The sequence below is a fragment of the Ranitomeya imitator genome, chromosome 4, assembly GCF_032444005.1.
Source record: "Ranitomeya imitator isolate aRanImi1 chromosome 4, aRanImi1.pri, whole genome shotgun sequence".
In the NCBI taxonomy this organism is placed as follows: domain Eukaryota; kingdom Metazoa; phylum Chordata; class Amphibia; order Anura; family Dendrobatidae; genus Ranitomeya; species Ranitomeya imitator.
Genome location: NC_091285.1, coordinates 219316571 through 219604928, shown reverse-complemented (window position 1 = coordinate 219604928; position 288358 = coordinate 219316571). Strand labels below are relative to the sequence as shown.

Genomic DNA, 288358 nt, shown 5'->3' with positions numbered 1-288358 from the left:
GTAGCCCCAATGCAGTTTTCAAATTCCTATAGGCTGAAAACCAGACTATTGATGCTCAGCTTTCTTAAAAGAAGGACAGCTGTATTGAGTGGCGCAGACAGACACAGGTAGTAGGCCTTACACCAAAAATTTGGCTCAATGCAGTTTAACCCTGCTGTTCTGTTGGTCAAAAATGACCGACTTTGAACTTCAATATTCTTTAAAATATTCAAGATGCGGCTCTGAAACCCGTGGCCGACCGACCCATCCTCATTTAAGTCAATCAACCACAAGTTTCAGAACCGCATCTTGAACACCCCAAAAAATACCAAAGTTCAAAATAGGTCTCCCCAGACCGAACAGAACAGCAGGGTTAAAAAAGGTTACAGGGGTACACGGACAGCAGTGGTCTGGTCAGCGGAGGACTAGTGGAAGGAGGGACCGCAGACAGGCTTAGTAGGCCTAACATAACAAAAGTTGGCTGTAGGCACTGTAAAATAGCATCCAGGGGTACACGGGCAGCAGTGGTCTGGTCAGTGGAGGAGTATTGGAAGGAGGGACCACAGACAGGCGTAGTAGGCCTAACATAACAAAAGTTGGCTGTAGGCACTTTAAAATAGCTTCCAGGGGTACACGGGCAGCAGTGGTCTGGTCAGTGGAGGACTAGTGGAAGGAGGGACCGCAGACAGGCTTAGTAGGCCTAACATAACAAAAGTTGGCTGTAGGCACTGTAAAATAGCTTCCAGGGCTACACGGGCAGCAGTGGTCTGGTCAGTGGAGGAGTATTGGAAGGAGGGACCGCAGACAGGCGTAGTAGGCCTAACATAACAAAATTAGGCTGTAGGCACTTTAAAATTGGTTCCAGGGGTACACGGGCAGCAGTGGTCTGGTCAGTGGAGGACTAGTGGAAGGAGGGACCGCAGACAGGCGTAGTAGGCCTAACATAACAAAATTAGGCTGTAGGCACTTCAAAATTGGTTCCAGAGGTACACAGGCAGCAGTGGTCTGGTCAGTGGAGGAGTATTGGAAGGAGGGACTGCAGACAGGCGTAGTAGGCCTAACATAACAAAAGTTGGCTGTAGGCACTGTAAAATAGCTTCCAGGGGTACACGGGCAGCAGTGGTCTGGTCAGTGGAGGACTAGTGGAAGGAGGGACCGCAGACAGGCATAGTAGGCCTAACATAACAAAAGTTGGCAGTAGGCACTTTAAAATTGGTTCCAGGGGTACACGGGCAGCAGTGGTCTGGTCAGTGGAGGACTAGTGGAAGGGTGGACCGCAGACAGGCGTAGTAGGCCTAACATAACAAAAGTTGGCTGTAGGCACTGTAAAATAGCTTCCAGGGGTACACGGGCAGCAGTGGTCTGGTCAGTGGAGGAGTATTGTAAGGAGGGACCGCAGACAGGCGTAGTAGGCCTAACATAACAAAAGGTGGCTGTAGGCACTTTAAAATAGCTTCCAGGGGTACACGGGCAGCAGTGGTCTGGTCAGTGGAGGACTAGTGGAAGGAGTGACCGCAGACAGGCTTAGTAGGCCTAACATAACAAAAGTGGGCTGGAGACACTTGGATTTCTCTTGCAGGGGTACACAGGCAGCATTGGTGTTGTCAGCAGAGGCCGATTTCAATGAGTGTCTGCCAGTTAGTACTCCCAAAAAATAAATAGATGTTAATGTCTCGCATTACACCAAAACCAAAACACAAAAGGGTGGAATACTTAGGTACAGGGGTGGGCTCCTCTGCTGAGTTTCAGACGTAGTAATTTGGCGCAAAGTATGTACTGGTGTAAATATAGGACATTGCCCCTGACTATGTTAAGTACCATCATACATGTCAACACAATGGTATTGTCAGTGGCAGGCATTGAAGGATGTCAGCGCATAGACTAAACATTGGTGGAACTGTGAGAGATAATTATGCAAGTGGTAGAGCAATGTTTGAGCTGGGGGGGAACTCTCTTGTGGCCGGTGGTACAGGCCCAGGGCCCCTCATGTTACAACGGTGTGTCTGACGTTGGGTGCGCACCACCACCGCCAGAGACACTTTTTTGTACTATGAGGGACCCAGTGGCAGTGCCGTCGACCAAAAGCGGGCACACCCACCTCTTCAGACAAACGGCACTCTCACGGGTGCTTGCGCCAAGTGGCGAGACCACGGCCCCGTGGGGGGAGTTTGGCCATTTAGGGTGGTGTAAACATGTCGTATGCTGGACAAACAGCTGCTGCAAATTACGAGATTGGAAAAGTCAGTCAGAGTACTCCACAAGCAAGACCTATTCATAGGAAAGCTAGGTGTCAGCTGGGCAAGGTGGGGCAAAAGAATTTGAAATCCAGTTGTGGTTCATTTTAATGAAGGTTAGATCATCAACATTTTGGGTAGCCAGACGAGTCCTTTTTTCGGTTAATATTGAACCTGCAGCACTGAATACTCTTTCTGATAGGACACTAGCTGCCGGGCAAGCAAGCTCCTGCAATGCATATTCTGCCAATTCTGGCCAGGTGTCTAATTTGGATGCCCAGTAATCAAATGGGAATGACGGTTGAGGGAGAACATCGATAAGGGATGAAAAATAGTTTGCAACCATACTGGACAAATGTTGTCTCCTGTCACTTTGAATTGATGCTGCAGTACCTGTCCTGTCTGCGGTTATAGCAAAATCACTCCACAACCTGGTCAGAAAACCCCTCTGTCCAATGCCACTTCTGATTTGTGCACCTCTAACACCTCTGGCCTGCTGACCCCTGCAGCTCGTGTGATAACGATCACCGGTGCTGTGTGCTGGGAATGCCTGAATCAAACGGTCAACAAGAGTTGATTGTTTGGTTGCTAATATTTGTTCCAGGTTCTCATGTGGCATAATATTTTGCAATTTGCCTTTATAGCGAGGATCAAGGAGGCAGGCCAACCAGTAATCGTCATCGCCCATCATTTTACAAATGCGTGTGTCCCTTTTGAGGATACGTAAGGCATAATCCGCCATGTTGGCCAAAGTTCCAGTTGTCAAATCTGCGGTTGTGCTGGGTTGAGGTGCAGTTTCAGGGACTTCTAAGTCACTTGTCTCCCTAAAAAAAACCTGACCCCGGCCTTGCAACGCCACCAGTTGCTATTGGCCCCGTAGAAGCTTCCTCATTACAAAAATAATCATCCCAATCATCCTCCTCGTCCTCCTCCTCCTCCTGTTCGCCCGCTACCTCGCCTTGTACACTGCCCTGACCAGACAATGGCTGACTGTCATCAAGGCTTTCCTTTTCCTCTGCTGCAGACGCCTGCTCCTTTATGTGCGTCAAACTTTGCATCAGCAGAAGCATTAGGGGATGCTCATGCTTATTATGGCGTTGTCTGCACTAACCAGCCATGTGCATTCCTCAAAACACTGAAGGACTTGACACGTCTTGTATCTTCGAGAATTTAAAAACCCACACAAAAAAAAAACCAGACACTAGGCTTTCTATGGCCCACTATTTGAGAGAGATGGCACACAGGACTGCCACACAAGCACAAAGGCCAATATTAATCTCCCACTGTTTATTTTTTTTTCAGGGAGAATTTTAAAACCCAAAACAGACACTAGGTTTCTGTGGCCCTCTATTTGAGAGAGATGGCACACAGGACTGGCACTCTAGCAGAACTGCCAATTTTAATCTCCCACTGTTTTTTTTTTTTTTTTTCAGGGAGAATTTTAAAACCCAAAACAGACACTAGGCTTTCTGTGGCCCACTATTTGAGAGAGATGGCACACAGGACTGGCACTCTAGCAGAAATGCCAATATTAATCTCCCACTGTTTAGTTGTTTTTTTTCAGGGAGAATTTTAAAACCCAAAACAGACCCTAGGCTTTCTGTGGCCCACTATTTGAGAGAGATGGCACACCGGACTGGCACTCTAGCAGAAATGCCAATATTAATCTCCCACTGTTTAGTTTTTTTTTTCAGAGAGAATTTTAAAACCCAAAACAGACACTAGGCTTTCTGTGGCCCACTATTTGAGAGAGATGGCACACAGGACTGGCACTCTAGCATAAATGCCAATCTTAATCTCCCACTACTTTTTTTTTAGGGAGAATAAAAAAAAAAAAAAAAACAGGGACTGTCCTACAATTACAATTACTATCTCCCTGCAGTAATCTCTGCCAGGTATGGCAGGCAGCAATAACAAGGAGTGGACTGCTGCACACATTAAATCAAAAGTGTGGACAAACAAAAAAGATAGCTGTGCAGAAAGGAAGGAACAACAGGATTTGTGCTTTGAAAAAAGCAGTTGGTTTGCACAGCGGTGTACACACAGCAATGCAACTATCAGGGAGCCTTCTAGGGCAGCCCAATGAGCTACAGCGCTGAGAAAAAAAAAATGTAGCTTCCACTGTCCCTGCAAACAAAAGGTGGTGTTGGACAGTGGAAATCGCTACAGCACAAGCGGTTTGGGGGTTAATGGACACTGCCTAACGCTATCCCTGCTTCTGACGAAGCGGCAGCAACCTCTCCCTATGCTCAGATCAGCAACAGTAAGATGGTGGTCGGCGGGAACGCCTCTTTATAGCCCCTGTGACGCCACAGACAGCAAGCCAATCACTGCAATGCCCTTCTGTAAGATGGTGGGGACCAGGACCTATGTCATCACGCTGCCCACACTCTGCGTCCACCTTCATTGGCTGAGAAATGGCGCTTTTCGCATCATTAAAAAGCGACTTTGTCGTGAAAGTCGCGTACCGCATGGCCGACCCCACACAGGGATCGGGTCGGGTTTCATGAAACCCGACTGTGCCAAAAGTCGGCGACTTTTGAAAATGAACGATCCGTTTCGCTCAACCCTACTCCTTAATATTAAGTCATACATTTATTAATATATTTTTTATATTATATCAATATTGAGCAGAATTAATTTCAGCCTTCTGGTTTAGTCTCCACAATAGTCACGGTCTGTGTAGTGGCCCCATGGGAAAGTTAATCTCCCAGCCCTGGTCTACTTTGTATAGTGCTATGTTATGTATAGTACTGTACATAAGGGAAAAATGTGCGCAGTGTGGTAAGTGTGCTGCTATATCAGTCATTTTACATGTACGGATGTGCACCAGAGCATCTGTGTGTGACTCGCATGACCTATCACATGATCTATCAAAGGGGATCATGTGACATGTTACATGATACATTAGGTACCTGGAGGGGCCCACAACTAAACTGCCCTGATCCCTGGAAACTCTTAATCCGCCTCTAGTCAGAGCACTTCAGTGTCCACTAGCCCAGTTTGCCTATAATAATATTGTGCAATACTGATCAATATCGGTGATTTAATGCACAATACGATCTTAGCATAGTCACCACACAGAATGCAGAAAACAGCAGGATCAGCAATTATATACGACCTCTTCCACCAGACTTCCTCATTGTTTTAAAAACGTAACCAAAGTAACGGTATTTGTTACTGTAAAAAAAAATTACAAGGTGAACTCAAACCTCTGTAGGATTTAGATATCCCTTTATAAGTGGGTGAGACTGCAAGGAAAATCAGGCACAATGTTACACACTCGGTTTTCTGTGGCACCAAATGAGAGAGATGCCACACGCGCAGGACTGTCACTCAAGCACAAAGGCCAATATTAATCTCCCACTGTAAATTTTTTTTTTCAGGGAGAATTTTAAAACCCAAAACAGACACTAGGCTTTCTATGGACCACTATTGGAGAGAGATGGCACACAGGACTGGCACACAAGCACAAAGGCCAATATTAATCTCCCACTGTTTATTTTTTTTTCAGGGAGAATTTTAAAACCCAAAACAGACACTAGGCTTTCTATGGCCCACTATTTGAGAGAGATGGCACACAGGACTGGCAAACAAGCACAAAGGCCAATATTAATCTCCCACTGTTTATTTTTTTTTTCAGGGAGAATTTAAAAACCAAAACAAAAAAAACAGACACTAGGCTTTCTATGGCCCACTATTTGAGAGAGATGGCACACAGGACTGGCACACAAGCACAAAGGCCAATATTAATCTCCCACTGTTTTTTTTTCAGGGAGAATTTTAAAACCCAAAACAGACACTAGGCTTTCTATGGCCCACTATTTGAGAGATATGGCACACAGGACTGGCACACAAGCAAAAAGGCCAATATTAATCTCCCACAGTTTTTTTTTTTTCAGGGAGAATTTTAAAACCCAAAACAGACACTAGGCTTTCTATGGCCCACTATTTGAGAGAGATGGCACACAGGACTGGCACACAAGCACAAAGGCCAATATTAATCTCCCACTGTTTCTTTTTTTTCAGGGAGAATTTAAAAACAAAAACAAAAAATAAAAAACAGACACTAGGCTTTCTATGGCCCACTATTTGAGAGAGATGGGACACAGGACTGGCACACAAGCACAAAGGCCAATATTAATCTCCCACTGTTTATTTTTTTTTTCAGGGAGAATTTAAAAACCCAAAACAGACACTAGGCTTTCTACGGCCCACTATTTGAGAGAGATGGCACACAGGACTGGCACACAAGCACAAAGGCCAATATTAATCTCCCACTGTTTTTTTTCTTTTCAGGGAGAATTTTAAAACCCAAAACAGACACTAGGCTTTCTATGGCCCACTATTTGAGAGATATGGCACACAGGACTGGCACACAAGCACAAAGGCCAATATTAATCTCCCACTGTTTATTTTTTTTTTCAGGGAGAATTTAAAAACCAAAACAAAAAAAACAGACACTAGGCTTTCTATGGCCCACTATTTGAGAGAGATGGCACACAGGACTGGCACACAAGCACAAAGGCCAATATTAATCTCCCACTGTTTTTTTTTCAGGGAGAATTTTAAAACCCAAAACAGACACTAGGCTTTCTATGGCCCACTATTTGAGAGATATGGCACACAGGACTGGCACACAAGCAAAAAGGCCAATATTAATCTCCCACAGTTTTTTTTTTTCAGGGAGAATTTTAAAACCCAAAACAGACACTAGGCTTTCTATGGCCCACTATTTGAGAGAGATGGCACACAGGACTGGCACACAAGCACAAAGGCCAATATTAATCTCCCACTGTTTCTTTTTTTTCAGGGAGAATTTAAAAACAAAAACAAAAAATAAAAAACAGACACTAGGCTTTCTATGGCCCACTATTTGAGAGAGATGGGACACAGGACTGGCACACAAGCACAAAGGCCAATATTAATCTCCCACTGTTTATTTTTTTTTTCAGGGAGAATTTAAAAACCCAAAACAGACACTAGGCTTTCTACGGCCCACTATTTGAGAGAGATGGCACACAGGACTGGCACACAAGCACAAAGGCCAATATTAATCTCCCACTGTTTTTTTTCTTTTCAGGGAGAATTTTAAAACCCAAAACAGACACTAGGCTTTCTATGGCCCACTATTTGAGAGATATGGCACACAGGACTGGCACACAAGCACAAAGGCCAATATTAATCTCCCACTGTTTATTTTTTTTTTCAGGGAGAATTTTAAAACCCAAAACAGACACTAGGGTTTCTATGGCCCACTATTTGAGAGAGATGGCACACAGGACTGGCACACAAGCACAAAGGTCAATATTAATCTCCCACTGTTTTTTTTTTTTCAGGGAGAATTTTAAAACCCAAAACAGACACTAGGCTTTCTATGGCCCACTATTTGAGAGATATGGCACACAGGACTAGCACACAAGCACAAAGGCCAATATTTATCTCCCGCTGTTTCTTTTTTTTCAGGGAGAATTTAAAAACAAAATAAAAAAATAAAAAACAGACACTAGGCTTTCTATGGCCCACTATTTGAGAGAGATGGCACACAGGACTGGCACACAAGCACAAAGGCCAATATTAATCTCCCACTGTTTTTTTTTTTTTCAGGGAGAATTTTAAAACCCAAAACAGACACTAGGCTTTCTATGGCCCACTATTTGAGAGAGATGGCACACAGGACTGGCACTCTAGCAGAACTGCCAATTTTAATCTCCCACTGTTTTTTTTTTTTTTTTTCAGGGAGAATTTTAAAACCCAAAACAGACACTAGGGTTTCTATGGCCCACTATTTGAGAGAGATGGCACACAGGACTGGCACACAAGCACAAAGGTCAATATTAATCTCCCACTGTTTTTTTTTTTTCAGGGAGAATTTTAAAACCCAAAACAGACACTAGGCTTTCTATGGCCCACTATTTGAGAGATATGGCACACAGGACTAGCACACAAGCACAAAGGCCAATATTTATCTCCCGCTGTTTCTTTTTTTTCAGGGAGAATTTAAAAACAAAATAAAAAAATAAAAAACAGACACTAGGCTTTCTATGGCCCACTATTTGAGAGAGATGGCACACAGGACTGGCACACAAGCACAAAGGCCAATATTAATCTCCCACTGTTTTTTTTTTTTTCAGGGAGAATTTTAAAACCCAAAACAGACACTAGGCTTTCTATGGCCCACTATTTGAGAGAGATGGCACACAGGACTGGCACACAAGCACAAAGGCCAATATTAATCTCCCACTGTTTTTTTTTTTTCAGGGAGAATTTTAAAACCCAAAACAGACACTAGGCTTTCTATGGCCCACTATTTGAGAGAGATGGCACACAGGACTGGCACACAAGCACAAAGGCCAATATTAATCTCCCACTGTTTCTTTTTTTTCAGGGAGAATTTAAAAACGAAAACAAAAAATAAAAAACAGACACTAGGCTTTCTATGGCCCACTATTTGAGAGAGATGGGACACAGGACTGGCACACAAGCACAAAGGCCAATATTAATCTCCCACTGTTTATTTTTTTTTTCAGAGAGAATTTTAAAGCCCAAAACAGACACTAGGCTTTCTACGGCCCACTATTTGAGAGAGATGGCACACAGGACTGGCACACAAGCACAAAGGCCAATATTAATCTCCCACTGTTTATTTTTTTTTTTCAGTGAGAATTTTAAAACCCAAAACAGACACTAGGCTTTCTATGGCCCACTATTTGAGAGAGATGGCACACAGGACTGGCACACAAGCACAAAGGCCAATATTAATCTCCCACTGTTTTTTTTCTTTTCAGGGAGAATTTTAAAACCCAAAACAGACACTAGGCTTTCTATGGCCCACTATTTGAGAGATATGGCACACAGGACTGGCACACAAGCACAAAGGCCAATATTAATCTCCCACTGTTTATTTTTTTTTTCAGGGAGAATTTTAAAACCCAAAACAGACACTAGGGTTTCTATGGCCCACTATTTGAGAGAGATGGCACACAGGACTGGCACACAAGCACAAAGGTCAATATTAATCTCCCACTGTTTTTTTTTTCAGGGAGAATTTTAAAACCCAAAACAGACACTAGGCTTTCTATGGCCCACTATTTGAGAGAGATGGCACACAGGACTGGCAAACAAGCACAAAGGCCAATATTAATCTCCTACTGTTTATTTTTTTTTTCAGGGAGAATTTAAAAACCAAAACAAAAAAAACAGACACTAGGCTTTCTATGGTCCACTATTTGAGAGAGATGGCACACAGGACTGGCACACAAGCACAAAGGCCAATATTAATCTCCCACTGTTTTTTTTTCAGGGAGAATTTTAAAACCCAAAACAGACACTAGGCTTTCTATGGCCCACTATTTGAGAGATATGGCACACAGGACTGGCACACAAGCAAAAAGGCCAATATTAATCTCCCACAGTTTTTTTTTTTCAGGGAGAATTTTAAAACCCAAAACAGACACTAGGCTTTCTATGGCCCACTATTTGAGAGAGATGGCACACAGGACTGGCACACAAGCACAAAGGCCAATATTAATCTCCCACTGTTTCTTTTTTTTTCAGGGAGAATTTAAAAACAAAAACAAAAAATAAAAATCAGACACTAGGCTTTCTATGGCCCACTATTTGAGAGAGATGGGACACAGGACTGGCACACAAGCACAAAGGCCAATATTAATCTCCCACTGTTTTTTTTCTTTTCAGGGAGAATTTTAAAACCCAAAACAGACACTAGGCTTTCTATGGCCCACTATTTGAGAGATATGGCACACAGGACTGGCACACAAGCACAAAGGCCAATATTAATCTCCCACTGTTTATTTTTTTTTTCAGGGAGAATTTTAAAACCCAAAACAGACACTATGGTTTCTATGGCCCACTATTTGAGAGAGATGGCACACAGGACTGGCACACAAGCACAAAGGTCAATATTAATCTCCCACTGTTTTTTTTTTTTCAGGGAGAATTTTAAAACCCAAAACAGACACTAGGCTTTCTATGGCCCACTATTTGAGAGATATGGCACACAGGACTGGCACACAAGCACAAAGGCCAATATTTATCTCCCGCTGTTTCTTTTTTTTCAGGGAGAATTTAAAAACAAAATAAAAAAATAAAAAACAGACACTAGGCTTTCTATGGCCCACTATTTGAGAGAGATGGCACACAGGACTGGCACACAAGCACAAAGGCCAATATTAATCTCCCACTGTTTTTTTTTTTTTCAGGGAGAATTTTAAAACCCAAAACAGACACTAGGCTTTCTATGGCCCACTATTTGAGAGAGATGGCACACAGGACTGGCACACAAGCACAAAGGCCAATATTAATCTCCCACTGTTTTTTTTTTTCAGGGAGAATTTTAAAACCCAAAACAGACACTAGGCTTTCTATGGCCCACTATTTGAGAGAGATGGCACACAGGACTGGCACACAAGCACAACGGCCAATATTAATCTCCCACTGTTTCTTTTTTTTCAGGGAGAATTTAAAAACAAAAACAAAAAATAAAAAACAGACACTAGGCTTTCTATGGCCCACTATTTGAGAGAGATGGGACACAGGACTGGCACACAAGCACAAAGGCCAATATTAATCTCCCACTGTTTATTTTTTTTTTCAGGGAGAATTTTAAAGCCCAAAACAGACACTAGGCTTTCTACGGCCCACTATTTGAGAGAGATGGCACACAGGACTGGCACACAAGCACAAAGGCCAATATTAATCTCCCACTGTTTATTTTTTTTTTTTCAGGGAGAATTTTAAAACCCAAAACAGACACTAGGCTTTCTATGGCCCACTATTTGAGAGAGATGGCACACAGGACTGGCACACAAGCACAAAGGCCAATATTAATCTCCCACTGTTTTTTTTCTTTTCAGGGAGAATTTTAAAACCCAAAACAGACACTAGGCTTTCTATGGCCCACTATTTGAGAGATATGGCACACAGGACTGGCACACAAGCACAAAGGCCAATATTAATCTCCCACTGTTTATTTTTTTTTTCAGGGAGAATTTTAAAACCCAAAACAGACACTAGGGTTTCTATGGCCCACTATTTGAGAGAGATGGCACACAGGACTGGCACACAAGCACAAAGGCCAATATTAATCTCCCACTGTTTATTTTTTTTTTTCAGGGAGAATTTTAAAACCCAAAACAGACACTAGGCTTTCTATGGCCCACTATTTGAGAGAGATGGCACACAGGACTGGCACACAAGCACAAAGGCCAATATTAATCTCCCACTGTTTATTTTTTTTTCAGGGAAAATTTAAAAACCAACACAAAAAAAAACAGACACTAGGCTTTCTATGGCCCACTATTTGAGAGAGATGGCACACAGGACTGGCAAACAAGCACAAAGGCCAATATCAATCTCCCACTGTTTATTTTTTTTTCAGGGAGAATTTTAAAACCCAAAACAGACACTAGGTTTCTGTGGCCCTCTATTTGAGAGAGATGGCACACAGGACTGGCACTCTAGCAGAACTGCCAATATTAATCTCCCACTGTTTTTTTTTTTTTTCAGGGAGAATTTTAAAACCCAAAACAGACACTAGGCTTTCTGTGGCCCACTATTTGAGAGAGATGGCACACAGGACTGGCACTCTAGCAGAAATGCCAATATTAATCTCCCACTGTTTAGTTGTTTTTTTTCAGGGAGAATTTTAAAACCCAAAACAGACCCTAGGCTTTCTGTGGCCCACTATTTGAGAGAGATGGCACACCGGACTGGCACTCTAGCAGAAATGCCAATATTAATCTCCCACTGTTTAGTTTTTTTTTTCAGGGAGAATTTTAAAACCCAAAACAGACACTAGGCTTTCTGTGGCCCACTATTTGAGAGAGATGGCACACAGGACTGGCACTCTAGCATAAATGCCAATCTTAATCTCCCACTACTTTTTTTTTAGGGAGAATAAAAAAAAAAACAAAAAAAAAAAACAGGGACTGTCCTACAATTACAATTACTATCTCCCTGCAGTAATCTCTGCCAGGTATGGCAGGCAGCAATAACAAGGAGTGGACTGCTGCACACATTAAATCAAAAGTGTGGACAAACAAAAAAGATAGCTGTGCAGAAAGGAAGGAACAACAGGATTTGTGCTTTGAAAAAAGCAGTTGGTTTGCACAGCGGCGTACACACAGCAATGCAACTATCAGGGAGCCTTCTAGGGCAGCCCAATGAGCTACAGCGCTGAGAAAAAAAAAATGTAGCTTCCACTGTCCCTGCAAACAAAAGGTGGTGTTGGACAGTGGAAATCGCTACAGCACAAGCGGTTTGGGGGTTAATGGACACTGCCTAACGCTATCCCTGCTTCTGACGAAGCGGCAGCAACCTCTCCCTATGCTCAGATCAGCAACAGTAAGATGGTGGTCGGCGGGAACGCCTCTTTATAGCCCCTGTGACGCCACAGACAGCAAGCCAATCACTGCAATGCCCTTCTGTAAGATGGTGGGGACCAGGACCTATGTCATCACGCTGCCCACACTCTGCGTCCACCTTCATTGGCTGAGAAATGGAGCTTTTCGCATCATTAAAAAGCGACTTTGTCGCGAAAGTCGCGTACCGCATGGCCGACCCCACACAGGGATCGGGTCGGGTTTCATGAAACCCGACTGTGCCAAAAGTCGGCGACTTTTGAAAATGAACGATCCGTTTCGCTCAACCCTACTCCTTAATATTAAGTCATACATTTATTAATATATTTTTTATATTATATCAATATTGAGCAGAATTAATTTCAGCCTTCTGGTTTAGTCTCCACAATAGTCACGGTCTGTGTAGTGGCCCCATGGGAAAGTTAATCTCCCAGCCCTGGTCTACTTTGTATAGTGCTATGTTATGTATAGTACTGTACATAAGGGAAAAATGTGCGCAGTGTGGTAAGTGTGCTGCTATATCAGCACCAGAAACCAGGGATTCAAGCTTCAGGAGGCTAATTTGCATATTCCAGGTGCCTTCTGGGAGAAGCGAAGTCTCCCTAAGCTAGAAGATCGTTGGGTACAGCCGGGACCAGCTGCTTCGAAAGCATCACCAAACCAGGGATTCAAGCTTCAGGAGGCTAATTTGCATATTCCAGGTGCCTTCTGGGAGAAGCGAAGTCTCCCTAAGCTAGAAGATCGTTGGGTACAGCCGGGACCAGCTGCTTCGAAAGCATCACCAAACCAGGGATTCAAGCTTCAGGAGGCTAATTTGCATATTCCAGGTGCCTTCTGGGAGAAGCGAAGTCTCCCTAAGCTAGAAGATCGTTGGGTACAGCCGGGACCAGCTGCTTCGAAAGCATCACCAAACCAGGGATTCAAGCTTCAGGAGGCTAATTTGCATATTCCAGGTGCCTTCTGGGAGAAGCGAAGTCTCCCTAAGCTAGAAGATCGTTGGGTACAGCCGGGACCAGCTGCTTCAAAAGCATCACCAAACCAGGGATTCAAGCTTCAGGAGGCTAATTTGCATATTCCAGGTGCCTTCTGGGAGAAGCGAAGTCTCCCTAAGCTAGAAGATCGTTGGGTACAGCCGGGACCAGCTGCTTCGAAAGCATCACCAAACCAGGGATTCAAGCTTCAGGAGGCTAATTTGCATATTCCAGGTGCCTTCTGGGAGAAGCGAAGTCTCCCTAAGCTAGAAGATCGTTGGGTACAGCCGGGACCAGCTGCTTCGAAAGCATCACCAAACCAGGGATTCAAGCTTCAGGAGGCTAATTTGCACATTCCAGGTGCCTTCTGGGAGAAGCGAAGTCTCCCTAAGCTAGAAGATCGTTGGGTACAGCCGGGACCAGCTGCTTCGAAAGCATCACCAAACCGCGCGCCGTAAGGACTGTAGGACATTATTGCAAGAGAGCTTGGCTGAGTAGATTACACAAGAAGGAAAACACACAGCAAGTCAGCAGGATCTAGGAGCAACATGGCAGATGTGACAACCTACATGGTGAGCTGCAGCATGTGCTACATGTTCACAGATCGACCAGAAGAAGAATCCAATTTCACCTGTCAGAAGTGTAGACTAGTGGCCCTTTTAGAAGAAAAGGTGCGGGGTCTGGAAGAAAGAATAGCAACTTTGAAACTCATCAAAGAGAATGAAGACTTTCTAGACAGAACAGAAGCATCTCTACTGGTCACAGAAGGTGCAAAAAGTGTCAGAGAACCTCCAAAAGCAGATGAGTGGAAGCATGTGACCAAAAGAAGCAAGAAGACCATGGAGAAATCACCAACCACACAACTGAAGAACCGATATCAAATCTTTGTAGAGGATGAAGATGGCACACCTAAGAATGAAGCAATACCAGCAAGCAAAAAAGAAAAGGGCACACAGCAACAAGTGACAGCAAAAAGTACAGCCAAGAAGCAACGAAGAGTGGTGGTGGTGGGAGACTCACTACTGAGAGGCACCGAAGCAGCCATCTGCAGACCGGACATAACTGCAAGAGAAGTATGCTGCCTTCCAGGTGCGATGATCAAGGATGTGACCGATAGGATACCAAAGCTCTTCAGCTCCAAGGACATCCACCCATTTCTTCTGATACATGTTGGCACCAATGACACGGCAAGGAAGGACCTACCGACAATCTGCAAGGACTTTGAAGAGTTGGGGAAGAAAGTAAAAGAACTGGATGCACAGGTAGTTTTTTCTTCTATCCTTCCAGTAGACGGGCATGGCACCAGGAGATGGAACAGGATCCTTGATGCAAACAACTGGCTAAGACGATGGTGCAGACAACAAGGATTTGGATTCCTGGACCACGGTGTGAATTACTGGTATGATGGACTCCTCGCCAGAGACGGACTACACCTCAACAAACCTGGGAAACACACATTCGCCAGAAGACTCGCTACACTCATCAGGAGGGCGTTAAACTAGAAGAAGAGGGGACGGGAAGAAAAACATTAGACTCGAACAAAGACGACCCAGGAAAACATACTCAGAAGGGAGGTAAGAACATTTCTAAAACAATCCACAGTGAGGAGATTGGAACAAAACAAAATCCTCTAAACTGCATGCTCGCAAACGCCAGAAGCCTGACAAACAAGATGGAAGAACTAGAAGCAGAAATATCTACAGGTAACTTTGACATAGTGGGAATAACCGAGACATGGTTAGATGAAAGCTACGACTGGGCAGTTAACTTACAGGGTTACAGTCTGTTTAGAAAGGATCGTAAAAATCGGAGAGGAGGAGGGGTTTGTCTCTATGTAAAGTCTTGTCTAAAGTCCACTTTAAGGGAGGATATTAGCGAAGGGAATGAGGATGTCGAGTCCATATGGGTTGAAATTCATGGAGGGAAAAATGGTAACAAAATTCTCATTGGGGTCTGTTACAAACCCCCAAATATAACAGAAAGCATGGAAAGTCTACTTCTAAAGCAGATAGATGAAGCTGCAACCCATAATGAGGTCCTGGTTATGGGGGACTTTAACTACCCGGATATTAACTGGGAAACAGAAACCTGTGAAACGCATAAAGGCAACAGGTTTCTGCTAATAACCAAGAAAAATTATCTTTCACAATTGGTGCAGAATCCAACCAGAGGAGCAGCACTTTTAGACCTAATACTATCTAATAGACCTGACAGAATAACAAATCTGCAGGTGGTTGGGCATTTAGGAAATAGCGACCACAATATTGTGCAGTTTCACCTGTCTTTCACTAGGGGGACTTGTCAGGGAGTCACAAAAACATTGAACTTTAGGAAGGCAAAGTTTGAACAGCTTAGAGATGCCCTTAATCTGGTAGACTGGGACAATATCCTCAGAAATGAGAATACAGATAATAAATGGGTAATGTTTAAGAACATCCTAAATAGGCAGTGTAAGCGGTTTATACCTTGTGGGAATAAAAGGACTAGAAATAGGAAAAACCCAATGTGGCTAAACAAAGAAGTAAGACAGGCAATTAACAGTAAAAAGAAAGCATTTGCACTACTAAAGCAGGATGGCACCATTGAAGCTCTAAAAAACTATAGGGAGAAAAATACTTTATCTAAAAAACTAATTAAAGCTGCCAAAAAGGAAACAGAGAAGCACATTGCTAAGGAGAGTAAAACTAATCCCAAACTGTTCTTCAACTATATCAATAGTAAAAGAATAAAAACTGAAAATGTAGGCCCCTTAAAAAATAGTGAGGAAAGAATGGTTGTAGATGACGAGGAAAAAGCTAACATATTAAACACCTTCTTCTCCACAGTATTCACGGTGGAAAATGAAATGCTAGGTGAAATCCCAAGAAACAATGAAAACCCTATATTAAGGGTCACCAATCTAACCCAAGAAGAGGTGCGAAACCGGCTAAATAAGATTAAAATAGATAAATCTCCGGGTCCGGATGGCATACACCCACGAGTACTAAGAGAACTAAGTAATGTAATAGATAAACCATTATTTCTTATTTTTAGTGACTCTATAGCGACAGGGTCTGTTCCGCAGGACTGGCGCATAGCAAATGTGGTGCCAATATTCAAAAAGGGCTCTAAAAGTGAACCTGGAAATTATAGGCCAGTAAGTCTAACCTCTATTGTTGGTAAAATATTTGAAGGGTTTCTGAGGGATGTTATTCTGGATTATCTCAATGAGAATAACTGTTTAACTCCATATCAGCATGGGTTTATGAGAAATCGCTCCTGTCAAACCAATCTAATCAGTTTTTATGAAGAGGTAAGCTATAGACTGGACCACGGTGAGTCATTGGACGTGGTATATCTCGATTTTTCCAAAGCGTTTGATACCGTGCCGCACAAGAGGTTGGTACACAAAATGAGAATGCTTGGTCTGGGGGAAAATGTGTGTAAATGGGTTAGTAACTGGCTTAGTGATAGAAAGCAGAGGGTGGTTATAAATGGTATAGTCTCTAACTGGGTCGCTGTGACCAGTGGGGTACCGCAGGGGTCAGTATTGGGACCTGTTCTCTTCAACATATTCATTAATGATCTGGTAGAAGGTTTACACAGTAAAATATCGATATTTGCAGATGATACAAAACTATGTAAAGCAGTTAATACAAGAGAAGATAGTATTCTGCTACAGATGGATCTGGATAAGTTGGAAACTTGGGCTGAAAGGTGGCAGATGAGGTTTAACAATGATAAATGTAAGGTTATACACATGGGAAGAGGGAATCAATATCACCATTACACACTGAACGGGAAACCACTGGGTAAATCTGACAGGGAGAAGGACTTGGGGATCCTAGTTAATGATAAACTTACCTGGAGCAGCCAGTGCCAGGCAGCAGCTGCCAAGGCAAACAGGATCATGGGGTGCATTAAAAGAGGTCTGGATACACATGATGAGAGCATTATACTGCCTCTGTACAAATCCCTAGTTAGACCGCACATGGAGTACTGTGTCCAGTTTTGGGCACCGGTGCTCAGGAAGGATATAATGGAACTAGAGAGAGTACAAAGGAGGGCAACAAAATTAATAAAGGGGATGGGAGAACTACAATACCCAGATAGATTAGCGAAATTAGGATTATTTAGTCTAGAAAAAAGACGACTGAGGGGCGATCTAATAACCATGTATAAGTATATAAGGGGACAATACAAATATCTCGCTGAGGATCTGTTTATACCAAGGAAGGTGACGGGCACAAGGGGGCATTCTTTGCGTCTGGAGGAGAGAAGGTTTTTCCACCAACATAGAAGAGGATTCTTTACTGTTAGGGCAGTGAGAATCTGGAATTGCTTGCCTGAGGAGGTGGTGATGGCGAACTCAGTCGAGGGGTTCAAGAGAGGCCTGGATGTCTTCCTGGAGCAGAACAATATTGTATCATACAATTATTAGGTTCTGTAGAAGGACGTAGATCTGGGTATTTATTATGATGGAATATAGGCTGAACTGGATGGACAAATGTCTTTTTTCGGCCTTACTAACTATGTTACTATGTTACTATGTTATATCAGTCATTTTACATGTACGGATGTGCACCAGAGCATCTGTGTGTGACTCGCATGACCTATCACATGATCTATCAAAGGGGATCATGTGACATGTTACATGATACATTAGGTACCTGGAGGTGCCCACAACTAAACTGCCCTGATCCCTGGAAACTCTTAATCCGCCTCTAGTCAGAGCACTTCAGTGTCCACTAGCCCAGTTTGCCTATAATAATATTGTGCAATACTGATCAATATCGGTGATTTAATGCACAATACGATCTTAGCATAGTCACCACACAGAATGCAGAAAACAGCAGGATCAGCAATTATATACGACCTCTTCCACCAGACTTCCTCATTGTTTTAAAAACGTAACCAAAGTAACGGTATTTGTTACTGTAAAAAAAATTACAAGGTGAACTCAAACCTCTGTAGGATTTAGATATCCCTTTATAAGTGGGTGAGACTGCAAGGAAAATCAGGCACAATGTTACACACTCGGTTTTCTGTGGCACCAAATGAGAGAGATGCCACACGCGCAGGACTGTCACTCAAGCACAAAGGCCAATATTAATCTCCCACTGTAAATTTTTTTTTTCAGGGAGAATTTTAAAACCCAAAACAGACACTAGGCTTTCTATGGACCACTATTGGAGAGAGATGGCACACAGGACTGGCACACAAGCACAAAGGCCAATATTAATCTCCCACTGTTTATTTTTTTTTCAGGGAGAATTTTAAAACCCAAAACAGACACTAGGCTTTCTATGGCCCACTATTTGAGAGAGATGGCACACAGGACTGGCAAACAAGCACAAAGGCCAATATTAATCTCCCACTGTTTATTTTTTTTTTCAGGGAGAATTTAAAAACCAAAACAAAAAAAACAGACACTAGGCTTTCTATGGCCCACTATTTGAGAGAGATGGCACACAGGACTGGCACACAAGCACAAAGGCCAATATTAATCTCCCACTGTTTTTTTTTCAGGGAGAATTTTAAAACCCAAAACAGACACTAGGCTTTCTATGGCCCACTATTTGAGAGATATGGCACACAGGACTGGCACACAAGCAAAAAGGCCAATATTAATCTCCCACAGTTTTTTTTTTTTCAGGGAGAATTTTAAAACCCAAAACAGACACTAGGCTTTCTATGGCCCACTATTTGAGAGAGATGGCACACAGGACTGGCACACAAGCACAAAGGCTAATATTAATCTCCCACTGTTTCTTTTTTTTTCAGGGAGAATTTAAAAACAAAAACAAAAAATAAAAAACAGACACTAGGCTTTCTATGGCCCACTATTTGAGAGAGATGGGACACAGGACTGGCACACAAGCACAAAGGCCAATATTAATCTCCCACTGTTTATTTTTTTTTTTTCAGGGAGAATTTTAAAACCCAAAACAGACACTAGGCTTTCTATGGCCCACTATTTGAGAGAGATGGCACACAGGACTGGCACACAAGCACAAAGGCCAATATTAATCTCCCACTGTTTTTTTTCTTTTCAGGGAGAATTTTAAAACCCAAAACAGACACTAGGCTTTCTATGGCCCACTATTTGAGAGATATGGCACACAGGACTGGCACACAAGCACCAAGGCCAATATTAATCTCCCACTGTTTATTTTTTTTTTCAGGGAGAATTTTAAAACCCAAAACAGACACTAGGGTTTCTATGGCCCACTATTTGAGAGAGATGGCACACAGGACTGGCACACAAGCACAAAGGTCAATATTAATCTCCCACTGTTTTTTTTTTTCAGGGAGAATTTTAAAACCCAAAACAGACACTAGGCTTTCTATGGCCCACTATTTGAGAGATATGGCACACAGGACTGGCACACAAGCACAAAGGCCAATATTTATCTCCCGCTGTTTCTTTTTTTTCAGGGAGAATTTAAAAACAAAAACAAAAAATAAAAAACAGACACTAGGCTTTCTATGGCCCACTATTTGAGAGAGATGGCACACAGGACTGGCACACAAGCACAAAGGCCAATATTAATCTCCCACTGTTTTTTTTTTTTCAGGGAGAATTTTAAAACCCAAAACAGACACTAGGCTTTCTATGGCCCACTATTTGAGAGAGATGGCACACAGGACTGGCACACAAGCACAAAGGCCAATATTAATCTCCCACTGTTTTTTTTTTTCAGGGAGAATTTTAAAACCCAAAACAGACACTAGGCTTTCTATGGCCCACTATTTGAGAGAGATGGCACACAGGACTGGCACACAAGCACAAAGGCCAATATTAATCTCCCACTGTTTCTTTTTTTTCAGGGAGAATTTAAAAACAAAAACAAAAAATAAAAAACAGACACTAGGCTTTCTATGGCCCACTATTTGAGAGAGATGGGACACAGGACTGGCACACAAGCACAAAAGCCAATATTAATCTCCCACTGTTTATTTTTATTTTCAGGGAGAATTTTAAAGCCCAAAACAGACACTAGGCTTTCTATGGCCCACTATTTGAGAGAGATGGCACACAGGACTGGCACACAAGCACAAAAGCCAATATTAATCTCCCACTGTTTATTTTTTTTTTTCAGGGAGAATTTTAAAACCCAAAACAGACACTAGGCTTTCTATGGCCCACTATTTGAGAGAGATGGCACACAGGACTGGCACACAAGCACAAAGGCCAATATTAATCTCCCACTGTTTTTTTTCTTTTCAGGGAGAATTTTAAAACCCAAAACAGACACTAGGCTTTCTATGGCCCACTATTTGAGAGATATGGCACACAGGACTGGCACACAAGCACAAAGGCCAATATTAATCTCCCACTGTTTATTTTTTTTTTCAGGGAGAATTTTAAAACCCAAAACAGACACTAGGGTTTCTATGGCCCACTATTTGAGAGAGATGGCACACAGGACTGGCACACAAGCACAAAGGTCAATATTAATCTCCCACTGTTTTTTTTTCAGGGAGAATTTTAAAACCCAAAACAGACACTAGGCTTTCTATGGCCCACTATTTGAGAGATATGGCACACAGGACTGGCACACAAGCACAAAGGCCAATATTTATCTCCCGCTGTTTCTTTTTTTTCAGGGAGAATTTAAAAACAAAAACAAAAAATAAAAAACAGACACTAGGCTTTCTATGGCCCACTATTTGAGAGAGATGGCACACAGGACTGGCACACAAGCACAAAGGCCAATATTAATCTCCCACTGTTTTTTTTTTTTCAGGGAGAATTTTAAAACCCAAAACAGACACTAGGCTTTCTATGGCCCACTATTTGAGAGATGGCACACAGGACTGGCACACAAGCACAAAGGCCAATATTAATCTCCCACTGTTTTTTTTTTTTTTTCAGGGAGAATTTTAAAACCCAAAACAGACACTAGGCTTTCTATGGCCCACTATTTGAGAGAGATGGCACACAGGACTGGCACACAAGCACAAAGGCCAATATTAATCTCCCACTGTTTATTTTTTTTTTCAGGGAGAATTTTAAAACCCAAAACAGACACTAGGCTTTCTATGGCCCACTATTTGAGAGATATGGCACACAGGACTGGCACACAAGCACAAAGGCCAATATTAATCTCCCACTGTTTATTTTTTTTTTCAGGGAGAATTTTAAAACCCAAAACAGACACTAGGGTTTCTATGGCCCACTATTTGAGAGAGATGGCACACAGGACTGGCACACAAGCACAAAGGTCAATATTAATCTCCCACTGTTTTTTTTTTTCAGGGAGAATTTTAAAACCCAAAACAGACACTAGGCTTTCTATGGCCCACTATTTGAGAGATATGGCACACAGGACTGGCACACAAGCACAAAGGCAAATATTTATCTCCCGCTGTTTCTTTTTTTTCAGGGAGAATTTAAAAACAAAAACAAAAAATAAAAAACAGACACTAGGCTTTCTATGGCCCACTATTTGAGAGAGATGGCACACAGGACTGGCACACAAGCACAAAGGCCAATATTAATCTCCCACTGTTTTTTTTTTTTCAGGGAGAATTTTAAAACCCAAAACAGACACTAGGCTTTCTATGGCCCACTATTTGAGAGACATGGCACACAGGACTGGCACACAAGCACAAAGGCCAATATTAATCTCCCACTGTTTAGTTGTTTTTTTTCAGGGAGAATTTTAAAACCCAAAACAGACCCTAGGCTTTCTGTGGCCCACTATTTGAGAGAGATGGCACACCGGACTGGCACTCTAGCAGAAATGCCAATATTAGTCTCCCACTGTTTAGTTTTTTTTTTCAGGGAGAATTTTAAAACCCAAAACAGACACTAGGCTTTCTGTGGCCCACTATTTGAGAGAGATGGCACACAGGACTGGCACTCTAGCATAAATGCCAATCTTAATCTCCCAATAATTTTTTTTTAGGGAGAATAAAAAAAAAAAAAAAAAAAAAACAGGGACTGTCCTACAATTACAATTACTATCTCCCTGCAGTAATCTCTGCCAGGTATGGCAGGCAGCAATAACAAGGAGTGGACTGCTGCACACATTAAATCAAAAGTGTGGACAAACAAAAAAGATAGCTGTGCAGAAAGGAAGGAACAACAGGATTTGTGCTTTGAAAAAAGCAGTTGGTTTGCACAGCGGCGTACACACAGCAATGCAACTATCAGGGAGCCTTCTAGGGCAGCCCAATGAGCTACAGCGCTGAGAAAAAAAAATGTAGCTTCCACTGTCCCTGCAAACAAAAGGTGGTGTTGGACAGTGGAAATCGCTACAGCACAAGCGGTTTGGGGGTTAATGGACACTGCCTAACGCTATCCCTGCTTCTGACGAAGCGGCAGCAACCTCTCCCTATGCTCAGATCAGCAACAGTAAGATGGTGGTCGGCGGGAACGCCTCTTTATAGCCCCTGTGACGCCACAGACAGCAAGCCAATCACTGCAATGCCCTTCTGTAAGATGGTGGGGACCAGGACCTATGTCATCACGCTGCCCACACTCTGCGTCCACCTTCATTGGCTGAGAAATGGCGCTTTTCGCATCATTAAAAAGCGACTTTGTCGCGAAAGTCGCGTACCGCATGGCCGACCCCACACAGGGATCGGGTCGGGTTTCATGAAACCCGACTGTGCCAAAAGTCGGCGACTTTTGAAAATGAACGATCCGTTTCGCTCAACCCTACTCCTTAATATTAAGTCATACATTTATTAATATATTTTTTATATTATATCAATATTGAGCAGAATTAATTTCAGCCTTCTGGTTTAGTCTCCACAATAGTCACGGTCTGTGTAGTGGCCCCATGGGAAAGTTAATCTCCCAGCCCTGGTCTACTTTGTATAGTGCTATGTTATGTATAGTACTGTACATAAGGGAAAAATGTGCGCAGTGTGGTAAGTGTGCTGCTATATCAGTCATTTTACATGTACGGATGTGCACCAGAGCATCTGTGTGTGACTCGCATGACCTATCACATGATCTATCAAAGGGGATCATGTGACATGTTACATGATACATTAGGTACCTGGAGTTGCCCACAACTAAACTGCCCTGATCCCTGGAAACTCTTAATCCGCCTCTAGTCAGAGCACTTCAGTGTCCACTAGCCCAGTTTGCCTATAATAATATTGTGCAATACTGATCAATATCGGTGATTTAATGCACAATACGATCTTAGCATAGTCACCACACAGAATGCAGAAAACAGCAGGATCAGCAATTATATACGACCTCTTCCACCAGACTTCCTCATTGTTTTAAAAACGTAACCAAAGTAACGGTATTTGTTACTGTAAAAAAAATTACAAGGTGAACTCAAACCTCTGTAGGATTTAGATATCCCTTTATAAGTGGGTGAGACTGCAAGGAAAATCAGGCACAATGTTACACACTCGGTTTTCTGTGGCACCAAATGAGAGAGATGCCACACGCGCAGGACTGTCACTCAAGCACAAAGGCCAATATTAATCTCCCACTGTAAATTTTTTTTTTCAGGGAGAATTTTAAAACCCAAAACAGACACTAGGCTTTCTATGGACCACTATTGAAGAGAGATGGCACACAGGACTGGCACACAAGCACAAAGGCCAATATTAATCTCCCACTGTTTATTTTTTTTTCAGGGAGAATTTTAAAACCCAAAACAGACACTAGGCTTTCTATGGCCCACTATTTGAGAGAGATGGCACACAGGACTGGCAAACAAGCACAAAGGCCAATATTAATCTCCCACTGTTTTTTTTTTTTTTCAGGGAGAATTTAAAAACCAAAACAAAAAAAACAGACACTAGGCTTTCTATGGCCCACTATTGGAGAAAGATGGCACACAGGACTGGCACACAAGCACAAAGGCCAATATTAATCTCCCACTGTTTTTTTTTCAGGGAGAATTTTAAAACCCAAAACAGACACTAGGCTTTCTATGGCCCACTATTTGAGAGATATGGCACACAGGACTGGCACACAAGCAAAAAGGCCAATATTAATCTCCCACAGTTTTTTTTTTTTCAGGGAGAATTTTAAAACCCAAAACAGACACTAGGCTTTCTATGGCCCACTATTTGAGAGAGATGGCACACAGGACTGGCAGCACACAAGCACAAAGGCTAATATTAATCTCCCACTGTTTTTTTTTTTTTCAGGGACAATTTAAAAACAAAAACAAAAAATAAAAAACAGACACTAGGCTTTCTATGGCCCACTATTTGAGAGAGATGGCACACAGGACTGGCGCACAAGCACAAAGGCCAATATTAATCTCCCACTGTTTATTTTTATTTTTTCAGGGAGAATTTTAAAACCCAAAACAGACACTAGGCTTCCTATGGCCCACTATTTGAGAGAGATGGCACACAGGACTGGCACACAAGCACAAAGGCCAATATTAATCTCCCACTGTTTATTTTTTTTTCAGGGAAAATTTAAAAACCAACACAAAAAAAACAGACACTAGGCTTTCTATGGCCCACTATTTGAGAGAGATGGCACACAGGACTGGCAAACAAGCACAAAGGCCAATATTAATCTCCCACTGTTTATTTTTTTTTCAAGGAGAATTTTAAAACCCAAAACAGACACTAGGTTTTTGTGGCCCTCTATTTGAGAGAGATGGCACACAGGACTGGCACTCTAGCAGAACTGCCAATATTAATCTCCCACTGTTTTTTTTTTTTTTTCAGGGAGAATTTTAAAACCCAAAACAGACACTAGGCTTTCTGTGGCCCACTATTTGAGAGAGATGGCACACAGGACTGGCACTCTAGCAGAAATGCCAATATTAATCTCCCACTGTTTAGTTGTTTTTTTTCAGGGAGAATTTTAAAACCCAAAACAGACCCTAGGCTTTCTGTGGCCCACTATTTGAGAGAGATGGCACACCGGACTGGCACTCTAGCAGAAATGCCAATATTAATCTCCCACTGTTTAGTTTTTTTTTTCAGGGAGAATTTTAAAACCCAAAACAGACACTAGGCTTTCTGTGGCCCACTATTTGAGAGAGATGGCACACAGGACTGGCACTCTAGCATAAATGCCAATCTTAATCTCCCACTACTTTTTTTTTAGGGAGAATAAAAAAAAAAAAAAAAAAAAAAAAAGGGACTGTCCTACAATTACAATTACTATCTCCCTGCAGTAATCTCTGCCAGGTATGGCAGGCAGCAATAACAAGGAGTGGCTGCTGCACACATTAAATCAAAAGTGTGGACAAACAAAAAAGATAGCTGTGCAGAAAGGAAGGAACAACAGGATTTGTGCTTTGAAAAAAGCAGTTGGTTTGCACAGCGGCGTACACACAGCAATGCAACTATCAGGGAGCCTTCTAGGGCAGCCCAATGAGCTACAGCGCTGAGAAAAAAAAATGTAGCTTCCACTGTCCCTGCAAACAAAAGGTGGTGTTGGACAGTGGAAATCGCTACAGCACAAGCGGTTTGGGGGTTAATGGACACTGCCTAACGCTATCCCTGCTTCTGACGAAGCGGCAGCAACCTCTCCCTATGCTCAGATCAGCAACAGTAAGATGGTGGTCGGCGGGAACGCCTCTTTATAGCCCCTGTGACGCCACAGACAGCAAGCCAATCACTGCAATGCCCTTCTGTAAGATGGTGGGGACCAGGACCTATGTCATCACGCTGCCCACACTCTGCGTCCACCTTCATTGGCTGAGAAATGGCGCTTTTCGCATCATTAAAAAGCGACTTTGTCGCGAAAGTCGCGTACCGCATGGCCGACCCCACACAGGGATCGGGTCGGGTTTCATGAAACCCGACTGTGCCAAAAGTCGGCGACTTTTGAAAATGAACGATCCGTTTCGCTCAACCCTACTCCTTAATATTAAGTCATACATTTATTAATATATTTTTTATATTATATCAATATTGAGCAGAATTAATTTCAGCCTTCTGGTTTAGTCTCCACAATAGTCACGGTCTGTGTAGTGGCCCCATGGGAAAGTTAATCTCCCAGCCCTGGTCTACTTTGTATAGTGCTATGTTATGTATAGTACTGTACATAAGGGAAAAATGTGCGCAGTGTGGTAAGTGTGCTGCTATATCAGTCATTTTACATGTACGGATGTGCACCAGAGCATCTGTGTGTGACTCGCATGACCTATCACATGATCTATCAAAGGGGATCATGTGACATGTTACATGATACATTAGGTACCTGGAGGGGCCCACAACTAAACTGCCCTGATCCCTGGAAACTCTTAATCCGCCTCTAGTCAGAGCACTTCAGTGTCCACTAGCCCAGTTTGCCTATAATAATATTGTGCAATACTGATCAATATCGGTGATTTAATGCACAATACGATCTTAGCATAGTCACCACACAGAATGCAGAAAACAGCAGGATCAGCAATTATATACGACCTCTTCCACCAGACTTCCTCATTGTTTTAAAAACGTAACCAAAGTAACGGTATTTGTTACTGTAAAAAAAATTACAAGGTGAACTCAAACCTCTGTAGGATTTAGATATCCCTTTATAAGTGGGTGAGACTGCAAGGAAAATCAGGCACAATGTTACACACTCGGTTTTCTGTGGCACCAAATGAGAGAGATGCCACACGCGCAGGACTGTCACTCAAGCACAAAGGCCAATATTAATCTCCCACTGTAAATTTTTTTTTTCAGGGAGAATTTTAAAACCCAAAACAGACACTAGGCTTTCTATGGACCACTATTGGAGAGAGATGGCACACAGGACTGGCACACAAGCACAAAGGCCAATATTAATCTCCCACTGTTTATTTTTTTTTCAGGGAGAATTTTAAAACCCAAAACAGACACTAGGCTTTCTATGGCCCACTATTTGAGAGAGATGGCACACAGGACTGGCAAACAAGCACAAAGGCCAACATTAATCTCCCACTGTTTATTTTTTTTTTCCGGGAGAATTTAAAAACCAAAACAAAAAAAACAGACACTAGGCTTTCTATGGCCCACTATTTGAGAGAGATGGCACACAGGACTGGCACACAAGCACAAAGGCCAATATTAATCTCTCACTGTTTTTTTTCAGGGAGAATTTTAAAACCCAAAACAGACACTAGGCTTTCTATTGCCCACTATTTGAGAGATATGGCACACAGGACTGGCACACAAGCAAAAAGGCCAGTATTAATCTCCCACAGATTTTTTTTTTCAGGGAGAATTTTAAAACCCAAAACAGACACTAGGCTTTCTATGGCCCACTATTTGAGAGAGATGGCACACAGGACTGGCACACAAGCACAAAGGCCAATATTAATCTCCCACTGTTTTTTTTCTTTTCAGGGAGAATTTTAAAACCCAAAACAGACACTAGGCGTTCTATGGCCCACTATTTGAGAGATATGGCACACAGGACTGGCACACAAGCACAAAGGTCAATATTAATCTCCCACTGTTTTTTTTTTTCAGGGAGAATTTTAAAACCCAAAACAGACACTAGTCTTTCTATGGCCCACTATTTGAGAGATATGGCACACAGGACTGGCACACAAGCACAAAGGCCAATATTTATCTCCCGCTGTTTCTTTTTTTTCAGGGAGAATTTAAAAACAAAAACAAAAAATAAAAAACAGACACTAGGCTTTCTATGGCCCACTATTTGAGAGAGATGGCACACAGGACTGGCACACAAGCACAAAGGCCAATATTAATCTCCCACTGTTTTTTTTTTTTCAGGGAGAATTTTAAAACCCAAAACAGACACTAGGCTTTCTATGGCCCACTATTTGAGAGAGATGGCACACAGGACTGGCACACAAGCACAAAGGCCAATATTAATCTCCCACTGTTTTTTTTTTCAGGGAGAATTTTAAAACCCAAAACAGACACTAGGCTTTCTATGGCCCACTATTTGAGAGAGATGGCACACAGGACTGGCACACAAGCACAAAGGCCAATATTAATCTCCCACTGTTTCTTTTTTTTTCAGGGAGAATTTAAAAACAAAAACAAAAAATAAAAAACAGACACTAGGCTTTCTATGGCCCACTATTTGAGAGAGATGGGACACAGGACTGGCACACAAGCACAAAGGCCAATATTAATCTCCCACTGTTTATTTTTTTTTTTCAGGGAGAATTTTAAAACCCAAAACAGACACTAGGCTTTCTACGGCCCACTATTTGAGAGAGATGGCACACAGGACTGGCACACAAGCACAAAGGCCAATATTAATCTCCCACTGTTTATTTTTTTTTTCAGGGAGAATTTTAAAACCCAAAACAGACACTAGGCTTTCTATGGCCCACTATTTGAGAGAGATGGCACACAGGACTGGCACACAAGCACAAAGGCCAATATTAATCTCCCACTGTTTTTTTTCTTTTCAGGGAGAATTTTAAAACCCAAAACAGACACTAGGCTTTCTATGGCCCACTATTTGAGAGATATGGCACACAGGACTGGCACACAAGCACAAAGGCCAATATTAATCTCCCACTGTTTATTTTTTTTTTCAGGGAGAATTTTAAAACCCAAAACAGACACTAGGGTTTCTATGGCCCACTATTTGAGAGAGATGGCACACAGGACTGGCACACAAGCACAAAGGTCAATATTAATCTCCCACTGTTTTTTTTTTCAGGGAGAATTTTAAAACCCAAAACAGACACTAGGCTTTCTATGGCCCACTATTTGAGAGATATGGCACACAGGACTGGCACACAAGCACAAAGGCCAATATTTATCTCCCACTGTTTCTTTTTTTTCAGGGAGAATTTAAAAACAAAAACAAAAAATAAAAAACAGACACTAGGCTTTCTATGGCCCACTATTTGAGAGAGATGGCACACAGGACTGGCACACAAGCACAAAGGCCAATATTAATCTCCCACTGTTTTTTTTTTTTTCAGGGAGAATTTTAAAACCCAAAACAGACACTAGGCTTTCTATGGCCCACTATTTGAGAGAGATGGCACACAGGACTGGCACACAAGCACAAAGGCCAATATTAATCTCCCACTGTTTATTTTTTTTTTTCAGGGAGAATTTTAAAACCCAAAACAGACACTAGGCTTTCTATGGCCCACTATTTGAGAGAGATGGCACACAGGACTGGCACACAAGCACAAAGGCCAATATTAATCTCCCACTGTTTATTTTTTTTTCAGGGAAAATTTAAAAACCAACACAAAAAAAAACAGACACTAGGCTTTCTATGGCCCACTATTTGAGAGAGATGGCACACAGGACTGGCAAACAAGCACAAAGGCCAATATTAATCTCCCACTGTTTATTTTTTTTTCAGGGAGAATTTTAAAACAAAAAACAGACACTAGGCTTTCTGTGGCCCACTATTTGAGAGAGATGGCACACAGGACTGGCACTCTAGCAGAAATGCCAATATTAATCTCCCACTGTTTAGTTGTTTTTTTCAGGGAGAATTTTAAAACCCAAAACAGACCCTAGGCTTTCTGTGGCCCACTATTTGAGAGAGATGGCACACCGGACTGGCACTCTAGCAGAAATGCCAATATTAATCTCCCACTGTTTAGTTTTTTTTTCAGGGAGAATTTTAAAACCCAAAACAGACACTAGGCTTTCTGTGGCCCACTATTTGAGAGAGATGGCACACAGGACTGGCACTCTAGCATGAATGCCAATCTTAATCTCCCACTACTTTTTTTTTAGGGAGAATAAAAAAAACAAAAAAAAAAAAACAGGGACTGTCCTACAATTACAATTACTATCTCCCTGCAGTAATCTCTGCCAGGTATGGCAGGCAGCAATAACAAGGAGTGGACTGCTGCACACTTTAAATCAAAAGTGTGGACAAACAAAAAAGATAGCTGTGCAGAAAGGAAGGAACAACAGGATTTGTGCTTTGAAAAAAGCAGTTGGTTTGCACAGCGGTGTACACACAGCAATGCAACTATCAGGGAGCCTTCTAGGGCAGCCCAATGAGCTACAGCGCTGAGAAAAAAAAAATGTAGCTTCCACTGTCCCTGCAAACAAAAGGTGGTGTTGGACAGTGGAAATCGCTACAGCACAAGCGGTTTGGGGGTTAATGGACACTGCCTAACGCTATCCCTGCTTCTGACGAAGCGGCAGCAACCTCTCCCTATGCTCAGATCAGCAACAGTAAGATGGTGGTCGGCGGGAACGCCTCTTTATAGCCCCTGTGACGCCACAGACAGCAAGCCAATCACTGCAATGCCCTTCTGTAAGATGGTGGGGACCAGGACCTATGTCATCACGCTGCCCACACTCTGCGTCCACCTTCATTGGCTGAGAAATGGCGCTTTTCGCATCATTAAAAAGCGACTTTGTCGCGAAAGTCGCGTACCGCATGGCCGACCCCACACAGGGATCGGGTCGGGTTTCATGAAACCCGACTGTGCCAAAAGTCGGCGACTTTTGAAAATGAACGATCCGTTTCGCTCAACCCTACTCCTTAATATTAAGTCATACATTTATTAATATATTTTTTATATTATATCAATATTGAGCAGAATTAATTTCAGCCTTCTGGTTTAGTCTCCACAATAGTCACGGTCTGTGTAGTGGCCCCATGGGAAAGTTAATCTCCCAGCCCTGGTCTACTTTGTATAGTGCTATGTTATGTATAGTACTGTACATAAGGGAAAAATGTGCGCAGTGTGGTAAGTGTGCTGCTATATCAGTCATTTTACATGTACGGATGTGCACCAGAGCATCTGTGTGTGACTCGCATGACCTATCACAGGATCTATCAAAGGGGATCATGTGACATGTTACATGATACATTAGGTACCTGGAGGGGCCCACAACTAAACTGCCCTGATCCCTGGAAACTCTTAATCCGCCTCTAGTCAGAGCACTTCAGTGTCCACTAGCCCAGTTTGCCTATAATAATATTGTGCAATACTGATCAATATCGGTGATTTAATGCACAATACGATCTTAGCATAGTCACCACACAGAATGCAGAAAACAGCAGGATCAGCAATTATATACCAGCATTTGACATTAGTCTGAAAGCACGCTTAAAGCAATTTTCACTGCATGCTTCAATCTCAAGTATCAATTCAATTTATTCTGGTGCAAATTACAGAGGACAGCAGACAGCGGACATATAATATCAATTTATGCTTTTCACTTAGTCATTATATATAATGCGATAGTCAATAAATATATTTTAAAGAGGACATTGACTATCATCCCTAGTGGCAGATAATAATTTAACTGCCGCATTTGGTAGGACTTAGTGGAGCACTATAAGAAAGCTCAATTTGAAGTTTAACTCATATTATGCCCTGTGCACGATTTGCCGGGACATAGTGCAAAAATCTGCTTATTTTAAAATTTTAGCGAACAATATTAAACAATAAAGGATCATTTTATTCAAATTTTATTCATTTCCTTTTCTTTTACCAGAAAAATATTATGTCTTTTAGTGGCGTACATCTATGTGAATTTGACACCAATTAGTGGGATCTCATTCCCAGAATGAATACTCCCTTATAAATTATAACTGTCACGCTGTCTGTCCTTATAAACTATACCCTCCATACTCTTCTTGCTCAAACTGCCCCCATTTTCAGTGTTCTCCCACACTGCTACCTCTTAATACTGTCTCCTTTGCTGCTCTTCTCTGTTCTTTCCTGCTATGCTCCCACATCTCTATACTGTCCTCCCATGCTGCCAACTCTCCATACTGTTCTAACATGTTCCCGCCTCTCCATAACATCCCACCACATTCCCACCTCTCCTTTCTGTCCTCCACTACCCCACTTCTCAATACTGCTCCCATCTCTCCAAAACACCCCCTAGGCTCATACCTCTCCATTCTGTCTCTACACATTCTTGCCTCACCATACTGCCTTATCATGCTGCCTCCTCTCCAAAATGTCCCCCTACTCTGCCCCTCTTTACACTGCACCTTCACACTGCTCCCTTTCTTTGCTGACCCCTTACACTTCCGTTCCTCTACATTGTCCCCCCAAACTGCCTTTTCCAACTGGCTTTTCCCACATTACCCCCTACGCTGCCACCTCTCCATAATGTCCTCCTGATACTCCCACTTTTACATACTGCCATCCCTTGCTGTTTCCTTTCCTTTCATACTGAACCCCTTCTCCCCCATTTCCCCCAATGTGCCCTCCCACTAATAACCCTTGCCTTATACAATAATAGTCCATACCTTCAATCTTTGACTCCTCTATAAAGAGCTTACCGTTCATTGCCATCTGCGCTACATCTTCACCACCTCTGCGGCACTGTGATGACCTTATCGCGCCACTGCGCATACAGAGTGGAGAGCTGTTAAGAGCTGTGAAGTTTTGTGGCATAGCCAAGTTGGTTGAATGGAAAATTTGCTAAATTATTACCAAAATGTATAACTTTGAAACAGATTGGCACAAAGAAAAAGAACAACTGTTCCAAAATCAGTGGATCAGAACCAATTGGTAGAGGTTCTCCATTATTATTTAAAAATCCATCAAAAGACCTTTTTTTTAGAATTATACACTTTACTTTTGTGGAAAAAATGTTTGTGCACTTTACAGGCACTACAACTGAAAGCCCTAGAGAGCTTAGTTCAGCTGTAACGTTACTTAGCCCCGAATAGTGATGAGCGAATATACTCGTTAATCGAGATTTCTCGAGCATGCTCCGGGGTCCTCATAGTTTTTTTAGTGCTCGGAGATTTAGTTTTTCTTGCCGCAGCTGAATGATTTACATCTGATAGCCAGCATAAGTACATGTGGGGGTTGCCTGGTTGCTAGGGAATCCCCACATGTACTTATGCTGGCTAACAGATGTAAATCATTCAGCTACGGCAAGAAAAACTAAATCTCCGAGCACTAAAAAATACTCGGAGTATATTCGCTCATCACTAGCCCCGATGCTTGTAATTGATAGTCACTAATGGTAGTGTAGATGTTGGTAGTAGAGTCAAGGATATTTGGATCTCAGTGTAATGCCTAGAGTGATTACAACTAGTTCTATTATGTGGCAAGTATCTTTGGATATATTTTACTTGTTTATTATCTCTTCCAATTACAAAGAGTGCAAATACACTTAAAAACTAGAATAGAAAGCTGCAATACCCATATCATGGCTGCCTTCCCTTTGGCAAATGGCACACTATGGTTGTGGGGGGAACTTCTGTGTCTGTTCAATGAGATTTGTGTAAAAGCCTGGGAAGAGGCCAACTATCTATCCATCTCACTCAGAAGGAATGAGCCATGCATTTATAACACATTCAGTTGACTTGAAATTATTCATTAAACTGTTCACTTCAGCACTCTTGCATGGTAATGTATAACTACTCAGATGCATAATTAACGTAACATTAATATGTAAATATTGCTCACTCAGACTCTCCAGCATACTGTCATAAAGGGCAAATGCTCGTGCTTTTGTTAATTTTTCAGGAAATAAAAAATAATCAAATTAGACAGAAAATTCATGTAGGAAATAGCTGGCAAATGAATGTGGTCATTAACACAGAGTTCATGAAAGGTAAGAGTGCATCATGCCCCAGTCACTTCTGGAGATGTGCCTGCTAGGACAAAGCTTATCATTGTTGTTCTGTCTTTTCATATAAATTATTTTTGTTACACATTTTATGTCAATTTTATTGAAAAGCATAACTTGTCAAAACTTGGTTTGAACAATCCATTTTTATTACAAGAGTTCTTTTTAAATAGATTATTACAGAGTCCCCAATTGTTTTATTTCATGGATGCAATCTGACAGGAAATGTTTAATTCCCCTGCAGCACCATGATAGGAAATATAAAGAATTGTTACAGTTCCCACTGATGCCTATGGATTGTCCATATTAAAACATGACTTTTAAGTTGGGTCTTCCAGAGTAAGAGATGATTTTTGTAGATAGCACGCTCGATGACCTGGGCTCATTTTTGATACAGAACTTTCCTTTATTCCCTATGTCCAGTCATTTACTCGCTTATGTTACCTGCATTTTAAAAACATCTCATCACAAGAATCCGAACCTTTTCTCACCTTTGAAATTGCAAAAACTCTTACTGTCGCTCTTATTCATTCCCAACTGGACTAATACAACTCTATACTAATCGGTTCCCACTTAGTAAACATTCTCCTCTCTAATCCGTCCAGAATGTGGCAGTCAGGGTCATATTTCTGTCCAGCCGCTTTACTGATGCTTCCACCTTGAGCCAGTTATTGCATTGGTTACCCATTCGTGACAGAGTGCAATACCAACTTATCTCTCTCTCCCACAAAGCCCTCCACAGTTCTGCATGACCCTACTGTATATCTCCTCCCTCATTTCTGCCTACCCCCCTATTTGTACTCTCCATTCAGCCACTGATCTGAGACTAAAATTCTCCATAATGTGAACCTCGCTCCTCCACCTCTAAGACTTCTCTTGTGCTGCACCAGTTTTCTGGAAAGCACTACCTCATATGATCTGAATAATATTTAGCCTCCCATTTTTTCATTATGCTTTAAAAACACATCTGTTTAGATTAGTTTATTATCTCACTTTACTAATCTACAGGTGCATCTCACAAAATAAGAATAATATCAAAAAGTTAATTTAATTCAGTTCTTCAATAGAAAAAGTGAATCTCATATTATATAGAGTTATTACTGAGTGATCTATTTCAAGTGTTTATTTCTGTTAATGTTGATGATTATGGCTTACAGCCAAAAGTCATTATCTCAGTAAATTAGAATACTTTATAACACCAGCTTGAAAAAATGATTTTAAAATCCAAAATGTTGGCCTGCTGAAATGTATGTTCAGTAAATGCCCTCAATACTTGGTCGGGGCTCCTTTGGCATCAATTACTGCATCTATGTGGCATGGCATGGAGGCGATCAGCCTGTGACACTGCTGAGGTGTTATGGAAGCCCAGGTTGCTTTGATTGCAGCCTTCAGCTCGTCTGTCATCTTCCTCTTGTCAATACCCAAAGATTCTCTATTATAAAGTCAGGTGAGTTTGCTGGCCAATCAAGCACAGTGATACTGTTGTTTTTAAATGAGGTATTGGTACTTTTGGCAGTGTGGACAGGTGCCAAGTCCTGCTGGAGAATGAAATTTCCATCTCCAAATGCTTGTCGGCAGAGGGAAGCATGAAGTGCTCTAATATTTCCTGGTAGTCTACTGCGCTGACTTTGGTCTTGCTAAAGCACAGTATACCAATACCAGCAGTATGGCTGTAAGCCATAATCATCAACATTTACAGAAATAAACACTTGAAATACATCACTCTGTTTGTAATGACTCTATATTACATGAGTTTCACTTTTTGTATTGAAGAACTAAAATAAATTAACTTTTTGATGATATTCTAATTTTGTGAGATGCACCTGTAAATCTTACATGTTCCCTCTTTCTAAATTTTCCTCAGAATCTGGTCTTTCTTATTCATCTGTCACCACACCCTCCATGCACCCAATAGCCCTTGCAGGGCGGCGTTAGCAACAGGCAGACCAGGCAGATGCCTAGGGTTCTTGCTCCCTCCGGGCCCCCAGCCAGTTGCCTGCCACCAGTGCTGACTGTCCCCCCGCCACCGCTGCCACACTGAACTATACCAGTGTCATAGATGCCTTACAGTTCAAAGCAATAATGGAGGAGAAGGTGTCAGCTGACGCTCCCTCTTCCATCATTCCCCTCTGCCTCTGACACTGCGGGTGCGCGATGATGTCACTTCATCGTGTACCTGATGTGTGCAGGGCAGACTGCAGCCACTGAAACCGGAGCCGAGCCTGGAGCATCGGAAGCAGCGCGGGGCACAAGGAGAGGTGAGAATTGTGGGTTTTTTTCAAATCTATATATATAATTGTCTAAGGGTTTGTCTGTCTGTCTGTCTGTCTGTCTTGGAAATCCCGCGTCTCTGATTGGTCGAAGCCGCCAGGCCTCGACCAATCAGCAACGGGCACAGCGACGATGATGTCATAAAGGACATAGACATCTCACGTTTCTGATTCAGCGACGGGCACAGTATCGACGTAGATGTCATAATGGTTGCCATGGCGACGATGATGTCATAAAGGTTGCCTCGACCAATCAGCGACGGGCACAGTCTGCCGCGAATTCTGGAATCATCATTGTCCATATACTACGGGGACATGCATATTCTAGAATACCCGATGCGTTAGAATCGGGCCACAATCTAGTATATTAATAAGTGATTACTCGACTGCGGGGCCATTCTTGGGGGGGGCAGCTACATTATATTCTATGGGCGAGGGCTGTATTATATTCTATGATTGAGGGCTGTATTATTCTCTATGGGGGAGGGCTGTGTTATATTCTATGAGGGGTTGTATTATATTCTATGGAGAAGGCTGTATTATATTCTGTGGGGGGCTGTGTTATATTCTATGGGCTCTGTATTATATTCTATGGGGAAAGGCTGTATTATATACTATGGGGAGGGCTGTATTATATTCTATCGGGGTCTGTAGTATATTCTATGGGGGAGGTCTGTATTATATTCTATGGGGGGCAGTATTATATTCTATGGGGAGGGCTGTATTATATTCTATGAGGGAGGGCTGTATTAGATTCTTTTGGGGAGGGCTGCATTATTTTCTATGGGGAGGGCTGTATTATATTCTATAGGGGAGGGCTGTATTATATTATATGGGAAGGGTTGTATTATATTCTATGGGGGAGGGCTGTATTATATTCTATGGGGATGTATTATATTCTATGGGGGCTGTATTATATTCCAAGAGGGGGCTACATTATATTCTATGGAGGGCTGCATTATACAATATGAGGAGGGCTACATTGTATTCTATGGAGGGGTTACATTATATTCTATGGGGGATGCATTATATTTTTTAGGGGGCATTATACTCTATGAGGGGGCTATCATATATTCTATGGAGGGACTGCATTATACTATATGAGGGGTCTGCATTATATTCTATGGGGGTTACATTATGTTACATTATATTGCATGGCGGGGCTGCATTTTACTCAGATGGCTACAATATATTCTGTGGGGTGGCTGCAATATATTCTGTGGGGTGGCAGCATTATACTATATGTGGGCTGCATTATACTGTATCGAGGACTATATGAAGAACTATGGGATGCATTATACTATGGGATGTGAATTGTACTACATGGATGACTATGGCGGTGCATTATACTATATGGAGCACTATGAGGAGTGTATTATACTGTATGGAGGACTGAGAAGTGTATTGTAAAGGGAATCTGTCACCCCAAAAATCGTATATGAGCTAAGGCCATGTGCATCAGGGGCTTATCTACAGCATTCTGTAAGGCTGTAGCTAAGCCCCCAATGTAACCTGAAAGGTAAAAAAAACTGGTTATATTAAACTCACCCAGGTTCGTTTCGGGTTCGATGAGCGTCGTGGTCCGAGTCCAGCACCTCCTATCTTTATACGACGACTTCCTCTTCTTGTCTTCCTGTTGTGGCTCAGGCGCAGGCGTACTTTGTCTGCCATGTTGAGGGCAGAGCAAAGTACTGCAGTGTGCAGGCGCCGGGCCTCTCTGACCTTTCCCGGCGCCTGCGCACTGCAGTACTTTGCTCTGCCCTCAACAGGGCAGACAAAATACACCTGCACAGGAAGACAAGAAGAGGACTGTTATGAAATGCAATTCAGTATCACAATGGACATGGAGGTCAGAGCACATACAGTGATCTGACAATAACCCAAAATAATAGAACGAGCTCTGAGACGTGGGAACTCTGCAGACCGCAATCCCTGATCCTCTCCAAACACAACTAGAGGCAGCCGTGGATTGCGCCTAACGCTACCTATGCAACTCGGCACAGCCTGAGAAACTAACTAGCCTGAAGATAGAAAAAATAAGCCTACCTTGCCTCAGAGAAATACCCCAAAGGAAAAGGCAGCCCCCCACATATAATGACTGTGAGTAAGATGAAAAGACAAACGTAGGGATGAAATAGATTCAGCAAAGTGAGGCCCGATATTCTAGACAGAACGAGGATAGGAAAGATAACTTTGCGGTCTACACAAAACCCTAAAGAAAACCACGCAAAGGGGCAAAAAGACCCTCCGTACCGAACTAACGGCACGGAGGTACACCCTTTGCATCCCAGAGCTTCCAGCAAAACAAATAGACAAGCTGGACAGAAAAAATAGCAACAAATAGCAAAGAAGCACTTAGCTATGCAGAGCAGCAGGCCACAGGAATGATCCAGAGAAACACAAGTCCAACACTGGAACATTGACAGGAAGCATGAATCAAAGCATTAGGTGGGGTTAAGTAGAGAAGCACCTAACGACCTCACCAGATCACCTGAGGGAGGAACTCAGAAGCAGCAGTACCAGTTTCCTCCACAAACGGAAGCTCCCAGAGAGAATCAGCCGAAGTCCCACTTGTGACCACAGTAGGGAGCTCTGCCACAGAATTCACAACAGTACCCCCCCTTGAGGAGGGGTCACCGAACCCTCACCAGAGCCCCCAGGCCGACCAGGATGAGCCACATGAAAGGCACGAACAAGAACGGGAGCATGGACATCAGAGGCAAAAACCCAGGAATTATCCTCCTGAGCATAACCCTTCCATTTAACCAGATACTGGAGTTTCCGTCTTGAAACACGAGAATCCAAAATCTTCTCCACAATATACTCCAATACCCCCTCCACCAAAACCGGGGCAGGAGAGTCAACAGATGGAACCATAGGTGCCACGTATCTCCGCAACAATGACCTATGGAAGACGTTATGTATGAAAAAAGAATCTGGGAGGGTCAGACGAAAAGACACAGGATTAATAACCTCAGAAATCCTATACGGACCAATGAAACGAGGTTTAAACTTCGGAGAGGAAACCTTCATAGGAATATGACGAGAAGATAACCAAACCAGATCCCCAACACGAAGTCGGGGACCCACACGGCGTCTGCGATTAGCGAAACGTTGAGCCTTCTCCTGGGACAAGGTCAAATTGTCCACTACATGAGTCCAAATCTGCTGCACCCTGTCCACCACAGTATCCACACCAGGACAGTCCGAAGACTCAACCTGTCCTGAAGAGAAACAAGGATGGAACCCAGAATTGCAGAAAAATGGCGAAAACAAGGTAGCCGAGCTGGCCCGATTATTAAGGGCGAACTCAGCCAAAGGCAAAAAGGACACCCAGTCATCCTGATCGGCAGAAACAAAGCATCTCAGATAGGTTTCCAAGGTCTGATTGGTTCGTTCGGTCTGGCCATTAGTCTGAGGATGAAAAGCCGAGGAAAAAGACAAGTCAATGCCCATCCTAGCACAAAAGGCTCGCCAAAACCTCGAAACAAACTGGGAACCTCTGTCAGAAACGATATTCTCTGGAATGCCATGTAAACGAACCACATGCTGGAAGAACAATGGCACCAAATCAGAGGAGGAAGGCAACTTGGACAAGGGTACCAGATGGACCATCTTAGAAAAGCGATCACAGACCACCCAAATGACTGACATCTTTTGAGAGACGGGAAGATCTGAAATAAAATCCATAGAGATATGTGTCCAAGGTCTCTTCGGGACCGGCAAGGGCAAAAGCAACCCACTGGCACGAGAACAGCAGGGCTTAGCCCGAGCACAAATCCCACAGGACTGCACAAAAGAACGCACATCCCGCGACAGAGACGGCCAACAAAAGGATCTAGCCACTAACTCTCTGGTACCAAAGATTCCAGGATGACCAGCCAACACCGAACAATGAACCTCAGAGATCACTTTATTTGTCCACCTATCCGGGACAAACAGTTTCTCCGCTGGACAACGATCAGGTTTATTAGCCTGAAATTTTTGCAGCACCCGCCGCAAATCAGGGGAGATGGCAGACACAATTACTCCTTCCTTGAGGATACCCGCCGGCTCAGATAAACCCGGAGCGTCGGGCACAAAACTCCTAGACAGAGCATCCGCCTTCACATTTTTAGAGCCCGGAAGGTACGAAATCACAAAGTCAAAGCGGGCGAAAAACAGCGACCAACGAGCCTGTCTAGGATAAGTCAGGTTCTTATGATCAGTCAATACCACCACGCGATGCTTAGCTCCTTCAAGCCAATGACGCCACTCCTTGAATGCCCACTTCATGGGCAGCAACTCTCGGTTGCCCACATCATAATTCCGCTCAGCAGGCGAAAACTTCCTGGAAAAAAAAGCTCATGGTTTCATCACTGAACAATCAGAACCTCTCTGCGACAAAACAGCCCCTGCTCCAATCTCAGAAGCATCAACCTCGACCTGGAACGGAAGAGAAACATCAGGTTGACACAACACAGGGGCAGAAGAAAAATGACGCTTCAACTCTTGAAAAGCTTCCACAGCAGCAGAAGACCAATTGACCAAATCAGCACCCTTCTTGGTCAAATCGGTCAATGGTTTAGCAATACTAGAAAAATTGCAGATGAAGCGACGATAAAAATTAGCAAAGCCCAGGAACTTTTGCAGACTTTTCAGAGATGTCGGCTGAGTCCAATCATGGATGGCTTGGACCTTAACAGGATCCATCTCGATAGTAGAAGGGGAAAAGATGAACCCCAAAAATGAAACCTTCTGCACACCAAAGAGACACTTTGATCCCTTCACAAACAAAGAGTTAGCACGCAGGACCTGACAAACTGTTCTGACCTGTTTCACATGAGACTCCCAATCATCCGAGAAGATCAAAATGTCATCCAAGTACACAATCAGGAATTTATCCAGGTACTCTCGGAAGATGTCATGCATAAAGGACTGAAACACTGATGGAGCATTGGCAAGTCCGAATGGCATCACTAGATACTCAAAATGACCCTCGGGCGTATTAAATGCAGTTTTCCATTCATCGCCTCGCCTGATTCACACCAGATTATACGCACCACGAAGATCAATCTTGGTGAACCAACTAGCCCCCTTAATCCGAGCAAACAAATCAGATAACAAAGGCAAGGGGTACTGAAATTTAACCGTGATCTTATTTAGAAGGCGGTAATCTATACAAGGTCTCAGCGAACCATCCTTTTTGGCTACAAAAAAGAACCCTGCTCCTAATGGCGACGATGACGGGCGAATATGCCCCTTCTCCAGGGATTCCTTCACATAACTGCGCATAGCGGTGTGCTCAGGCACGGATAAATTAAACAGTCGACCTTTTGGGAATTTACCACCAGGAATCAAATTGATAGCACAATCACAATCCCTATGCGGAGGTAGGGCATCGGACTTGGGCTCATCAAATACATCCCGGTAATCAGACAAGAACTCTGGAACCTCAGAAGGGGTGGATGACGAAATTGACAAAAATGGAACATCACCATGTACCCCCTGACAACCCCAGCTGGACACCGACATGGATTTCCAATCCAATACTGGATTATGGGCTTGTAGCCATGGCAACCCCAACACGACCACATCATGCAGATTATGCAACACCAGAAAGCGAATATCCTCCTGATGTGCAGGAGCCATGCACATGGTCAGCTGGGTCCAGTATTGAGGCTTATTCTTGGCCAAAGGCGTAGCATCAATACCTCTCAATGGAATAGGACACTGCAAGGGCTCCAAGAAAAACCCACAACGCTTAGCATATTCCAAGTCCATCAAATTCAGAGCAGCGCCTGAATCCACAAACGCCATGACCGAATATGACAAAGAGCAGATCAAGGTAACGGACAGAAGAAATTTTGACTGTACCGTACCAATGGTGGCAGACCTAGCGAACCGCTTAGTGCGCTTAGGACAATCAGAGATAGCATGAGTGGAATCACCACAGTAGAAACACAGCCCCTTCAGATGTCTGTGTTCTTGCCGTTCAACTCTGGTCAAAGTCCTATCGCACTGCATAGGCTCAGGTTTAAGCTCAGGTAATACCGCCAAATGGTGCACAGATTTACGCTCACGCAAGCATCGACCGATCTGAATAGCCAAAGACATAGACTCATTCAAACCAGCAGGCATAGGAAATCCCACCATGACATCCTTAAGGGCTTCAGAGAGACCGTTTCTGAACATAGCTGCCAGCGCAGATTCATTCCATTGAGTGAGCACTGACCATTTTCTAAATATCTGGCAATATACCTCTATCTCATCCTGACCCTGACAAAGAGCCAGCAAATTCTTTTCTGCCTGATCCACTGAATTAGGCTCATCGTACAGCAATCCGAGTGCCAGGAAAAACGCATTGATATTACTCAATGCAGGATCTCCTGGCGCAAGAGAAAATGCCCAGTCCTGAGGGTCGCCGCGCAAAAAAGAAATAATAATCAAAACCTGTTGAACTGGATCACCAGAGGAACAAGGTTTCAAGGCCAGAAATAACTTACAATTATTTTTGAAACTCAGAAACTTAGTTCTAGCTCCAAAAATCAAATCAGGAATAGGAATTCTTGGTTCTAACATAGATTTCTGATCAATAGTGTCTTGAATCTTTTGTACTCTTGCCGAGAGCTGATCCACACATGAAGACAGACTAATAATGTCCATCGCTACACCTGTGTACTGAACCACCCAAATGTCTAGGGGAAAAAAAAAGACAAAACACAAAGCCAAGAAAAAAAAATGGTCTCAGAACTTCTTTTTTCCCTCTATTGAGAATCATTAGTACTTTTGGCTTCCTGTACTGTTATGAAAGGCAATTCAGTATAACAATGGACATGGAGGTCAGAGCACATACAGTGATCTGACAATAACCCAAAATAATAGAACGAGCTCTGAGACGTGGGAACTCTGCAGACCGCAATCCCTGATCCTCTCCAAATACAACTAGAGGCAGCCGTGGATTGCGCCTAACGCTACCTATGCAACTCGGCACAGCCTGAGAAACTAACTAGCCTGAAGATAGAAAAAATAAGCCTACCTTGCCTCAGAGAAATACCCCAAAGGAAAAGGCAGCCCCCCACATATAATGACTGTGAGTAAGATGAAAAGACAAACGTAGGGATGAAATAGATTCAGCAAAGTGAGGCCCGATATTCTAGACAGAACGAGGATAGGAAAGATAACTTTGCGGTCTACACAAAACCCTAAAGAAAACCACGCAAAGGGGCAAAAAGACCCTCCGTACCGAACTAACGGCACGGAGGTACACCCTTTGCGTCCCAGAGCTTCCAGCAAAACAAATAGACAAGCTGGACAGAAAAAATAGCAACAAATAGCAAAGAAGCACTTAGCTATGCAGAGCAGCAGGCCACAGGAATGATCCAGAGAAACACAAGTCCAACACTGGAACATTGACAGGAAGCATGAATCAAAGCATTAGGTGGGGTTAAGTAGAGAAGCACCTAACGACCTCACCAGATCACCTGAGGGAGGAAACTCAGAAGCAGCAGTACCAGTTTCCTCCACAAACGGAAGCTCCCAGAGAGAATCAGCCGAAGTACCACTTGTGACCACAGGAGGGAGCTCTGCCACAGAATTCACAACAGAGGACGTCATCGTATGAAGATGGGAGGCGCCGGACCCGGACCGCGATGCCAATCGAACCCGAAATGAACCGGGACCACCCCTGGGTGAGTATAATATAACCTGTTTTTCTTACTTTTCAGGTTACATCGGGGGCTGTAATGCTGTAGATAAGCCCCGGATGCTGGTGGCCTTAGCTCATATACGATTTTTGGGGTGACAGATTCCCTTTAATATACGGAGGACTATGAGGAGTGTATTATACTATATAGAGCACTATGATGAGTGTATTATACTGTATGGAGGACTAAGCAATGTATTTTAATATATGGAGGACTATGAGGAGTGTAATATACTGTACGGAAGACTGAGGAGTGTATTATACTATGTGGAGGATTGAGGAGTGTATTATACTATATGGAGGACTATGGGGAGTGTATAATACTATATAGAGAATTATGAGGAGTGTATTATACTATGTGGAGGACTGAGGAGTAGGGTTGGCGAAACGGGTCGGCCAGATTCAGAAGTCGCCGACTGCTGTGTGGGGTCGGCCATGAGGTCGGCGATCTTCTGATCTGGAATCGGAATTCCGATACCGAGTTCCGATATGTTTAAGATATCGGGAATCGGTATCGGAATTCATATTTAAGTGTAAAATAAAGAATAAAAATAAAAAAATATTGATATACTCACCCTCGGACGCGCCCTGGTTCTCACCGGCAGCCTTCCTTCCTAAGACTGAGCGCCTGAAGGGTCTTCGATGACGTCGCGGCTTGTGATTGGTCGCGTGAGCGGTCACATGGGCGGTCACGTGACCAATCACAAGCCGCGACGTCATCTAAGGTCCTTCAGGCGCTAATTTTTAGGAAGGAAGCGTCCGAGGATGCGTCCGAGGGTGAGTATATTCCTAATAGGAATATACTCACCCTCGGACGCGCCCTGGTTCTAACCCGCAGCCTTCCTTCCTAAGAATCAGCGCCTGAAGGACCTTAGATGACGTCGCGGCTTGTGATTGGTCACGTGACGCCCATGTGACCGCTCACACGACCAATCACAAGCCGCGACGTCATCGAAGGTCCTTCAGGCGCTCATTCTTAGGAAGGAAGGCTGCCGATGAGAACCAGGGCGCGTCCGAGGGTAAGTATATCAATATTTTTTATTTTGATTCTTTATTTTACACTTAAATATGGATCCCAGGGCCTGAAGGAGAGTTTCCTCTCCTTCAGACCCTGGGAACCATTAGAAACCCAATGCACTGCATTGGGTTTCGTGTTTCGGCCGACCCCAACCCCGACTTTTCTATAGGATCGGCCGATTTCACTCGACCCGACTTTTGAAAAAGTCGGGTTTCGTGAAACCCGACCCGATCCTATAAAAAGAAAAGTCGCTCAACCCTACTGAGGAGTGCATTTTAATATATAGAGGACTATGATGATTGTATTATACTATATGGAGGACTATGGGTAGTGTATAATACTATATGGAGGACTGAGGAGTGTATTTTAAAACATGGAGGACTATAGGAAGTGTATTATACTTTATGGAGGAGTATGAGGAGTGTATTATACCATATGGAGGACTATGGGGAGTGTATTATACTATATGGAGGACTATGGGGCACATTATATTATATGGTGGACTATGGGGTGTGCATTTTACAATATGGAGGACTGTCGTGCAAGTTATTCTATGTGGAGGACTATGGGGTGTATTATACTAAACAAGCAAAATGCTGCATATTCATCTAGTGATTGGATTGTTTATGCCGGAACAAAAATCATGGTTCTCAGCAGCACATCGCCGGTGGAAACTGTAGATGTGCTGCTGATAACATGATACTGTATGGGGACAGATTGATCTAATTGTGATTGTTCTGTTCTCATCATTCTTTCTCAGTTGGTGTAAAGAGGCCAGGAAAAAAGCAAACAACTTCAATATTGTCGATCACACTCGTTTAGCGGCTTGAACTCAGCGCATGTAAATACAAGATAAATCCTTCTGTGTGATGTGCAATATGTCAGCATTTGGGGCCCCATTTTAAACTCTTAACTAGATCCCCTCTTTGCCTAAAATCGGCCTTGAGCCCTTGGTACCTGTACTTGGACAGATACTGGATGATGAGCGGTTCATGCAGTTTATTTGAAATGCCCTATTTATTATGCCTGATGTTATTTACATGTACTATTGATTTATTTATCTACTTACCTACTAAAAGGTATTTGCTTATTTTGTTTTTATCTTGGGTTCTGTTTTCTAAATGGCTTTAGTGTGAATGCACACCTATGCATTGTACTGATACAAACATATGTTTGCTCAATTTTCGGGTTTGGCTTTATTTTTTTGTACTTTGCACAGATAAGGGCATTGCATCAGGTTTGGGGACTGTTTATTTGGTTCTTATAGCTTTCCACAGTCAGGTATCTTAACAGTCAGGATCTAGTCTTTCTCTCCCATTATCTATTTTTACATCTGCTGACACATAGAAAAGTAAACCAAAAATGTTAGCTACAGTCCCCATTGGGGTAAACCTTGTTGCTATAGGATGTCTTCTACACTTTTTTTTTTTATCAAAACACTGTTAACTAAGTACCCTATGCCATGTACATTCACTATTGCTATTTATCTACTAACTACAGGATATTTGCTCATTTTTTTAAATCTGAGGTTATGTTTGTTAAATGGCAACAGTGTGAATGCACATATATGCATTGCACTTATACCAACATATGGTGTGGCATAATTTTTTGGTTTGATTGAAATGAGGGCTGGACCATATATGACATGCATTTTTTAACTATTGCATCCCCCCTATTTTCTTATAGATTGTAAGCTTGTGAACATGACCCTCACTCCTCCAGTAACTGTTGAACTGTGTTACTTTGTAATGAATTTATTGTCTGTACATGTTCCAACTTAATTGTACAGAGATGGAGGGTGGCGCTATTGTGAGGTGGCCAGGGTGGTAGTCATGGCAAGAGGCTGTTGTGTTCCCACACCCTTGCACCCACAAAATAAATATAATGTCCTGTCTGATGTGTGGTGTGGGAATATTGCACAAAACTCACGTCTGCGTTTGTACATCCTGCTAATCCCATAGTCCCGTCTCTGGACCATATCACACACTCAGGAACAGACACCGTATTCCACTTTAACAGTGTAACTTTAATTGATAACAAACAATCCATGGCAGTTTCAGTACAGCATAAGTTCATGTTTTCAGCCTGAGCTTTCCCTCTAAATGCTGGCTCCTCTAGGCTCTGAGATGCTCTTCCTGGCTCAGTGGTCCCATATTCAGCCTGAGCTTTCCTTCTCAATGCTGGCTCCTCTAGCCTCTGAGATGCTCATCCTTGCTCTGGGGTTCCATGTTCAGCCTGAGCTTTAATATTCAATGCTGGCTCCTCTAGCCTCTGAGATGCTCATCCTTGCTCTGGACTCTCCATATTCCTGGGCCATTTTCCAGTACTGGTTCCCACTCTGGCTCCCCTTCACTGGGAAATGAAAAGGTTCCTCTGTCCTGATTTGAGCCATAGGCCCCAGATTCTCTAAGGGTTGCCATCATACCAAGTGGTGGCCGACTACATTCTGCTTTTTCCAAGCGTTCTGTGCCTTTCCGTACTGTGTGGTCCTCTGGCCTGCTCTGCCTTCTCCTAAATCACCGATGACAAAAAAAACTGACTGGAACATCCAAACTAGTGTATATAGGTGCATACCAAGAGGAGCTACCTCCATATACAATATACAAAAAAAGGTTGCACTCTATCGTGCTAAAGCTTGTCAATGTGAAATATATGAAATATGAATAGCAATACAGCTTTTGAATATTATAAAAAAAATGAGACACTTTGCTTAAAATTTGGTCAAATTATATCTGCCCATCAACCAACGTGAATGTGGTCTCAAAAACTGATGGGTCCCTACGTGAATGAATAGCTCTCTTAGGCTGATGTCTGAATTCCTGGGTGAATGTGGACACCTCTCTCAGCAATGCCTGCGTTTATGGGTAGGTAAGAACCTGCTGTAATTAAAAACACCACATGTTGAAAGGTGTAGTGCTCGGTCAGTAAGCTAACATACAAATGACAAGAAACTGACTGGCACATCCAAATTAGTATGAATAGGTGCATAGCAGGAGGAGCTACCTCCAAATACAATATACAAAAAGCTCATGTTTTCAGCCTGAGCTTTCCCTCTAAATGCTGGCTCCTCTAGGCTCTGCGATGCTCTTCCTGGCTCAGTGGTCCCATATTCAGCCTGAGCTTTCCTTCTCAATGCTGGCTCCTCTAGCCTCTGAGATGCTCATCCTTGCTCTGGGGTTCCATGTTCAGCCTGAGCTTTAATATTCAATGCTGGCTCCTCTAGCCTCTGAGATGCTCATCCTTGCTCTGGACTCTCCATATTCCTGGGCCATTTTCCAGTACTGGTTCCCACTCTGGCTCCCCTTCACTGGGAAATGAAAAGGTTCCTCTGTCCTGATTTGAGCCATAGGCCCCAGATTCTCTAAGGGTTGCCATCATACCAAGTGGTGGCCGACTACATTCTGCTTTTTCCAAGCGTTCTGTGCCTTTCCGTACTGTGTGGTCCTCTGGCCTGCTCTGCCTTCTCCTAAATCACCGATGACAAAAAAAACTGACTGGAACATCCAAACTAGTGTATATAGGTGCATACCAAGAGGAGCTACCTCCATATACAATATACAAAAAAAGGTTGCACTCTATCGTGCTAAAGCTTGTCAATGTGAAATATATGAAATATGAATAGCAATACAGCTTTTGAATATTATAAAAAAAATGAGACACTTTGCTTAAAATTTGGTCAAATTATATCTGCCCATCAACCAACGTGAATGTGGTCTCAAAAACTGATGGGTCCCTACGTGAATGAATAGCTCTCTTAGGCTGATGTCTGAATTCCTGGGTGAATGTGGACACCTCTCTCAGCAATGCCTGCGTTTATGGGTAGGTAAGAACCTGCTGTAATTAAAAACACCACATGTTGAAAGGTGTAGTGCTCGGTCAGTAAGCTAACATACAAATGACAAGAAACTGACTGGCACATCCAAATTAGTATGAATAGGTGCATAGCAGGAGGAGCTACCTCCAAATACAATATACAAAAAAAGGTTGCACTCTATCGTGTTAAAACATGTCAATGTGAAATATATGAAATATGAATAGCAATATGGCCTTTGAATATTATGAAAAAAATGAGACACTGCATAAAATTTGGCCAAATTCTATCTGCCCATCAACCAATGTCAAGGAGGTCTCAAATACTGATGGGTCCCTATGTGAATGAATACCTCTCTTAGGCCGGCGTCACACTACCGTGTTTTTTTCCGGATGTAAGAGAGGTGCTGAAAATATGGATTGCATACGGTACAATGGTTCTCTATGCCCCAGCTCCTATCAGCCGTATTTTACTGATCCGTATTATACGGTCTTCTACGGCCGTAGAAAATCGTAGCATGCTGCGTTTGTCTCCGTATTGCGCAAAAAATACGCCAATGAAAGTCTATGGGAGCTAGAAAAATACGGATTACACACGGACCAGCAGTGTGACTTGCGAGAAATACGCAGCGGTGTTCTATAGAAAAGCCTGCAATTCAGTGCGGTGTACAGTAAAATCACACTGACAGGTTAGCATAGAATAGCTAAGATAAATGTCTACACATAGTATAGGGGTGTTTATATATATATATATATATATATATATATATATATATATATGTCAGTGAGACACATATATGTATACAGTATATTAATATTTTATACAGCGCTAGATAGCTTAAAAGCCGGTAATTCAATTGCTGGCTTTTCCTATCTCCTTCTCAAACCCGACATGATATGAGACCTGGTTTACATACAGTAAACCATCTCATATCCCTTTTTTTGCATATTCCACACTACTAATGTTAGTAGTGTGTATGTGCAAAATGTGGGCTCTGTAGCTATTGAATTAAAGGGTTAAATCGCAGAAAAAATTGGCGTGGGCTCCCGCGCAATTTTCTCCACCAGAATGGTAAAGCCAGTGACTGAGGGCAGATATTAATAGCCTGGAGAGGGTCCATGGTTATTGACCCCCCCCCCCGGCTAAAAACATCTGCCCCCAGCCACCCCAGAAAAGGCACATCTGGAAGATGCGCCTATTCTGGCACTTGAAAACCCACCAAAAGAGTCATCCTTCAAACCACGACTAAAATCCATATATACTTTATTGAAGACATAATTAAAAAATATATACCAGGTAAGTAACCACAACACAGGCACAAGGTGGGTTACACAAGGAAGCAAACTCCAAACAAATATAGTAACAGAAGTGCAATCATGTAACAAACCGTAAACACATAGTTGTGCTAGGTGGCCATGTACAAATTTGCAATATAATAAATAGACAATAATATCATACAAGTGTAATAATAATAACAGTAATTAATAGTCACCTATGGAGAGCTCCTTGTGTCCCACCACACCCGACGCGCGTTTCGCACTGAAATGCTTTGTCCAGGGGTGGTTGGGAACTGGCCAGTAATGGTATATATCACACTGAGGACCAATGAGATGGATGCTTGGATAAATTGGATAATACACTCCTGTGTCCGCATGCGCAGTAGGGTCCAGGGATTACCAGCCCTAATCCATATACCCAGTGGGACAGGATAAACAAAACCTATGCGGTGAAAAGAACCGCTAATGCTCAAAGACATTAAACACCGGTAAAGATAGAGATAAAAACATACGGACTGAAGATCTCTTCCGATTCCTGTGAGGCACGTATAACCTTCTCTCGCTGTTGCTACTGTAGCCGTAGTAACGTATAGCCGACGCAACTTCCGGTGCGTGGCACCAGATAGCTACGGTAACGTAACACAACACAAGGCTGACACACAGTAGCGCGCCGCCGACGTAACATCCGGTGCGTCGCAACAGGTAAATACAAAGAAAAAAACTAACGCTATAGTGACACGCAATGACGCGCCACCAACGCAACATCCGGAACGCTGTAGCGAGTAACTATGGTGACATACACAACGCTATGTCGACACAGAAAAACCGCGCAGGCGCAGAAGTAGCTGAAAGCTACCCATAGATGATATGGGAAAAAGATACAATATACATGTCACACCAACCAGTAAACAATAAATAAATATATATACTGGAGTGTGTTACAAAAATAAAGTGCATGAACTGTGAATTATAAAGTGCGTGGTGACCCGAAAAAAGCTGTAAAGCAAAATAATGAACGAAATATAACAGCACATACAGAATTACTGTATATGACAACAAAAACATGATAAGAACATAATACAATATGTTAAATCCTGTCATAATAATAAATCCCCACAGAGCCAGCAGTGGGATAATTATCCGTGCCTTTATAGACTTTCTACTAGGCACTGCTCCTGATAGCCAGTTTCCTACTCCACACTGATGAGGGGCAAAAACCTCGAAACAGCTGTCTGTGGATGGATACCATGCTTGGCATAGGTGGTTTTCCTTTATTGGATGTTGCCCTTCCCTTGGTTGTTCCTTCCCGGGGAAAGGCCTGGCTATTCATTGCTTGCGTTGAGAAACACGTGATGGTGTCTCCTGTTGTGAATTCTGTGGCTGAGTTCACTTCTGTGGTCACAAGTGGTATTGCAGTCTCTGGGCTTCCTCCCTCAGGTGTTTTGGTGAGCTCGTTGGCTGCCTTGCTATTTAGCTCCACCTGAGTCTGTCTTCCTTGCTCCTTGTCAATGTTCCAGTGTTGGATCTGAGCTACTGCATCTTTCCTTGGGCCTGCTGCTCTGCTAGATAAGTGCTTCTAGTTTGTTTTCTGTTTTTTCTGTCCAGCTTGCTATTAACTTTTGCTGGAAGCTCTGAGAAGCAAAGGGGTGCACCGCCGTGCTGTTAGTTCGGCACGGTGGGTCTTTTTGCCCCTTTGCGTGGTTTTCGTTTTAGGGTTTTTGGTAGACTGCATAGTTCTCTTTGCTATCCTCGCTCTGTCTAGAATATCGGGCCTCACTTTGCTGAATCTATTTCATTCCTACGTTTGTCTTTTCATCTTGCTAACAGTCATTATATGTGGGGGGCTGCCTATTCCTTTGGGGTATTTCTCTGAGGTAAGTCAGGCTTGTATTTCTATCTTCAGGCTAGTCAGCTCCTCAGGCAGTGCCGAGTTGCATAGGTAGTGATAGGCACAATCCACTGCTGCTTATAGTTGTGTGAGGATAGATCAGGTACTGCAGTCTACAGAGATTCCACGTCTCAGAGCTCGTCTTATTGTTTTTGGTTATTGCCAGATCTCTGTATGTGCGCTGATTACTGCACGCTGTGTTGCCTGATTGCCAGCCATAACAGTACAAGGAGCCACACCAATGATTCCCAATAGAGGGAAAAAAGAAATCCTGACATCATTTTTTTTTCTTAGCTCTGTCTTCAGTCTTTTTTTTCCCCTAGACATTAGAGTGCTTCAGGACACAGCTGTGGACATGGATATTCAGGCTCTGTGCTCCTCAATGGATAATCTCGTTGTAAATGTACAAAAGGTTCAAGATACTATTGATCAGAAATCGATGCTAGAACCAAGAATTCCGATTCCTGATTTGTTTTTTGGTGACAGAACTAAGTTCCTGAGCTTCAGAAATAATTGTAAGCTATTTTTGGCCTTGAAACCTCATTCTTCTGGTAATCCTATTCAACAGGTTTTGATTATTATTTCTTTTTTGCGCGGCGACCCACAGGACTGGGCGTTTTCTCTTGCACCAGGAGATTCTGCATTGAGTAATGTTGATGCATTTTTCCAGGCGCTGGCATTGCTTTACGATGAGCCTAATTCAGTGGATCAGGCTGAGAAAAATCTGCTGGCTTTATGCCAGGGTCAGGATGATGTAGAAGTATATTGTCAGAAATTTAGGAAGTGGTCAGTACTCACTCTGTGGAATGAATCTGCACTAGCGGCTTTGTTCAGAAAGGGTCTCTCTGAAGCTCTTAAGGATGTAATGGTGGGATTTCCTATGCCTGCTGGTTTGAATGAGTCTATGTCCTTGGCCATTCAGATCGGTCGTCGCTTGCGCGAGCGTAAATCTGTGCACCATCTGGCGGTATTGTCTGAGAGTAAACCTGAGCCTATGCAGTGCGACAGGACTATGACTAAAGTAGAACGGCAAGAACACAGACGTCTGAACAGACTGTGTTTCTATTGTGGTGATTCTACTCATGCTATTTCTAATTGTCCTAAACGCACTAGGCGGTTCGATAGCTCTGCCGTTATTGATACTGTACAGTCCAAATTCCTTTTGTCCATTACCTTAATGTGCTCTTTGTCATCGTATTCTGTCATGGCGTTTGTGGATTCAGGCGCTGCCCTGAATCTGATGGATTTGGATTATGCTAAACGTTGTGGATTTTTCTTGGAGCCTTTGCGGTGTCCTATTCCGTTGAGAGGAATTGATGCTACACCTTTGGCCAAGAATAAGCCTCAGTACTGGGCCCAGCTGACCATGTGCATGGCTCCTGCACATCAGGAAGTTGTTCGCTTTCTGGTACTGCATAATTTGCATGATGTGGTCGTGTTGGGGTTGCCATGGCTACAAACCCATAATCCAGTATTGGATTGGAACTCTATGTCGGTAACCAGCTGGGGTTGTCAGGGAGTACATGGTGATGTTCCATTTTTGTCTATTTCGTCATCCATTCCTTCTGACATCCCAGAGTTCTTGTCGGACTTTCAGGATGTATTTGAAGAGTCCAAGTCTGATGCCCTACCTCCGCATAGGAATTGTGATTGTGCTATCGATTTGATTCCTGGTAGTAAATTCCCTAAGGGTCGTTTATTTAATTTGTCCGTACCTGAACACACCGCTATGCGCAGTTATGTGAAGGAGTCCCTGGAGAAGGGACATATTCGCCCATCGTCGTCACCATTGGGAGCAGGGTTCTTTTTTGTAGCCAAGAAGGATGGTTCGCTAAGACCGTGTATTGATTACCGCCTTCTTAATAAGATCACTGTTAAGTTTCAGTATCCCTTGCCATTGATTTCTGACTTGTTTGCTCAGATTAAGGGGGCTAGTTGGTTTACTAAGATTGATCTTCGTGGTGCGTATAATCTGGTGAGAATCAGGCAGGGAGATGAATGGAAAACGGCATTTAATACGCCCGAGGGTCATTTTGAGTATCTGGTGATGCCGTTCGGACTTGCCAATGCTCCATCTGTTTTTCAGTCTTTTATGCATGACATTTTCCGTGAGTATCTGGATAAATTCTTGATTGTTTACTTGGATGACATTTTGATCTTCTCAGATGATTGGGAGTCTCATGTGAAGCAAGTCAGAATGGTTTTCCAGGTACTGCGTGCTAATTCCTTGTTCGTGAAGGGATCAAAGTGTCTCTTCGGTGTGCAGAAAGTTTCATTTTTGGGGTTCATCTTTTCCCCTTCTACTATCGAGATGGATCCGGTTAAGGTTCAGGCCATCGAGGATTGGACTCAGCCGACATCTCTAAAAAGTCTGCAGAAATTCCTGGGCTTTGCTAATTTTTATCGTCGCTTCATCTGTAATTTTTCTAGCATTGCCAGACCATTGACCGATTTGACCAAGAAGGGTGCTGATTTGGTTAATTGGTCTTCTGCTGCCGTGGAAGCTTTTCAGGAGTTGAAGCGTCGTTTTTGCGGTGCCCCTGTGTTGTGTCAACCTGATGTTTCTCTTCCGTTCCAGGTCGAGGTTGATGCTTCTGAGATTGGTGCAGGGGCGGTTTTGTCACAGAGAGGTTCTGGTTGCTCAGTGTTCAAACCATGTGCTTTCTTTTCCAGGAAATTTTCTGCTGCTGAGCGTAATTATGATGTGGGCAACCGAGAGTTGCTGGCCATGAAGTGGGCATTCGAGGAGTGGCGTCATTGGCTTGAGGGTGCTAAGCATCGCGTGGTGGTTTTGACTGATCATAAGAGCCTTACTTATCTTGAGTCTGCCAAGCGCTTGAATCCTAGACAGGCCCGTTGGTCGTTGTTTTTTGCTCGTTTTGATTTTGTGATTTCATACCTTCCGGGCTCTAAAAATGTGAAGGCGGATGCTCTGTCTAGGAGTTTTGTGCCCGACTCTCCGGGGTTATCTGAGCCGGCGAGTATCCTCAAGGAAGGAGTCATTGTGTCTGCCATCTCCCCTGATTTGCGGAGAGTGTTGCAGAAATTTCAGGCTAATAAACCTGATCGTTGTCCGGCCGAGAAACTGTTCGTCCCTGATAGGTGGACTAGTAAAGTTATCTCTGAACTTCATTGTTCGGTGCTGGCCGGTCATCCAGGAATCTTTGGTACCAGGGAGTTGGTTGCTAGATCCTTCTGGTGGCCATCTCTGTCACGGGATGTGCGTGCTTTTGTGCAGTCCTGTGGAATTTGTGCTAGGGCTAAGCCCTGCTGTTCACGTGCCAGTGGGTTGCTTTTGCCCTTGCCGGTCCCGAAGAGGCCTTGGACACATATTTCGATGGATTTCATTTCTGACCTTCCCGTTTCTCAAAAAATGTCGGTCATTTGGGTGGTCTGTGATCGCTTTTCTAAAATGGTCCATCTGGCGCCCTTGGTTAAATTGCCTTCCTCCTCTGATTTGGTGCCTTTGTTCTTCCAGCATGTGGTTCGTTTACATGGCATTCCTGAGAATATTGTTTCTGACAGAGGTTCCCAGTTTGTCTCGAGGTTCTGGCGAGCCTTTTGTGGTAGGATGGGCATTGACCTATCTTTCTCCTCGGCCTTCCATCCTCAGACTAATGGCCAGACCGAACGAACCAATCAGACCTTGGAAACATATCTGAGATGTTTTGTTTCCGCTGACCAGGATGATTGGGTGTCATTTTTGCCGTTGGCTGAGTTCGCCCTTAATAATCGGGCCAGCTCGGCTACCTTGGTCTCTCCATTTTTCTGCAATTCTGGGTTCCATCCTCGTTTCTCTTCAGGACAGGTTGAGTCTTCGGACTGTCCTGGTGTGGATTCTGTGGTGGACAGGTTGCAGCAGATCTGGACTCAGGTAGTGGACAATTTGACCTTGTCCCAGGAGAAGGCTCAGCTTTTCGCTAATCGCAGACGCCGTGTGGGACCCCGACTTCGTGTTGGGGATCTGGTTTGGTTATCTTCTCGTCATATTCCTATGAAGGTTTCCTCTCCTAAATTTAAACCTCGTTTTATTGGTCCGTATAGGATTTCTGAGATTCTCAATCCGGTGTCTTTTCGTCTGACCCTCCCAGACTCCTTTTCCATACATAATGTATTCCATAGGTCGTTGTTGAGGAGATACGTGGCACCTATGGTTCCATCTGTGGAGCCTCCTGCCCCTGTTTTGGTGGAGGGGAAATTGGAGTATATTGTGGAGAAGATTTTGGATTCTCGTGTCTCTAGACGGAAACTCCAGTATCTGGTCAAATGGAAGGGTTATGCTCAGGAAGATAATTCCTGGGTTTTTGCCTCTGATGTCCATGCCCCAGATCTTGTTCGTGCCTTTCATGTGGCTCATCCTGGTCGGCCTGGGGGTTCTGGTGAGGGTTCGGTGATCCCTCCTCAAGGGGGGGGTACTGTTGTGAATTCTGTGGCTGAGTTCACTTCTGTGGTCACAAGTGGTATTGCAGTCTCTGGGCTTCCTCCCTCAGGTGTTTTGGTGAGCTCGTTGGCTGCCTTGCTATTTAGCTCCACCTGAGTCTGTCTTCCTTGCTCCTTGTCAATGTTCCAGTGTTGGATCTGAGCTACTGCATCTTTCCTTGGGCCTGCTGCTCTGCTAGATAAGTGCTTCTAGTTTGTTTTCTGTTTTTTCTGTCCAGCTTGCTATTAACTTTTGCTGGAAGCTCTGAGAAGCAAAGGGGTGCACCGCCGTGCTGTTAGTTCGGCACGGTGGGTCTTTTTGCCCCTTTGCGTGGTTTTCGTTTTAGGGTTTTTTGTAGACTGCATAGTTCTCTTTGCTATCCTCGCTCTGTCTAGAATATCGGGCCTCACTTTGCTGAATCTATTTCATTCCTACGTTTGTCTTTTCATCTTGCTAACAGTCATTATATGTGGGGGGCTGCCTATTCCTTTGGGGTATTTCTCTGAGGTAAGTCAGGCTTGTATTTCTATCTTCAGGCTAGTCAGCTCCTCAGGCAGTGCCGAGTTGCATAGGTAGTGATAGGCGCAATCCACTGCTGCTTATAGTTGTGTGAGGATAGATCAGGTACTGCAGTCTACAGAGATTCCACGTCTCAGAGCTCGTCCTATTGTTTTTGGTTATTGCCAGATCTCTGTATGTGCGCTGATTACTGCACGCTGTGTTGCCTGATTGCCAGCCATAACAGTCTCCGCAGCTCCTCTACATGCAATCATTGACAATGTCATCTAGCGGCATGTATGCAATCCTTGAACAGCCATTTTAGGGTATGTGCACACGTTGCGGAAATTATTATTATTATTACTCTGTTACCATTGACATTGCTACATAATGGTCAAGACTATATTATGTAAATTCCATGCACAGAAATACTGTATATAGAGACACATAATTGATGCCTGTAGAAGTCACTCAACTAATCATCAATTAAAAGATTTTTTTTTTAATAGAAGAAAAACTAATGAAACACTGCTGGCAAAAACTAACACAGTGGTCTACGTGATGAAAACGTGATCCAAATCACTGGAAATCTGTTTGTTGAATGTACAAATAATACACAAAAAGCAGATGTCTGAATGAGACCTACTTATTACCTTCTGTCATGTACACTTATATTTGGAGGTAATGACAGCTTCTATATTTGGCCAAGTGCCTCATACCAATGTTAGTTCATGAGGCAGTGCACATGTCCGATTTTTTTCCATGGACCGAGCCAGTCCGAGGACAATATCCACGAGTTGGATTCGCTTTTATGACATTTATGCTTTGACACAATGGAGATGGTGGAGAGATATTGTTCTCCGTCTTCTCCCTTCTCCTCTCCATTCTCTCATACAAGGGAATTGGACTACACTGTGCTGTACTGTACTCTGATCAAATTCTGATCAGAGTTTGATCAGAGTGTCATTTGCATAATCGGCCTGATTCTGTCAGTATGGCATTGTGGCCCTTGGACAAAAAAATGTTGTGCACACTTGACAAAAAGTACACAGGAGCTTCCTGGTATATACATGGAATAATCTGGTACAAAAAAGGACCAAAATGGGCATGTTGTGAAATTTTTAATAAGAACCTGAAGTCCATGTGAAAAATTGTCCATCTTCTCTAGGACAAAGAATTGAAGGCAGTTGAATCCTACCTTGCCTTTTAATTTGCAGGTGTTGGCCCACTAGAGGTAAGCTGCTTGAGTAGGTTCTCATCAACAAAGGTCTGCCTTGTCATGGCTGGTGTACCACAAGAATTGGCCAAAATACTTACCTCAATTTCAGAAGTATATTCTATATGACAGTGATGGATTTCAATATTTAATGTTTGCATATAAGTTAGTGCAGAAGGCTTAACTATTTGGTTCCATGCAGCCAGTTTAATAGATTGCACCTGTTCACATTTGCTTCATTCGGTTAAAAAGTGCTGGTCAGATTTGGGTTTTTTACTGCCACTCATCTTTCCTTGGAAATCTGAAGCATGAAACAATACTATGAAAATACTGCTAACTTGCATACAGTTGATTAGTTGTCGATGGCTTCCCACTTTGACAGTTGGGAGATATACTGTAGGTATGGTAGTAATTGGTTGTTTCGTAGTTCTAAAAATAATAAGTAAAAAAAACTAATGGGAAAAAAAACTCCATAATGAATACAAATAGTGAAAAAATAAGGATATATTTTTCCGCTTTAAGAATAAAAGCATCATTAAGAAAATATCAAGTGTCACATTGTAGAATTGTAACAAAGTACAGAGCTACATAATAGCATAATACAGTGATGTGAGCAGACTGGGGTTTCAGAACATAGAGTTATAGTAGCAATGAAAAGGCCCTTAGTAATAACACTATGAAACTTTTATAGAATCATGGGAATTAATTATGTTAGAAGCACTGTGTGCAGGATATCTTTTCACTTAGTAAGAACTATGTTTCTAATAAAAAGGAAACAACTATAGTTCCTTGAGATTTTGAAAACAAAATTGCTGCACAAATAAATGGGAATCAAATTTCAATAGACATCTTTCAAATGTTAGCCACGTTTTTATTGCTCTAAATCTCTGCAGCAATATTCGATTTTAAACTCCACTCATTGGATTGCAGCCATGTGGGTCAACATTTTGCACAGTACAGAATTATCTTCTTTTTGCAAACACAGTTAAAATGTTGTACAAGTAATGTTATTCAATGTGCCATCTAGTGCCATCATGTATTCTTATTAAATATTAAATAACATGCATGTAACATAGTAACATAGTAACATAGTTAGTAAGGCCGAAAAAAGACATTTGTCCATCCAGTTCAGCCTATATTCCATCATAATAAATCCCCAGATCTACGTCCTTCTACAGAACCTAATTGTATGATACAATATTGTTCTGCTCCAGGAAGACATCCAGGCCTCTCTTGAACCCCTCGACTGAGTTCGCCATCACCACCTCCTCAGGCAAGCAATTCCAGATTCTCACTGCCCTAACAGTAAAAAATCCTCTTCTGTGTTGGTGGAAAAACCTTCTCTCCTCCAGACGCAAAGAATGCCCCCTTGTGCCCGTCACCTTCCTTGGTATAAACAGATCCTCAGCGAGATATTTGTATTGTCCCCTTATATACTTATACATGGTTATTAGATCGCCCCTCAGTCGTCTTTTTTCTAGACTAAATAATCCTAATTTTGCTAATCTATCTGGGTATTGTAGTTCTCCCATCCCCTTTATTAATTTTGTTACCCTCCTTTGTACTCTCTCTAGTTCCATTATATCCTTCCTGAGCACCGGTGCCCAAAACTGGACACAGTACTCCATGTGCAGTCTAACTAGGGATTTGTACAGAGGCAGTATAATGCTCTCATCATGTGTATCCAGACCTCTTTTAATGCACCCCATGATCCTGTTTGCCTTGGCAGCTGCTGCCTGGCACTGGCTGCTCCAGGTAAGTTTATCATTAACTAGGATCCCCAAGTCCTTCTCCCTGTCAGATTTACCCAGTGGTTTCCCGTTCATTGTGTAATGGTGATTTTGATTCCTTCTTTCCATGTGTATAACCTTACATTTATCATTGTTAAACCTCATCTGCCACCTTTCAGCCCAAGTTTCCAACTTATCCAGATCCATCTGTAGCAGAATACTATCTTCTCTTGTATTAACTGCTTTACATAGTTTTGTATCATCTGCAAATATCGATATTTTACTGTGTAAACCTTCTACCAGATCATTAATGAATATGTTGAAGAGAACAGGTCCCAATACCGACCCCTGCGGTACCCCACTGGTCACAGCAACCCAGTTAGAGACTATACCATTTATAACCACCCTCTGCTTTCTATCACTAAGCCAGTTACTAACCCATTTACACACATTTTCCCCCAGACCAAGCATTCTCATTTTGTGTACCAACCTCTTGTGCGGCACGGTATCAAACGCTTTGGAAAAATCGAGATATACCACGTCCAATGACTCACCGTGGTCCAGCCTATAGCTTACCTCTTCATAAAAACTGATTAGATTGGTTTGACAGGAGTGATTTCTCATAAACCCATGCTGATATGGAGTTAAACAGTTACTCTCATTGAGATAATCCAGAATAACATCCCTCAGAAACCCTTCAAATATTTTACCAACAATAGAGGATAGACTTACTGGCCTATAATTTCCAGGTTCACTTTTAGAGCCCTTTTTGAATATTGGCACCACATTTGCTATGCGCCAATCCTGCGGAACAGACCCTGTCGCTATAGAGTCCCTAAAAATAAGAAATAATGGTTTATCTATTACATTACTTAGTTCTCTTAGTACTCGTGGGTGTATGCCATCCGGACCCGGAGATTTATCTATTTTAATCTTATTTAGCCGGTTTCGCACCTCTTCTTGGGTTAGATTGGTGACCCTTAATATAGGGTTTTCATTGTTTCTTGGGATTTCACCTAGCATTTCATTTTCCACCGTGAATACCGTGGAGAAGAAGGTGTTTAATATGTTAGCTTTTTCCTCTTCATCTACAACCATTCTTTCCTCACTATTTTTTAAGGGGCCTACATTTTCAGTTTTTATTCTTTTACTATTGATATAGTTGAAGAACAGTTTGGGATTAGTTTTACTCTCCTTAGCAATGTGCTTCTCTGTTTCCTTTTTGGCAGCTTTAATTAGTTTTTTAGATAAAGTATTTTTCTCCCTATAGTTTTTTAGAGCTTCAATGGTGCCATCCTGCTTTAGTAGTGCAAATGCTTTCTTTTTACTGTTAATTGCCTGTCTTACTTCTTTGTTTAGCCACATTGGGTTTTTCCTATTTCTAGTCCTTTTATTCCCACAAGGTATAAACCGCTTACACTGCCTATTTAGGATGTTCTTAAACATTTTCCATTTATTATATGTATTCTCATTTCTGAAGATATTGTCCCAGTCTACCAGATTAAGGGCATCTCTAAGCTGGTCAAACTTTGCCTTCCTAAAGTTCAGTGTTTTTGTGACTCCCTGACAAGTCCCCCTAGTGAAAGACAGGTGAAACTGCACAATATTGTGGTCGCTATTTCCTAAATGCCCAACCACCTGCAGATTTGTTATTCTGTCAGGTCTATTAGATAGTATTAGGTCTAAAAGTGCTGCTCCTCTGGTTGGATTCTGCACCAATTGTGAAAGATAATTTTTCTTGGTTATTAGCAGAAACCTGTTGCCTTTATGGGTTTCACAGGTTTCTGTTTCCCAGTTAATATCCGGGTAGTTAAAGTCCCCCATAACCAGGACCTCATTATGGGTTGCAGCTTCATCTATCTGCATGAAAGTAGACTTTCCATGGTTTCTGTTATATTTTGTCTTGCAAAACAGCTCAGTTATCAGCTTATGCTTTGCTCCTAAAAAACATAAATATAACAATGCACAAGGTATATTTATTAAAACAAAGCTATGCTCATAAGGGGTTAAATATTCTAGTGCTATGCCCAGCACCCCTGCATGGTGTCCCTTTCTCCCTCCTTGCAGGGACGCCGACTTACTCAGTGCCTTGGCCTGCTGATGCCGGTCCTCGGCGTGCTCCTGCTCATGCTTCTGCCCTCGTGTTTGAACTTTGCATATTGTCCTGGCGGCGTGCTTAGGGCGCACCTTTGTGTGCTCCCCTGTTCTTAAAGGAGCAGGATGTGCACATGGTAAATGGTCCCTGCAGCTGCTGGAAGGCATTTAGTTAAATGTGTGTTCACCTGCAAGGTGTCTCCCAACCAATAGCTGGGAGACATCTTGTAAAAAAGGCACCTTCCCCTCTTGGGAGGTGTCTAAGCAGCTCCTATAGTTCTATGTTAAGTGGTTGGTGTGTATGCAACTGTATGTTTCCAGGTCATTTGTCCCTAGTCTGTTAGTACGCCATAGTTAGTCTTTGGTTCCTGTGACCGCTGTCTGAATCCTGAAACCGTGTCTATGGTACCTGTATCCTGTGGCTGCATCAGCAGTACCTGTCTGCCTCTCTGCTGGCTGAATACCCAGGCCAGAACTGTGAAGCTATTCCAGTGGCCATCCAATCTGCACTGTGTGACCCTGTTCCTGTGGTCGTCCTGTCTACACCGTGTGAACCTGTTCCTGTAGCTGTCAAGTCTGCACTATGTGTACCTGTCCCTGTGGCTGTCCTGTCTGCACAGGAAGAACCTGTCCCAGTGGCCGTCCTGTCTGATCTTGTCCCAAGTGACCGTCTTACTTTGTCTGAGAATCTGAATATTCATTTCTCTTAAGTATCGGCACACGTCACCACCGGCCCCAGCAGGAAGCTGCTGGCTGACAGTGCGTGCTACTGAAGAGGAATGGATACTCACTGCTCTCTGCGATGAACGGTCCCAGTCAGTATTCTGGCAGCTGTGCTCTGCTTGTGAGCAGCGCATGACGTCCCTGCCATGCGCTGCTTATAAGTATTAAGCAGCTGCTGGCACCAAATCAGGAGGCTGCGAGGGAGCGCCATGCAGGTAAGTATAATGGTTTATTTTTTTAATCTTTCCTGATGGGGCCATGGATACCAGAAACGGGATGGAGCCAATTATAAAAGAGAAAGGATGGTACCAATCATACCAGGACTGGGATGGCGTTGTGCATACCAGAAAAAGGATGGAGTCATCATACCAGGACTGGGATGGGGTTGTGCATACCAGAAAAAGGATGGGGCCAATCATACCAGGACTGGGATGGGGTTGTGCATACCAGGACCGGGATGGTGCCAATCATACCAGGATAAGGATGAGGGGGCCATGCACATCAGGATAGTTATGAGGGGGCCATGCACACCAGGATAGGTACGAGGGGGCCATGCATACCAGGATAGTGATGAGGGGGCCATGCATACAAGGTTAGGGATGAGGGACCATGTGTATCAGAATGGGTATAAGGGGACCATATATACCATGATAGGAGATATTACAGTACAGAATTGACCATTTTTTGCTTCAATTTTTTTTCCTAATTTCCTCCTCTAAAACCTAGGTGTGTCTTATGGTCTGGTGTGTCTTATAGTCCGAAAAATACGGTACATGCTGCACTTTTGTATTACCTGTACATTACTAATGCACTATACATTATCACATCACAACACATTACATAAGATATACAAAAGACGCATAACACTACAGTTATATGAAAAAGTTTGGGCACCCCTTTTAATCTTAAGCAAATTGTTTTTTTGCAACAGCTATTTCAGTTTCATATACCGTATATACTCGAGTATAAGCCAAGATTTTCAGCCCAAATTTTTGGGCTGAAAGTGCCCCTCTCGGCTTATACTCGAGTCGCGGTAGCGGTGGGGTCGGCGGGTGAGGGGGAGAGGGCGCTGAGGTATACTTACCTAGTCCCAGCGATCCTGGCGCTCCCCGCCTGTCCCACGGTCTTCTGTGCTGCAGCTCTTCCCCTCTTCAGCGGTCACGTGGGACCGCTCATTAGAAAAATGAATAGGCGGCTCCACCTCCCATAGGGGTGGAGCCGCCTATTCATTTCTCTAATCAGCGGTGCCGGTGACCGCTGATAGAGAAAGAGGCTGCAGCACCGAAGACAGCTGTGACAGGCAGAGGGAGCGTCAGGATTGCTGGGACTAGGTAAGTATGTAATATTCACCTGTCCGCGTTCCAGCCGCCGGGCGCCGCTCCATCTTCCCGACGTCTGCGCTCTGACTGTTCAGGTCAGAGGGCGCGATGACACATATAGTGTGCGCGGCGCCCTCTGCCTGATCAGTCAGAGCGGAGAGACGCCGGGACCGGACGCTGGGAGCTGCAAGCAAGAGAGGTGAGTATGTGTTTTTTTTTTTTAATTGCAGCAGCAGCAGCGGCCATGGCACAGATTTATGTGGAGCATCTATGGGACAAAATGAACGGTGCGGTGCAGAGCACTGTACGGGGCACAGCTATGGGACAAAATGAACGGGGCAGAGCACTGTATGGGGCACAGCTATGGGACAAAATGAACGGTGCAGAGCACTGTATGGGGCACAGCTATGGGACAAAATGAACGGTGCAGAGCACTATATGGCACAGCTATGGGACAAAATGAACAGTGCAGAGCACTATATGGGGCACAGCTATGGGGCAATAATGAACGGTGCAGAGCATATATGGCACAGCTATGGGACAAAATGAACAGTGCAGAGCACTATATGGGGCACAGCTATGGGGCAATATGAACGGTGCAGAGCACTATATGGGGCACAGCTATGGGACAATATGAACGGCGCAGAGCACTATATGGCACAGCTATGGGGAAATAATGATCTATTTTTATTCTTTAAATTCACCGGTAAATGCTGCATTTCCACCCTAGGCTTATACTCGAGTCAATAAGTTTTCCCAGTTTTTTTGTGGCAAAATTAGGGGGGTCGGTTTATACTCGGGTCAGCTTATACTCGAGTATATACGGTATCTAATAACTGTTGGACACAGTAATGTTTCTGCCTTGAAATGAGGTTTATTGCACTAACAGAAAATGTGCAATCTGCATTCAAACAAAATTTGACAGGTGCATAAGTATGGGCACCCTTATCATTTTCTTGTTTTAAATACTCCTACCTACTTTTTACTGACTTACTAAAGCACTTTTTTTGTTTTCTAACCTCATTGAGCTTTGAACTTCATAGCCAGGTGTATGCAATCATGAGAAAAGCTACTTAAAGTGGACACTTGCAAGTTGTTCTCCTGTTTGAATCTCCTCTGAAGAGTGGCATCATGGGCTCCTCAAAACAACTATTTAATGATCTGTAAACAAAGATTATTCAACATAGTTGTTCAGGGGAAGGATACAAAAAGCGGTCTCAGAGATTTAACCTGTCAATTTCCACTGTGAGGAATATAGTAAGGAAAGGGAAGAACACATGTACAGTTCTTGTTAAGGCCAGAAGTGGCAGGCCAAGAAAAGCATCAGAATGGCAGAGAAGAAGAATGGTGAGATCAGTCAAGGACAATCCTCAGACCACCTCCAGAGAGCTGCAGCATCAACTTGCTGCAGATGGTGTCACTGTGCATCGGTCAACTATACAACGCACTTTGCACAAGGAGAACCTGTATGGGAGAGTGATGCGAAAGAAGCCGTTTCTGCAAGCAAGCCACGAACAGAGTCGGCTGAGGTATGCAAAAGCACATTTGGAGAAGCCAATTTCTTTTTGGAAGAAGGTCCTGTGGACTGATGAAACCAAGATTGAGTTGTTTGGTCATACAAAAAGGCGTTATGCATGGCGGCCAAAAAACACAGCATTCAAAGAAAAACACTTGCTACCCACAGTAAAATTTGGTGGAGGTTCCATCATGCTTTGGGGCTGTGTGGCCAATGCCGGCACTGGGAATCTTGTTAAAGTTGAGGGACGCATGGATTCCTCTCGGTATCAGCAGATTCTTGACAATAATGTTAATGAATCAGTGACAAAGTTGAAGTTACGCAGGGGATGGATCTTTCAACAAGACAATGATCCAAAACACCGCTCCAAATCTACTCAGGCATTCATGCAGAGGAACAAATACACTGTTCTGGAATGGCCATCCCAGTCCCCAGACCTGAATATCATTGAACATCTGTGGGATCATTTGAAGAGGGCTTTCATTGCTCGGCGACCATCAAACTTAACTGAACTGGAATTGTTTTGTAAAGAATTAAAATACCAAAAATACCTTCATCCAGGATCCAGGAACTCATTAAAAGCTACAGGAAGCGACTAGAGGCTCTTATTTTTGCAAAAGGAGGATCTACTAAATATTAATGTCACTTTTCTGGTGGGGTGCACCTGTCAAATTTTGTTTGAATGCAGATTGCACATTTTCTGTTAGTACAATAAACCTCATTTCAAGGCAGAAACATTACTGTGTCTAACAGTTATTAGATATATGAAACTGAAATAGCTGTTGCAAAAAAAAAACAATTTTTATAAAACATTAAGCTTAAGATTAATAGGGGTGCCCAAACTTTTTCATATAACTGTATATACATGATGTGGTTGGTGACTTCAGTGGTAAGAATGCAATAGTACAGTCCACCATACTTACATTCTTCCTCTTTTGGACAATGGTCATCTTTGATCGTTTGAGAACATGGAAGGCACCAATTCACATAAAACCGATGAAACATCTAAAACCAATGGTCTCCTTCTCTAGGGGTATATAGTGTCCATTGCCAGAGATGCACTGACTCCGGAGTACAGAGTCCCAATTCCTTGGACCCATAGGACAACATAACAACAGTTTGTTCAAGAGTCCATGGGCATGTCCTGCTACCTCCGCTTGCACATTACGTAAACAACTGGTCCTCTATGTAAAGACCACGAGACTTATGTCCATCCGAATCCATGTTTCTTTTTTTTATAAACAGAGGCCCCCAGGCTAACACAACATTGGCTCATCATTCTATGAGCACAGTCCACAAAGTCTTGACCTGGCTTGAACATCAGGTTGTCTGTTTCCTCCTCTACCCAATTACAACATTCCCCTTTAAGCATGTAAGTCTCAAAGTCCCTTGGGGCAAAGCTCACGGAAAACATGAGCTAGAACCCAGAGGGAGATGGGACAGAGTCCATGGGGCAAAGTGCACAGTCCTTCAGGACAGAAAAAGGTTTAAGACACTTTCGTCATCAACAGTCCCTGAATCCAGCAGGGTGATGTGCAAATATGCGCAAAACAAAACTGGGTTGGGGAAACACCACTCTGTGGTAATCCTGGCCAACATCAGGGATGCCGGTTACTATTGTGCCCTCTGCCATAGAAACACGGAACAGTTCCTCATCTTTGGATCACGTGCAACTAGCACAACTGTATTGGTCAAGGCTGACCCCCGATTTTTTCCTTATGACTGCCATGTTGAATTTCCATGGCTGCATTCACACCCAGGTCTCCTTGGCACCAAACTGCCCCATGTATGTCGTTAAGTAGAGACCATGGGAGACAATAACTGTGGCCAGAGTACTCACACCTTCTGCCAGGTCCGAGGCCTTTGTACTGGCAGCAGAGGAAGTATTGCTAGAGACAATATCCACCCTAGTTCTGCAGATGTACACCACTGTGCCTGAAAGGGTAGGGCTCGGTGGTGTGGGGGCCCTAGCTGTAGTCACTTCAAGATGTGGTTGAGCAGCCACCTGGTGATTCACACCTTCCTCTCCTGTTGCCTGAAGCTCTTCCTCTTCTGTCTGGATTAATGTCACTGCCACCACGTACCACCTACATGACCCGGTTGCTGGTCTCTGTCTCCCGGATGAAGCCGTATCCCTTTCTACAATCAAAATGTCTAACTTGACCACTAGTCATCCCTTCTCCGACCTGTCCACCTCCGGTATGCTTCAGTTGATCCCTCACCCACTTTTTCTGCTCCTTCCTCCATAGCATCACCTTCACCATCCATCTGACCTTAGGATGGTTCGGGGCTGGTGTCTCTTCCCCATGTTTCTGAGATGGAACCTCCATCTTAGGATCGGATCGCAGTTCCTGGACCTCTGCTTGGGCCTTTATTGTGACCTCAGTGGCTCTCAATCTGAGCCCTGAATGCATGGTGCAGGACAAAAAGGGAGGATTCTGAGCAATGAGCTCAAATTGATGACATCACAGGGTGCGTGGCCCACGAATCTCACTCTGTACAAGGAGGAAGCAGAACTAATTCATCAGATTTATCATAAGATGCTTCTGCTGTGCAATAGAGAACTACCGGCTCCCGGCAGCCCACCTATTCCACAGTCACACACCATAACTGACACCCATCCAAAGCCTCGGTCCACTGCACAGCTCTCATCATGTTGTAACTGCCACCTCTAAATCACCAGTCCACAGCACTACTCCCAACATATACAGTATATTCCTTCTCTAGATTGACTACGCACAGATGCACAAACCATTGTGGAGTTTATGTGGGAAGTCTGTGGAGGAGAAGGGTAGAGAGGTGGTTGGGTGTGTGCCGTGGAGGAGGAGGATGACTTGGATGAGGCATATTAGAACCGTACACACCTTTTTTATTCCATTCTCTTGTAGACAGTGGGTGGACACTGATGATGGAGTCATGTGTTATGAATAGGTAATTCAGAACCACAATGGACCTTGAAGTTCAGAGCACACAGAGTGACCTGACAATAACCAAAAAACATAGGACGAGCTCTGAGACGTGGGAACTCTGCTGACCGCAATCCCTAATCCTATCACACCACACTAGAGGTAGCTGTGGATTGCGCCTAACGCTCCCTATGCAACTCGGCACAGCCTGAGAAACTAGCTAGCCCTGAAGATAGAAAAATAAGCCTACCTTGCCTCAGAGAAATTCCCCAAAGGAAAAGGCAGCCCCCCACATATAATGACTGTGAGTTAAGATGAAAATACAAACACAGAGATGAAATAGATTTAGCAAAGTGAGGCCCGACTTACTGAATAGACCGAGGATAGGAAAGATAGCTTTGCGGTCAACACAAAAACCTACAAACAACCACGCAGAGGGGCAAAAAGACCCTCCGCACCGACTAACGGTACGGAGGTGCTCCCTCTGCGTCTCAGAGCTTCCAGCAAGCAAGAAAAACCAAAATAGCAAGCTGGACAGAAAATATAGCAAACAAAAGTAACACAAGCAGAACTTAGCTTATGCTGGGAGACAGGCCACAGGAACGATCCAGGAGGAAGCAAGACCAATACTAGAACATTGACTGGAGGCCAGGATCAAAGCACTAGGTGGAGTTAAATAGAGCAGCACTTAACCTCATCACCTGAGGAAGGAAACTCAGAAGCGGCAGTACCACTCACATCCACCAACGGAAGCCCATAGACAGAATCAGCCGAAGTACCACTTGTGACCACAGGAGGGAGCTCGACCACAGAATTCACAACAGTCATGGATGTGTGTTGTGCACTGATTCATGGTTAATGTAGTCTGGATATTCAAAGGAAATGCTGGCAGAAAGCCTTGAACATACACAATAGCAAACTTCACAGGTGAGAGAAAGAGCTCAAAATCTATAACGCTGGGAACGTCACTCTGTCCGAAGCCTTAATAGACTGCGCAGGCGCAACGCTCCTAGCGTTACATTATAGAAAAAATGCCGCCGAGAGCAGGGGGTCGGGAGCACGGGGACGCCGTCTACATATGTGCGCCCTGATTATGCAAATAATCCGCCGCCATAGTAAGTTTTTACTTACGCTATTCGTTTCGGGCGCCATTGTCTTGCTCCTCCTGGTGCCGGAATCGGCGCCTGCGCAGTCCGCGCTTTCCGGTGCCATTTTCTTGAAGACACACTGCTGTGTGTCTTCAAGAAAATGGCGCCGGAAAGCGCGGACTGCGCAGGCGCCGATTCCGGCACCAGGAGCAAGACAATGGCGCCCGAAACAAATAGCGTAAGTAAAAACTTGCTGTGCCATGAGGCTGTGGCACTTCATGCCACAGCAATTTGTTACTTACGCCATTCCTTTCCGGCGCCATTGTCTTGCTCCTCCCGGTGTCGGAATCGGCGCCTGCGCAGTCCACGCTTACCGGTGCCATTTTCTTGAAGACACACAGTAGTGTGTCTTCAAGAAAATGGCGCCGGTAAGCGCGGACTGTTAAGGCGCCGATTCCGGCACCGGGAGGAGCAAGACAATGGCGCCGGAAAAGAATCAGGTAGCGTAAGTAACAAATTGCTGTGCCATGAGGCTGTGGCACTTCATGCCACAGCTATTTGTTACTTACGCCACCTGATGGGGGTCATAAACCTTTATGGAGCAGCGTATGGGGCATATGGATGGGAGCAGCACATGACAGAACGGGGGTGCAGGATGGGAGCAGCACATGACAGAACGGGGGCGCAGGATGGAAGCAGAGCATGTCAGAACGGTGGCGCAGGATGGCAGCAGCACATGACAACGGGGGCGCAGGATGGGAGCAGCACATGACAGAACGGGGCGCAGGATGGGAGCAGCACATGACAGAACGGGGGCGCAGGATGGAAGCAGAACATGACAGAACGGGGGCGCAGGATGGCAGCAGCACATGACAACGGGGGCGCAGGATGGGAGCAGCACATGACAGAACGGGGCGCAGGATGGGAGCAGCACATGACAGAACGGGGGCGCAGGATGGCAGCAGCACATGACAGAACGGGGGTGCAGGATGGAAGCAGCACATGACAGAACGGGGGTGCAGGATGGGAGCAGCACGTCAGAATGGGAGCGCAGGATGGGAGCAGCACATGACAGAATGGGGGCGCAGGATGAGTGCAGCACATGACAGGATGGGGACGCAGGATGGAGCAGCACATGACAGGATGGGGGCGCAGGATGGAGCAGCTCATGACAGGATGGGGACACAGGATGGAGCAGCACATGACAGGATGGGGACGCAGGTTGGAGCAGCACATACCAGGATGGAGACCATATACCAATATAAATGCTCGCCACCCGGGCGTAGAACGGGTTCAATAGCTAGTATAAAATAATGGTAATGGGGGATTTCTAGGTTCACTATAAGAACATTAAAATATTATTCGTGTTTCCAGAAAACCCCTTAAGCATTATGTTCTCATAAAGAACTCACATAAGATACATATGACTCTCCTCAAGTAGTTACTCACAAGTATCCCTTATTATGGCAAAGTGAAAAGGAATTGTGTAAAGCAACATGCTGTGCTGAATGAGAGTCAGATGCACTACTTAGCAGGCACTATTTCATGGAGACTATGTTTTGGCAGTTTTATTAGGGAGAGTGTGGAAATCATTAGATCATGAAAACTGCTAGAACAGGGTTGTCAAGTCATTTTCAGAGTCCTAACCACAATCTATGGCATTGTGATCAGGGAGTGGTAAAGGTGACTTGATGGTACTATTCTGTAAGTTTACAAGGTTTAATGATTTACACACTTTTCCACATAGCATTTGAGATAACCATATAGGTACCTGAATGTACAAATATTTTTTTTTCCTAAAAGGTCAAAAATTCTTAAACAGAAACTCTGAAATCTTGAGCAAAGTGCTTTGAGAAATAGAACAGGAGCAGTATAGAAAAGTTTATCTGAAATAACACATGTCAACCCCCAGAGGGCATGATTGCACTAGTAATAGTCTCAGTAACACTAAACTGTGTGTTTCTATGCTTAAAAATGTACATTAGAATCATTGACTTTTTAAAGATCATTATTTTTTTAATTTATATATTTTTATTGCAGGAAAAACGAAAAATTAAAACTGATGTAATCGTTAACACCATTGTGAAATACAACCACAATGCACTTATGTAACATAGTAACATAGTTAGTAAGGCCGAAAAAAGACATTTGTCCATCCAGTTCAGCCTATATTCCATCATAATAAATCCCCAGATCTACGTCCTTCTACAGAACCTAATTGTATGATACAATATTGTTCTGCTCCAGGAAGACATCCAGGCCTCTCTTGAACCCCTCGACTGAGTTCGCCATCACCACCTCCTCAGGCAAGCAATTCCAGATTCTCACTGCCCTAACAGTAAAGAATCCTCTTCTATGTTGGTGGAAAAACCTTCTCTCCTCCAGACGCAAAGAATGCCCCCTTGTGCCCGTCACCTTCCTTGGTATAAACAGATCCTCAGCGAGATATTTGTATTGTCCCCTTATATACTTATACATGGTTATTAGATCGCCCCTCAGTCGTCTTTTTTCTAGACTAAATAATCCTAATTTCGCTAATCTATCTGGGTATTGTAGTTCTCCCATGCCCTTTATTAATTTTGTTGCCCTCCTTTGTACTCTCTCTAGTTCCATTATATCCTTCCTGAGCACCGGTGCCCAAAACTGGACACAGTACTCCATGTGCGGTCTAATTAGGGATTTGTACAGAGGCAGTATAATGCTCTCATCATGTGTATCCAGACCTCTTTTAATGCACCCCATGATCCTGTTTGCCTTGGCAGCTGCTGCCTGGCACTGGCTGCTCCAGGTAAGTTTATCATTAACTAGGATCCCCAAGTCCTTCTCCCTGTCAGATTTACCCAGTGGTTTCCCGTTCAGTGTGTAATGGTGATATTGATTCCCTCTTCCCATGTGTATAACCTTACATTTATCATTGTTAAACCTCATCTGCCACCTTTCAGCCCAAGTTTCCAACTTATCCAGATCCATCTGTAGCAGAATACTATCTTCTCTTGTATTAACTGCTTTACATAGTTTTGTATCATCTGCAAATATCGATATTTTACTGTGTAAACCTTCTACCAGATCATTAATGAATATGTTGAAGAGAACAGGTCCCAATACTGACCCCTGCGGTACCCCACTGGTCACAGCGACCCAGTTAGAGACTATACCATTTATAACCACCCTCTGCTTTCTATCACTAAGCCAGTTACTAACCCATTTACACACATTTTCCCCCAGACCAAGCATTCTCATTTTGTGTACCAACCTCTTGTGCGGCACGGTATCAAACGCTTTGGAAAAATCGAGATATACCACGTCCAATGACTCACCGTGGTCCAGCCTATAGCTTACCTCTTCATAAAAACTGATTAGATTGGTTTATGACTGCATGATTTCCAAATACACATTCGTACACTGTCTTGTATGCTATAGCTGCCCCCAGGTGCACTCTCTCTGAATTTGGGGGCTTTGTCGCTAACACTGTGGGTATGACAGGCAATTTTATGAGTTCACTGTCAGTGGCTTCACAGGCAGTGTGGTTGGCACTGAAGACACAGCAGTATTGAAGCATATGTCTCTTTTTAACTTGTGTTTTGAATTATGACAGGTTGAGAGGCACAGTACAGGAATGCTTTTGCAAGTGTAATCCCGTAGACTGCTAAAGATTCAGGGAGCCCTTTTCCCACAAGAAATCTCTAAATTACTAAAATAAAGGAAAAGAAAAAAAATAAACATATTTGATATACTTGTGTACATAAAAAATGCCTGAATTGATATTTTTGAACACATAAGCTCCCTAAAACAATACCGTATTTTCTGGTGTATAAGACGACTGGGCGTATAAGACGACCCCCAACTTTTCCATATAAAATATGGAATTTGGGATATGCCCGCCGTATAAGACGGGGGTCATCTTATATGCCCAGTCATCTTATACGGTATGTGGTTCCCAGGGTCTGGAGGAGAGGAGACTCTCCTTGAGGCCCTGGGATCCATATTCATGTAAAAAATAAAGAATAAAAATAAAAAAACATGGATATACTCACCCTCGGACGGCCCCTGGCTCACAGCGCTGCTAGCGTCTCCCTCCGTTCCTAAGAATGCAGTGAGTGAAGGACCTTCGATGACGTCGTGCTGACCGCTCATGTGACCGCGACATCATCGAATATACAGTCATTATATGTGGGGGGCTGCCTGTTCCTTTGGGGATTTTCTCTGAGGCAAGGTAGGCTTTATTTTTCTATCTTTAGGGCTAGCTAGTTCCTTAGGCTGTGACGAGGCGCCTAGGGATCGTCAGGAGCGCTCCACGGCTATTTCTAGTGTGTGTGATAGGATTACGGATTGCGGTCAGCAGAGTTCCCACGTCTCAGAGCTTGTCTTGTATTATTAGTAACTATCAGGTCATTCCGTGTGCTCTTAACCACCAGGTCCATTATTGTCCTCACCACCAGGTCATAACAATACAGGTGGCCAAAAGTATTAATGCATCTCAATAGAGGGATAAGAGAAGTTCTGAGACCATTTTTTTTTCTTTGCAGTGTGTTTTGTCTCTCTTTTCCCCTTTACCTCTGGGTGGTTCAGGATACAGGTGTAGATATGGACATTCAAGGTCTGTCCTCTTGTATGAATAATCTCACTGCAAGGGTACAAAACATTCAAGATTTTGTGGTTCAGAATCCGATGTTAGAGCCTAGGATTCCAATTCCTGATTTGTTTTTTGGGGATAGATCTAAGTTTCTGAATTTCAAAAATAATTGTAAATTGTTTCTTGCTTTGAAACCTCGCTCCTCAGGTGACCCTGTTCAACAAGTGAAAATCATTATTTCATTGTTACGTGGCGACCCTCAAGACTGGGCATTTTCCCTTGCGCCAGGAGATCCGGCATTGCGTGATGTTGATGCGTTTTTTCTGGCGCTTGGATTGCTTTATGATGAACCAAATTCAGTGGATCAGGCAGAGAAAATCTTGCTGACTCTGTGTCAGGGTGTTATGTTTGCTAATGACAGGTGTTATGAAGGCAATCCAGAAACACAGTGTGCTTAGCGATCAGAGCGCACACAGTGATCTGACAAATACCCAAAAATACAAGAACGAGCTCTGAGACGTGGAAACTCTGTAGACTGCAAACCTGATCCTATCCTAAACACAACTAAAAGCGGCTGTGGATTGCGCCTAACAACTACCTAGGCAACTCGGCACAGCCTAAGAAACTAGCTAGCCTGAAGATAGAAAAATAGGCCTGACTTGCCCCAGAGAAATTCCCCAAAGGAAAAGGCAGCCCCCCCACATATAATGACTGTGAGTAAGATGAAAAGACAAAACGCAGGGATGAAATAGATTCAGCAAAGTGGGGCCCGATATTCTAGGACAGAGCGAGGACAGAAAAGCAAACTTTGCAGTCTACAAAAAACCCTAAAGCAAAACCACGCAAAGGGGGCAAAAAAAACCCACCGTGCCGAACTAACGGCACGGCGGTACACCCTTTGCGTCTCAGAGCTTCCAGCAAAACAAAAGACAAGCTGGACAGAAAAAAAGCAACAAAAAAGCAAAAAGCACTTAGCTATACAGAGCAGCAGGTCACAGGAACAATCAGGAGAAGCTCAGATCCAACACTGAAACATTGACAAGGAGCAAGGATAGCAGCATCAGGCGGAGTTAAGTAATGAAGCAGTTAACGAGCTCACCAGAACACCTGAGGGAGGAAGCTCAGAAGCTGCAGTACCACTTGTGACCACAGGAGTGAATTCAGCCACAGAATTCACAACAGTACCCCCCCCTTGAGGAGGGGTCACCGAACCCTCACCAGAGCCCCCAGGCCGACCAGGATGAGCCGCATGAAAGGCACGAACAAGATCGGAAGCATGAACATCAGAGGCAAAAACCCAGGAATTATCTTCCTGAGCATAACCCTTCCATTTAACCAGATACTGGAGTTTCCGTCTAGAAACACGAGAATCCAAAATCTTCTCCACAATATACTCCAATTCCCCCTCCACCAAAACCGGGGCAGGAGGCTCAACAGATGGAACCATAGGTGCCACGTATCTCCGCAACAACGACCTATGGAATACATTATGTATGGAAAAGGAGTCTGGGAGGGTCAAACGAAAAGACACAGGATTGAGAACCTCAGAAATCCTATACGGACCAATAAAACGAGGTTTAAATTTAGGAGAGGAAACCTTCATAGGAATATGACGAGAAGATAACCAAACCAGATCCCCAACACGAAGTCGGGGACCCACACGGCGTCTGCCATTAGCGAAAAGTTGAGCTTTCTCCTGGGACAAGATCAAATTGTCCACTACCTGAGTCCAGATCTGCTGCAACCTATCCACCACAGAATCCACACCAGGACAGTCCGAAGACTCAACCTGTCCTGAAGAGAAACGAGGATGGAACCCAGAATTGCAAAAAAATGGAGAAACCAAGGTAGCCGAGCTGGCCCGATTATTAAGGGCGAACTCAGCCAAAGGCAAAAAGGACACCCAATCATCCTGGTCTGCAGAAACAAAACATCTCAGATATGTTTCCAAGGTCTGATTGGTTCGTTCGGTCTGGCCATTAGTCTGAGGATGGAAAGCCGAGGAAAAGGATAGGTCAATGCCCATCCTACCACAAAAGGCTCGCCAAAACCTTGAGACAAACTGGGAACCTCTGTCAGAAACAATATTCTCAGGAATGCCATGCAACCGAACCACATGCTGAAAGAACAAAGGTACCAAATCAGAGGAGGAAGGCAATTTAGCCAAGGGCACCAGATGGACCATTTTAGAAAAGCGATCACAGACCACCCAAATGACTGACATCTTTTGAGAAACGGGAAGGTCAGAAATGAAATCCATCGAAATATGTGTCCCAGGCCTCTTTGGGACCGGCAAGGGCAAAAGCAACCCACTGGCATGAGAACAGCAGGGCTTAGCCCTAGCACAAATCCCACAGGACTGCACAAAAGTACGTACATCCCGTGACAGAGATGGCCACCAGAAGGATCTAGCCACTAACTCTCTGGTACCAAAGATTCCAGGATGACCAGCCAACACCGAACAATGAAGTTCAGAGATAAGTTTATTAGTCCACCTATCAGGGACGAACAGTTTCTCTGCTGGACAACGATCAGGTTTATTCGCCTGAAATTTTTGCAGCACCCGCCGCAAATCAGGGGAGATGGCAGACACAATGACTCCTTCCTTGAGGATACCCGCTGGCTCAGATAAACCCGGAGAGTCGGGCACAAAACTCCTAGACAGAGCATCCGCCTTCACATTTTTAGAGCCCGGAAGGTACGAAATCACAAAGTCGAAGCGGGCAAAAAATAACGACCAACGGGCCTGTCTAGGATTCAAGCGCTTGGCAGACTCGAGATAAGTCAAGTTCTTATGATCAGTCAATACCACCACGCGATGCTTAGCTCCTTCAAGCCAATGACGCCACTCCTCGAATGCCCACTTCATGGCCAGCAACTCTCGATTGCCCACATCATAATTACGCTCAGCGGGCGAAAACTTCCTGGAAAAGAAAGCACATGGTTTCATCACTGAGCAATCAGAACCTCTCTGTGACAAAACCGCCCCTGCTCCAATCTCAGAAGCATCAACCTCGACCTGGAACGGAAGAGAAACATCTGGCTGACACAACACAGGGGCAGAACAAAAACGACGCTTCAACTCCTGAAAAGCTTCCACAGCAGCAGAAGACCAATTAACCAAATCAGCACCCTTCTTGGTCAAATCGGTCAATGGTTTGGCAATGCTAGAAAAATTACAGATGAAGCGACGATAAAAATTAGCAAAGCCCAGGAACTTTTGCAGACTTTTCAGAGATGTCGGCTGAATCCAATCCTGGATGGCTTGGACCTTAACTGGATCCATCTCGATAGTAGAAGGGGTAAAGATGAACCCCAAAAATGAAACTTTCTGCACACCGAAGAGACACTTTGATCCCTTCACAAACAAAGAGTTAGCACGCAGGACCTGAAAAACCATTCTGACCTGCTTCACATGAGACTCCCAATCATCTGAGAAGATCAAAATGTCATCCAAGTAAACAATCAGGAATTTATCCAGATACTCACGGAAGATGTCATGCATAAAAGACTGAAACACAGATGGAGCATTGGCAAGTCCGAACGGCATCACTAGATACTCAAAATGACCCTCGGGCGTATTGAATGCAGTTTTCCATTCATCTCCTTGCCTGATTCTCACCAGATTATACGCACCAGGAAGATCTATCTTAGTGAACCAACTAGCCCCCTTAATCCGAGCAAACAAGTCAGATAACAATGGCAAGGGATACTGAAATTTAACAGTGATCTTATTAAGAAGGCGGTAATCAATACACGGTCTCAGCGAACCATCCTTCTTGGCTACAAAGAAGAACCCTGCTCCCAGTGGTGATGACGATGGGCGAATATGTCCCTTCTCCAGGGATTCCTTCACATAACTGCGCATAGCGGCGTGTTCGGGCACGGATAAATTAAATAATCGACCTTTAGGGAATTTACTACCAGGAATCAAATTGATAGCACAATCACAATCCCTATGCGGAGGTAGAGCATCGGACTTGGGCTCTTCAAATACATCCTGATAATCAGACAAGAACTCTGGGACCTCAGAAGGGGTGGATGACGAAATCGACAAAAATGGAACATCACCATGTACCCCCTGACAACCCCAGCTGGATACCGACATGGAATTCCAATCCAATACTGGATTATGGGTTTGTAGCCATGGCAACCCCAACACGACCACATCATGCAGATTATGCAACACCAGAAAGCGAATAACTTCCTGATGTGCAGGAGCCATGCACATGGTCAGCTGGGCCCAGTATTGAGGTTTATTCTTGGCCAAAGGTGTAGCATCAATTCCTCTCAATGGAATAGGACACCGCAAAGGCTCCAAGAAAAACCCACAACGTTTAGCATAATCCAAATCCATCAGATTCAGGGCAGCGCCCGAATCCACAAACGCCATGACAGAAAACGACGACAAAGAGCATATCATGGTAATGGACAGAAGGAATTTGGACTGTACAGTACCAATGACGGCAGACCTAGCGGACCGCTTAGTGCGCTTAGGACAATCAGAAATAGCATGAGTGGAATCACCACAGTAGAAACACAGACCATTCAGACGTCTGTATTCCTGCCGTTCAACTCTAGTCATAGTCCTATCGCACTGCATAGGCTCAGGTTTAACCTCAGGCAGTACCGCCAAATGGTGCACAGATTTACGCTCGCGCAAGCGTCGACCAATCTGAATGGCCAAAGACAAAGACTCATTCAAACCAGCAGGCATAGGAAATCCCACCATGACATCCTTAAGAGCCTCAGAGAGACCCTTTCTGAACAAAGCTGCCAGCGCAGATTCATTCCACTGAGTGAGTACTGACCATTTCCTAAATTTCTGACAATATACTTCTATATCATCCTGACCCTGGCACAAAGCCAGCAAATTTTTCTCAGCCTGATCCACTGAATTAGGCTCATCGTACAGCAATCCGAGCGCCAGGAAAAACGCATCGACACTACTCAATGCAGGGTCTCCTGGCGCAAGAGAAAATGCCCAGTCTTGAGGGTCGCCGCGCAAAAAAGAAATAATAATCAAAACCTGTTGAATAGGATTACCAGAAGAATGAGGTTTCAAGGCCAGAAATAGCTTACAATTATTTTTGAAACTTAGAAACTTAGTTCTATCTCCAAAAAACAAATCAGGAATAGGAATTCTTGGTTCTAACATAGATTTCTGATCAATAGTATCTTGAATTTTTTGTACATTTATAACAAGATTATCCATTGAAGAGCACAGACCCTGAATATCCATGTCCACACCTGTGTCCAGAATCACCCAAATGTCTAGGGGAAAAAAAAAAAAAAGTGAACACAGAGCAGAAAAAAAAAAAAAAATGATGTCAGAACTTTTTCTTTCCCTCTATTGAGAATCATTAGTTAGGCTCCTTGTACAGTTATGTTTGCTAATGACAGGTGTTATGAAGGCAATCCAGAAACACAGTGTGCTTAGCGATCAGAGCGTACACAGTGATCTGACAAATACCCAAAAATACAAGAACGAGCTCTGAGACGTGGAAACTCTGTAGACTGCACACCTGATCCTATCCTAAACACAACTAAAAGCGGCTGTGGATTGCGTCTAACAACTACCTAGGCAACTCGGCACAGCCTAAGAAACTAGCTAGCCTGAAGATAGAAAAATAGGCCTGACTTGCCCCAGAGAAATTCCCCAAAGGAAAAGGCAGCCCCCCACATATAATGACTGTGAGTAAGATGAAAAGACAAAACGCAGGGATGAAATAGATTCAGCAAAGTGGGGCCCGATATTCTAGGACAGAGCGAGGACAGTAAAGCAAACTTTGCAGTCTACAAAAAACCCTAAAGTAAAACCACGCAAAGGGGGCAAAAAAAACCCACCGTGCCGAACTAACGGCACGGCGGTACACCCTTTGCGTCTCAGAGCTTCCAGCAAAACAAAAGACAAGCTGGACAGAAAAAAAGCAACAAAAAAGCAAAAAGCACTTAGCTATACAGAGCAGCAGGTCACAGGAACAATCAGGAGAAGCTCAGATCCAACACTGAAACATTGACAAGGAGCAAGGATAGCAGCATCAGGCGGAGTTAAGTAATGAAGCAGTTAACGAGCTCACCAGAACACCTGAGGGAGGAAGCTCAGAAGCTGCAGTACCACTTGTGACCACAGGAGTGAATTCAGCCACAGAATTCACAACACAGGGTCAGGATGAGGTAGAGATATATTGTCAGAAGTTTAGGAAGTGGTCTGTACTCACTCAGTGGAATGAATGTCCGCTGGCAGCAATTTTCAGAAAGGGTCTCTCTGAAGCCCTTAAGGATGTCATGGTGGGATTTCCCATGCCTGCTGGTCTGAATGAGTCTATGTCTTTGGCCATTCAGATCGATCAACGCTTGCGTGAGCGTAAAGTTGTGCACCATTTGGCGGTATTATCTGAGCATAGACCTGAGCCTATGCAATGTGATAGGACTTTGACTAGAGCTGAACGGCAAGAACACAGACGTCGGAATGGGCTGTGTTTTTACTGTGGTGATTCCACTCATGCTATCTCCGATTGTCCTAAGCGCACTAGGCGTTTCGCTCGGTCTGCCACCATTGGTACGGTACAGTCGAAATTTCTTTTGTCCGTTACTCTGATTTGCTCTTTGTCATCCTATTTTGTTATGGCATTTGTGGATTCAGGCGCTGCCCTGAATTTGATGGACTTGGAGTTTGCTAGGCGCTGTGGTTTTTTCTTGGAGCCCTTGCAGTATCCTATTCCATTGAGAGGAATTGATGCTACGCCTTTGGCCAAGAATAAGCCCCAGTACTGGACTCAATTGACCATGAGCATGGCTCCTGCATATCAGGAGGATATTCGCTTTTTGATGTTGCATAATCTGCATGATGTGGTCGTTTTGGGGTTGCCATGGCTACATGTCCATAATCCAGTATTGGATTGGAAATCTATGTCTGTGTCCAGCTGGGGTTGTCAGGGGGTACATGGTGATGTTCCATTTTTGTCTATTTCGTCATCCACCCCTTCTGAGGTCCCGGAGTTTTTGTCAGATTACCGGGATGTATTTGATGAGCCCAAATCCAGTGCCCTACCTCCTCATAGGGATTGCGATTGTGCTATCAATTTGATTCCTGGTAGTAAGTTTCCTAAGGGCCGACTGTTCAATTTATCTGTTCCAGAACACGCCGCTATGCGGAGTTATATAAAGGAATCCTTGGAGAAGGGTCATATTCGCCCGTCGTCGTCACCATTGGGAGCAGGGTTCTTTTTTGTGGCCAAGAAGGATGGTTCTTTGAGACCTTGTATTGATTACCGCCTTCTTAATAAGATCACAGTCAAATTTCAGTACCCTTTGCCGCTGCTGTCTGATTTATTTGCTCGGATTAAGGGGGTTAGTTGGTTCACCAAGATAGATCTTCGTGGTGCGTATAACCTTGTGCGTATTAAACAGGGCGATGAATGGTAAACAGCATTTAATACGCCCGAGGGCCATTTTGAGTACCTGGTTATGTCATTCGGGCTTTCCAATGCTCCATCAGTATTTCAGTCCTTTATGCATGACATCTTCCGAGAGTACCTGGATAAATTCCTGATTGTATATTTGGATGATATTTTGGTCTTCTCGGATGATTGGGAGTCTCATGTGAAGCAGGTCAGATTGGTGTTCCAGGTCCTTCGTGCTAATTCTTTGTTTGTGAAGGGGTCTAAGTGTCTCTTTGGAGTTCAGAAGGTTTCATTTTTGGGTTTCATTTTTTCCCCTTCTATTATCGAGATGGACCCTGTTAAAGTCCAGGCCATTTATGATTGGACTCAGCCGACATCTGTGAAGAGTCTGCAAAAGTTCCTGGGCTTTGCTAATTTTTATCGTCGCTTCATCAGTAATTTTTCTAGTGTTGCTAAACCGTTGACTGATTTGACCAAGAAGGCTGCTGATGTGGTCAATTGGTCTTCTGCGGCTGTGGAAGCTTTTCAGGAGTTGAAGCGTCGTTTTTCTTCTGCCCCTGTGTTGTGCCAGCCAGATGTTTCGCTCCCGTTTCAGGTCGAGGTTGATGCTTCTGAGATTGGAGCAGGAGCTGTTTTGTTGCAAAGAAGTTCTGATGGCTCGGTGATGAAACCATGTGCCTTCTTTTCTAGAAAGTTTTCGCCTGCTGAGCGCAATTATGATGTTGGCAATCGAGAGTTGTTGGCCATGAAGTGGGCATTCGAGGAGTAGCGTCATTGGCTTGAAGGAGCCAAGCATCGCGTGGTGGTCTTGACGGATCACAATAATTTGACTTATCTCTAGTCTGCCAAACGGTTGAATCCTAGACAGGCTCGTTGGTCGCTATTTTTCTCCCGTTTTGATTTTGTGGTTTCGTACCTTCCGGGCTCTAAGAATGTGAAGGCTGATGCCCTGTCAAGGAGTTTTGTGCCCGACTCTCCGGGTGTTCCTGAGCCGGCGGGTATTCTCAAAGAGGGGGTAATTTTGTCTGCCATCTCCCCTGATTTGCGGCGGGTGCTGCAAAAATTTCAGGCTGATAGACCTGACCGTTGCCCAGCGGAGAAACTGTTTGTCCCTGATAAATGGACTAGTAGAGTTATCTCTGAGGTTCATTGTTCGGTGTTGGCTGGTCATCCTGGAATCTTTGGTACCAGAGATTTGGTGGCTAGATCCTTTTGGTGGCCGTCTTTGTCGCGGGATGTGCGTTCTTTTGTGCAGTCCTGTGGGACTTGTGCTCGGGCTAAGCCCTGCTGTTCTCGTGCCAGTGGGTTGCTTTTGCCCTTGCCGGTCCCGAAGAGGCCCTGGACGCATATTTCTATTGATTTTATTTCGGATCTCCCTGTCTCTCAGAAGATGTCAGTCATTTGGGTGGTTTGTGATCGCTTCTCTAAGATGGTCCATTTGGTACCCTTGTCTAAATTGCCTTCCTCCTCTGATTTGGTGCCGTTGTTTTTCCAGCATGTGGTTCGTTTACATGGCATTCCGGAGAACATCGTTTCGGACAGAGGTTCCCAGTTTGTTTCGAGGTTTTGGCGATCCTTTTGTGCTAGGATGGGCATTGATTTGTCTTTTTCCTCGGCTTTCCATCCTCAGACAAATGGCCAAACCGAACGTACTAATCAGACTTTGGAAACATATCTGAGATGCTTTGTTTCTGCTGATCAGGATGATTGGGTGTCCTTTTTGCCTTTTGCTGAGTTCGCCCTTAATAATCGGGCCAGCTCGGCTACTTTGGTTTCTCCTTTTTTCTGCAATTCTGGTTTCCATCCTCGTTTCTCTTCAGGGCAGGTTGAGTCTTCGGACTGTCCTGGTGTACATACTGTGGTGGATAGGTTGCAGCAGATTTGGACTCATGTGGTGGACAATTTGACATTGTCCCAGGAGAAGGCTCAACATTTCGCTAACCGCCGGCGCTGTGTGGGTCCCCGACTTCGTGTTGGGGATTTGGTTTGGTTGTCGTTTCGTTATGTTCCTATGAAGGTTTCCTCTCCTAAGTTTAAGCCTTGTTTCATTGGTCTGTATAAGATTTCTGAGGTTCTCAATCCTGTGTCATTTCGTTTGACCCTTCCAGCTTCTTTTGCCATCCATAATGTATTCCATAGGTCGTTGTTGCGGAGATACGTGGCGCCTGTGGTTCCATCCGTTGATCCTCCTGCCCCGGTGTTGGTTGAGGGGGAGTTGGAGTATGTGGTGGAGAAGATTTTGGATTCTCGTATTTCGAGACAGAAACTCCAGTACCTGGTCAAGTGGAAGGGTTATGGTCAGGAAGATAATTCCTGGGTCTTTGCCTCTGATGTTCATGCTGCCGATCTGGTTCGTGCCTTTCATTTGGCTCGTCCTGGTCGGCCTGGGGGCTCTGGTGAGGGTTCGGTGACCCCTCCTCAAGGGGGGGTACTGTTGTGAACTCTGTTGTTAAGCTCCCTCCTCTGGTCATGAATGGTACTTCGGCTGGTTCTGTCCATGGGCTTCCTCTGGTGGTTGTGAGTGGGGCTGCGGCTTCTGAGGTTCCTTCCACAGGTGACGAGGTTAATTCGTTAGCTGGCTGCTCTATTTAACTCCACCTAGATCATTGCTCCATGCCACCTGTCAATGTTCCAGTATTGGTCTAGTTCACTCCTGGATCGTTCTTGTGACCTGTCTTCCCAGCAGAAGCTAAGTTCCTGCTTGTTTTTCTCTGTTTGCTATTTTTTCTGTCCAGCTTGCTATTTTGATTTTTTGTCTTGCTTGCTGGAAGCTCTGGGACGCAGAGGGAGCGCCTCCGCACCGTGAGTCGGTGCGGAGGGTCTTTTTGCACCCTCTGCGTGGTCTTTTTGTAGTTTTTTGTGCTGACCGCAAAGTTACCTTTCCTATCCTCTGTCTGTTCAGTAAGTCGGGCCTCACTTTGCTAAATCTATTTCATCTCTGTGTTTGTAATTTTCATCTTAACTCACAGTCATTATATGTGGGGGGCTGCCTGTTCCTTTGGGGATTTTCTCTGAGGCAAGGTAGGCTTTATTTTTCTATCTTTAGGGCTAGCTAGTTCCATAGGCTGTGACGAGGCGCCTAGGGAGCGTCAGGAGCGCTCCACGGCTATTTCTAGTGTGTGTGATAGGATTAGGGATTGCGGTCAGCAGAGTTCCCACGTCTCAGAGCTTGTCTTGAATTATTAGTAACTATCAGGTCATTCCGTGTGCTCTTAACCACCAGATCCATTATTGTCCTCACCACCAGGTCATAACAGACAATTGACATGGAGTAACTGAAGACAACTGGACGTTCCTTTTAAACAAATATATATAACTAGCTGTTGAACCCGTTTTACGCCCGGGTGGCGAGCATTTATATTGGTATATGGTCTCCATCCTGCGTCCCCATCCTTTCATGTGCTGCTCCATCCTGCGTCCCCATCCTGTCATGTGCTGCTCCATCCTGCGTCCCCATCCTGTCATGAGCTGCTCCATCCTGCGCCCCCATCCTGTCATGTGCTGCACCCATCCTGTGCCCCCATTCTGTCATGGGCTGCTCACATCCTGCGCCCCCATTCTGACATGTGCTGCTCCCATCCTGCGCCCCCATTCTGACATGTGCTGCACCCATCTTGCGCCTCCATTCTGACATGTGCTGCACCCATCCTGCGCCTCCATTCTGTCATTTGCTGCTCCCATCCTGCACCCCCATCCTGTCATGTGCTGCTCCCATCGTGCGCCCCCGTTCTGTCATGTGCTGCTTCCATCCTGCACCCCTGTTCTGTCATGTGCTGCTGCCATCCTGCACCCCCGTTCTGTCATGTGCTGCCCTATTCTGTCATGTGCTGCTCTCATCCTGTGCCCCCATTCTGTCATGTGCTGCTCCCATCCTGCGCCACCATTCTGTAATTTGCTGCTCCCATCCATATGCCCCATACGCTGCTCCATAAAGGTTGATGGCCCCATAAGATGCTCCATAGTATATGCCTCATATGCTTCTCCATTATAGTTGATGGCCCCCATAAGATGCTCCATAGTATATGCCTCATATGCTGCTGCATTATGGTTGATGGCCCCCATAACATGCTCCATAGTATATGCCTCATATGCTGCTGCATTATGGTTGATGGCCCCCATAAGATGCTCCATAGTATATGCCTCATATGCTGCTGCATTATGGTTGATGGCCCCCATAACATGCTCCATAGTATATGCCTCATATGCTGCTGCATTATGGTTGATGGCCCCCATAAGATGCTCCATATTATATGCGTCATATGCTGCTGCATTATGGTTGATGGCTCCCATAAGATGATCCATAGTATATGCCCCGTATGCTGCTCCATTGTGGTTGATGGCCCCCATAAGATGCTCCATAGTATATGCCCCGTATGCTGCTCCATTATGGTTGATGGCCACCATAAGATGCTCCATAGTATATGCCTCATATGCTGCTCCATTATGGTTGATGGCCCCCATAAGATGCTCCATAGTATATGCCCCATATGCTGCTGCATTATGGTTGATGGCCCTCATAAGATGCTCCATAGTATATACCTCATATGCTGCTCCATTATGGTTGATGGCCCCCATAAGATGCTCCATAGTATAAGCCCCGTATGCTGCTGCATTATTGTTGATGGCCCCCATAAGATGCTCCATAGTATATGCCCCGTACACTGCTCCATAAAGGTTTATGGCCCCCAAAAGATGCTCCATAGTATATACCCCATACACTGCTCCATAAAGGTTTATGGCCCCCATAAGATGCTCCATAGTATATGCCCCATACACTGCTCCATAAAGGTTTATGGCCCCCATAAGATGCTCCATAGTATATGCCCCGTATGCTGCTGCGATATATTAAAAAAAAATAACATACTCACCTATCGTCGCTGGGCGTCGAGTGCTGGGGGGCCTGAGCAGGCGGGGACACCGGAGCGCTGTTGGGGTCAGGTGCCGGAGTCGTCGCTAGCTCAGGCCCCCGACACTTGCCATAGTCACATGGCCCCGATCCAGCGCTGCGTGCCGCTCCGTGTTCCGGGTCCTCTAGCTGTGACTGTTCAGTCAGAGGGCAGCGCGCATTAAGCGCGTCATCGCGCCCTCTGAACTGTGAACGTCACAGGCAGAGGACCTGAAAGATGGAGCGGCGCGCAGCGCTGGAACGGGACAGGTGAATGTAGGTGAATATAGCTTATACTCACCCTCCTGGCACGTCCCTGCTTCTCCGTTGGAGATCGCGGTGTGCGTTCAGTGCTTACGCGTACCGCAATCTCCTGGGCTGCGTCACTCTGTGGGGTCCAGACTGCGCCGGCGCTTGCGCTTGCGCAGTCTATAAAGGCTTTGGACAGAGTGACGCTCCCAGCCTTATATTATAGATATAGATGGTTAGCACTCAACTGAAGAATATTGATATATCGTACTAGCGAAAAGGAACCATTGGTCCCATAGATACAAGTTCAATGTAGAATCACTGCACACATACAATGGAAGAAGTATGCTTCAGGTGAATATTTATTAACGGTGATAAGTAGGGTTGAGCGAAATGGATCGGACAATTTCAAAAGTCGCCGACTTTTGGCAAAGTCGGGTTTCATGAAACCTGACCCGATCCTAGTGTGGGATCGGCCATGCGGTCGGCGATCTTCGCACCAAAGTCGGGTTTAATATGACGCGTTCAGCACCATTTTTATATATATATGTCATTGAGACACATATATATATATATATATATTTACTTCAGCGCGATATAGCAGAAAAGCCGGTAATTCAATTGCTGGCTTTTCATTTCTCCTTCCTAAACCCGACATGATATGAGACATGGTTTACATACAGTAAACCATGTCATATTCCCATTTTTTTTGCATATTACACACTACTATAGTTAATAGTGTGTATGTGCAAAATTTGGGCACTGTAGCTATTAAATTTAAGGGTTAAATCGCGGAAAAATTGGCGTGGGCTCCCGCTCAATTTTCTCCGCCAGAATGGTAAAGCCAGTGACTGAGGGCAGATATTAATAGCCTAGAGAGGGTCCATGGTTATTGGCCCCCCCGGCTAAAAACATCTGGCCCCAGCCACCCCAGAAAAGGCACATCTGAAAGATGCGCCTATTCTGGCACTTGGCCACTCTCTTCCCACTCCCATGTAGCAGTGGGATATGGGGTAATGAAGGGTTAATGTAACCTTGCTATTGTGAGGTGACATTAAGCCAGATTAATAATGGAGAGGCGTCAATTATGACACCTAGCCATTATTAATCCAATAGTATGAAATGGTTAAAAAAACATACACACAATATTGCAAAGTATTTTAATGAAATAAACACACAGGTTGTTGTAATATTTTATTCCACTCTCAATCCACCTGAAGACCCTCGACCTGTAACAAATTAAAAATAATAAACCAACAATATCCCATACCTTCCGATGATCTGTCACATCCCACGATGTAAATCCATCTGAAGGGGTTAAATTATTTTACAGGCAGGAGCTCTGCTAATGCAGCTGTGCTCATGCCAGTAAAACCACAGCAATGAATGGAAAGTAGGTCAATGACCTGTAGTTACCTTCATTCACGGTGATGCGCCCTCTGCTGGATGTCCTCATATGACCTCGAGGCTGGGAAAATATTCAGAAAAGTTCCCACACTCGCGGTCATGTCTTATATCCTGTCGGCTCCTGCAGTGATTTTACAGAAGCTGACAAATAAATTATCGAGTTTTCTTCTATCTATCTTTCTGTGCCATATAAATGCATATATATATATATATATATATATATATATATATATATATATATGTACACACATCAGTTCTATGTGTATATATATTTTCTATTCTAACCTGTCAGTGTGGTTATACTGTATGCCGCAGATCATTTGCCGGCTTTCTATCTATTTCTGTTTCTATTTTATATACACTGCTCAAAAAAATAAAGGGAACACTAAAATCCCACACCCTAGATATCACTGAATGAAATATTTCAGTTGCAAATCTTTATTCATTACATAGTGGAATGTGTTGAGGACAATAAAACATAAAAATAATCAATGTAAATCAAAATGAATATCCCATGGAGGTCTGGATTTGGAATGACACTCAAAATCAAAGTGGAAAATCAAATCAAGGCTGATCCAACTTCAGTGGAAATGCCTCAAGGCAAGGAAATGATGTTCAGTTGTGTGTGTTGCCTCCATGTGCCTGAATGACCTCCTTACAACGCCTGATGAGGCGGCGGATGGTCTCCTGAGGGTTCTCCTCCCAGACCTGGACTAAAGCATCCGTCAACTCCTGGACAGTCTGTGGTTCAACGTGACGTTGGTGGATGGTGCGAGACATAATATCCCAGATGTGTTCAATTGGATTCAGGTCTGGGGAATGGGAGGGCCAGTCCATAGCTTCAATGGCTTCATTTCGCAGGAACTGCTGACACACTCCAGCCACATGAGGTCTGGTATTGTCCTGAATTAGGAGGAACCCAGGGCCAACAGCACCAGCATATGGTATCACAAGGGGTCCTGGTGTTCTGTGGCAAATGCCAAGCATCCTGTACAACCCTCATCTGTGGACGTCGGGCACTCAGACCATCCTCATGGAGTCATTTTCTAATCGTTTTGCAGACAAATGCACATTTGTGGCCTGCTGGAGGTCATTTTGCAGGGCTATGGCAGTGCTCCTCCTGTTCCTCCTTGCACAAAGGTAGAGGTAGTGATCCTGCTGCTGGGTTGTTGCCCTCCTACAGCCCCCTGCACATCTCCTGGTGTATTGGCCTGTCTCCTGTTAGCGCTTCCAGCCTCTGGACACTGCCCTGACAGACACAGCAAACCTTTTCACCACAGCTCGCATTGATGTGCCATCCTGCATGAGCTGCACTACCTGAGCCATTTGTGTTGGTTGTAGACTCCGTTTCATGCTACCACGAATGTGAAAGCACAGCCAACATTCAAAAGTGACCAAAACATCAGCCAGAAAGCATTGGTACTGAGATGTGGTCTGTGGTCCCCACCTGCAGAACCACTCCTTTATTGAGTGTGTCTTGATAATTGCCAATAATTTCCATCTGTTGTCTATTCCATTTGCACAACAGCATGTGAAATTGATTGTCAAACAGTGTTGCTTCCTAAGTGGACAGTTTTATTTTGCAGAACTTTGATTTACTTGGAGTTATATTTTGTTGTTTAAATGTTCCCATTATTTTTTTGAGCAGTGTATAAATATATATATATATGTGTGTGTGTGTTTTGAAGAATATTTCGTTTGAAAACGATGTTTAAATGACAGAGAATTGCTGTATGTAAAAGGTCATATTAACATCGCATTGCAATCAGATAGCAATCGCACTGCATTCTGATGTAAATGCTAGATGTGAAAATTCAGATTGTACTCGCATAGAAAATGCATGACACTCGCATGACACTTGCATTGCTCTCGTCTGACTCTCCTGCATCAAAATCTGACCGTTTTTAACCCCTTCATGACCCAGCCTATTTTGACCTTAAAGACCTTGCCGTTTTTTGCAATTCTGACCAGTGTCCCTTTATGAGGTAATAACTCAGGAACGCTTCAACGGATCCTAGCGGTTCTGAGATTGTTTTTTCGTGACATATTGGGCTTCATGTTAGTGGTAAATTTAGGTCAATAAATTCTGCGTTTATTTGTGATAAAAATGGAAATTTGGCGAAAATTTTGAAAATTTCGCAATTTTCACATTTTGAATTTTTATTCTGTTAAACCAGAGAGATATGTGACACAAAATAGTTAATAAATAACATTTCCCACATGTTTACTTTACATCAGCACAATTTTGGAAACAAAATTTTTTTTTGTTAGGAAGTTATAAGGGTTAAAAATTGACCAGCGATTTGTCATTTTTACAACGAAATTTACAAAACCATTTTTTTTAGGGACCACCTCACATTTGAAGTCAGTTTGAGGGGTCTATATGGCTGAAAATACCCAAAAGTGACACCATTCTAAAAACTGCACCCCTCAAGGTACTCAAAACCACATTCAAGAAGTTTATTAACCCTTCAGGTGCTTCACAGCAGCAGAAGCAACATGGAAGGAAAAAATGAACATTTAACTTTTTAGTCACAAAAATTATCTTTTAGCAACAATTTTTTTATTTTCCCAATAGTAAAAGGAGAAACTGAACCACGAAAGTTGTTGTCCAATTTGTCCTGAGTACGCTGATACCTCATATGTGGGGGTAAACCACTGTTTGGGCGCACGGCAGGGCTTGGAAGGGAAGGAGCGCCATTTGACTTTTTGAATCAAAAATTGGCTCCACTCTTTAGCGGACACCATGTCACGTTTGGAGAGCCTCCGTGTGCCTAATTATTGGAGCTCCCCCACAAGTGACCCCATTTTGGAAACTAGACGCCCCAAGGAACTTATCTAGATGCATAGTGAGCACTTTGAACCCCCAGGTGCTTCACAAATTAATCCGTAAAAATGAAAAAGTACTTTTTTTTCACAAAAAAATTCTTTTAGCCTCAATTTTTTCATTTTCACATGGGCAACAGGATAAAATGGATCCTAAAATGTGTTGGGCAATTTCTCCTGAGTACACCAATACCTCACATGTGGGGGTAAACCACTGTTTGGGCACATGGTAAGGCTCGGAAGGGAAGGAGCGCCATTTGACTTTTTGAATGAAAAATTATTTCCATCGTTAGCGGACACCATGTCGCGTTTGGAGAGCTCCTGTTTGCCTAAACATTGGTGCTCCCCCACAAGTGACCCCATTTTGGAAACTAGACCCCCCAAGGAACTTATTTAGATGCCTAGTGAGCACTTTAAACCCTCAGGTGCTTCACAAATTGATCTGTAAAAATGAAAAAGTACTTTTTTTTCACAAAAAAATTCTTTTCGCCTCAATTTTTTCATTTTCACATGGGCAGTAGGGTAAAATGGATCATGAAATTTGTTGGGCAATTTCTCCCGAGTACGTCGATACCTCATATGTGGGGGTAAACCACTGTTTGGGCACTCGGCAGGGCTCGGAAGGGAAGGCGCGCCATTTGACTTTTTGAATGGAAAATTAGCTCCAATTGTTAGCGGACACCATGTCGCGTTTGGAGAGCCCCTGTGTGCCTAAACATTGGAGCTCCCCCACAAGTGACCCCATTTTGGAAACTAGACCCCCCAAGGAACTTATCTAGATGCATATTGAGCACTTTAAACCCCCAGGTGCTTCACAGAAGTTTATAACGCAGAGCCATGAAAATAAAAAATAATTTTTCTTTCCTCAAAAATGATTTTTTAGCCTGGAATTTCCTATTTTGCCAAGGATAATAGGAGAAATTGGACCCCAAATATTGTTGTCCTGTTTGTCCTGAGTACGCAGATACCCAATATGTGGGGGTAAACCACTGTTTGGGCGCACGGCAGGGATGGCACGCCATTTGGCTTTTTAAATGGAAAATTAGCTCCAATCATTAGCGGACACCATGTCACGTTTGGAGAGCCCCTGTGTGCCTAAACATTGGAGATCCCCCAGAAATGACACCATTTTGGAAAATAGACCCCCAAAGGAACTAATCTAGATGTGTGGTGAGGACTTTGAACCCCCAAGTGCTTCACAGAAGTTTATAACGCAGAGCCATGAAAAAAAAAAAAAAATTATTTTCTCAAAAATGATTTTTAGCCTGCAATTTTTTATTTTCCCAAGGGTAACAGGAGAAATTTGACCCCAAAAGTTGTTGTCCAGTTTCTCCTGAGTACGCTGATACCCCATATGTTGGGGTAAACCACTGTTTGGGCACATGCCGAGGGTCGGAAGTGAAGTAGTGACGTTTTGAAATGCAGACTTTGATGGAATGCTCTGTGGGCGTCACGTTGCATTTGCAGAGCCCCTGATGTGGCTTAACAGTAGAAACCCCCCACAAGTGACCGCATTTTGGAAACTAGACCCCAAAAGGAACTTATCTAGATGTGTGGTGAGCACTTTGAACCCCCAAGCGCTTCATAGAAGTTTATAATGCAGAGCCGTGAAAATAATAAATACGTTTTCTTTCCTCAAAAATAATTATTTAGCCCAGAATTTTTTAATTTTCCCAAGGGTAACAGGAGAAATTTGACCCCAATATTTGTTGTCCAGTTTCTCCTGAGTACGGTGATACCCCATATGTGGGGGTAAACTACTGTTTGGGCACATGCCGGGGCTTGGAATTGAAGTAGTGACGTTTTGAAATGCAGACTTTGATGGAATGCTCTGCGGGCGTCACGTTGCGTTTGCAGAGCCCCTGATGTGCCTAAACAGTAGAAACCCCCCACAAGTGACCCCGTTTTGGAAACTAGACCCCGAAAGGAACTTATCTAGATGTGTGGTGAGCACTTTGAACCCCCAAGTGCTTCATAGAAGTTTATAATGCAGAGCCGTGAAAATAATAAATACGTTTTCTTTCCTCAAAAATAATTATTTAGCCCAGAATTTTTTATTTTCCCAAGGGTTACAGGAGAAATTGGACCCCAAAAGTTGTTGTCCAGTTTCTCCTGAGTACGCTGATACCCCATGAGTGGGGTTAAACCACTGTTTGGGCACACGTCGGGGCTCAGAAGGGAAGTAGTGACTTTTGAAATGCAGACTTTGATGGAATGGTCTGCGGGTGTCACGTTGCGTTTGCAGAGCCCCTGGTGTGCCTAAACAGTAGAAACCCCCACAAGTGACCCCATTTTAGAAATTAGACCCCCCAAGGAACTTATCTAGATATGTGGTGAGCACTTTGAACCCCCAAGTGCTTCACAGACGTTTACAACGCAGAGCCGTGAAAATAAAAAATCATTTTTCTTTCCTCAAAAATTATGTTTTAGCAAGCATTTTTTTTGATTCACAAGGGTAACAGGAGAAATTGGACCCCAGTAATTGTTGCGCAGTTTGTCCTGAGTATGTTGGTACCCCATATGTGGGGGTAAACCACTGTTTGGGCACACGTCAGGGCTTGGAAGTGAGGGAGCACCATTTGACTTTTTGAATACGAGATTGTCTGGAATCAATGGTGGCGCCATGTTGCGTTTGGAGACCCCTGATGTGCCTAAACAGTGGTAACCCCTCAATTCTACCTCCAACACTAACCCCAACACACCCCTAACCCTAATCCCAACTGTAGCCATAACCCTAAACACAACCCTAACCGCAACACACCCCTAACCACAACCCTAACCCCAACACACCCCTAACCATAACCACAACCCTAATTCCAACCCTAACCCTAAGGCTATGTGCCCACGTTGCGGATTCGTGTGAGATATTTTCGCACCATTTTTGAAAAATCCGCGGGTAAAAGGCACTGCGTTTTACCTGCGGATTTTCCGCGGATTTCCAGTGTTTTTTGTGCGGATTTCACCTGCGGATTCCTATTGAGGAACAGGTGTAAAACGCTGCGGAATCCGCACAAAGAATTGACATGCTGCGGAAAATACAACGCAGCGTTTCCGCGCGGTATTTTCCGCACCATGGGCACAGCGGATTTGGTTTTTCATATGTTTACATGGTACTGTAAACCTGATGGAAAACTGCTGCGGATCCGCAGCCAAATCCGCACCGTGTGCACATAGCCTAATTCTAAAGGTATGTGCACACGCTGCGGAAAACGCTGCGGATCCGCAGCAGTTTCCCATGAGTTTACAGTTCAATGTAAACCTACGGGAAACAAAAATCGCTGTGCCCATGCTGCGGAAAAACTGCACGGAAACGCAGCGGTTTACATTCCGCAGCATGTCACTTCTTTGTGCGGATTCCGCAGCGGTTTTACAACTGCTCAAATAGAAAATCGCAGTTGTAAAACCGCAGTGAAATGCGCAGAAAAACCGCGGTAAATCCGCCATAAATCCGCAGCGGTTTAGCACTGCGGATTTATCAAATCCGCAGCGGAAAAATCCGCAGAGGACCAGAATACGTGTGCACATACCGAAACCCTAACCCTAGCCCTAACCCTACCCCTAGCCCTAACCCTAACCCTAACCCTACCCCTACCCCTAACCCTACCCCTACCCCTACCCCTAACCCTACCCCTAACCCTACCCCTACCCCTAGCCCTAACCCTAACCCTAACCCTACCCCTAACCCTAACCCTAACGATATTCTAACATTAGTGGAAAAAAAAAATTTCTTTATTTTTTTATTGTCCCTACCTATGGGGGTGACAAAGGGGGGGGGGTCATTTATTATTTTTTTTATTTTGATCACTGAGATATAATCTATCTCAGTGATCAAAATGCACTTTGGAACGAATCTGCCGGCCGGCAGATTCGGCGGGCGCACTGCGCATGCGCCCGCCATTTTGGAAGATGGCGGCGCCCAGGGAGAAGACGGACGGGACCCCGGCTGGATCGGTAAGTATGATGGGGTGGGGGGGGACCACGGGGGGGGGATCGGAGCACGGGGGGGGAATCGGAGCGCGGGAGGGGTGGAACGGAGCACGGGGGGCGTGGAACGGAGCACGGGGGGCGTGGAACGGAGCACGGGGGGGCTGGAATGGAGCACGGGGGGGTGGAACGGAGCACCGGGGGGGTGGATCGGAGTGCAGGGGGGGTGATTGGAGCACAGGGGGGTGATTGGAGCACGGGGGGAGCGGACAAGAGCACGGGGGGGAGCGGAGCACTGGACGGAGGGGAGCCGGAGCAGTGTACCGGCCAGATCGGAGGGCTGGGGGGGCGATCGGTGGGGTGGGGTGGGGGCACACTAGTATTTCCAGCCATGGCCGATGATATTTCAGCATCGGCCATGGCTGGATTGTAATATTTCACCCGTTATAATAAGTGAAATATTACAAATCGCTCTGATTGGCAGTTTCACTTTCAACAGCCAAACAGAGCGATCGTAGCCACGAGGAGGTGAAGCCACCCCCCCTGGGCTAAACTACCACTCCCCCTGTCCCTGCAGATCGGGTGAAATGGGAGTTAACCCTTTCACCCGATCTGCAGGGACGCGATCTTTCCATGACGCCGCATAGGCGTCATGGGTCGGAATGGCACCGACTTTCATGACGCCTACGTGGCGTCATGGGTCGGGAAGGGGTTAAAATCGCTAGTGTGTCTCCTGCCTAAGGCTCTGTGCACACGATGCGGATTTTGCTGCGGATCTGCAGCGGATCGGCAGCTGCGGGTCCGCATCAGTTTCCCATGAGTTTACAGTACAATGTTAACCTATGGGAAACCGAAAACGCTGTGCCCATGCTGCAGAAAAAACAGCGCGGAAACGCAGCAGTTTACATTCGGAAACCGGAATGGTTTACATTCGGAATCCGCAGTGGTTTTACACCTGCTCCATAATAGAAAACTGCAGTTGAGTCCGCACGAAAACCGCGGAAAATCAGCAGGAAAAACGCTGTGTTTTTGCCCTGCAGATTTATCAAATCCGCTGCAGAAAAATCTGCAATGGACAATTCTATATGTGCACATGCCCTAAGTCTGCAAAAACCAGAATGTTGGTAGTAAAAATATTATGCAGAATACACAATTATTTGATGCATTTTAGCATGTCTTTTTGCTTGCTTTTCCCTATTCATTTTAATGGATGAAAAAAACACTGCAAAAAAAATGAAAGAATTTGCAAACTGTAGATTAGAAAAAAAAACTTTGACGGTTCAGATCCTCAAGGAACAAATAAACAGTATGTGTCTGAGATTTCAGAAATCTCATTCACATTGCTGGTACTGTTAAACACAAGGTAAAAAAAAAATGCAGAAAACTGCAGCATGTGAACACGCCCTAATTGTCTGTTGTGTTTAAAAGGACAGGTCATTGAAGGTGACTGAACAATATGCAAGAATAACAGATGCAAGTAAGAAGTACCTGACTGCGATTTCATCTAATCAGTAAACTCTGTCATTGGCTATATATGATACGCTAATTATTTTAGGAGCAAATATATAGAACAGGCAAATTTGGTTCAATTATTATGATGTGAGATTGTATAAAATAATAACAATTTTGTTTTCTCTTATTCACCATTCTCATCTATGATGCCGGATTGGATGATATCATTTACCGTATATTGCAGATATAAAGCCTGCAGTAATGTTCTTGCTGTATATTTGCAGGTACAGAAAAGTCTTCTGTCCTTTTCACAAATGCTTCGGCTGCTATATTTAGCTCGCGTCTTCCGTGCGTGGGTGTTTCAGACTGAACTATAAGAAACAGTCCTTTAATAGCAAAGAAATTGCGGAATATTAGCTTTCCTATTTTGGAAATGATGTTATGAACAGATAATCGGTACGGTATCACGTGGTAACTTAAGGACATCCACAGAGATGCATTATCTTGCGTGATAATAACAACATAAAACGCCAAGGATAGTGCTATAATGATAAATGATCACATTTCCTGCGCATTTACCCTGTTGACTATGCAGGGGGGAAAAAAGTCAGAGTGAACGTGTTCTCACTAATTGTCCTAATGTTGTCCTCCACGGTGTATCACAGCGAGAAACGTCGTGACTGACCGTGATTCATTTTCTGACGTTAAGTATGATTATTTCAGGGTTCTGTATTTCTAGCTCTCATGCTGACAGGTGAGTAGGATATACAGGAGACCAGGAGGATGGTGGGAAGCAAAGAATCACAATTTTTAGTACAACAAGGTTCAGTGACTTTATTAGCAGGTCACACTCTACGTTTAAGACAACTTTAAAATGTAATATTTGCTATATTATCGAATAGAAAATGGCTCAAGCACGTTATGATTCTTGTGTGTCACTTATCTCTGGGAAATATGTCACTATTGCAGGTAGCAGAAGTATCCATAGCACATAAAATAAGCAAGAAGATTGCAGGAAGAAGAAAGAATTATTTATATGCAGAATAAATAATTCCTCATTTTCAGCCTTAGAGCGAACCTGTCACCAGGTTTGACCAATATGAGACAACGCCACAACCTTTCAGGGCTGATATGCAAAATTCTATAATGCTGTATATACAGTTTGGAAAATAAATATATGATACACCTCCGATTTTGCAAGTTTTCCCTCTTACAAAGAATGGAGAGGTTTCTAATTTTTATCGTAGGTACACTTTAACTGTGAGAAACAGAATCTGAAAATAAAAACCTGAATGTCGCATTGTATGACTTTAAATAATTTGCATTTTATTACATGAAATCAGTATTTGATCACTTACCAAGCAGCAAGAATTCTGGCTCAGACAGACTTGTTAATTTTAAGAAGCCCTCCTACTCTGCACTCATTACCTGTATTAATTGCACCTGATGAACTTGCTACCTGTATAAAAGACAACTGTCTACACAATCAATCACAATCCAACATCTCCAGCATGGCCAAGACCAAAAAGCTATCTAACAACATGGACAAAATTGTAGACCTGCACAAGGCAGGATGGAATACAGGGCAATAGGCAAGCAGCTTGGTGAGAAGGCAACAACTGTTGGCACATTTATTATAAAATGGAAGAAACACAAGGTAATTATCAATCTTTCTCCATCTGGGGATTCATTAAAGACTTCTCCTCATGGGGTAAAGATGATTCTGAAAAAAAGTCAGGAATCAGTCTAGGACTACACGGGAGAACCTGAACAATGACCTGAAAAGAACTGGGACTATAGTCTCAAACATTACCATTAGTAACACACTATGCAGTCATGGATTAAAATCCTGCAGGGCATGCAAGGTCCACCTGCTCATGCCAGAAAATGTGCTTGTCCGTTTGAAGTTCACCAGTGACCATCTGGATGAATCAGAACAGGCATGGGACCATGTGGACAGATGAGACCAAAATAGAACTTTTTGGTATAAACTCCACTTGCCTTGTTTGGAGAAAGAAGGATGAGCACAACCCCAAGAACACTTTCCCAACCAATGAAACATGGTGGGGTAACATCATACTTTGGGGGTGCTTTTCTGCAAAGTGGACAGGACGACTGCACCATATTGAAGGGATGATGGATATGGTCATGAATTACGAGATATTAGCCAACAACCTCCTTCCCTCAGTAAGAGCATTGAAGATGGGTTGTGGCTAGGTCTTCCAGAATGACAATGACCCAAAACACGTAGCCAGGGCAACAAAGGAGTGGCTCCAAAAGAAGCACTTCAAGGTCCTGGAGTGGCGTAGCCAGTCTCCAGACCTGAATCCAATAGAAAATCCTTGTAGGGAGCTGAAACTCAATGTTGCCCAGCAACAGCTCTGAAGCCTGAAAGCCATAACTAAAGGAAACTGTGACCTCTGTAATTGCAAACAAAGGTTTCTGTACCAAATATTAACCCCTTCATGACTGAAGTTTTTCACCAGGCGGCGCTCATATCAATCCGGCAGTAACAACCATAGAGGTCTGTAGGAGACCTCTGGTTGTCATGCAAACCCATCGGTGGCCTGCGATCACCAATGGCCGGATTTCCGGCATGCTTGTCGGAGGCACTTGCTAAATGCCGCTGTCAGAGTTTGACAGTGGCATTTAAAGGGTTAACAGCCGTGGAAAGATCGCAATTCCTCCTGCAGCTGTTAGCGGCATATGTCAGCTGTTCAAAACAGCTGACATGTGCTGGAAAAGATGTGGATTCACCGCCAGTGCCCACATCAAAGGGAGGATGTCCGACATTTGTGTATTATTACTCCCTATGTCGGAAAGGGTATAAGCTCTGTTTTTCTATTATATCAAATGCTTAATTCGTGCAATAAAATGCAAATTCATTATGTGAAAAATCATACAATGTGATTTTCTAGAGTTTTTTTAAGATTCTGTCTCTCACAATTGAAGTGTACCTACAATAAAAATTACAGACCTCTCTGTTTTTTGTAGGTGGGGAAGCTTTCAAAATTGACAGTGTATTAAATACTTACTTTCCCCACTGTATGCCCCCAACCGAACCTACAAAATGAGAAAAAGAACTTTTATTATACTCACTTGAGGGGCGTCTGGCCCGAGGGGTGTCGTTAGTCTTGGTCAGATGCCTCCCTTCTTCTTGTGATGGTCTCCTCCTTCTTGCTTCAAGTGGATGACGCACCCTTACATCATCCTCACTGTGCTTTGCCCTTGCCAGGGTTAGAGAAGTACGCCTGCACAGGAACGTGATGCCTGGGAGACTGTGTGAATGACGTAAGGATGCATCATCTACGCATAGCAAGAAAGACGACGGTATCGCAAGACCAGCGACATCACTCGGACTGGACCACCTCGAAGGTGAGTATATTAAAGGTCTTTTTCTTGACTTGCAGGTCAGGTTGGGGGCATATATATAGAATTATAACATACTGTACATCAGGCCTGAAAGGTGGTGGCCTTATCTTGTATCGGTCAAACCTGGTGACAGGTTCCCTTTAAGCCTTTTGCTGCCAGAGATCTCTAAATATTTTGCGCCTCTGGTAGCTAGAAGAATTTCACACTTTTGATGTATATGTAACACCCCAGGTTCCTGGTAGTTACAGTGGCATTGCTTTCCTCACGGGAGAGTGATGTCATGCTTGGAAGCGAGGAAGGATCCCTTTATCAGGTATTCAGCCATACAAAACTAGTCTGACTCCAGGCCAGAAGCAGGAGCTCTGAACCTCGTTTCAAGGGAACTTCCCTATATAATATATATTCTGGTCTGGAGGAGGAGTTAGTCAGATCGTGAGAGGAGAGTAAGGAGTGAGGAAGGAAATCTGGGGCCGTGCAGCCACGTGAGGTGCTGCAGCTCTTGGGGAGAGCAAAGAGAAAAGCAGAGGAGTCTGTAAAGAGACTGAGAAGGGAAGTAGAGCAAAGGAGAGTGAAGAGCTGGAGAGAGAAGCTGCGACTGGGCTTCCTCCACGCTGAGCGCAGATAACAGTAGCTGGAAGACCGAAGTTGTGCAGTACTTTATGTCTCACAGCAGATACCGGCAGACAGCTGGATTTCAAGTCACCTGTCCATCATTAACACCCGAGGACACAGTAACACATAGAGCTCGGAGTCATCATGAGAGACCCTGTAAAATGGCTCGAGTTACCTGTCGTACGGGTTTTAGTATGCTACCTAAAAAGGGGGACAGAGAGAACATGAGGACCTTGTGTGAGGTCTAAGGCTGCAAGGGACTACAACTCAGCGCTAGAAGGAAGGCTTCCAACCACACCTGGAAAGGGAGATTCTAAGATTCGCTTCCAAGCCGGCCGGACCATACCTGTACCTGTGATCAGGTACCCTGGACGGTAGCTGCCTGAACTCTACAGTAAAGAGGTAAAGAGACTGCAACCCTGTGTCTTCCGTTTCTATACCACCTACCACCTGTCCCTACTACAGCGGGAGCCTTGGGGACCCAGCTTCACCTGTGGGAAGCCATACCATCCTTGCTGCCATGTCATCACCCCAGAGGACCCCTTTAAGCAGCGTCGGTCATCCTTGACTGAGTACCACAGGTGGCATCACAAACTTTTATTATTTAACAAACCCCTTTAAAGACTTTTCCCTTAACATGGGTGCCCAGGGCCAGGGACCGGATCACACATTCCTTTAAGTACAGGACCCGGTACCGAGTGCCCCACGGCCCTGGCGGGCATTCCATGTACAATCTAAATTACAAAATAATAAATTGACAATAATCTCCAATAACTATATGTTTTCTGAACGTAGAAACCTACCATATTATCAAAATGCCACTTAGCACTTTCTACAAGCAGGCACACTACATAAAAGAAAAAAAAAGTTCCCATTAAAATGTAGATTTAGCACCAAAGTTTTTATTTTCACAAGAAGTAATAGGAGAAATATACCACAATTTGCTAAACACGTTCTGCCGAGTGAGGCAATATTCTACAATACTGTGCAAAAGTTTTAGGCAGGTGTGAACAAAATGCTGCTGAGTAGGAATGGTTTAAGAAATAGAAGTGTCAATAGTTTGTTTTTATCAATTAACAAAATGCAAAGTAAGCTAACAATGGAAAATGCTAAATCAATATTTGTTGTGACCAAAATTTATCTTCAATACAGCATCAAAATCAATTATTTTAGGTACTCTTACACACAGCTTTTAAAGTAATTTGGTATGTGGGTTGTTTCAAACATCTAAGAAAACTAAACACAGGGATATAGGCTTGTGCAAATCCTTTTTTCTCTTCCTCTGATGCACTGCTTCAAACAGTCTCAATGATGTTTCTATAGTCAATCAATGCATCTTTGATACTCAACTTTGCCTGTTTGTTGGTATCATCAATGCTGAGAAATCCAGGCAGATACTTATCATAGTAACATAGTAACATAGTTAGTAAGGCCGAAAAAAGACATTTGTCCATCCAGTTCAGCCTATATTCCATCATAATAAATCCCCAGATCTACGTCCTTCTACAGAACCTAATAATTGTATGATACAATATTGTTCTGCTCCAGGAAGACATCCAGGCCTCTCTTGAACCCCTCGACTGAGTTCGCCATCACCACCTCCTCAGGCAAGCAATTCCAGATTCTCACTGCCCTAACAGTAAAGAATCCTCTTCTATGTTGGTGGAAAAACCTTCTCTCCTCCAGACGCAAAGAATGCCCCCTTGTGCCCGTCACCTTCCTTGGTATAAACAGATCCTCAGCGAGATATTTGTATTGTCCCCTTATATACTTATACATGGTTATTAGATCGCCCCTCAGTCGTCTTTTTTCTAGACTAAATAATCCTAATTTCGCTAATCTATCTGGGTATTGTAGTTCTCCCATGCCCTTTATTAATTTTGTTGCCCTCCTTTGTACTCTCTCTAGTTCCATTATATCCTTCCTGAGCACCGGTGCCCAAAACTGGACACAGTACTCCATGTGCGGTCTAATTAGGGATTTGTACAGAGGCAGTATAATGCTCTCATCATGTGTATCCAGACCTCTTTTAATGCACCCCATGATCCTGTTTGCCTTGGCAGCTGCTGCCTGGCACTGGCTGCTCCAGGTAAGTTTATCATTAACTAGGATCCCCAAGTCCTTCTCCCTGTCAGATTTACCCAGTGGTTTCCCGTTCAGTGTGTAATGGTGATATTGATTCCCTCTTCCCATGTGTATAACCTTACATTTATCATTGTTAAACCTCATCTGCCACCTTTCAGCCCAAGTTTCCAACTTATCCAGATCCATCTGTAGCAGAATACTATCTTCTCTTGTATTAACTGCTTTACATAGTTTTGTATCATCTGCAAATATCGATATTTTACTGTGTAAACCTTCTACCAGATCATTAATGAATATGTTGAAGAGAACAGGTCCCAATACTGACCCCTGCGGTACCCCACTGGTCACAGCGACCCAGTTAGAGACTATACCATTTATAACCACCCTCTGCTTTCTATCACTAAGCCAGTTACTAACCCATTTACACACATTTTCCCCCAGACCAAGCATTCTCATTTTGTGTACCAACCTCTTGTGCGGCACGGTATCAAACGCTTTGGAAAAATCGAGATATACCACGTCCAATGACTCACCGTGGTCCAGTCTATAGCTTACCTCTTCATAAAAACTGATTAGATTGGTTTGACAGGAGCGATTTCTCATAAACCCATGCTGATATGGAGTTAAACAGTTATTCTCATTGAGATAATCCAGAATAACATCCCTCAGAAACCCTTCAAATATTTTACCAACAATAGAGGTTAGACTTACTGGCCTATAATTTCCAGGTTCACTTTTAGAGCCCTTTTTGAATATTGGCACCACATTTGCTATGCGCCAGTCCTGCGGAACAGACCCTGTCGCTATAGAGTCACTAAAAATAAGAAATAATGGTTTATCTATTACATTACTTAGTTCTCTTAGTACTCGTGGGTGTATGCCATCCGGACCCGGAGATTTATCTATTTTAATCTTATTTAGCCGGTTTCGCACCTCTTCTTGGGTTAGATTGGTGACCCTTAATATAGGGTTTTCATTGTTTCTTGGGATTTCACCTAGCATTTCATTTTCCACCGTGAATACCGTGGAGAAGAAGGTGTTTAATATGTTAGCTTTTTCCTCGTCATCTACAACCATTCTTTCCTCACTATTTTTTAAGGGGCCTACATTTTCAGTTTTTATTCTTTTACTATTGATATAGTTGAAGAACAGTTTGGGATTAGTTTTACTCTCCTTAGCAATGTGCTTCTCTGTTTCCTTTTTGGCAGCTTTAATTAGTTTTTTAGATAAAGTATTTTTCTCCCTATAGTTTTTTAGAGCTTCAATGGTGCCATCCTGCTTTAGTAGTGCAAATGCTTTCTTTTTACTGTTAATTGCATAATCCATCATGCAAACAGGTAGTTTCTGATTGACTCCAAATTTATTCTACAGCAGAACACAGAACACGACTTCAAACATACAATTAATGCCATTAACCCCTTCATGACTGATGTATATTACGTCTTCAGCCGTGTCACTGCCTTTGATGTACGCTCACAGGCTGAGACTGCTTCTTTCTCCGCACTTGATCGTATGAGCAAACGCTAACCCTCTCAGGGAGATTTGGGCTTTGCTGACAGACAATTTTCAAATGATTAATCAGAACAGTCTCCAAATGTGTGGGACAACAGAAAAATCACAATTGTACTCACAAATGTCGCTAAGACCAGACCAGGTATAAACTGACCCTTGGAGGTAGTCGATTGAGTTTGCCACCTTTTCCACGTCGAGGCCAGCTACAGGAAATTTAGTGTCGTTGTTGGGTGTGTGCAACATTGTACCCGAATCTGCTGCTTCTAGTGTCATCTCTGATGCACTTAATGTAATCCCACTCCTTTTTACCTTTTCGATCAATAAGCCAGGCAAGTCCTTAAAAACAATGTCCTTTTTCTACATGACAAAACTGGTGAACAGGGGATAGCAAGTTATACATCTCCATCTTTCAATCAATACGTCTGCTCCATTTTTATGCATTTTGTTCCTGGCAACAGGGACCACAGGGGGCATGGGGAGAAGTGCCAGCATTGTATTAGGGGTAGGGTCATACGGGTCCATATGTATTGCTATTATCCCAGTACCTGGACTCTTTGCCTATATCAGTCCCAGGGGCCATTCATTGAGACAATACTCCCTGTTTTAGTGCTCACAGCCGAGCGCTACCTTTTCTACAGGGGTTCTTACTTCCTGTGTGTCCTTCTGCCTCCGTAACTTGCTTATTTCCATGCTGAGCCTTGTAGTTTCACAAACGATAATCCTGTCCTCCTCCTGTCCTGAATCTAGACTCCTGTTTGGGCCCAGTCACTCGTCCTCCTCCCTAGCATGCTAGGTGTTAAAGCTGTCATCACATAACACAGGATACTGCCGTTCAAAGTGAAATCTGAACCTATCAAGAAAAAAAATAGTGACCTCTCATAACATTACTACAATATAATAATGTGATTGCTGTTTTCAGGGAGAAATACGACAACTCAACCATCTTTTACATAGAAACAAAATGTGTATAGCTAAAATCAATCAGCATGTTCTTCAGAGTGCAGAACCAGTGTCGTAACCAGCTAGTTGATCAGCAAAAAGCTCACAATAAATAGCAGAAAAATTAAATAGAAGAGGTAATTATAAAAACATCCTACAGAGACAGATATTTCTGTCTTGACATAATGGGGCCGATTCACTAAGACAGGTGTAGCGCAAACTTGCACTATGCCATGCCTGACAGAGTACAAGAGGTGCATGCCGCTTAATGAATTTGACAACACTAGTAAGTGGAGTGCACCTCTGTGCGCTGTGTCCGAAATGCTGCTTAGTCGCTGGAGTAGCATTCTTAGCATTAAACCTTTAAAATGCCTTCAGATTTGATTAATTTGACTAGCGGCACAGCCACGCACCACCCTGGCTCATCCCCAGGTTTGCCCATTTTGGTGAAGCGGATCCAAAGTTGTGTGAATACACCAAAAATCCCTAAATTTCAAAACAACTCCACATTGTGCTAAACTGTTGAGACTTTTCAAAGCTTTCGGAACACTTTCATGTCACACAAGCTTTGATAAATCAGCTCTTATATTTTTGTATACTTTCTGTAAATTAGATATGCTGAAAAAACATCTGTCAATGATAAATTAAATTATGAGCTTTGGCAGCACAGTGGGTCAGTGGTTAGAACCGCAGCCTAGCAGTGCAGGGGCCCTGGGTTCAAATCCCACCAAGGACAACATCTCCAAGGAGTTTGTGTGTTCTCCCTGTGATTGCATGGGTTTCTTCCCACACTCCAAAGACATACTGATGGGGAATGTAGATTGTCAGCCCCAATGAGGTCAGTGCCAATAATGTCTGTAAAGCACTGTGGAATTAATAGTGCTATAAAAGTGAGTAAAATAAATAAATGAATCAGACAGTTCTTCATTAACATCTGTCTGTGTTTGACTTTTATACAGCCAAGTGCAATACAACTTTCCTAAATATGATTGAGCCAACATGTTCTGTTCATGGCAGTCAAAAAATCATGCAGAAAACTACAAATCATTCAGAAAACAATTTGCAGGCCGCCAGCTCCCAGCATTTTAAATGCTTGATTCAGAGTGACATTGTTTGCTAACAGAATTAGCACTGCCTTCTTATTTCATTTATCTTTGTAATATATTCAAAATGTGTAGAATTTGAAGCCAAAAATATGCATATGTCTACAATTCAGCTTTTGGAAATCCATTTTCCTGCCTCACTCCTCTTTTGATGTCATCTATGCCTAAAGATTTAATCCCATGGCATCACAGCCAGTTTTGGCCTTAACCCCTTAAGGACTGCGACATTTTGTAGATTCATGAAAGGGCCTCATTTTTTTAAATCTGACCAGTGTCACTTTATGAGGTAAAAACTCTGGAACGCTGATTCCGAAAATGTTTGTCTTGAAATATTGTACTTCATGATAGTAGTAAAATTTGCTCGATCTAACTTGCATTTATCTGTGAAAATATCAGAAATTTGGCTAAAATGTCACAATTTTCAAACTTTTAATTCTTATGCCCTTAAACGAGATAGCAATAACACATAAAATAGTTAGTAAATAGCATTTCCCACATGTCTACTTTACACAATTTTTGAAACATAATTTTTTTTTGCTAGGAAGCTAGAAGTGTTAAAAGTTGATCAGCGATTTCTAATATTTTTCAACAAAATTTAGGGACCACCTAACAAATCAAGTGACTTTGGGGGCCTATATGACAGAAAATACCCCAAAGTGACAACTTTCTAAAAACTGCACCCCTCAAGGTCCTCAAAAGCACATTCAAGAAGTTTATTATCCCTTCAGGTGCTTCACAGGAATGAATGCAATGCGGAAGGTAAAAATAAACATTTTTCTTTTTCTCTCAAAGATTTTAATTTAGCCCCATTTTTTTTATTTTCAAAGGGTAACAGGAGAAAATGAACCTCAAAATTGTTGTGTAATTTCTCCTGAGTACGCTGTCATGTGAGGGCTTGTTTTTCGGGTGACGAGTTAACCATTTTTATTAGTTCCATTTTTGGGCACATGACATTTTTTGATCGCTTTCTATTCAGATTTTTGGAGGCAGAATGAACAAAAATCATTAATTCAGGGTTTTTTTATGCCATTAAAGGCAGATTTATTCTTCAGGTCAGTATGATTACAGCAATACCTCATTTGTGTATTTTTTTTTAGTGTTTTGGCACTTTTACACAATAAAAACTTATATAGAAAATAAAAACTTATATAGAAAATATAATTATTTTTGCATCGCTTTATTCCGAGAGCTAAAACTTTTAAATTTTTCCACTGTTGGAGCTGTATGGCAGCTTGCTTTTTGTGGGACAATATGCTGTTTTCAGTTATACCATTTTTCTTTACATTTGTCTCTTGCATTTTATTTTACTTTATTCCAGTGGCATGATGAAAAACAATAGTTTTTTACAGCATTCATTGAAGGGGTTAACTGAATGGATTAACTAGTGTGACAGTTTTACACTGTACATCGGGTCATATTGGAAGCGGCGATACCAAATGTGTACTTTTTTTCTCCATAAAATGTATTTTTTTACTTAGCCCATGTTTGGAACTTTCACTTTTTCACTTTGATCACAGGTATAATGCATTACAATGCATTTTACCTGTACAGGAAGCATTTTAGACCATGCTCTGAGCATGGTCTAAGCAGCCTTCCATAATTTGGTGACCCGGGAGTCATCATGAAGATACTGGGTCACCATGATTGAGCCTTTGCGGGGGCACCGATCTGAAGGCAGAGGGTGCTTCCTCCCTCTACCTGCCTCCTAAATGTTATTGCTTTCAAGGGCAGCATTTAGGTAGTAAAACAGCCTGGAGCGGTGCTGGTATTGTCCCTTCCTGTAAATGCAGGAGCTCGACACAAAACTGTCACTGCGTGTTTACAATCACAATCTTTTTTATTGTCCGTTCTACATGTCAGCTAATCTGGGCCCGGCTAAAGAATGTCATCAGGGCCAGAATTAGAAGCATGCCGACCAGGCAGCTGACTAGGGCCCCCCGCTCCTACAGTGGCCCCCAGCCATCCCAGATTCAACTTATCGGCACCATAAACGTTGATACAGTTGAAAGACGTGATAAAGGAGAGGGTGTCATGTGATAATCCCTCTCCCATCATTCCCCCTCTGCCTCTGATTCAGCGTGTGCCAGCAGTGGAGCTCATGAGACGCTTAGATGTTCTGCAGAAGCCAGAGCAGCGAGGGAACGAGGAGGAGAGGTAAGTATTGTGTGTGTGTGTGTATGCATTATAGTGTGTGTGTTTCTGCTGCACTATACTGTGAACGAGGGGACTGCACTATACTGTATGGTGTGTGTCAGCTGCACTATGCTGTGTGTGAGGGGACTGCTCTATACTATATGGTGTGTGTGTCAGCTGCACTATACTGTGTGTGAGGGGACTGCACTATACTGAATGGTGTGTGTGTCTGCTGCACTATACTGTGTGTGGGGAACTGCACTATACTGTATGGTGTGTGTGTCTGCTGCACTATACTGTGTGTGGGGGACTGCACTATACTGTTTTATGTGTGTGTGTGTGTGTGTGTGTGTTCTGCTGCACTATACTATGTGTGGCGACTGCACTATACTGTACTGTGTGTCTACTACACTATACTGTGTGTGAGGGGACTGCATTATACTGTATTGTGTGTGTGTCTGCTGCGCTATTTTGTGTGGGGGACTGCACTAGACTGTGTTTTGTGTGTTTCTGCAGCACTATAATGTGTGTGTGTGGGGACAGCACTATACTGTGTGTGAGGGAAATGCACTATACTGTATTGTGTGTGTGTGTGTGTGTGTGTCTGCTGCACATTATATGCATATCCTGCCTGCTGCACTCTGGTGCAGATCCTGTCTGCTGCGTTCTGGTGCAGATCCTGCTTGCTGCACTCTGGTGCAAATCCTGCCTGCTGTACTCTGGTGCAGATTCTGTCTGCTGCACTCTGATATGAACTCTGCCTGATGCAATCTGATTCAAGCTCTACATACTACAATTATAGGCAATTATTTTGCTTTGGTGGATAACAAGTACCACTTAATATAATTATCAATATTGGGTCTTATGAAAGCTCTGCTGATTTGCAAATCTCCACAGCTTTCATAATGGGTCAACAGCTTTTTAACAATCAGCTGGCCATCCTCTAACCAAGTGTTCTGCCCAGATCCCCTGGACCACCTACCCCATTTGTTATAATAGTCTAATGTGGGCTTTGACTTGTCTAATCATGTTCTGCTGCCTTTTTCATGTAGAGGCCAGAAATTGTATTAATAACTATAGTCTGAAAAGAGCAAAAATATTTGTGCAATGTGCCTTTGGGCTTCTTTGTGGCAAATGGTAACTTTTGCTGAGTGCATTTCAGCTTCTATCATTCTCCGTAACATTGTTTGGATCAATGACACATCCTGGAATAAAGTAATGGAGGTTTCTGAATCATCCATATTAACAAATGTAATTGGGATAGCTCAGCTAGATCAGGAGCCTCTGGTGTGAGAGTTCGAAACCAGTATGCAGATTATATTGTATTCCCTGAAGTCAAAGTGCCATGGCAAGATACGCTGTTTCCCTAATCCATAATTGTGCTTTTTGTTTTAAATAATCTATGCACGTGTTATTTAGATATGAATATTTTTAGCTGGTCACGTGGGGCCGCTCATTTACAGCAATGAATATGCGGCTCCACCCCTATGGGAGGTGGATCCGCATATTCATGATTGTAATAGGTGGCTCCACGTGACCGCTCATACAGTAGAAGGTGCGGCCAGGACAGGAAGCAGCGCCAGCCAGCAAGGGAGCCGGGTGAGTATTTTAATAAGAGCGGGGGGCGCACTGGGCGTGGGAGGGGGGTGGGGACATGGATATTTATTTAAAACACGATTATTCATATCTTCTCTACAGCAAACGCTGCTGCAGGGAAGATATGAATCGCGGCTTCAGCACCAGTGGGGGGGACAGCGCTTACAGTAGCGCTGTCTCCTGCACAGCACACGGACTGCACATGGACAACATCCATGTGTGGTACGTGTTTTACACAGACCCATTGACTTTAATGGGTCCGTGTAATCCGTGCGCTCCCACGAACACTGACATGTCTCCGTGTTTGGCACACGGAGACACGGTCTGCAAAAAATCAATGACATTTGCACAGATGCATTGATTTCACTGTGTCTACGTGTGTCAGTGGCTCCGGTATGTGAGGAAACTGTCACCTCACGTACCGGAGCCACTAACGTGTGAAACCGGCCTAAAAGAACAAAAATGTGCCTGTTTACTGAATCGCTCAATTACCATCCAAATAATAGTCTTCCCTCCAGACAAAGGCAAATCCTTAATGAAATCCATGGACAAGAGAGTCCACAGTCTTTCTGTAACTGACAATGAAGCCAATTCCCTGGCTGGCTCAACCGGTTATGACAGATTATAGCGTGTTCACAAACATCACAAGTGAATCCAAAATCCTTAATATCATTAAGCATGGATGGCAACCAAAAGAGTCTTGCAGTGGAATTCTGCATAGCTGTGACCCCAGGATGACTCAAGACAAAATCATGAAACTCCTGCAACAAACGTAATCTTACATACACAAGCACAAATAATTTCCACAATGGAGTAGTGGAAGTAGGCAATGACTGGACTTCACAGATCTCTGCTTCCAACTCTGAGGACACCACAGAAATATCAATACCTTGAGAAAGAATGGAGGATGGAGGTTCTGGAGGAGAAACTGAATCAAGGCTGCGCGATAAAGCATCAACGTTAACATTCTTGGACCCTGGACTGAATATGATACCAAAGTTGTATCTAGAAAAAATAAAGTCAATCTGACCCGTCTTGGGGCTAAACGATTAGCAGATTCAATATAAGCAATTTTTTATGATCCGTCACATTAGTAAACAGATGAATAGCTCTCTCTGCAAAAAATGTCTCCATTCTTCAAAAGCTAATTTAACAATGAGCTGTTCACGGTTCCCAATGTCATAATTACTCTCAGCAGACAAAAATCTTATAGAGGAAAATGCACAAGGGTGCAAGTTGGTCAGATTTTGGGGCTTTGAGACAAAACAAAACCCCAACCTCTGTGGCATCCACCTCCATGATGATTGGTTTCTGGACATCAGGTTGGACATGAGACACTCCTTCAATTTAGTAAAGGCTCCAATAGCGTCCTACTACCAAATTTTAACCACTTCATTCACTGGCGATTTTCCATTTTTAATTTTTTTCTCCTCTTCTTCCGAGTGCCATAACTTTTTAAAAAAAATTTTTTATAGCTTTTTTAATGTATTTATTGTGTTCACTAAAAGCTAAAACTGACCTGACAATATGATATTCCATGTCAGTACAAGTACGCAGATACCAAATATGTATAGGTTATTTTTTTATTTAAATGGTGAAAAAAAAAATTCTAAATTTGTAAGTAAAAAAAAATATGTTGCCATTTTCTGAGACCCGTAGCTTCTCAGTTTTTCTTGATCTAGGGCTTATTTTTTCAACACCAAAGAGACATTTTTATTTATACCATTTTGGGCTAGATATGAAGTTTTGATCTCCTGTTATCATATTTTATTGCAATGTTGCAGCAGCCAAAAAACGTAATTCTGATGTTTTAATTTTTTTTTCTAGTTACATTGTTTACCGATTTGATTAATTTACTTTGTATTTTGATAGATTGGACATTTCTGAACACAGTGATACCATTTTTTATTTATTACATTTATTGTGCTCTGGTGTTTGGAAGCACACTCGATCATAAAAATGGACCATAAATTTGGGAAGAATCTGCTTAAACTTTTTGCCTGATTTGCTCATTACTGTTTGGTACGATTTAAATATCAGGTTTGATTTACCAGCAATTTTAGCATCGAAATGTACCAAAATGTAAAGCACAACAACACTGGTAAGTAGGGTTGAGCGAAACAGATCGGTCAATTTCATAAGTCGCCGACTTTCGGCAAAGTCGGGTTTCATGAAACCCGAGCCGATCCCAGTGTGGGATCGGTCACGCAGTCGGCGATCTTCTAGCCAAAGTCGTGTTTCATATGACGCGTTCAGCGCCATTTCTCAGCCAATGAAGAGTGTGGGCAGCGCGGTGACATAGGTCTCAGTCCCCACCATCTTAGAGAAGGGCATCACAGTGATTGGCTTGCTTTCTGCGGCGTCACAGGGGCTATAAAGGGGCGTGCACGCCGACCGCCATCTTACTTCTGCCGATCTGAGCATAGGGAGAGGTTGCTGTAGCTTCGTCTGAACCAGGGATATTGTTAGGAAGGGAATATTAACCCCCAAAACGCTTGTGCTGTAGCAATTTCCACTGTCCAACACCACCTTTTATTTGCAGGGAGGCTAGATTTCTATGCATCAGGTCTGTAGCTTATAAGGCTCCCTGATAGCTGCATTGCTGTTTGTACGCCGCTGTGCAAACCAACTGCTTTTTTCAAAGCAAAAATCATGTTGCTGCTTCTTTTCTGCACAGTTCTCTTGTTTCTTTGTCCACACTCTTGTGTCCAGCAGTTCTTTTTATTGCTGCCATACTAATCCTTTGATCATTGTATGGAGATTGAAATTGTACTACAGCCCTTGTATTTTTTGATATATCTGTCATCCACTTTCTGCCACTCAAACTGTGTAGTGTAATACAGTGGGCCTGATTTTTTCCTGCATTCTCCCACACATAAAAAAGGGAGATTTATATTGCCAGTGAGTGCATCTGCGTCAGTCCTGTTTGTGGCATCTGTCATCCACTTTCTGCCACTCAAACTGTGTAGTGTAATACAGTGGGCCTGATTTTTTCCTGCATTCTCCCACACATAAAAAAGGGAGATTTATATTGCCAGTGAGTGCATCTGCGTCAGTCCTGTTTGTGGCATCTGTCATCCACTTTCTGCCACTCAAACTGTGTAGTGTAATACAGTGGCCCTGATTTTTTTCCTGCATTCTCCCACACATAAAAAAGGGATATTTATATTGCCAGTGAGTGCATCTGCGTCAGTCCTGTTTGTGGCATCTGTCATCCACTTTCTGCCACTCAAACTGTGTAGTGTAATACAGTGGCCCTGATTTTTTTCCTGCATTCTCCCACACATAAAAAAGGAAGATTTGTATTGCCACTGAGTGTATCTGCGTCAGTCCTGTTTGTGGCATCTGTCATCCACTTTCTGCCACTCAAACTGTGTAGTGAAATGCAGTGGCCCTGATTTTTTCCTGCATTCTCCCACACATAAAAAAGGGAGATTTATATTGCCACTGAGTGCATCTGCGTCAGTCCTGTTTGTGGCATCTGTCATCCACTTTCTGCCACTCAAACTGTGTAGTGTAATACAGTGGGCCTGATTTTCCCAGCAGTCTCACACACCTATAAAGGGAGATTTAAATCTCACAACAAGTTTACGTACACCTTCTAACTGGTTTTACAGTACCATATTACGTTTGTTAGATTGGTTACATTTTTCCAAGAATGAGGAAGTCTGGTGGAAGAGGTCATGGCCGTGGGCTGTCATTGTCAGCTGGTAATGATGGTAGTGGTGGTGGAGCATCAGGTGGTCATGGGAAAAGCAATATAGCACCTAAGTCTCAAGTTGTTCAGTCACCGTCATCGTCTGGCTACACAAGGCCTCGAACGCTCCCTTTTCTGGGAGTAGGAAAACCGCTTTTAAAGCCGGAGCAGCAGGAACACGTTTTGGCTTTCCTTGATGACTCTGCCTCTAGCTCTTTCGCCTCCTCTTCGGAAAGTGCAAAATTTAAAAGCAGCGCGTCGTCAGTGGATACTCCCGGTCAGGAACAAGACGCTTCCTTGTGTCCTTCACCCAGAACAACAGAGAAGGATGCGTCAGGCGACACAACAGGTTACTCCATGGAGCTCTTTACACATACCGTGCCTAGGATAGAAAGAGAAATTGTTAACAGGCCATGCCCATTACAAGATGAATCGGACATGGAGTGCACAGATGCACAGCCACAGCTAGATTATAATGCTGTTCCATTGACTCAGATCACAACATTGCCCTCACAGTGTACTGAGCCAGAATCTGACCCTGATGAGACTATGGTGCCCCGTCCCGAACGCTATAGCACCGGCTTACACGGTGACACAGAGGAAGGTGCACAGGACATAGAAGAGGAGGTGATAGATGACCCAGTTGTTGACCCCGATTGGCAGCCATTGGGGGAACAGGGTGCTGCCAGCAGTAGCTCTCAAGCGGAGGAGCAGGAGCCGCAGCAGGCATCAACATCGCAACAGCTAACATCTGGCAGGCCCGTATCTGGCCAAAAACGTGTGTCAAAACCAAAAACAGTTGTAGGACAGCGTGGCCATCCAGTTAAAGCAGCTCAGTGTGCAATGCCTGAAAAGGTATCCGATAGTAGGAAGAGTGCAGTCTGGCAATTTTTTAACCAAGATCCAAATGATCAGTGCAAAGTCATCTGTAAGAAATGCTCAAGGACCTTCAGCAGAGGTCAGAATGTGAAAAATCTAAATACAAGTTGCATGCGTAGACATTTAACCACCATGCACTTGCAAGCCTGGACTAACTATCAATCGTCCCGTAACGTTGTTGCACCCTCTCACAATGAAGCTTGTCAGCAACACTACATGCCTTCCATCACTGTAAGCCCACCGTTTACGAAACCACCTGCAGCAAATGTGGAGGTTTCGTCGCAAGGCCAAAGCAGTCAGGGAATCACCAGATTCGTGGCAGGAAACACTGTATGTAGGCCAACTGCAAGAATACCATCACCAACCCTTTCTCAGTCTGCCATGTTCACCATCACCCCCATTAGTTCCACCATATGCAGCTCTCCAGTCCAGCTCACCCTACAAGAGACTCTCGTTAGGAAAAGGAAGTACTCATCCTCTCATCCGCGTACACAGGGTTTGAACGCCCACATTGCTAGACTAATCTCGTTAGAGATGATGCCCTACCGGTTAGTTGAAAGCGAAGCTGTCAAAGCCCTGATGGACTATGCAGTACCATGCTACGACCTACCCAGTTGACATTTCTTTGCGAGAAAAGCCATCCCAGCCCTCCACCAGCATGTAAAAGACCGCATTGTCCATGCACTCAAGCAATCTGTCAGTAGAAAGGTGCACCTCACAACAGAAGAATGGACCAGTAGGCATGGCCAGGGACGTTATGTGTCCATCACAGCACACTGGGTTAATGTGGTGGATGCAGGGTCCACAGGAGACAGCCATATTGGGACAGTTCTGCCTAGCCCACGGTCTAGGAAACAGTTGGCTGTAGGCGTTCGCCCCCCTCCTCGTCCTCCAGCAGAAGCGAGAGCTCGTCCACAGACCGCAGTCGCACGACCACTCCATCCGCAGCTGCCACTATTGCACACGAGGTGTCCCATTATGGAACAGATAGAGGCAAATGTCAGCAGGCAGTGTTGGAAATTAAGTGTTTGGGCGACAACAGACACACCGCGGAAGTTCTGTCCGAGTTCTTGCAGCAAGAAGCTCAGTCATGGCTGGGCAGTGTACATCTTGAGGCAGGCAAGGTAGTCAGTGATAACGGAAGGAATTTTATGGCTGCCATAGCCCTTTCACAACTGAAACACATTCCTTGCCTGGCTCACATCTTGAACCTGGTGGTGCAGTGCTTCCTGAAAAGTTATCCTGAAGGTGCGCAGACTTTGCTCGCACATCCGCCGTTCGCCCGTACACTCCAGCCGTATGCAGAACCATCAGCGATCTTTGAAGCTTCCCCAGCACCGCCTAATAATCGACGTTGCAACAAGGTGGAACTCCACACTGCACATGCTTCAGAGGCTGTGCGAACAGAGGCGTGCTGTTATGTATTTGTGGGAGGATACACATACACATTCAGGCAGTTGGATGGCAGACATGGAGTTGTCAGGTGTGCAGTGGTCGAAGCTACAAGACCTGTGCCAAGTCCTTCAGTGTTTTGAGGAATGCAGATGCCTGGTTAGTGCAGACGACGCCATCATAAGCATGCGCATCCCCCTAATGTGTCTGCTGGTGCAAAGTTTGACGCACATAAAGGAGCAGGCATCTGCAGCCGAGAACGAGGGAAGCCTTGATGACAGTCAGCCATTGTCTGGTCAGGGAAGTCTACTGGATGAGGTGGTGGGCGAAGAGAAGGAGGACGAGGAGGATGATGGGGATGAATATTTTTTGGATGAGGAAGCTTCTCAGGGGGCAATAGAAACTGGTGGCGTTGCAAGGTCAGGTTCAGGGTTTTTGAGGGAGACAAGTGACGTTGATTTGCCAGAAAGTGCTCCTCAACCCAGCAAAAGCAGTGAATTGACACCTGGAACATTGGCCCACATGGCGGATTATGCCTTGCATATCCTAAAAAGGGACCCCCGCATTATAAAAATGATGACCAATGACGATTACTGGTTGGCCTGCCTCCTGGATCCACGCTATAAAGAGAAATTGCAAAATATCATGCCACATGAGAACCTTGAGCAAATATTGGCAACCAAACAAGCAACTCTTGTAGACCGTTTGATTCAGGCATTCCCAGCACACAGCTGCGGTGATAGTTCTCACACGAGCTGCAGGGGGCAACATGGCAGAGGTGTTAGAGGTGCACAAATCAGAATTGGCGTTGGCCCGGGGGGATTTTCTAACCAGGCTGTGGAGTGATTTCGCAATGACCGCAGACAGGACAGGTACTGCAGCATCATTTCAAAGTGACAGGAGACAACATTTGTCCAGTATGGTTACTAACTATTTTTCCTCCCTTATCGATGATCTCCCTCATCCGTGATTCCCATTTGATTACTGGGCATCCAAAATAGACACCTGGCCTGAATTGGCAGAATATGCATAGCAGGAGCTTGCTTGCCCAGCAGCTAGTGTGCTATCAGAAAGAGTATTCAGTGCTGCTGGTTCAATACTGACCGAAAAAAGTCGTCTGGCTACTCAAAATGTTGATGATCTAACCTTCATTAAAATGAACCAATCATGGATTTCTAATAATTTTGCCCCACCTTTCCAAGCTGACACATAGCTTTCCAGTAAAAAGGTTTTGCTTTTGGACTGGTCTTACTGACTGTTCCAATTTCTCCATTTGCAGCTGCTGTATGTCCAGCATACGCCATTTTTACACCTCCCTAAATGGGCTGACTCTCCCCACGGGGCCATGGTCACCACTTGGCGCAAGCACCCGTGAGAGTGCCGTTTGTCTGAAGAGGTGGGTGTGCCCACTTTTGGGCGACCTCAGTGGCACAGGGTCCCTCATAGTACAATGAAGTGTCTCTGGCGGTGGTGGTGCGCACCCAACGTCAGACACACCGTTGTAACATGAGGGGCCCTGGGCCAGTACCGCCAGCCATGAGAGAGTGTTGCCCCCCCAAGCTCAAACAGTGCTCTACCACTTGCAAAATTATCTCTCACTGCTCCACCACTGTTTAGTCTATGCGGTTAAATCCTTCAATGGCACTGCCAATACCAATTTTTTGACATATATGATGCTATTAAAAATATTCAGGGGCCCTGTCCTACATTTACACCAGTTAATACTTTGTGCCAAATACCACTGTCTGCAAGTCAGCAGAGGAGCCCACCCCTGTACCTAGGTATGCCACCTGTTTATTTGTTAAATTTTTTTTTTGCCAGACATTAACCTCAATTTATTATTTTGGCCTACTAACTGTGTCAGACACTCCTTCCAATTGTCCTCCGCTGACAACACCAATGCTGCCTGTGTAAACCTAGAACCTATTTAAAAGTGCATAGAGCCTACTTTTTTATTTTAGGCCTAGTAAGTCTGTCTGTGGTCCCTCCTTCCAATTGTCCTCCACTGACCACACCAATGCTGCCTGTGTACCCCTGGAATCTATTTAAAAGTGCACAGAGCCTACTTTTTTATTTTAGGCCTAGTAAGTCTGTCTGCGGTCTTTCCTTCCAATTGTCCTCCACTGACCACACCAATGCTGTCTGTGTACCCCTGGAACTTATTTAAAAGTGCATAGAGCCTACTTTTTTATTTTAGGCCTAGTAAATCTGTCTGCGGTCCCTCCTTCCAATTGTCCTCCACTGACCACACCAATGCTGCCTGTGTACCCATGGAACCTATGTAAATCTGCATAGAGCCAACTTTATTTATTTTAGGCCTAGTAAGTCTGACTGCGGTCCCTCCTTCCAATTGTCCTCCACTGACCACACCAATGGCGCCTGTGTACCCATGGAACCTATTTAAAAGTGCATAGAGCCTACTTTTTTATTTTAGGCCTAGTAAGTCTGTCTGCGGTCCCTCCTTCCTATTGTCCTCCACTGACCACACCAATGCTGCCTGTGTACCCCTGGAACCTATTTAGAAGTGCATAGAGCCTACTTTTTTTATTTTAGGCCTAGTAAGTCTGTCTGCGGTCCCTCCTTCCAATTGTCCTCCACTGACCACACCAATGCTGCCTGTGTACCCCTGGAATCTATTTAAAAGTGCATAGAGCCTACTTTTTTATTTTAGGAATAGTAAGTCTGTCTGCGGTCTCTCCTTCCAATTGTCCTCCACTGACCACACCAATGCTGCCTGTGTACCCCTGGAACTTATTTAAAAGTGCATAGAGCCTACTTTTTTATTTTAGGCCTAGTAAATCTGTCTGCGGTCCCTCCTTCCAATTGTCCTCCACTGACCACACCAATGCTGCCTGTGTACCCATGGAACCTATGTAAATCTGCATAGAGCCAACTTTATTTATTTTAGGCCTAGTAAGTCTGTCTGCGGTCCCTCCTTCCAATTGTCCTCCACTGACCACACCAATGCTGCCTGTGTACCCCTGGAACCTATTTAGAAGTGCATAGAGCCTACTTTTTTTATTTTAGGCCTAGTAAGTCTGTCTGCGGTCCCTCCTTCCAATTGTCCTCCACTGACAACACCCATGCTGCCTGTGTACCCATGGAACCTATTTAAAAGTGCATAGAGCCTACTTTTTTTTACTTTTGGCCTAGTAATTCTGTCTGCGGTCCCTCCTTACAATTGTCCTCCATTGACCACACCAATGCTGCCTATGTACCCCTGGAACCTATTTAAAAGTACATAGAGCAAATTTTTTTATTTTAGGCCTAGTAAGTCAGTCTGCGGTCCCTCCTTCCAATTGTGCTCTGCTGTAATGTGTACACCTGTAACGCTGCCGCACGTGTACACCTGTAACCTTTTTTAAACTGCTTTGAGCCAACTTTTTGGTTTAAAGCCTACTACCTGTGTCTGTCTGCGCCACTTAATACAGCTGTCTTCCTCTTAAAAAAGCTGAGCTTCATTTGTCAGGTTTTCAGCCTATCGGAATATGAAAACTGCATTGTGACTACTAGTTTGGTTGGGGCCTACTAACGGTGTCTGCTGCTCCTTGGTGTTCTCCTGGTTTTTTTCATTAGCTTCAATCTTCAGGCTTTCGTCCTATGTTTTTTAAAATATTAAACTGCATTTGGCCTACTAGTTTGGTTGGGGCCTACTAACGGTGTCTGCCGCTCCTATGTGTTCTCTGTTATGATCCGGTGACCTGGGAGCAGCATGAAAACTTTCACTGGAGTAGGTAGTAGTAGTGTAGCATCGGGTAGTTTCGTCAAACTCAATCTGACAGGTGCCCCGCCCCTATCAAAGTGTATCAAAGTGTGTAACCCCTCCCCTCCCCTTGTCTGACGGCTGGTATCCAGCTGTCCCTCCTTGTTTGATTCCCCCTTTTGATATAGTTTAATATAGTTTAATTTGTTGTAGTTTTGATATTATTCCCGTATTTTGTGGAATAACACATGTTTATAATTATAGCCTAGTCGTGTATTTATTTTACACGTGGTTTATAACACCTTTCTCATTTGTTTTATAATAGATTTTATACGTATCCCCGAGTTTGATTCTGTAAGCTTTTGTTTTATTCACAGTGTATTCATATAGTGGAGAACTTAAAGCTGTTTATATGTGTCTCTACTGAACACTATGGTGAACATTAACTAAATGTTTATTTTCACAAACAGAGAATCTGCTGTGGGTATTTGCAGTGTATTCATATAGTGGAAAACTTAAAGCTGTCTATTTGTTTTTGTAAATGGTGAACACTAACTAAATGGTGAACATTACCTAAATGTTTAGGTTAACTGCGGTTCAGAGGTTCATAACACCTAGGTCAATTGTTGTTGTATTTGCGTACCCAATAAATGTTTATTTTCACAAGCAGAAGAGGCAGCTTTTCTGTTTGTACATCTATTGTACCTGAAGGTTATTGCGGGTCATGTGCCCAGGCATTGGATTTTATAACGCCGAATGTTTGATATTTGCTTTCTCTTTTTTGTGTCCTGAAGATGGCATCTGAGAAGTTATTTAGCTGTTATCTGTGGGGCATTGTAAGCTGTGTTTATTCACAGTGTAGCAGATTTTCTCCTTGTGGCTGCCTTATATACACAGAAGCGATATGCACCAATGTCACAACACAAGTTATAATATGACCCAATGTTACAACACAAGCAAGTAAGAAGCGGTATTTTATACGAATATAAATTTTATTTCTCACAATAAAACAACAGCTCAAAGAATATAAACACTAATATCCATATTAAATGACTCTTTAGCTTTATGAGTAAGAGACAACCTACAAATAGAATCCTTTTCCCTAGTAGTTTTATATTCTATGTCTGATATATTTCTACACAAAGCTACAAAACTATTTTGTAGTTTATAATGTATCACAGTAGTTTCATGCGAAGTTTACAAAATAATTAATATAGCGTTACAAGACGAGTACAGCATTTATCCAGTACATTCTTTACATCGTGAGCCACATGGTTTGTAGCATCGGTAGAGACCTTTTTTTTAGGTAGCAGAGTTCCGCGTGTGGTACCTAATGACGGCGAATGTAAAGATTGAATTGTACGGGGTGACGGAGCTAACTTCAGCGGTGTAGATACAGAGCGTGTCTCACTGTTGGTAATTTTTAATTCATCTAAAAGCTTCATAGTAGCGGGGTTACCCACAACTGTAGACGGCACATTTAGCTCTGCCATAGCCTGCATAAATGAATCCCAACCCGGCGGTAAATTTCTACTGTTCAGAGCATGGCTCTGCGTTGTACTACGTACCAAATCCAGTAAGTTAGACCCGGGTATTACGGATCCTTTGAAAATAAATTCAGCATTATTATTCCAGGCTGTGACATTTTTATCCTGCAGCATCCTGTTTAGTAAAAATTCAGCATTCTTTTTATATCTTTGGTTTATATGGCCAACAATTTCAGCGAACTCATGATTTTTATCAGAGTCGGCCTGTAATTCGCACTTTTACAGACTATATGTGGATTACAGCCTGTATACAGTAACAGGCGGCATGACTGAGTGTAATATTGCACTCAATACTGTGCAAAGGGTCTCAATACTTATGACCGTGTGATATTTCAGTTTTCTTTTTAATAAATTCGCAAAAATCTACATTTCTGTTTTGTTCAGGCATGCTGGCGTGCAGGGTGTACATTAATATATATATATCTCAGAATGCAACAGAATAGTAGTGCTAATTAGACCATATAATTAGAAAATTATGTAGAAACCCAAAGTTTTGATAAGTGTATGAAAATACACCAATATTAACTATTTGTGCTATTTTAGGCGTAAATTTGAACTATATGTATAGCAGTCAGGAGTTGGGGCGATGAAATATGTGTTACAAGCGTAGTGAATTGCAGATATATTCTACAGTGTATGGCATTTTGAGAAATGTGTGGCATAATCAATTACTTATCACGGCCACTAGATGGCATAATATCATATTAATTATACATTGGGGTATACTTTTGAAAACTTACAAATTCATTGGAAATTTTTAAACCATTATTGCTTAGGCAAATACAGAATATAAAAAGTAAAAACATTAAATAGTATAAAAATGTTTTATTGTCAGAACTAATTGGAAATAAAGAACACATTTTAAGCTAACCGCACTCACTTTACACAATCAGAAAAAAGGAAACACACTTTAAGTTAGCTAACAGCATGATGCCGACAAATGCATCTTTGCGGAATCTGAACACAACACATACAACACACGACAAGCATACACACACACAACATACAGAGCACATACAACACATGCGACACAACACACACGACAAGCATACACACACAACATACAGAGCACATACAACACATGCGACACACACAACAAACATACATAACATACAAAACACACACATCACATACAACACACATGACAAGCACACACACAACATACAGAACACATACAACACATGCGACACACACACAACACACACAACAAATACACATGATTTTTTGCACTTTATTAATATGCTGTCCACATATAGTATTTTTGATATCTCTTATTTCCATGGTGTAAAATCTCGTTGATGGCTTACAAAGACATTTCAATACTATAAAAATTCTTACAGAATATAAAAATGGTTTACTGGCAGTACTATACTGCGACTGGCTTATTTTTGTACAAATTCAGGCTGTTTGCTGATCCCCTTTCTGTATTTGCAAACCGTGCAATATATCTTTATAGAAATAACACTTCTGCACCCACGGGCGCTTCTCAGCCAGACAGGCATCCGGTACTCATCAGGCACTGTGAAATAATGCAAAAATACAGCTGTGTGCGGCTGGCTGCATCAACATTTTGCTATTATAAGTTTATGGTTTGTAAAGAACACGCATCACATACAGAACTCACACACACACACACACACAACACACAACACACAACACTCACATATGAAAAATGACAATCATTGTATGTGATTTAAAAGACTTTAGTTAGATTTATCAGGGGTGATTTAGTTTGAAAGCCCGCAGTTCCGCGGTAATGGCAGGTGTTGGACATGCATTTAACAGTCTTTCATATGTATCGCAGAACGATTTTAGTTCCATCTGTGCGAGTTTGCTTTGAGCGTACTGCGCAGACATGTCAGTAAACATTTTGACATGGGCAGCATCCCACGAAGGACGACACAAAACACACACATCACATACAACACACACGATAAGCACACACACAACATACAGAACACATACAACACATGCGACACACACACAACACACACAACAAATACACATGATTTTTTGCACTTTATTAATATGCTGTCCACATATAGTATTTTTGATATCTCTTATTTCCATGGTGTAAAATCTCGTTGATGGCTTACAAAGACATTTCAATACTATAAAAATTCTTACAGAATATAAAAATGGTTTACTGGCAGTACTATACTGCGACTGGCTTATTTTTGTACAAATTCAGGCTGTTTGCTGATCCCCTTTCTGTATTTGCAAACCGTGCAATATATCTTTATAGAAATAACACTTCTGCACCCACGGGCGCTTCTCAGCCAGACAGGCATCCGGTACTCATCAGGCACTGTGAAATAATGCAAAAATACAGCTGTGTGCGGCTGGCTGCATCAACATTTTGCTATTATAAGTTTATGGTTTGTAAAGAACACGCATCACATACAGAACTCACACACACACACACACACACACACACACACACAACACACAACACACAACACTCACATATGAAAAATGACAATCATTGTATGTGATTTAAAAGACTTTAGTTAGATTTATCAGGGGGGATTTAGTTTGAAAGCCCGCAGTTCCGCGGTAATGGCAGGTGTTGGACATGCATTTAACAGTCTTTCATATGTATCGCAGAACGATTTTAGTTCCATCTGTGCGAGTTTGCTTTGAGCGTACTGCGCAGACATGTCAGTAAACATTTTGACATGGGCAGCATCCCACGAAGGACGACATGTGTAAGGTGAATGTACAGCAACTTTCTGCTTTCTATCTACACGGCGCCGGGATACGGCGCCTTTCTTTAGAGGTAATACAGGGGCAAAAACGCTAGAAGAGCCTGCAAGAGCAGTATCTGCAGATTGCACAGTCTGGCACACAGGTATATTGAGGGGGTCTATGGGTGACCACATACCCTCGGAGAGCTGTTCAATTTCTCTGTTTTCAGGAGTAACTTGTGGTATGGCGTCTGGGCTATTGGAGGGCCGTGTTATGCGGGGCCTAGCGTTCTGCGCGGCCCGTTTCTCTCTTGAAACGCGCGTATATTTCTGATGGGGAATCTTGGGGCTTGGATTCCCGGGTTGTTTTGGTGCCGCGGAGCATTCATCACAATCCACAACACAGATGGGCGAAAGAGATGTTGCGCGCACCGTCGTATTAGCTCTTTGCGGTTGATTCTCTGCAGCTCCGTAATTACGCCGGTGCAAAACTCGTTGCTGAAGAGGCGACGTATCTAAAAGAAAAGATACAAGTGGCGGTTAGCCGCGAAACGGAGCAAAATTGGAAAAGCTAAACGGCGACGCATAGCTATGATACTGCGTAATATTTGAAAAGTTAACGGGGGCCGCTACCCGTGAAATCATTGTAACAATATTTACATAAACATGTATAGAGCAGTCCAGATATATACTTACAAGTATGAAGCGGGAATTGTTCCACAACAGCTCCTGATTTAACGGGCGGCGCAATGCTCAAACTCGCAGAGGCGGGAATATTCTCTTTTTCAAGCTGTATTTTCCGGGCAACTAAATTAGCGGGTGTAAGTAAAAATATAACGATTAGCGAACATAGAATTGATTTTCTACACAAAACTACAGCATTGAAATGGTTATATACAGTTAGGGCCAGAAATATTTGGACAGTGACACAATTTTCGCGAGTTGGGCTCTGCATGCCACCACATTGGATTTGAAATGAAACCTCTACAACAGAATTCAAGTGCAGATTGTAACGTTTAATTTGAAGGGTTGAACAAAAATATCTGATAGAAAATGTAGGAATTGTACACATTTCTTTACAAACACTCCACATTTTAGGAGGTCAAAAGTAATTGGACAAATAAACATAACCCAAACAAAATATTTTTATTTTCAATATTTTGTTGCAAATCCTTTGGAGGCAATCACTGCCTTAAGTATGGAACCCATGGACATCACCAAACGCTGGGTTTCCTCCTTCTTAATGCTTTGCCAGGCCTTTACAGCCGCAGCCTTCAGGTCTTGCTTGTTTGTGGGTCTTTCCGTCTTAAGTCTGGATTTGAGCAAGTGAAATGCATGCTCAATTGGGTTTAGATCTGGAGATTGACTTGGCCATTGCAGAATGTTCCACTTTTTGGCACTCATGAACTCCTGGGTAGCTTTGGCTGTATGCTTGGGGTCATTGTCCATCTGTACTATGAAGCGCCGTCCAATCAACTTTGCAGCATTTTGCTGAATCTGGGCTGAAAGTATATCCCGGTACACTTCAGAATTCATCCGGCTACTCTTGTCTGCTCTTATGTCATCAATAAACACAAGTGACCCAGTGCCATTGAAAGCCATGCATGCCCATGCCATCACGTTGCCTCCACCATGTTTTACAGAGGATGTGGTGTGCTTTGGATCATGTGCCGTTCCCTTTCTTCTCCAAACTTTTTTCTTCCCATCATTCTGGTACAGGTTGATCTTTGTCTCATCTGTCCATAGAATACTTTTCCAGAACTGAGCTGGCTTCTTGAGGTGTTTTTCTGCAAATTTAACTCTGGCCTGTTTATTTTTGGTATTGATGAATGGTTTGCATCTAGATGTGAACCCTTTGTATTTACTGTCATGGAGTTTTCTCTTTACTGTTGACTTAGAGACAGATACACCTACTTCACTGAGAGTGTTCTGGACTTCAGTTGATGTTGTGAATGGGTTCTTCTTCACCAAATGAAGTATGCGGCGATCATCCACCACTGTTGTCATCCGTGGACGCCCAGGCCTTTTTGAGTTCCCAAGCTCACCAGTCAATTCCTTTTTTCTCAGAATGTACCCAACTGTTGATTTTGCTACTCCAAGCATGTCTGCTATCTCTCTGATGGATTTTTTCTTTTTTTTCAGCCTCAGGATGTTCTGCTTCACCTCAATTGAGAGTTCCTTTGACCGCATGTTGTCTGCTCACAGTAACAGCTTCCAAATGCAAAACCACACACCTGGAATCCACCCCTGACCTTTTAACTACTTCATTGATTACAGGTTAACGAGGGAGACTCCTTCAGAGTTAATTGCAGCCCTTAGAGTCCATTGTCCAATTACTTTTGGTCCCTTGAAAAAGAGGACGCTATGCATTACAGAGCTATGATTCCTAAACCCTTTCTCCGATTTGGATGTGGAAACTATCATATTGCAGCTGGGAGTGTGCACTTTCAGCCCATATTATATATATAATTGTATTTCTGAACATGTTTTTGTAAACAGCTAAAATAACAAAACTTGTGTCACTGTCCAAATATTTCTGGCCCTAACTGTATATATATATATATATATATATATATATATATATATATACATATTTATATATATATATTTTCAAAAATGAATTTTCTGACAGTTAGCTAGCAGCTGTAAGTAAATAAGAGCATTACACAAAAGTGAGAATCGCCTGTATTCCAGGTGAACAGATACCTTTTCTATTCTTGAAACACCTGCGTAACGAGCTGCCGCGTCTTTTAGGCGCATCGGGTGGCGATGAAATTGCAGGGTTCTTGACATCTATGATCTCCACGTCGGAACCCAGCGTATCGCATGGCTCGGGAACACACCAGTTTTCAGGCATATCGTGCGATGTCTCCGTGTCAGTATCTGTATGAGAAATTGCGCGTAGTTCGTGTTTACATACAAAGGATTAAAGCAACTGACATAGTATAATATAGTTTTACGGCATAAACATATTTGCGGTGTAAATTAATATAGCAAGACTTATGCCGCTATATATTAATAATTCAGTATTATATTGGTGACTACCGCTATTATTTGTTTTATTAATTTAAGCATATATTTATTATGACATAATTTGTGTAATACAATAGATAATAGCGGCTATAGTTTTACGTCATAAACAGTATATATTAACATAGATAATATATATATATATATATATTAGAATGTAGAATGTAAGCCCGCAAGGCCTGGGTCCTCTGTATCAGTCCGTCATTGTTAGTTTGTTTACTGTATGTGCTATTTGTAACGTGTATGTAACCCCGTCTCATGTACAGCACCATGGAATCAGTGGTGCTATATAAATAAATAATAATAATAATAATATATATATTTAGCTTTCTTACATGTGATACATGAAAGATAAATATCTTTGTACCGTGTTACAATGAAATTTTTCCCTATCTAAAAGCAAAAAGGCGCGCCTAATTACCCATGATGAGGTGAAGAGCAGGGCCATTATCGGTTAGCGGCTCCACGGCTTCAATGCGCTCATAATTCTGCGTTATGAAATTATTGCGCCAATCGGGCGACATACACGGCTCTTAAATAAGAAAGAATGCGTGAATATATAATTAATATAAATTACTTATAATATAATGACTCAATCAGAATGAGTCAATACTCTGCACATTATACGCGTATAATACTGAGTTAATACATGCATTAATTGCATGTATGCCTGTGTTCTGGGTGTTAACAGAAGGCGTTCGGTGGGACGTAACTGGGTGTGTTTCTGGGTGTTAACAGCTGGCTTGTTTTCTGACACTCAGGATAAATACAGCTGGCTGTACCACTATAGTACAGCAGACATCCACCAGAAGCCAGACTAGACTAAAAGAAGAACTATTCTAAATGTAAGTATATAAGACAGTTGGCTTATTATTCGCAATTGCTTAATTATATTTAACTATGCATCTCTAAAACCATAATTAAGGATGTTATTTGTTTAATAAGTTAGTGTTATACTGTCAGCTATATGCATTGGCAGAGGCATAACCACCATTGCTATCTGACATGTGTTAGCAATTAGTCATGGGTGCCGTATAATGCGGATTCCCTGTAGGTGTGGGCACGGTGGGTGGTCATTTCTCTTTAAATACATGGATAGTTCCTCCAAGCTTGAGAAGCAGAATCTTAAACACCATTTTTCTTGGCCTCTGAACAGCGGCGCTACTCTCTGAAAAAGTAAGTGTTTAATGTAGGGCCTCTGAACAGCTGCGCTACTCTCTGAAAAAGTAAGTGTTTAATGTAGGGCCTCTGAACAGCGGCGCTACTCTCTGAAAAAGTAAGTGTTTAATGTAGGGCCTCTGAACAGCTGCGCTACTCTCTGAAAAAGTAGGTGTTTACTGTTTTATTTGCGGCATAATATTATCATTGCCTGTAACGCATATTTTTGTAACGTAGTTTTAAACTGTATTTATTGGCGGAGCAGTTATAGATAAAACTTTTCCCCTATTTATTTAAGATGGACGCCCAATACCCTCGCGATCAATGCAGCCCCCTTCTTGCAAGCACACAATTAGGTATTATACGCGTATAATGTGCAGAGTATTGACTCATTCTGATTGAGTCATTATATTATAAGTAATTTATATTAATTATATATTCACGCATTCTTTCTTATTTAAGAGCCGTGTATGTCGCCCGATTGGCGCAATAATTTCATAACGCAGAATTATGAGCGCATTGAAGCCGTGGAGCCGCTAACCGATAATGGCCCTGCTCTTCACCTCATCATGGGTAATTAGGCGCGCCTTTTTGCTTTTAGATAGGGAAAAATTTCATTGTAACACGGTACAAAGATATTTATCTTTCATGTATCACATGTAAGAAAGCTAAATATATATATTATTATTATTATTATTTATTTATATAGCACCACTGATTCCATGGTGCTGTACATGAGACGGGGTTACATACACGTTACAAATAGCACATACAGTAAACAAACTAACAATGACGGACTGATACAGAGGACCCAGGCCTTGCGGGCTTACATTCTACATTCTAATATATATATATATATATATATTATCTATGTTAATATATACTGTTTATGACGTAAAACTATAGCCGCTATTATCTATTGTATTACACAAATTATGTCATAATAAATATATGCTTAAATTAATAAAACAAATAATAGCGGTAGTCACCAATATAATACTGAATTATTAATATATAGCGGCATAAGTCTTGCTACATTAATTTACACCGCAAATATGTTTATGCCGTAAAACTATATTATACTATGTCAGTTGCTTTAATCCTTTGTATGTAAACACGAACTACGCGCAATTTCTCATACAGATACTGACACGGAGACATCGCACGATATGCCTGAAAACTGGTGTGTTCCCGAGCCATGCGATACGCTGGGTTCCGACGTGGAGATCATAGATGTCAAGAACCCTGCAATTTCATCGCCACCCGATGCGCCTAAAAGACGCGGCAGCTCGTTACGCAGGTGTTTCAAGAATAGAAAAGGTATCTGTTCACCTGGAATACAGGCGATTCTCACTTTTGTGTAATGCTCTTATTTACTTACAGCTGCTAGCTAACTGTCAGAAAATTCATTTTTGAAAATATATATATATAAATATATATATATATATATATATATAACCGTTTCAATGCTGTAGTTTTGTGTAGAAAATCAATTCTATGTTCGCTAATCGTTATATTTTTACTTACACCCGCTAATCTAGTTGCCCGGAAAATACAGCTTGAAAAAGAGAATATTCCCGCCTCTGCGAGTTTGAGCATTGCGCCGCCCGTTAAATCAGGAGCTGTTGTGGAACAATTCCCGCTTCATACTTGTAAGTATATATCTGGACTGCTCTATACATGTTTATGTAAATATTGTTACAATGATTTCACGGGTAGCGGCCCCCGTTAACTTTTCAAATATTACGCAGTATCATAGCTATGCGTCGCCGTTTAGCTTTTCCAATTTTGCTCCGTTTCGCGGCTAACCGCCACTTGTATCTTTTCTTTTAGATACGTCGCCTCTTCAGCAACGAGTTTTGCACCGGCGTAATTACGGAGCTGCAGAGAATCAACCGCAAAGAGCTAATACGACGGTGCGCGCAACATCTCTTTCGCCCATCTGTGTTGTGGATTGTGATGAATGCTCCGCGGCACCAAAACAACCCGGGAATCCAAGCCCCAAGATTCCCCATCAGAAATATACGCGCGTTTCAAGAGAGAAACGGGCCGCGCAGAACGCTAGGCCCCGCATAACACGGCCCTCCAATAGCCCAGACGCCATACCACAAGTTACTCCTGAAAACAGAGAAATTGAACAGCTCTCCGAGGGTATGTGGTCACCCATAGACCCCCTCAATATACCTGTGTGCCAGACTGTGCAATCTGCAGATACTGCTCTTGCAGGCTCTTCTAGCGTTTTTGCCCCTGTATTACCTCTAAAGAAACGCGCCGTATCCCGGCGCCGTGTAGATAGAAAGCAGAAAGTTGCTGTACATACACCTTACACATGTCGTCCTTCGTGGGATGCTGCCCATGTCAAAATGTTTACTGACATGTCTGCGCAGTACGCTCAAAGCAAACTCGCACAGATGGAACTAAAATCGTTCTGCGATACATATGAAAGACTGTTAAATGCATGTCCAACACCTGCCATTACCGCGGAACTGCGGGCTTTCAAACTAAATCACCCCTGATAAATCTAACTAAAGTCTTTTAAATCACATACAATGATTGTCATTTTTCATATGTGAGTGTTGTGTGTTGTGTGTTGTGTGTGTGTGTGTGTGTGTGAGTTCTGTATGTGATGCGTGTTCTTTACAAACCATAAACTTATAATAGCAAAATGTTGATGCAGCCAGCCGCACACAGCTGTATTTTTGCATTATTTCACAGTGCCTGATGAGTACCGGATGCCTGTCTGGCTGAGAAGCGCCCGTGGGTGCAGAAGTGTTATTTCTATAAAGATATATTGCACGGTTTGCAAATACAGAAAGGGGATCAGCAAACAGCCTGAATTTGTACAAAAATAAGCCAGTCGCAGTATAGTACTGCCAGTAAACCATTTTTATATTCTGTAAGAATTTTTATAGTATTGAAATGTCTTTGTAAGCCATCAACGAGATTTTACACCATGGAAATAAGAGATATCAAAAATACTATATGTGGACAGCATATTAATAAAGTGCAAAAAATCATGTGTATTTGTTGTGTGTGTTGTGTGTGTGTCGCATGTGTTGTATGTGTTCTGTATGTTGTGTGTGTGCTTGTCGTGTGTGTTGTATGTGATGTGTGTGTTTTGTATGTTATGTATGTTTGTTGTGTGTGTCGCATGTGTTGTATGTGCTCTGTATGTTGTGTGTGTATGCTTGTCGTGTGTGTTGTGTCGCATGTGTTGTATGTGCTCTGTATGTTGTGTGTGTGTATGCTTGTCGTGTGTTGTATGTGTTGTTTTCAGATTCTGCAAAGATGCATTTGTCGGCATCATGCTGTTAGCTAACTTAAAGTGTGTTTCCTTTTTTCTGATTGTGTAAAGTGAGTGCGGTTAGCTTAAAATGTGTTCTTTATTTCCAATTAGTTCTGACAATAAAACATTTTTATACTATTTAATGTTTTTACTTTTTATATTCTGTATTTGCCTAAGCAATAATGGTTTAAAAATTTCCAATGAATTTGTAAGTTTTCAAAAGTATACCCCAATGTATAATTAATATGATATTATGCCATCTAGTGGCCGTGATAAGTAATTGATTATGCCACACATTTCTCAAAATGCCATACACTGTAGAATATATCTGCAATTCACTACGCTTGTAACACATATTTCATCGCCCCAACTCCTGACTGCTATACATATAGTTCAAATTTACGCCTAAAATAGCACAAATAGTTAATATTGGTGTATTTTCATACACTTATCAAAACTTTGGGTTTCTACATAATTTTCTAATTATATGGTCTAATTAGCACTACTATTCTGTTGCATTCTGAGATATATATATATTAATGTACACCCTGCACGCCAGCATGCCTGAACAAAACAGAAATGTAGATTTTTGCGAATTTATTAAAAAGAAAACTGAAATATCACACGGTCATAAGTATTGAGACCCTTTGCACAGTATTGAGTGCAATATTACACTCAGTCATGCCGCCTGTTACTGTATACAGGCTGTAATCCACATATAGTCTGTAAAAGTGCGAATTACAGGCCGACTCTGATAAAAATCATGAGTTCGCTGAAATTGTTGGCCATATAAACCAAAGATATAAAAAGAATGCTGAATTTTTACTAAACAGGATGCTGCAGGATAAAAATGTCACAGCCTGGAATAATAATGCTGAATTTATTTTCAAAGGATCCGTAATACCCGGGTCTAACTTACTGGATTTGGTACGTAGTACAACGCAGAGCCATGCTCTGAACAGTAGAAATTTACCGCCGGGTTGGGATTCATTTATGCAGGCTATGGCAGAGCTAAATGTGCCGTCTACAGTTGTGGGTAACCCCGCTACTATGAAGCTTTTAGATGAATTAAAAATTACCAACAGTGAGACACGCTCTGTATCTACACCGCTGAAGTTAGCTCCGTCACCCCGTACAATTCAATCTTTACATTCGCCGTCATTAGGTACCACACGCGGAACTCTGCTACCTAAAAAAAAGGTCTCTACCGATGCTACAAACCATGTGGCTCACGATGTAAAGAATGTACTGGATAAATGCTGTACTCGTCTTGTAACGCTATATTAATTATTTTGTAAACTTCGCATGAAACTACTGTGATACATTATAAACTACAAAATAGTTTTGTAGCTTTGTGTAGAAATATATCAGACATAGAATATAAAACTACTAGGGAAAAGGATTCTATTTGTAGGTTGTCTCTTACTCATAAAGCTAAAGAGTCATTTAATATGGATATTAGTGTTTATATTCTTTGAGCTGTTGTTTTATTGTGAGAAATAAAATTTATATTCGTATAAAATACCGCTTCTTACTTGCTTGTGTTGTAACATTGGGTCATACTATAACTTGTGTTGTGACATTGATGCATATCGCTTCTGTGTATATGTGGCACCCCTAGGGGTATTTGCCACAAAAATAGTTACTGACACTAAATACAAATATTAAGATAGCAAAACTGCACTACCACCTCCGGCCAGAAGGGGGAGCTCCAGAGACTCCCCTTGATCCATTCTGGTCTGAGAGAAGAAATGGCAGTTGGGCTAAGGAGCTGATAGTGAGAGGTCATGCAGCTGAATTCCTAACAGCCCTATGACGGTTTCCAGGCCCAAATCACCGGCCTGAGGAGAAGAGGGATAGAGAAAAAGGACATTGTGAGAACCGGGTAGCATTAATCACTACCTAGAACAGGCGCAAAGACGGATACCGGATCCGTGGCTGTATTCATTACATATAATACAGCAACCGGAAAAACGTGAGGTGATATCAGCTTCACTAGGGTCGGACGCAGCAACAGACACAGAGTTCAGCGGTACTCCTGGAGGGGGTAAGCCGATAAAAGGACTCGGGTTGCCCGTCGAACCAGGACCCGGAGGGGACAGATTGGGCCAGCAGCCAGTTCACATACAGCAGCAGGGCCACACAGATATTGCGTACAATAAGAGGCGAAGACCCCGGCAGGGTCAAAGTAACTCAGAGTTCCCATACAGACTCCGGTGACAGGACTGGTTGTAAATCCTTTTTTTGTTAAAGTAAACTGGTTAAACGTTTCAGTGCCTCAGTTTTTTCATTTGGACAATAGCCATCTATCCAGGATTGGGATCATCACCGCTGGGAGAACCTGCTGCTGATCAAGTAAGTGCCTGTTCCCTCACGATACCCTTTACACTGTGCATTGCCTGAGGCCACAGCACCGGGTCAAGCCACCCGTGACACCCCCCTCAAGAGACAGACCCCATTGGTCCGGTGCTGGGTACCCCGGTCTCTTGGGCGTCACATTTGGCGTCACGAACAGGATCTAGCCAGCCCGTATACCGGGTATTGTGTGCCGTGATTGGAGCCCAAAACTGTGAAAACTTGGATGAAAAATCTTGAAAATTGACTTTATTAAAGAAAATTCCATTCCCCATTGAAAACTATTAAAAGTGACTTTTCCCCATTGGTTATAATGGAGTAAAGATGGCCGCCATCCCCTGAGGTGATCACCTCATGACAGTTGGGCACGAGACTGTTAATTGAGCTACGCCATCACCTGAGCCCCAGTCTAACTGAAAAACTTCAGAATCCGCCATTACAGTGCGTGCGGCGGGCGGGAGCAGCAGGGGGCGTGTCATTGTGGGCGGCACCAAGCTGAGCGCTCTGACATCAGAGCAAGGGGAAAATCGATCCTGCTGCACAGCGGAACGAATCTACACTATCCCGACGGAAGCGGAGGACCGGAAGGGTCCGGATTAACCAAGGGGGCACAGTATGTCGCAGCACGGAGACGCCGCAGCACCCGGCGACGCTAATACAGCTGAAAGACAGAGTGTTGCTAGAGAGTCCGGTAGCGCAGCGGTGCAAGGAGTGGCGCCCATCATGCCGGTGCTGATGCCATATACCCCGGGTGGCCCATGGCTTCCAATGTATGAAGGTGAGCCTAATACCCTTGACGATTTCAGAGAAAAGATGCTGGCCCATTTTGACATGTTCCCCGTGGGTGAAGTTCAGCGTTTTAGTCTCCTGATGATGCAGTTAAGTGGCCATGCTAAGCGAGAAGTCACAGCATGGGCAGCTGATCTAAAAGGCACTGTTGAACGCATATTTGCTGGATTAAAAGCTACATTTGAAACCACTGCCAGCAGCAAAGCTAAAGTACGATTCTTTAATTGCAAACAAAAAGTTAATGAGGGCGTGAGAGACTTTGCCTTAAACCTGCAGGAAGCCCTTAAATCACTTACACTGGCTGAACCCATTTTTAACACCGGAGCGGATAAACTGCTAAGAGATCAATTTATTGAGGGACTCTACACCCCTTCTCACCGGGGGCATGTGAGCATGCTTGTTTTTAAGAACCCTGAATTGACATTTGCCCAATTAAAGGAGAGCGTTATACGTCTCCAGCTGGCAGAGGCACCTCGGGATCAGGAGCCTGCGCAACTCATGGCAGAGGCTCCTCAACAACATGGAGTACCAGTGACATCAGCTATGTCCGGGGCCATTGCTAAGCCCCTGGGGCCCAATACTAATGAGGCTCTTCAACAAAAGCTTGATTCTTTAACTGATGTTGTTGCTTCAATGGCTAAAACCATGCAGGAGATGAGAGGACCCAAGATGGAGTTGTCAAACCGTAGAGAAGGTGTTCCATGGATGAGACCCCGGAGATACCCGACATGGAGAGGACGACCCCACTACCGCTACCAACCGGATGGACAGCCCATTTGCCGCCGTTGCCAGCAGCCAGGCCACTTTGCACGAGATTGTGATTTAAACGGGAATCCCCTGGGAATGCGGGCCGCTTCACAGGAATGAACTTTCAAGGCCCAACACCCTGGCACGACAGGTACATCGGAGAACGACCCATTATCCCTATCGTGCTGGACGGAATGCCCCTCAACGCTTTGCTGGACACAGGTTCCCAGATTTCATCTATACCGTATATCCTTTATAAGAGGTACTGGGCTGATGCAGATATTGATAAAGGGCCCTCTGATGTTGAACTAGATATATGGGCCAGTAATGGTATGTTGGTACCGAAACTAGGATTCAGGGAGATGACCATAAAGATTGGTAAAGTAGAATTGAAGAAACAGGGTATAATTGTTGTTGATGTTGACCGGCGGAACTGTGAACCAACTGTATTGATAGGAATGAATGTGTTAGAGAACTGCTTTTCCGAAGTCATTTCTGTCTTACAGCAAATTGCTGAAACTGCCCAATCCTGCCAGCAGAGAGTTCTCCGGAGGGAAATAAAAGTATTGATGTTAAGGCAACAGGTAGAAGTTGCAGGTGGAGAAATCGGCAGTGTGAGGGTAAGTGATTCAACGTCTATTGTAATCCCACCAAAAACAGAAATGCTGGTATGGTGTAGAGCAGCCATTGGTACTAAGGGACGAGATAATCAAGCCTTAATAGAACCAGTGTACACCGACAGCAGGCCCACTATACTCACAGCACGAGGGATAGTCGAGGTACACCGGGGACGAGTGCCGGTACGACTTTTGAACTGTGGAGAGGAAGAGGTCACTTTGCCAAGGTATGCTACAATGGCAAAGCTATATACTGTTGACAACAATGCCATCACAACCATTGAGCCCTTAGAACCAACCTGTCAGGTGGAAGGCAATGGCTCAGATGGAGAAATGGAGGATTGGTGCCAACAGCTACACGTGGGCATAAATTCAACACCTACCCATCAAAAACAAGGGGTGTATAGGCTAGTGACGGAATATGAACAAGTCTTCAGTAAACACCCATTGGACTTTGGACGGATAGAAGGGGTAGAACACATAATCCCCACTAGTGACCATCCCCCAATAAAAGAAAGATATAGACCCATACCGCCCGCTCACTATCAATGTGCAAAAGATATGCTGAGGGAGATGAAACAGGCCGGGGTAATAAGAGACAGCTGTAGCCCCTGGGCGGCCCCTCTAGTGATTGTCAAAAAAAAGGACGGAACCATGAGAATGTGCGTAGACTACCGGAAGATTAATAACATCACCCATAAAGACGCCTACCCCTTGCCTAGGATAAAAGAGTCCTTAACTGCTTTGAAATCTGCTAATTATTTTTCCACCTTAGACTTAACAAGCGGGTATTGGCAAGTCCCTGTGGCTGAGCGAGATAAGGAAAAGACGGCATTCACCACACCAATGGGTCTATGTGAATTTAATCGCATGCCGTTCGGACTCTGCAACGCATCCGGTACCTTCCAGCGGCTGATGGAATGCTGCCTCGGACACAAGAACTTCGAGACCGTCCTCCTGTACCTAGATGATGTGATCGTCTACTCAAAGACTTACGAACAACACTTAATAGACCTGGCAGAAGTGTTCGAAGCCTTATCCAGGTATGGCATGAAAGTCAAGCCATCCAAATGTCACCTTCTCAAGCCAAAGGTCCAGTACCTGGGACACATCGTGAGTTCGGAGGGAGTAGCACCAGATCCCGAGAAAATAAGCGCCATAAGGGATTGGCCAAGACCTACCAGCGCAAAAGAAGTGAGACAATTCCTGGGATTGGTGGGTTACTATCGCAGATTTATAAAAGGATTTACCAAGTTGGCAGCACCCTTGCAAGACACCTTGGTAGGGCAGACGAAGAAACCTTCAAACCGAAACCCTCCTTTTCAGTGGAACGACGAAAGGGAAGACTCCTTTGAACAACTAAAGAAGGCACTAACCGGAGAAGAGGTTCTGGCATACCCAGATTACCATCAACCTTTCATCCTCTACACCGATGCCAGTAATGTGGGACTAGGAGCGGTGCTGTCACAAAAGCAAGAAGGTCGGGAGAAAGTCATCGCCTTTGCAAGTAGAAAGCTCCGGCCTACTGAAATAAATTCAGAAAATTACAGCTCCTTCAAATTGGAACTACTGGCAGTAGTTTGGGCTGTGACTGAACGTTTCAAACACTATCTGGCCGCTGCAGAATTTATTGTCTATACTGACAACAATCCGTTGACCCACCTGGACACAGCCAAATTAGGTGCGTTAGAACAGCGATGGATAGCCCGGTTATCTAATTACAACTTCAAGATCAAGTATCGAGCAGGTCGCAAGAATGGAAATGCCGATGCCCTATCCCGGATGCCACACTTGAGAGATGTAGAAGAAGAAACGGGGGAGCTTGAAGAAATTGAACTACCAGCCTTCCATCATCCCAAGGCAAAACATCATCAGTCAAGTACCTATCAGAAACAACAAGAGGTGAATTTAAATCCGTTAGCACACCATAGATGGGCTGACACCCAAGACAGCAATCCGGCTGTGAAGTTGGTGAAGGAACTGTTAACTGAGCAAAGTGCATATCCCGATGAGGATGCCCCAGAAGAGACGCATCAACTCTGGAAAGAGAGAGGCAAAATGTTCGTGTATCAAGGGAAGCTCTGTAGAAGGTACACCAATCCGAAAACACATGAATTGGTTTGGCAGATTATCGTGCCTAAACAAGATGTCAAGATGGTCCTCGAAGCTTACCATAATGGTGCTGGTCACTTCGGTTGGAAAAAGTTAGAAGTACTTCTAAGAGAAAGATTTTATTGGGTCGGGATGAGAAAATCAATCGAACAGTGGTGCAGAAATTGTGGCCCGTGCAACCTCAGAAGAAACGATCAAAAGAACCAAAGAGCACCACTGCAGCCCATAATCACCAAACAACCACTTGAACTTGTAGCCATGGACCACGTGAAGTTGACACCAAGCCGGTCTGGCTATGTCTATGCCTTGACCATCGTGGACCATTATTCACGCTTCTTGGTAGTAGTACCCGTAAAAGATCTGACAGCAAAAACAGCAGCCAAAGCGTTCCAAACGTACTTTTGTAGACCCCATGGATATCCGGAACAGGTTCTCACCGACCAAGGTACAGCCTTTGAATCAGAGATCTTCAGAGAATTCTGTAATATGTATGGTTGCAAAAAGATCCGGACGACGGCCTATCATCCACAAACAAACGGCTTATGCGAGAAGATGAACCATATTGTAATAGACCTACTAAAGACTTTACCTGAGACAGAAAGGAATCAATGGCCAGAGAAATTGCCTGACTTGGTGGATCTGTATAATCATGTTCCGGTGAGCTCTACCAACTGCACCCCAGCTTACCTTATGCGTGCAAGACCCGGCCAATTACCAATCGATCTAGAAATGGGAATTCTGAAACCAGACGCAGAAGTTCAAGACTCCAATTGGGATATCATACGGCAAAAGCAGTATCGCCAAGTGCAAGAGAGTGTGGAAAGAAGCCTTCAGCAAACTAGAGAAAGACAAGAGCGAACTTTCAACCAGAATGCTCTAGCGACCCCATTAAGACCGGGTGACCAAGTGCTCAAGAGAAATCGTCGAACCAATAAATTGGACAATCAGTGGGAAGCCGTACCCTACACAGTTTTACCAACAAGAGTGGATAATCCTAAAATGTGTCTCATTAGCAAAAACGGAGGCTTAACATCTGTACTAGTGTCAAGAGACAATCTTAAATTATGTCCGGAAGCATTGAAAGAGCCAGACATTGTCCAGCCAGAACCAGAAGTTATTCAACCCATACAGGTTCAACCAGTAAAGGAAAAAGAAGAGGAAGTGTATCACACCTGTATAGGAGACTTTCCCAAAACCCTACTAACATACCATGGTGCAGTAGTGGTTCCCATGGTGGCCTTTTACCCAACACCGAACCCAATACCAGAAGTCCCAAGACAGGAAGAGGCTGACCCCGTACTACAGGAGGTTCCAGGCCAGGAAGAACATATTCCTGGTCAGAGTAATCCCATTCACAGTGGACTTGCCAACTCCATAGTCGTGGAATTATCTATAGCAGAGCGGGCAGATACTACTTCCGCAGTAGACAGTAGTACACCACATGAAGAGACACCGCTATTACGTAGATCACAGCGTAGTACCCAGGGTCAATTACCGGCCAGGTATGCAGATTACCAACTATAAAGCTCATAATGTGAATTGTATATATGTTATGCCGTACATAGTTAAACAGAAAATGTAGTATAGTCATTGTTATCAGTCTGCAACGTTTAAGCCCAGTGCCTACAGAGACTTGTCTGTATGAACTTCTTGCATATTCTTGAACTTGTTATCAGCCTGGAGGCACTAAATCAAAGCTCCGGAAAGACTGCTTTTTGAACTTTGCTTTTTGCTCTTTTTGAACTTTCTTTAGACTTTATATTGAGTACCTTCAAGGGTAGAACTGTATTAATGGACGCTATTTGAAGTGACTTTTTACAGAACTCTATTTTTGTTTCCTTGAGTGGTTTTTGTAACTTTTCATTTTTAAGACTCTGTACATATTAATTGTTATTTCAAAATGTTATCGTCCCACAGTCCCGGAGTTCTGTTCTTAACTAAGGGGGAATGTGGCACCCCTAGGGGTATTTGCCACAAAAATAGTTACTGACACTAAATACAAATATTAAGATAGCAAAACTGCACTACCACCTCCGGCCAGAAGGGGGAGCTCCAGAGACTCCCCTTGATCCATTCTGGTCTGAGAGAAGAAATGGCAGTTGGGCTAAGGAGCTGATAGTGAGAGGTCATGCAGCTGAATTCCTAACAGCCCTATGACGGTTTCCAGGCCCAAATCACCGGCCTGAGGAGAAGAGGGATAGAGAAAAAGGACATTGTGAGAACCGGGTAGCATTAATCACTACCTAGAACAGGCGCAAAGACGGATACCGGATCCGTGGCTGTATTCATTACATATAATACAGCAACCGGAAAAACGTGAGGTGATATCAGCTTCACTAGGGTCGGACGCAGCAACAGACACAGAGTTCAGCGGTACTCCTGGAGGGGGTAAGCCGATAAAAGGACTCGGGTTGCCCGTCGAACCAGGACCCGGAGGGGACAGATTGGGCCAGCAGCCAGTTCACATACAGCAGCAGGGCCACACAGATATTGCGTACAATAAGAGGCGAAGACCCCGGCAGGGTCAAAGTAACTCAGAGTTCCCATACAGACTCCGGTGACAGGACTGGTTGTAAATCCTTTTTTTGTTAAAGTAAACTGGTTAAACGTTTCAGTGCCTCAGTTTTTCATTTGGACAATAGCCATCTATCCAGGATTGGGATCATCACCGCTGGGAGAACCTGCTGCTGATCAAGTAAGTGCCTGTTCCCTCACGATACCCTTTACACTGTGCATTGCCTGAGGCCACAGCACCGGGTCAAGCCACCCGTGACACCCCCCTCAAGAGACAGACCCCATTGGTCCGGTGCTGGGTACCCCGGTCTCTTGGGCGTCACATATATAAGGCAGCCACAAGGAGAAAATCTGCTACACTGTGAATAAACACAGCTTACAATGCCCCACAGATAACAGCTAAATAACTTCTCAGATGCCATCTTCAGGACACAAAAAAGAGAAAGCAAATATCAAACATTCGGCGTTATAAAATCCAATGCCTGGGCACATGACCCGCAATAACCTTCAGGTACAATAGATGTACAAACAGAAAAGCTGCCTCTTCTGCTTGTGAAAATAAACATTTATTGGGTACGCAAATACAACAACAATTGACCTAGGTGTTATGAACCTCTGAACCGCAGTTAACCTAAACATTTAGGTAATGTTCACCATTTAGTTAGTGTTCACCATTTACAAAAACAAATAGACAGCTTTAAGTTCTCCACTATATGAATACACTGCAAATACCCACAGCAGATTCTCTGTTTGTGAAAATAAACATTTAGTTAATGTTCACCATAGTGTTCAGTAGAGACACATATAAACAGCTTTAAGTTCTCCACTATATGAATACACTGTGAATAAAACAAAAGCTTACAGAATCAAACTCGGGGATACGTATAAAATCTATTATAAAACAAATGAGAAAGGTGTTATAAACCACGTGTAAAATAAATACACGACTAGGCTATAATTATAAACATGTGTTATTCCACAAAATACGGGAATAATATCAAAACTACAACAAATTAAACTATATTAAACTATATCAAAAGGGGGAATCAAACAAGGAGGGACAGCTGGATACCAGCCGTCAGACAAGGGGAGGGGAGGGGTTACACACTTTGATACACTTTGATAGGGGCGGGGCACCTGTCAGATTGAGTTTGACGAAACCACCCGATGCTACACTACTGGTAGTAACTATACTGACCGCAAATCCTGAACTTAACACCGCAACTAGAAGTAGCCGTGGGGTGTACCTAACAAACCCTAGACACCTCGTCACAGCCGGAGGACTAAATACTCCTATAGATGGAAATAGGAATTCTACCTTGCCTCAGAGCAGAACCCCAAAGGATAGGCAGCCCCCCACAAATATTGGCTGTGAGTAGGAGAGGAAAGACACACACAGGCAGAAAACAGGATTTAGCACAAGAGGCCACTCTAGCTAAAATAGGAAAGGATAGGACAGAGTACTGTGCGGTCAGTATTAAAACCCTTCCAAAAATATCCACAGCAGATTATACAAAAAATTCCTCCATCTAACTAAAGACGTGGAACGATATCTGCAACTCCAGAGACTCCTATACTCAGAGCAGGAATACAATAAAAAAACAAGCACACAGCTTGTGTGCCATAGAAAAAGAAACAGACACTTATCTTTGCTGAATTGGCAGCTAAGCAGGAGAAGCCAGACAGAGATCCAACACTTCCCAAGAAACATTGACAACTGGCAAGGACTAATGAGTCCTGCAAACCTAAATACCCCAGTCAGAATTGCAATCAGCAGATACACCTGTCCAGGACTGCAGCCCAGGGACAACTGCATTACCACCTACAACCACCGGAGGGAGCCCAAAAGCAGAATTCACAACAGTTCTCCTGGTTTACTTTCCCGAGCTTCAATCTTCAGGCTTTCGTTAAGTAGTTTTAATATTGAACTGCATTTGGCCTACTACTTTGGTTGGGGCCTACTAACGGTGTCTGCCGCTCCAAGGTTTTCTCCTGGCTTCCTTTCCTGAGCTTCTATCTTCAGGCTTTCATTAAGTAGTTTTAATATTACACTGCATTTGGCCTACTAGTTTGATTGGGGCCTACTAACGGTGTCTGCCGCTCCAAGGTGTTCTCCTGGTTTACTTGCCTTAGCTTCAATCTTCAGGCTTTCATTACGTAGTTTTAATATTGCACTGCATTTGCCCTACTAGTTTTGTTGGGGCCTACTAACGGTGTCTGCCGCTCCTAGGTGTTCTCCGGGTTTCCTTTACTGAGCTTCTATCTTCAGGCTTTCATTAAGTAGTTTTAATAATATAAAGCATGTGCCTACTAGTTTGGTTGGGGCCTACTAACCGTGTCTGCCGCTCCAAGGTTTTCTCCTGGTTTCCTTTCCTGAGCTTCTATCTTCAGGCTTTCATTAAGTAGTTTTAATATTACACTGCATTTGGCCTACTAGTTTGGTTGGGGCCTACTAACGGTGTATGCCGCTCCACGGTGTTCTCCTGGTTTACTTGCCTTAGCTTCAATCTTCAGGCTTTCATTAAGTAGTTTTAATATTGCACTGCATTTGCCCTACTAGTTTTGTTGGAGCCTAATAACGGTGTCTGCCGCTCCTAGGTGTTCTCCTGGTTTCCTTTACTGAGCTTGTATCTTCAGGCTTTCATTAAGTAGTTTTAATAATATAAAGCATGTGGCCTACTAGTTTGGTTGGGGCCTACTAACCGTGTCTGCCGCTCCAAGGTTTTCTCCTGGTTTCCTTTCCAGAGCTTCTATCTTCAGGCTTTCATTAAGTAGTTTTAATAATATAAAGCATGTGGCCTACTAGTTTGGTTGGGGCCTACTTATGGTGTCTGCCACTCCAAGGTTTTCTCCTGGTTTCCTTTCCAGAGCTTCTATCTTCAGGCTTTCATTAAGTAGTTTTAATATTACACTGCATTTGGCCTACTAGTTTGGTTGGGGCCTACTAACGGTGTCTGCCGCTCCAAGGTGTTCTCCTGGTTTACTTGCCTTAACTTCAATCTTCAGGCTTTCATTAAGTAGTTTTAATATTACACTGCATTTGCCCTACTAGTTTTGTTGGGGCCTAGTAACGGTGTCTGCCGCTCCTAGGTTTTCTCCTGGTTTCCTTTACTGAGCTTGTATCTTCAGGCTTTCATTAAGTAGTTTTAATAATATAAAGCATGTGGCCTACTAGTTTGGTTGGGGCCTACTAACCGTGTCTGCCGCTCCAAGGTTTTCTCCTGGTTTCCTTTCCAGAGCTTCTATCTTCAGGCTTTCATTAAGTAGTTTTAATAATATAAAGCATGTGGCCTACTAGTTTGGTTGGGGCCTACTTATGGTGTCTGCCACTCCAAGGTTTTCTCCTGGTTTCCTTTCCAGAGCTTCTATCTTCAGGCTTTCATTAAGTAGTTTTAATATTACACTGCATTTGGCCTACTAGTTTGGTTGGGGCCTACTAACGGTGTCTGCCGCTCCAAGGTGTTCTCCTGGTTTACTTGCCTTAACTTCAATCTTCAGGCTTTCATTAAGTAGTTTTAATATTACACTGCATTTGCCCTACTAGTTTTGTTGGGGCCTAGTAACGGTGTCTGCCGCTCCTAGGTTTTCTCCTGGTTTCCTTTACTGAGCTTGTATCTTCAGGCTTTCATTAAGTAGTTTTAATAATATAAAGCATGTGGCCTACTAGTTTGGTTGGGGCCTACTAACCGTGTCTGCCGCTCCAAGGTTTTCTCCTGGTTTCCTTTCCAGAGCTTCTATCTTCAGGCTTTCATTAAGTAGTTTTAATAATATAAAGCATGTGGCCTACTAGTTTGGTTGGGGCCTACTTACGATGTCTGCCGCTCCAAGGTTTTCTCCTGGTTTCCTTTCCAGAGCTTCTATCTTCAGGCTTTCATTAAGTAGTTTTAATATTACACTGCATTTGGCCTACTAGTTTGGTTGGGGCCTACTAACGGTGTATGCCGCTCCAAGGTGTTCTCCTGGTTTACTTGCCTTAGCTTCAATCTTCAGGCTTTCATTAAGTAGTTTTAATATTACACTGCATTTGCCCTACTAGTTTTGTTGGGGCCTAGTAACAGTGTCTGCCGCTCCTAGGTGTTCTCCTGGTTTCCTTTACTGAGCTTCTATCTTCAGGCTTTCATTAAGTAGTTTTAATAATATAAAGCATGTGGCCTACTAGTTTGGTTTGGGCCTACTAACGGTGTCTGCCGCTCCAAGGTTTTCTCCTGGTTTCCTTTCCAGAGCTTCTATCTTCAGGCTTTCATTAAGTAGTTTTAATATTACACTGCATTTGGCCTACTAGTTTGGTTGGGGCCTAATAACGGTGTCTGCCGCTCCAAGGTGTTCTCCTGGTTTCCTTTCCAGAGCTTCTATCTTCAGGATTTCATTAAGTAGTTTTAATATTACACTGCATTTGGCCTACTAGTTCGGTTGGGGCCTACTAACGGTGTCTGCCGCTCCTTCCTGTTCTCGTCCACTGAACAAAGCAGTGCCGCCTGTTTACTACTGTTACCAATTTTGAACTGCATTTAGCCTACTTGCTGATTTTGGCCTACTCACTGTGTCAGCCTCTCATTACAGTTGTCCTCCACTGAACAAAGCAATGCCGCCTGGTTAGTCCTGTTACCAATTTTGAAATGCATTTTGTCCACTTTATTATTTGGGCCTATATCTGTGTTTCCTCCTTATCCTGCCCATTGCCCAGCCAGTGCTAGATGATTCTGCTGGTACATTGACCCAGACCACTACATTTCCCTTGCATGCTACACAGCCAGAATCTGACTCTGCTGAAAGTCAGGTTCCCCTTCCCGCATACTATACCGCCTTACACGGGGACAAAGAGGAAGGTGCAGATGAAAGTGCAGGTTCCTTCATCAGGTGGGGGGGAATACTCGTTGGCAACGTCACTGGCACAGGGCCCCTCACAGTACGCAAAAATGTCACTGCCGGTGGGAGGCGCCCCCGCCGTGCAAATACACCGCCGTACTTTGAGAGGCCCTGTGCCAGTGCCACTGCGAACGAGTGGGCCCCCCCTGCTTGCTCGGGATCACAGCACTGCAAAGTTGAAATACTTACCTCTCCCTGCTCCACTGCCGTGACGTGGTCCACATTTCCTGGGCCCACTAAATACTTGAACCATCCATACCCCCCACAACTTTAGCCAAATGACCCCCAATTTCCAATGCCTAACTATTATTATAAGGTAAATTAAGATTGACAAGCTTCAGTAACAAGAATGGATGTTTTTGACATTAAAATGGGCACTGTAGGTGTCTTCCTGGCCTCCACTCACTGCCGACTATGCTTCCCCATTGACTTACATTGGGTTTCGTGTTTCGGTCGATCCCCGACTTTTCGCGATAATTGGCCGATTTCACTCGACTCGACTTTTGAGATAGTCGGGTTTCGCGAAACCCGACTCGATCCTAAAAAAGTAAAAGTCGCTCAACCCTACTGGTAAGTATCAGGTAACTATGTCAAATTATTATCATATGAAAAAGGGCCCACCACTGGTTGATCTGCAAGTATCCTATTGTCTGTGCTCACCAAATCTCATACCTGAGTATATCTGACATCCTGCTGGCTTCAAGATAAAATCCTCTATATAGAAATGAATAGTTCAGGACCTCCTTTTTAAACCTCCCCTTTAAAGATGCTATTTTATGCTAGATTGAAGGTGCTGGTCTATTCATATACAGATGCTTCTCACAAAATTAGAATATGATCAAAAAGTTAGTTTATGCCAGTTCTTCAATACAAAAAGTGAAACTCATAAATTATATAGAGTAATTACAAGCAGAGTGATATATTTCAAGTGTTTATTTCTGTTAATGTTGCTGATTATGGCTTACAGACAATGAAAACCCAAAAGTCATTATCTCAGTAAATTATAATAATATATAACACCAGCTTGAAAAATGATTTTAAAATCCGAAATGTTGGCATACGAAATGTAATTTCAGTATATGCACTCAATACTTGGGTGGGGTTCCTTTTATATCAATTACTGCATCAATGTGGCGTGGCATGGAAGCGATCAGCCTGTGGTACTGCTGAGGTGTTATGGAAGCCCAGGTTGCTTGGATAGCAGCCTTCAGCTTTTCTGCTTTGTTTGATCTGGTGTCTCTCATCTTCCTCTTGACATTACACCATAGATTCTCTGTGATGACTTTAGTCTTGATTACACACAGTGGACGTACACCAGCAGATGACATGGCTCCCCGAACCATCACTGATTGTGAAAACTTCACACTAGACCTCAAGCAGCTTGGATTGTATGCCTCTCCACTCTTCATCCAGACTCTGGAACCTTGATTTCCAAATAAAATGCAAAATTTACTTTCATCTGAAAACAACACCTTGGAGCACTGAGCAACAGTCTATTTCTTTTTCTCCTTGGCCCAGGTAAGAGCCTTCTAGCATTATCTATTGGTCATGAGTGGCTTGACACAAGAATGTGACACTTGCAGCCCATGTACTGGATACGTCTGTGTGTGGTGGCTCTTGAAGTAATGAATCCAGCAGCAGTCCACTCCTTGTGAATCTCCCCCAAATTTTTAGATGGCCTTTTCTTAACAAACCTTTCAAGGTTTCTGTTATCCCGGTTGCTTGTGCACCTTTTTCTACCACACTTTTTCCTTCCACTCCACTTTCCGTAAATATGCTTGGATGCAGCACTCTGTGAACAGCCAGCTTCTTTAGCAATGACCTTTTGTGGCTTACCCTCCTTGTGGAGTGTGTCAGTGACTGCCTTCTGGACAGCTGTCTAGTCAGCAGTTTTCCCCATCATTGTGGAGCCTAATGAAACAAATTAAGGGACCTTTTTAAACAACTAGGAAGCCTTTGCAGTTGTCTTTGTTAATTATTCCAATTTAATGAGATAATGACTTTTGGGTTTTCATTGGCTGTAAGCCATAATCATCAACTTTAACAGAAATAAACACTTGAAATAGATCACTCTGTTTGTAATGACTCTATATAATATATGAATTTTACTTTTTGTATTGAAGAACAGAAAGAAATTAACTTTTTGATGATATTCTAATTTTGTGAGAAGCACCTGTATATACTATGGGGTTAAATATTGGGGCATTATCATGTCAGATTATTATTATTTACTATACAATATATATTTTTTTATCACTCACTTGTAAAACTATTCTGTATAATAGTTAAAATAAATGATTTTTGTAACTAATGGGATTGTACACTGCTCAGTGTACACTACTAACTTCTCAATCTCTATGTTCCCCCCAGTAAAATAATAACATTAGACTCACCTCTGGTGTCAGCGCCATTCCAGCGATGTCAATACTGGCTCTCGTGAGGCTCATATGACATTGTTATGTCACACAATCCCTCTGGCCAATCACTGCTGTCTTAATTCTTCCATATTTTGGACATATCAGACATCTGGAGGAAGTGACAGCTGCAGCTGCACTCTCACTTCCTCCTGATGTTAATTAGGTCCTAATTAGAGGAGAGTGCAGCCAGTGCTGATTGGCCGCAGGGATTGAATGACATAACAATGTCATGTGAGGCCCGAGAGAGCCAGTACTGACACCGCTAGAACAGCGAAGGCACTTGAGGTTGATATAGATATTATAATTTTACTGGGGACAACAGAGGGAATTATATTTAGTTGAACTATAAATAAAATAGAGTTATAGTGTTCATTACATTAACTAGCGTATTGTTTTTTCAGACTGTGACAAGAAACGTGATACCTATTAATAAACCAAAGATAAAAAGAGGCATGCGTGGGTAGAGCCTGCTACGTAAGGACAATTATAGAGACAATGCTTTTTCTTTTGTCGAAACACAAGAATTATTGTTAAAACTTTAATTTGCTGCACTGCTAAACTCAGCCACCATGAAGTAATTATGAATGTGAAAGGTAATGAATGAATTTTTTTTTTGCTATGAAAAATAGCTTTCTATAACGTTTAATTTTCTTACAAATTCAGTGCTGATGTACAATCCACAAGCTGTGCACATAAAACTTTCCCTTAGATCTTTAAAAAGCTCAAATACTCCCTTACTCGAATTTTGTTAAAAGAGGACCTATACAATATCTAGCACATACAATACGCATCAGAAGGTAAGGGGACTATTATTATCAGTCATTAGTCCATAAATCCTTCTCCTGCATGGAAGTATTCCTTGTAATTTGATCAGAGCTGGAGGTCATCCAGTGTTCATTAATTGCCTTCCTCATTTTCCTAATCATGCAGCAATTTCCCTTGTTTTGCATGAAAAATATGGGCCCTCAAGCTCATCTTGTGGTGCAATAATTCATATAAGCTGTTCCTGAATACTTTCTAAAATAAAACAAGCTTCAGTAGAATATTTCTAGACCAACATTAGGTCAGTGTGAGGACTGGCGGAACTCACCGAGTTAATATGGGTGTTTTAATTGATTCGTTTGCAGCCTGGGGTCCACCGTGCAGGAGACAACCTGCTACTAGAAAATGACGGCACTATATGGCGGTATAAGTGAACTCAGTTACTTCACTGAGTCACACAGAAAAGAACACGCTGTGCCCTGTTAGCGTCACAGAGGAATACAGCTAACTGCTGAGCTGATGGCAGTCAGTGGTCACGCACACAAAAACTCCTCCCCGGAGGTGCCGGTATTCTAGGGGCTTATTTCAGCCGGGTCCCTGAATACAAACATAAAGGCGCGACCACAATTCGCAAGCTCATAACATGAAGTGATACTAGCACATGGCCGTGCGGCCATGCAAACCTTTTATAGCTGCAGCAGCTTCAGGACCTTCCTAGAGGACCAATGGAAGCTGCTATTATACCAGAGCAACTTCAGGACCTTCCTAGAGGACCAATGGGAGCTGCAGCAGTACCTGAGCATGTGACCCCTGACCTCCAATGAGAAGTCTTACACTGGGCATGCTCAGAAGGGAAAAAGCAGGACTTAGTCCCAGAGATGTCTGCTCGACCGCTGACCAGTACTGGCTACAATGGCTGAGCCTAGGAAAGCAGCAGGGGGGTTGCCTGATTGCTAGGGAATCCCCACATGTAATCAAGCTGGCTAGTAGCTGTAAATCATTCAGCTGCAGTGAGGAAAACTAAATCTCTGAGCACTAAAAAATACTCGGAGGATACCCAAGCGTGCTCGGGAAATCTCGAGTAACGAGTATATTCGCTCATCACTAGTGGATATAAATGGAATAGGAGAGCTAAATACAAATGAGCAAATATCCTGTACTAAGTATATGTATAGTAATTGTACATGTAAATAACATACAGTACTTAGTTGATTTTGATCAAAAAAGCATAAAAATCATCCCACGACAACAAGGGTACCCAATCAGGATGGTACCTAATTCTTGAAGATGACCTCACTATGTGTCAGCAGATATCGGAATAGACGGGGGGCATAGCAGGACCCAGACCTCACTGTTTCCACACCTGCCTGTGGAAAGCTACATAGACGGAATGCACAAAGGAGAGCTACACCCCTGCGTCCCATTTTTATGGCTACAAAACTAGTCATTGCTAGAAATTGTGAGTACTTCACCTTCAACATCCCCTCCATGGAAAAAGTTATTTCAGCTGTAATATAACTAGCACATATGAAAGAATGTTTGATTATAAAGTCCACACTTTTCCATAAAGTGGTATTTTTAGTTGTCGCTCACCTAATTCCTGGACACCTTATTGACAATCTTATGTCACCTCAAGTTTACAGCCGAATAATATAGCTCTATGCCCCCTATCCTTATTCTCTTCCCCTATTGGATGCCGAAGGGCATCCGGTCAAACTCATACAGTCCCATCGGAAGGATGAAAGCCGTCTTGGCTCGGTCTTGCTCAGACATGGGCACCTGCCAGTAGCTGCTGGCCAAGTCTTACGTGGACAAATATCTGGCATTCCCTAGTGCCATCAGGGACTATCCTGGGCACTGGGTATGAGTTCTGCACTGTGCAAGCGTTGAGCTGACAATAGTCCACACAGAACCGCAAGGACCCATCTTTCTTTCTCACGAAGAATATAGGGGCAGCCCACGGGCTCTGACTCTCGCATATAACTCCCTTCTTCAGCATATGTAACAGCATTCCCTTCACCTCCTGGTACATCTGTGGGGGTATTTGGCGGTACCATTCCCGGATGGGTGCCGCATCCCCGGTGGGTATCTCATGGGTGATGGCCATGGTACGTCCAAAGTCATCTTCATCTTTGGGGAACACCTCCTGATATTTCCCCAATAAGGCTTCCACCTGAGGTACCTGCTGCGGAGTAAGTTCTGAGAGCTCCGCCCACATGCATTCCAGTATCCGGTGCCCTTCTTGCAGTAATCAGGGCACCGGAGCTGCCTCCGCTTTGACGGTCACCAGCCACGGATCTTCTGGTCTTGTGGTCAGCTGTACCGCCTCAGTTGGGACCAGCTCATCTGGGAGGCCAAGGACTTGGGTGACTTCACTTCTGGGGGGCAAAGTTACATCTGTCTCCCCCAAAGTTATGCAGCGCACAAGGACAGTTCCATCCCACACGGTAGCCAGGGACCGCACGACCAATATTCCTGACGGCAGCTGGTCAACTCTGCTGGGCTCAATTTGGACTTCGACCCCTTCAAGCAGGATGCCAGCTCTTATAGGCAGGGGAAGCACTGTCTGCCCAGGGGGCAACACTCGATTGACTGAGGCGAGGGCGATGACTTTGCCGAGTTCCTTTCCGTCGCTGTATGCTTCGCGGACCTGGGTGGTCCACATCAGTTGTTGAAAGACCCTTCTCTGGGGGGTTTGGTGGCTCCATTGTTGCAGGAACTGTTCTGGCGACTCGTTGAAAACCAGCTTGCGAGGTCTTTTAACACAATCATGCCCAGGGTCACGGTATGGTCTTTAGCCACCACTCCATCCACCAGTACCTCTCCTCTTCTCCCGAGGTCTTTTCCGCAGACCTCTATGTTCATCCATACCACCCCTGCGACCGGGATGGGCAAGTGATTGGTCACCATAAATTTGATCACAGTGCCCCATTTGGGCCGTAGCACCTTTGTGAAGTGACGGCAGAAATATCTCTCAGGCATGGTGGTAACTTGTGAGCCAGTGTCTATCAGGCACCGCACTGCTCTTCCATTGATTTCTGCCCAGACCAGAGGGCACGTGGAAACAAGGCTGGGGAGAATTTTACTCCTCCTCCTTCTTCATACTCCGAGCGGTGCCCCTCGAGCTCACAGCCACCTAGTTTAAAGGAGGGCGCAGGGATGGTCGGCTCCACCGGGGACACCATCGGGCAATGTGGCCCAGTTCTCCACAGGTGCAACATGTAAGAGGGCTTCTCCTCCTGGTAGTTTCACCCTCTCTTTGGGGGGAAGCTTCTCTGTCTCGCACCAGATGGCCGGGCCCTTCTGCCAGAGTTCATCTGGAGGCCGCAATTTCTTCACGGACCATTCTAATCTTCATTCTCAGGTCCTCCACCCACTGGGGGATATTGTCTGCGGTGGTGGTTACCTCCCCGCTCCACACCCTTCCCACCAGCCCCATCACTCCCTGTTCTTGTTCTCGCACACGTGCCTCACTGCCAACCTCAGAGAAAGTCATGTCTGGCTTTATTTGCATGCGCTCTCGCAGTGCCTGTTTCATCATTGCGTCACGCAGTCCCATCACCAGCTGATCCCTGAGCACCACATCAACTGACCTAACCCCTACACTGTCCTTTCGTCTAATAGCAGTGTGAAGTTCTTGTAGGGCGTTCATGAATTGGGTCACGTCTCCCCCTCTCATTGTACCCGGTGAAACAGTCACATGCGAAGTTCCCCTACGTCAGTGGGGTCTGTCATGATCCCAATGGCAGAGGATCACAAAAGGACAAGCACAAAAACAAAACAAGCTCTAGGGTGATGGAACCTGAGCTGACCGCGATCCTGAACCTAAACACACAACTAGCAGTAGCCGGGGAACGTGCCTACGATGATTCCTAGACGTCTCGCGCCAGCCGAAGGATTAACTTCCCCTATTAGAAGAAACACAGACCTCACTTGCCTCCAGAGAAACACCCCACAGAAATAGCAGCCCCCCACATGTAATAACGGTGAAATGAGAGGAAAGCACATACGTAGTTATGAAAATAGAATCAGCAAAAATGAGGCCCACTTAAGCTAGATAGCAGAGGATACAAAAGTGAACTGCGCGGTCAGCGAAAAACCCTTCAAAAAACCATCCTGAAATTACTTGAACTCATGTGCCAACTCATGGAACATGAGGAGTAATTTCAGCCCACTAGAGCAACCAGCAGCAAGGAATCACATATCTGCAAGCTGGACTAAGACAAAAATAAAGCAAAACGTGGAACAGGAAAATCAAAACTTAGCTTGTCCTGAAGATAACAGACACAGGGAGCAGAGGTAAAAAGACACGCTGATTACATTGATAGCCGGCGAGGAAATGACAAAAAAGCCAGGTTAAATAGGAAACTCCCATAACCTGATGGAACAGGTGGACACCAGAGACCGCAGAGAACACAAGTCACCCAGTACCATCAGTAACCACCAGAGGGAGCCCAAAAACAGAACTCACAACAGTACCCCCTCCTTGAGGAGGGGTCACCGAACCCTCACGAGAACCACCAGGGCGACCAGGATCAGCCCTATGAAAAGCACGGACCAAATCGGCAGCATGAACATCAGAGGCAATCACCCAAGAATTATCCTCCTGACCATAACCCTTCCACTTGACCAAATACTGGAGTTTCCGTCTGGAAACACGAGAATCCAAGATCTTCTCCACAACATACTCCAATTCACCCTCCACCAGCATCGGAGCAGGAGGCTCAAGCGAAGGAACAACAGGTACCTCATACTTCCGCAACAACGACCGATGGAACACATTATGAATAGCAAACGATGCCGGGAGATCCAAATGAAACGACACAGGGTTAAGAATTTCCAAGATCCTATAGGGACCGATGAACCGAGGCTTGAACTTAGGAGAAGAGACCTTCATAGGAACAAAACGAGAAGACAACCACACCAAGTCCCCAACAAGAAGTCGAGGACCCACGCGGCGACGGCGATTAGCAAACTGCTGAGCCCTCTCCTGGGACAACTTCAAATTGTCCACCACATGACTCCAAATCTGATGCAACCTATCCACCACCATGTCCACTCCAGGACAATCAGAAGGCTCCACCTGACCAGAGGAAAAACGAGGACGAAACCCCGAATTACAAAAGAAAGGAGAAACCAAGGTAGCAGAACTAGCCCGATTATTAAGGGCAAACTCGGCAAGCGGCAAAAAGGAAACCCAGTCATCTTGATCAGCAGAAACAAAACACCTTAAATAAGTTTCTAAAGTCTGATTAGTTCGTTCCGTCTGGCCATTCGTCTGGGGATGGAATGCAGACGAAAAGGACAAATCAATGCCCATCTTAGCACAGAACGTCCGCCAAAATCTAGACACAAACTGGGATCCCCTGTCAGAAACGATGTTCTCCGGAATGCCATGCAAACGGACCATGTTTTGAAAAAACAGAGGGACCAACTCAGAGGAGGAAGGTAACTTAGGCAAGGGTACCAGATGAACCATCTTAGAAAAGCGGTCACACACAACCCATATGACGGACATTTTTTGAGAGACAGGGAGATCCGAAATAAAGTCCATGGAAATGTGCGTCCAAGGCCTCTTCGGGATAGGCAAAGGTGACAACAATCCAATGGCCCGAGAACAGCAAGGCTTAGCCCGAGAGCAAACTCCACAAGACTGCACGAAAGAACGCACATCCCTCAACAAGGAAGGCCACCAAAAAGACCTGGCCACCAAGTCTCTAGTACCAAATATTCCAGGATGACCTGCCAACACAGAAGAATGGACCTCGGAGATGACTCTACTGGTCCAATTATCCGGAACAAACAGTCTTTCCGGCGGACAACGATCAGGTTTTTCCGCCTGAAACTCCTGCAAAGCACGTCGTAACGATTTTTAACACGTCGCAAGTCTGGGGAGACAGCCGACAAAATCACCCCATCCCTAAGGATACCAGTGGGCTCAGAATTTCCAGGGGAGTCAGGCACAAAACTCCTAGAAAGAGCATCCGCCTTCACATTCTTTGAACCTGGCAGGTATGAAACCACAAAATTGAAACGGGAGAAAAACAGTGACCAACGAGCCTGTCTAGGATTCAGACGCTTGGCAGACTCAAGGTACATCAGATTTTTGTGATCAGTCAAGACCACCACACGATGTCTAGCACCCTCAAGCCAATGAAGCCACTCCTCAAATGCCCACTTCATGGCCAAAAGCTCCCGATTACCAACATCATAATTCCGTTCAGCGGGCGAAAATTTTCTAGAAAAGAACGCACATGGCTTCATCACTGAGCCATCGGAGCTTCTCTGTGACAAAACCGCCCCCGCTCCGATCTCGGAAGCATCAACCTCAACCTGAAAAGGAAGCGACGTATCTGGCTGACGCAACACAGGAGCAGAAGAAAACATATTGACCTAAATTTACCATTATCATAAAGTATAATGTGTCAGGAAAAAACAATCTCAAAATCACTGGGATTTGTTGAAGCGTTCCAGAGTTATTACCACATAAAGTGACACTGGTCAGATTTCAAAAATTTGGCTCTGTCACTAAGGGGTTAAGCTAGATAGCAGAGGATACAAAAGTGAACTGCGCGGTCAGCGAAAAACCCTTCAAAAAACCATCCTGAAATTACTTGAACTCATGTGCCAACTCATGGAACATGAGGAGTAATTTCAGCCCACTAGAGCAACCAGCAGCAAGGAATCACATATCTGCAAGCTGGACTAAGACAAAAATAAAGCAAAACGTGGAACAGGAAAATCAAAACTTAGCTTGTCCTGAAGATAACAGACGCAGGGAGCAGAGGTAAAAAGACACGCTGATTACATTGATTGCCGGCGAGGAAATGACAAAAAAGCCAGGTTAAATAGGAAACTCCCATAACCTGATGGAACAGGTGGACACCAGAGACCGCAGAGAACACAAGTCACCCAGTACCATCAGTAACCACCAGAGGGAGCCCAAAAACAGAACTCACAACAGGGGTCCCCATGCGTCTCCTCAAGTATGCGCAGCACTTTGTCCACAATATCTCTCTCCCAGGGGGACCTATGCATGACAGAATCCCGCGCCTCCCCCTCCATGGCCATCAATGCAATTTCCGCCTCCGGGGCTGGTGTCATGGGATGCGTCCGCATCATTCCCCGGATACGTTCCGTCCAACTCCACAGCGTTACATTGTTCCCAGTGAACCTTGGCAAATTATTCAATATGGCTCCCAGGGAAATGCTAGACCTTAGAACTTCCCCAGCTGCTTGGTTTGCCCTTTCCACGCTACCGTGTTACATCCTGCTGACTATGCCAAGTGTAATAGTATGCAGGTGCTGAGTGTGTCACCACGGAACAGACAGACCAACAGTTGAGGGGTTTCTTAACAGGAATTAGGTTCTTCGCAGGGAGGAAGCAGTGGAATATAACTAACAATACAACAGTGCAAAAATATGGGAGTCAAGCAGTGTAACAGTAGAAAATGGAATTTCTTGGGAAAAACACTTATCAGTCTGATGAGGACTTACTTGAAGGGTCGTTTTCTCCAACATAGGCGCCGAGATACAGTGGCACTTGTCATCCCTCTGTTGTCTGTGGGCTGAGTAGTGTGTAGGAACCCGCTTCCTGGGTTTTTGTGAGTTAATGTGATATACACCGGCTCTTAGTCTTTAACTTTTACAGCACAGCCTATCCTGGGAAAATGATGGTCAGTCTATTATTAAGTCTCTCAACAGGAATCAAGGGCTCTGCACTGGTACTGTGGGTACCAGGGGTCACAGTCACTGCATGGGCCACTGTCTCCGCACGGGTGTCAAGGCGCCCCCTCCAGTCACAGCAGAGTCTGCTTTTTTGTACACACAAGATGCAGTCTTTTTGGGTGATCTTCCTGTATTTGTCCTCTGACTGGGAGCTCTCTCTCTTTCTCGGAGTGCAGCTGCATCCTGCTCTCACACTGCTCTGACCGCTGCTCACGCTGCTCTGACCCTTGCGCGCATGCCTTTCCCACTCTCTGCCCAGCTTCCTTCCTGTCCCGGTCCCTAAGTCTGCCCCCTGGGGAACCTGTAGCACAGCTCAATGGTTCCAGGCACAGAGCCGAGAAGGTAACCGCCCCTGGACTCATCTTGTGCTTCACCTCCTTACAGTGCTGTGCAGCCATAGAAAAGAAAGGGCTGTCATTTCTCTCACCTCTCCCTGTACGCCAGCTCTATTGTAATCCCTGAAAGACCTGGCCCCACTGACCTCTTCCTCTATCCTTCCAAACCCCACCCACTTCCATCATATACATTTGCCTCCCACCCCATGACAGTGTGTAGTTGCTCTGAACATAGGTCGTCTCTGCTGTGACTTACCGGAAGAAAAGGAACAGAGAATGGGAAGGAAGAGCTGCAGAGGTAATGAAAACCGCACCATGCAGGGCAGCGTCAGACAAAACCCGCGTGGTGTGTGACTGCGGCAATATATTTCAACTACACGTGCTGCAAGCGTGTCTCACCCAGTCTGGTCCCCGTCTCTTTGCTTCTTCTCACCGGGCACCATATACCAGTAAGGGTAGTAAGGTCCTGATGGTGGCCCTGACTATCAGTTGGGATGCTGCGATTTATGAATATATGAATTCCAATATGGCTACTGACATAAAAATGTGAGGTACTTAGTTAACATTTTTTTAATCAAAAAGCATAAAAGGAATCCAACCTTACCAAAGTATACTGCAATATGTATGGTCCATAACTCTAATAACTTACCGCTCAAGGCTCTATGCCAAGCCTCTGCTTCTGCTTATTAACATAACTTCATCTGTCCTACGCAGGAAAATAAATGCAAACTTTCAGTTCCTTACACAGCAGGTCTCAATACTAAAAGGGCCAATCTTCTGACATAGGCTCAGTTTTTTGCCCGCAGGCTCATTTGGGTGTAAAAACTCCTGTGCTTTGGGTTCAATGTCTCTGCAAGTTCTCCAGTCTCTGTTGTTTGGCTGCATTGGTGACATCACATCGACAGCATTGCAGGCAGTTACTAAGCTCATTGGATCATGTTGTCAACATCACCAGTACCGCAAGACTCAGTGACTGGCTTCAATGTTGTCAACGAGACAACAGCACTGCAGCCAAACAAGAGAAATCAGGGCAGTGTCAGAGAAAATATATTGAGAAATACTATTTAGAATTCAGAATTTACCCCAATTTGTTTTAAATCTGCGGCATGTCTCAAAAACTTTTACGTTCTCCTACTCAATCTGATGACTAAACCAAAATCATGTTTACATTTTTTTAGAGTGCTCATTAAAAAATGTTTATTTTTGTTTTGTAAATAGTAATGATAATTAAAATGTTTATTTGATAGTTATTTCTTGGTGTCTCAGTATATTCTGTAGTGTGTCACCAAGACCCAGACACTGATTTCCCATTTTCTGACACAAGAGTCCAGCTAATGTCTCAGCTGCCTGCACCTCGCTGGCATTAATTACCAGTGATCAGTAACACATTTCAAGGCAACAAAACAAGAATTCTTTGCTTTCAAGTCTGAGCATCAAGTGCAATTCTTTTAGGCTAGGTTCACATTGCGTTAATGGGTTAACACTAACGGACTGCGTTGCACGGCGAAAATGTCACAATTAACGACATGCAACGGGTCCGTTAGCGCACCAATTGACAGCAATGTGATTTGTGCCTGTAGCGCATCGCTAGCGCATGCCATTTTCAGCACGCACTAGCGATGTGCTGTTCTTTTGTGATGGACCTCGGACGCTGCTTGCAGTGTCCGAGGTGCGTCCGAGGTCCATCCCTCGCTAGCGCAGATCGGGCATCTGCGCTAGCGGGGACGGCGAACGCAGACCCAAAATAAACATTGCGTTAGCGCAATCCGCTAGCGCTATGCGCTTAACGGATTGCCCTAATGCATTGTGAACCTAGCCTGAGGCATATTGATGTACAGTATTTAGGGAGTGAAGTTTAGACTGGTCAAATCCCATAGAAGAGTGGCTGTAGCCCAAATTATTCTGGCTATCATAGAAATGTGGCATAATACACAGTGCCAACCAAAAAGAGAGATCAAGGCTGCACTCATTTTTAATGTTTCTTTTTCATCCTTGACAAGTTTATCGAGAAAGGCTCTAGCGTTAGATGAAACATTGCAATGGTTTTTTGGATACTGAAGGAATTTGGATCAGGTCTTTAAATGGGTACACCCCGTTATTTCCATAGATTATCTTGTTCGGCTCTTTTCCTTTTTTGCAAACACACAATGCTTCTCGGATCACTGCATTCTGTGCCAAATAGCCTCAGAGAAGTCAGAGTGCTTAAATTGATGCCTGTCACCAAGTGTGGGAAAGTGCCTACAATGGGGGTATGAGCATCACAACAAGATCATGGAGCAAGGAAAAGGATGGACTTTTGTTTGGATAGTTGTGAGCACATGTGTCTGGTGGCATTAAGATGGCACCGTGCTGCAATTATAGGAAAAGGGCAAGTTAATGGAAGCAGTATGGGAAATACTAAGTAGAGAAACCTTGGGTTTTGGCATTCATGTGCACACAACTTTTACACATAACTGTCAAACTGCAAAAAACGTTAGAAAGGATTTTAGGAGCATGAAAAAAATTCAAGGCCTTTACCTGACATTCAATCCTTCAGTTTTCAGTTCAATTAAGCATCTGTGCCATATGCCGAAAACACAAGTCCAATTCATGGATCGAAGAATTTGCTTCTAACGTCTAATGTATAGGATACTTAAAGAGGTAATTTTCAAGTCCATTCATTGATTTGTCAGAGCTTTGTTAGCAGCTTTATTATAAAATGTTAAGCATCTTTGAATATAAATTGAGTCATGGATTGAGCACTTATCATGGACAGATGTCATCATGGACACTCTGTTTATACTAACTTGCAAGCTGAAATTCTGAAACCAGTTTTTAACCTCTTTCTTTACCCTTGAGGGTGGTTTGCACGTTAATGACCGAGCCAATTTTTTACAATTCTCACCACTGTCACTTTATGTGGTAAGAACTCTGAAATGCTTCTGAGATCCTGGTGATTCTGAGAATGTTTTTTCGTGACTTCCATGACAGTGGTAAAATTTCTTCGGTATAACTTGCTTTTATTTGTGAAAAAAAGGAAATTTGGTAAAAATTTGGAAAATTTCACAATTTTCCAAATTTGAATTTTCATGCCCTTAAAGGGAAGGTGCCACCAGTTTTTTTGTATTTTGTTTTTTTGTGAAATTAAGCTTAAAATAGTAATTAAAATGTATTAATGCAATGTTTCCACTGTTTGCAAACATTTCTATATGAAAAATATTATATATTTTTCGACAAATATACATATTTACCACTAGGGGGAGCATTTTCCGTTTTAGACCTCAAGCAGCTATAGTAAGATTTAGCAGCTCTTCCCCAGGGATATTAGACCACCCAAATGGGGAGGGAAATGGTGATGTCAGCAGTTACTGCCCCAATTTTGCTTCTAACAGTAAGAATGAAGAGCAGCATCACAGGGCAGCACCATTTTGTGTGTGACTGCCCTGTGACCTGCTATCACCAGCGGTTACTGCATCAGAGGCACAGCTTGTTTACAGAGGAGCAGGACACAGTGGGCTCAGCAGCATTTTTTGTGAATAACATTCTTGCCATCCCCCTTCCCCCACCTTAATCCCGGTCCTGTCAGCTGCCCTGCTCCCTCTCTGCAGGCTGTGAGTGCAGCTTACAGGAGATCACAGGGACTGTGTGTGAGGGGGAGGCAGAGACACAGCAGGAGAAGCACACAGGGCAGCCTGTGAGGAGCAGAGGACGTGCCTGCTTGGAGTACAGAGGAGCAGTGAGGGCTTCTTCTGTCCTGTGATATAGAGCACAGGGCTATAATAAAATGGCAGCTAGTCACACCTACAGCAGTGAGTTGTGCAGCCCACAGAGGCGTGCCCAGCTCACTGCTAATGCTGCTGCAATGTTACAGATAGGGTCCGTGCTGGTCTATTATCTCCTATGTCCATGGGGTGCCGTAATCTGACACTGATAGTGCCCTGCTACTGCTGCAAAACAAAGATGTCAGCCCCCAGTGCATTCTTTAAACTCATATAACACATGAAATCTGTTTCACATGCCTTTCAAACTTGCTTATAGCAGCATGTTATGCTACATTACAGTGATTTATTAATGACCTACAAACGCGGTACCTTCCCTTTAAATCACAGAGATATGTCACACAAAATAGTTAATAAATAGCATTTCCGACATTTCCCTATTTTGGAAGCTAGACCCTTCAAGGAATGTATTTAGATTCGTGATGAGCACCTTGAACCCCCAGGTGCTTCACAGAAGTTTATAACATTAAGTCGTGAAAATAAGAAAATCACATTTTCCTCACAAAAATGTTGTTTAAGCCCCAAGTTATTAATATTTCTAAGTGCTAATAGGAATTTTTTTACAAAACACTGGGGTCCATTTTTTCCTAAGTGCACCAATACCCTACATGCAATCGGGAAATATTTTTCAGACACAGTGCAAAAGCTCAGATGACAAGGAGCATCAGATTTTACTGTTATGGTTTGCAGGTGCCATGACCCATTGCGAGAGCCCATGAGGTGGCAGAACAGCAGAACCCCCCCATAAGTGACCCCATTTTACAAACTACACCTCTCAATGAATTCATGTAGGTGTACAGTGATCATATTGACACCATGGGTGTGTCACAGAATTTTATACCATTGAGCAGTGAAGAAAAAATAATTAAATTTTTACCACCAAAATTTTGTTTTAGTTCCAGATTTTACGTTTTCACACAAGAAATTGGAAAAACTGGAACAAAATTTGCTTCAAAATTTCTACTGAATGTGGCGATACCCCATATGTGGCTGTACAGTACTACTTAGCCATAAGGAGAGATTCGGGAGGAACAAAGCACTATTTGCCTCCTGAAGAGCAGATTTTCCCAGAACAGTTTGGGGACTCCATATACAGAGTCCCTAATTGCTAGAAGAGCAGAATGCCCCTCAAGTGACCCCATTTGGGAAACTATACCCCTTGGGGAATTTATCTACAGGTGTAGTGATGATTTTGACTCCATTAGTATTTTCCAGAAATAAGCAGCAATGAATGTTGCCGAGTGAGAATTGCAAACTGACATTGTAGTGACCAGTACGCTGTAGTGATCAGTACATTGCAGTCACCAGTATGTTATGCCCAACCTGTGTTTCTGGAACATGCACCCATAAGTTGGGTGGGCTCTCATCACTTCAGAAATGAACTTTTTTCTAACTTTTTTACTTTGTCCCACTATGGGACAATCTTTTTTGCAGGCTACCCATGCTTAGATAAAAGACAACATTACATAAAGGGTCAGGACTAATTTAAAGACGGATATTAAAATGATTGCATGCCACACCTAAAAAAGAGTGCTACTGTATGATGCCGTAGCATTTGCCCCTATTCTTTATTTTCTTACAGACCAAGATGAAAAATGGCACATATCTCATCTATGGTATGGAATGTGAACAGGGGCGGATTATCAGAGGATCAATGTGGGCGGTAGCCCAGGGCCCAGTGGTGTGGGGGGGCCCTGGGCTACCGCACAGATTGACCCTCTGCTAATCGTCTGTGAATGCCCGCCGGCATTTATGTGCCCCCGGACCCAGTGGGCAGAGAGGGGGGGCCCGCATCGGGCCCCTTCTCATCTGCTCACCGGGCCCCTTCCGGCGCTGCTGCGGTTTCCTATTGACGTGCGGGCGCGCGCCCGCACGTCAATAGTTAGCAACAGCCGCCAGCCAATTGGAGGCTGGCAGCTGAAGTCGGCCGCAGCGCACACGTCGCTGGCGTCTGACGTCATTGTCAATCGCCAGTGTGTGCTGCTGGAGGGAGCTCGCCGCCTGGAGCGCTGGTCTGGTGAGGAGACTCTGTTTGTTTGTTTTTTGTTTTTTTTTGATAAGCTAACGGTGGACACACTGGGGGCAATGCTGGAGGACACACTGGGGCAATGCTGGAGACACTGGGGGCAATGCTGGAGACACTGGGGCAGATTGCTGGAGACACTGGGGCAATGCTGGAGACACTGGGGCAATGCTGGAGACACTGGGGCAGATTGCTGGAGACACTGGGGCAGATTGCTGGACACACTGGGGCAATGCTGGAGGACACACTAGGGCAGATTGCTGGAGACACTGGGGCAATGCTGGAGACAATGGGGCAATGCTGGAGAAACTGGGGCAGACTGCTGGACACACTGGGGGCAATGCTGGCGGACACACTGGGGCAGATGATTGCTGGACACACTGGGGGCAATGCTGGAGACACTGGGGCAGATTGCTGGGCACACTGGGGGCAATGCTGGACACACTGGGGCAGATGATTGCTGGAGACACTGGGGCAATGCTGGAGACACTGGAGCAGATTGCTGGACACACTGGGGCAGATTGCTGGAGGACACACTGGGGCAATGCTGGAGACACTGGGGCAATGCTGGAGACACTGGAGCAATGCTGGAGACACTGGGGCAGATTTCTGGACACACTGGTGGTAATATGCTGGACACACTGGGGCAGATTGCTGGACACACTGTCTGTGGGCAATGCTGGACACACTGGGGCAATATGCTGGACATACTGGGGCAGATTGCTGGACACACTGGGGGTAATATGCTGGACACACTGGGGCAGATTGCTGGACACAATGGGGGCAGGACTGCAGGTATGGGCAGAATGTAGACATGGGGCATGATTGGAGACACGGGGCAGAATGAAAGACATGGGGCAGGATTGGATCATGGGGCAGGATGGATACGATGGAGACAGATGGGGCAGATGGGGAGATCATATGGTGTAGAATGGATACTCATGAGTGCAGGATGGGAGAACATATGGCTGGAGCCAGGAATGAGACACACAGGGCCAGGGTGGGGAATATTATTACCATAGGGGCTAATTAAGGGATATTATTACTGCAGTGATGTATTTATTTTATTTTTTGAGTATACTGTTTTAAATGGGGGGCGGTCCTGTTACTGTGCAGAGTGACACTATATCGCCTTTTTTTCTTCATGTGGTGTAATGTAGAAGGAGATCAAGATACCTGTGTTATTTCCTGCAGAAACGAGTCCTGGCTGGAAGAAATGATGGCGGTCTGTGCTGGATGAAAGATGAAGGACTTCACCTAGAGACGTCACTGGTGAGTCAGTGTTACCTATACACTGACACTATACACTGTATACTATATACAGAGGTCCTGTGTACAATGTCACCAGTGATCACTGTATTACTTATACATTATATACAGAGCTCCTGTGTATAATACCACCAGTGATGTCTGTATTACCTCTACACAGACACTGCATACCAAGTGCAGATCTCCTGTGAATACTGGCACTTATGGTGATAGTATTGTGTTTTTTTTTTTTTATTACGGATCAGTACTGTAGTATTCAGTCACTAAGTGGTGGTAATATGTGGTCTGGAAATGGTGTTGTGGTATTTGTCCCTTGTATGTGCTATTTGGTCACCAAATGGTTGTAATTTGTGGTCTGGTCATGGTGCGGTGGTATTTGTTCCTTGTATGTGATATTATTCGATCACTGTGGTTGTAATTTGAGGTCTGGTCATGGTGCGGTGGTATTTGTTCCTTGTATGTGATATTATTCGATCACTGTGGTTGTAATTTGTGGTCTGGTCATGGTGCGGTGGTATTTGTTCTTTGTATGTGATATTATTGGTCAAAATATACCTAAATTGTATTGCAGATTTTAACAAATATTTAATAGGTTACAGTAGAGTAGGGTCCGGACATTTTTCTGGAATAATCTGGTTCGGGTATATCATGACCCCCGTCACATGACCGGGGGGGGCCCACGGTGTCTGAACAGCCCGGGGCCCTGGCTACCCTTAATCCACCCTGAATTTGAACTACTCATTTGCTGACTGCAACTAAAAATTTTTTAATTAAACATGTGTACAAGTAAACAGAGTGTGCATTTGAGAAAATATTGATGTGCCATTTATATTTGGCAGTGTGTGGGCTGGAACCAAATAGTTCATATTGTCTAGTTCCGGAAGAAGTGCTGTTTTACCATGGCACTAGAACACTGTTGTCATCTATTTGATACACTGATTATAACGTAAGTATGTGCTGCGTGACCAACATACCAGGTGTTCTCCATCATAATTTTAGATCTCTTCTTTTTAAATAATAGTTATTTGAAACAGAAGCTGTTCAATACAAAAGCTATTTTCGTTCAGCTTGGCTGAAATAAAGTCATGTTGAGTTTAATTCTTCATTGTTCCAGTTTTCCTTTTAGGTATCTGAAACTGAGTTTGTTGAAAATTGAGAGATTGAGTTGTTCAGAAAGTTGCTAGTAGCTGAAGTAGGAGGAGTGTATTAAAATGATAAAATGATTTTTTTGTCAATCATATCTTATCATCATGTTCTCATACACTTTATACTTTTAATAGCCCTCTGTGTCTGTACTGTTACATACAGTTAGGTCCATATATATTTGGACAGAGACAACATTTTTCTCATTTTGGTTAAAGACATTACCACAATGAATTTTAATCAAAACAATTCAGATGCAGTTGAAGCTCAGACTTTCAGCTTTCATTTGAGGGTATCCACATTAAATTTGGATGAAGGGTTTAGGAGTTTCAGCTTCTTAACATGTGCCACCCTGTTTTTAAAGGGACCAAAAGTAATTGGACAGTTGACTCCAAGCTATTTCATGGACAGGTGTGGGTAATCCCTTCGTTATGTCATTCTCAATTAAGCAGATAAAGATTTTTCTGTATTTTCATGGCTATGAAGATTGTACATTCACACTGAAGTCATCAAAATTATAAGTTAACACAAGTGAAATTATATACTTAAAAAAAAAGTGTGAAGCAACTGAAATTATGTCTTATATTCTAGGTTCTTCAAAGTAGCCACCTTTTGCTTTGATGACTGCTTTGCACACTCTTGGCATTCTCTTGATGAGCTTCAAGAGGTAGTCACCAGAAATGGTCTTCACATCACAGGTGTGCCCTGTCAGGTTTAAAACTAGGACTACTGGTATAGTCATTTTGACTAATTACTTGCAGTAGTTCTAGTCAGGGTTCACGAGTCCAGTAGTTCTAGTGTTAATAAGTGGGATTTCTTGCCTTATAAATGGGGTTGGGACCATAAGTTGTGTTGTGCAGAAGTCTGGTGGATACACAGCTGATAGTCCTACTGAATAGACTGTTAGAATTTGTGTTATGGCAAGAAAAAAGCAGCAAAGTAAAGAAAAATGAGTGGCCATCATTACTTTAAGAAATGAAGGTCAGTCAGAAACTGACAAAGAAACTGGCTCACATGAGGACCGCCCCAGGAAAGGAAGACCAAGAGTCATCTCTGCTTCTGAGGATAAGTTTATCCGAGTCAACAGCCTCAGAAATCGCAGGTTAACAGCAGCTCAGATTAGAGACCACATAGAGTTCTAGCAGCAGACACATCTCTACAACAACTGTTAAGAGGAGACTTTGTGCAGCAGGCCTTCATGGTAAAATAGCTGATAGGAAACCACTGCTAAGGACAGGCAACAAGCAGAAGAGACTTGTTTGGGCTAAGGAACACAAGGAATGGACATTAGACCAGTGGAAATCTGTGCTTTGGTCTGATGAGTCCAAATTTGAGATCTTTGGTTCCAACCACCGTGTCTTTGTGCAACGTAGAGAAGGTGAACGGATGGACTCTACATGCCTGGTTCCCACCGTAAAGCATTGAGGAGAAGATGTGATGGGTGGGGGGTTCTTTGCTGGTGACACTGTTGGGGATTTATTCAAAATTGAAGGCATACTAGACCAGCATGGCTACCACAGCATTTGCAGCAGCATGCTATTCCATCCGGTTTGCGTTTAGTTAGACCATCATTTATTTTTCATTAGGACAATGACCCCAAACACACCTCCAGGATGTGTAAGGGCTATTTGACCAAGAAGGAGAGTGATGGGGTGCTACGCCAGATGACCTGGCCTCCACAGTCACCAGACCTGAACCCAATTGAGATGGTTTGGGGTGAGCTGGACCGCAGAGTGAAGGCAAAAGGGCAAACAAGTGCTAAGCATCTCTGGGAACTCCTTCAAGATTGTTGGAAGACCATTCCTGGTGACTATCTCTTGAAGCTCATTAAGAGAATGCCAAGAGTGTGCAAAGCAATCATCAAAGCAAAAGGTGGCTACTTTGAAGAACCTAGAATATAAGACATAATTTCAGTTGTTTCACACTTTTTTGTGAAGTATATAATTCCACATAATTCATAGTTTTGATGCCTTCAGTGTGAATGTACAATTTTCATACCCATGAAAATACAGAAAAATCTTTAAATGAGAAGGTGTGTCCAAACTTTTGGTCTGTACTGTATGTGAGCATACTGTATATTAACTAACTGTTTCTGTGTGTTTATACATTATATTGGTTTTTGTACACTCTGTCTGTATACTATATATACAGTATATAGTGTATGTCTCTATATGTATAAAGTTTATTTAACGTGTGTACATGTATAGTGTATATCTGTGTACATGTTCTGCATTTATTGTAATGTTGCCATAATAGGGATCATCAGTTAATGTCTAATGCCAGTGTTTTATATTGGGACTAGTGATGAGCAAACGTGCTCGCCACTACTCGGTACTCGCCCGAGTATCACTATGCTTGTTGTACTCGGCGAGCACCGAGTATTTCGGGGATTATTCGGCCGGAGCTCGCGTCTCCGCCCTGCAATTTTGGCGCTATTTAGAGCGCCAATGAACACTTAGCGCACCAATGCACTGTAATGCCGCATCTATCTTTGTTGTGGTATTACAGTGATTGGCTGGCCGCACAGCGTCATCAGGTCTATAAGAGACCTGGCACCGCCCTGCTTGCCGCATTCTGCTCCGGACTTAGCTAGTGTAGGGAGAGCTTCTGCTGAAATAGGGTCAGAATCATTCTTTTAATAGTTAGTGTGGGTCTACTAGTGTTCAGTCCAAAAATCCTGAGAAACCAACAGTCCTTTTAAAGGCTAATTCGGGGGTACAGAGATGGCAGCGCTAGGTAGGCAGGGGAGTCTATGTGCACATATTCATACCAGTGTAAGGCCTGCAGGCACTGTATGTGAGTATATAGATCTCACAGCATACCTAAAAAAGCTCCATTACTGTCTGCTGCTTATTCAATATCTACCTAGCTGCAGTTATCTGAGGCATTTTTTTTGCAGCTGATACCTGCTCATTTTAATCTAAAGCAATCCATAACCCCCTTTTTCTAAATTTATTTGCTTGGTCACGCTGCAGACTACAGCCAGGTCATTGCAATAGAACATAGTTCTGTTTGCTAGTCTTGTTCTACTCAGTATTTTTTTTTCCAAAATTACCAAAAAACATACCAAAAAATGTATACAGTCTGTTATCTCCTTCAGACGCTTGGTGTATCTGTGGTGCAAAAATCTTTGATTCGCTGGCATACGTTGCATAGTTCTGTCTGCTAGCTTTGTTCTACTCAATACTTTTTGTTTAAAACATATATAAAAAAAATGTAACTCTCTGTTATCTCCATCAGACACCTGGTGTATCTATGGTGGAAAAATCTTGGCTTTGCAGGCATACGTTGCATAGTTCTGTTAGTTAGCCTTGTTCTACTCGGTATTTATTTTTTCCAAAATTACCAAAAAACATACCAAAAAATGTATACAGTCTGTTATCTCCATCAGACACCTGGTGTATCTGTGGTGCAAAAATCGCTGGCATACGTTGCATAGTTCTGTCTGCTAGCTTTGTTCTACTCAGTATTTATTGTTTTCCAAAATTACCAAAAAACATACAAAAAAATGTATACAGTCTGTTATCTCCGCCAGATGTCTGGTGTATCTGTGGTGGAAAAATCTTCGCTTTGCAGGTATACTGATCACATATAATTTTTCTCCAAATAAACACATTTGAATTGAGCTTTTCAAATATATCAGTAGTCCATTTAAAATGGGCAAGGCAAGGACCGGGAAGAGGATATGATGCTGATGGTGCATGCAGAGGATGAGGCCGTGGCCAAGCTGAAAGTGGGTCACAACAAAGACCGACATCTTCGCACTCGACCTTCCTGTCCCAGTTTCTAGGGGACCGCAGCATACCACTATTGAAGCCAGAGCAGTGTGAAACCGTTGTTGCTTGGATAGCGGATAATGCTTCCAGTCACTTAGCCACCAACACCATGGATTCCACACGGTCTTTCCATTTTTCCTATCTCTGGACCATCCTCTTATGACCTAGTGTATACCTCTCCAATATAAAAATATTGAAATACTATTATGTTATATTTTAATTTATATCCCTGTCTCTAAGCTGTTGCTAGCACCAAAAGACAGTGTGAACAGGCCCTAATATAAAACACAGGCATTAGACATTAACTGCTGATCTCTAATATGGCGACACTACAATTACAGAACTATATATGCAGCACATATACACAGATATACCTACCTCTTCCGACAAGCCTACAACCTGCAGTAACCACTGATAGACCAAACCACTGCATGACCAGCTCTACCCTCTTCTACTGTATTCTCACACATCCCTTGTAGATTGTGAGCCATCGCGGGCAGGGTCCTCTCTCCTCATGTACCAGTCATGACTTGTATTGATTAAGATTTTTGTACTTGTTTTTTATTATGTATACCCCTTCTCAAATGTAAAGCGCTATGAAATAAATGGCGCTATAATAAATAATAATTATATACAGTATACATGTAAACACGTTACATAAACTTTATACATATAGAGACATACACTATTTACTTTATATATAGTATACAGACAGTGTGTAACAAATATAAGGTATACAAACACAGAAACATTTAGTTTATATACAGTATGCTCACATACATATACACAATATACTGCATACACGCAGTATGCAAATATAATATACATAGACACACATCCTATATACTGTATGTACATGCAGTGTGTATATACAGTGGGGCAAAAAAGTATTTAGTCAGTCAGCAATAGTGCAAGTTCCACCACTTAAAAAGATGAGAGGCGTCTGTAATTTACATCATAGGTAGACCTCAACTATGGGAGACAAACTGAGAAAAAAAAATCCAGAAAATCACATTGTCTGTTTTTTTAACATTTTATTTGCATATTATGGTGGAAAATAAGTATTTGGTCAGAAACAAACAATCAAGATTTCTGGCTCTCACAGACCTGTAACTTCTTCTTTAAGAGTCTCCTCTTTCCTCCACTCCTTACCTGTAGTAATGGCACCTGTTTAAACTTGTTATCAGTATAAAAAGACACCTGTGCACACCCTCAAACAGTCTGACTCCAAACTCCACTATCGTGAAGACCAAAGAGCTGTCAAAGGACACCAGAAACAAAATTGTAGAACTGCACCAGGCTGGGAAGACTGAATCTGCAATAGCCAACCAGCTTGGAGTGAAGAAATCAACAGTGGGAGCAATAATTAGAAAATGGAAGACATACAAGACCACTGATAATCTCCCTCCATCTGGGGCTCCACGCAAAATCCCACCCCGTGGGGTCAGAATGATCACAAGAACGGTGAGCAAAAATCCCAGAACCACGCGGGGGGGCCTAGTGAATGAACTGCAGAGAGCTGGGACCAATGTAACAAGGCCTACCATAAGTAACACACTACGCCACCATGGACTCAGATCCCGCAGTGCCAGACGTGTCCCACTGCTTAAGCCAGTACATGTCCGGGCCCGTCCGAAGTTTGCTAGAGAGCATTTGGATGATCCAGAGGAGTTTTGGGAGAATGTCCTATGGTCTGATGAAACCAAACTGGAACTGTTTGGTAGAAACACAACTTGTCGTGTTTGGAGGAAAAAGAATACTGAGTTGCATCCATCAAACACCATACCTACTGTAAAGCATGGTGGTGGAAACATCATGCTTTGGGGCTGTTTCTCTGCAAAGGGGCCAGGACGACTGATCCGGGTACATGAATGGGGCCATGTATCGTGAGATTTTGAGTGCAAACCTCCTTCCATCAGCAAGGGCATTGAAGATGAAACGTGGCTGGGTCTTTCAACATGACAATGATCCAAAGCACACCGCCAGGGCAACGAAGGAGTGGCTTCGTAAGAAGCATTTCAAGGTCCTGGAGTGGCCTAGCCAGTCTCCAGATCTCAACCCTATAGAAAACCTTTGGAGGGAGTTGAAAGTCCGTGTTGCCAAGCGAAAAGCCAAAAACATCACTGCTCTAGAGGAGATCTGCATGGAGGAATGGGCCAACATACCAACAACAGTGTGTGGCAACCTTGTGAAGACTTACAGAAAACGTCTGACCTCTGTCATTGCCAACAAAGGATATATTACAAAGTATTGAGATGAAATTTTGTTTCTGACCAAATACTTATTTTCCACCATAATATGCAAATAAAATGTTAAAAAAACAGACAATGTGATTTTCTGGATTTTTTTTTCTCAGTTTGTCTCCCATAGTTGAGGTCTACCTATGATGTAAATTACAGACGCCTCTCATCTTTTTAAGTGGTGGAACTTGCACTATTGCTGACTGACTAAATACTTTTTTGCCCCACTGTATATATATATATATATATATATATATATATATATACACACACAAGCACCACAGATATACACAGTCACACTATATACTGCATATATGCACACACATACCGTACTATATATACAGACACACACACTGTATACTGCACATGTACACACAGATACACATATATATGTATACTTACCAGGTTCTGAGGACACAGACACACACACAGGGCTGCAGTCATCTTCCTGCCCTGGCTCTGACCTCTGCTGTCCTCACTCTCAACTTAACCTGTCACTGCAGGAAGGGAGACAGGGGGGATGGAGGGGGGTTTGGGAAAGACGATCAAGGACTGCAGAGGATGCACAGTGTTGTTCACTGTAAAGAATGCTGTACACTGTCTGTGCACTTCATAAAGGGATTGCAGATTCAGGGGGCGCCATTTGTGGATGGCGGGAGCTAAGGTTGGGGGTGGGCCCACTGGAGGATTTTCCAGAGGCCCGGTGGCGCGGTCTGACCTAGCACAGATATATGAGGCCTTTCATGGAAATACCACACTGGCAAGTATGCGGCTTGTAATTTTTTGGGGGTCTGCAAAATAGTGCTGTATATACCCAGAGTAACAGACAGCAAAACAATTGATTTTAGACCTAAAATGCCCACATTTTTAGCACATGGATGTATGCTACACCACAATGTAAAATATGTGGTCTGTATGGATCTGGCTGTATTAAGCAGTGTCAAAGAGCGAATGGAGGGGGAAAATGGCTCTGGATTGCTTTACAATAAATAATCTCTATTAACCTGGCAAAAAAAAAAATTCCTAGCCAATTATGTCTGAGGCCAGGGATGTATTTGCCACTAGGCACTTGAGGGCACGTGCCAAGGGTGGGGACGATGCAGGGGGCAGCACCCGTGCAAGTTTTTTTTTAAGTCCTGGGTCACCTCCCGACCAACCACAACCCCACCCCCCCACCCCGTCCGCCCCCCGCCTGCCTGCCTCCCACCCACCCTCCTTGAAGACGATACTCACCCTGCTCTACCGATGCCTGGTCTCAGCGTCTGTAACTTTCTGAGTGAGCGGTCACGTGGTACCGCTCATTAAGGTCATGCATATGCACATATTCATGACCTTAATGAGCGGTACCACATGACCGCTCACTCAGGAAGAAGGTGCTGCGCCGGGAGTCGGGACAGAGCCAGAGGGATGTCGGTGCGGCCACGCGGCATGGGGCAGGTGAGTATGAGGGACAGGGGACGGGGGGATGAAGGAGGACTGTAAGCCGAGCCATGCAAGATGGGAGAAGGTGTGGGAGCGGGGTGGGGGGAATATGAGCCATGCATACAAGAGGTGGGGGGAGTTATGAGCCATGCATACAGGGGGAATTATGAGCCATGCATACAAGAGGGGGGATATGAGCCATGCATACAGGGGGGAATTATGAGCCATGCATAAAGGGGGGGAATTATGAGCCATGCATACAGGGGGGAATTATGAGCCATGCATACAGGGGGGAATTATGAGCCATGCACACAGGGGGGGAATTATGAGCCATGCATACAGGGGGGAATTTGAGCCATGCATACAGGAGGGGGGATATGAGCCATGCATACAGGGGGGAATTATGAGCCATGCATACAGGAGGGGGATATGAGCCATGCATACAGGGGGGAATTATGAACTATGCATACAGGAGGGGGGGTGGTGAAATATGAGCCATGCATACAGGAGGGGGTGGTGGTGGAATATGAGCCATGCATACAGGAGGTGGGGGGGTTTATGAGCCATGCATACAGGAGGGGGGTGGAATATGAGCCATGCATACAGGAGGGGGGATATGAGCCATCAGAAAGGAGGGGGGATATGAGCCATACATACAGGAGGGGGGAATATGAGCCATGCATACAGGAGGAGAGGGGAATATGAGCCATGCAGATGGGATGGGAGGGAGAAGAGCCATGCATACAAGATGGGAGAGGGGCATTATACAGTATTGAGCATCATGTGGGGTCATTATACAGTATGGAGTATCATGTCGGGTCATTATACAGTATGGAGCATCATGTGGGGCCATTATACAGTATTGAGCATCATGCGTGGTCATTATAAAGTATAGAGCATCATGTGTGGCTATTATACAGTATTGAGCATCATCTGTGGCCATTATACAGTATGGGGCATCATGTGTGGCCATTAAACAGTACTGAGCATCATGTGTGGCCATTATACAGTATGGAGCATCATGCGTGGCCATTATACAGTATTGAGCATCATGTGTGGCTATTATATAGTATTGAGCATCATGTGGAGCCATTATACAGTATTGAACATCATGTGGGGTCATTATACATTATGGAGCATCATGTGTGGCCAATGGCCATTATACAGTATTGAGCATCATGTGTGGCTATTATACATTATGGAGCATCATGTGTGGCCAATGGCCATTATACAGTATTGAGCATCATGTGTGGCCATTATACAGTATGAGCACTGTGTGGCCATATTTATTTTTGTTTACAATTATTGTATATGAAACAGTGTGATAAGAAGTGCTAAATGGGTGTGGTTGGGACATGGATATTGGTGTGACTAGTTGTGAAATTGGTGTGGTCAGAGGCGTGGCCTAAAATTTGCCGCGGCGCAGGTAGTACGCCGCAAACTTTATACCTCTTTCCCTTCTTCAAAAGTTGAGAGGTATGGTACCACATTTGCCAGATCACGGCAAGTGCTGCAAATCCCATGGGGAATGAATGAGGCCGAACGCAGTGTTGCCGTAAGTGATCCGTTATACGGCAGATGCAGAAAAACTGCCAGATCTGCTGCAAAAGGCTACTTTCACATCAGCGATTCTTGCCAAAGTCTATGCCGATAGTGTCAACTCACCAATGGGGGAGGCAGCACTAAAAGTGCCTAGGGCAGCAGAAACTCTAAATACGGCCTTGCCTGGGGCTAGGTATATACGGTTAATATATGCTATAGGTAGCAGCAGCAGCAGTAGACAGTAATAGAATGGACGCTCTTGATGTATGCAATGATAGCTATATACACACATACAGTGCCTGCATGCTTTGCATTGATATGTATAGAGCGAAGTACACTCCCCTGCCTACTTAACACTGCAACGTATATACTCTGGAATTAGTCCTTAGAATGACTGTTGGTTTAGCTGGATTTGGGTAGTTTAGGATGGTAGACCCCAAACTGACTAAGAAATCCCCAAATCTGACCCTATCTCAGCAGCAGCTCTCCCTACACTGTCTGATTCTGATGCTGATGATGCTGTGCGGCCAGCCAATCACTGCAAGACCACAACAAAGATGGCTGCGGCATTACAGTGCCTGGCAGACAATCCCTGCATGTTGATTGGGTCTTTAAAGACGGCCAAAAATGCAGGGTGGAGACCCAAGTTCCCGCCGAGTAATCCCAGAAATGATCGGTGCTCGCCGAGTACACCGAGTACAGTGATACTTGGGCGAGTAACGAATAGTGGCGAGCACGTTCGCTAATCACTAGTTAATCATTTTTTCCCATATAATGACTTGTACATGAGGCAAAATTTTAAAAGGATTTAAAAAAATACAGTTGTGCTCAACAGTTTACATACCCCAGCCGAATTTTTGCTTTCTTGGCCTTTTTTCAGAGAATATGAATGATAACACCAAAACTTTTTATCCACTCATGGTTAGTGGTTGGATGAAGCTATTTATTGTCAAACTACTGTGTTTTCTCTGTCATAATGGCAAACCAAAACATCGAAATGACCCTGATCAAAAGTTCACATACACTGGTGATTTGGGCCTGAAAACATGCACAGCAGTTGACACAAATGGGTTTGAATGGCTACTAAAGGTAACATCCTCACCTGTGACCTGTTTGTTTGTAATTAGTGTGTGTGCATAAAAGCCGAGTTGAGATCCAGACAGACTCTTGCGTCTTTCATCAAGCCACTAAGTTTTCTTGATTGTGAGTCATGGGGAAAGCAAAATAATTGTCATCGGATCTATGGGAAAAGGTAGTTGAACTGAATAAGGCTGGTTTCACATTTGCGGTTGTGCCAAAATTTTCCACAGGTGTCGTGTATTCCTATCTTTAACATTAGGGATGCAGGTGTTAGGGCTGGCGGAACTCACCGAGGAAATATGGAGATAGTATAGGTGCGTTCGCAGCCCGGGGTTCACCATGCAGGAGTGGAACCTGCTGCTAGTACATGGCGGCACTATATGGCGGTACTACGCCTGAATAGACTTGGGTTCCGTCACACGGTCTGTATAGCAGCAAACCCTGTTGCTTCACAGAGTGGCCGGGATTAAAGGTAATGCTGTGCTCACAAATGGAGCAGGTAGCAAAGAGTGGTCGTACAGTCAGCAACAGCACATAAACAACTCCTTTCCGGAGGTGCCGGAATTCTAGTGGCTATATGCCAGCTATAAATTCATGTAGAAAAGCCGCGGAGACACCATCACGTGTTTCTCAACGCAAGCAATAAATAGCCAGGTCTTTCACCAGGAAGGAACAACCACGGGAAGGGCAGCATCCAAAAAGGAAAACCACCTATGCCAAAACATGGTATCCATCCACAGACAGCTGTTTCTTTTTTTTTTTTTTCCCTCAGATGGGAAAATCCACGGTCCAGAAATCCAAGACCAAAGAAAAATCCCAAACAGCTGTGTCAAATCCAAAACACAAAAGCTGTTCCCATCATCATCGGAAAATTTCAGTTTAACCCCTTCACCCCAAAGCCTGTTTTCACCTAAGTGACAGGGCCAATTTTTACAATTCTGACCACTGTCACTTTATGAGGTCATAACTCTGAAACGCTTCAATGGATCCTGGTGATTCTGACAATCTTTTCTCGTACTGTACTTCGTGATAGTGGTAAAACTTCTTCGATATGACTTGCATTTATTTGTGAAAAAAACAAAAATTTGTCGGAAATTATGAAAATTTAGCAATTTTCAAACTCTTAGTTTTTATGCCCTTAAATTAGAGAGTTATATCACATAATGTAGTTAATAAACAACATTTCCCACATGTCTGCTTTACATCAGCACAATTTTGGAAACATATTTTTTTTGTTAGGACGTTATAAGGGTTAAAAGTTGACCAGCGATTTCTCATTTTTGCAACAAAATTTGCAAAACCATTTTTTTACGGACCACCTCACACTTGAAGTGACTTTGAGGGGTCTATATGACAGAAAATGCCCAAAAATGACACCATTCTAAAAACTGCACCCCTCAAGGTACTCAAAACCACATTCAAAAAGTTTATTAACCCTTCAGGTGCTTCACAGGAATTTTTTGAATGTTTAAAAAAATTGAACATTTAACTTTTTTTTCACAAAATTTTTACTTCAGGTCCAATTTGTTTCATTTTACCAAGGGTAACAGGAGAAATTGGACCACAAAAGTCGTTGTACAATTTGTCCTGAGTACGCCGATACCCCAAATGTGGGGGTAAACCACTGTTTGGGCACATGGCAGAGCTCGGAAGGGAAGGAGCGCCATTTGACTTTTCAATGCAAGATTTGCTGGAATTGAGATCGGAGCCCATGTCACGATTGGAGAGCCCCTGATGTGCCTAAACAGTGGAAACCCCCACAAGTGACACCATTTTGGAAAGTAGACCCCCTAAGGAACTTATCTAGATGTGTGGTGAGCACTTTGAACCTCCAAGTGCTTCACAGAAGTTTATAATGTAGAGCCATAAAAAAAATTTTATATTAATTTTCACAAAAAATGATCTTTTTGCCCCAAATTTTTTATTTTCCCAAGGGTAACAGGATAAATTGGACCACAAAAGTTGTTGTGCAATTTGTCCTGAGTACGTCGATACTTCATATATGGGGATAAACCACTGTTTGAGCGCATGGCAGAGCTCGGAAGGGAAGGAGTGCCATTTGACTTTTCAATGCAAAATTGGCTGGAATTGAGATCGGACGCCATGTCGCATTTGGAGAGCCCCTGACGTGCCTTAACAGTGGAAACCCCCCACAAGTGACCCCATTTTGGAAAAAGACCCCCTAAGGAACTTATCTAGATGTGTGGTGAGCACTTTTAACCCCAATTGTTTCACTAAAGTTTAGATTGTAGCATTGTGAAAATTAAAAAATCATTTTTTCTTTCCACAAAATGATGTTTTAGCCCGCAATTTTTTTTTCCCAAGGGTAACAGGAGAAATTGGACCACAAATGTTATTGTCCAATTTGTCCTGAGTACGCTGATACCCCACATGTGGGGGGGAACCACCGTTTGAGTGCATGGCAGAGCTCGGAAGGGAAGGAGCACCGTTTGAAATGCAGACTTAGATGGATTGGTCTGCAGGCGTCACGTTGCATTTGCAGAGCCCCTGATGTACCTAAACAGTAGAAACCCACCACAAGTGACCCCATATTGGAAACTAGACCCCCCAAGGAACTTATCTAGATGTGTTGTGAGAGCTTTGAACCAACAAGTGTTTCACTACAGTTTCTAACGCAGAGCCGTGAAAATAAAAAATATTTTTTTTCCACGAAAATGATATTTTAGCCCCCACGTTTTTATTTTCCCAAGGGTAACAGGACAAATTGGACCCCAAAAGTTGTTGTCCAACTTGTTCTGAGAGCGCTGATACCCCATATGTTGGGGGGAACCACTGTTTGGGTGCACGGCAGAGCTCGGAAGGGAAGGAGCGCCATTTGAAATGCAGACTTAGATGGATTGGTCTGCAGGCGTCATGTTGCATTTGCAGAGCCCCTGATGTACCTAAACAGTAGAAACCCCCCACAAGTGACCCCATATTGGAAACTAGACCCCCCAAGGAACTTATCTAGATGTGTTGTGAGAGCTTTGAACCAACAAGTGTTTCACTACAGTTTATAACGCAGAGCCGTGAAAATAAAAAATATTTTTTTCCACGAAAATGATATTTTAGCCCCTATGTTTTCATTTTCCCAAGGGTAACAGGACAAATTGGACCCCAAAAGTTGTTGTCCAACTTGTCATGAGAACGCTGATGCCCCATATGTTGGGGGGAACCACTGTTTGGGCACACAGGAGAACTCGGAAGGGAAGGAGCCCTGTTTTACTTTTTCAAAGCAGAATTGGCTAGAATTGAGATCGGACGCCATGTCGCATTTCGAGAGCCCCTGATGTGCCTAAACAGTGGAAACCCCCAATTATAACTGAAACCCTAACCCCAACCCTAACCCTAGCCCTAGCCCTAACCCTAGCCCTAACCCTAGCCCTAACCCTAACCCTAACCCTAGCCCTAGCCCTAACCCTAACCCTAGCCCTAATGGGAAAATGGAAATAAATAAATTTTTTTACATTTTATTGTTTTTCCCTAACTAAGGGGGTGATGAAGGGGGGTTTGATTTACTTTTATAGTGTTTTTCTGGCGGATTTTTATGACTGGCAGCTGTCACACACTAAAAGACGCTTTTTATTGCAAAAAATAGTTTTTGCATCACCACATTTTGAGAGCTATAATTTATCCATATTTTGGCCCACAGAGTCATATGAGGTCTTGTTTTTTGCGGGACGAGTTGACGTTTTTATTGGTAACATTTTCGGGCAGATGACATTTTTTGATCGCTTTTTATTCCGATTTTTGGGAGGCGGAATGAACAAAAACCAGCAATTCCTGAATTTCTTTTAGGGAGGGCGTTTATACCGTTCCACGTGTGGTAAAATGGATAAAGCAGTTTTATTCTTCAGGTCAGTACGATTACAGCGATACCTCATTTATGTAATTTTTTTATGTTTTGGCGCTTTTACACAATAAAAACTATTTTATATAAAAAAATAATTGTTTTTGCATCGCATTATTCTGAGAGCTATAACTTTTTTATTTTTCTGCTGATGATGATGTATGGTGGCTTTTTTTTTGCGGGACAAGATGACGTTTTCAGCGGTACCATGGTTATTTATATCCGTCGTTTTGATCGCGTGTTATTCCACTTTTTGTTCGCCTGTATGATAATAAAGCAATGTTTTTTGCCTTGTTTTTTATTTTTATTTTTGCGGTGTTCACTGAAGGGGTTAACTAGTGGGATAGTTTTATAGAGCGGGTCGTTACGGACGCGGCGATACCAAATATGTGTACATTTATTGTTTTTTTTTTTTTTTACATAAATAAATGGATTTATTGGGAAATGTTTTTTTTTTTTATTTGGGGATTTTTTTTTTTTACACATTCTATTTTTTTTTTTAACTTTCTAACATTGTCCCAGGGTGGGACATCTGTGTATTAGATCAACGATCTGACAGGCAGTTTAGCTGGCTCTCCAGCGCCTGCTCTCAGCAGGCGCCGGCTAGCCAGGTCACTTCATGACCCGGAAGGAGTCCGGAGGCCATCTTGGATCCGGGGACTCCTTCCGGGTCACCGGAGCAACGCGATCTCATTGCGTTGCTCCGGTGGGAGAGCGCAGGGAGCCCCCGTCCCTGCGCGATCCCCCTCTATGACGCTGTCACTACTGACAGCGGCATCAGAGGGGTTAAATGCCTGCGATCGGCGATAGCGCCGATCGTGGGCATTGCTGCGGGGTGTCAGCTGTCATATACAGCTGACACCCGCACCCGATCACCGCGGCGCTCAGCGCGAGACCGCGGTGATCGGTGCGCCGTACTAGTACTGCTGCTGGCACAAATGCAGTGCCGGCAGCGCAGTACTAGTACGGCGCATGGCACGAAGGGGTTAATACAACATCAGAAAAAAACAAATCAAAACATATTTACAAGGTATCTCCACTTCTTCACCTTCCAAACCCCTTCGGCATCCACCTCCCCCCTTCTTCTTTTATCCCATAGAAAACACACATACATCTTCCCCAAAATCACTTTTAGACTATTCTTTACTGCAATTTCATTTCTCCTAAAAACATACACATTCCTCACATCCCATAACACTTCCTTTATACATGCAACTATTAACCACAACACTCTCTCCTTCACTCCATCACACATTCCCAAGCCAAACATGAACAACTCGAATGATAACAAGCTCACACCACACAATTCTTTACACAATGGTCCCATTCTTCCAATCACCTCCCTAGCATAATGACAATTCCAAAACACATGTATTACACTTTCCATTCCACCACACCCACCTCTCGGACACATATCACTTCTCCCCAACCCACGATTCTTCTGAAATTCTCTAACTGGTAACACTCCATGCAAAGACTGCCACACAATCTCACTCTGCCTATTCGTCATACCGTCCAACCGCACTTTCTTCCATACTTTTTCTATATCATTCCCTCTAACCATGTATATTCCACACTCTGTCTCTCTACATTCAATCACCCTATACACAGCCTTCTTATTACTCAACAACCTAACATCCACATCACACAACTCATACTTCTAGTCACGTTAAAAGCAACCGGATACCTCAGATCCCTCTCTCGCCACTTCAAACAAAATAAATACGCCCCAAACAAAAACCTACACAGACAAGAAAACTTGCCATCCATCCTAATCACCCTCAACACAAAAACCACAATATTTACACCAAAAAACACCTCAAGGTTTGGAAAACCCAACCCACCTTTTTCTAAACGTTTCACCAAAACCTCCCTCCTAGCCCTCTCCATTCTAGAATTCCACAAAAACACAAACAGAATCCTATTTAACCCCCTCATACACATATACCCCGGTGGAAAGACCACTGCAATATGTAAGAAAATAGGCAAAATCACACTTTTAATAACTAAGATTTTTCCAAAAAACGAAAGACTTCTCATCTTCCAAAAACATAACTTCCGCTCAACCTTTCCTTTCGCATCATCCCAACTTTCCCATCCAAACTCTCTGAAAATTTCACCCCAAAACCTTAATAGACCCAGTCACCTCATTCACTCCTTCATCCTTACTTAAAACCCCTCCCCCAAAAACCTTACACTCACTCTTCTCCCAATTCACCTTAAATGCTGATGCACCACAAAAAATAGACGCTAATAACTTCACCCGCCTCACAGAATACTCTGAATCACACAACACACACACGTCATCCATATAAGCACTAACCTTCCATTCCCTTCCCCCACCTCCTGGCACTTGTACTCCTCTAATCACTTTATGTTTCCTCAACATACAAAGCAACGGTTCAATCGAACAAATAAAAACCACAGGAGACAAAGGACAACCTTGTCGCACACCTGAAAAAACATTCACTCTTCTACCCACAGAACCATTCATCAAAACACAACTATAAATGTCTTTATATAAGCTCCTCACCCTCCAAACAAAATCAGGCGGAAACCCCATTCTCAATAATACCCGGAACAAAAAACTATGTGCTAACCGATCATACGCCTTTTCAAAGTCCAAACTCAAAACAAATACACTCTTCTTCCGACTCATACAGTCCCACAAACAATCTCTCAACATACAGACACACTCATGTATACGTCTCCCAGGCACTGCACAACACTGTTCATCCCCAATCACACTCTCTATCACATCACGCATCCTATTCGCCATTACTTTCGCATAGATCTTATAATCGCAATTCAACAACGTTATCGGTCTCCAATTTTTTAAACTCTTCAAATCTCCTTTTTTAGGTATTAACACAACCATCCCTGCACGCATACTCTCAGCCACCTCCATACTAGACCACATATACTTACACACATCCACAAAATCCTTACCAATCACATGCCACATCACCCTATAAAACTCTATAGGAAGACCATCCTCTCCTGGAGTCTTATTTAACGCCATGCTATTCATTACCTTCCATACCTCATCACCTGTCACCTCACCCATCACTCTCTCTCTCTCTCCATCTCACTCAATTTATTTTCTAATACACTTAGTACATCCTCCTCCAAAGCCTCATCCCTCCACTTCACTGCATACAGCTCCTCATAAAACTTAGCCACATGTTCACACATATCCTCCCCACTTACCTCTCTTCCATCCACTGCATTCAAAACACCAAAACACCCATACTCTGCTTTTTCCCAAAAACCTTTTTAAAGAAAAACCTCGAACACCTTTCATCTTGCTCCATTCTATCAATTTTTGCCCTAAAAATAATACTCTTCCCTTTCTCTTCCAAAAACTCTTTAATTTCTTTTTTAACCTTTTTTATCCCCTCCTCCACCTCCATTCCTCCTTCCCTCAATTTATACAATAAACATAAATGGGCATTCAACTTAACAAACTTTCCCCTCTTAATTGCCGCAAATTCATACCCCACACTTTTAAAAAACTTTTTTGTCTGCCTCTTAACCCAATTCCTTACTTTTACACCACCGTTCATACTTTCTCACATACTCCTTCCTCTCAGCTTCATTTTCCAACAATTTCACATTTAATTTCCACAAACCCTTTCCAAACACACCACTAACATTAATATCTAACTCGCACAACACACAAACATGGTCCGAAAAAACGACCCTATCCTGTTTATATCCAACAGGAATAATATTTTTAGAAATAAAACAATAATCCAACCTGGACTGTGCTCTTCCACTATCAGAAAAAAAGGTATCTAACAAAGGGTTAACCTTACACACACGCTGCATATCACTCAAATCAAAGTCAGTAACCAACTCCAGCAAAACTTTTCCAGACACATCCACATTCACTTCCCCCACATCACAATTCATATCACCCACAATCACCACAGGCACTCTTCCTGGAACAAAGAGCTTCACTTTTTCAAATAATAACTTACGCTCATTTTTTTCTGCTGGCACATAAATATTGATAACACAAAACTTAACATTTTTATATTCAAAATTTGCTAAGATACACCTCCCCACCTCCACCACCAAATAATTATTCAAAACAACCTCCTGCCCCTTAACTAAAATACCCACACCATCATTTCTATTATTTGCACTACCAGACCATACAGACGCACCATAAGATCACTCATCCCCTTTCACACCATCCACAATCCCACATTCTTGCAAACAAAAAATAGATGCACTCTGCATAGCTAAAAAATCCAAAATTGCTGCTCTCCTCCTCGCTTTCTTAAAAACTCTCACATTTTGAGAAACTATAGAAAAACCCATACTGCAAAAACAAAAAACACAATGCAAAAATTACCACAAAATTACACACATTACACAAAAAGCCCTTGACAAAGGTCAAGACTCAAAGAAAGGAGAGAAAAAAAAAACAACAGATCCACTGAGCTTTCATTTTACCCAGTATCACCATTGTCTTCCTCTGCCATTCGGACTGAACAGCAAGTCTCTGAACCACTAACCCCTTCGTGCTCACTCCATTTTTTTTTAGCTGGCCCAATTTTCCTCTTAGGCATACTACTGCATGCCTCATCACTTTCCCCATCCTCCTCCCTCTGACACTTATTCCCACCCCTGTCCTCATCTGAAGAAAGCCCTCCAATATTCTGAGGATCTGAGGGGTGCACAGGGCTCTCAGCTTCAGAAATGCGCACGTTTTCCTCCGTTGCATCCATTGCTTCCTCAAGAGAAAACATTTCAGGCACAGTAGAGTCATCATCTTCTTCCTCATCTTCTTCCTGATCTTCTTCCTTTTTAAACCCCTTCTCTACTTTTTTTGCCTCCAACCAAAACTCCTTATCTTCCTTCTGTGCATCACTCATAGCACCACGGGGTGCTAGCACAATGTCATCTGGAGTCACAGAGCGTCTTTCCCTCTCCCTCTCCCTCTCCCTCCTTTCCTCTCTCTCCATTCTTTCAGATTCCTTTCTGATAATCGCCAACCTCCTCCTTCTCTCCTCCTCCTCTCTCCATTCACTCTCTGAGCGTCTAGGCGCCCTCCGCGGACAATCCTTATACATGTGGTCACTACTACCACACACGTCACAGGTCTTAGCCATCGGGCAATCACCAGCCATATGCCCCTCCTTCTTGCAGTTTCGGCAACACTGCCCCTTCTGGCATTCTGCCTGGACATGTCCAAAAGAGAAACATCTCCTGCAAAACAGAGGCTGCCCAGGGTACGTGAGGAAACCCCTATGCCCTGCCACAGAGAAGTTCGCCGGAGGGTGTCTGAACCCACCCACACTGCCAGGATCTCTTCTGAACCTTACACGATACTTGTATCGACAATTGAAGATTCCTAAGCAGTTCACTTGCTTCTCTCCCCTTTGAAACAAAGTCACAGTACTGTGAGAGAAAGCTCTCAAACAATGCAGGTTCAGTAAAGGGGTTATAGACAGTGATAGTCACCTGCCTTTCCTGAAGACCAAACAGTGGTTCACATTTGACTCCCTTCAAACAGGGATCTCCGGCATGATTCCGAAACCACTCATAGACATTCAGGCAATAATGCTCCGACATAAAAGTAACATCGTAGTTACCTTGATTAGGGAACTCATTGATACTATAGATGTTCTCCCGTTTTCCTCCAGCCTTTTCCTCAATAAGGTCACGAACGATAAAGACCACGCTGTTCCTTGCCCGGATAGATGGCTCCAACGTCACTCGGATGGTGTTCTTCACATAACTCATCTTCAAAGCTGTCGGTATAAACTACCACAGAAAAAAAACAGAATTCTCTGCAAAAGAGTCTGGATTCCTCCAGAAAACCTCACTCCTGACAGCTGTTTCGGGGTTTTTGCCCCTCATCAGTGTGGAGTAGGAAACTGGCTATTAGGAGCAGTGTCTAGTAAAAGGACTATAAACATAATGATGAATGACCTCGGGGAGATCAAAACATCCAACATCGCGGAGACACCATCACGTGTTTCTCAATGAAGTGATCCAGAACACTGCCCCCATCCCTTATGGGAAATATGCAAATGCATGTAGAAAAACCGCGGAGATACCATCATGTGTTTCTCAATGCAAGCAATAAATAGCCAGGTCTTTCACCGGGAAGGAACAACCACGGGAAGGGCAGCATCCAAAAAAGAAAACCACCTATGCCAAAACATGGTATCATCCACAGACAGCTGTTTTGGGATATTTGCCCCTCATCAGTGTGGAGTAGGAAACTGGCTATTAGGAGCAGTGTCTAGTAAAAGGACTATAAACATAAGGATGAATGACCTCGGGGAGATCAAAACATCCAACACCGCGGAGACACCATCACGTGTTTCTCAACGCAGTGATCCAGAACACTGCCCCCATCCCTTATGGGAAATATGCAAATGCATGCAGAAAAGTTACGGAGACACCATCACGTGTTTCTCAACGCAAGCAATAAATAGCCAGTTCTTTCACCGGGAAGGAACAACCACGGGAAGGGCAGCATCCAAAAAGGAAAACCACCTATGCCAAATACCCGGAAACAGCTGTCTGTGGATGGATACCATGTTTTGGCATAGGTGGTTTTCCTAGAAGAACAGGGACCATCTGGCCTGGTGAGAATTCAACTGCTGGGCAGTATGTATATAGACCAAATTCTTGTGGTCAGTGAAAACTTGAAAGGGAAAGTGATCCCCCTCCAGGAGGTGTCTCCACTCCGAGAAAGCCAACTTCATGGCTAGCAATTCCCTGTCCCCAATGGAATAATTCCTCTCCGCTGGTGGAAAGGTCTTGGAGAAGAAGAAAGGATGCTTCCGACCTTAAGCATCCTTCTGGAAGAGGACTGCTCCAGCACTGACGGAAGAGGCATCCACCTCCATAATAAAAGGTTTATCAAGATTGGGGCGATGTAAAATGGGAGCGCTAGCGAAGTGTGACTTAATTGAGAGAAAGGCTCTGGAACTCTCCTACGACCACAATTTGGGATTTGCTCCCTTTTTGGTGAGGGCAACCAAGGGAGCTACCAAAGTTGAGAAGTGGGGAGTGAACTGGTGATAGTAATTAATGAACCCCATAAAGTGCTGCACCGCTTGGAGAGAATTGGGTTCCTGCCAGTCCATCACAGCCTGTAGCTTGGCAGGATCCATAGCCAATCCCTGGGCGGAGATGATATAGTGAAGGAAGGGCAAGGACTCCTGCTCAAACACACTCTTCTCCAACTTGGCATAGAGGGAGTTTGCCCGTAGGAGGTCGAGGACTTTGCAAGCATCTCTATGGTGAGAGTCAATATCTGGAGAGTAAAAGAGAATATCATCCAGATAGACTACAACCGAAGTGGAGAGCATATCCCGGAAGATATCATTCACAAAGTCTTGGAAAACAGCAGGGGCATTACAGAGCCCGAAGGGCATCACCAGGTATTCATAGTGCCCATCCCTGCCCATCCCTGGTGTTAAATGCCGTCTTCCATTGTCCCCCTCATGGATGTGAATCAGGTTGTAGGCACCCCGCAGATCTAGTTTAGTTAGTATCCTTGCTCCCCGCAACCTGTCGAATAGCTCTAATATCAGAGGCAGAGGGTATTTGTTCTTAACGGTGATGGCATTAAGACCCCTGTAATCTATGCATGGACTTAACTCTCCATTCTTTTTCTGCACAAAGAAGATCCCCACCCCTGCAGGTGACACTGACTTCCTAATGAATCCTCTTGCCAGATTCTCCTGTATGTATTGGGTCATCGCCTTCATCTCCGGGAGAGAAAGGGGATAGACCCAACCCCGGGGAGGCTCTGCACCAGGACAGTCATAGTGGCGGTGGGACAGAAGGGTCTCTGCAGCCCTCTTGGAGAACACGTCCACATAGGGCTAATAGTGCTTGGGGAGAGAGGAAAGATCTGCGGGTACTTCAGTTGTAGCAACCTGAACGCATTCCCTCAGACATCTACCCTCACAAGACTCACTCCATCCCAGAATTCTCCCAGAGGACCACTCTATATGAGGAGAATGGTAGCCCTAACAGGACCTCATCAATTCCCTCGGGAATTACTAATAGGGAGATTATCTCCTGATGGGATGGAGATATGGACAAAGTAAATGGGATGGTCTGGTGTGTTGTTTGTGAGGGCAGATTCGACCCATTCACCACTCTTACAGTCACCGGCTTGGCGTGCATCACCAGGAGTATTGCGTGGCGTTGGGCGAAGGCAGAGGACATAAAATTTCCCTCCACTCCGGAATCCACACAAAACTCGACTGTAAGAGTGGTTGGGCCTAAAGTAATTGTTCCTTTGAATGACAGTTTATAGGAAAACGTCGCCGTGTCTAGTATACCACCCCCTACATCCACTAGACGCTGACGTTCTCTCGACCGCTGGGAACATCTGGAGGCAAGATGTCCTGACCGCCGGCAGACATGACAGACCTTGAGTGCACAAACGGTCGGGGACTTGGATCCCGCTCGTGACACCTCCTTGGCCTCATGTGGCTCGGACGCCTGGACCGGAGATCCCAGAGGTCGGGCGAAGGTGGGAGCCAGCCGAAACCTCTGCCTACACTGGGCTTGCTCCAACCTTCACTCGTTAAAGCAAAGGTCGATGCAAGTTGAAACAGCTAGTAGCTCCTCCAGTGTGGCGGGAATCTCCCTAGTGGCCAAAGTGTCCTTAACATGGTCAGCCAGCCCCCTCCAAAATACAGGAATGTAGCCGGCCACTCCAGCTCACATGCTAAAGTCCGGAAGAGGAAAAATGGCTGACCAAGGATGAGACCTGTGTCAGTGCCAGCAGTTGGAGCACCGTATCATGAGTGACTTGAGGTCCAAAAAAGACCTGTTTCAGAGTGCTCAGGAAATGGAGAGCACTCTGCACTACATGATCATCGCATTCCCACAGTGGCGTAGCCCACTCCAACGCATTGTCCGACAAGAGGGATATAATGAATTCCACTTTAGCCCACTCTGAGTGGAAACGTGCAGCCACGAGCTCAAGGTGTATCGCACACTGGTTCAAGAATCCCCTGCATGATTTGCTATCGCCAGAGTACCTATCTGGCAGCGGGAGGCGGGATAAGGTTGGAACAGAGGTGGCAGTGGACAAACTAGCTGCAGCCATGCTAGCAGCCTGAACAGCTACTGCGGTAACATACACAGCTGAGGTTGTGTGCTTGAGAGCCGCCAACCTGCCCTCCAGCTGCTGGATGTACCACTGCAGTTGCTGTTCGTCCGCCATTGCTAGCCAAACTCTGGCGCTAGTATACTGTTAGGGCTGGCGGAACTCACCGACTAAACATGGAGATAGTATAGGTGCATTGTGTTTGCAGCCTGGGGTCCACCGTGTAGGAGTGGAACCTGCTGCTTGTAGATGGCGGCACTATATGGCGGTTCTACGCCTGAATAGACATGTGTTCCATCACTCGGTCTGTATAGGAGCGAACCCTGTTGCTTCACAGAGTAGCCAGGATTAAAGGTAACGCTGTGCTCTGTTCAACTCACAGAGAATCACAGCTCACAAACGGAGCAGGTAGCATACAGTGGTCGTACAGTCAGCAACAGCATACAAACAACTCCTCTCCGGAAGTGCTGGAATTCTAGTGGCTATGCGCAGCCCTAAATTCACACACAAACTGCTCTCTGGAGGTGCTGGAATTCTAGTGGCTGTACAGCCGACCCTGAGCACATGCTGACACAGACCACAAAGGAGCTAAGCTACCGCTCATAAACATAAGTTGATCCTAGTGCATGGCCGTGCAGCTTTGCAAACCTTTTATATAGAGGAAGCTCTCCAGGACCTTCCTAGTGGTCCAATAGGAACTGCTTCAGGACCTGAGCATGTGAACCCCGATCTCCAATGAGAGGTCATCAATTGGGCATGCTCAGTAGTGTAAAAGCAGGACTTAGTCCCCGGAGTGTCTGCTCGCCGCTGAACAGAGCTGGTTACAATGGGTGAGCCGGGAAGATCAGCAGTAACCAAGCGCACAGTATCTGACTGAGCCAGACACTGGGACCGATGTCTCCGTTGAGCAGGCTTCACTGCGGCTGATGAAGAACGACGCATGCGTTGTTTCGTTGTCTGTGGGTTTGGCGCGGTAAACACTACATGTAATAATTTCAGAGGCATCAATTTGCTGCCTCGAAACATATGCGATTGTTAGTGGAAGGAATGCAACAAAAAAAGCATTACGGTCTGTGTGAACGCATGCATTGTACCACAGTCAAACATGGTTAGACACTGATTAGCCACCCCCCACATACAAACTGATAAAAGGAGGGAGTGGGCATTTGCAGTCCACAACTCGGCAGACAGGGAACAAGAGCAGACAGATGCAGGAAATAACCTGGGAGGAATCAACACTCTGAACAATGTGAGTATCAAAGCCAATCTCTTTATTTTCTATTTTCTGTCTCTATATGTCCTAATTTCTGTCTTTTTTTTCTTGCTGCATGCATCAGAATGTCATCTTCTTATGAGGAGCAACGGCTTGGGCATGCACAAGGTGGAAATGAAAGCGAAGTGAGTACTCACCTCTTCAGATTGGTAAGTATTCTCTGTCACATCTACACATGTGACAATTTTTTTTTTCCTTTTTTTAGAGCAGTTCTTCCACTGTGGCAAAGGCTGAGCAGGAGCAGCGTGGACACGGGCAGGTGGCAAAGAGGCAGCGTGTAAGTATACCTGGCTGACAGCTTATTGTATCCTGACTTTACTATTCTTCACTGTTCATTTGTTTACTTTCTTCTTTCTTTAGCTGTTTCTTCTTGACTCCTTATATTTTCCTTGACTTTGAATATTCAAGCCAGTTTTCTGTCTCTGTTATTTTCTTTCTTTTTCTTATGTTAATGTCTCCAACATTAATGTCTTTATTTATTTTTTAGGTTCCAGAACAGGATGAGGACCTCATAGACAATGACATCCTAATCTCCCTGGTCCATGAGCGAGTCCCGTTGTGAAACACCCGGGTTCCGCAGCACTCGGACAACGTGACGGACCGGCGGCTATGGAATGAGGTGGCCAAAGCGATGTGAAATGGCTGGGACAACATCCTGACTCGGGTCCCAAATGCATTTTGTAAGTATTGCAATGCGGTGTGCTGCAGCAGTGAACCTGGCCGGGATCACACAACTGTGTGTGATGAGAGAAGCTCCTGAGAGTTTCTCTGATTACACACAGTTGTGTGATCATGGTCAAAAGTGGATTGTCTAATCATTATATGTTTCAACAGTGCTCAAATTCAAAACACGTTGGCGTTCAATGAAGGATCGCTTCAACAAGGACCTTCGTCAAGAGAGGCAGGTTCCTAGTGGTTCTGGAGCATGGATCCGTAAAAATAAATATCACCGCATCCTTGCATATTTGAGATCGGTCCTTGTCCAGAGAAAGTACCGTATATACTCGAGTATAAGCCGACCCGAGTATAAGCCGAGCCCCCTAATTTTGCCACAAAAAACAGGGAAAACTTATTGACTCGAGTATAAGCCTAGGGTAGGAAATGCAGCAGCTACCGGTGAATTTCAAAAATAAAAATAGATACCAATAAAAGTAAAATTAATTGAGACATCAGTAGGTTGTATTTTTTTGAATATTTATTTAAAAGAAAACATTAAATTAGCACTGTAGGTGGAAAAAATGGTCAACAAAAACAATACGGTAACAACAATAACTTTAAAAGTACAAAAACCTTAGATCAATCAGCAACCAAGCTAAAACACAAGTTAAAATCCTTCAAATTCACTGGATTCATCATCTGTATCTCCAAACAGAGCTTCAAATTCAGCTGGTAAGAGGTTATCAGCATAGACGTTGTCATCATCACTGAGTTTGTCATCACCGTCACTGCTGTCATTCTCATACAAAGTGTTGTCTTCACTGCCATCCATAGCGTTACTAATGCCACACTTCTTGAAGGCCCGTTGAACCATGTCCTCTGGAATCTCTTCCCATGCATCAAAACCCACTTTGCTATTAATTCTATGTCCAGCTTCATCAGATTTCCAAGTTTTGTCAGTTGGGCTTGACCAGATGACATCCATTCATGCCACATCCTTCGCACACGGTCTTTGAAAGGTTTATTTAAACACACATCTAGGGGCTGCAGTACAGATGTAAGTCCACCTGGAATAACCGCCAAAGTAACTTGAGAACACTTTGCCAGTTTTTTTTATGTCATCAGATGTGTGTGCTCTGAACATATCCCAGACTAGCAATGATGGTTTTTTCTTTAAGGTTGCTCCTGGTCGTCCATTACAAATTTCTTCCAGCCATTTTTTTGTTCCATCTTCATCCATCCAGCCTTTAACATGCGCACGCACTGTAATTCGTGGTGGAAATTTGACCTTTTTAGGCAAGGTCTTTCTTTTAAAAATAATGACAGGCCACAGCTTAGTTCCCTTAGCCAAACATGAAAGAACGACTGTGTAGTGTTTTTTTCATTTCCTGTGGTTCTGAGTAAAATAGTTTTGTCTCCCATATTTGCCACAGTTCTGTTGCTTGGAAGATCAAAAGTCATAGGTGTTTTATCCATATTTTCAATATCTCCCAGGTCCTAGTTACGGATGCATCTTTTTTTTTATGATGAATGAATGGAATGACATCACTTTTTCATCAAGGTCTTTTGGCAACTTCTGTGAAATCTTTGTTCTTTGCCGCAAACATAGGCCAAATCTACTTATGAAGCGGGTACACCATCCTGCTGATGCAACAAAATTTTCAATGCCTGGTGCTTTCAATTTGTCTTCTTTAGCCATTTGAAGAGCACGTAAGCGAATTCCCATGCGTGTTACGCAGTAACCATTTTGACGACACTCCATAATCCATTTATGCAATTCAGTCTCTAGAGCCTCGTATGACATCTTTAAACCACGTCGAGCTTTTTTTACCTTTGGAATGTTTACCAAGTCAGCTTTCATTTTCTGCCACTCTCTCACTTGTTTTTCGTTAACACAAAATTCCCTACTTGCTATGCTGTTATTGCTTTCTTCTGCTCTTGACACAACCTTAAGTTTGAAACCAGCTTCGTATGACCTGCGTTTTTGTTTTGGTCCAGAATCAGAAGTATTGGGATCCATTTCTAACGGGATAAAAAAAGACTTTAAAAAAAAATCCATACTATAGCGATTAAATTCTCACAATACTGTACATACTGTATATCCAAGACCATAGACCACGTAATGCTCCATAAAGTGCATGATGGCCCATTTAATGCTCCATAAATTTGATGGTGGGCCCATATAATGCTCCATAAAGTTGATGATGGACCCATAGAATGCTCCATAAAGTTCATGATGGGCCCATAAGATGCTCCATATAAAAATGTGCCACAAATAATGCTCCATACAGTTCATTATAGCCCCATAAGATGCTCCATATAAAACTGTGCCACATGTAATGCTCCATACTGTTCAATATTGCCCCATAAATGTTCCATATAAAACTGTGCCACATATAATGCTCCATACTGTTCATTATTGCCCCATAGATGCTCCATATAAAGCTGTGCCACATATAATGCTCCATACCGTCCATTATTGCCCCATAGATGCTCCATTTAAAGCTGTGCCATATATGATGCTCTTTAGCATTCATCATTGCCCCATAAGATGCTCCATTTCAAGCTGTGCCAAATATGATGCTCTATAGCGTTCATCATTACTCCATACGATGCTCCATTTCAAGCTGTGCCATATATGATGCTCTATAGCGTTCATCATTGCCCCATAAGATGATCTATTTCAAGCTGTGCCCCATATAATGCTCTACAGCGTTCATCATTGCCCCATAAGATGCTGCATTTCAAGCTGTGCCATATATGATGCTCTATAGCGTTCATCATTGCCCCATAAAATGCTCCATTTCAAGCTGTGCCCCATATAATGCTCTATAGCATTCATCATTGCCCCATAAGATGCTCCATTTCAAGCTGTGAAATATATGATGCTCTATAGCGTTCATCATTGCCCCATAAGATGCTCCATTTCAAGCTGTGCCATATATGATGCTCTATAGCGTTCATCATTGCCCCATAAGATGCTCCATTTCAAGCTGTGCCATATATGATGATCTACAGCGTTCATCATTACCCCATAAGATGCTCCATTTCAAGCTGTGCCATATATGATGCTCTATAGCGTTCATCATTGCTCCATAGAATGCTCCATTTCAAGCTGTGCCATATATGATGCTCTATAGCGTTCATCATTGCCCCATAAGATGCTCTATTTCAAGCTGTGCCCCATATAACGCTCTACAGCGTTCATCATTGCCCCATAAGATGCTCTATTTCAAGCTGTGCCCCATATAATGCTCTATAGCGTTCATTATTGCCCCATAAGATGCTCCATTTCAAGCTGTGAAATATATGATGCTCTATAGCGTTCATCATTGCCCCATAAGATGCTCCATTTCAACCTGTGCCATATATGATGCTCTATAGCGTTCATCATTGCCCCATAAGATGCTCCATTTTAAGCTGTGCCCCATATAATGCTCTATAGCGTTCATCATTGCCCCATAAGATGCTCCATTTCAAGCTGTGAAATATATGATGCTCTATAGCGTTCATCATTGCCCCATAAGATGCTCCATTTCAAGCTGTGCCATATATGATGCTCTATAGCGTTCATCATTGCCCCAAAACATGCTCCATTTCAAGCTGTGCCCCATATAATGCTCTACAGCGTTCATCATTGCCCCATAAGATGCTCTATTTCAAGCTGTGCCCCATATAATGCTCTATAGCGTTCATCATTGCCCCATAAGATGCTCCATTTCAAGCTGTGAAATATATGATGCTCTATAGCGTTCATCATTGCTCCATACGATGCTCCATTTCAAGCTGTGCCATATATGATGCTCTATAGCGTTCATCATTGCCCCATAAGATGCTCTATTTCAAGCTGTGCCCCATATAATGCTCTACAGCGTTCATCATTGCCCCATAAGATGCTGCATTTCAAGCTGTGCCATATATGATGCTCTATAGCGTTCATCATTGCCCCATAAGATGCTCCATTTCAAGCTGTGCCCCATATAATGCTCCATAGCGTTCATCATTGCCCCATAAGATGCTCCATTTCAAGCTGTGCCATATATGATGCTCTATAGCGTTCATCATTGCCCCATAAGATGCTCCATTTCAAACTGTGCCATATATGATGCTCTATAGCGTTCATCATTGCCCCATAAGATGCTCCATTTCAAGCTGTGCCACATATAATGCTCTACAGCGTTCATCATTGCCCCATAACATGCTCTTTTTCAAGCTGTGCCCCATATAATGCTCTATAGCGTGCATCATTGCCCCATAAGATGCTCCATTTCAAGCTGTGAAATATATGATGCTCTATGAAGTTCATCATTGCTCCATACGATGCTCCATTTCAAGCTGTGCCATATATGATGCTCTATAGCATTCATCATTGCCCCATACGATGTTCCATTTCAAACTCTGCCATATATGATGCTCTATAGCGTTCATCATTGCCCCATAAGATGCTCTATTTCAAGCTGTGCCCCATACAATGCTCTACAGCGTTCATCATTGCCCCATAAGATGCTCTATTTCAAGCTGTGCCCCATATAATGCTCTATAGCGTTCATCATTGCCCCATAAGATGCTCCATTTCAAGCTGTGAAATATATGATGCTCTATAGCGATCATCATTGCCCCATAAGATGCTCCATTTCAAGCTGTGCCATATATGATGCTCTATAGCGTTCATAATTGTCCCATAAGATGCTCCATTTCAAGCTGTGCCATATATGATGCTCTATAGCGTTCATCATTGCCCCATAAGATGCTCCATTTCAAGCTGTGCCCCATATAATGCTCTATTGCGTTCATCATTGCCCCATAAGATGCTCCATTTCAAGCTGTGCCATATATGATGCTCTATAGCGTTCATAATTGTCCCATAAGATGCTCCATTTCAAGCTGTGCCATATATGATGCTCTATAGCGTTCATCATTGCCCCATAAGATGCTCCATTTCAAGCTGTGAAATATATGATGCTCTATAGCGTTCATCATTGCCCCATAAGATGCTCCATTTCAACCTGTGCCATATATGATGCTCTATAGCGTTCATCATTGCCCCATAAGATGCTCCATTTTAAGCTGTGCCCCATATAATGCTCTATAGCGTTCATCATTGCCCCATAAGATGCTCCATTTCAAGCTGTGAAATATATGATGCTCTATAGCGTTCATCATTGCCCCATAAGATGCTGCATTTCAAGCTGTGCCATATATGATGCTCTATAGCGTTCATCATTGCCCCAAAACATGCTCCATTTCAAGCTGTGCCCCATATAATGCTCTACAGCGTTCATCATTGCCCCATAAGATGCTCTATTTCAAGCTGTGCCCCATATAATGCTCTATAGCGTTCATCATTGCCCCATAAGATGCTCCATTTCAAGCTGTGAAATATATGATGCTCTATAGCGTTCATCATTGCTCCATACGATGCTCCATTTCAAGCTGTGCCATATATGATGCTCTATAGCGTTCATCATTGCCCCATAAGATGCTCTATTTCAAGCTGTGCCCCATATAATGCTCTACAGCGTTCATCATTGCCCCATAAGATGCTGCATTTCAAGCTGTGCCATATATGATGCTCTATAGCGTTCATCATTGCCCCATAAGATGCTCCATTTCAAGCTGTGCCCCATATAATGCTCTATAGCGTTCATCATTGCCCCATAAGATGCTCCATTTCAAGCTGTGCCATATATGATGCTCTATAGCGTTCATCATTGCCCCATAAGATGCTCCATTTCAAGCTGTGAAATATATGATGCTCTATAGCGTTCATCATTGCTCCATACGATGCTCCATTTCAAGCTGTGCCATATATGATGCTCTATAGCGTTCATCATTGCCCCATAAGATGCTCTATTTCAAGCTGTGCCCCATATAATGCTCTACAGCGTTCATCATTGCCCCATAAGATGCTGCATTTCAAGCTGTGCCATATATGATGCTCTATAGCGTTCATCATTGCCCCATAAGATGCTCCATTTCAAGCTGTGCCCCATATAATGCTCTATAGCGTTCATCATTGCCCCATAAGATGCTCCATTTCAAGCTGTGCCATATATGATGCTCTATAGCGTTCATCATTGCCCCATAAGATGCTCCATTTCAAACTGTGCCATATATGATGCTCTATAGCGTTCATCATTGCCCCATAAGATGCTCCATTTCAAGCTGTGCCACATATAATGCTCTACAGCGTTCATCATTGCCCCATAACATGCTCTTTTTCAAGCTGTGCCCCATATAATGCTCTATAGCGTGCATCATTGCCCCATAAGATGCTCCATTTCAAGCTGTGAAATATATGATGCTCTATGAAGTTCATCATTGCTCCATACGATGCTCCATTTCAAGCTGTGCCATATATGATGCTCTATAGCATTCATCATTGCCCCATACGATGTTCCATTTCAAACTCTGCCATATATGATGCTCTATAGCGTTCATCATTGCCCCATAAGATGCTCTATTTCAAGCTGTGCCCCATACAATGCTCTACAGCGTTCATCATTGCCCCATAAGATGCTCTATTTCAAGCTGTGACCCATATAATGCTCTATAGCGTTCATCATTGCCCCATAAGAGGCTCCATTTCAAGCTGTGAAATATATGATGCTCTATAGCGATCATCATTGCCCCATAAGATGCTCCATTTCAAGCTGTGCCATATATGATGCTCTATAGCGTTCATAATTGTCCCATAAGATGCTCCATTTCAAGCTGTGCCATATATGATGCTCTATAGCATTCATCATTGCCCCATAAGATGCTCCATTTCAAGCTGTGCCCCATATAATGCTCTATTGCGTTCATCATTGCCCCATAAGATGCTCCATTTCAAGCTGTGCCATATATGATGCTCTATAGCGTTCATAATTGTCCCATAAGATGCTCCATTTCAAGCTGTGCCATATATGATGCTCTATAGCGTTCATCATTGCCCCATAAGATGCTCTATTTCAAGCTGTGCCCCATATAATGCTCTATAGCGTTCATCATTGCCCCATAAGATGCTCCATTTCAAGCTGTGAAATATATGATGCTCTATAGCGTTCATCATTGCCCCATAAAATGCCCCATTTCAAGCTGTGCCATATATGATGCTCTATAGCGTTCATAATTGTCCCATAAGATGCTCCATTTCAAGCTGTGCCATATATGATGCTCTATAGCGTTCATCATTGCCCCATAAGATGCTCCATTTCAAGCTGTGCCATATATGATGCTCTATAGCGTTCATCATTGCCCCATAAGATGCTCTATTTCAAGCTGTGCCATATATGATTCTCTAGAGCGTTCATCATTGCCCCATAAGATGCTCCATTTCAAGCTGTGCCATATATGATGCTCTACAGCGTTCATCATTGCCCCATAAGATGCTCCATTTCAAGCTGTGCCATATATGATGATCTATAGCGTTCATCATTGCCCCATAAGATGCTCCATTTCAAGCTGTGCCCCATATAATGCTCTATAGCGTTCATCATTGCCCCATAAGATGCTCCATTTCAAGCTGTGAAATATATGATGCTCTATAGCGTTCATCATTGCCCCATAAGATGCTCCATTTCAAGCTGTGCCATATATGATGCTCTATAGCGTTCATCATTGCCCCATAAGATGCTCCATTTCAAGCTGTGCCCCATATAATGCTCTACAGCGTTCATCATTGCCCCATAAGATGCTCTATTTCAAGCTGTGCCCCATATAATGCTCTATAGCGTTCATCATTGCCCCATAAGATGCTCCATTTCAAGCTGTGAAATATATGATGCTCTATAGCGTTCATCATTGCCCCATAAGATGCTCCATTTCAAGCTGTGCCATATATGATGCTCTATAGCGTTCATCATTGCCCCATAAGATGCTCTATTTCAAGCTGTGCCCCATATAATGCTCTATAGCGTTCATCATTGCCCCATAAGATGCTCCATTTCAAGCTGTGAAATATATGATGCTCTATAGCGTTCATCATTGCTCCATACGATGCTCCATTTCAAGCTGTGCCATATATGATGCTCTATAGCGTTCATCATTGCCCCATAAGATGCTCCATTTCAAACTGTGCCATATATGATGCTCTATAGCGTTCATCATTGCCCCATAAGATGCTCTATTTCAAGCTGTGCCCCATATAATGCTCTACAGCGTTCATCATTGCCCCATAAGATGCTCTTTTTCAAGCTGTGCCCCATATAATGCTCTATAGCGTTCATCATTGCCCCATAAGATGCTCCATTTCAAGCTGTGAAATATATGATGCTCTATAGCGTTCATCATTGCCCCATAAGATGCTCCATTTCAAGCTGTGAAATATATGATGCTCTATAGCGTTCATCATTGCCCCATAAGATGCTCCATTTCAAGCTGTGCCCCATATAATGCTCTACAGCGTTCATCATTGCCCCATAAGATGCTCTATTTCAAGCTGTGCCCCATATAATGCTCTATAGCGTTCATCATTGCCCCATAAGATGCTCCATTTCAAGCTGTGAAATATATGATGCTCTATAGCGTTCATCATTGCCCCATAAGATGCTCCATTTCAAGCTGTGCCATATATGATGCTCTATAGCGTTCATCATTGCCCCATAAGATGCTCTATTTCAAGCTGTGCCCCATATAATGCTCTATAGCGTTCATCATTGCCCCATAAGATGCTCCATTTCAAGCTGTGAAATATATGATGCTCTATAGCGTTCATCATTGCTCCATACGATGCTCCATTTCAAGCTGTGCCATATATGATGCTCTATAGCGTTCATCATTGCCCCATAAGATGCTCCATTTCAAACTGTGCCATATATGATGCTCTATAGCGTTCATCATTGCCCCATAAGATGCTCTATTTCAAGCTGTGCCCCATATAATGCTCTACAGCGTTCATCATTGCCCCATAAGATGCTCTTTTTCAAGCTGTGCCCCATATAATGCTCTATAGCGTTCATCATTGCCCCATAAGATGCTCCATTTCAAGCTGTGAAATATATGATGCTCTATAGCGTTCATCATTGCCCCATAAGATGCTCCATTTCAAGCTGTGCCATATATGATGCTCTATAGCGTTCATCATTGCCCCATAAGATGCTCCATTTCAAGCTGTGCCCCATATAATGCTCTATAGCGTTCATCATTGCCCCATAAGATGCTCTATTTCAAGCTGTGAAACATATGATTCTCTATAGCGTTCATCATTGCCCCATAAGATGCTCCATTTCAAGCTGTGCCCCATATAATGCTCTATAGCGTTCATCATTGCCCCATAAGTTGCTCCTTTTCAAGCTGTGAAATATATGATGCTCTATAGCGATCATCATTGCCCCATAAGATGCTCCATTTCAAGCTGTGCCATATATGATGCTCTATAGCGTTCATCATTGCCCCATAAGATGCTCCATTTCAAGCTGTGCCATATATGATGCTCTATAGCGTTCATAATTGTCCCATAAGATGCTCCATTTCAAGCTGTGCCATATATGATACTCTATAGCGTTCATCATTGCCCCATAAGATGCTCAATTTCAAGCTGTGCCATATATGATGCTCTATAGCGTTCATAATTGTCCCATAAGATGCTCCATTTCAAGCTGTGCCATATATGATGCTCTATAGCGTTCATCATTGCCCCATAAGATGCTCCATTTCAAGCTGTGCCATATATGATGCTCTATAGCGTTCATCATTGCCCCATAAGATGCTCCATTTCAAGCTGTGCCCCATATAATGCTCTACAGCGTTCAACATTGCCCCATAAGATGCTCTATTTCAAGCTGTGCCCCATATAATGCTCTATAGCGTTCATCATTGCCCCATAAGATGCTCCATTTCAAACTGTGCCATATATGATGCTCTATAGCGTTCATCATTGCCCCATAAGATGTTCTATTTCAAGCTGTGCCCCATATAATGCTCTACAGCGTTCATCATTGCCCCATAAGATGCTCTTTTTCAAGCTGTGCCCCATATAATGCTCTATAGCGTTCATCATTGCCCCATAAGATGCTCCATTTCAAGCTGTGAAATATATGATGCTCTATAGCGTTCATCATTGCCCCATAAGATGCTCCATTTCAAGCTGTGCCATATATGATGCTCTATAGCGTTCATCATTGCCCCATAAGATGCTCCATTTCAAGCTGTGCCCCATATAATGCTCTATAGCGTTCATCATTGCCCCATAAGATGCTCCATTTCAATCTGTGAAACATATGATTCTCTATAGCGTTCATCATTGCCCCATAAGATGCTCCATTTCAAGCTGTGAAATATATGATGCTCTATAGCGATCATCATTGCCCCATAAGATGCTCCATTTCAAGCTGTGCCATATATGATGCTCTATAGCGTTCATCATTGCCCCATAAAATGCTCCATTTCAAGCTGTGCCATATATGATGCTCTATAGCGTTCATAATTGTCCCATAAGATGCTCCATTTCAAGCTGTGCCATATATGATACTCTATAGCGTTCATCATTGCCCCATAAGATGCTCCATTTCAAGCTGTGCCATATATGATGCTCTATAGCGTTCATAATTGTCCCATAAAATGCTCCATTTCAAGCTGTGCCATATATGATGCTCTATAGGGTTCATCATTGCCCCATAAGATGCTCCACTTCAAGCTGTGCCATATATGATGCTCTATAGCGTTCATCATTGCCCCATAAGATGCTCCATTTCAAGCTGTGCCATATATGATGCTCTATAGCGTTCATAATTGTCCCATAAGATGCTCCATTTCAAGCTGTGCCATATATGATGCTCTATAGCGTTCATCATTGCCCCATAAGATGCTCCATTTCAAGCTGTGCCATATATGATGCTCTATAGCGTTCATCATTGCCCCATAAGATGCTCCATTTCAAGCTGTGCCCCATATAATGCTCTACAGCGTTCAACATTGCCCCATAAGATGCTCTATTTCAAGCTGTGCCCCATATAATGCTCTATAGCGTTCATCATTGCCCCATAAGATGCTCCATTTCAAACTGTGCCATATATGATGCTCTATAGCGTTCATCATTGCCCCATAAGATGCTCTATTTCAAGCTGTGCCCCATATAATGCTCTACAGCGTTCATCATTGCCCCATAAGATGCTCTTTTTCAAGCTGTGCCCCATATAATGCTCTATAGCGTTCATCATTGCCCCATAAGATGCTCCATTTCAAGCTGTGAAATATATGATGCTCTATAGCGTTCATCATTGCCCCATAAGATGCTCCATTTCAAGCTGTGCCATATATGATGCTCTATAGCGTTCATCATTGCCCCATAAGATGCTCCATTTCAAGCTGTGCCCCATATAATGCTCTATAGCGTTCATCATTGCCCCATAAGATGCTCCATTTCAATCTGTGAAACATATGATTCTCTATAGCGTTCATCATTGCCCCATAAGATGCTCCATTTCAAGCTGTGAAATATATGATGCTCTATAGCGATCATCATTGCCCCATAAGATGCTCCATTTCAAGCTGTGCCATATATGATGCTCTATAGCGTTCATAATTGTCCCATAAAATGCTCCATTTCAAGCTGTGCCATATATGATGCTCTATAGCGTTCATAATTGTCCCATAAGATGCTCCATTTCAAGCTGTGCCATATATGATACTCTATAGCGTTCATCATTGCCCCATAAGATGCTCCATTTCAAGCTGTGCCATATATGATGCTCTATAGCGTTCATAATTGTCCCATAAAATGCTCCATTTCAAGCTGTGCCATATATGATGCTCTATAGGGTTCATCATTGCCCCATAAGATGCTCCACTTCAAGCTGTGCCATATATGATGCTCTATAGCGTTCATCATTGCCCCATAAGATGCTCCATTTCAAGCTGTGCCCCATATAATGCTCTACAGCGTTCAACATTGCCCCATAAGATGCTCTATTTCAAGCTGTGCCACATATAATGCTCTATAGCAGGGGTCCCCAACTCCAGTCCTCAAGGCCCACCAACATGTCATGTTTTCAGGATTTCCTTAGTCTTGCCCAGGTAATAATTGCATCACCTGTGCAATGCAAAGGAAATCCTGAAAACATGACCTGTTGGTGGGCCTTGAGGACTGGAGTTGGGGACCCCTGCTCTATAGCGTTCATCATTGCCCCATAAGATGCTCCATTTCAAGCTGTGAAATATATGATGCTCTATAGCGTTCATCATTGCTCCATACGATGCTCCATTTCAAGCTGTGCCATATATGATGCTCTATAGCGTTCATCATTGCCCCATAAGATGCTCTATTTCAAGCTGTGCCCCATATAATGCTCTACAGCGTTCATCATTGCCCCATAAGATACTCTATTTCAAGCTGTGCCCCATATAATGCTCTATAGCGTTCATCATTGCCCCATAAGATGCTCTATTTCAAGCTCTGCCCCATATAATGCTCTATAGCGTTCATAATTGTCCCATAAGAAGCTCCATTTCAAGCTGTGCCATATATGATGCTGTATAGCGTTCATCATTGCCCCATAAGATGCTCCATTTCAATCTGTGCCATATATGATGCTCTATAGCGTTCATCATTGACCCATAAGATGCTCCATTTCAAGCTGTGCCCCATATAATGCTCTATAGCGTTCATCATTGCCCCATAAGATGCTCCATTTCAAGCTGTGAAACATATGATGCTCTACAGCGTTCATCATTGCCCCATAAGATGCTCCATTTCAAGCTGTGCCATATATGATGCTCTATAGCGTTCATCATTGCCCCATAAGATGCTCCGTTTCAAGCTGTGCCCCATATAATGCTCTATAGCATTCATCATTGCCCCATAAGATGCTCCATTTCAAACTGTGAAATATATGATGCTCTATAGCGTTCATTATTGCTCCATACGATGTTCTACTTCAAGCTGTGCCATATATGATGCTCTATAGCGTTCATCATTGCCCCATAAGATGCTCTATTTTAAGCTGTGCCCCATATAATGCTCTACAGCGTTCATCATTGTCTCATAAGATGCTCCATTTCAAGCTGTGCCATATATGATGCTCTATAGCGTTCATCATTGCCCCATAAGATGCTCCACTTCATGCTGTGAAATATATGATGCTCTATAGCGTTCATCATTGCCCCATAAGATGCTCCATTTTAGGCTGTGCCATATATGATGCTCTATAGCGTTCATCATTACCCCATAAGATGCTCCATTTCAAGCTGTGCCCCATATAATGCTCTACAGCGTTCATCATTGCCCCATAAGATGCTCTATTTCAAGCTGTGCCCCATATAATGCTCTATAGCGTTCATCATTGCCCCATAAGATGCTCCATTTCAAGCTGTGAAATATATGATGCTCTATAGCGTTCATCATTGTTCCATACGATGCTCCATTTCAAGCTGTGCCATATATTATGCTCTATAGCGTTCATCATTGCCCCATAAGATGCTCCATTTCAAGCTGTGCCATATATGATGCTCTATAGCGTTCATCATTGCCCCATAAGATGCTCTATTTCAAGCTGTGCCCCATATAATGCTCTACAGCGTTCATCATTGCCCCATAAGATGCTCTATTTCAAGCTGTGCCCCATATAATGCTCTATAGCATTCATCATTGCCCCATAAGATGCTCTATTTCAAGCTGTGCCATATATGATGCTTTATAGCGTTCATCATTGCCCCATAAGATGCTCTTTTTCAAGCTGTGCCATATATGATGCTTTATAGCGTTCATCATTGCCCCATAATATGCTCCATTTCAAGCTGTGCCATATATGATGCTCTATAGCGTTCATCATTGCCCCATAAGATGCTATATTTCAAGCTGTGCCCCATATAATGCTCTACAGCGTTCATCATTGCCCCATGAGATGCTCTATTTCAAGCTGTGCCCCATATAATGCTCTATAGCATTCATCAGTGCCCCATAAGATGCTCCATTTCAAGCTGTGCCATATATGATGATCTATAGCGTTCATCATTGCCCCATAAGATGCTCTATTTAAAGCTGTGCCCCATATAATGCTCTACAGCTTTCATCATTGCTCCATAAGATGCTCTATTTCAAGCTGTGCCCCATATAATGCTCTATAGCGTTCATCATTGCCCCATAAGATGCTCCATTTCAAACTGTGCCATATATGATGCTCTATAGCGTTCATCATTGCCCCATAAGATGCTCTATTTCAAGCTGTGCCCCATATAATGCTCTACAGCATTCATCATTGCCCCATAAGATGCTCTTTTTCAAGCTGTGCCCCATATAATGCTCTATAGCGTTCATCATTGCCCCATAAGATGCTCCATTTCAAGCTGTGAAATATATGATGCTCTATAGCGTTCATCATTGCCCCATAAGATGCTCCATTTCAAGCTGTGCCATATATGATGCTCTATAGCGTTCATCATTGCCCCATAAGATGCTCCATTTCAAGCTGTGCCCCATATAATGCTCTATAGCATTCATCATTGCCCCATAAGATGCTCCATTTCAAGCTGTGAAACATATGATTCTCTATAGCGTTCATCATTGCCCCATAAGATGCTCCATTTCAAGCTGTGAAATATATGATGCTCTATAGCGATCATCATTGCCCCATAAGATGCTCCATTTCAAGCTGTGCCATATATGATGCTCTATAGCGTTCATCATTGCCCCATAAGATGCTCCATTTCAAGCTGTGCCATATATGATGCTCTATAGCGTTCATAATTGCCCCATAAGATGCTCCATTTCAAGCTGTGCCATATATGATACTCTATAGCGTTCATCATTGCCCCATAAGATGCTCCATTTCAAGCTGTGCCATATATGATGCTCTATAGCGTTCATAATTGTCCCATAAGATGCTCCATTTCAAGCTGTGCCATATATGATGCTCTATAGCTTTCATCATTGCCCCATAAGATGCTCCATTTCAAGCTGTGCCATATATGATGCTCTATAGCGTTCATAATTGTCCCATAAGATGCTCCATTTCAAGCTGTGCCATATATGATTCTCTATAGCGTTCATCATTGCCCCATAAGATGCTCCATTTCAAGCTGTGCCATATATGATGCTCTATAGCGTTCATAATTGTCCCATAAGATGCTACATTTCAAGCTGTGCCATATATGATGCTCTATAGCGTTCATCATTGCCCCATAAGATGCTCCACTTCAAGCTGTGCCATATATGATGCTCTATAGCGTTCATCATTGCCCCATAAGATGCTCCATTTCAAGCTGTGCCCCATATAATGCTCTACAGCATTCAACATTGCCCCATAAGATGCTCTATTTCAAGCTGTGCCACATATAATGCTCTATAGCGTTCATCATTGCCCCATAAGATGCTCCATTTTAGGCTGTGCCATATATGATGCTCTATAGCGTTCATCATTGCCCCATAAGATGCTCCATTTCAAGCTGTGCCCCATATAATGCTCTACAGCGTTCATCATTGCCCCATAAGATGCTCTATTTCAAGCTGTGCCCCATATAATGCTCTATAGCGTTCATCATTGCCCCATAAGATGCTCCATTTCAAGCTGTGAAATATATGATGCTCTATAGCGTTCATCATTGTTCCATACGATGCTCCATTTCAAGCTGTGCCATATATTATGCTCTATAGCGTTCATCATTGCCCCATAAGATGCTCCATTTCAAGCTGTGCCATATATGATGCTCTATAGCGTTCATCATTGCCCCATAAGATGCTCTATTTCAAGCTGTGCCCCATATAATGCTCTACAGCGTTCATCATTGCCCCATAAGATGCTCTATTTCAAGCTGTGCCCCATATAATGCTCTATAGCGTTCATCATTGCCCCATAAGATGCTCTTTTTCAAGCTGTGCCATATATGATGCTCTATAGCGTTCATCATTGCCCCATAAGATGCTCTATTTCAAGCTGTGCCATATATGATGCTTTATAGCGTTCATCATTGCCCCATAATATGCTCCATTTCAAGCTGTGCCATATATGATGCTCTATAGCGTTCATCATTGCCCCATAAGATGCTATATTTCAAGCTGTGCCCCATATAATGCTCTACAGCGTTCATCATTGCCCCATAAGATGCTCTATTTCAAGCTGTGCCCCATATAATGCTCTATAGCATTCATCAGTGCCCCATAAGATGCTCCATTTCAAGCTGTGCCATATATGATGATCTATAGCGTTCATCATTGCCCCATAAGATGCTCTATTTAAAGCTGTGCCCCATATAATGCTCTACAGCTTTCATCATTGCTCCATAAGATGCTCTTTTTCAAGCTGTGCCCCATATAATGCTCTATAGCGTTCATCATTGCCCCATAAGATGCTCCATTTCAAACTGTGCCATATATGATGCTCTATAGCGTTCATCATTGCCCCATAAGATGCTCTATTTCAAGCTGTGCCCCATATAATGCTCTACAGCATTCATCATTGCCCCATAAGATGCTCTTTTTCAAGCTGTGCCCCATATAATGCTCTATAGCGTTCATCATTGCCCCATAAGATGCTCCATTTCAAGCTGTGAAATATATGATGCTCTATAGCGTTCATCATTGCCCCATAAGATGCTTCTTTTCAAGCTGTGCCATATATGATGCTCTATAGCGTTCATCATTGCCCCATAAGATGCTCCATTTCAAGCTGTGCCATATATGATGCTCTATAGCGTTCATCATTGCCCCATAAGATGCTCCATTTCAAGCTGTGCCCCATATAATGCTCTATAGCGTTCATCATTGCCCCATAAGATGCTCCATTTCAAGCTGTGAAACATATGATTCTCTATAGCGTTCATCATTGCCCCATAAGATGCTCCATTTCAAGCTGTGAAATATATGATGCTCTATAGCGATCATCATTGCCCCATAAGATGCTCCATTTCAAGCTGTGCCATATATGATGCTCTATAGCGTTCATAATTGCCCCATAAGATGCTCCATTTCAAGCTGTGCCATATATGATGCTCTATAGCGTTCATCATTGCCCCATAAGATGCTCCATTTCAAGCTGTGCCATATATGATGCTCTATAGCGTTCATAATTGTCCCATAAGATGCTCCATTTCAAGCTGTGCCATATATGATGCTCTATAGCTTTCATCATTGCCCCATAAGATGCTCCATTTCAAGCTGTGCCATATATGATGCTCTATAGCGTTCATAATTGTCCCATAAGATGCTCCATTTCAAGCTGTGCCATATATGATTCTCTATAGCGTTCATCATTGCCCCATAAGATGCTCTATTTCAAGCTGTGCCATATATGATGCTCTATAGCGTTCATAATTGTCCCATAAGATGCTCCATTTCAAGCTGTGCCATATATGATGCTCTATAGCGTTCATCATTGCCCCATAAGATGCTCCACTTCAAGCTGTGCCATATATGATGCTCTATAGCGTTCATCATTGCCCCATAAGATGCTCCATTTCAAGCTGTACCCCATATAATGCTCTACAGCGTTCAACATTGCCCCATAAGATGCTCTATTTCAAGCTGTGCCACATATAATGCTCTATAGCGTTCATCATTGCCCCATAAGATGCTCCATTTCAAGCTGTGAAATATATGATGCTCTATAGCGTTCATCATTGCTCCATACGATGCTCCATTTCAAGCTGTGCCATATATGATGCTCTATAGCGTTCATCATTGCCCCATAAGATGCTCTATTTCAAGCTGTGCCCCATATAATGCTCTACAGCGTTCATCATTGCCCCATAAGATGCTCTATTTCAAGCTGTGCCCCATATAATGCTCTATAGCGTTCATCATTGCCCCATAAGATGCTCTATTTCAAGCTGTGCCCCATATAATGCTCTATAGCGTTCATAATTGTCCCATAAGATGCTCCATTTCAAGTTGTGCCATATATGATGATGTATAGCGTTCATCATTGCCCCATAAGATGCTCCATTTCAATCTGTGCCATATATGATGCTCTATAGCGTTCATCATTGCCCCATAAGATGCTCCATTTCAAGCTGTGCCCCATATAATGCTCTATAGCGTTCATCATTGCCCCATAAGATGCTCCATTTCAAGCTGTGAAACATATGATGCTCTATAGCGTTCATCATTGCCCCATAAGATGCTCCATTTCAAGCTGTGCCATATATGATGCTCTATAGCGTTCATCATTGCCCCATAAGATGCTCTATTTTAAGCTGTGCCCCATATAATGCTCTACAGCGTTCATCATTGTCTCATAAGATGCTCCATTTCAAGCTGTGCCATATATGATGCTCTATAGCGTTCATCATTACCCCATAAGATGCTTCACTTCATGCTGTGAAATATATGATGCTCTATAGCGTTCATCATTGCCCCATAAGATGCTCCATTTTAGGCTGTGCCATATATGATGCTCTATAGCGTTCATCATTGCCCCATAAGATGCTCCATTTCAAGCTGTGCCCCATATATTGCTCTACAGCGTTCATCATTGCCCCATAAGATGCTCTATTTCAAGCTGTGCCCCATATAATGCTCTATAGCGTTCATCATTGCCCCATAAGATGCTCCATTTCAAGCTGTGAAATATATGATGCTCTATAGCGTTCATCATTGTTCCATACGATGCTCCATTTCAAGCTGTGCCATATATTATGCTCTATAGCGTTCATCATTGCCCCATAAGATGCTCCATTTCAAGCTGTGCCATATATGATGCTCTATAGCGTTCATCATTGCCCCATAAGATGCTCTATTTCAAGCTGTGCCCCATATAATGCTCTACAGCGTTCATCATTTCCCATAAGATGCTCTATTTCAAGCTGTGCCCCATATAATGCTCTATAGCGTTCATCATTGCCCCATAAGATGCTCTTTTTCAAGCTGTGCCATATATGATGCTCTATAGCGTTCATCATTGCCCCATAAGATGCTCTATTTCAAGCTGTGCCATATATGATGCTTTATAGCGTTCATCATTGCCCCATAATATGCTCCATTTCAAGCTGTGCCATATATGATGTTCTATAGCGTTCATCATTGCCCCATAAGATGCTCTATTTCAAGCTGTGCCCCATATAATGCTCTATAGCGTTCATCATTGCCCCATAAGATGCTCCATTTCAAGCTGTGAAATATATGATGCTCTATAGCGTTCATTATTGTTCCATACGATGCTCCATTTCAAGCTGTGCCATATATTATGCTCTATAGCGTTCATCATTGCCCCATAAGATGCTCCATTTCAAGCTGTGCCATATATGATGCTCTATAGCGTTCATCATTGCCCCATAAGATGCTCTATTTCAAGCTGTGCCCCATATAATGCTCTACAGCGTTCATCATTTCCCATAAGATGCTCTATTTCAAGCTGTGCCCCATATAATGCTCTATAGCGTTCATCATTGCCCCATAAGATGCTCTTTTTCAAGCTGTGCCATATATGATGCTCTATAGCGTTCATCATTGCCCCATAAGATGCTCTATTTCAAGCTGTGCCATATATGATGCTTTATAGCGTTCATCATTGCCCCATAATATGCTCCATTTCAAGCTGTGCCATATATGATGTTCTATAGCGTTCATCATTGCCCCATAAGATGCTCTATTTCAAGCTGTGCCCCATATAATGCTCTACAGCGTTCATCATTGCCCCATAAGATGCTCTATTTCAAGCTGTGCCCCATATAATGCTCTATAGCATTCATCAGTGCCCCATAAGATGCTCCATTTCAAGCTGTGCCATATATGATGATCTATAGCGTTCATCATTGCCCCATAAGATGCTCTATTTAAAGCTGTGCCCCATATAATGCTCTACAGCTTTCATCATTGCTCCATAAGATGCTCTATTTCAAGCTGTGCCCCATATAATGCTCTATAGCGTTCATCATTGCCCCATAAGATGCTCCATTTCAAGCTGTGCCATATATGATGCTCTATAGCGTTCATCATTGCCCCATAAGATGCTACATTTCAAGCTGTGCCATATATGATGCTCTATAGCAGGGGTCCCCAACTCCAGTCCTCAAGGCCCACCAACATGTCATGTTTTCAGGATTTCCTTAGTCTTGCCCAGGTAATAATTGCATCACCTGTGCAATGCAAAGGAAATCCTGAAAACATGACCTGTTGGTGGGCCTTGAGGACTGGAGTTGGGGACCCCTGCTCTATAGCATTCATCATTGCCCCACAAGATGCTCCATTTCAAGCTATGCCATATATGATGCTCTATAGCGTTCATCATTGCCCCATAAGATGCTCCAATTCAAGCTGTGCCATATATGATGCTCTGTAGCGTTCATCATTGCCCCATAAGATGCTCCATTTGAAGCTGTGCCATATATGATGCTCTATAACGTTCATCATTGCCCCATAAGATGCTCCATTTCAAGCTGTGCCATATATGATGCTCTATAGCGTTCATCATTGCCCCATAAGATGCTCCAATTCAAGCTGTGCCCCATATAATGCTCTATAGCATTCATCATTGCCCCATAAGATGCTCCATTTCAAGCTGTGCCATATATGATGCTCTATAGCGTTCATCATTGCCCCATAAGATGCTCCATTTCAAGCTGTGCCATATATGATGCTCTATAGCGTTCATCATTGCCCGATAAGATGCTCCATTTCAAGCTGTGCCCCATATAATGCTCTATGGCGTTCATCATTGCCCCATAAGATGCTCCATTTCAAGCTGTGCCATATATGATGCTCTATAGCGTTCATCATTGCCCCATAAGATGCTCCATTTCAAGCTGTGCCATATATGATGCTCTATAGCGTTCATGATTGCCCCATAAGATGCTCCATTTCAAGCTGTGCCCCATATAATGCTCTATTGCGTTCCTCATTGCCCCATAAGATGCTCCATTTCAAGCTGTGCCCCATATAATGCTCTATAGCGTTCATCATTGCCCCATAAGATGCTCCATTTCAAGCTGTGCCATATATGATGCTCTATAGCGTTCATCATTGCCCCATAATATGCTCCATGTCAAGCTGTGCCACATATAATGCTGCTGCAGTAATAAAAAAAAAATCATATACTCACCTCTCTTGCTGACCGCTGCTCCTCAGCGTCCCGTCTCTCTCCATTGACTGTTCAGGCAAAGGGCGGCGCGCACACTAGTATGTCATCGCGCCCTCTGACCTGCACAGTCACTGCAAGAGGACGGGAAGACGGAGCGGCGACCGGCGGGTGGAATGAGGACAGGTAAATATTAAATACTCACCTGCTCTGGCGCGGTCCCTGGCTCCTTCTCCCGGACAGCTGGTCTCCGGGCACTGCAGCCTCTTCCTCTGTCAGCGGTCACCGTTACCGCTCATTAGAGGAATGAATATGCGGCTCCACCCCTATGGGAGTGGAGTACATATTCATAACTTTAATGAGCGGTCCCACGTGACCGCTTAACAGAGGAAGAGCTGCGGCACCCGAAGACCGTAGGACAGGCAGGGGACAGCGCCAGGAGCGCCGGAAGCAGGTGAGTATGCAACAGACCTCTCTCCCCCTCACCCACCGACCCTGCCACTGACCGTGACTCGAGTATAAGCCGAGAGGAGCACTTTCAGCCCAAAAATTTGGGCTGAAAATCTCGGCTTATACTCGTATACGGTAAGTATTTTTTGTGGTGTAATTGGTTGTGTTGTATTGCCTAATCTGTATTTTTCTATTCCACAGGAGTTGGCTCTTTACTATTGTAAATGTTTGATACTAATGTTTTTTTTTTCACAGCACATGGAGCAGCACTCTTGACCCTGCTTCTGGAGCGGTCCTTCATCAATCAGCCATGGACCCATCCCAGCCATCCAGCAGCGCTGCAGCAGGTGGGACTGCAACACAGACTGGAGACAAGGAAGCTGCTCCATCAGGTGTTCCCCTGTCCCAGTCCTCTGCCTCTGCCTCTTTTTTGGGGGGCTCTTCCCAGCAGCAGCAGAGGGCCTTGGACAGGTCACTCATGCTCGAGATTTTTCTCTTGAGCTCAGTCTTTCATGATGGACTCAAGGCGATGGGTGACCGACTGGATAGTGCCAGAAACCATATGAATATACTTATCCAGGTTGTCACCAAAAGTCTTGACCAAGTGAAAGCCAACCTCCAGAGGCCAGCACATCATTTTTTTAATCAAATAGAGAAGTGCATGTTGGAACACCTTACTCCTGATCTCCAGCTTAGTGTCAATGCTGATTATGTGCAGGAAATGCAGCAGAGTCGGTATTTTCAGCAGCCAGTGGTTGCATTTCCACCTGTGACAACAGTGTCGCACTTGACCTCAATGCCGAGCTCTGCTGCATACCACTGCACGTCCGCCACCATTCCAAGCACTGCCGGACACCACTACAGCACCACCACCATGCCGAGTGCTGTTGGACAGCCCACCGCCACCACCATGAAAACTGCTGCTCCTGCTTGGACCTCTACTGACACCACCATGCAGGAGCCGGACCCTGGCACAGCCTTCCCTACCACCACCACCATGCAGCAGCAGGATCCTGGCATGGCCTTCCGCACCACCATGCAGGAGCAGCCGGACCCTGGCACAGTCTTCCCCACCACCACGATGCAGCAGCAGGACCCTGGCATGGCCTTCCGTACCACCATGCAGCAGCAGCCGGACCCTGGCACGGCTTTCCCCACCACCACCACCATGCAGCAGCAGGACCCTGGCATGGCTTTCCGCACCACCATGCAGCAGCAGCCGGACCCTGGCACGACCTTTCCCACCACCACCACCATGCAACAGCAGGACCCTGGCATGGCCTTTCGCACCACCATGCAGCAGCAGCTGGACCCTGGCATGGCCTTCCCCACCACCACCATGCAGCAGCAGCGGCACACGGACCCTGACAGGTTGGCCACCATGACTAGAAATGAGCCCACCGAGGCTCCCCAGACTTTCGTGTCAATCCCAAAAAGGGAAAAAAAATAAAAAGCATAGGACTATCTCAATTTCCCCTCCACCCCCCAATGTGTCTGTAATGTCAGGTTTGTCTCACCCTTCCAGTGTGTCTCTGCCCTCTTATGCGTCAAGCACCACCCCGAACTCCCACAACTTTAATTGCCCCTTGTCCTGCAACCCCAGCGTCATCCACAGTTAGCCAGGCCTCACAGCTACACACCCCTCAGTTCCATCCCTTTACCCCAAGCAGGCGCAGTTCTTTTTTTTTTTCGGGTTAAAAATAAATGTTAATGCTTTTTTCCCCCAATACTGCTTGGTTATTTGTGTATTTCTCTGCTGGCAACACACACCGTGCACCAAATAAACACACTGCGCCGTACACTTTATTTTTTTGTCACCTCATAGCTCCAGTAGTTAGTAAGTACAACACTGCAGCTTTGTGTGTTTGGTATAGAGCTATGAGGTGGCAAAAAAAATATTACTTGTATTTTCTCCATAATCTATTCAGTCTGCTTAATCTGTGTCACAGACTGAAGAGACAATGGTGATAATGCAAAGCAACAGGTGATGTGTCAAAAAACTCATTATTTATGACACCTGACCTGGTGAATAGAAAACTGCCTTGTATAACCTCCATTTTCTCTTCATTCTACATAATCTATTTCACACAAACTGAAGAGACGATGGAGGTCATACAAGGCATATCTATACTCACCTGGACATGTGTCAGAAATAGTGAATTCATGAGGCTGGGTTTTGCGCATCATGAATTCATTATTTCTGACACCTGATCTGGTGAGTATAGATCTGCTTTGTATTATACCTCCATCGTCTCTTCAGTCTGCGTCCAATAGATACTGCAGAACAGAATCAGGACGTAATGACGTCAACTACCTTACCACTAGCAACCTAAGTGGTTTTTAGAGGAAATACATAGGAGACTCGGTAAAGAGATCAAAACACATTATTTATTAGGCAAAAATATTAGTAACACTTAAAACATTACTGGTACAGACCTAAACCCAACAGCACATTTTACACAATATTGTCTTGCCATGCCACTTGTCCAATATCAGAATCAAAATAGGCAGCAAGTTGGTACCGCATGTGGCAAACTTCAACAGTTGACCGCAGCAGGTGATGCTGGTAATCTGGCAATGGGTTTGCTACTGGTTCATCCAGTTCAATGCTGGGTCGCTCCTTAGCCATTATGTAATTATGGAGAAACACACAGGCTTTGACCACCTCATCGACTGTCTCCATTTTTAGATTAATGGCTGTCCCAAGAATGCGCCATTTTGAGACAAGAATCCCAAAGGTACACTCTACTGTTCTTCGAGCCCTGGTCAGTCTGTAGTTATAAATCCTTTTAGTGTGGTTCAAGTCCTGACTGGAATATGGCTTTAGTAGGTTTTCACACATCTGAAAGGCCTCATCCCCAACCATAACAAATGGCATCGGTGGGCCTTGAGTGTTGGGGAGAGGTCGTGGCAGGAGAAAATTAAAAATTTTGCCATACACACGTCAGCCCATATCAGAGTTCTTGAAAGTCTGTGAGTCATTGCCACAGCCAAAAGCTCCAATGTCCACGGCGATGAAGCGACAGTCCACATCTGCTATTGCCATGAACACTACAGAAAAATATTTTTTATAGTTGAAGTACTCCAATCCAGTTCTGGTGGGTTTGATAATGCGTATGTGCTTTCCATCCACCGCTCCCAAACAGTTGGAGAAATCATACACATTCCAGAATTTTTTTCCATCCACATGTCCACGGTGGGTAGGGGGATAAATTCATCCCGGAGAACGTTCAGCTATTCCAGATAAGGCGGAATTTCCAAGTCGGTACTGAAATTGGAGCGATGATAAGCTCTCTCCGGTAGCCAGAAATCTGAAATAAAATAAAAAAATAAAATTACAATCAATTCTATGTATGCTGGTGTTTAGCTAAAGACATAAGGGAAAATACAAATAATACATGGCAGACCAACAATAATTATGACTGGCATTTGTTATTACGTACCTTAATGTAACCAGGAGAAGTTCCTCTGCAGGAATCGCTCTACGGAGCTGGGTGTCCTGTCTCCAGTTCGCTCCTTGGACACAACCAAGCAAATCCAGAAAAGACTCTTGAGACATCCTGGTATATTCCGGGAATTTGTCCGGGTTGGCATTAAGCTCGCCATATAGGGTGTGATAGGCTCCATGGCTCTCCTGGAGTTCAATAATGGGGTGTCTCCAAAAACGCCTACGCAGTGCCCTTCTCTGTCGTTCTCTATTTCTGTGTTGCTTCCCAGCAAACGCACAGGCAAGAAACAGCTTGATACTTAAATCCAGGTTGAAATAAAACCTCTCCATGCGAAGATCCATCATGACACAGGATACAGTAGCAAAATCTGTAGATATCAGCAGTCCACGGGTCTATATAAAGATATCCCATAATACACGCCCACTGTAGTCCCATTGGCGTTGTCTGTTTATCTAGATTTTTCTCCTGTTAAATTTTCCACCATGCACACAGAAAACGCAAACGCATGCAAACTGCATGGAAAAGAGTGCAGACGCCGCGTTTTTTTTAACTGCATGCGTTACCTTATGCATCTAAAAAAAGCTGCGTTTGCACACAGTTTATCGTGCGTTTCAGGTTGTGGATTAAACGCTGCGGATTCTACCGCAAATTTGAAACTAGCCTAAAACAGGAAAAAGATATCCAAAGAATTGATAATACCAGTCAGCTGCGTTCAAACTGTGAATAACAAATGGAAAATCAGGAGCTCTGTAAAAACAAAACCACAGTCAGGTAGACCAACAAAAATGAAATCCATAACTACCAGGAAAATTGTTTAGGATGCAAAGAAAAACTCACAAATAACTTCAGCTGAAATACTGGACTGTACTGGAAATACTGGTGTGGCTGTTTTAAGATGCACAAAAAGGAGGCACTTGAAGAAAAATGGGCTGCATGGTAGAGTTGCCAGAAGAAAGCCATTACTGCATAAATATCACAAAGTATCTTGCCTACAATACTCAAAACAGCACAGAGTCAAGCACTTCTGGAACAAAGTAATTTGGAGTGACGAGACCAAAATTAAACTTTTTGACCACAACCATAAACATTACATTTGGAGAGAGGTCAACAAGGCCTATGATAAAAAGAATACCATTCCTACTGTAAAGCACGGAGGTGGGTCACTGATGTTTTGGAGATGTGTGAGCTACAGAGGCACAGGAAAAATGAATGCAGCACATTATCCGCAAATACTGGAGGCAAATTTGCACTCATCAGTGTGGAAGCTGCACATGGGACGTACTTGGATGTTCTAACATGACAATTATTTTTTATTAATAAAAGGAAGTGTCAGTGTAATTTATGAAGGAAGCAAGAACTGCCAAAAATTAGGAACTCAGAGGGATGCAGATATGTATTAGACAAAAAGGAGGGCTTCATACACATTCTGTTCAAATTGTTATGTATTGGTACTACTAGACTCATAAAGGATATGACTTTTGAGGGTTGTATACAATGGAAATGTACTCCAGACCACGGAATAGTCTGTCGGTGAGCAATATAATACCGATAAGGGTACCATTTATGCATCTCTCGACATGCAGGTTGAGAGGCCACAATCAAGAAATGATGTTATAATGAGCTCCTCAAAGTGTCCTAGTGTGGGATCACTAGTCTCTCGGGACAGGTTGGAGGTATGAGGATCAATGTGAGGATTAAGTGATACAGACTTTAGGCTGGTGAAACTTGACTGTGTGGAAGACTGGGTGGTAATGCCAAGCCTGCTCTAAGCATTATCTGTAGTGTTGAGCGATACCTTCCGATATCGTAAAGTATCGGTATCGGATAGGATCGGCCGATATTCAAAAAATATCGGATATCGCCGATACCGATACCCGATCCCAATGCAAGTCAATGGGACCAAAATATCGGAATTAAAATAAACCCTTTCTTTCCTTGTAGGTTCATTCTACATGAAGGAAAACAACTAAGAAAAATGCAGGATGTATTTGGGGAGGTGGCGGAGACATAAAAGTCATAGAGGTTTAGCCCAATCAAATAGAATAGCATGTTTTGTTTTTTTTTTAAAGACGTTCGGAGTGACAAAGATATTGATTATGTAAATTTTTTTTTTATTTTGTCAGATATTGATGTTTCACTATTCCACGCCCTTCCCCTTCTTTTTTTTTTACTTTTCCCACACTTTCATCTTCATCATTATCAGCATCTTTGACATCAACTTCTTCTTCACCTTATTCATCTTCTTCTTCATCCTTTACCTTTTTTTTTTTTAATACATTCTTCATAGTCATTTTATTCAAGTATTATTATTCTTCCTATTCTACATATTCATTTTATTCAACTGTTATTATTCTTCCTATTCTACTTCTTCATCATATTCTCATTTGTGACAGGCATTCCCGTAGTTGTTATCTATAAAAGTTGGAAGATTACACCTTCCGTTCTGCCAGTCACAAAAGTTACATTTGTCCGCGTTCAGTTTGGCCTGCAGCATCAGGCTTTATCCAGGGGCACCACGAGGAGGAACGGACTCACCCCCATACACTGCTTAGTCTTCTTCTGCATATAATTTAGATAATATATTTTGCTCTGATATTAAGTGTTATGCTTAGTGTTGAGCATTCCGATACCGCAAGTATCGGGTATCGGCCGATACTTGCGGTATCGGAATTCCGATACCGAGATCCGATACTTTTGTGGTATCGGGTATCGGTATCGGATACATAGAGATGTGTAAAATAAAGAATTAAAATAAAAAATATTGATATATTTACCTCTCCGGCGGCCCCTGGACTCAGCGGCAGGCTTCGTTGTTCAAAATCAGCGCTTTTAGGACCTGAGAATCACGTCCCGGCTTCTGATTGGTCGCGGGCCGCCCATGTGACCGCCACGCGACCAATCACAAGCCGCGACGTCACCGCAAGCTATTAACGCGCTCATTTTTAAAAATGAGCGCGTTAATGGCTTTCAAAGACGTAGCGGCTTGTGATTGGTCGCGGCCACGCGACCAATCACAAGCCGCGACGTCACCGCAAGCTATTAACGCGCTCATTTTTAAAATTAGCGCGTTAATGGCTTTCAAAGACGTAGCGGCTTGTGATTGGTCGAGGCCACGCGACCAATCACAAGCCGCTACGTCTTTGAAAGTCATTAACGCGCTCATTTTTAAAAATGAGCGCGTTAATAGCTTGCGGTGACGTCGCGGCTTGTGATTGGTCGCGTGGCTGCGACCAATCACAAGCCGCTACGTCTTTGAAAGCCATTAACGCGCTCATTTTTAAAAATGAGCGCGTTAATAGCTTGCGGTGACGTCGCGGCTTGTGATTGGTCGCGTGGCGGTCACATGGGCGGCCCGCGACCAATCAGAAGCCGGGACGTGATTCTCAGGTCCTAAAAGCGCTGATTTTGAACAACGAAGCCTGCCGGTTACCCGTGCTGAGTTCAGGGGCCGCCGGAGAGGTAAATATATCAATATTTTTTATTTTAATTCTTTATTTTACACATCCCTATGGATCCCAGGGCCTGAAGGAGAGTTTCCTCTCCTTCAGACCCTGGGAACCATGAGAATACCTTCCGATACTTGATGTCCCATTGACTTGTATTGGTATCGGATATCGGTATCGGTGATATCCGATATTTTTCGGGTATCGGCCGATACTATCCGATACCGATACTTTCAAGTATCGGACGGTATCGCTCAACACTAGTTATGCTTAATGTTCTTCTGCTCTTTGTTCTGCAGCCTCTTGTTCTTCTGCTTCTCGGTCTTCCATGTCGTCGTCTCCAGGGTCGTCGTCTCCAGTGTCGTCGTCTCCGCCGTCGTCGTCTCCGCCGTCGTCGTCTCCGCCATCGTCGTCTCCGCCGTCGTCGTCATCGGGGTGGTCTTCCGGGTCGTCGACGTTAGGGTCTTCAACTTGGAAATGTAGCAGAAGGTACAAGAAGGCTGAGAAAAAGCCAAGAACCAGCTGATGGAACTGGAACCCGGATGGGTAGCCGAAGGTCCAAGAGCCAATGGAACTACCGAGGACCAGCTGACGTTACTGGAACCCGGTTACTAAGCAGGAGGTACCCGTGCCTGAAAGCACTACCAAGGACCACCTGACATTGGTGGAACTTGGATACCCAGAAGGAGGCACCTAAGCCAAAGGCTCTGCCCGGAACCAGCTGACGGTACTGGAACCAGGATGGGGAGCAGAAAGTACAAGAGCAAAAGACACTGCCGAGAACCAGCTGACGGTACTGGAACCCGGATGGGTAGCCGAAGGTCCAAGAGCCAATGGAACTACCGAGGACCAGCTGACGTTACTGGAACCCGGTTACTAAGCAGGAGGTACCCGTGCCTGAAAGCACTACCAAGGACCACCTGACATTGGTGGAACTTGGATACCCAGAAGGAGGCACCTAAGCCAAAGGCTCTGCCCGAAACCAGCTGACGGTACTGGAACCAGGATGGGGAGCAGAAGGTACAAGAGCAAAAGACACTGCCGAGAACCAGCTGACGGTGCTGGAACCAGGTGGTGGACCCGAAGGCCCACAGGAGAGGAGAAAACAGCTAGGCCGCGAGGCAGCCGCAGTTACCGAACCCCAACAGTCCTACAGGGGGAGCTGGGCCTACTGGCACTACAGAACCAGCCTTGACTACCAATTCATGCAGCCCACATAGGAAGCTCCTAAACTGGAGGCACCTTGGAGTTGGCTAACTCGACCGCAACACGACGGGGCAACGCATAGGTGTCTCAGTGAGTTTGACAGTACCCGGAAACAGCTGACGGTGCTGGAACCAGACTGGGCACGAGGGAGTACCCGTGACAAAAACACTGCCGAGAACCAGCTGGCGGTGCTGGAACCCAGATGCGTTGCCCCAGTGTGCAAGAGCTAATGGCACGACCGAGGACCAGCTGACGGTGCTGGAACCTGGTTACTAAGCTGTAGGTGCCTGCGCTTAAAAGCACTACCAAGGACCGCCTGACGTTGGCGGAACTCGGATACCCAGGAGGAGGCACCTAAGCCAAAGGCTCGGCCCGGAACCAGCTGACGGTGCTGGAACCAGGTGGTGGACCCGAAGGTCCACAGGAGAGGAGAGAACAGCTAGGCCGCGAGGCAGCCGCAGTTACCGAACCCCAACAGTCCTACAGGGGGAGCTGGGCCTACTGGCACTACAGAACCAGCCTTGACTACCAATTTATGCAGCCCACATAGGAAGCTCCTAAACTGGAGGCACCCTGGAGTTGGCTAACTCGACCGCAACACGACGGGGCAACGCATAGGTGTCTCAGTGAGTTTGACAGTACCCTTAAACAGCTGACGGTGCTGGAACCAGGCTGGGCACGAGGGAGTACCCGTGACAAAAACACTGCCGGGAACCAGCTGGCGGTGCTGGAACCCAGATGCGTTGCCCCAGTGTGCAAGAGCCAATTGCACGACTGAGGACCAGCTGACGGTGCTTGAACCCGGTTACTAAGCTGTAGGTGCCCGCGCTTAAAAGCACTACCAAGGACCGCCTGGTGTTGGCGGAACTCGGATACCCAGGAGGAGGCACCTAAGCAAAAGGCTCGGCCCGAAACCAGCTGACGGTGCTGGAACCAGGTGGTGGACCCGAAGGTCCACAGGAGAGGAGAGAACAGCTAGGCCGCGAGGCAGCCGCAGCTACTGAACCCCAACAGTCCTACAGGGGGAGCAGGGCCTACTGGCACTACAGAACCAGCCTTGACTACCAATTCATGCAGCCCACATAGGAAGCTCCTAAACTGGAGGCACCCTGGAGTTGGCTAACTCGACCGCAACACGACGGGGCAACGCATAGGTGTCTCCGTGAGTTTGACAGTACCCGGAAACAGCTGATGGTGCTGGAACCAGGCTGGGCACGAGGGAGTACCCGTGACAAAAACACTGCCGGGAACCAGCTGGCGGTGCTGGAACCCAGATGCGTTGCCCCATTGTGCAAGAGCCAATGGCACGACCGAGGACCACCTGACGGTGCTGGAACCCGGTTACTAAGCTGTAGGTGCCTGCGCTTAAAAGCACTACCAAGGACCGCCTGACGTTGGCGGAACTCGGATACCCAGGAGGAGGCACCTAAGCCAAAGGCTCGGCCCGGAACCAGCTGACGGTGCTGGAACCAGGTGGTGGACCCGAAGGCCCACAGTAGAGGAGAGAACAGCTAGGCCGCGAGGCAGCCGCAGTTACCGAACCCCAACAGTCCTACAGGGGGAGCTGGGCCTACTGGCACTACAGAACCAGCCTTGACTACCAATTCATGCAGCCCACATAGGAAGCTCCTAAACTGGAGGCACCCTGGAGTTGGCTAACCCGACCGCAACACGACGGGGCAAGCATAGGCGTCTCAGCGAGCTTGACACAACCCGGAAACAGCTGACGGTGCTGAAACCAGGTTTGGCACGAGGGAGTACCTGTGACAAAAACACTGCCGAGAACCAGCTGGCGGTGCTGGAACCCAGATGCGTTGCCTATTAAAGATTGTCTTCCTAGAGCCCCAACTAGCGGTGCTGGAGCAAAGGGTAAGCAGGGGGAGCAGAGTGTAGGCCGAAGCCTGCACTGGAGGCAGCTTTGTGTCTGCGTTGCGTTTGCAGGACACTTTGCCGGCTACACAGTGGGGGAACAGCTGGCGTTGCTGAACCCCACTAACACAATGGCGGGTGTTTTTCTCTGTGCAGCTAGCACTTGCGGGCAAAAACTAGCGATGTTAGAGCCCGTGGTGAAGCAGGAGGAGGAGGAGAGGAGCAGAGTGTAGGCCGAAGCCTAGTTGAACCAATTTCAAAGGAAACCTTTAACCCCCCCTCAGGTGTTACAAAGTACAAGGGACACACCTTGTGCAGTATTAATGCTGCACAAGTGAAAGGTTGCTCTATTAATTTGTCTACTTGCACACGCTGAATGAAAGACGTACACAATTTAGCCCATTCTACAGTCAAACTGTAGTGGATGCGTGACTTGGCTTTTTAAGGAGACGCAGCACAGGTGTCCAAAATAACGCCTTGGTGCTTGGCGCAGCTTCCTGAGCGTTGTTATTTGCTGTACAGGAGTCTGCGCTCTTGTGTTATCCCTTGGCAATGCCCTGTTAGCGCTGCCCGTCTTAAGACCTCATTTCATGTTGGCCGGTGCGGTTAACGATGGCCATAAATCCCAGACCCACAGTGCCTTTTCATAAAGTCACACTGCGGTGCTGGGATTCGTGGCCTTGAGCAGTAAATATTTTGGCCGCTCACACACGTCCTTACACCTGCTTCAGACTGGGCGGCCTCTGCTGATCCCTTCTCGCATGCCGCGGCCATGAGGCTGCACAGTCTGAAGAAGGCGGAAGGAGATGAGTGACGACAGGCGAACATATGCACTGCTCGTGCCCATAAACCACACCCTCGCTGACAAAATAAATAAGAAACCGAGGGGCGTTGTTTGGAGCAGGGCGGACGCACAGGCGCAGCCAGCTAACCAATGATGTCAAAAGATGGGAAGCGCTACCAAGGGTGGTGCTGCGTATCATTAGAAAGGAAAGTCACACCTCAGGGCCAGTGGAATGGTCTCAATGAGACACATTTTGTACGTGTTGAGTTCCACGTGGGCAAGTAGAAAAAGTCAGCCACCTTGTACAAATGCAGCAGTACTGCTGTACAAGGTGGCTGTTATACATAGAAACACCTGGGGGTGGGGGCAGGCTTCCTTCAATTTCAGTTCATGTGCCTGCGTGGCGTTTGCAGGTCACGTTGCCGGCTACACAGCAGGGGAACAGCTGGCGTTGCTGAACCCCACTAACACATTGGCTGGTGTTTTTCTCTGTGCAGCTAGAACTTCCGGGCCAAAACTAGCGATGTTTGAGCCCAGGGGCAGCAGCAGGAGGAGAGGAGCAGAGTGTAGGCCGAAGCCTGCACTGGTGGCAGCTTTTGGTCGGTTGTGCCAGCGTGGCTTGTGCTGGACACGATGCCGGCTACACAGCAGGGGAACAGCTGGCGGTGCTGAACCCCACTAACACATTGGCTGGTGTTTTTCTCTGTGCAGCTAGCACTTCAGGGCAAAAACTAGCGGTGTTAGAGCCCAGGGTCAGCAGGAGGAGGAGAGGAGCAGAGTGTAGGCCGAAGCCTAGTTGAACCAATTTCAAAGGTAACCTTTAACCCCCCCTCAGGTGTTGCAAGGTACAAGAGCCACACCTTGAACAGCATTAATGCTGCACAAGTCAAAGGTTGCTCTCTTAATTTTGCTCCTTGCACACGCTGAATAAAACACGTACACTATTTAGCCCATTATACTGTCAAACAGTAGTGGAGGCGTGACTTTTCTTTTGAAGAAGACGCAGCACAGGTGTCAAAATTTACACCTAGGTGCTGGGCGCAGATTCCTTACCGTTGTTATTTGCAGTACAGGAGACTGCGCTCTTGTGTTATCCCTTGGCAATACCCTGTTAGTGCAGGCCGTCTTATGACCTCATTTCATGTTGGCCGGTGCGGTTAACGATGGCCATAAATCCCAGAACCACAGTGCCTTTTCATAAAGTCACACTGCGGTGCTGGGATTCGTGGCCTTGTGCAGTAAATATGTTCGCCGCTCACACATGTCCTTACACCTGCTTCAGACTGGGCGGCCTCAGCTGATCCCTTATCGCCTGCCACGGCCATGAGGCCGCACAGTCTGAAGAAGGCGGAAGGAGGGGAGTGAAGACAGGCGAAGATATGCACTGCTCGTGCTCATCAATCACACCCTCGCAGTCATAATATATGAGACAACGAGGGGCGTTGTGTCGGGCAGGGCGGACGCACAGGCACAGCCAGCCAACCAATGATGTCAGAAGACGGGCAGCGCTAACAATGGGGGTGATGCGTGTCATTAAAAAGGAAAGTCACACCTCAGAGACAGTGGAATGGTCTCAATGAGACACATTTAGTACGTGTTTAATTAAACGTGGGCAAGGAGAAAAAGTCAGCCACCTTGTACAAATGCAGCAGTACTGCTGTACAAGGTGGCTATTATACATAGAAACACCTGGGGGTGGGGGGCAGGCTCCCTTCAATTTCAGTTCATGTGCCTGCGTGGCGTTTGCAGGTCACGTTGCCGGCTACACAGCAGGGGAACAGCTGGCGGTGCTGAACCCCACTAACACATTGGCTGGTGTTTTTCTCTGTGCAGCTAGCACCTCCGGGCAAAAACTGGCGGTGCTTGAGCCCAGGGTCAGCAGGAGGAGAAGAGGAGCAGAGTGTAGGCTGAAGCCTGCACTGGTGGCAGCTTTCGTTCAGTTGTGCCAGCGTGGCTTGTGCTGGACACGATGCCGGCTACACAGCAGGGGAACAGCTGGCGTTGCTGAACCCCACTAACACATTGGCTGGTGTTGTTCTCTGTGCAGCTAGCACTTCCGGACAAAAACTGGCGGTGTTTGAGCCCAGGGTCAGCAGGAGGAGAAGAGGAGCAGAGTGTAGGCCGAAGCCTGCACTGGTGGCAGCTTTTGGTCAGTTGTGCCAGCGTGGCTTGTGCTGGACACGATGCCGGCTACACAGCAGGGGAACAGCTGGCGTTGCTGAACCCCACTAACACATTGGCTGGTGTTTTTCTCTGTGCAGCTAGCACTTCCGGGCAAAAACTAGTGGTGTTTGAGCCCAGGGGCAGCAGGAGGAGGAGAGGAGCAGAGTGTAGGCCGAAGCCTAGTTGAACCAATTTCAAAAGTTACCTTTAACCCCCCCTCAGGTGTTGCAAGGTACAAGAGCCACACCTTGTGCAGCAGTAATGCTGCACAAGTAAAAGGTTGCTCTATTAATTTTGCTCCTTGCACATGCTGAATAAAACACGTACACTATTTAGCCCATTATACTGTCCAACAGTAGTGGAGGCGTGACTTGTCTTTTTAAGGAGACGCAGCACAGGTGTCCAAATTTACACCTAGGTGCTGGGTGCAGATTCCTGAGCGTTGTTATTTGCTGTACAGGAGTCTGCGCTCTTGTTATCCCTTGGCCATGCGCTGTGAGCGCTGCCTGTCATCTGACCTCATTTCATGTTGGCTGGTGCGGTTAGCGATGGCCATGAAACCCAGACACGCAGTGTCTTTTGTTTAAGTCACACTACAGGGCTGGGATTCGTGACCTTGCGCAGTAAATTTTTTCGCCTGTCACTCATGTCCTTACACCTGCATCAGACTGGGCGGCCACAGCTGATCCCTTCTCGCATGCTGCGGCCATAAGGCCGCACAGTCTGAAGAAGGCGGAAGGAGATGAGTTAAGACAGGCGAAGATATGCACTGCTCATACCCATAAATCACACCTTCACAGTCAAAATAAGTAAGAAAACGAGGAGCATTGTTTAAGGCAGGGCGGACGCACAGGCGCAGCCAGCCAACCAATGATGTCAGAAGATGGGAAGCGCTACCAAGGGTGGTGCTGCGTATCATTAGAAAGGAAAGTCACACCTCAGGGACAGTGGAATGGTCTTAATGAGACACATTTTGTACGTGTTGAGTTCCACGTGGGCAAGTAGAAAAAGTCAGCCACCTTGTACAAATGCAGCATTACTGCTGTACAAGGTGGCTGTTATACATAGAAACACCTGGGGGTGGGGGGAAGGCTCCCTTCAATTTCAGTTCATGTGCCTGCTTGGCGTTTGCAGGTCACGTTGCCAGCTACACAGCAGGGGAACAGCTGGCGGTGCTGAACCCCACTAACACATTGGCTGGTGTTCTTCTCTGTGCAGCTAGCATGTCTGGGCAAAAACTGGTGGTGTTTGAGCCCAGGGTCAGCAGGAGGAGGAGAGTAGCAGAGTGTAGGCCGAAGCCTGCACTGGTAGCAGGTTTTGGTCAGTTGTGCCAGCGTGGCATGTGCTGGACACGATGCCGGCTACACAGCAGGGGAACAGCTGGCGGTGCTGAACCCCACTAACACATTGGCTGGTGTTCTTCTCTGTGCAGCTAGCATGTCTGGGCAAAAACTGGCGGTGTTAGAGCCCAGGGTCAGCAGGAGGAGGAGAGGAGCAAAGTGTAGGCCGAGGCCTGCACTGGTGGCAGCTTTTGGTTTGTTGTGCCAGCGTGGCTTATGCTGGACACGATGCCGGCTACACAGCAGGGGAACAGCTGGCGGTGCTGAACCCCACTAATACAATGGCGGGTGTTTTTCTCTGTGCAGCTAGCACTTCCGGGCAAAAACTAGCGGTGTTAGAGCCCAGGGTCAGCAGGAAGAGGCGAGGAGCAGAGTGTAGGCCGAAGCCTAGTTGAACCAATTTTAAAGGTAACCTTTAACCCCCCCTCAGGTGTAGCAAGGTACAAGAGCCACACCTTGTGCAGCATTAATGCTGCACAAGTAAAAGGTTGCTCTATTAATTTTGCTCCTTGCACACGCTGAATAAAACACGTACACTATTTAGCCCATTATACTGTCAAACAGTAGTGGAGGCGTGACTTGTCTTTTTAAGGAGATGCAGCACAGGTGTCCAAAATAACACCTTGGTGCATGGGCGCAGCTTCCTGAGCTTTGTTATTTGCTGTACAGGAGACTTCGCTATTGTTATCCCTTGGCCATGCGCTGTGAGCGCTTCCTGTCTTCTGACCTCATTTCATGTCGGCCGTTGCGGTTAGGGATGGACATGAATCCCAGACCCACAGTGTGTTTTCAAAAAAACACACTGCGTGGCTGGGATTCGTGGTCTTGTGCAGTAAATATGTTTGCCGCTCACACATGTCCTTACACCTGCTTCAGACTGGGCGGCCTCATCTGATCCCTTATCGCATGCCGCGGCCATGAGGCCACCCAGTCTGAAGAAGGCGGAAGGAGATGAGTGAACACAGGCAAACATATGCACTGCACATGCCCATCAATCACACCCTTGCTGTCCAACAAAATAAGACACCGAGGGGCGTTGTTTCGAGCAGGGCAGACGCACAGGCGCAGCCAGCTAACCAATGATGTCAAAAGACGGGAAGCGCTACCAAGGGTGGTGCTGCGTATCATTATAAAGGAAAGTCACACCTCAGGGACAGTAGAATGGTCTCAATGAGACACATTTAGTACGTGTTTAATTAAACGTGGGCAAGGAGAAAAAGTCAGACACCTTGTACAAATGCAGCAGTACTGCTGTACAAGGTGGCTGTTATACATAGAAACACCTGGGGGGCTGGGGGCTGGTTCCCTTTAATATCAGTTCAGGTGCCTGCATGGCGTTTGCAGGACACGTTGCCAGCTACACAGCAGGGGAACAGCTGGCGGTGCTGAACCCCACTGACACATTGACTGGTGTTTTTCTCTGTGCAGCTAGCACGTCCGGGCAAAAACTGGCGGTGTTAGAGCCCAGGGGCAGCAGGAGGAGGAGAGGAGCAGAGTGTAGGCCGAAGCCTAGTTGAACCAATTTCAAAAGTTACCTTTAACCCCCCCTCAGGTGTTGCAAGGTACAAGAGCCACACCTTGTGCAGCAGTAATGCTGCACAAGTAAAAGGTTGCTCTATTAATTTTGCTCCTTGCACATGCTGAATAAAACACGTACACTATTTAGCCCATTATACTGTCAAACAGTAGTGGAGGCGTGACTTGTCTTTTTAAGGAGACGCAGCACAGGTGTCAAAATTTACACCTAGGTGCTGGGCGCTGATTCCTGAGCGTTGTTATTTGCTGTACAGGAAACTGCACTATTTTGATCCCTTGGCCATGTGCTGTGAGCGCTGCCTGTCTTCTGACCTCATTTCATGTTGGCCGGTGCGGTTAGCAATGGCCATGAATCCCAGGCCCGCAGTGGGTTTTCAACAAATCACACTGCGTGGCTGGTATTCGTGGCCTTGTGCAGTAAATATGTTTGCCGCTCACACATGTCCTTACACCTGCTTCAGACTGGGCGGCCTCAGCTGATCCCTTATCGCCTACCACGGCCATGAGGCCGCCCAGTCTGAAGAAGGCGGAAGGAGATGAGTTAAGACAGGCGAACATATGCACTGCACATGCCCATCAATCACACCCTCGCTGTCCAAAAAAATAAGACAACGAGGGGCGTTGTTTCGAGCAGGGCAGACGCACAGGCGCAGCCAGCTAACCAATGATGTCAAAAGACGGGAAGCGCTACCAAGGGTGGTGCTGCGTATCATTAGAAAGGAAAGTCACACCTCAGGGACAGTGGAATGGTCTCAATGAGACACATTTAGTACGTGTTTAATTAAACGTGGGCAAGGAGAAAAAATCAGCCACCTTGTACAAATGCAGCAGTACTGCTGTACTAGGTGTCTGTTATACATAGAAAGACCTGGGGGGGTGGGGCCAGGTTCCCTTTAATTTCAGTTCAGGTGCCTGCATGGCGTTTGCAGGACACGTTGCCAGCTACACAGCAGGGGAACAGCTGGCGTTGCTGAACCCCACTAACACATTGGCGGGTGGTTTTCTCTGTGCAGCTAGCACTTCCAGGCTACAACTGGCGGTGTTAAAGCCCAGGGTCAGCAGGAGGAGGAGAGGAGCAGAGTGTATGCTGAAGCCTGCACTGGTGGCAGCTTTTGGTCTGTAGTGCCAGCGTGGCTTGTGCTGGACACGATGCCGGCTACACAGCAGGGGAACAGCTGGTGCTGCTGAACCCAACTAACACATTGGCTGGTGTTGTTCTCTGTGCAGCTAGCACTTCCGGGCTAAAACTATCGGTGTTTGAGCCCAGGGGCAGCAGGAGGAGGAGAGGAGCAGAGTTTTAGGCCGAAGCCTGCACTGGTGGCAGCTTTTGTTCTGTAGTGCCAGCGTGGCTTGTGCTGGACACGATGCCGGCTACACAGCAGGGGAACAGCTGGCGGTGCTGAACCCCACTGACACAATGGTGGGTGTTTTTCTCTGTGCAGCCAGCACTTCCGGGCCCCAACTGGCGTAGTTAGAGCCCAGGGTCTGCAGGAGGAGCAGAGTGTAGGCGGAAGCCTACTTGAACCAATTTCAAAGGTAACCTTTAACCCACCCTCAGGTGTTACAATGTTGAAGAGCCACACCTTGTGCAGCAGTAAAGCTCCACAAGTTAAAGGTTGCTCTTTAAGTTTTGCTCATTGCACACGCAGAATGAAAGACGTACACAATTTAGCCCATTGAACAGTAGTTCAGTTCTGTATTGGAGGCGTGACTTGTCTTTTTAAGGAGACGCAGCACAGGTGCACATAAATAACGCCTTGGTGCTGGGTGCAGCCTCCTGAGCGTTGTTATTTGCTGTACAGGAGTCTGCGCTATTGTGATCCCTTGGCCATGCGCTGTGAGCGCTGCCTGTCTTCTCACCTCATTTCATGTTGGCCGGTGCGGTTAGCAATGGCCATGAATCCCAGACCCGCAGTGTGTTTTCAACAAATCACACTGCGTGGCTGGGATTCGTGGCCTTGTGCAGTAAATATGTTTGCCGCTCACACATGTCCTTACACCTGCTTCAGACTGGGCGGCCTCAGCTGATCCCTTATCGCCTACCACGGCCATGAGGCCGCACAGTCTCTAGAAGGCGGAAGGAGATGAGTTAAGACAGGCGAACATATGCACTGCACATGCCCATCAATCACACCCTCGCAGCCAAAATATATGAGACAACGAGGGGGGTTGTGTCGGGCAGGGCGGACGCCCAGGCACAGGCAGCCAACCAATGATGTCAGAAGATGGGCAGCGCTCCCAAGGGGGGTGGTGCGTGTCATTAGAAAGGAAAGTCACACTTCAGGGACAGTGGAATGGTCTCAATGAGACACATATTGTACGTGTTGAGTTCCACGTTGGCAAGGAGAAAAAGTCAGCCACCTTGTACAAATGCAGCATTACTGCTGTACAAGGTAGCTGTTATACATAGAAACACCTTGGGGTGGGTGGCAGGGTCCCTTTAATTTCAGTTCATGTGCCTGCGTGGCGTTTGCAGGTCACGTTGCCAGCTACACAGCAGGGGAACAGCTGGCATTGCTGAACCCCACTAACACATTGGCTGGTGTTTTTCTCTGTGCAGCTAGCACTTCCGGGCCAAAACTAGCGGTGTTTGAGCCCAGGGGCAGCAGCAGGAGGAGAGGAGCAGAGTGTAGGCCGAAGCCTGCACTGGTGGCAGCTTTTGGTCTGTTGTGCCAGCGTGGCTTGTGCTGGACACGTTGCCGACTGCACAGCAGGGGAACAGCTGGCGGTGCTGAACCCCACTGACACATCAGCTAGTGTTTTTTCTGTGTAGACAACACTTCCAGGTGGCAACTGACAGTGTTGAAACCCAGGGAATCAAAGAGGAGCAGAGTGTAGGCCGAAGCCTGCAGTGGAGCAAGTTGAAAGGGAACCTTTAACCCCCCCCCTCCCCCAGGCATTTGTTGCTGAAAGAGCCATCTTGTACAGCAGTAATACTGCACATGGAAAATGGTGGCTCCGAAAATTATGCTCCTTGCAAACGCTGAAGTACACACTCATATAATGTGTCCCCTCACACCGTCAAACCGTCCCGGAAGTGGGACTTTCCTTTGTAATGTGACACAGCACAGCCGTCATTCCAACCCCATTGGTGCCGTGCGCCACCTCCTCAACGTTGTTTGGTTCTGTCACGGAGCCCGCGCTGTAATGTTATCCCTTGGCCATGCACAGTTAGCGGTGCCTGTCTTCTGACATCATTTAGGTGTCAGGCTGGCAGTGCCTGTGCGTCCAAGCTGCCCGAGATCCAACCTCGCAGTGTCATCTAATGTAATCCCACTGCGGGCCAGGGATCCATGGGCATGCGCAGTGCATATCATCGCCTCTCACTCACCTCCTTCCTGCTTCTTCAGACTGTGCGGCGTCACGGCCGTGGCATGCTATTAGGGATCAGCTGACGCCGCCTAGTCTGAAGAAGGGTGAAGAAGGGGAGTGAGAGGCTAGTATATGCACTGCGCATGGCCATGGATACCAGGCCCACTGTGGGATCACATTAGACGACACTGCGAGGTGGGATTTCGGGCAGCGTGGACGCACAGGCGCAGCCAGGATGACAACAAATGATGTCAGAGGACGGGCAGCGCAAACTGTGCATGGCCAAGGGATAACATAACAGCGCAGGGTCCATGACGGAATTAAACAACGCTGAGGAGGCAGCGCACGGTGCCAAGGGGGTAGCAATGACGGCTGTGCTGCGTCACATTACAAAGGAAAGTCCCACCTCCAGGACGGTTGGACGGTGTGAGGGGACACATTACATGAGTGTGTAGTTCAGCGTTTGCAAGGAGCATAATTTCAAGAGCGACCTTTTCCTTGTGCAGTATTAGTGCTGCACAAGGTGGCTCTTTCAGTAACAAACGCCTAGGGGGGGGGGACAGGTCCCCTTACATTTTAGTTGTGCCAGCGTGGCGGTCGCATGACACGTTGCCGGATACACAGCTGGGGATCAGCAGACGTTACTGAACCCCAATAACAGAAGAGCGACTGTTGACTGTGCAGACAGCACTTCCAGGCACCAACTGGCGGTGTTAGAGCCCAGGGACAGCAGGAGGAGCAGATTGGAGGTATTGCCGCACACACAGCTGGGGATCAGCTGACGTTACTGAACCCCAATAACAGAGGAGCAACTGTTGACTGTGCAGACAGCGCTTCCAGGCACCAACTGGCGGTGTTAGAGCCCAGGGACAGCAGGAGGAGCAGATTGGAGGTATTGCCGCACACACAGCTGGGGATCAGCTGACATTACTGAACCCCAATAACAGAGGAGCGACTGTTGACTGTGCAGACAGCACTTCCAGGCACCAACTGGCGGTGTTAGAGCCCAGGGACAGCAGGAGGAGCAGAGGAACAGAGTGTAGGCCGAAGCCTGATTGGAGCAAGTTGAAAGGGAACCTTTAACCCCCCCCCCCCCAGACGTTTGTAGCTGAAAGAGCCATCTTGTGCAGCACTAAGGATGCAAAAGGAAAAGGTTGCTCTTTTAATTATGCTCCTTGCAAACACAGAAGTAAACACTAAAAATGTGTCCCCTTATACCGTTAAACCGTCCCGGAGGTGCGAATTTCCTTCGTAATGGGACACAGCACAGCTGTCATTCCTATCCCCTTGGTGCCGTGCGCTGCCTCCTCAGCGTTGTTTTAAGCTGTCACGGAGCCTGCGCTGTTCTGTTATCCCTTGGCCATGCCCAATTAGCGCTGCCTGTCTTCTGACATAATTTGGTGTCAGGCTGTCAGTGCCTGTGCGTCCACGCTGCTCCAGATCCCACCTCGCAGTGTCGTCTAACGTAATCCCACTGCGGGCCTTGGATCCATGGGCATGCACAGTGCATATCCTCGACTCTCACTCCCCTCCTTCGCTCTTCTTCAGACTGTGCGGTGTCATGGCCGTGGCATGCTATTAGGGATCAGCTGACGGCGCACAGTCTAAAGAAGGCGGATGGAGATGAGCGAGAGCCCGAGGGGAAGATATGCACTGCGCATGCCCATGGATCCCAGTCCCGCAGTGTGATTCAATCAGAAGACACTGCGAGGCGGGATCTCGGGCAGCGCGGCCGCACAGGCGCAGCCAGCCTGACACCAAATTATGTCAGAAGACAGGCAGCGCAAATAGGGCATGGCCAAGGGATAACAGAACAGCGCAGGCTCCGTGACAGCTTAAAACAATGCTGAGGAGGCAGCGCATGGCACCAAGGGGGTAGGAATGAGGGCTGTGCTGCGTCACATTACGAAGGAAAGTCCCAGCTCCGGGACGGTATAACGGTATCAGTGAACACATTTTATAAGTGTTAAGTTCTGCGTGTGCAAGGAGCTAAACTAAAAGAGCTACCTTTTCCTTGTGCAGCATTACTGGGGGGGGGGGACAGGTTCCCTTACATTTAGGTTGTTGTGCCAGCGTGGCGGTCGCAGGACACATTGCCGGCTACACAGCTGGGGATCAGCTGACGTTACTGAAACCCAATAACACTGGGTCGTATGTTTTTACTGTGCAGCCTGCACTTCTGAGCCGCAACTGGCGGTGTTGGAACCCAGGAATAGCAGTTCAGGTGGTAGAAAGATGAACACAGCAGGAGACCTGGATGACACCCAATTACTTAATCAGGCAGAGGAGTGGCAGATTCCTGCGAGATCCAGGCCTGGTTCATTTTCAGGAAAGTAAGCCGGTCAACGTTATCGGAGGATAGTCGCATGCGACGGTCTGTTAGTACACCACCTGCGGCACTAAAGACACGTTCCGATAAGACACTAGCCGCAGGGCAAGCCAGCACCTCCAATGCATACTGGCTTAGCTCTGGCCATGTATCCAGCTTAGAGACCCAAAACTTGAATGGGGAAGAGCCATCTGGGAGTACAGTAAGAGGACAAGCCATAAAGTCTGTCACCATCTGACGGAACCATTGCCTCCTGCTGACTGGAGCCGCCGGTGATGGTGTAGACATTTGGGGCGGGCACACAAAAGTGTGCCAGAGTTGTGCCATACTGGGCTTGCCTTGGGCAGAGGCACTGCTTCTGCTCCCTCTTTGGGCAGAGCTTCCCCCACTGCCTCGACGCACTGAGCTGCTTTGTAAAGCACTAGCAGCACTCCTCTCAGTTGGACTGGAGAAGATGATGGAATTCACCAGTGTGTCGTGGTACTCCCGCAATTTACGCTCCCGGGTCAACGCTGGGATGAGGTTTTGGACGTTGTCCCGGTAGCGAGGATCGAGGAGGGTGAACACCCAATAATCAGGCATGTTGAGAATGTGGTCGATGTGGCGGTCGTTTCTCAGGCACTGCAGCATGAAATCCACCATGTGCTGCAGACTGCCAACTGGCCCAGAAACGCTGTCCCCTGCTTGAGACATGATCTCTGCCCGCTCGTCATCACCCCACCCTCGCTGTACACACTGACCACTGGACAATTGTGTCGCTCCCTCCTCTGGACGGAGCTCTTCCTCCTCCATTGACTCCTCCTCATCCTCCTCACAAAGTGGCCCCTGCGTACCCCTTTGTGAGGAACCACGTGGCGCTGACTCTCCAGAAGCTGATGGAAAAGGTGACTCCTCATCTTCCACCTCTTCCACAACATCATCCCTTAACCCTTGCAAAGTTTGCTGAAGCAGGCAGATAAGGGGGACAGTCATGCTGACTAGTGCATCATCTGCACTTGCCATCCGCGTGGAATAATAAAAAGGACGCAAAACCTGGCAGACGTCCTTCAGAGTGGCCCACTCTGTGGTTGTGAAGTCTGATCGGTGCTGACTGCGACTTCTTTGCGCCTGATGCAGCTGGTACTCCATAACTGCTTGCTGCTGCTCACACAACCGCTCCAACATATGTAACGTGGAATTCCACCGGGTAGGTAGGTCACATATGATGCGGTGTTCCGGAAGGCGGAATCGGCGCTGCAGAGCAGCAATGCGGGATCTTGCCAAGCTGGAACGCCGCAAGTGAGCACACTCTAGGCGGACCTTGTGCAGCAGGGCATCAAGATCCGGATAGTCCCTCAGAAAACTCTGCACAACCAAATTGAGCACATGTGCCAGACATGGGATGTGAGTGAGGTTGCCAAAGGCCAAAGCTGCCACCAGATTTCGGCCATTGTCACACACTACCATGCCTGGCTGGAGATTCGCTGGCAGTAACCACACATCACTCTCCTGCTTGATGGCATTCCAGAGCTCCTGCGCTGTGTGGCTTCGATTCCCCAATGAAACTAGTTTCAAGACGGCCTGCTGACGTTTGGCCACGGCTGTGCTCATGTCGGTCATAGGTAAACGTTCACGGGTCCATGTGGAGGTGGACTGTGACGGCTCCTGCAGAGATGATTCTGAGGAACTTGTGTAAGAGGAGGAGTCAATGCGTACAGACTGGATTCCTGCAATCCTTGGAGTGGGCAGGACACGTCCTGCGCCACTCGCACGATCTGTACCTGGCTCAACAACATTAACCCAATGGGCAGTGAGGGAAACGTATCGCCCCTGTCCATGCTGACTGGTCCACGCATCGGTGGTGAGGTGGACCTTGCTACTGACGGCGTTCAGTAGCGCATGTTTTATGTTTCCCTCAACATGCCTGTGCAGGGCAGGGACACCTTGCCTGCTGAAGTAAAAGCGGCTGGGCACCTTGTACTGTGGGACTGCCAATGCCATCAAGTCACGGAAGCTGTCAGTCTCCACCAGCCTGAATGAGAGCATTTCCAGGGACAAGAGTTTGGCAATGCCTGCATTCAGAGCCTGTGCTCGGGGGTGGTTGGCCGAGAATGCCCGCCTTTTCTCCCATGCCTGTACTACCGATGGCTGTAGAGTAGACTGGGAGTGTGAGGATGACTGGGAAGGTGGTGCTGTGGGTGGAATTACACAAGGTCTCTGGACAACAGTGCCAGAGGTTCTTCCATGGCGATCCTGGGAGGAAGCCAAACCAGCTGTGCGTGAGCTGGAGGAAGAGGCAACACGAGCTGAAGAGGTGGTAGCTGCCGCTGTTGGTTGGCCTACATCTTCAGTGTGTTTCTGTTACTCCACCGCGTGCCTGGTCCGCACATGTTTCCACATATTTGTGGTATTGAGGTTGCTGACATTTTTCCCTCTTTTTACTTTCTGATGACACAGCTTGCATTTGACAAAACAAATGTCATCTGCAACTGTGTCAAAAAAGGACCAGGCACTGCAAGTCTTGGGAGCGCCCTTTTTGGCTTTGGAAAGAGACAGGCTCCTAACGGGTGCCAAAGTGGAGGCTACAGGCTCCGTAGTCTTCCCCCTCCCTCTCCCTATTTGGCCCGTAAGGGGAATCTCTTCCTCAGAGCTGCTCCCACCACCTTCCTGTTCCTCACGCCACGATGGGTCAACGACCTCATCATCTCCACTACCCTCTGCCACCAACTGCTCCTCCTGGGTAGTCTCAGCAGCACAGTACGCACCAGAAAGCGGCACCTGAGTTTCATCATCAGATGCATACTGCGCTGTGGTCACCGGAGGCACTGGCCCACCCGCCTCTTCAGAGTCAGAGAGACAAAGCTGTTGGGCATCACTGCACACTGCCTCTTCTTCCATTTCTCCAATGCTGCTTGGCTGGCCCCCTGTTTCCAAGCCAAGAGATTCAGAGAACAGAAGTAGAGACGGCTCCTGTCCTGGGCTCTCTGACTGCCTGGCCAATTTGGCAGGTGGTGAAGAGACAGATGGATGCTCTCCAGTGCTCTGTGCCTGAGAGGATGTGGCACTAACTGAAGTCGATGCCGAGGCGTTAGCTGCCATCCACCCGACAACGGCTTCAATTTGGTCTTCACGCAGCAGCGGTGCACGGCGCTCTCCGACAAAGCTGCGCATGAAGGACTGTTCCCTGCTGAAACTGAGTGACGACGAGTCACCAGTGCCCGCAGCAGGCACAGAATCACCACGTCCTCTCCCTGCTCCTCTCCCTGCTCCGCGCCCACGCCCACGTGCCTTACTCCCTGCCCTCTTCATCTTGGTTGACAGATAAAGATAAGCAGAAAAGTACTAAGGCCTTAGTGTGCTTATTCCTGAAATGCTCCTCCTAACAGGTGTAAGAAACACTAATGTTGTAAAGTGTGGACTAAACTTTATTATTTTTCAAATGTGGCCTACACAAGTGTTAAGTTGTGTTTGGTGAACTTTCCTTTTTTTTTTTCTGCAGATCGGACTACAGAGCAAGTTTAACTCACACGGGGACCGTGCAGACAGCCGTAAACGGCGCTGCAAGGCCCAAAAACCCTCCTCTAGGTTATCCTATGTAGTGTTTTTCCACAATTTAGCTGGAGACGGGTGGAAAAATACTAATAGGAAATTTTTTTTTTAAATATTAAACAGGCTGCACTATTTGAAAAAAAGGAAATTTTTTTTCAAGGTATGAGGCAGTAACACACCCTGAGCTGAATCCAACCGGCTATGGCTGCACACAGACTACAGGGCGAGCTGCGCTCACACAGAGACCGTGCAGACAGCCGTAAACGGCGCTGCAAGGCCCAAAAACCCCCCTCTAGGTTATCCTATGTAGTGTTTTTCCACAATTTAGCTGGAGACGGGTGGAAAAACACTAATAGGAAATTTGAGAAAAAATGTGCAGCAGGCTGCACTATGAGCAAAAAAGGACAACTGTGTGAGGCAGTGTGAACCCCCCCTGAGCTGAATACAACCGGGTATATGGCTGCACACAGACTACAGAGTGAGCTGCACACACACACAGAGACCTTGCAGAACGCTGTTAAAACAGCGCTGCAAGGCAAGAGCAAGGTGAACAGTGAAGAACACACAGCGTTTTGCTAAATTAGCCTTGGGAAAGGAAAATAAAGCAATTAGCTATCTCAACTGGCCCTCAGTTAGAACACAGCGTCCTGTCCCTAACTGAAATCACAGCAGAGTGAGCGCAAAATGGCGGCAGCGTTTTTTATAGTGCAGAGTGACATCATTTCAGCAGCCAATCACAGCCTTGCCAGTAGTTACATGCCCACCATGCTAAACAGGATGTGCCCACACTTCCAATCATTCCTCATTGGCTGCTGCGTTCAGTTTGAATTCTGGGAACTTCCGATTCCGGTATCCGATACGCGGGAAGTATCGGAATTCGGTATCGGAATTCCGATACCGCAAATATCGGCCGATACCCGATACTTGCGGTATCGGAATGCTCAACACTAATTATCTGCTATCCAACTGACCACCTGTTTGCGCTCCTCTGGCTTCAGAAGTGATGTACTGTGCCTCCTTGCATGGCAGGACAGGAACCTATGTGTCGTGAATGAGCATGTTTCTTGTGCTCCAGCAATTTTAATCTGCCCCATGTCCTCAGCATCTGCATGCACTATCATCATCACTTCCATTTCTCCATCCCTTATTGCACATCTTACGCATTTTGTATTACTAGGTGTCTTGAAACTAAGTGTATTTTTAATAAAAGAAAAAAATTGCACCTGCAGCAATGAAAGTGGTTTTTGGGAGTTTACTCCTCCATAATGTAACAGAAAGAATGCAAAAGTGTATTGATGACAATCAAATTCAATTCAGAAAAAAAGATTAAATGTTTTTTTTCAGTGTTATAAATCACAGAAAAGAATATGGATCACATAACACTGTGTGGCTGAAAAATGGAAGCCTACAAAAAATTTTAAAGCTTTTTTTCAGTTTGCGAGAACAAAAATTTTCACAGACCACTTAACATTGTATGGCTGAAAAATGGAAACCTACAATGGTTTAAAAGCTTTTTCTCAGTTTTAGAGATCACAAAAATATAGCCAAGGAAAATGTTTCAGCGATTTTTCGGTCTGTTATATAGCGCAGAAAAAGGATCTCAAAGCATGTAATACTTGATGGATCAAAATATATCACCAGTATCAACACTACAGGTCTATGATTTGTTATACTGTGCACACAGACCTAGACAAGCACTCTTTCTCTCCAGTACAAAGTGTCACAGAGCTGTACAATGGCGTCAGTGTGCCAAGATGGGTAGCGCTTGTCCTTTTATAATCCTTGATGTCAAATGGCCAGCCAATCACAGTAATGCCACAACCAAGATGGCTATGGCATTACAGTGACTCATAGGTAATCCCTGCATGCTTATTGGCTATGTAGCAAGCGTCAAAGATGTGGGGCAGTGATTTGAGTTTTACATCTAGCACTGCCCATTACTCACCGAGTAATGAGCACTTCCAAGCACTGTGATACTCGAGTGATAACTAAGTGTCATTGAGCACGTTCGCTCATTCCTAGTTTGCAACTTTAAGCCTATAATGAGCTAAAGATCAACAGAGAAGGTAAGGAGTGGGATCTACTCCATGTGCTTCAAGCCACCACTTCCCTCTAAAACCACTATCTTTAGTGCTGTGACATTTCTGTTTCTAAATGTATGTTTTTCCATATGGCTGTATGTAATATAAAGATAATAGTTTTGACTAAGGCAGGATATTTACCGATTGAAAGAAATCTGTCACTAGGTTTATTTCCAGCTGCTCTTAGACGAGCATGATGAAGAGAAAGATACGTTGATTCCAGTTGCTAAGTGTAGTTTTGATAAAATCCCTTTTTCATTAGCAGGAGATTATTAATAGAGCACTAGTAAACCTCCTGCCATGTAGTTCTTCATAATCATAAGCTGTATATAACCTCCCCCAACCACTGATTGACAGCTTTCTTTGTACAATGTACATGGGCAGAAAGTTGTCAACCAGTGGTTTGGACTGAGTTATACAGGGCTCAGCATTCAGAGAACTAGTGGATTTGCATTACCGGAAACAGTGAACTTAGCAAAATATCTGTACCCTTACACTATACTGATTGAGATGCGATTGCAAAAACCTCATGACAGATTCCATTTAAGATGCTCAGAGTTGTGATTGCCCCATATTTTTTGTTTTTTTATGGTTTATATAATATGCATTGTGTAAACATATAGGAATGAAGATATTGAGTAATTGACTTTATAGATTTACAAGAATTCCACTAATTGTTTATATTATACCTATATTACCTCCAGATGCCCTTTATTGAGTATTAATATGACCTATTAAAAAAAGAAAAACTGACCGTCACATCCAAACATAGACAAGGTGTGAACAGGTGCTTACCTAGAGTCACCAACTCATATACAATCAAATAAATAAGGCAGCACTCTATAGCGTCATAGCTTGCAAACATGAAATATGAAAATTGAATTGCAGTACACACTGAAATATGAAAAATTTAGAAAGCTTAGCGCATAGATTAGCCAATTCATGTGTACCTGGAAGCCACGTTAAGGAGTTTCTCTTTTCCAGGTTCTAACAATGCCAATCCTCTCTTAGTATAAAGTCTTCATCTGTATGGGAACTTGTGAATCCTCTCTTAGACTAAAATCTGCATCTGTGTGGGGGGGTAGGGTCCTGGCATAATTAAAAAGGCCTGAGTCTAAAAGGCGCAGTGTTCAGTCAGAAGGCTAATGAATACAAATTTCACAAAACTGATCATCACATCCAAACATAGACTAGGTGTGAACAGGTGCTTACCTAGAGTCACCAACTCATATACAATTTTCAAATTTCATGTTTGCAAGCTATTGCACTACAGAGGGCTGCCTTATTTATTTGACTATTAAAAAAGACCACTGCTCAGTTTGGAAAACATAACTCAGCAGCTAGCTAGTATTTACTTCACCATCATGGGAGTAGCCTAAACAAAGGCTATAGTCCTTGTTGGACAAGCTTAGAACTCTATAGAAGATAGAGCAGATCATTGATTTTAATTAGGATTGATCGATCAGTGAAATGCTCAAGTGCTTGGCACTTGACATGCTCGACTCGAGATGCAAGCATAATGGAAGCGAAGGGCAAACTCAAGCATTTTCTGGAGGATGGATAACTTTCTCTCCCTCTGCCTCTCTCTCCCTTTTCCTCTCTCTTCCTCCTCCTCTGCCCATTCCTTTTGTCTCTCCCCTTTCCTTGTCCCTCTACTTTCCTTTCCTTCTCCTTCCACTTCTTCCTCTCCCTCTCTTTCTCCTTCTCCCACTCTCTCTCGGTGCCAGGCTCAGACAATTCACTTATGAAGATCTGAGCACTTGAGCACCCCATGATACTTGGCACTGCTCGCTACTCGATTGAGCACCTCTATGCTTGATCGAGTATCGAGCAATGCCGAGTATGCTTTTCCATCTCGAGTGTTAATGTGGAAGGCAGTGAAAGGGACTCTGTCACCTGAATTTTACATATTACACGCCTGCGCAAGGCAAGATTGCCTCGTGCAGGCATGTACTACGGAGGACAGAGAATGAACTTCAATTCAATATTACAGCCAGCATGCAGCCAGCGGGTAAGGAAAGGGTGAATCAAACACCCGAAAACCCCGCCCCTATGGCTGAAGATTGTTTCCTCCAAATTCAGGTGACAGAGTCCCTTTAAGAGATACAATGATATTAGGATCCTGCTAATCTAGTAACAGTCCAAATTCTCATGGTAATGTAGGTTTTATTTGTTTTTGTTCACATATTACACTTACTTTTTTTCTGTATTATTATTTTGTACGTATCATATGCGATTTTCCAACATTCCACAGAAATTGGGTTGGTTGATCAGTTATAAAGATGTTAACTGTAGATGCTTTCATATGCCACATATTAGTCAAGAATATTATTACTTTTTACTTTAGAATTACAAATTACTATTTTTCCTCCCAACTATAAAACATTTTAGCACTAGATACTGCATAGCCTGAAGCAAAGAGACAATTTGTAATGAATGTTTGAACACTTAGTTTGAGTTGTCACAAAATAGTATTTACAGATGTGGCATTTGAGACAGATGCACTGAGGTTTATCCTATTCCTGTGTCCCGATAATTAGCAATCTGAAATTGCTGCTCAGAAATGAGCTGACCTTTGTAATACAATTGGCTGGTATGACAGACATGCAAGTACAGAAATCTAAAGTCTGACACAAACACTGCAATCTACAGCCTGTCTGCCTCACCTTTCTGACGGCATGCTTTAATGCCATGAATTAGAGCCCTATGAGTGTCCTAAATCTTAAAATGATATAGTTTTATTCAATCAAGATTTAAAGTCAGCTTACTATGTGCAAAATTGATTTAATTTGTCGATTTACACAATTTTATATGAAACATCTCAGAATCCACTTTACTAATCTTTTCACTGACCCATTTGTGCTGTGGCACATGGGCATAAACTGTTTGCATAAAACCATGAAAAATCCAATTAAAAAAAGATCTTGATATGCTCCATCTAATTCCTTTCTATAGATCATTGCTTATAAAGGGAACCTGTCAGCGGTTTTGGCCAATATAAGATACAGCCATCACATTTCAAGACTGATAAACAGAATTCTATAAAGACTGTATATAAGCCCCAACCCGACCAGTAAGAGAAGAAAAATAACTTTTATTATACAGTCATGGACAACAATTTTGAGAATGAGACAAATATTAATTTTTCCCAAGTCTACTGCTTCATTTTTTCTAATGGCAATTTGCATATACTCCTGAATGTCAGAGTGATCAGCTTAACAGCAATTACTGTACTTGCAAAGTCAATATTTGCCCAGAAAATGAACTTTAACCCCCAAAACACATTTCAACATCATTGCAGTCCTGCCTTAAAAGGAGCAGCTAACATCGTTTTAGTGATTGATCCATTAACACAGGTGTGGGTGTTGATGAGGACAGGGCTGGCGATCAATCAGTCATGATTAAGTAAGAATGGCATCACTGGACACTTTAAAAGGAGGCTGGTGCTTGGTATCATTGTTTCTCTTCAGTTAACCATGGTTATCTCTAAAGAAACACGTGCAGCCATCATTTCACTGCACAAAAATGGCCTAAGAGGGAAGAGTATCGCAGCTACAAAGATTGCACCTCAGTCAACAATCTATCTCATCATCAAGAACTTCAAGGAGAGAGCTTCCATTGTTGTCAAAAAGGCTCCAGGGCGCCCAAGAAAGACCAGCAAGCACCAGGACCGTATCTTAAAACTGTTTCAGCTGCGGGATCGGACTACCAGCAGTGCCGAGCTTGCTCAGGAATGGCAGCAGGCTGGTGTGAGTGCTTCTGCACGCACTGTGAGGCGGAGACTCTTTGAGCAAGGCCTGGTTTCAAGGAGGGCAGCAAAGAAGCCACTTCTCTCCAGAAAAAACATCAGGGACCGACTGATATTCTGCAAAAGGTACAGGGAGTGGACTGCTGAGGACTGGGGCAAAGTCATTTTCTCTGATGAACCCCCTTTTTGATTGTTTGGGACATCTGGAAAACAGCTTATTCGGAGAAGAAGAGGTGAGCGCTACCACCAGTCTTGTCTCATGCCAACTGTAAAGCATCCTGAAACCATTCATGTGTGGGGTTGCTTCTCAGCCAAGGGAATCGGCTCACTCACAGTCTTGCCTAAAAAAACAGCCATGAATAAAGAATGGTACCAGAATGTCCTCCAAGAGCAACTTCTCCCAACTGTCCAAGAGCAGTTTGGCGCCCAACAATGCCTTTTCCAGCACGATGGATCACCTTGCCATAAAGCAAAGGTGCTAACTAAATGGCTCATGGAACAAAATATAGAGATTTTGGGTCCATGGCCTGGAAACTCCCCAGATCTTAATCCCATTGAGAACTTGTGGTCAATCATCAAGAGACGGGTGGACAAACAAAAACCAACAAATTCTGGCAAAATGCAAGCATTGATTATGCAAGAATGGACTGCTATCAATCAGGATTTGGTCCAGAAGTTGATTGAGAGCATGCCAGGGAGAATTTCAGAGGTCTTGAAGAAGAAGGGTCAACCCTGCAAATATTGACTTGCTGCATTAACTCATTCTAACTGTCAATATAACCTATTGGTACTCATAATATGATTGCAATTATATTTCTGTATGTGATATAAACATCAGACAAACACTAATAAAAACCAGAGGGCAGCAGATCATGTGAAAATATAATTTTGGTGTCATTCTCAAAAGTTTTGGCCATGACTGTACTCACCTGCGTGGCGGGGCGCTCCAAGGGGTGTCGCTCTTCAATAAGATTTCTATAAACATATTATTTTAATTTGTATGTGGTGGTATATAAAGCTTTTTTTTGGTGTTATATTTTTGATAGAATAAAAAGATTAAAGCCATCTCACCATCTCACCACATCCAGAGGACCCTACTTGAGATGTTGCTAAGCTAACCTCTAGTATTAAATCCTTACCATATGTCAATGTGAATAACGGCTGAGAACAACTGAGACCTGGTTAATGAACATTCAGCCATGGTGGCCTATATGTATGTAGCTCAAGGAAAAGGGAGGCTAAACCCTTATTTGCAAAGAGTGCAAAAAATGTAAACAAAAACCTAACACATGTTTACACTGGCCACTAAACAGAGAAAACCCAAGACAAAAAGGAAATAAGCAATCATCGTGCAGTAAACAAATAAACAGCAATACTGCATGAAAATAATATAGGGTGCTTAGTTAAAGTAATTTTGATAAAAAAAAGTAAAAGCCATCCCACCACGTCAAGGTGACCCTATTAAGGACGGTCCTAACCTCTAGTATTAAAACCTTACCATATGTAATACTATTATGCAGTACACAGTAAAACAGAATATATTTCTATTGATTATTTCATTGTTAACAATAACTAGTGCATTGGGAGATCACTAAGGGATATTTTAAAGAACAATGTAGGAGCTTTTTCACATTTGTTAACCAATAGATATGTACACATATTCAGTATTTGCAACAAAAAAAATCTGCTGAAAAGACTACTGTTGGCAGGAAAAACGCAGCATAAAATCATGCCTTTTTGATGCATTTTTTTACATGTTTTTGCAGCACATTACAGAGGGTAGGGATAGAGGTAGGCTCAGCTGTAGAGTGATAGTAAAACAAGTAGATTGTAATATAGTGCAGAGAGAAGTTTAGTATTTTACCGGAAGGTGCTATTGGACATTCAATATAATTATTGTCAGGCTGCTGCAGTGCAGTACAGCGCAACCTCCACCAGGGGGAGCTTGAGAGGAAAGTGAGACTGCACACACAGGACAGCAGAACAGATGCCACCAAGTGGCGAGAGAGTGGTCAGACAAGCCGAGTCAAAAGCACGAGATAGCACGACAGTATAATAGGATTAGACAGATGGATAGTCAGAACGTAGCCAGAGATTAGTAAACCAGAACGGGCAATAAACTGTACAATAGGGACAAACAGCAACAAAGTAAATAAACAAGCCAGGAGATCAGAACCAGAGAATCAAGCAGACAGACAGAGAAATACTGGGAAAAGGTCAGACAGAGGGAGTTAACAGACACAAGACAAATCAGGGTTCACAGCAGGGCAAATCAAGAGCTACCAGCAGGGTCAGGTTAACACACCGAAGGCAGAACTATAGCTGACACTGCCAGCAAGATTCATGGGAGCTAAATAGCAAACCTGAACCCAGAATGAGGCAGAGCAAAGTTAACCCTTGACTTGATCCGTCCAGAAAAAAGGGCAGACACTAATAAACCCTGGAACGGATCATGACAATTATATACTATTTTAGTAATTCAGCATATATGATTGGATTTACTTTTAGTTTTAACACTGTATGTTAAAACACCACTCTTACAAAATAGTTTATTGCGTAAACCTTTGTAAATGTGTATGTAGTGTATGTAAAGGACACTGAACTGCCCTTTCTTACCGAGTCAGTACGCGTGTCCTGAGTTGAGCGTATGGTGCCCAGAGAGTCCAGAGAAACGGGACGGCCATGGTGGAGAAGTGTGCTTCAGGTAAGAGGACCTGAAGCACATGACCGTAAGGGGAGTTGATTATGATTGAGCTGGAGGTTACTTTTAGTTTCGACTCACATGTACCCCAGTGTGATTAGCGAGTCAGAATAGAAATCACGCAACTCAGAAAAATAACCGGGAAAATGGGAAGACAGCAATGGCTAAGTATATGACAGCACTACCACAACCCTATAGAGACGGTTACACAGGTTTACGCAATAAAAAGTTTTGCGAGAGTGATTCTTTACATGTGCTTTTAAGTTACCAAGGATAGGTGGCTCAGTGGTTAGTAGCATTGCTTTGCAGCAGTGTTCAAATTCCACTAAAGACAACATCTAAAATTAATGAAGAGAGCATCTAGTAAAGACTTATGAATGCATGCAAGCATAATTAATGAATAATATAACGGAAAAAAAAGTTATTGGAATATGAAATATTCAGGCATAGCTAACATAATGGCAGTCATTGCAGTGAGGGAAACTATCATCCATCCCTATGAATGGTGGAAACCAGATCATGGGACTTCTTCTTTTACAGACACAGGCAGGCTAAAAGAAATTTATGACTTTCTAATCAACAGCAGAAAAGAAAAACTTTGTTTTGTGACATAATAAGAGACGTTATGGCAATAAAGAGGTTTTCTGGACTGATTTATTTTCTGCCCTTAGGCTTTTACTAGGGAAAAATGATAAAGTCAGACTACTCAAGTCCATTATTGCCTCTGCCCCTGGTATTTGATGACAGGCTGAATCTCTGATATAAGGCCGCCTCACACCGCATATTTATCAGTGGGCTCTGCTGTTCATGCCATCTACATCGCTATCACCATTGAGCCAAGTGATTGGCTGCGGCAACCACTGGCATTGTAATCATGATATCACTCCTGCAACAATGACATGCAGTTATGTCATATGTCAACCTCTGACAGCAGAATTTAACAAAAGCCAGCAGGATCTCCACTGGATAATCATATTGCCAGGTCAGTTTCTCCATATAGTGAATGTGCTTGCACTTGGAATTGCACTTTTTTGCAATTTCAACACACTTGATTTTTTTTTCCCGCATTCCAGTGCATCCTATGATAAAATGAATGGTACTATTCAAAAGTACAACTCATCCTGCAAAAAAAACAAGCCCTCATACAGGAGAATATATATATATATATATATATATATATATATATATATATATATACTAGCTGAAGAGCCCGGCGTTGCCTGGGCATAGTAAATATCTGTGGGTAGTTATAGCACCTCACGTCTCTTATGTTCCCATCATGCCTTTCATTTTCTCCCTTACACCTCTCATTTTCTCCCTCACACCTCTCATTTTTCCCCTCACGTCTCTTATTTTCCCCCTCACTCCTCTCATTCCCTCCTAACACTTGTCATTTCGACCTCACATCTGTCATTTTCCGATCACTCCACTATTTTCCCTCACTCCTCTCATTTTGCACTCACACCTTTTCATTTTCACCTCACACCTCTCATTTTCACATCAGTATATACATGTTTGTCATCTCCCTTATATATAGTATACACCTGTATGTCATCTCCCCTGTATATAGTATATACCTGCTGTGTGTCATCTCCCCTGTATATAGTATATACCTGTATGTCATCTCCTCCTATATATAGTATATACCTGTATGTCATCTCCTCCTGTGTATAGTATATACCTGTAGGTCATCTGCTCCTGTATATAGTATATACCTGTGTGTCATCTCCTCCTGTATATAGTATATACCTGTATGTCATCTCCTCCTGTATATAGTATGTACCTGTATGTCATCTCTGTTAGGGCTAGCGGAACGCACCAAATAATAAGACAGATAGAGTATGGTGCGTTCGCAGCCCGGGGTCCACCGTGCAGAGATGGAACCTGCTGCCAAGTAATGACGGACTATATGGCGGTACTCATAAGTATACACACGTGGGTTAAACTTCACCCAGGGTGAAGGAAGCGATCCTGTTGCGTCACAGGACCGCGGTACCGCACATAGAGCGCGAGCAAGTAGTCAGCGAACTCAACCCCAACTAGGATTGAAGTCCGATTAGACCCTTGCTGGCACAACACCGCAACTGGGTGTGTAAGGAAACTATATAACAATATTAAGGCACAAGAGTGCATGCGGTGCCGCACTGACGAACGCCACTAACCACCCTGGCTTGGGTAAGGAAAGCACAGAGGATGTGCACGGCGCCGTACTGGCGGTCACAGCAACTGGACGCTGTAATGTGTGATTCGTGCTGTAGGATAAGTCGGGCGCTAGATAGCAACTATACACCTTCCGCGAACAGACATTCAATAGGGTAGGGGTATCCAAGGACGACTTGCACTCACAACATACACACATTAACAATTGTACACTAGCGCATGGCCGTGCGGTCATGCGCAGTTTATATAGTTGCAGCACAGGAAGTGGCCACAGAAACTTTGCCCTTCCAAGACCTGCCAAGAGGACCAATGGAATGTGCTGCAGAGCCTGAGCACATGACCCTCGATCTCCAACGGGAGATCTTGCCCTGGGCATGCTCAGTGTGTGCAGACAAGGACTTATAAGCAATAAATTACTTGGCACTCAGGAGATAGTTATGCAATTTGAGAAGTTCATTTATTCAGTGCATCCAGTTCAAAATTAAACGTTTTCGGTCTAATCACAAGACAAGGACTTAGTCCCAGAGAAGTCCGCTCGCTGCTGACCAGCACTGGCTTCAATGGCAGAAGCCGAAGAAGCAGCAGTAACTCTCTGTACAGAGTGAGACTGAGCAAGACGCTGGGACCGACGTCCCTGCTGAGCAGACTCCACTGCGGCTGGGTAAGAATGGGAGACCACAGCGGAGATGGCTCGAGATTCCCCCTGTGCAGAAGCGGGAACTCGAGATCTAACATGCCCCCCCCCTCCTTGGGCCTCGCTACGCTCGAAGGCAGCAATGAGCTGTGGGGCCCGAATGTTTTCAGCAGGCTCCCATAACCTGTCCTCTGGGCCATAACCCTTCCAATCCACCAGATAGAACTTTTTGCCGCGTACCACCTTGCACCCCAAAATAGCGTTCACCTCGTAATCGTCCGTAGACGAACCCGATGTCCCGGCAGATGACTCGGAAAACCGGGACATTTATACGGGTTTCAAGAGGGACACATGAAAGGTGTCGGTGATACCCAAGCGTGGAGGAAGAGCCAAGCGGTAGACCACAGGATTAACCCGTTCGAGAACCTTGAAGGGACCCAAGTAGCGAGGAGCAAACTTAGTGGACTCAACTCGCAGCCTGATGTTACGGGCGGAGAGCCACACCAAGTCGCCAGGAGCAAAGGTCGGAGCGGGGCGCCGATGAACATCGGCGGAGGACCTCATTCTCTCCTTGGAGGCCCGAATGGCATCCTGCGTGCGGTCCCAAATGTCCCGTGCCTCCACAGCCCAGTCTGCCACCCTGGAGTCAGCAGAAGACACAGGCATGGGCACAGGAACACGCGGATGCTGGCCGTAATTTAGGAGGAATGGAGTCTGACCGGTGGAGTCAGCTACGGCATTGTTAAGTGCAAACTCTGACCACGGTAGCAAGGATGCCCAGTCATCCTGCCTGGCAGAAACAAAATGTCGTAAATATGTGACCAAGGTCTGGTTGGCCCTCTCTACCAACCCATTCGTCTCGGGATGATATGCTGAAGAGAGATTCAACTCAATACTGAGTAGACGACAAAGCTCTCTCCAGAATCGAGACGTAAACTGGGGACCCCGGTCACTAACAATTTTGTCTGGCATACCGTGTAGGCGAAAGATATGCTTGACGAACAAGACAGCCAACGCCCGTGCAGAAGGTAGCCGTGGAAGAGGCACCAAGTGCACCATTTTGGAAAAATGGTCGGTGATCACCCAGATAATGGTGCAGTTACGAGACTTGGGTAAGCCCACCACAAAGTCCATCCCGACCATCTCCCAGGGCCTGTCTGCCACTGGCAGAGGATAAAGCAAACCAGCTGGCCGTTGCCGAGGAGTCTTGTTCTTGGCGCAAGAGACACATGCCCGAACATACTCTGCGACATCACGAGCCATATGCGGCCACCAGTATGTCCTCGCCAGTAACTCAGATGTCCTTTTGGTACCAAAATGTCCACCCACCCTGGACGAGTGTGCCCAAGAGAGAACCTCCGGTCGCAAACTGGATGGAACAAAGGTCTTGCCCGGGGGCACAGACTTTAGCGAAACCGGGGCCACAGTTCTCAAGCTCTCGGTGGGGACAATAAGCCGAGGCTCCTCCTCCTCCTCCGCAGATGACACAACGGAGCGAGAGAGAGCGTCGGCCCGAATGTTCTTCTCCCCAGAAAGAAAATGGAGGGTGAAATGAAACCGGGAGAAGAATAAGGACCATCTGGCCTGGTGAGAATTCAACCGCTGGGCTGTCTGCAGGTACACCAAATTTTTATGATCTGTGAAGACTTGGAAGGGAAAACGTGCTCCCTCCAAGAGATGTCTCCACTCCGAGAAAGCCAACTTCATGGCTAGCAACTCCCTGTCCCCGATGGAATAATTCCTCTCTGCTGGTGAGAAGGTCTTGGAGAAAAAGAAGCAAGGATGCTTCCGACCTTGAGCATCCTTTTGGAAGAGGACTGCTCCAGCACCAACAGAAGAGGCATCCACCTCCATGATGAATGGCTTATCAACATCGGGGCGATGTAGGATGGGAGCGCTAGCGAAGTGTGACTTTATAGAGTTAAAGGCCTTGGAGACCTCCTCAGACCACAATTTGGGATTCGCCCCCTTCTTGGTGAGGGCAACCAAGGGAGCTACCAAAGTTGAGAAGTGCGGAATGAACTGGTGATAATAATTAATGAACCCCATAAAGCGCTGCACCGCTTTAAGAGAATGGGGTTCCTGCCAGTCCATCACAGCCTGTAGTTTGGCAGGATCCATAGCCAATCCCTGGGCAGAGATGATGTAGCCCAGGAAAGGTAAGGACTCCTGCTCAAACATACACTTCTCCAACTTGGCATAGAGGGAGTTTGCCCGTAGGAGGACGAAGACTTTGCAAACATCTCTCCGGTGGGAGTCAATATCTGGAGAGTAGATGAGAATATCATCCAGATAGACTACGACCGAGGTGGAAAGCATATCCCGGAAGATATCGTTCACAAAGTCTTGGAAAACGGCTGGGGCATTACAGAGCCCGAAGGGCATCACCAGATATTCATAGTGCCCATCCCTGGTGTTAAAAGCCGTCTTCCATTCGTCCCCCTCACGGATGCGAATCAGGTTGTAAGCACCCCGCAGATCTAGTTTAGTAAATACCCTTGCTCCCCGAAGCCTATCGAAGAGCTCAGATATCAAGGGCAAAGGATACTTATTTTTAACGGTGATGGCATTAAGACCCCTGTAGTCTATGCATGGACGCAATTCCCCATTCTTCTTCTGCACGAAGAAGAACCCTGCCCCAGCAGGTGACACTGACTTCCTAATGAATCCTCTTGCCAGATTTTCCTGGATGTACTGTGACATTGCCTCCGTCTCCGGGAGAGATAGCGGATAGACTCGACCCCGGGGAGGCTCAGCACCAGGCAAGAGATCAATAGGACAGTCATAGGGGCGATGGGGCGGAAGGGTCTCCGCCGCCTTTTTGGAGAACACGTCTGCATAAGACCAATACTGCTTGGGGAGAGAGGAAAGATCTGCGGGTACCTCAGTAGTAGCAACCTGAACGCACTCCCTCTGACACCTACCCCCACAAGATTCGCCCCATCCCAGGATTCTGCCAGAGGACCACTCGATATGAGGAGAGTGGTACCGTAGCCAAGGTATTCCCAACAGGACCTCATCAATTCCCTCAGGAATGACGAGCAGAGATATAATCTCCTGATGAGATGGCGACATGGACAGAGTAAAAGGGATGGTCTGGTGTGTTATCTGTGAGGGCAGTGTCGACCCATTCACCACTCGTACCGTTACTGGTTGAGCTAGCATAACCAGGGGAATTGCGTGACGTTGGGCGAAGGCAGAAGACATAAAATTGCCCTCCGCCCCAGAATCCACGCAGAGCTCTACCGAGTGGGAGAATGAGCCTATAGTAATTGTCCCCTTAAAGGACAATTTAGAGGCCAACATCGCCGTGTCTAGTGTACCTCCACCTACTACCACTAGACGCTGATGTTTCCTCGACCGCTGAGAACATCTGGTGGCTAGATGTCCTGACTGCTGGCAAACATGACAGACCTTGAATGCACAAGCGGTCCGGGACTTAGATCCCGCTTGTGACACTTCCCTGGCCTCATGTGACTCAGGAACCAGGACCGGAGATTCCAGAGGTTTGGCGAAGGTAGGAGCCAGCCGAAACCTCTGCCTACACTGGGCTCGCTCTAACCTCCGCTCGTTAAAACGGAGGTCAATTCGAGTGGAGACAGTTATTAACTCCTCCAGTGTGGCAGGAACCTCCCTAGTGGCCAGAGCGTCCTTAACGTGGTCAGCCAGGCCCCTCCAAAATATGGGGATAAGAGCTTTATCCGACCAATCCAGCTCAGAAGCTAAAGTGCGGAATTGGACGGCAAAATGACTGACCAAGGACTCACCCTGAGTTAATGCCAGCAGTTGGAGCGCAGTATCATGGGTGACTTGAGGTCCTAAAAAGACCTGTTTCAGAGTGCTCAGAAACAGCGGAGCACTCTGCACCACATGATCGCCACGCTCCCACAGCGGCGTAGCCCATTCCAACGTCCTGTCCGACAAGAGAGACACTATATATCCCACCTTAGCCCGCTCTGTGGGAAAACGTGCAGCCAGGAGCTCGGGGTGAATAGAGCACTGACTCACAAATCCCCTACAAAATTTGCTATCACCAGAAAATTTTTCTGGCAGCGGGAGGCGAGAAAATGTCGGAGCAGGGGTGGCAATGGACAGGGTTGCTGCAGCCACGCTAGCAGCCTGTACAGCAACTGCGGTAACATCCACAGCTGAGGTTGCGCTCTCAAGAGCCGCCAACCTACCCTCCAGCTGCTGGATATACCGCAAGGATTGCTGTTTGTCCGTCATTACTAGCCAGACCCTGGTGCTAGTGTAATGTTAGGGCTAGCGGAACGCACCAAATAATAAGACAGATAGAGTATGGTGCGTTCGCAGCCCGGGGTCCACCGTGCAGAGATGGAGCCTGCTGCCAAGTAATGACGGACTATATGGCGGTACTCATGAGTATAAACACGTGGGTTAAACTTCACCCAGCGTGAAGGAAGCGATCCTGTTGCGTCACAGGACCGCGGTACCGCACATAGAGCGCGAGCAAGTAGTCAGCGAACTCAACCCCAACTAGGATTGAAGTCCGATTAGACCCTTGCTGGCACAACACCGCAACTGGGTGTGTAAGGAAACTATATAACAATATTAAGGCACAAGAGTGCATGCAGTGCCGCACTGACGAACGCCACTAACCACCCAGGCTTGGGTAAGGAAAGCACAGAGGAAGTGCACGGCGCCTTACTGGCGGTCACAGCAACTGGACGCTGTAATGTGTGATTCGTGCTGTAGGATAAGTCGGGCGCTAGATAGCAACCATACACCTTCCGCGAACAGACATTCAATAGGGTAGGGGTATCCAAGGACGACTTGCACTCACAACATACACACATTAACAATTGTACACTAGCGCATGGCCGTGCGGTCATGCGCAGTTTATATAGTTGCAGCACAGGAAGTGGCCACAGAAACTTTGCCCTTCCAAGACCTGCCAAGAGGACCAATGGAATGTGCTGCAGAGCCTGAGCACATGACCCTCGATCTCCAACGGGAGATCTTGCCCTGGGCATGCTCAGTGTGTGCAGACAAGGACTTAGTCCCAGAGAAGTCCGCTCGCTGCTGACCAGTACTGGCTTCAATGGCAGAAGCCGAAGAAGCAGCAGTAACTCTCTGTACAGAGTGAGACTGAGCAAGACGCTGGGACCGACGTCCCTGCTGAGCAGACTCCACTACGGCTGGGTAAGAATGGGAGACCGCAGCGGAGATGGCTCGAGATTCCCCCTGTGCAGAAGCGGGAACTCGAGACCTAACAATCTCCTCCTCTATATAGTATATACTTGTGTGTCATCTCTCCTGTATATAGTATATACCTGTGTGTTATCTCCCCTGTACATAGTATATATCTGTATGTCATTTCCTCCTGTATTAGACCTCGTTCACACGTTATTTGGTCAATATTTTTACCTCAGTATTTGTAAGCTAAATTGGCAGCCTGATAAATCCCCAGCCAACAGGAAGCCCTCCCCCTGGCAGTATATATTAGCTCACACATACACATAATAGACAGGTCATGTGACTGACAGCTGCCGGATTTCCTATATGGTACATTTGTTGCTCTTGTAGTTTGTCTGCTTATTAATTAGATTTTTATTTTTGAAGGATAATACCAGACTTGTGTGTGTTTTAGGGCGAGTTTCGTGTGTCAAGTTGTGTGTGTTGAGTTGCGTGTGGCGACATGGATGTAGCAACTTTTGTGAGATGAGTTTTGCGTGGCAACATGCGTGTAGCAACTTTTTGTGTCGAGTTGCATGTGACAGGTTAGTGTAGCAAGTTGTGTGCAGCAAGTTTTGCGCATGGCGAGTTTTGCGCATGGCGAGTTTTATGTGTGGTGCCTTTTGAGTATGTGCAAGTTTTGTGTGAGGCAACTTTTGCATGTGTTGCAACTTTTGTGTATGTGGCAATTTTTCCGCGGGTGCAAGTTTTGCGTGTGGCGAGTTTTCCCATGAGGTGAGTTTTGCACGTGTGGCGAGTTTTGCATGAGCCTAGTTTTGCATGTGGTGAGTTTTGCGCGTGGCGAGTTTTGAGCGGCGACGTTTGTATTTCGACTTTTATGTGGCGAGGTTGGTGTATTTGTGGTGAAATGTGTGCTGAGGGTGATATGTGTTCAAGCATGTGGTAGTGTGTGGCGCATTTTGTGTGTGTTCATATCCCTGTGTGTGGTGAGAATCCCATGTCGGGGTCCCACCTTAGCAACTGTACGGTATGTACTCTTTGGCGCCATCGCTCTCATTCTTTAAATCCCCCTTGTTCACATCTGGCAGCTGTCAATTTGCCTCCAACACTTTTCCCTTCACTTTTTCCCATTATGTAGATAGGGGCAAAATTGTTTGGTGAATTGGAAAGCGCAGGGTTAAAATTTCACCTCACAACATAGCTTATGACGCTCTCGGGGTCCAGATGTGTGACTGTGCAATATTTTGTGGCTGTAGCTGCGACGCCTCCAACACTTTTCCTTTCACTTTTTCCCCATTATGTAGATAGGGGCAAAATTGTTTGGAGATTTGGAACGTGCGGGGTTAAAATTTCGCCTCACAACATAGCCTATGACGCTCTCGGGGTCCAGACGTGTGACTGTGCAAAATTTTGTGGCTGTAGCTGCGACGGTGCAGATGCCAATCCCGGACATACACACACACACACACACACACACACACACGCACAGCTTTATATATTAGATATATCTATCTATCTATATATCTAGAGATAGATATATATATATATATATATATATATATATATATATATATATATATATATATATATATATATATATATATATATATATATATGTACCTTGGAAGAAGGGAAGGAAAAAAACAAAAAAAAAACAGTGGAAAATCGCCTGATCATGAAGGGGTTAACAGTGATAATGGTAGAGACCTCATTCTCACTTTTGTAATGGTGATCTTTCTCTTTATATATCTTTAAACATAGCTCAAGTATGTCAAGAGTATGTTTTATGATGCAGGTTACCATTTGTGTACACATCCCCATCGGAAAGTGTATCGATTGAAAGTAATTATTGTTTCCAAAATAAACCAAAATATAATACCTGAAATCTATGAAAACGTTTTTGACCTGTGTTAATCTTAGTAGATACAATTGTTAATACAAATACCCGCAATAAGCCATGAACCATTACACTGTGTGATTCACACTTGTATAAAATTCAACAACAGCGAATAATTGCAAATAAATGATTGTGGGAGCTTCAGTGCTTAAAATATCCCCAAGCAGCACAAATTAATGATTTTTCTTTCTATGAACAATACAATGGTATATGCAGGCATCTGATTAATTTTCATTTTACAGTAAAGCATTGATAGCAGATGACATGAATCACAGAACAAAAGTAATATAACCTACTAATACGGAGGAGTTTTGTGTGGAATTTATATGTAGGCTTGTTCTTTTAGAAGACCACACATTTCTTTTATGTCCTTGAAATGAAAAACTGCATGCACTGTATCCACCGTATACATCATTAGAGCCTGTGTCAGCTGGCTCTTATTAAAAGGGAATTTGTCAGCATAATATTTATATGCGCATAAAGCTCTGTTTAAGACAAGTCCAGCAATACCTTTACATGGCCAGTGCTTTCCTCCATTTCTGAGTAATTATTGTTTGAATTGATATGTAAATGAATGAGGCTCTAGATATGAACCTCTGTGACTCCAGCTCTATTCCCTGCCCAATATCCCCAACAAAGGCAAAAGGAGCCTTCAGTCAAACAGAAGGAGGCAGTGCTGAGTGGGCAATAGAGCTGGAGTGACACATGCTTCAGATCTATCATAGACATTTGCATATAAATTCAAATGCTGATGTCTTAGTACTGGAGGAACAGACTGGTCATGTAAAAGTTTTGCTGGACTTATTTTTGAAAGTGGTATATGCACATACAAATAGCTAGCTTGAAACTATGCGAATGAAACTCCAACACAGATTGCCTTTAAATATTAATATATTTGAGGATTGAATAATGCAACCTTTCACACACAGGAGCAATACAGTAATATAAAGATTTACAGGGTGTGTCCAGAAATTAGCAGATTTCTTTGAATGGCCATGGTCCAGGTCATGGGTATCTATCCAACTAGATTTTTGCTAAAAAAAAAAAAAGTACATCACTCACCATCCCTTAAAAATGACCTATCACCATTCTGTAACTGCCCATTTTAATTAAGAAACGAGTGGCTAGCCTCAGACCTGTAACTTTTCAAAATAACACTTGTTAGCTGCAGTGGCCAGAATGATCTCTAGTGCCCCCTAAATGAAGCGACTTTCTAGCAAAAGTCAGATCCGACCTCTGAAGTGTGTGGGATATGAGCAAACAGGATCCTCTGTTGCCGGCGGCATGAGTTTATGGTCATGCGAGTGCAAGTATGTGATTTGCGTACTTCTGGCCACATTCCAACTAGACGTATCCAGCCTCACTCAATTTGCTTGTATTGAGTGAGGCCACGCATGTCTAGTTGGCACATGACTGCATGTATGCAAATCGTATACTTGCATTTGCATGCTCTCACCGCCAGCACAAGAGAATCCTGACAGCATGAAATGCATTCACTGTAAGGGGATAGAAGTTTGCAGTCGCATAGAGTGACTACTGACCTTCATCACAACCTTGGACAACCCCTTTAATGCTCCTAACATAAATAAAACCCCTTAACTTGTCATACAGCAAAATACTTTATTAACATAGCCATGTATCATGTAATCTTATAAGTTGTGGATTGTTAAATGTGTACAGGATCACAACTAGTGATGAGCGAGTATACTCGTTGCTCGGGTTTTCCCGAGCACGCTTGGGTGATCTCCGAGTATTTGTTGGTGTTCGGAGATTAAGTTTATCGCGGCAGCTAATAGCTATAAATCATTCAGCTGCCATGATGAAAACGTAATCTCCGAACACTAACAAATACTCGGAAATCACCCGAGCAGCGAGTATACTCGCTCATCACTAATCACAACCAATAACAGTGCATCACCAGAACCACCAGCAGTACATGAATACATCAACAAGCTTAGTACAGCAATCAATTGCAATGTCAGGTCAACCCCATATACAATTGTATACAACAACAAGATGGAACAGAGAGTTATTACTCACAGCTATCAGACTTTGGACCATATAGGAACCACAGTACTGATAAGATGCAGACAGAATCACAAATAAACATTTATATCCTGGTTCTTTATAGATGACGTTGTCTTTGATAGGAGTCATTCTCTTTCTTTTCTTCTTAATCTTGGCCAGACACCATGATGATTACATTGGCAGCTTGGTCCCAGGAGCAGAATTAATGGTGCAGTCATAAGGACGATGGGGAGGAAGTTCTTGGCACCCCTGCTCCTAGAAAACATTGCCAAAGTCAGACAGATATTTAGGCAGAGACTGGGTGTCCACTCTTGCAAGCCCTGTGCCCAAACAGTTTTCTTGACAATACTCCCTCACTTTACCGCCTCCCAAGTCTGCCAATCTACCAAAGGGTTGTGCAGAGTGAGACAAGGATGTCCAAGAACTAAAGGAGAGGGCAGATCCTATAGCATGCAACAGTCAATACCTTCTGAGTGCATGGCCTCTACCTGCAGATCTAACCCTCGGATGGGTTGAGTAAAATATACCCTTGTCTCAAGGGTGTGGAGTCGATGGCGATTATGGGTATAGGTCTGGACAGTGTATATGGTTTGAGGCCCTAGACCTGGAAGAACCTAGCATTGATCAAGTTAAAGCCCACCCCACTGTCCAGAAAGGGAGAAACAACCACCTTATTTTTGTTCAGATGGATTTCAGATGTGTCCTACCCATGGAGGAGATATGTACACCCGGGTTGCTAACCTCCCCAAAACCCAGACTCCTTAGTTTTCTGGCAGCTGTTCACAGTGAGATAGGTAAGGACACATTCCTAATAAATGGCCTTTTCTACCACAGTAAAAACACTCTCCCTTTGCGTTGAACAACAGACTGCTTCCTAGAAGGAGTTTCCCCCCTCAACTGCATTGGTTGTTCAGATGACTCAGAAAAAAATCCCTTGGTCCCGGACCTCCCGCAAATTGGGGTGTCTCTTCATATCTCTGGCAAAGGCGGAGATCCACCCGGATAGCCAGAGACATGGCCACCTCAAGGGAAACTGGAGTCTCATACAAGGCTAAGGCATCCTTCACCATTACAAAGACATACAGATATGGAATTTAGATTAGTCGGGGAGAGCAATGATAATGTGTGCAAAACTGTAAAGTGCTGCGGAATATGATAGCGCTATATAAAAATAAAGATTAATATTGTTATTACTAATAGCCATTCACAGAACTGGGTTGAAAACTAAGAGCAATACTCCTCCGCCAGCAGGTCTCCCTACTGAAGCTGATGTGTGGACTCAGCCAGGCAGACGCAGGCGGGGTCATCATATGTATTATTCAGCTTCAAAATTCCCCCATTATCTGGAGCAACAGGAAGTCAGAATGCCCATGCTTGGGGGTCACCCTGAAGGAGCAAGATTATTATCCCCATTCTTTGCTCCTGGGTTCCTGAGGAACCTGAAGTATAGCTTGCAGGCCTCCCTGAAAACAAAAAACTTATCATGCCCCGCAGAGAACCTGTTAGGTAAAGTGATCTTGGGCTCCACTAAGGGTTGCCTGGGAGTCATAGTCCTCAAACCTGATTTGTTACGTGCTGCAAAACGGCAGTGTGCAGTACCACCTCCAGGCTGAGCTGCAGCAGTTACCCTGTCAAAGCAATTATAAGATTCATAATGGATCAAAAAACGATTTCGATCAAAGCTAATTTCATGACTCTCTTGCTGGGTGTCCCGGAACCAGGTCCTCCTTCCCTGTTGCTAATGTAGGGGCACCCTAGCTTGCCCTGTTCTCGGGATTACTTCTGATGGTGAAGATGTCGGGGCCACGTACCTTGCCTTAGCTACTGAATTTGCCCTCAATATGTACACTTCCACCACCCAGGAAAGAGTGGATTTATAGTGTACCATAATACAACAACCAGACTAACAAGGTAATATGAACAGGGATAATGAAAAATACCAAACAGAATAAAAGGAATTACCACACACTCCAAACCAAGCAACAGTCACAGATTAATCCACCAACCTCCTTTTCTAATAACCACCAGCAACAACCTCCAGCCATGGAGTGTAAGCTACTCTGACAATGAGTGCTACCAAGGACCCAGTTTATATAGGAGATGGGAGTGGCTAAATGTGCACAGCTGAGAACCTTAATGCTCCAGGACAACTCAACTGAGCAGATTAACCCCTGCACTGTTAAAAGAAATTTACACCATGTAATAAGGAGGTGAAGTGCTTCTAATCAGTGCAGGAGTCAGAGAAATCAGACACTGTGGTCTTCTGGCTCCTCTCTATCATGGTAAACCAAGAGCCGATGTTAGCATCAGGCAGACCAGGTAGCTGCCTAGGGCCCCGCTCCCCCATGGGCCCACCAGCCAAATTGCGGCACACCACGCAGCCTCTATTGGGCCCATGAGTCAGGGGGGCCAGCCTGCTGCTGCCAGCACCGATTCCCCTGCCGCTGCTGCATTGAACACAGTTCATAGCAATGATGGAGGAGAGAGCATCAGCTGATGCTTCCTCTCCCATCTTTCCTCTCTGCCTCTGACACTGTAGGTGCGTGATGACATCCTTCATCACGTACCCGCTGTGTGCCGGGCCAAGGCAGTGCAGCATCTGCACAGGTGATGGTGGCGGACTGTGGCGGCTGCTGGGACCGGGAACAGGCAGCTCTGGAGCTGGCAGGCGGTGCATGGACCGAGTCACCCAGGAGGGGGATGAACATGGAGGTGTATGGACCGGCGGCAGTGAGGTGTATCAGCTGCCCATGTGTCACCATCCTCGGCCCCCAGCATCATGGCCTCCTGTGACACCAGCCCCATTTCCTCCATGCCCTCCCCTTGCTCCCTGCTCTCCCTTGCCCCATGTCCTCGTAGGTCTCCAGGTTCAGGTCATTGTGCTCCTCCGGGCCACCATAAGTGCCTTGTCTCTCTTCCCCTGGTTCCCCAATGCTCCCCATCTCCCATGCCCTCAATCATCCTGCACCCCCCATGCATTTCCTGCCCCTTCTCCCGTTGTGACCCGTCTGCCCTGCTCTCAAGTCTCTCCTGCATCCCCTTGTTCCCCGTCTCTCTTGTCCCCTTTCTCAACATGTGTCCCCATATACCCTGTCCTCGTAATCCTTGTGCCCCGTTCTTCCCTGCTCCTATGTCTCCCTCCATCTTCCCCTGTCCCCTTGCAGCCCCTTCTCCCCATGCGTCCCTATCTACTCTGCCCTCGGAGTCCCCTTGTGTGTGTCTCCCTGTTCCTGTCTCCCTTGCCCCCTAGTCCAATTATGCTCCTCACCCCTTCCTGCTAGTCCCCTTGTGCTTGTGTCATTTGTCCCCGTGTGTCCTCTTGTGTCAGTCTTCCTTACCCACTAGTCCCCATGTGTCCCCTTGTGTCAGTCTCCCTTGTGTCAGTCTCCCATGTGCCTGTCTCCCATGTCCCTTTGTGTCTGTGTCCCTTGTCCCCGTGTCCGCTTGTGTAAGTCTCCCTTGCCCACTAGTCCCCATGTGTACCCTTGTGTCAGTCTGCCTTGCCCTCTAGTCTCCATGTGTCCCCTTGTGTCAGTCTGCTTTGCGCACTAGTCTCCGTGTGTCCCCTTGTGTCAGTCTCACTTTCCCACTAGTCCCCATGTGTCATCTTGTGTCAGTCTCCCTTGCCCACTAGTCCCTGTGTCTCCCCTTGTGTCAGTCTCCATTGTCCCCTTGTGTCAGTCTACCTTGCCCACTAGTCCCCGTGTGTCCCCTTGTTTCAGTCTCCCTTGTCCCTTTGTGTCAGTCTCCATTGTCCCCTTGTGTCAGTCTCCCTTGTCCCTTTGTGTCAGTCTCCCTTGTCCCCTTGTGTCAGTCTCCATTGTCCCCTTGTGTCAGTCTACCTTGCCCACTAGTCCCCGTGTGTCCCCTTGTTTCAGTCTCCCTTGTCCCTTTGTGTCAGTCTCCATTGTCCCCTTGTGTCAGTCTCCCTCGTCCGCTTGTCAGTCTTACTTTCCCATTAGTCCCCGTGTGTCCCCTTGTGTCAGTCTCCCTTGTGTCAGTCTCCCATGTGCCTGTCTCCCTTGTCCCTTTGTGCCTGTGTCCCTTGTCCCCGTGTCCCCTTGTGTAAGTCTCCCTTGCCTATTAGTCCCCATGTGTTCCCTTGTGTCAGTCTGCCTTGCCCACTAGTCTCCATGTGTTCCCTTGTGTCAGTCTGCCTTGCGCACTAGTCTCCGTGTGTCCCCTTGTGTCAGTCTCTCTAGCCCACTAGTCCCCATGTGTCACCTTGTGTCAGTCTCCCTTGCCCACTAGTCCCCGTGTGTCCCCTTGTGTCAGTCTCCCTTGTCCGTTTGTGTCAGTCTCCCTTGTCCCCTTGTGTCAGTCTCCCTCGTCCCTTTGTCAGTCTCACTTGCCCATTAGTCCCCGTGTGTCCCTTGTGTCAGTCTGCCTTGCACACTAGTCTCCGTGTGTCCCGTTGTGTCAGTCTCACTTGCCCACTAGTCCCCATGTGTCACCTTGTGTCAGTCTCACTTGCCCACTAGTCCCCGTGTGTCCCCTTGTGTCAGTCTCCCTTGTCCGTTTGTGTCAGTCTCCCTTGTCCCCTTGTGTCAGTCTCCCTCGTCCCTTTGTCAGTCTCACTTGCCCATTAGTCCCCGTGTGTCCCCTTGTGTCAGTCTCCCTTGTCCGTTTGTGTCAGTCTCCCTTGTCCCCTTGTGTCAGTCTCCCTCGTCCCTTTGTCAGTCTCACTTGCCCATTAGTCCCCGTGTGTCCCTTTGTGTCAGTCTCGCTTGCACACTTGCCCCGTCTGTCCCGTTGTGTCAGTCTCCCTTGTCCCTTTGTGTCAGTCTCCATTGTCCCCTTATGTCAGTCTCCCTTGCCCATTAGTCTCCATGTGTCCCTTGTGTCAGTCTGCCTTGTGCACTAGTCTCCGTGTGTCCCCTTGTGTCAGTCTCACTTGCCCACTTGTCCCCATGTGTCACCTTGTGTCAGTCTCCCTTGCCCATTAGTCCCTGTGTGTCCCCTTGTGTCAGTCTCCCTTGTCCCCTTGTGTCAGTCTACCTTGCCCACTAGTCCCTGTGTGTCCCCTTGTGTCAGTCTCCCTTGTCCCCTTGTGTCAGTCTACCTTGCCCACTAGTCCCCGTGTGTCCCCTTGTGTCAGTCTCCCTTGTCCCTTTGTGTCAGTCTCCCTTGTCCCCTTGTGTCAGTCTCCCTTGTCCCCTTGTGTCAGTCTCCCTTGCCCACTAGTTCCCGTATGTCCCCTTGTATAAGTCTCCCTTGCCCACTAGTCTCTATGTATCCTCTTGTGCCTGTCCACCTTGTCCCTTTGTGTCAGTGTCCCTTGCCCACTAGTCCCTGTGTGTCCACTTGTGTCAGTCTCCCTTGCCCACTAGTCCCCATGTGTCCCCTTGTCATTCTCCCTGGCCCACTAGTCTCCCTTGTCCCCTTGTGTCAGTCTTCCTTGCCCACTAGTTACCGAGTGTCTCCTTGTGCCCTTCTTCCCTGCCTCCTAACCCCCGTGTGTCCCCTTGTGCCTGTCTTCCTTGCTCCCTAGCCCCCCTGTTTCACCATTGTGCCTTTCTCCCCTAGACCCTTGTGTCCTTCTCCCCCCATGCATTTCCTTCCCCTTGTCCCCGTGTGAGACGTCTGCCCTGCTCTCAAGTCTCTCCTGCATCCCCTTGTTCCCCCGTCTCTCTTGTCCCCTTTCTCAACATGTGTCCCCATCTACCCTGTCCTCATAATCCTTGTGCCCCGTTCTTCCCTGCTCCTATGTCTCCCTCCATCTTCCCCTGTCCCCTTGAAGCCCCGTCTCCCCGTGCGTCCCTATCTACTCTGCCCTCGGAGTCCCCTTGTGTCCCCCTGTTCCTGTCTCCCTTGCCCCCTAGTCCCATTATGCTCCTCACCCCTTCCTGCTAGTCCCCTTGTGCTTGTGTCATTTGTCCCCGTGTTTCCTCTTGTGTCAGTCTCCCTTACCCATTAGTCCCCGTGTGTCAGTCTCCCTTGTGTCAGTCTCCCATGTGCCTGTCTCCCTTGTCCCTTTGTGCCTGTGTCCCTTGTCCCCTTGTCTGTTGTGAGTTCTGTTTTTGGGCTCCCTCTGGTGGTTACTGATGGTACTGGGTGACTTGTGTTCTCTGCGGTCTCTGGTGTCCACCTGTTCCATCAGGTTATGGGAGTTTCCTATTTAACCTGGCTTTTTTGTCATTTCCTCGCCGGCTATCAATGTAATCAGCGTGTCTTTTTACCTCTGCTCCCTGCGTCTGTTATCTTCACGACAAGCTAAGTTTTGATTTTCCTGTTCCACGTTTTGCTTTATTTTTGTCTTAGTCCAGCTTGCAGATATGTGATTCCTTGCTGCTGGTTGCTCTAGTGGGCTGAAATTACTCCTCATGTTCCATGAGTTGGCACATGAGTTCAAGTAATTTCAGGATGGTTTTTTGAAGGGTTTTTCGCTGACCGCGCAGTTCACTTTTGTATCCTCTGCTATCTAGCTTTAGCGGGCCTCATTTTTGCTCATTCTATTTTCATAACTACGTATGTGCTTTCCTCTCATTTCACCGTTATTACATGTGGGGGGCTGCTATTTCTGTGGGGTGTTTCTCTGGAGGCAAGTGAGGTCTGTGTTTCTTCTAATAGGGGAAGTTAATCCTTCGGCTGGCGCGAGACGTCTAGGAATCATCGTAGGCACGTTCCCCGGCTACTGCTAGTTGTGTGTTTAGGTTCAGGATCGCGGTCAGCTCAGGTTCCATCACCCTAGAGCTTGTTTTGTTTTTGTGCTTGTCCTTTTGTGATCCCCTGCCATTGGGATCATGACAGTATCGCCGGCCAAAAAAAATTGGTCATCGTTTTGGCTGAAGTAGGAGGAAAAGTAGACTGAGGAAGTTTTTTTTTTTTGTTTTTTTTTCCCCCCTCCTCAGTGTTTGCTGCCTAGCCTTAATTGCAGCTGGGCTGCTTCTTTCCTCCTCTTAATCCTTGAATGGCTCTGACCTCAGCTGTTTATCATGGACGTCCAGAGTTTGGCTTCCAGCCTGAATAATCTTGCTGCTAAGGTTCAAAATATACAAGATTTTGTTGTACATACGCCTATGTCTGAACCTAGAATTCCTATCCCAGAGTTTTTTTTTGGAGATAGATCTAGTTTTCTGAATTTTAGGAACAACTGCAAGTTGTTTCTTTCCTTGAAATCTCGCTCTTCTGGAGACCCTGCTCAGCAGGTCAAGATTGTTATATCTTTCCTGCGGGGTGACCCTCAGAATTGGGCATTTGCATTGGCACCAGGGGATCCTGCGTTGCTCAATGTGGATGCGTTTTTTCTGGCATTGGGTTTGCTCTATGAGAAACCTAACCTAGAGATTCAGGCTGAAAAAGCTTTATTGGCTCTCTCTCAGGGGCAAGATGAAGCAGAAATATATTGTCAGAAATTTCGGAAATGGTCGGTGCTTACTCAGTGGAATGAGTGCGCTCTGGCTGCAAAATTCAGAGATGGCCTTTCTGAGGCCATTAAAGATGTTATGGTGGGGTTCCCGGCGCCTACAGGTCTGAATGAGTCCATGACTATGGCTATTCAGATTGATCGGCGTTTACGGGAGCGCAAACCTGTGCACCATTTGGCGGTGTCTTCTGAACAGGCACCTGAGATAATGCAATGTGATAGAATTCAGTCCAGAAGTGAACGGCAAAATTATAGGCGGAAAAATGGATTGTGTTTTTATTGTGGTGATTCAGCTCATGTTATATCAGCATGCTCTAAACGCACAAAAAAGGTTGATAAGTCTGTTGCCATTGGTACTTTACAGTCTAAGTTCATTCTGTCTGTGACTCTGATTTGTTCATTATCATCCATTTCCGTCGATGCCTATGTGGATTCAGGCGCTGCCCTGAGTCTTATGGATTGGTCATTTGCCAATCGCTGTGGGTTTAGTCTGGAACCTCTGGAAGTTCCTATTCCTTTGAAAGGAATTGACTCTACACCTTTGGCTATGAATAAACCTCAGTACTGGACACAAGTGACCATGCGTATGACTCCCGTTCATCAGGAGGTGATTCGCTTCCTGGTACTGTATAATTTACATGATGTCTTAGTGCTTGGTCTGCCATGGTTACAAACTCATAACCCAGTCCTGGACTGGAAAACAATGTCTGTGTTAAGCTGGGGATGTCAGGGGGTTCATGATGATGCATCTCCGATTTCTATCGCTTCATCTACTCCTTCTGAGGTTCCAGTATTTTTGTCTGATTATCGGGAGGTTTTTGAGGAGCCTAAGCTCAATTCGCTTCCTCCTCACAGGGATTGCGATTGTGCTATAGATTTGATTCCTGGCAGTAAATTCCCTAAAGGTCGTTTGTTCAATCTGTCAGTGCCAGAGCATACTGCTATGCGGAATTATGTTAAGGAGTCTTTGGAAAAGGGACATATCCGTCCATCTTCGTCCCCTTTGGGAGCAGGTTTTTTTTTCGTGGCCAAAAAAGATGGTTCCTTGAGGCCTTGCATAGATTATCGTCTTTTGAATAAGATTACAGTCAAATATCAGTATCCTTTGCCATTGTTGACTGATTTGTTCGCTCGCATTAAGGGGGCTAAATGGTTCACTGTTATGTTTGCTAATGACAGGTGTTATGAAGGCAATCCAGAAACACAGTGTGCTTAGCGATCAGAGCGCACACAGTGATCTGACAAATACCCAAAAATACAAGAACGAGCTCTGAGACGTGGAAACTCTGTAGACTGCACACCTGATCCTATCCTAAACACAACTAAAAGCGGCTGTGGATTGCGCCTAACAACTACTTAGGCAACTTGGCACAGCCTAAGAAACTAGCTAGCCTGAAGATAGAAAAATAGGCCTGACTTGCCCCAGAGAAATTCCCCAAAGGAAAAGGCAGCCCCCCACATATAATGACTGTGAGTAAGATGAAAAGACAAAACGTAGGGATGAAATAGATTCAGCAAAGTGGGGCCCGATATTCTAGGACAGAGCGAGGACAGTAAAGCGAACTTTGCAGTCTACAAAAAACCCTAAAGCAAAACCACGCAAAGGGGGCAAAAAATACCCACCGTGCCGAACTAAGGGCACGGCGGTACACCCTTTGCGTCTCAGAGCTTCCAGCAAAACAAAAGACAAGCTGGACAGAAAAAAAGCAACAAAAAAGCAAAAAGCACTTAGCTATACAGAGCAGCAGGTCACAGGAACAATCAGGAGAAGCTCAGATCCAACACTGAAACATTGACAAGGAGCAAGGATAGCAGCATCAGGCGGAGTTAAGTAATGAAGCAGTTAACGAGCTCACCAGAACACCTGAGGGAGGAAGCTCAGAAGCTGCAGTACCACTTGTGACCACAGGAGTGAATTCAGCCACAGAATTCACAACAGTACCCCCCCTTGAGGAGGGGTCACCGAACCCTCACCAGAGCCCCCAGGCCGACCAGGATGAGCCGCATGAAAGGCACGAACAAGATCGGAAGCATGAACATCAGAGGCAAAAACCCAGGAATTATCTTCCTGAGCATAACCCTTCCATTTAACCAGATACTGGAGTTTCCGTCTAGAAACACGAGAATCCAAAATCTTCTCCACAATATACTCCAATTCCCCCTCCACCAAAACCGGGGCAGGAGGCTCAACAGATGGAACCATAGGTGCAACGTATCTCCGCAACAACGACCTATGGAATACATTATGTATGGAAAAGGAGTCTGGGAGGGTCAAACGAAAAGACACAGGATTGAGAACCTCAGAAATCCTATACGGACCAATAAAACGAGGTTTAAATTTAGGAGAGGAAACCTTCATAGGAATATGACGAGAAGATAACCAAACCAGATCCCCAACACGAAGTCGGGGACCCACACGGCGTCTGCGATTAGCGAAAAGTTGAGCTTTCTCCTGGGACAAGATCAAATTGTCCACTACCTGAGTCCAGATCTGCTGCAACCTATCCACCACAGAATCCACACCAGGACAGTCCGAAGACTCAACCTGTCCTGAAGAGAAACGAGGATGGAACCCAGAATTGCAAAAAAATGGAGAAAACAAGGTAGCCGAGCTGGCCCGATTATTAAGGGCGAACTCAGCCAACGGCAAAAAGGACACCCAATCATCCTGGTCTGCAGAAACAAAACATCTCAGATATGTTTCCAAGGTCTGATTGGTTCGTTCGGTCTGGCCATTAGTCTGAGGATGGAAAGCCGAGGAAAAGGATAGGTCAATGCCCATCCTACCACAAAAGACTCGCCAAAACCTTGAAACAAACTGGGAACCTCTGTCAGAAACAATATTCTCAGGAATGCCATGCAACCGAACCACATGCTGAAAGAACAAAGGTACCAAATCAGAGGAGGAAGGCAATTTAGCCAAGGGCACCAGATGGACCATTTTAGAAAAGCGATCACAGACCACCCAAATGACTGACATCTTTTGAGAAACGGGAAGGTCAGAAATGAAATCCATCGAAATATGTGTCCAAGGCCTCTTTGGGACCGGCAAGGGCAAAAGCAACCCACTGGCACGAGAACAGCAGGGCTTAGCCCTAGCACAAATCCCACAGGACTGCACAAAAGTACGTACATCCCGTGACAGAGATGGCCACCAGAAGGATCTAGCCACTAACTCTCTGGTACCAAAGATTCCAGGATGACCAGCCAACACCGAACAATGAAGTTCAGAGATAAGTTTATTAGTCCACCTATCAGGGACGAACAGTTTCTCTGCTGGACAACGATCAGGTTTATTCGCCTGAAATTTTTGCAGCACCCGCCGCAAATCAGGGGAGATGGCAGACACAATGACTCCTTCCTTGAGGATACCCGCTGGCTCAGATAAACCCGGAGAGTCGGGCACAAAACTCCTAGACAGAGCATCCGCCTCCACATTTTTAGAGCCCGGAAGGTACGAAATCACAAAGTCGAAGCGGGCAAAAAATAACGACCAACGGGCCTGTCTAGGATTCAAGCGCTTGGCAGACTCGAGATAAGTCAAGTTCTTATGATCAGTCAATACCACCACGCGATGCTTAGCTCCTTCAAGCCAATGACGCCACTCCTCGAATGCCCACTTCATGGCCAGCAACTCTCGATTGCCCACATCATAATTACGCTCAGCGGGCGAAAACTTCCTGGAAAAGAAAGCACATGGTTTCATCACTGAGCAATCAGAACCTCTCTGTGACAAAACCGCCCCTGCTCCAATCTCAGAAGCATCAACCTCGACCTGGAACGGAAGAGAAACATCTGGCTGACACAACACAGGGGCAGAACAAAAACGACGCTTCAACTCCTGAAAAGCTTCCACAGCAGCAGAAGACCAATTAACCAAATCAGCACCCTTCTTGGTCAAATCGGTCAATGGTTTGGCAATGCTAGAAAAATTACAGATGAAGCGACGATAAAAATTAGCAAAGCCCAGGAACTTTTGCAGACTTTTCAGAGATGTCGGCTGAATCCAATCCTGGATGGCTTGGACCTTAACTGGATCCATCTCGATAGTAGAAGGGGTAAAGATGAACCCCAAAAATGAAACTTTCTGCACACCGAAGAGACACTTTGATCCCTTCACAAACAAAGTTAGCACGCAGGACCTGAAAAACCATTCTGACCTGCTTCACATGAGACTCCCAGTCATCTGAGAAGATCAAAATGTCATCCAAGTAAACAATCAGGAATTTATCCAGATACTCACAGAAGATGTCATGCATAAAAGACTGAAACACAGATGGAGCATTGGCAAGTCCGAACGGCATCACTAGATACTCAAAATGACCCTCAGGCGTATTGAATGCAGTTTTCCATTCATCTCCTTGCCTGATTCTCACCAGATTATACGCACCACGAAGATGTATCTTAGTGAACCAACTAGCCCCCTTAATCCGAGCAAACAAGTCAGATAACAATGGCAAGGGATACTGAAATTTAACAGTGATCTTATTAAGAAGGCGGTAATCAATACACGGTCTCAGCGAACCATCCTTCTTGGCTACAAAGAAGAACCCTGCTCCCAGTGGTGATGACGATGGGCGAATATGTCCCTTCTCCAGGGATTCCTTCACATAACTGCGCATAGCGGCGTGTTCGGGCACGGATAAATTAAATAATCGACCTTTAGGGAATTTACTACCAGGAATCAAATTGATAGCACAATCACAATCCCTATGCGGAGGTAGAGCATCGGACTTGGGCTCTTCAAATACATCCTGATAATCAGACAAGAACTCTGGGACCTCAGAAGGGGTGGATGACGAAATCGACAAAAATGGAACATCACCATGTACCCCCTGACAACCCCAGCTGGATACCGACATGGAATTCCAATCCAATACTGGATTATGGGTTTGTAGCCATGGCAACCCCAACACGACCACATCATGCAGATTATGCAACACCAGAAAGCGAATAACTTCCTGATGTGCAGGAGCCATGCACATGGTCAGCTGGGCCCAGTATTGAGGTTTATTCTTGGCCAAAGGTGTAGCATCAATTCCTCTCAATGGAATAGGACACCGCAAAGGCTCCAAGAAAAACCCACAACGTTTAGCATAATCCAAATCCATCAGATTCAGGGCAGCGCCCGAATCCACAAACGCCATGACAGAAAACGACGACAAAGAGCATATCAAGGTAATGGACAGAAGGAATTTGGACTGTACAGTACCAATGACGGCAGACCTAGCGGACCGCTTAGTGCGCTTAGGACAATCAGAAATAGCATGAGTGGAATCACCACAGTAGAAACACAGACCATTCAGACGTCTGTATTCCTGCCGTTCAACTCAAGTCATAGTCCTATCGCACTGCATAGGCTCAGGTTTAACCTCAGGCAGTACCGCCAAATGGTGCACAGATTTACGCTCGCGCAAGCGTCGACCGATCTGAATGGCCAAAGACAAAGACTCATTCAAACCAGCAGGCATAGGAAATCCCACCATGACATCCTTAAGAGCCTCAGAGAGACCCTTTCTGAACAAAGCTGCCAGCGCAGATTCATTCCACTGAGTGAGTACTGACCATTTCCTAAATTTCTGACAATATACTTCTATATCATCCTGACCCTGGCACAAAGCCAGCAAATTTTTCTCAGCCTGATCCACTGAATTAGGCTCATCGTACAGCAATCCGAGCGCCAGGAAAAACGCATCGACACTACTCAATGCAGGGTCTCCTGGCGCAAGAGAAAATGCCCAGTCTTGAGGGTCGCCGCGCAAAAAAGAAATAATAATCAAAACCTGTTGAATAGGATTACCAGAAGAATGAGGTTTCAAGGCCAGAAATAGCTTACAATTATTTTTGAAACTTAGAAACTTAGTTCTATCTCCAAAAAACAAATCAGGAATAGGAATTCTTGGTTCTAACATAGATTTCTGATCAATAGTATCTTGAATTTTTTGTACATTTATAACGAGATTATCCATTGAAGAGCACAGACCCTGAATATCCATGTCCACACCTGTGTCCAGGATCACCCAAATGTCTAGGGGAAAAAAAAAAAGTGAACACAGAGCAGAAAAAAAAAAAAAATGATGTCAGAACTTTTTCTTTCCCTCTATTGAGAATCATTAGTTTGGCTCCTTGTACTGTTATGTTTGCTAATGACAGGTGTTATGAAGGCAATCCAGAAACACAGTGTGCTTAGCGATCAGAGCGCACACAGTGATCTGACAAATACCCAAAAATACAAGAACGAGCTCTGAGACGTGGAAACTCTGTAGACTGCACACCTGATCCTATCCTAAACACTAGGGTTGAGCGAAACGGGTCGAACATTTTCAAAAGTCGCCGACTTTTGGCTAAGTCGGGGTTTCATGAAACCCGATCCGACCCCTGTGCGGGGTCGGCCATGCGGTACGCGACTTTCGCGCCAAAGTCGCGTTTCAATGACGCGAAAAGCGCCATTTCTCAGCCAATGAAGGTAAACGCAGAGTGTGGGCAGCGTGATGACATAGGTCCTGGTCCCCACCATCTTAGAGAAGGGCATTGCAGTGATTGGCTTGCTGTCTGCGACGTCACAGGGGCTATAAAGAGGCGTTCCCGCCGACCGCCATCTTACTGCTGCTGATCTGAGCTTAGGGAGAGGTTGCTGCCGCTTTGTCAGAAGCAGGGATAGCGTTAGGCAGGGTCCATTAACCACAAAACCGCTTGTGCTGCAGCGATTTGCACTGTCCAACACCACCCTCGGTGTGCAGGGACAGTGGAAGTTTTTTTTTTTTTTTTTTTCCCCTCAGCGCTGTAGCTCATTGGGCTGCCCTAGAAGGCTCCCTGATAGCTGCATTGCTGTGTGTACGCCGCTGTGCAAACCAACTGCTTTTTTCAAAGCACAAATCCTCTTGTTCCTTCCTTTCTGCACAGCTATCTTTTTTGTTTGTCCACACTTTTTATTTCATTTGTGCATCAGTCCACTCCTTATTGCTGCCTGCCATACCTGGCTGAGATTACTGCAGGGAGATAGTAATTGTTGGACACTCCCTGTTTTTTTTTTTTTTTTTTTCTTGGTGGGAGATTAAGATTGGCAATTTGGCATTTCTGCTAGAGTGCCATCCCTGTGTGTGCCATCTCTCTCACATAGTGGGCCATAGAAAGCCTTTTCATTTTTCTGTATTTTTTTTTGTGGGGTGTATAAATTCTCCCTGATAAAAATACAGTGGGAGATTAATATTGGCCTTTGGGCTTGTGTGCCAGTCCTGAGTGTGCCATCTCTCTCACAAATAGTGGGCCATAGAAAGCCTATTTTATTTTTTTTTGGGTTTTATAAATTCTCCCTGAAAAAAAGGGAGATTAATATTGGCCTCTGGGCTTGTGTGCCAGTCCTGAGCGTGCCATCTGTGCCAGCCCTGAGCGTGCCATCTCTCTCACAAATAGTGGGCCATAGAAAGCCTATTTAATTTTTTTTTTGGTTTTATAAATTCTCCCTGAAAAAAAGGGAGATTAATATTGGCCTCTGGGCTTGTGTGCCAGTCCTGAGCGTGCCATCTGTGCCAGCCCTGAGCGTGCCATCTCTCTCACAAATAGTGGGCCATAGAAAGCCTATTTAATTTTTTTTTTTGTTTTATAAATTTTCCCTGAAAAAAGGGAGATTAATATTGGCCTCTGGGCTTGTGTGCCAGTTGTGAGCGTGCCATCTGTGCCAGTCCTGAGCGTGCCATCTCTCTCACAAATAGTGGGCCATAGAAAGCCTATTTAATTTTTTTTTTGGTTTTATAAATTTTCCCTGAAAAAAGGGAGATTAATATTGGCCTCTGGGCTTGTGTGCCAGTTGTGAGCGTGCCATCTGTGCCAGTCCTGAGCGTGCCATCTCTCTCACAAATAGTGGGCCATAGAAAGCCTATTTAAATATTTTTTTGGTTTTATAAATTCTCCCAGAAAAAAAGGGAGATTAATATTGGCCTCTGGGCTTCTGTGCCAGTCCTGAGCGTGCCATCTGTGCCAGTCCTGAGCGTCCCATCTCTCTCACAAATAGTGGGCCATAGAAAGCCTATTTTTTTTTTTTTTTGGGTTTTAGAAATTCTCCCTGGAAAAAAAAAGGGAGATTAATATTGCCCTTTGGGCTTGTGTGCCAGTACTAAGCGTTCCATCTCTCTCTCTCTCTCAGTCAGTGGGCCATAGAACGCCTATTTTTGGTTTTATTTGTTTTCTAAATTCTCCCTGAAAAAATCATTTTATTTTATTTGGTTTCTAAATTCTTCCTGATAAAATCATATTTTTTTTATTATTTTTTTTTCTAAAGTCTCCCTGAAAAAAAAAAAAAAAAAACAACCAAAAAAAACAGTGGGAGATTAATATTGGCCTTTCTGCTTGTGTGCCAGTCTTGACTCCTGGGTGTGCCATCTCTCTCTCTCTCTCTCTCTCTCCAATTGTGGTCCATAGAAAGCCTATATTTTTTTTCCTTGATTTGGGTTCTAAAATCTACCAGAGAAAATAACTACATCAATCATTGGTAGAAAAATATTGGCCTCTGGGTTTGTGTGCCACTCCTGACTCCTGTGTGCGTCATCTCTCAGTCAGTGGGCCATAGAACGCCTATTTTTGTTTTTATTTGTTTTATAAATTCTCCCTGAAAAAATCATTTTATTTTATTTGGTTTCTAAATTCTTCCTGATAAAATCATATTTTTTTTATTATTTTTTTTTCTAAAGTCTCCCTGAAAAAAAAAAAAAAAAACAAACAAAAAAAACAGTGGGAGATTAATATTGGCCTTTCTGCTTGTGTGCCAGTCTTGACTCCTGGGTGTGCCATCTCTCTCTCTCTCTCTCTCTCTCCAATTGTGGTCCATAGAAAGCCTATATTTTTTTTCCTTGATTTGGGTTCTAAAATCTACCAGAGAAAATAACTACATCAATCATTGGTAGAAAAATATTGGCCTCTGGGCTTGTGTGCCACTCCTGACTCCTGTGTGCGTCATCTCTCAGTCAGTGGGCCATAGAACGCCTATTTTTGTTTTTATTTGTTTTATAAATTCTCCCTGAAAAAATCATTTTATTTTATTTGGTTTCTAAATTCTTCCTGATAAAATCATATTTTTTTTATTATTTTTTTTTCTAAAGTCTCCCTGAAAAAAACAAAAAAACAAAAACAAAACCCCCCAAAAAATGGGAGATTAATATTGGCCTTTCTGCTTGTGTGCCAGTCTTGACTCCTGGGTGTGCCATCTCTCTCTCTCTCCAATTGTGGTCCATAGAAAGCCTATATTTTTTTTCCTTGATTTGGGTTCCAAAATCTACCAGAGAAAATAACTCCATCAATCATTGGTAGAAAAATATTGGCCTCTGGGCTTGTGTGCCACTCCTGATTCCTGTGTGCGTCATCTCTCACTCAGTGGCCCATAGAAAGCATATAGTTTGTTACATTTGTTTTCTAAATTCTCCCTGCAAAAATCTATTTTTTTTTTGGGGGGGGGTTTCTAAAGTGTTCCTGAAAAAAAAAAAAATAAAAAAAAAATAATAGTGTGACATTAATATTAACATTTGTGCTTCAGTGACAGTCCTGCGTGTGGGGCATCTCTCTAATTTGCAGCCACCAAAAAAAGAGTGTGTAACATTGGGCCTGATTTTCGCTGTGGTCTCACCAACCTGTAAAGGGGTAGCTAAATCATACTGAAGTTATAGCTCACCGTGTAAGTTGTGTGACTGCAACAAATAACGTTAGTTTGGTTACGTTTTTAAAACAATGAGGAAGTCTAGTGGAAGAGGTCGTGGCCGGGGGCGTTCATTGTCAGCTGGTAATGAGGGTAGTGGTAGTGGTGGAGCATCAGGTGGTCGTGGGGAAAAAAATATTGCACCTAAGTCTGGAGCTGTGGAGCCAGGTTCGTCGTCCGGCTACACAAGGCCTCGAACGCTCCCTTTTCTGGGATTAGGAAAACCGCTTTTAAAGCCGGAGCAGCAAGAGCAAGTTTTGGCTTATCTTGCTGACTCAGCCTCTAGCTCTTTTGCCTCCTCTCGTGAAACTGGTAAAAGTAAAAGCAGCGCGTCGTTAGTGGATGTTCACGGTCAGGGACAAGTCACTTCCTTGTCCTCTTCAGCAAAAACACCAACAGAGAAGAATGCAGCAGGCGACACAACGGGTTACTCCATGGAGCTCTTTACACATACCGTCCCTGGCTTAGAAAGTGAAGCAGTTAACAGTCCATGCCCATTACAAATTGAATCTGACATGGAGTGCACTGACGCACAGCCACAGCCAGACTACTATGCTGGTCCTTTGACTCAGACCACAACATTGCCCTCGCAGGGTAATGATCAAGAATCAGACCCTGATGAGACTATGTTGCCCCATCACGAACGCTATACCACCGAACGACACGGTGACACAGACGAAGTTGCGCAGGAGGTACAAGAAGAGTTATTAGATGACCCAGTTCTTGACCCCGATTGGCAGCCATTGGGGGAACAGGGTGCAGGCGGCAGCAGTTCTGAAGCAGAGGAGGAGGAGGGGCCGCAGCAGGCATCAACATCGCCACAGGTTCCATCTGCCGGGCCCGTATCTTGCCCAAAACGCGTGGCAAAGCCAAAACCTGGTGGAGGACAGCGTGGCCATCCGGTTAAAGCTCAGTCTGCAATGCCTGAAAAGGTATCCGATGCTAGAAAGAGTGCAGTCTGGCATTTTTTTAAACAACATCCAATTGATCAGCGCAAAGTCATCTGTCAAAAATGTTCTACTTCCTTAAGCAGAGGTCAGAATCTGAAAAGTCTCAATACTAGTTGCATGCATAGACATTTAACCACCATGCATTTGAAAGCTTGGACTAACTACCAAACGTCCCTTAAGGTTGTTGCACCCTCGGCCAATGAAGCTAGTCATCAACGCAACATCCCTTCCGGCAGTGTAGGACCACCATTTAGCGCACCACCTGCTGTATCTGTGCAGGTATCTTTGCCAGGCCAAAGCAGTCAGGGTCAGGGAATCACCAGTTTCGTAGTAGGAAACACTGCATCTAGGGCACCGGCGGCAACAATACCATCTCCCACCGTCTCTCAGTCTGCCATGTCCACCGGCACCCCCGCTAGTTCCACGATCTCCAGCTCTCCAGTCCAGCTCACCCTACATGAGACTATGGTTAGAAAAAGGAAATACTTAGCCTCGCATCCGCGTACACAGGGTTTGAACGCCCACATAGCTAGACTAATCTCGTTAGAGATGATGCCCTACCGGTTAGTTGAAAGCGAAGCTTTCAAAGACCTGATGGACTACGCTGTACCACGCTACGAGCTACCCAGTCGACACTTTTTTTCCAGAAAAGCCATCCCAGCCCTCCACCAGCATGTTAAAGAGCGCATCGTCCATGCACTCAGGCAATCTGTGAGCACAAAGGTGCACCTGACAACAGATGCATGGACCAGTAGGCATGGCCAGGGACCTTACGTGTCCATCACGGCACACTGGGTAAATGTGGTGGATTCAGGGTCCACAGGGGACAGCAAGTTTGGGACAGTTCTGCCTAGCCCACGGTCTAGTAAACAGTTGTCTGTAGCCGTTCGCACCCCCTCCTCCTCCTCCTCCTCCTCGTCCTCCTGCAGAAGCAAGAGCTCGTCCACAGACCGCAGTCGCACAAACACTCCATCCGCACCTGCCACTGTTGCACACCAGGTCTCCCATTATGGGGCAGCTACTGGCATACGTCAGCAGGCTGTATTGGCTATGAAGTGTTTGGGCGACAATAGACACACCGCGGAAGTTCTGTCCGAGTTCTTGCAGCAAGAAACGCAGTCGTGGCTGGGCACTGTAGATCTTGAGGCAGGCAAGGTAGTGAGTGATAACGGAAGGAATTTCATGGCTGCCATCTCCCTTTCCCAACTGAAACACATTCCTTGCCTGGCTCACACCTTAAACCTGGTGGTGCAGTGCTTCCTGAAAAGTTATCCGGGGTTATCCGACCTGCTCCTCAAAGTGCGTGGACTTTGCGCACATATCCGCCGTTCGCCTGTACACTCCAGCCGTATGCAGACCTATCAGCGTTCTTTGAACCTTCCCCAGCATCGCCTAATCATAGACGTTGCAACAAGGTGGAACTCAACACTGCACATGCTTCAGAGACTGTGCGAACAGAGGCGGGCTGTTATGTTTTTGTGGGAGGATACACATACACGGGCAGGCAGTAGGATGGCAGACATGGAGTTGTCAGGTGTGCAGTGGTCGAAGATTCAAGACATGTGTCAAGTCCTTCAGTGTTTTGAGGAATGCACACGGCTGGTTAGTGCAGACAACGCCATAATAAGCATGAGCATCCCCCTAATGCGTCTGCTGATGCAAAGTTTGACGCACATAAAGGATCAGGCGTCTGCACCAGAGGAAGAGGAAAGCCTTGATGACAGTCAGCGATTGTCTGGTCAGGGCAGTGTACATGACGAGGTACCGGGCGAAGAGGAGGTGGAGGATGAGGAGGATGATGGGGATGAGTATATTTTTAATGAGGAAGCTTTCCCGGGGGCACGGGAAATTGGTGGCGTGGCAAGGCCGGGTTCTGGTTTTTTGAGGGACACAAGTGACGTAGATTTGCCTGCAACTGCCCCTCAACCAAGCACAACCGCAGATTTGACAACGGGAACTTTGGCCCACATGGCGGATTATGCCTTGCGTATCCTCAAAAGGGACACACGCATTACAAAAATGATGAACGATGACGATTACTGGTTGGCCTGCCTCCTTGATCCTCGCTATAAAGGCAAATTGCAAAATATTATGCCACATGAGACCTTGGAACTAATATTAGCAACAAAACAATCAACTCTTGTTGACCGTTTGCTTCTGGCATTCCCTGCACACAGCGCCCGTGATCGTTCTCACACGAGCTCCAGGGGCCAGCAGACCAGAGGTGTTAGAGGGGCAGAAATCAGAAGTGGCGTTGGCCAGAGGGGTTTTCTGACCAGGTTGTGGAGTGATTTTTCTATGACCGCAGACAGGACAGGTACTGCAGCATCAATTCAAAGTGACAGGAGACAACATTTGTCCAGTATGGTTACAAACTATTTTTCATCCCTTATCGACGTTCTCCCTCAACCGTCATTCCCATTTGATTACTGGGCATCCAAATTAGACACCTGGCCAGAATTGGCAGAATATGCATTGCAGGAGCTTGCTTGCCCGGCAGCTAGTGTCCTATCAGAAAGAGTATTCAGTGCTGCAGGTTCAATACTAACAGAAAAAAGGACTCGTCTGGCTACCCAAAATGTAGATGATCTAACCTTCATTAAAATGAACCACAACTGGATTTCAAAATCTTTTGCCCCACCCTGCCCGGCTGACACCTAGCTTTCCTATGAAAAGGTCTTGCCTGTGGACTATTCTGAATGACTTTTCCAATCTCGTAATTTTCTTCACCTGATTGTCCAGCATACGACATGTTTCCACCTCACGAAATGGCCAAACTCCCCACACGGGGCCGTGCTATCGCCACTTTGCGCTTGGACCCTTGAGAGTGCTGTTTGTCTGAAGAGGTGGGTGTGGCCGCTTTTGGTCGACGGCACTGCCACTGGGTCCCTCATAGTACAATAAAGTGTCTCTGGCGGTGGTGGTGCGCACCCAACGTCAGACACACCGTTGTAATATGAGGGGCCCTGTGCCTGTACCGCCGGCCACAAGACAGTTCCCCCCCCCCAGCTCAAACAGTGCTCTACCACTAGCAAAATTATCTCTCACAGCTTCACCAATGTGTAGTCTAGGCGCTGACATCCTTCAATGCCTGGCACTGACAATACCATTGTTTTGACATTTTTGTTATGTTAGGCCTTCGAAGCCTGTCTGCGGTCCCTTCTTTCTACAACTACTACACTGACCAGGCCACTGCTGGCCGTGTTACCCTGGAACCAATTTAAAAGTGCCTACAGTCAGCCCAATTTTGTTATGTTAGGCCTTCGAAGACTGTCTGCCGTCACTCCTTCCACTAGACTTCCACTGACCAGACCACTGCTGCCCGTGTACCCCTGCAACCAATTTAAAAGTGCCTACAGCCAGCCCAAGTTTGTTATGTTAGGCCTTGGAAGCCTGTCTGCGGTCACTCCTTCCACTAGACTTCCACTGACCAGACCACTGCTGCCCGTGTACCCCTGGAACCAATTTAAAAGTGCCTACAGCCAGCCCAAGTTTGTTATGTTAGGCCTTCGAAGCCTGTCTGCGGTCACTCCTTCCACTAGACTTCCACAGACCAGACCACTGCTGCCCGTGTACCCCTGGAACCAATTTAAAAGTGCCTACAGCCAGCCCAAGTTTGTTATGTTAGGCCTTGGAAGCCTGTCTGCGGTCACTCCTTCCACTAGACTTCCACTGACCAGACCACTGCTGCCCGTGTACCCCTGGAACCAATTTAAAAGTGCCTACAGCCAGCCCAAGTTTGTTATGTTAGGCCTTGGAAGCCTGTCTGCGGTCACTCCTTCCACTAGACTTCCACTGACCATACACTGCTGCCCATGTACCCCTGGAACAAATTTAAAAGTGCCTACAGCCAGCCCAAGTTTGTTATGTTAGGCCTTCGAAGCCTGTCTGCGTCCCGTTCTTTCAACTACAACTACACTGACCAGGCCACTGATGGCCGTGTTCCCTTGGAACCAATTTTAACTTGCCTACAGCCAGCCCTATGTTATTATGTTAGGCCTTCGAAGCCTGTCTGCGTCCCGTTCTTTCAACTACAACTACACTGACCAGGCCACTGATGGCCGTGTTCCCCTGGAACCAATTTTAACTTGCCTACAGCCAGCCCAATGTTAGGCCTTTGATGCCTGTCTGCCGTCACTCCTTCCACTAGGCCTCCACTGACCTGTCTATTGCTGCCCGTGTACCCCTTGAACCAACATCATTAAATATAAAAAAAATTAATTTGATTATAAAAAATAAGATCGTGTTGAGATCTCAAATGCAGACATTTTAACAATCAAAACAAACACACAACAAATATCTGGAACTGTACTACAAAGGTCCAACAGCTACAATTTCTTTCTCCTGCAAGAAGTTAACTGAAAGTTTTTTGGAGTTGTTAACACAGATATGGCATCCACCGAGTGTTGTCCTGTCGCGTCTCCTTTAAATTATTTCCAATAAGATGTTAAACTATTAATTTAATAAAATCAATAATTAAAAAAATAATTGAGTAAGTCAAAAGCACATTGCAAATAAACATTAATTACAAATCAAGAAGCATGGCGCGTCCGAGGGTGAGTAGATACCGAATAAGAATATAATCACCCTCGGACGCGCAATGCTTATTTACAACAGCCTTCCTTCCTAAGAATCAGCCCTTCCGTGGTGTAGAGAGAGGTTGTGTTACACTCCAAGGTGTTCCCCGGGTTGCCTTTCATGAGCTTCGATCTTCCGGCTCTCGTTTAGTAGTTGGTGGAAACTACGCTGCATTAGGCCTACAAATTTGGTATGGGGTGTAGAGACAGGTTGTGTTACACTCCAAGGTTTTCACCAGGTAGCCTTTCCTGAGCTTCGATCTTCATGCTCTCGTTTAGTAGGTGTCGGAAAGTAGGCTGCATTAGGCCTACAAATTGGGTATGGGGTGGAGAGAGATGGTGTGTTACACTCCAAGGTGTTCCCCAGGTTTCCTTGCCATTGCTTCGGTCTTCCGACTCTCGTTTAGTAGTTGTAGAAAAGTACACAGCATTAGGCCTACAAAATGGGTATGGGGTGGAGAGAGATGGTGTGTTACACTCCAAGGTGTTCCACAGGTTGCCTTTCCTGAGCTTCGATCTTCATGCTCTCGTTTAGTAGGTGTCGGAAAGTAGGCTGCATTAGGCCTACAAATTGGGTATGGGGTGGAGAGAGATGGTGTGTTACACTCCAAGGTGTTCCCCAGGTTTCCTTGCCATTGCTTCGGTCTTCCGACTCTCGTTTAGTAGTTGTAGAAAAGTACACAGCATTAGGCCTACAAAATGGGTATGGGGTGGAGAGAGATGGTGTGTTACACTCCAAGGTGTTCCCCAGGTTGCCTTTCCTGAGCTTCGATCTTCATGCTCTCGTTTAGTAGGTGTCGGAAAGTAGGCTGCATTAGGCCTACAAATTGGGTATGGGGTGGAGAGAGATGGTGTGTTACACTCCAAGGTGTTCCCCAGGTTTCCTTGCCATTGCTTCGGTCTTCCGACTCTCGTTTAGTAGTTGTAGAAAAGTACACAGCATTAGGCCTACAAAATGGGTATGGGGTGGAGAGAGATGGTGTGTTACACTCCAAGGTGTTCCCCAGGTTGCCTTTCATGAGCTTCGATCTTCATGCTCTCGTTTAGTAGGTGTCGGAAAGTAGGCTGCATTAGGCCTAAAAAATGGGGAATGGGGTGGAGAGAGATGGTGTGTTACACTCCAAGGTGTTCCCCAGGTTGCCTTTCCTGAGCTTCTATCTTCAGGCTCTCATTAAATTGTGGTTAAATGGAACAACTGCATTTGGCGTACTAGTTGGTTTGGGGCCTACTATCGGTGTCTGCCACTCCTTGCTGTTCTCCTGGTTTCCTGTCCTGAAATACCATTTTCAGCCTCTCGTTAAGTAGTTGTTAATGTTAGACTGCATTTGGCCTACTAGTTGGGTTGGGGCCTACTATCGGTGTCTGCCACTCCTTGCTGTTCTCCTCCACTGAACAAAGCTGTGCCGCCTGTTTACTACGGTTGCCAATTTTGAACTGCATTTCGACTACTTACTGATTTGGCCCTACTCTCTGTGTCAGCCTCTCATTCCAGTTGTCCTCCACTGCAATGCCCCCTGGTTATTCCTGTGTTACCAATTTTGAACTGCATTTAGCCCACTTTCTTCTTTGGGCCTATATCTGTGTTTCCACTTCATCGTGCCCATTGCCCAGCCAGTGATAGATGAGTCTGCTGGTACATTGACCCATAACGCAACATTCCCCGTGCACGCTACACAACAACATTGTGACCCTGCTGAAAGTCAGGTTGCTCTTCCCGCATACCATACCACCTTACACGGGGACAAAGAGGAAGGTGCAGATGAAAGTGCAGGTTCCTTCATCAGGTGGGGGGAGGAATACTAGTTGGCGACGTCACTGGCACAGGGCCTCTCATAGTACGCAAAAGTGTTGCTGCCGGTGGGAGGCGCCCCCGCCGTGCAAACACACCGCTGTACTTTGAGGGGCCCTGTGCCAGTGCCAATGCCAACGAGTGGGCCCCCCCTGCTTGCTCAGGTTCACAGCACTTGCAAAGTTGAAATACTTACCTCTCCCTGCTCCACTGCCGTGACGTGGTCCAGATTTCCTGGGCCCACTAATTACTTGAACCAGCCCTACCCCCCACAACTTTAGCCAAATGACCCCCAATTTCAAATGCCTTCCAATTATTATAAGGTAAATTACGCTTGACAAGCTTCATTAAGAAGAATGGATGGTTTTGACATTAAAATGGGCACTCTAGGTGTTTTCCTGGCCCCCACTCACTGCCGACTATGCTGCCCCATTGACTTGCATTGGGTTTCGTGTTTCGGTCGATCCCGACTTTACGTCATAATCGGCCGATTTCACTCGACCCGACTTTGGACATAGTCGGGTTTCGCAAAACCCGGCTCGACTCTAAAAAGGTCAAGGTCGCTCAACTCTACTAAACACAACTAAAAGCGGCTGTGGATTGCGCCTAACAACTACCTAGGCAACTCGGCACAGCCTAAGAAACTAGCTAGCCTGAAGATAGAAAAATAGGCCTGACTTGCCCCAGAGAAATTCCCCAAAGGAAAAGGCAGCCCCCCACATATAATGACTGTGAGTAAGATGAAAAGACAAAACGTAGGGATGAAATAGATTCAGCAAAGTGGGGCCCGATATTCTAGGACAGAGCGAGGACAGTAAAGCGAACTTTGCAGTCTACAAAAAACTCTAAAGCAAAACCGCGCAAAGGGGGCAAAAAATACCCACCGTGCCGAACTAACGGCACGGCGGTACACCCTTTGCGTCTCAGAGCTTCCAGCAAAACAAAAGACAAGCTGGACAGAAAAAAAGCAACAAAAAAGCAAAAAGCACTTAGCTATACAGAGCAGCAGGTCACAGGAACAATCAGGAGAAGCTCAGATCCAACACTGAAACATTGACAAGGAGCAAGGATAGCAGCATCAGGCGGAGTTAAGTAATGAAGCAGTTAACGAGCTCACCAGAACACCTGAGGGAGGAAGCTCAGAAGCTGCAGTACCACTTGTGACCACAGGAGGGAATTCAGCCACAGAATTCACAACAGTTCACTAAGATTGATCTTCAAGGTGCGTATAATCTTGTGCGGATAAGGCAGGGTGATGAGTGGAAAACCGCATTTAATACGCCTGAGGGTCATTTCGAGTATTTGGTGATGCCTTTTGGACTTTCTAGTGCTCCTTCTGTCTTCCAGTCTTTTATGCACGATATTTTCCGTGAATATCTGGATAAATTTATTATCGTGTATTTGGATGATGTTTTGGTTTTTTCTGATGACTGGGAGTCTCATGTTCAGCAGGTCAGGAAGGTGTTTCAGGTCCTGCGGGCCAATTCTTTGTTTGTAAAGGGTTCTAAATGTCTCTTTGGAGTCCAGAAGATTTCTTTTTTGGGGTATATTTTTTCCCCTTCTACTATTGAGATGGATCCCGTCAAGGTTCAGGCTATTTGTGACTGGACGCAGCCTACATCTCTTAGGAGTCTGCAGAAGTTCTTGGGCTTTGCTAATTTTTATCGTCGCTTCATAACTAATTTTTCTAGTGTTGTTAAGCCTTTGACAGATTTGACTAAGAAGGGTGCTGATGTTGCTGATTGGTCTCCTGCGGCTGTGGAGGCCTTTCAGGAACTTAAGCGCCGGTTTTCTTCTGCTCCTGTGTTGCGTCAGCCAGATACGTCGCTTCCTTTTCAGGTTGAGGTTGATGCTTCCGAGATCGGAGCGGGGGCGGTTTTGTCACAGAGAAGCTCCGATGGCTCAGTGATGACGCCATGTGCGTTCTTTTCTAGAAAATTTTCGCCCGCTGAACGGAATTATGATGTTGGTAATCGGGAGCTTTTGGCCATGAAGTGGGCATTTGAGGAGTGGCGTCATTGGCTTGAGGGTGCTAGACATCGTGTGGTGGTCTTGACTGATCACAAAAATCTGATGTACCTTGAGTCTGCCAAGCGTCTGAATCCTAGACAGGCTCGTTGGTCACTGTTTTTCTCCCGTTTCAATTTTGTGGTTTCATACCTGCCAGGTTCAAAGAATGTAAAGGCGGATGCTCTTTCTAGGAGTTTTGTGCCTGACTCCCCTGGAAATTCTGAGCCCACTGGTATCCTTAGGGATGGGGTGATTTTGTCGGCTGTCTGCCCAGACTTGCGACGTGCTTTGCAGGAGTTTCAGGCGGATAAACCTGATCGTTGTCCGCCGGAAAGACTGTTTGTTCCGGATAATTGGACCAGTAGAGTCATCTCCGAGGTCCATTCTTCTGTGTTGGCAGGTCATCCTGGAATATTTGGTACTAGAGACTTGGTGGCCAGGTCTTTTTGGTGGCCTTCCTTGTCGAGGGATGTGCATTCTTTCGTGCAGTCTTGTGGAGTTTGCGCTCGGGCTAAGCCTTGCTGTTCTCGGGCCAGTGGATTGTTGTCACCTTTGCCTATCCCGAAGAGGCCTTGGACGCACATTTCCATGGACTTTATTTCGGATCTCCCTGTCTCTCAAAAAATGTCCGTCATATGGGTTGTGTGTGACCGCTTTTCTAAGATGGTTCATCTGGTACCCTTGCTTAAGTTACCTTCCTCCTCTGAGTTGGTCCCTCTGTTTTTTCAAAACGTGGTCCGTTTGCATGGCATTCCGGAGAACATCGTTTCTGACAGGGGATCCCAGTTTGTGTCTAGATTTTGGCGGACGTTCTGTGCTAAGATGGGCATTGATTTGTCCTTTTCGTCTGCATTCCATCCTCAGACGAATGGCCAGACGGAACAAACTAATTAGACCTTGGAAACTTATTTAAGGTGTTTTGTTTCTGCTGATCAAGATGACTGGGTTTCCTTTTTGCCGCTTGCCGAGTTTGCCCTTAATAATCGGGCTAGTTCTGCTACCTTGGTTTCTCCTTTCTTTTGTAATTCGGGGTTTCATCCTCGTTTTTCCTCTGGTCAGGTGGAGCCTTCTGATTGTCCTGGAGTGGACATGGTGGTGGATAGGTTGCATCAGATTTGGAGTCATGTGGTGGACAATTTGAAGTTGTCCCAGGAGAGGGCTCAGCAGTTTGCTAATCGCCGTCGCCGCGTGGGTCCTCGACTTCTTGTTGGGGACTTGGTGTGGTTGTCTTCTCGTTTTGTTCCTATGAAGGTCTCTTCTCCTAAGTTCAAGCCTCGGTTCATCGGTCCCTATAGGATCTTGGAAATTCTTAACCCTGTGTCGTTTCGTTTGGATCTCCCGGCATCGTTTGCTATTCATAATGTGTTCCATCGGTCATTGTTGCGGAAGTATGAGGTACCTGTTGTTCCTTCGCTTGAGCCTCCTGCTCCGGTGCTGGTGGAGGGTGAATTGGAGTATGTTGTGGAGAAGATCTTGGATTCTCGTGTTTCCAGACGGAGACTCCAGTATTTGGTCAAGTGGAAGGGTTATGGTCAGGAGGATAATTCTTGGGTGATTGCCTCTAAAGTTCATGCTGCCGATTTGGTCCGTGCTTTTCATAGGGCTCATCCTGGTCGCCCTGGTGGTTCTCGTGAGGGTTCGGTGACCCCTCCTCAAGGGGGGGGTACTGTTGTGAGTTCTGTTTTTGGGCTCCCTCTGGTGGTTACTGATGGTACTGGGTGACTTGTGTTCTCTGCGGTCTCTGGTGTCCACCTGTTCCATCAGGTTATGGGAGTTTCCTATTTAACCTGGCTTTTTTGTCATTTCCTCGCCGGCTATCAATGTAATCAGCGTGTCTTTTTACCTCTGCTCCCTGCGTCTGTTATCTTCACGACAAGCTAAGTTTTGATTTTCCTGTTCCACGTTTTGCTTTATTTTTGTCTTAGTCCAGCTTGCAGATATGTGATTCCTTGCTGCTGGTTGCTCTAGTGGGCTGAAATTACTCCTCATGTTCCATGAGTTGGCACATGAGTTCAAGTAATTTCAGGATCGTTTTTTGAAGGGTTTTTCGCTGACCGCGCAGTTCACTTTTGTATCCTCTGCTATCTAGCTTTAGCAGGCCTCATTTTTGCTCATTCTATTTTCATAACTACGTATGTGCTTTCCTCTCATTTTACCGTTATTACATGTGGGGGGCTGCTATTTCTGTGGGGTGTTTCTCTGGAGGCAAGTGAGGTCTGTGTTTCTTCTAATAGGGGAAGTTAATCCTTCGGCTGGCGCGAGACGTCTAGGAATCATCGTAGGCACGTTCCCCGGCTACTGCTAGTTGTGTGTTTAGGTTCAGGATCGCGGTCAGCTCAGGTTCCATCACCCTAGAGCTTGTTTTGTTTTTGTGCTTGTCCTTTTGTGATCCCCTGCCATTGGGATCATGACACTTGTCCCCTTTTGTAAGTCTTCCTTGCCCATTAGTCCCCATGTGTTCCCTTGTGTCAGTCTGCCTTGCCCACTAATCTCCATGTGTTCCCTTGTGTCAGTCTGCCTTGCGCACTAGACTCCGTGTGTCCCCTTGTGTCAGTCTCACTTGCCCACTAGTCCCCATGTGTCACCTTGTGTCAGTCTCCCTTGCCCACTAGTCCCTGTGTGTCCCCTTGTGTCAGTCTCCCTTGTCCCCTTGTGTCAGTCTACCTTGCCCACTAGTCCCCGTGTGTCCCCTTGTGTCAGTCTCCCTTGTCCGTTTGTGTCAGTCTCCCTTGTCCCCTTGTGTCAGTCTCTCTCGTCCCCTTGTCAGTCTCACTTGCCCATTACTCCCCGTGTGTCCCTTTGTGTCAGTCTCGCTTGCACTCTTGCCCCGTGTTTCCCCTTGTGTCAGTCTCCCTTGTCCCTTTGTTTCAGTCTCCCTTGTCTCCTTATGTCAGTCTCCCTTGCCCGTTAGTCCCCATGTGTCCCTTGTGTCAGTCTGCCTTGCGCACTAGTCTCCGTGTGTCCCCTTGTGTCAGTCTCACTTGCCCACTAGTCCCCATGTGTCACCTTGTGTCAGTCTCCCTTGCCCATTAGTCCCTGTGTGTCCCCTTGTGTCAGTCTCCCTTGTCCCCTTGTGTCAGTCTACCTTGCCCACTAGTCCCTGTGTGTCCCCTTGTGTCAGTCTCCCTTGTCCCCTTGTGTCAGTCTACCTTGCCCACTAGTCCCCGTGTGTCCCCTTGTGTCAGTCTCCCTTGTCCCCTTGTGTCAGTCTCCCTTGTCCCCTATCAGTCTCACTTGCCCATTAGTCCCCCTGTGTCCCCTTGTGTCAGTCTCCCTTGCACACTTGCCCCCGTGTGTCCCCTTGTGTCAGTCTCCCCTGTCCCCTTGTGTCAGTCTCCCTTGTCCCCTTGTGTCAGTCTCCCTTGTCCACTTATGTCAGTCTCCCTTGCCCACTAGTTCCCGTATGTCCCCTTGTATAAGTCTCCCTTGCCCACTATTCTCTATGTATCCTCTTGTGCCTGTCCACCTTGTCCCCTTGTGTCAGTCTCCCTTGCCCACTAGTCCCTGTGTGTCCACTTGTGTCGGTCTCCCTTGCCCACTAGTCCCCATGTGTCCCCTTGTCATTCTCCCTGGCCCACTAGTCTCCCTTGTCCCTTTGTGTCAGTCTTCCTTGCCCACTAGTTACCGAATGTCTCCTTGTGCCCTTCTCCCCTGCCTCCTAACCCCCGTGTGTCCCCTTGTGCCTGTCTTCCTTGTTCCCTAGCCCCCCTGTTTCACAATTGTGCCTTTCTCCCCTAGACCCTTGTGTCCTTCTCCCCCCATGCATTTCCTGCCCCTTGTCCCCGTGTGACACGTCTGCCCTGCTCTCAAGTCTCTCCTGCATCCCCTTGTTCCCCCGTCTCTCTTGTCCCCTTTCTCAACATGTGTCCCCATCTACCCTGTCCTTGTAATCCTTGTGCCCCGTTCTTCCCTGCTCCTATGTCTCCCTCCATCTTCCCCTGTCCCCTTGCAGCCCCGTCTCCCCGTGCGTCCCTATCTACTCTGCCCTCGGAGTCCCCTTGTGTCTCCCTGTTCCTGTCTTCCTTGCCCCCTAGTCCAAATATGTTCCTCACCCCTTCCTGCTAGTCCCCTTGTGCTTGTGTCATTTGTCCCCGTGTGTCCTCTTGTGTCAGTCTCCCTTACCCACTAGTCCCCATGTGTCCCCTTGTGTCAGTCTCCCTTGTGTCAGTCTCCCATGTGCCTGTCTCCCTTGTCCCTTTGTGCCTGTGTCCCTTGTCCCCGGGTCCCCTTGTGTAAGTCTCCCTTGCCCATTAGTCCCCATGTGTTCCCTTGTGTCAGTCTGCCTTGCCCACTAGTCTCCATGTGTTCCCTTGTGTCAGTCTGCCTTGCTCACTAGTCTCCGTGTGTCCCCTTGTGTCAGTCTCACTTGCCCACTAGTCCCCATGTGTCACCTTGTGTCAGTCTCCCTTGCCCACTAGTCCCTGTGTGTCCCCTTGTGTCAGTCTCCCTTGTCCCCTTGTGTCAGTCTACCTTGCCCACTAGTCCCCGTGTGTCCCCTTGTGTCAGTCTCCCTTGTCCGTTTGTGTCAGTCTCCCTTGTCCCCTTGTCAGTCTCACTTGCCCATTAGTCCCCGTGTGTCCACTTGTGTCAGTCTCGCTTGCACACTTGCCCCGTGTGTCCCCTTGTGTCAGTCTCCCTTGTCCCCTTATGTCAGTCTCACTTGCCCATTAGTCCCCATGAGTCCCTTGTGTCAGTCTGCCTTGCGCACTAGTGTACGTGTGTCCCCTTGTGTCAGTCTCACTTGCCCACTAGTCCCCATGTGTCACCTTGTGTCAGTCTCCCTTGCCCACTAGTCCCTGTGTGTCCCCTTGTGTCAGTCTCCCTTGTCCCCCTGTGTCAGTCTCTCTTGCCCACTAGTCCCCATGTGTCCCCTTGTGATTCTCCCTGGCCCACTAGTCTCCCTTGTCCCCTTGTGTCAGTCTTCCTTGCCCACTAGTCACCGAGTGTCTCCTTGTGCCCTTCTCCCCTGCCTCCTAACCCCCGTGTGTCCCCTTGTGCCTGTCTTCCTTGCTCCCTAGCCCCCATGTTTCACCATTGTGCCTTTCTCCCCTAGACCCTTGTGTCCTTCTCCCCCCATGCATTTCCTGCCCCTTGTCCCCGTGTGACACGTCTGCCCTGCTCTCAAGTCTCTCCTGCATCCTCTTGTTCCCCCATCTCTCTTGTCCCCTTTCTCAACATGTGTCCCCATCTACCCTGTCCTCGTAATCCTTGTGCCCCGTTCTTCCCTGCTCCTATGTCTCCCTCCATTTTCCCCTGTCCCCTTGCAGCCCCGTCTCCCCGTGCGTCCCTATCTACTCTGCCCTCGGAGTCCCCTTGTGTCCCCCTGTTCCTGTCTCCCTTGCCCCCTAGTCCCATTATGCTCCTCACCCCTTCCTGCTAGTCTGCTTGTGCTTGTGTCATTTGTCCCCGTGTCCCCTTGTGTAAGTCTCCCTTGCCCACTAGTCCCCATGTGTTCCCTTGTGTCAGTCTCCCTTGTGTCAGTCTCCCATGTGCCTGTCTCCCTTGTCCCTTTGTGCCTGTGTCCCTTGTCCCCGGGTCCCCTTGTGTAAGTCTCCCTTGCCCATTAGTCCCCATGTGTTCCCTTGTGTCAGTCTGCCTTGCCCACTAGTCTCCATGTGTTCCCTTGTGTCAGTCTGCCTTGCTCACTAGTCTCCGTGTGTCCCCTTGTGTCAGTCTCACTTGCCCACTAGTCCCCATGTGTCACCTTGTGTCAGTCTCCCTTGCCCACTAGTCCCTGTGTGTCCCCTTGTGTCAGTCTCCCTTGTCCCCTTGTGTCAGTCTACCTTGCCCACTAGTCCCCGTGTGTCCCCTTGTGTCAGTCTCCCTTGTCCGTTTGTGTGTCTCCCTTGTCAGTCTCACTTGCCCATTAGTCCCCGTGTGTCCACTTGTGTCAGTCTCGCTTGCACACTTGCCCCGTGTGTCCCCTTGTGTCAGTCTCCCTTGTCCCCTTGTGTCAGTCTCCCTTG

At 44.8% G+C, this 288358-nt stretch overlaps 1 protein-coding gene across 1 annotated transcript; it reads left to right on the top strand.

Moving 5' to 3' along the window:
• Positions 1-127147: 127147 nt before the first annotated feature.
• Positions 127148-130132, top strand: LOC138674043 (uncharacterized). Its single transcript, XM_069762009.1, has 6 exons — positions 127148-127299; positions 127911-127968; positions 128075-128185; positions 128756-128932; positions 129154-129264; positions 129446-130132. Exons 2-6 carry the CDS (start codon positions 127911-127913, stop codon positions 130126-130128), a joined length of 1140 nt encoding a protein of 379 aa, XP_069618110.1. The 5' UTR covers positions 127148-127299; the 3' UTR covers positions 130129-130132.
• Positions 130133-288358: the final 158226 nt, after the last annotated feature.

What these genes read in the sequence shown, in the direction of transcription:
- LOC138674043 (XM_069762009.1), top strand. Translation starts at nt 127,911, where the DNA reads ATGGACGCCCAATACCCTCGCGATCAATGCAGCCCCCTTCTTGCAAGC. An exon ending in TGCTCTTCACCTCATCATGG is followed by an intron (nt 128,186 to 128,755) that starts GTAATTAGGCGC and finishes TTTCTCATACAG; the next exon opens with ATACTGACACGGAGACATCG. An exon ending in GTGTTTCAAGAATAGAAAAG is followed by an intron (nt 128,933 to 129,153) that starts GTATCTGTTCAC and finishes CCGCTAATCTAG; the next exon opens with TTGCCCGGAAAATACAGCTT.